Genomic DNA, 285942 nt, shown 5'->3' with positions numbered 1-285942 from the left:
ACCCTGAAAAGTTTTCTCATGTTCTTTTGCAGTCTCTGTCCTTCCTGGACCTTGGGGCCCATGCAGTCACCAGTCTGGTTTCTGTTATTATAGTTTGCCTTATCCAGAATTTCATATGAATGGAATCATATGTCATTTTTGGTATTTACCTCTTTCACTTACATAAGTGCATGGAGCCTGCTTCTCCCTCTGCCTATGTCTCTGCCTCTCTCTCTCTCTCTCTCTCTGTGACTATCGTAAATAAATAAAAAATTAAAAAAAAAAGGAATAACTACATTATACATTTGTTTAAATATATTTTTTTCATTTCAGATATTGTTACAAATGAAATAGGACTCTGAAATTGATAAATTGTTTTTGAGCTAATATAACTGAAGTCCAGATCAAGTGTAAGGATAAATTCTATATTCTTGGTGTATATAATTATGATCCTAAAGATCAAAAGATCCTAAAGATTACGAATCTTAAAAATGTTTATACTTCGACCCTATAATTTTCCTTCTAGGAATTGCACCTAAGGAAGTATGGTAGAAGCTTGCTTAACCAATTCCAGACTGATGATGCTCTTCATTCTGTTTGCAAATATGTTGAGTGATACTGGTGGTTTCCTGTTCTGTGGTGTGGTGCTACACTCTGCTTCAGCCAGTTTAAGTGGGCCTTGTCAATGCCCTCCAGCCACAGAACACAGCTGTCATTGAACAAGTTGGGTTTATTACTCACTGTAGGGAGGGAAAATGAACATAGGAATTGTGGGGTATTTCACTAAGAGTGTCCAAAAGGATTTATTACAGGATTTGGGCTTGTATTAGGTGATTTGGGGAAGGGTTTAGGGAAGAGGGTCTTTGCTCTGGATGGGATATTGTTAGGATGTGAGCTGATTCTTTGGGTATCTTAGTAAATATTACCTAAGAGGAAGGCTGAATAGATAAGAGACTAAAGTTACACCTGCTGGAGAAGCAGCAGTCACTCCTGTCAGCCAGGAGAGGGGGATGTTTGGTATTTTGTAGGTTGCACAATGACCTTATTTTTTGTTCAGACAAAATTTTGAAGTGTTTTTGTTTTGTCTCACTTTTTCATGGTCTCACAATGACCTTGGCTGATGTTGATGTTTTGTGAGATTGTTTATGTCCAATGGGAGAATAGCATGCCCTACCTTTCCCCAGGCCTGCTTCAGACATCATAAAGGCCTAGCTGTCAGTGTCAAGTAGTTTCCAAATGTTAGGGGCTGCTTTTTTCTTCCTCAGACTTTAAGAATCAGCTGAAACGTGTTCATGTCCACTGTACTTTTTTGTAATTCTAGAATTTAATTAGATTGTACATAAAACACTTAATGTAGAAACAAAGAGGAATTATTTCTATGAAAACTTGAACATTTTCAGAAAGACATTACTAAGGTGAATTGCTAAAAACATTTTTAAATTGCTCTTTAAAAAAAATTGCTCTTAAATTAGGAGTGGGTAAAAGACGAAAACAAGTAAGCCATTCAGAACACATTTTTACCAGAAGCATTCTTTGTGCTGATTGCTTTACAAATATCTTCTGATTTCCAGTCCACTTTAAAGAAACCCACATTGTAGATTGAAATGATACATCATAAGTATGATGTATACAGTAAGGTTGGTGTGGAACTCTTTATCACCAGAGCCACACTCACAGACAAGGAGTTGGCCTTGTGACAAAGATTAGTGAATTAATATACTTTGATATGTTTTAAGGTATAAAAATATTTGAGGTATGTATATGTTCGTTTTTGATTCCTCACTTGAAGCAACATTTTAAATTAACCCAGCCACTATAGTTCTGATTGTCAGGTAAGAGGCTTTTACTGTGGAGGGAAAAAAAATACATGAAGATTTAGGTGCAAAATTGTTTTTTGTTTTTTTGTTTTTTTTTTAGGTGCAAAATTATTCATCAAAACTTTATAATAGGGTAGCCCGGGTGGCTCAGCGGTTTAGCGCCACCTTCAGCCCAGGTCGTGATCTTAGAGACCAGGGATCGAGTCCCATGTCAGGTTCCCTGCATGGAGCCTGCTTCTCCCTCTGCCTGTGTCTCTGCCTCTCTCTCTCTCTCTCTCTCTCTGTCTATCATGAATAAGTAAATAAAATTAAAAAAAAACTTTATAATAGTAAAATAAAAGAAAGAACCTAAGTGTTTATTAATGAAGTGATGAAATTATAATCAAAAGATGAAACAGTATATAATTATTAAAGGTCATTTTTCAGATACTGTCTTTTAACAAGAAAAATGCTCATACAGTGTGAAATGTAAAGAGCAGATCACAAAACCAAATGTGGCCAGAATTTTAAGAATGTGGAATTAAAAATATTAAATGCAAACAAAGTGTACATGTATAATTTGGAAGGAAATGAACCAGGAAATTAACAGTTTATGCCTGATGTTGGGATAGCCAAGGTTTTAAATTTTATTCTCTGTGCTTTTCTATACTTTCCAGGCATTCTATGATGAGTATATATTTAGTATTTTTTGTTTTGTATTTTTTTTGATCGGGGGAAGTTCTTTTTTTTTCTTTTTAAAAATATTTTACTTAAATTCCAGTTAGTTAACATACAGTATAATACTAGTTTCAACTATACAATTTAGTGATTCAACACTTCCGTACAACACCTGGTACTCATCACATCAAAGGAGAAATACTTTTTAAGAGTCCCTGGGTTGGCAATTTTAGAATTAAATGCCTTTGTTCATACCACTCTGGCTCTTTGCTCAGTGTGTTTCATTCGGTATTGGGAGCTCAATGAAAAAGAAGCTTTATGTTCTCAAATGAGAAAAAAAAGCAAAGGCACAGGCATGATCTTTTTTAGGTTGAGGGTCCTGTGGATTTAATTGACAGGCTAATGTTTCTGACCCCTAAGGCCTAGTGTAGATCTTATCTGTGAATCAAGCTTTTTCTGATTGCTCCAACCCCCACCCAAAAGCAAAAGCAAAAGCCCCCTTTTTTATACTCTGTGTTAGTGTTTACCATGCTTTGCTTAAAACAAAAACAGTGCATGTATCTTTCTCTTCCACTAGCCATACTACATTGCATGATCCTTGGAAGGAAGAAGGGGATGGCCACCTTTGTATTCTTAATAGCTAGATCTTTGTTCCTCAGTAATTGACTATCTTTTTTTTTAGCATGATTTATTTATTAATATTTAACATGATTTATTTTTTCAGAGAGCATTTTGGAGAGAGAATATTTGTATTTTTTTAAGATTTTATTTATTTATTCATAGAGACACACAGAGAGAGAGAGAGAGAGAGAAAGAGAGAGGCAGAGACACAGGCAGAGGGAGAAGCAGGCTCCATGCAGAGAGCCTGACGTGGGACTCCATCCAGGGTCTCCAGGATCACACCCTGGGCTGCAGGCGGCGCTAAACCGCTGCGCCACCGGGGCTGCCCTTGACTAACTATCTTGAACAAATGTACAGTAGTAACCCCCACAACATGAAGATGTCTTGAAGGAGTATATCTTAAAATTTCAGAGTCGGTAGTTTAAAAAAAAAAAAAAAAAAAAGGTTCTCAAGGGCCCAGTCTAAAACCTAGCAATCTTTGGAAAGAATAAGTGACAGGAAAGCCAACCTGTCAACAACAGATTTAACATTTTGCCTGATGATTCTGGACTGTTTTCACAGTAGACCCATGTGTAAGCATATAAATTGATGTAGCCATTTTTTTTTTTTTTTTAGCCATTTTTTTTTTTTTTTTTTTTTTTTTTATTTATGATAGTCACAGAGAGAGAGAGAGAGAGGCAGAGACACAGGCAGAGGGAGAAGCAGGCTCCATGCACCGGGAGCCCGACGTGGGATTCGATCCCGGGTCTCCAGGATCGCGCCCTGGGCCAAAGGCAGGCGCCAAACCGCTGCGCCACTCAGGGATCCCGATGTAGCCATTTTTGAAGGGCAATTGGACAATATATCTATCAAACCGAAAATACACATCACCCTTGCATTTCTAGAAATTTACCTTCCAAATATACTAGAACAAAGGAGACAATCATATATGAACAAATATCCTTATTTAGAATACCATTGTTAATATGTTTCTCAAAAGGAGAGAGACTGGGATATTATGCCACCATGTAGGATGAGGTAGATCTGTTTGTATTTACGATGATAATGATGGCTCTATACCCAATACGAGGCTTGAACTCAACCCCAAGATGAAGAGTCACATGCTCTACCGACTGAGCCAACCATGCACCCCCAATTATGATGGCTGTTCTTTATTAACCCAGGCACCATGCTATGCATTTGACATTTTATCTAATAATTCTTATAACAGCTATATGGCAGGCACTATTATTATCCACATCTTGCAGATAAGAAACTGAGGCACAGAGGTTAAATAATTTGTACATCATGTGTAAGGGTTTGTTATTTTAATCCAGGTAGTCTAAGCTTAAAACAGGGTGCACTTTTAACTTCTAAAATGCATATTCTTGGGATCCCTGGGTGGCGCAGCGGGTTAGTGCCTGCCTTTGGCCCAGGGCGCGATCCTGGACACGGATCGAATCCCACATCGGACTCTCGGTGCATGGAGCCTGCTTCTCCCTCTGCCTATATCTCTGCCTCTCTCTCTCTCTCTCTCTCTCTCTCTCTCTCTGTGACTATCATAAATAAATAAAAAAAATAAAATGCATATTCTCCTTTCTACTGATGGAGAAAGATCAAGATCTATATTATTGAGGGGTGGAGAACAGGGAGAAGGGACAGAGAAAGAATTCTAAGCAGGCCCTGTGCCCACTGTGGTGGAGCCCAACCCTGAGATCATGACCTAACCTGAAACCAAGAGTTGACCGCCCAACTGACTGAACCACACAGGTGCCCCAAGATATATATAAAATGAAAAGCGGGATCCCTGGGTGGCGCAGTGGTTTGGCGCCTGCCTTTGGCCCAGGGCCTGATCCTGGAGACCCGGGATCAAATCCCACGTCGGGCTCTGGGTACATGGAGCCTGCTTCTCCCTCTGCCTGTGGCTCTGCCTCTCTCTCTCTCTCTCTCTCTGTGTGACTATCATAAATAAATAAAAATTTTAAAAAAATTTACTAAAAAAAATAATAAAAAAAATAAAATGAAAAGCTGAGTTGAATGTATAGTATGCCGTCATTTGTGTCTTAAATTTTTTATAAAAAGTGACAGCATACGCCAGAAGGATATAAAAGAACAAGAGTGGTTTCTTACAAGGAGGGAATGGATGCCCTTTCACTTTATGTCTTTCTCTCTTGTTTGTGCTTTAATAATAGGCATATATAACTTTCAGATTTTTAACTAAAATAAGTATCTGATCTTTTGAAAAATTGTAATACTTAATGAAGACAAGCTGTAGTCCTAAGTCGCAGATGCTTAAATGCATCCCTACTTACCTACTTAGGTATAGAGTTCCCCTTACTCTCTAATATCCTACTACCCGTTATCAGTTCAGGATAACAGCTTTCTTCAAAATTCATTTCCATTGAGATTCATTGTTTACCTGAATCAGACCTTACGTTTTTTATTGACATAGTACCTCATTTTTGTATTTTATCCCTTTAAGTCACCTACATTTTTATTGTTTCCCAAAGGATTTGAGACTGCTTATTATAAGATATAATTTCAACTATATAGGATAATATACTTCTACAGTTGTGGAGCAAAGTCAACTTTTGGTTTCCTGGAAGTAGGAAAAAAAAAATTCTGAGTTCAGTAGTTCTTGTGATTTGACAAAAGGACACATGACTGTTTTGCTTAAAAAAAAAAAAATGCTTTTTTCTTTTATTAAATTTTGAGAAGATATCGTTCATGGGGCCTTTTATGCAATTTATACCTTTCCAGTTGTTTGTTATTTTTGTCTACCCAACTAAATTATAAGCATCCTTAGGACAAATTCCATTTTATTCCATACTATTTTTGTTCTATCTATACCTAGAAAAATGCCCTGATTATTATAGTGGAAAAATTTTTTAAGTTGATAACAACTTTCATCCTTCTCAATAGGGAATCTTCTCTGATCACCCTCAAAAATCACAGTTTATTTCTTGGTAGCTTTTACAAGGTTCTTCTGTAGCTCCTACTTCCTGAGTGTGTAATGTAAAGAGAATAGGAAATTTGTTTGAACTTGTGTTTTATGACAGTTAAGTATTTTTAAATATGGCCTACAGCTTTCAACCACCTTTTTCTTTCTCTTAGGCCAGGTTATCAAGGCATGGGACATTGGGGTGGCCACCATGAAAAAAGGAGAGATCTGCCATTTACTGTGCAAACCAGAATATGCATATGGCTCTGCTGGCAGTCTCCCTAAAATTCCCTCGAATGCAACTCTCTTTTTTGAGGTAAGTATGTGTGTGATGTTGCCTTTTTAGCATCTGTTCTACTATAGTGCTGGCTCTGAAGCAACAGGCAGTGGAACAAGGAGCTAAGCTTGCTATTGAGGATCAGATCCGACTTATTTATTTTGGAGCTTGGCTTCTTGAATTGTTTCCCACAAACCCAAGGGGTGTGTGCCAATGCTTTCTTAGAAACGTGTTTCTGGCACAGAAAAGTTATATCCAAATAAACAAAAGACACCAGGCTTGAGAAATAAAGGTTCTGGTCAGTGGTGTGAGTATAACATACCCAAAATTGACCAGAAAACAGGTTGGAAATGTGGGAGGTAAGTGTTGAAATGTACTGAAACCACATTGTAAGATATTTTCATGTTATACAGGCTTACTGTTTGTCACAGATCTCACTTCTTCATTAGAAGCTGTAGGTGGTGATAATGTTATTCATCCTGTATTGAATTATATATATATTTGTCAAGATCTGACTTAAAAAATGAAGGGAGGAAATGCCTGAAACATCATAATTAGGTAAAAAAAAACACCTTTAGTTGTCCATAAGCCTGATTCATAGGATTTATTTTTACATTTAAAAAGGGAATTCCATGAATCTGGGCTGGAAAGGTGGTGGCCTTTAGAGTCCGACAAAATAGTTCTGGGCCAGCACCTTGGAGCTCTGGCTTTTTGCCCACAAGGCAGCCCTCCTAGTGTTTCCTGTCTGTCTTTGCACTGCAGTCCCACAGGATGCAGTCCTAGACATTATCATTACATGAAGGCTCTTTCCAGGTATTGAAAGTGCAGTGTTCTTTTTTTCCTACTTTTCCAATAACTGAGATACATAGATAAATATAAAAGAGTTTTATTTTGTAAAATGAAAGGAGAATTGGTTGCCCTTGTTTTTAAGTATGTTAAATTGGCTCTGTTTGGTCTTTTCTCAGCCAAATCCTTTTTTTCCTTTCTAGATTGAGCTCCTTGATTTCAAAGGAGAAGATTTATTTGAAGATGGAGGCATTATCCGAAGAATCAAACAGAAAGGAGAAGGATATTCAAACCCAAATGAAGGAGCAACAGTAGAAAGTAAGTATCGCTGTGACAGTGAACTGGTCCTTAAAAATTGGGTTCCATTTATAGGGAGAAAAGGGAGGTTTCTTTCTAAAAATCTATTTATAGCAATAAACAATTGAATATAGCCCGAGAATAGTTTTAAATTCAACATTTATTTAATACTGACTTTATTTGGTAAATATTTATCTAGCATGCCCATGCCAGGTACTGTGCGAGCTTCTGCAGACCCAGAAGGTGAGGAAAAGGTAATCTTATCCATCAAGTCCCAAGTCTATTATGGACTCCTTGGTGTGCCAGCAACTATATTAGCTGCCTTACATATTTATTCATTTATTTCTTAAAATAACCTTACGAGATAAAATTTATTATCTCCAGATGAGGAAAATGAGTTCAGGAAAGTTATATAAATTGCACAGAGTACAGAGTTCTAAACAGAGCAGTTAGATTATAATGCCATTCAGAGCTCTCAAACCCATCTCACTGGCTTTCCTCAAGGTCAAAAAGTTTATTTTAGTTAGATCATAATTGATAATAGTGTTCATTCTATTCTGTGTAGGAAATCTGGGTTCAGGTTGCTTTGCCATTTACTGGATGACTTAAAGCTATTCTGTGTTTTTATTTGCTGTGTTGGGAATAAGGAGATACTGTCGAGGACTGGGATACCCAGTCACTCTTTGTTCCTCCCAGAGCCTGTTCTGTATACCATTATGTACATCACTTGCCACTTTATGCTGTAATCAGTGTTTACCCATTTCCCCAGTATGCACCTTGAGGACCAGAATCTTTCTTCATCTTTTTGTTTCCAGCATCACCTACAGGGCCTTACATGCATTTGGTGTTCGGTAGATGCTTTCTGCGTGGATAGATGTTTGAAAGATGCCATTCATTTGCTTCATAAAGCTGAAATACTTTAAAAAGGAGAGTTGTGAGAAAACAGAAATATTTCCACTAAGAAAACAATCAAAGCACTAAACAAGGGTGGCAATATGAACTATTATAAAAGGCCTATTTAAAATAGAGTCCAGGGTGCCTGGGTGGCTCAGTCAGTTGAGCATCTGCTTTCAGCTCAGGTCATGATCCTGGGGTCCTGGGATTGAGCCCCATATCAGGCTCTCTGCTCAGTGGAGAGTCTCCTTCTCCCTCTCCTTCTACCCTTCCCCCTGTTCATGTTCACTCTCTCTCTCTCTTGCTCTCAAATAAAATCTTAAAAAAAAATAAAAATAAGTTAGAGTTCCTTTGGAACAGTAAGCTAGAATGGTTGATTTTCTTATCTTTACTGTAGTATTTATTATTTGAGACCCGTGTTTCATTTTGGGGAGTCTGGAAGATTAGTTCAAATGGAGTTATTCATTTAGTTGGAAACAATTATAAATAGTATTACTATATTATTGCAGTTGAAATGTTTAGGTAGCTATCGTTCATGGTAAGTTTTAGAATAAACGAAGAGGAGCTCAGATGTTAGAGAAATACATAGACCAGTAGTCAGAGAGAGGATTCTGGCTTCAGCGGACTCTAACTAACCCTTGAGTCTCTGGGCTTTAGCTTCCTTTCTTTACAGTGATCCTGTAGGTCCTGCTAGCACTGAGCATTCCATGATAGAATTCTAAATGTTTATGAAAGTCACAAGGATGATAGAAAATTATCTTTAGCAAGTACGTGAAAAGATTATCTATACTACACATTTTAATTTTTTAATGAAAAATTTCAGGCATATACAAAAATGGAGATTTTTCCCTATGTTACAGTTACTCCTCAGATTCAACAGTTTATAATGTATATTTCTAAACTGGAGGATTTTGGTAACCAAATTAAAAGGAAAAACTTTTCCCAGTTATAAACAATGCCGCAAAGCTACCACTGCAGAGTTAACTTTGGGGCAGGCTAAATTAAATCAGATCTTGCTTTTAGTAGTATTTTCAGTGGGAATCTTTATTTTCAACTTTCTGTTTTAAAATAATTTTCAACTTACAAACTGTGAAACTAGTACAGAGAATTTTCTTATATGCTTCAAGCTTTTCCTAATGTTCACATCATCCCTCACCACAGTACATTTATCAAAATCAGGAAATTAACAAGGAGCAATACTATTAACTGTTCTACAGATCTTAGGTGAGTTTCATCAGTTCCCACACTGATGTCCTTTTTCTGGTCCATGGTCAGATTCAGGATCTACTGTGATATGTAGTCTCTCCAGTCTGAGACAGTTGGATCAGTCTTTCTGTGATTTTCATTATTTTAGCACTTTTGAAGACAACCGTCTGGTTATAAAATATACTTCAGTTTGGGTTTGTCTGATTAGATTGAAGTTACACATTTTTTGGAAAAATATCATATAAGCAATAGTGTGCCTTTCTCAGTTCAATCATTATCAGGAGACATGTGATAGTGATGATGTAACTTGGGTCCCTTGGTTAAGGTGGGATCTGCCAAGTTCTGCTTTGTAAAATTTCCTATTTTTGCCTTTCTAAGTATCTCATTGGGAGAGAACTACTAGGAGATGGATGATCCCAAGATCTTCTTTTACATTACACCTTAACAGTGATTTTAGCATCCATGAATGATTTTTTTTCCCCATGGATGACTTTTGTATGCAACGGTTATAACTGTAGTATTTGCCTAATGGTGATTTTTCTATTTCCATTGTTCCTTCTTCAATGTAATTGGAATTCTGCTATAAGGAGGGGTTTCTCCTCCCCTATTTATTCAGTTGTTTATAATAGTATGGACTCATGGGAGTTTATTTTATTCTGTAGGTTATTATTCATTGCTATCTTATTTATGTTGTTGCTCAAATTGTCCCAAGTTTGGTCATTAGAAAGTGCTTTTCAACATACCTCCTGTGGTTTTTTTTAAAGCACTTCCTTAATTTTTCCTTTTTATTTCTCTCTCTCTCTCTCTTTTTTTTTTTTTTTAGATTTTATTTATGGGTTGCATAGGTAGCTCAGATGGTTAAGCATCTGCCTTCAGCTCAGGTCATGATCTCGGAGTCCTGAGATTGAGGCCCATGTTGGGCTCCCTGCTCAGCAGGGAGTCTGCTTCTCCCTCTCCCCCTGCTCATTTTCTCTCTCTCTTTCTCTCTCTCTCTGTCTTTCTCTCTCTCTCTCGTTCTCTAAGTGAATAAATAAAAAACATTTTAAAAATTATTTTATAAAAAGATTTTACTTATTTATGTTAGAGTAAGCTGGGGGAAGGGCAGAGGGAGAGAATCCCAAACAGACTGTGCTTAATATGGAGCGCAACCCAGGGCTCAGTCCCACACCCCGAGACCAAGACTCTAAATGAAGCTAACAGTTGGATGCTTAACCAGCTGAGCCACCCAGGCACCTCAGTACTTCCTTACTTTTGGTACAGGATGCTCTCATTTGCCCTGGGGCTGGAATCAGCTATTTTTAAAGAAAATCTGATTTCTTTTATTAGAGAATAGTATTTAGAAACCAAGATCTGAGTGCTAGGTATACTCATACTATGGAATGTTATTGTTTCTAGAACCTCTCAAGTAGATGGATGTAGGAAATATGTGTGCCTCAATCTGCATAAATATACACAATCAAATTTATTCTTTACTAGTCTGTATATATATATATATTACAAACTATGAGTACATCCTAACCCTTCTATTTCCAATCCAACCACAGGTTCACTCTCACCTTCTCCCTTTGCTTATTTAAAACAGCTTTCTCCAGCAGTGAGAAACCTCACTCTCATTATCCACAATATATTTGCTTACTGCTTAATTATAGTTTATATAGAACGTAGTTTCAGAATTGCTAACCCACATCTTGTGAAAAATAAGCTTCCTAAAAATGGGAAATATTTGTGTACAGTTCCTTTAGTCATGAGCCTTAAAGCATACATGAAAACAACTGCTTTCCAACTTAGGTTAGTTCTTTTTCCTCACTCCCTTCAGTGTGGTTATGCTGTTCATTTATAATGCAGTTATGTTCATTTACATCTATGTTCCATTTAGGGTCCCACACACACTCTGGTTGATGTTTACTGTTTGTGTTTGGGGTAGGTGAAACATTACCGTGATTCTAAACTATACAAAAAGATATACACAGAAGTGTTTTCCCCCTCATCTCTACTAACCTGTTCCCATTTCCTCATTATTTCCACCTTCCATCCTACCTACCTACCATTGGTCACCAGTCATATAAGTTCCTGGTTTATACCACCTGTATTTCTTCTGCACAAATGAGCAGGTACCTGCATTTTTTTCTCTTATGACCCCTTCCTTTCTGTATGAAGAGTAACTACTATCAATGGTTTTTAAAAGTATTTGAATAGTTCTTTATCTCATTTTACTTTTTTCTGTTTCCAAATATCTTAAGAAAGGGTAATGACTGATTGTTGTCTCTCATATTGTTAGGCTATACTTTCCTAATAAACAAATTGTTTATTTTTACTTTTTCTCCCCAAAAACCTTTTTTGGTTTACTGGAACAAATTGGTTTTATAAAACTATATTATATTTTCACTTATCAAGGGTAAGGTGTCCTGCTTTCCCTCTTTGAAACAAGTTTGCTGTGTGTGGGAGGAGGACAGAGGGTTGACTTAAAAGTGGTCTCTGTCCAAAACTATGATCACCTTGTTCTTTGGGAGTCTTCTTGGTCCTTACGGGTATCCCTATTCTAATAGCGTCACCTGTACACTTAGATTCAAAGCCAGTTCTGCAGTGAAGGAGAATGGGAGACAGTGGTGATCCATCATATAATATATCATTATAGATACACAAGAGTTACAGAGTGCCTGTCACTTCTATGTAAAGGTACAGTGAGTGGTCAGGGGAGGGGTGCACAGGCTTGGCAAGTGGTAGACTTGGTTTCTGAATCTTGGAATCAGTACCTGATATTCTTATGACTTGAGACAAGTTACTTGACTAGCTTGGGCATCCAGATTTGTCATCTATAAAACAGAAATGATAATCTTTTTTTTTAATAATCTTTTTATATGTAACACAGGGCAATTAATTTCTTTTTTTCTACCCTCCTTATTCTGCTTATATACTTTGTTTTGCTTCCTGAATATAGATTTAAGGAAGGAAATCCTTGACTCCTGTTTCTCTTATATCCTACATCTAATTCATTAGCAAATCCTTTTGGCTCTACCAGGGTTGACCTAGAACCCATTATTAATTTTTCCTTGTTGTCTTGTTTTCCTGTTGAACAACAGTCTTCAAATTAATTCTATAGCTCTTACTTATTTATTTATTCATTCATTTATTCATTCATGAGAGACACAGTTAGAGAGGCAGAGACATAGGCAGAGGGAGAAACAGGCTCCCTGAAGGGAGCCTGATGCGGTACTCAATCCCAGAACCCTGGGGCCACGCCCTGAGCCAGAGGCACTCAACCGCTGAGCCACCCAGGGGTCCCAATTCTATAGCTCTTAATACTAATCGTACTTAAGTTGTATTTCTCTAGGATATTTGTTTGGTTTTTGAAAAATAAAGTTATGGACTGAAATCAAAAGGCTTTTCTGACTTGTGATCTTTTACTTCAATTACTTTGTATTTGGAATAAGGGAGAAACTTATGTTAGTTGACAGGATTTATTCTTCCTCAAAGAAATATTTTTAAAGATTTTATTTATTTGAGAGAGCATGGACACAAGCAGGGGGAGGGGCATAGGGAGGAGGAGAAGTAGATTCCTGGCTGAGCTGGAGGCAGGTGCTTAACTTGACTCAGCCAGCCAGGGTTCCTCCTCCTCAAATTTTTACCCTCTCTGTTAGGATCCTAATAATTGCAAATCAACTTTTAGATTCTGTTCCAGTGTGCTTTTTCTTATGTCGATTAAGATGACCATCTTGTAATTTTATTCAACCTTGTTCTTTTTCCATTAAAAAAAAAGTCAGTGTTCTAAGGTAGTCTAATTGACATTGAGATGATGGATATTTTAGTCATCATACTTTAGTTGGCAGTAGAAGGTACATTGTTACCTTTAAGCTTTGCTTTCTTAGAAATCTAATCTCACTGACTTCAGGTTCTAAATAGCTACCACTCTTCCTTCCCCAAGCCCCCTGTCTTTCACATTTTTGATTTGTTAACCTCAGTGCTTAGAGCAGACACATCAAAATGCTGGCTGTATGTGGCCGTCTTGCCCTACAGTGCTTTCACCATATTTGAATGCAAAAAATGCAATCGCCAGTGTTTTCAAATGTGAACATTTCAGCAGAGCCATCTGCAGGATTCAGTTTGTTGGAATACCCTTCCTTCCTACCTCCTTTCGCTATTCAGATCCCAGTGAATAAGAGACAGGCAAGGGGTTTGGAGAATGATTTCATAAAAGAGTAAAAAAATCCATAATCATGCTGGAAAATAGGAAGAATGCAAGAAGTGGATCAGAAATTATGAAGAATTTCTAGAATATATAAAGTAAATAAAATTAGACTGATGGAAACTAAACTCAGGAAATCCAACTCAAAACAGGTGTAGAGAAGTTCTCTGGAGAGGTACATACCATTCTCAACAAACTTGGGCAGAACTCCAAGCACACAGTCGGCTGGTGCAAGGGAGCCAAAGCAGGCTATGGGGCAATCATCATGGTTGTTATAAAACAATATGGAACAGCTGGGGCAGTAAACTTTAGTAGCAGTACTCAACTTTAGCTGAATTTAGAATTACCCGGGGAGTTTTTTTTTAAATCCTGATGCCCAGACCAGTTAAATAAGAATCTTAAATCTCACAGGCTGGAACTCCAGGCACAAATTTTTAAACTCCCCAGGTGATTCTAATTTGCAGCCAAGGATTGAGAATTACTCTAGGGTCTGGCTGTGTCTTTGCTCCTGGGCTAAAGTCAGTAAGGCCAGATTTCCAAGTTAAAATAGGGATGTGCCTCAGAAGACTCCATGTGTTAGGCCTTGGCCTAGAGAAAAAAGACATAAAGTATCTTTGAACTTTTAAAGCAGATTTGAATGTGAAGAAAAGTGAAAAAGCTCTGCACAATAGTAAATAGGCTCAAGTGTTTTGCTCCTGAAGACTTTTTTGTATATCACCGCTGGGGAAAGGTATCCCCAGCCTTCATGTGCACATCATGCTCAGCTCATAGTAAATGCTCAGTAAATATTTCTGGTATTTCTGGTAAATATCTCTCCACGCAGACATCTTCACAAACAGCCCACCTCTTTGGGGAAAAGCCTACCATGGAAATGTATCTAACCACTAAGAAAAACTGTGCCAGATAACGACAATCATTTGATCTTACTGAATCCTTCCTTTATAACATGACCAGATAACAAAGAAACATCACCAAGTACCGTGAGAAAAAGAAGCACCAACATGGACTAAGAAGAAATAGAAGAGAATTTTTAAAATACTACAAGGGCGGGTGGGCGGGGCGGGGGGCACTGAGCAGCTCAGTCAGTTAAGGGTCTAACTCTTGATTTTAGCTCATGTCATGATCTCAGGATCCTGGAATCAAGCCCCATGTCGGGCTCGGCGCTCAGGACAGAAGTCAGCTTGTCCCTCTCCATTTGTTCCTCCCCCTACCCCCATGTGCACACGTGCATGCTCTCTCTCCCTCTCTCTGAAATAAATGAAAAATGAAAAAAAAATAAGATACTAATTACTGTCTTCAGAAATATATAACGGGACATTAAATTCATAAGTCAAAAACCTGGCTTCTCTGAAAAAGGAAAGTGAAGATAAAGTTTCTGGAAATTAAAAATATTATTATCAAAACTGGAATTCAGGGGAAGGGTTGAAAGGCAAAATGGGCAGTCCCAGAGTTCTGAATTGGTGATATAAAAAAGGTAGTCTAGGGATCTCTCAGAACATAGAGTGAGAAAACCCAAAGATATGGAAGGTGGAAGAAAGAAGATAGGGATGAAAAAATCAAAGACCATTTGAATCTAATTAAACATGTAATAGTAGAAACTTTCCTAAAGATAGAAGAGCTTCAAAGGTTGAAAGGGCCAGTTGAGAGTGTCCTACAGCAGTAAAGAGTGCTTTTTCACCTAGATACATTCTGGTAAAATTTCTTAATTCCACAGCTTAAAAGAAAATTTTGAACTTTTCCAGGTAGGAACAAACTCTGAGCAAAGGAATGAGAATCAGAATGACATCAGATTTATTCATGACACTAAATACTACATGACATCGCTTTGAGTATTACAACTATGGGGTGTTTTTTTTTTTTCTTTTTTCTTTTTTTTTAATTCATGAGAGATAGAAAGAGAGAGAGAGAGAAGCAGGCTCCATGCAGGGATCCTGACGTGGGACTTGATCCTAGGTCTCCAGGATCACACACCCTCGGCTGAAGGCGGCGCTAAACCACTGGGCCACTGGGGCTGCCCGCAACTGTTGAGTATTTTGAACCTAGAGCTGTATACTCAGTTCATCCTTTAAGAACAAAATCAACTTTTTGGAATATGCAGAATTATATCCTTTTTGAAAAAATACTGTAGGATATACTAAAATAACACAAAAAATAAAGCCAAGAAGTGAAGACTTCAAGGCATAAGCAACATTAGTGAGCAAAAAGAGTACTTCCCGTGTCAGTAAAGTTGCATTTAACTTAACAGATCCCTGAAATGGCAAAAATACAATGTTAAAAATAATGATAACAATCTAGAACTAGTCTCTGGATCATTTTAACAAAATGTGGTGCAGATGGGCAATGGAGAGGGGAGGCAAAATTGTCTAAAATGATTTTTCTTGGGGCACCTGTGTGGCTCATTTTGTTGTGTCCAACTTTTGATTTCGGCTCAGGTCATGATCTCAGGGTGGTGTGATTGAGCCCTACTTTGGGCTCCATGCTGGACGTGGAGTCTGCTTGATAATTCTTTCTCCCTCTCCCTCTGCTTCTCTACCACCACCACTACCCCTCAGGTATGCGTTCTCTCTCTCTCAATAAATAGATAAATCAAAAACAAAATGGTACCAACAATTTTGAATAGAGAAATTAGTTCATGTATGTACATGTTGAGATCTAATAGAGCTATGAGGGTTCTTTGGTTTTGTTTTTCACATGCTTTTGAAGTATTTGTGAATGTCCTGGTAAATTTTTTCCAGTAAGAAAGCAAATTCTTGAAACCACTTTATTATATGTTTTCACAAAAAAATATAGTATGGCACTTGGTCTAAAATGGACAGTGTTTATTCTTTTAAATATCTTGTTTATGTAGCTTCTTCTAGAAAGGCATATTCAAGTCTTCAGGTAAAATAAAATCCTCATAGAAATAGTCCTTTTTTGTTATTTAAAAAAAATCCAGCCAATGAATCATTTATTTTAAAATAGTGTTAAAGGACAAAAGCTCCATATCAGTAAAAACTTTAAATAGCTCTTGGAATTTATTAAAAATAGGAGTACTGGGCAGGCCCCTGTGGCTCAGCGGTTTAGCGCCACCTTCAGCCCAGGGCGTGATCCTGGAGACCTTGGAGACCCACGTTGGGATCCCTGCAAGGAGCCTGCTTCTCCCTCTGCCTGTCTCTCTCTCTCTCTCTCTCCTTTCTCTCTCTTTGTGTCTCTAATAAATAAATAAAATCTTTAAAAAAAAAAAATAGGAGTACTGACCAATATTCAAACAGGAAAATTCCTATGAGTGAAAATTACTACTATTTTCCTTAAGGCCCTGTTTCAAACTCATTGTTAAGTAAATATTAACTTTCTGGCCTTGAACTCTGTGGTAGACATTATGAGGTACAAAAGAAGTGTAAGACATGGCCTTCACCTCACCTACTTTTAGTTCCATTCATACTGCAACAGTGTTCTCCCTGGAGCCATTCAGTGGCTTCTTGTATCCAGGTTCTAAAACATGTTTAATCTGGTCTAAATTACCACTAATTGCAGGAAAATAATCCTAGCTAACTTCCATTGGGTTCATCTCTGTGCATCCAAGCAGATAACAGTGGTCTCACACAGGAGATCCCGGACGTGAAAATGAAGGAATGCCGGCTGCTGGGCCCTGATCTAATCCTCTCGGCAACAATGAGTTAGCTGGAATTATTTTGTGGTTGAAGAAACTGAGCTTCAGATAATTTAGATGACCTTGCCCAAAGCCACTACTATAAAGCGGCAGGATGATACTGGAGTCCACGTCCGACCAAAGTGCTGTCCCTGTGTAAAGAGGGGAGTGATGAGGGCTTGTGTTGGGGTAGAGTTTATCACTGTGCATGTGCCTCCTATTCAGATGAAAATCTATAATCCAGTTGCATGGATTCTTCTATTCAGGTAGCCGGGGTGCCTGACTGTCCTGGGTAGGTAGCATCTGCCCCTTAGTTCTGTCAGCTGGTATTTGGTCCTCTCCCACGGTATAAAGTGGTGCCAAGGAAGGGGGAGGCAGTGCGGGGGACTTTGACCACCATGCTTGATGGGAACAGTTTCTCTTCTAATCAGTGATGAATATGCCTCTCTTGATTATAGAAATCCATCTCTGTTTCCTCATTTGCCGTTTCAGGGGGTCATTAAGAATCCACTGTCTCTTGGATGTTCAGCTCTATTAGGCAGGCAGAAACTCATTTGGCATGGATTAGGCAGCAGAGAAAACCCTTGCCATATGGGAGTAACCTGTCACAACCTGGTTTTCTCTGGCGAGATGACTGGTCTTGTCTAGTAGTAATGCCATTACAGCATTCCCATTCAGATCCCCATGACCCAGTAATTGTTTTGGGAATGAGTGCAAAGCTATCAGACACCAGCTACTATAATTAGAAAAGGGAAAAGCAGACACTTAGCAGAGCTAGCGTCTCTAGGCTGGAGCACTTACAGCACTGGTTTTTTTGGGTGTTGTTGTTGTTGTTTTTAGGTTATGGAGTCTCCTTCTCAGTTTTGCTTCCTAAAATACAAATTCTACAGTTTTTGGGTTCTTGCATTCCAGTTTTTGTTACTGCAGTACACTCTCTTTCCTTTTCCCCCCTATTTTAATCAGAGTACAAATTGCTGTCAGCACATCGAGTTCATGTGCCAGCCACATTCAGAACAGGGTGTTCTGTGCTCTTCAAAACAAAATTGCTCTAGGGCAGTAAGAGAACAATAAGTCAGAGCTCCAGTTTAAGTGATGTTTTGCAGCAGACCCGGCTTACTTGATGTGGTTACACTCGGATTGCGCAGCAAAGCTCGGGTAATTTCATTTGGTTTGACTTCATGGGATTTGGAGGACCTCCCCCCTCCAAGTTACATAGACTTTAAGTCCAGAGAAAATGTTCCTTTTTAACTTGTGTATTTTTTTTCCTCTACCAAAAAAGCCCTAAGTAGAAGCATCCTGTATGTACTTTTATTCTCTTTGGGCACGTCATAGATCATTTACTTCCCGTAAATCATGCTGGTTGGAATTAGCAACAGACCTCCTGAGCCCTAGAGGCCAAGCTCCCAGTGAGTCATGTTAGTTATTATTAAATATTTATTAAGTGAGTATTTGCACTAAGAGATGCAAGGTCAAAAGCAACCACACGTCTTCCTTAGCCAGAGTTGCTACGGTTTCCTTTGGTATCGATTGTTGAGACAATTAAAAACAAACAAACAAAAACAAAAAACAAAAAAAGCTGAGCACCGGACCTGTAGGAGCCAGGCACGTTTACTTTACATCTATCACCATGAAGGGGGGCCTCTGCTGTGGCAGTCCATGGTGCTCATTTCTGGGGCTCCAGGGTACTGTGTGAGTTCTTGTCAGCAGTCTTGTAGAACTTGTCACACCAGTGTTCTGAGTTTAGAAACCAGTTAAGAGAGATAGCCTTTGCTACTTATAGATGTAAAGAATCAATGGGCTGTATACTCCCTGAGGCTGTGGTACCTTCTCTTACTCTGACATTCCAGATTAAAAGGTAGTGGTTTTATATATACATATGAACTGGTGTGTGTGTGTATGCTTGTGTGTGCGCGTGCATGTATCGGTTTAAGATTTTTATGGTACTGTACGTAGTGTTCAACTCCAACTTAGAAGAGTTAGATTTAACAGAAAAAAAATTTAGCCCATATAATAAAGTAGTAAGTACAAGAGTTATTGCAGATTTTTGCCTTCCTACCAGGTGGCCATAAACGCTAGTTTTATCATTTATTGTCTCTCTTAGGCTAGCTGTTTTCATCATAGTTTGCTTACTTTCCTTATAATTTGAACTTGTTTTTTCAGCTTGCTTGCTTCACTGATCTTTCCTAACATGTTGATTAGTAGCCAATCTTTCCCCCCTCTAATATGATGGGTTGTCCCCATAAAAAGAACTTCTGAAATTATTTATATAATTTTAACATCAAGTACATGAATCAAGCTGTAAACTAGCCTAGGAAACTGACACACAGGCAGGAATCCTTTGCAGAGTCTCTGGATTTCCTGTTTTGAAAACATTCAAACTTGATCAACCAAAAACCACAATGAATGTACTGATAGTTTCCTCCTCCACTAAATGTACTCTCCTTTAGGGAGGAAGATACTTCTAACAATAAACCTCTGACAGAAAAATCTGTCAGCTAAGTTGTGAAGTACTAGGATAAGTCTCAATACTTGAGAATATTCCATAATTCATAAGCTGAAATGCACTTTGCTCAGCAGTTTTTTGTTTTTGTTTTTATGATACTTCATGAAAAGTATCATCACATGAGTCTCTATCAATATCTTGGGCAGATTTTAAAGTATTTTAGAGCATAAACTTTTCAGAACTCTCAGTTCCTTTAGTAACAACAGCTTTTATTTTAGTAAAAATGTCTTAAGCTTTAGACACCTTTCAGAACCTCTCTAGATGTATTTGAAAATAATTGAATTTATTTTGAAAATATTTTCTAATTCAAAAGAATTTTCTATGTGCTGTAAGTTGGTTGAGTTTTATTTTACCTAGAGCATTCCAAAAGTGACTGTTAGGATCATCTACACTTATGACTGTGGGACATAGAGCCAAATTCCTATATGTCAACTCCACCCTGAGAGCCACTGTATTTCTTACCTTTGTTTGGAGGGTCATGCCTCCCTCCAATTTGGCCCAAGTTGCTTAAACTCCATCCTACATCTGTGATGGAAGCACATCAGGAAGGTCTTAATCCTAGTAAATCAGAAAAGGGTAAAGAGCTTTGAAGCATAAATGTCTAGGTGACATCATGGCTCTTGATGTCTATTCTACCACTGTTTACTTTTCAAAGTTTCTCTAATTTTTCAGGCCTGGGCTTAAAGGGTAACATGATCAAATGATAAGCTGCAGGAATTAGCTTTGAAGCTTGGTTTCTGGCCTATATCGAGAACTATATCACTGGGTCATGGATTTATAAAATTATAGAATTTCAGAGGACCTTTGAGATCATGTAATTCAAAAGTAGAGTAAGTTGGAATTGAATTTGTATTTGTAAACTAATAGTTGTCTCATGAAACAAGTATAACAAAATGAGTAAGCAATGTCTTAAGCAAGGTAAAGTTAAAGAAAGCAGTAGAAAAGAAGTGTTTTAGGAAATTGTTACATTTCAATCTAGGCCATTATATTACAGAAATTAGAATAAGGAATTTTCTTAGGAAAGACCAATTACTACATTGCTTGATGACTGCTGTGCTATTGCATGAGCCATCCGTTTTTCTTACTGAATCAAAGACCTAAATGGAAGAGAATGATATGAAAAATAAATGGAAAGATTCAGAGTTGTTTATCTTAGAAAAAAAGTCAATAGATCGAGAAAAATACACAGACCTAAATGTGTCTAAATGTGTTTTTCCTATTTTGTCTTGAAGAAACATAAAATAAAAGCTCCTTGTCTAATATGAAATTACCCTGGGAATAATCTGAGTGAGTTTGAGTAGAACGGGTAATCAGGCCCCAAGAAATTGACCTCTTAACATTTAAGAAGAGATAGTTCAATAATTTGATTTGTGAAGTTATAGTAGACTAATAATTCCTTCACACTTTACAGTTATCACTCCACTAAGGGCTATAGCTATGATATAGTTATTGATGACATTGGCTTTGGGTTTTCTGTTTACTCAAATTTATTTGTGAATGAGATTAGAACTCTTAAGAAGAGCTTCTTTATGCAGTTAACCTTTGTTTATCTTTGGGGAAATAGTCATTTAGTTCTTTTTTTCCAAGCATCTGAAGTCAAGATGTCATAAATGTTTAAGTCGCTATATACTTGATATTAAATTTGTGACACCTTGATAATTATCTATCAAATATTTTAGCATTTCTTGATCCTGTGTTACAGGTGAGGAAATCTGTCATATAGTAGGTTAAACCTGTGTTTCCACTTTGTTTTAGTATCCACTAAGCTATCTTATTATTTTTTTAAAATTCATTTATTTATTTTAGAGCCTGAGTCGGGGAGGGAGAGGATGAGAGGGAATTCTCAAGCAGACTCCCTGCTGAGTGTGGAGCCCAAGCCTCTGAGATAATGATCTGAGCCAAAAGAGCTGGCCACTTAACCAACTGAGCCACCCGGGTGCCCCCAGCCTATCTTGTTGATACAGTTGTTGATAATTACAAGCTTAAACTTAGAAAAAAATAGGATTACCCTTAAATTTTCAGACTGGGTAGACTAAGTGTCAACAGGACATACCCCATTTGTCTCTGGATGAAATGAGAAAGGGGAAATAAGCCTTTATCCCTTCCCTAAATTAGCAAGCCCTGCGGAGCTCCTTTATTGACAGACCTGTCTCCTCTCCTTCAGTCCACCTGGAAGGCCGCTGTGATGGCAGGATGTTTGATTGCAGAGATGTGGTCTTCATTGTTGGGGAAGGAGAAGACCATGACATTCCAATTGGAATTGACAAAGCCCTGGAGAAAATGCAACGGGAAGAACAATGTATTTTATATCTTGGACCACGGTAAGGAGCATACCAGTTCCATACACAGTGAAGTTACCTAAAGGACGGAGATTTCAGTGTGTGTGTGTGGTATATGAAGGTGGTCTACTTTCATTCTTTTGCATGTAGCTCTTCAGTTTCCCCCACACCATTTATTGAACAGACTGTTTTTTTCCTCCATTATATAGTCTTGCCTCCTCTGGCATAGATTAATTGACCAAATAAGTGTGGGTTTATTTCTGGGCTCTCTTGTCTTGTTCCATTGAGCTATGCATCTATTTTGTGCTAGTATCATACTGTTCTGATTACTACAGTTTTGTAGCATATCATGAAGTCTGGGAGTATCATACCTCCAGGTTTGTTCTTTCTCAAAATTGCTTTGGTTACATAGAGTCTTCTGTGGTTCCTTATAAATTTTAGGGTTATTTGTTCTAGTTCTGTGAAAAATACTCTCGGGGGGCAGCCCGGGTGGCTCAGTGGTTTAGTGCTGCCTTCAGCCCAGGGCCTGATCCTGGAGACCCGGAATCGAGTCCCATGTCGGGCTCCCTTCGAGGAGCCTGCTTCTCCCTCTGCCTGTGTCTCTGCCTCTCTCTCTCTCTCTGTGTTTCTCATGAATAAATAAATAAAATATTTTTAAAAAATACTCTTGGTATCTTGATAGAAATTGCATTGAATCTGTAGGTTGCTTTGGATAGTATGGACATTTTAATAGTATTAATACTTCCAATCCAAAGGCATGACACATCTTTCCATTTGTGTCATCTTTAATTTCTTTTATCAGTGTTTTATATTTGTGACAAAATGGATAGACCTAGAGGGCATTATGCTAAGTGAAAGAAGTCAGACTGAGAAAAATACCATATGATTTCCCTTATATGTGGAATCTAAAAAACAAAACAAATGAACAAACAAAACAATCAAATACAGAGAAGGAACTGCTAGTTGTCAGAGGGTTTGGGGGGGTTAGGTGAAATATGCAAAGGGGGAATTAAGAGATACAAATTTATGGTTATAAAATCAATCACAGGGATGAAAGGTACAGCACAGGGAATATAGTAAATAATATTGTGCTGATATTACATGGTAATGGATGGTAACTGTACTTATGGTGAGCATAGTGTAATATACAGAATTGTCAAATCACTATGCTGCACACCTGAAACTGATACAACATTGTATTCAACTATACTTCAATTTTAAAAAAACAAAAACAGATACATTTGCTTTTGCAATCAACATTTTAGTTTTTTTCAGTGAAGTTAATGCTAACGGTGGAAACAAATCAGTCTACAGTTAAGTCATGGAGTGAATTAATAGGCCATATAGTATCACAAAGATCTGCAAGCCTGTTTACTTGATTGTTGTGTGTCAAGGATAGGACTGACAGGCAAGTTTTGCTGTTTTATTTGTTTTGCCTGCTTTATTGCCAAGACAGGAAGCTATTGGCTCATCTCATGTGCTTCTCTAGGCCCCCTCTTTCCTTTTCTCTAAATTAGGTGGGAGGTAGTAAAACATGTGAGGGTTGGAAGTAGAAGAAACATTTGGATGATTTATTACCACTTGAATTTGTGCCACCTGTTCTTATACAGAGCCTCTGAAAAAAAAAAAGTGTTCTTCCTGAATCTAAAGGCAGCGGAGATGACTCATTTTTGCCTAAATTTTTCCCATCATAAGGATATCCATTAGCACTTCCCAGCTTAGAACTATCAGACACTAACAGTCTCTCTTATGAAAACATGTTTGGTATTATTTTTAGACCTAAAATTATACCAATCTAACCCTTCTATCTTGAGAAAGGGACCCTTGAGAGAAACCAGGGTGTTTTGATTCTGTTTGCATGAAAGTGCATCTGCTTATCTGGAGTTTCCTCCCACTCTAGCTCCTTGGATTTCAGTCCCTAGAGTTTGAGTTATTGAGAATCTGGATGGCTTGCACTTACCAATAGGTACCATCATGCCTTTTGTACAGTTGCTTGCCTTTTAGGAGCCTCAGAAGTAATCCAGTGGCATATTCACCTTTGCCCTCATAACTTGAGCTCTGATCCTACTTCTCATGGGTGGGTTTGGCCAGGTCTCCAAATGCTCTATACCTTGATCTGTTTTAGAGCCTTCAAGGAGGCACCATTTATTTCATATCTTCTTTTTCTCTGTCATCCTTTTTCCACTACTGTATTCCTGCTTTAGTGTGTTTTATTTACATTTACCCTATAGTTGTATTTCACCTTCAGGGGAACTTATTTCTCTTATTCTAGAAGGAACTATTCTTACTCCAGTAGAGCATAGAGAGAGCTTCTCCTCCATATCCAGGTAATATCTCATTATTTTTAATCTAGCTTTCTACAATTATAGTTCTAGACTCATATAAAGAGAGTGGTATTTATGTCCACTGTATGCTTTCAGGTTTAAGTTCTACAGTATCTACCATATAAAGTTGTGGAGGTCTAATGAATGTGAAGAACTTTGCAGAGTGCCTGACACATAAACTCTCAGTACATTAGCTGTTATTGCTGTGGTGACTATTTTTCTATTCTATTTTACCCTCAGACTACAAGAAAAAGGAAACCCTGTTTTAACATAGGATAAATTTTTAAAATATTTTCAATCATAAAAGTAATCAAGTTTTAATAAATTTCTAGGTATAAGTTTTTTCATATGTCTCATGGTAAATAACTCATCACAGTTAGAAAGGAACATACTCTCTTCAAGATTACTCTTGAGGAGTAATATAAAATGCACACTCTGTGGTGTAAGGCTTTGCGTAGGTTCACTACATAAGACTAGCCATATAGGTAGACCATCCCCACACCAAGCGGTGTGAGTGCTCGCAGTGGGCTTACTTGTCTTGCTCAGATCCCCACACAGCACGGAATACTGCATTTGAGTGTCACTGTACATGTGGCTGCTGCAAATGCACACTCTATAGTTGTCTCACGTCATCTGCGTTTCATTCTCTAGAAAATGTTCAGGGCACACCTCTGCGACTCTGAGAGACTCCTTGGTAGGATATTTTCGTAATAAACTCATAAAACACTTCCACAGAACCCGTTTTCTTTCTTCTCAACAGAAGAGTGTCTTATATACAGTGTTTAATACTGTGACCTGTTGTTTGTTTTAGGTAAGGTACAGCTAGTTACAGTGTTTTTGCTCCCTTTCCTTGTGTTTCTGTCCTGCACCAGTCCCAAACAAAAAGACAGGCTGCCAACAGCCATGATGTTTAATTATGAGGCAGTGTGGGTTTAAAAATAAACAGTTTTCTGGGGACACACAGAGTCTGAATTTAAATCCTGGCTCTGCCACTGACTTTTTGTGTTAACGTCCAGAAACACTCCCTTCTGAGCCTCAGTTTCTTTATCTGTAAAAATGAAGCAGTCGATAAGCACTTGTGGTACTTCTTGTATGCACATGAAGCCTTCATGGTCATGTGCAGATACGTTTTGTATCTCTGCTGTCTGCCGTTAATTCAAGAACATTAATACCAACATTAATACTAGATTCCTTCTGTTACTGTAACCCAGCTTTCGTCTTTGGGCTAAGTCCGGGAATTCCGTTTGTGGCGTTCTGTCTTTCAGTCAGATGAATTTGTGTGCCGTGGGCCCTTGGTTACCCAGGCCAATCTGACATAAGTCAGACAACTGTCTGTATAGCTTGGAAGTCAGGATAGATGCTCCCAAAACAGCTTGGCTTGTGGGCTTTCACCTCCCTGGGGTGGTGTGCTTCACATAAATCTTCATGGAATCTCTCCATTCGAAACCAGGAGAGATTGTAGATATAAGGTCTACAGTCAGTCTTCTTTAATCCAGTTGATGATGAATCAGGACAGTTTGGTGCATTCCTTGACCCAGCCCTCCCCGCCCCCCCCCCCCCAGCCTTGGGACTTCAATTCACAAGTGCCCCTAAGGCAGCTTGTCTCATCCTCAGCACTGTTGACATTGTGGGCCAGATATTTCTTGGTTGTGGGGGCTGTTCTGTGGCTTGTAGGATATTCTACCCACTAAATGCTAGTAGCACCCCTGTGGTTGTGGCAAACCCTAAATCTCTAGATACTGCTAAATGTCTCTTGCAGGGGTGGGGATTAAAATCACCCCTGTCAACAGTCACTAACCTAAGGCAAGTGTCAGACTATCAATTATTGGGTTTGTACCTGTTTAGCACAGGGCTCCAAATACCACATGCTGTCAGTACAGATGATCTGCAAGGACTCCCCTATCCATCTAGTTCCCAACAGTTAAGGAATGTTTGCTATCTACCAAATGGTAAAAACCAAATAGATGTATAGGTCTAAGAGCTCCAAGTAGAAAACTAGTCATGACTGCCTAAAATTAGCCACTGGTAATTATGTCCTCTTTGATTTCTTCGCTGAAAATACCCTTTGCCCTGCTATTAAAACTACCACACCTCATTCCTACCAATTCTCTTTGTATCTCTGTACCTCTCTCTGGCTCCAGCTTTCATTTTCTTGTGTAATAGCAGAGGTGAGTAAGCATTTTCTTCCTGAAAAATCCAGGCAAGAGGTAAAGAGGGTGGTATAAGCCACAAGATATGAGTGTTCTCTGCCCACCCCACCCCCAGTCATTTTGCCCCAGAGAAAATGGGAGGTTTTAGCATCCATCTGGTTTTGCCATCCTTTTGGGTTTACTAAGTTATCTTGCAGTAGTATTCCCTATACTCAAGAGTAGTTTAGCATTGAAACAGATGGGAACAGAATATATTCCAGTGAACACTTTCATGATGATATGCTGGGCATTGTACTGAATGCTGGGAAACCATTGGACCAGACAGACAACGCCACCAGAATTGCCATTACAGGAGATATGTGCTTTTTGAATGCTCTAGGTTTGTTTAAAGACCTTCAATGACCTGGAAGAAAATAAAAACAGAAAAGCAATTTATATACCTTCAGTCATGTTCTTTGGTAAGTTTTGGCTAACAGATGTAGTGTTTTATAGTGTGATAGCCACAAAGCTATGAGAGCATTTTTCTTGATGAGGTGTTAGAGCTTGCCAGGGCTGTTCTTTATGATTATACATTTGTTCTATCATTTGTGTGTTCTGGTGTGCTTTTAAATGTCTTGCAGAAATACTGGGAAGATTAATTTCCTTCCTGATGTGTGAGCCTTCTTCCCTTCCTCTATTTACCTGACTGGAAGTGATACTACTGGAGGGAGACTGCACTTTAAAGTTAAAAGCTTATTAAAATATAGCCTCTAATGAACAGCACTGTAACAATCACAGTGCCTGTCTTCTCTGTGCTGCTGATAAAGCTTCGGGGAAAAGTCCTGATAGCCAGACAATGGCTATTTTATACAAAGAACTAGATATGAAATCAGCAGAGGAAAAGGCAGTGAAATTTAAAATCACATCAAGGAAGATTTCCCAAGTAGTACAGGTGTTACATTACATGTGCTGGTGAAGGAGAAAAGAAAACTAAATCTAGCCTGGTTTCTTCAAGAGCCACAGAGCGACACTTGGCACTGTATCTTCTGATCCACAGCTGGTTTGTCTTCAGGGTCCCTGATGTGTGTAGTGTCCAGATGAGAGCTCTGTACTACTGTGATGCCTCAAAATACCAAAGGCAGTGCCTGGAAATACATCAGTTCTTTTTAAAGTTGTTTTTTTTTTGTTTTGTTTTGTTTTGTTTTGTTTTTACTCTCTGTTTCAGATATGGTTTTGGAGAGGCAGGGAAGCCGAAATTTGGCATCGAGCCTAATGCTGAGCTTATATATGAAGTGACACTGAAGAGCTTCGAAAAGGTGGGAAAATACCCGCTTCTCTGAAATCATGGTAGATTTCCTCTCCACCAGCTCCCTATAAGTGACAATTGGATATCATTAAGTGGTGTGGATGGATGGTGTTTATTCGTATGTTGTGCTTTTCGTGACCAAGTTTGTCTCTTGTCTTTGACACTGCTCCCAGAGTACGAGAGAGCTGATAGCGCACAGCTGATACACAGCAAAGGAGCTCAGTGTTCTTATTTTGTTCCTACGTGTCAGCCTTTTTTTTTTTTTTTTTTAGTTTTAGTTTTTTGGGTAGAATCCAAGACTTGTTCCCTTATTTGTTCCTAGACTTGTTCTTTCTGTACTTTTTTTCCTGGGTTGAAGACAAAAAGGTTCACATTCTTCTGCCAAGCAGCTCCTTGGGGGAGTGGGGTGCAATTTTCCATTGTTGAATGGATCATACCCCTCTCCAGAGTCATGGAGAGGCCTTCACTGTGGCTCCAATTTGTTATCCAAAGTGCAGGTCTTCCTGGGCCCCCAAACTCTGTAACCAGGGACAAAAGAGACAAACCTGCTGACCCTCTGGCCTTTCCTTTTTCCACACACCCAAGTGTAAAAAAAGAGTCTGTCTGTTGCCTGGGGTGGCATACCTCCTGGCGCGTGTCTTTATCCCAGGCCTACCTCTGGAGGCTCCCATCAGCAGCTTCACCAGTCACACATAAAGCCTGTGTCTGCACTAGGTATGCCATCACATCCAACGAAGTCCCCCTGCATCACCACGACCCCACCCTGCCCGGAGAGTTTCAAGAACTGCATTTTGAATACCTTTTTTAAATTCCCACAATGTTGTCTCTATGCTCTCTGTACATTAAGCTGTGGACTAGAAATGTGACTATTTACATTTTATTAGACTTAGTCAGGAAACAGTTGTCCTGTAGGGCTGTAACTTCGGACTAAGACAGGGAAGACTGCTTTGGGATTTTCCCCCAACAATGATGTTCCTGATCATACCCTTCACACTCCGTGTTCCCCAGAGTAAACATAGGCTGTTGTCATGACCATCGCTAATTGTCCAGTTACCTCTCCTGAAGGCCTGCCAGCTCAGCGCTGATCCTCCAAAGCTGTCTTCATAGCACAGTGTTTTTTATTATTAAAGGGAGAGAAAATAATCTTTAGCATATGGTTATTTAGACCTTTGGCTTTCCTGTTTCCATTTAATCAAGTAACCCACAGCCCCTTCCCATCCACAGTTCAGTGGACATTGAGGAGCGTTCTCACTGTTGTGTGCAGGAAGCAAGCCTGCATGCACCTCTTGCTCCAAGGAGTTGTTCATGAAACACTGCTCCATATATTTGAAACCATGTGAAAGTGTGATGTTGGAAGCAACATGATTTATATCTCTGCCTCATAGTAGTAAGAATGTATTTATACTCTGAAAAGACTGAACTCCATATAAAAAAAATGCAAAGGGCCCTTGTTACTAGATTTTTAACTAACAGAGCTAAATTGTTAGAAGCAACATAAGGTTGCCAGAAAGACTAGTAACTGTCATTATTCACTCGGTGGGGCGGGTGGCAGCAGGAAAACATCACTAATTATTTTTTTGAATAGAGAGAATTTCACAGTTACCCACTAGAGTTTCGTAATTCCTGTGTAGTAAGTAGCACTAACACAGCCACTGTCTTTTTCCCTAAAGCATCCCAGATTGTTCTCTTGACTCTTGATGCTCCCTTGAAATCCACTTATTCTTAATGAAAGTGAAGTTATCTCTGGATTCCTTTCTCTAATGGTGGAGAGAAATAATACACATGATCCAAAAGCAAATGGTCATGAAATCCTTTGCAACATTTCTACATCAGCTTTATCTTCCCTCTTATGTATTACTTGAAATCCCCTAGGTATCTGTCTGCAGGTTGACTGAGTTTGGACACTTTAGTGCATACCTGGTTATTTCAAAGTAGAGAGACAACAATGTGACCTGGCATTTAAAAAATTCTGTGTGAATATGCAGCCATGACTTGACTACATAGTGGTCCCATTGTAGAGTTTGAAACACTGAGTCTTGAGAGAAACAACTTGCTGATGTTGTAATGGCAGTTGGGGCAGGGGGGGGGACACTGGGTTTTATTATTTGTCCTCTCCTCACAGCTCCAAAGGTGCACTCTTTAACAGCACATTACAGCTTATGTTCCTTACTGTATTTTTGCCTGCCCCTCCTTCTCAGGCAGCATGGGTCAGACAGCAGCTCAGTCATCACGGAAGGTGAGCTCCAGCCTAGCAGTGAATGGGCAATGGTGCAGTTTTAAAAGCCAGTGTGTTCTGAGGTGTGTGTATCCTAGAAGCAGCCTCTCTTCTTACAGGCATCAACTGATGCATTTTCCTTCTCTGTTCATCTAACTGTTTTTACAAATTTACATAACAGGCCAAAGAATCCTGGGAGATGGACACCAAAGAAAAATTGGAGCAAGCTGCCATTGTCAAAGAGAAGGGAACTGTGTACTTCAAGGTATGTGAGTCCTTGTACAACTTTTTCCATCTCAATAATTTATTCAAGTGTCAGTGAATTGTGCTAATATTCCATACTCTGAATTCCATCAGCACCCTTTTGGATAAAAATAAGCCTGAATTTTTGCAAGTCTGTCATTTTCAGTATTAGAAATGGTGAGAAAGAATGGATTAACATGACAAAAAGAATACAGATGCCTCTTGTACACGTTCTGCTGTAGATTGTAACCCTCCATAAAAGCAGGCCAGGTCTTGCTGGCCTACCCACCACTGTATCACCCAGGGCCTAAGGTTACTTGCTTGGTCCATAGTTGGCACTCAAGTGTTTGTGGAATGAAACAAAGAATGTACAGAATAATTGTTAGTAAGTGAGAATTAGTGGAGGTAAGTTTCACATCATTTTCCTCTCCACTGTCTTGGTGAAACCACTAAGGCATATGACAAAAGGAAGGAGAACTTGCACAGATCCCAGAAGAAACCGACAGGAGGAGAATGTTCATTTTCTCTAGTGGCCAAGATAATCCCTGCCATACTTGGTTTTGTGAGGAATCTTGAGAAACTCCTGAATGATACTTGTTATTAATTGCTTCTCGAAAGCCCTTTCTTGTTACCTCTCAGAATGTGATACTTCCTCACTTAGATCTTAACCCCCCAGGTATAAAAGAAAACAGCACTTTATTCAGCTCTAATCAGAATGCTCTGTCCATTTCTTCTCCACACCCAACCAAGTACCTTCTCCATATCCAGCAGAAAGGGCTTGGCTTAGAGAAGAGAGAGAAAGAACAAAAAAAAAAAGAAAGAACGAAGTTTTGTCAAGGTTTCTTTTTTTTTTCTTGCCACTGCAGCCCATGAACAAAATTGGATGATATTTTCAGCAGTCTAAAGCAGTGATGCCTAAATGTCCTTCAGCAAGTCTTTATGGAGTGTCTGCTCTGAGACTGGCTATTGTACTGACAACCTTTTCTGGAGGGAGGGGAAGCAGTGTTAACCCCCATGAAACAACTAGAGAATTATGTAAGACTATATAATCAAGACAGAATTCAGACAGCCAGGGGCCAACATGTGTGGTTATTGTTTTTCAGACTGTGAGAACAGACCTATTAGTAAAGATAGATTTTGTTTCATTAAGTTTGTTCAGTTGTGTGTGAGTAGGTACGGGATCATAATTGAAAACATGTTTCTTGCTGTGGGTTGTAGCTAAACAAATTTGAAATGTATTGGTATAGATAATATATAATTATTTACATCTCTTTATAGCTATTATACTATACTTTATAGTTATACTAAAGTAATGTGTGAATCACCAGAAAGCTTTGGGGAATGGTGGCATGAGCCAAATTGGGAGAACTAGGCTTTATGGCACCAAGTGATTTAAAGCCATTTAAGGTCCAAAGAGGTTACTTTTGTGTGTGTAAGGTGATGGAGTTAGGGGCACCTGGGTGGCTCAGTTGGTTGGGCATCCGACTCTTGATTTCAGCTCAGGTCTCATAGGCTCGAGCCCCAAGTCAGGCTCCACACTCAGTGGAGTCTGCGTCTCCTTCTCCTTCTGCCCCTCTCCCTGCTCGAGTGCATGCTCTCTCTCTCTTTCAAATAAAGAAATAAGGGCAGCCCAGGTGGCTCAGCGGTTTAGTGCTGTCTTCCGCCCAGGGCGTGATCCTGGAGTCCTGGGATCGAGTCCCACATCGGGCTTCCTGTGTGGAGCCTGCTTCTCCCTCTGCCTGTGTCTCTGCCTCTCTCTGTGTGTCTCTCATGAATAAATAAATAAAAATATTTAATAAATAAATAAAATCTTTTAAAAAAACGTGATGGATTAGAGAAGTTTCTTGCTAAAGTTCTGTGAGTTTCAAAAGTCTTGAGAGCAAGTTTGATCTTTTTAAATTTGGATTGAAATATATTGGATATTTCTAAGTTATTTAAGTAAGATTCCACATGAGTTATTTGTAGACTCAAATACATACCACACTAGAATAAAATACTTTTTGCAAAATCCCTTAGGACTATAGGTTGTGAGTGGTGTTTCCTAGAGTCTATAAAGTCCTTACTGTATTTTTTATATTTCCCAAACTTATAAATAGAATATTAATAGTTTGGGGATTGGGGAGTTGGGGTTTTTGGCATTTGACTGGAATTCTGTCAACTCTGTGTAGTAAAACAGCTCAGCTATTCAGAAGTTCTAATTGGTTGCTGATGACTCAGAACTTTAGGGAACATTATTGGTAATGAAGTAATGTGGCAAAGAAAGCCACGTGTCGTATAGCTGTGTCCCGGACACATACAGTGAGATGGCCAGGATTAGTGATCAGCAGCAGAAAGCAATGCTTCAGTGTCCTTACAGTTACTTAACTTTGTTGCTTCTAAGCATCACAATTGCAGTAGTGATTTTTGTATTTCATAATATTACGAACCCTCTTAAAATTACTGATCTTTGGATGAAATCTGGATCAGCAGTCACACATATGGAACATATTATTTTTAACATGCAATTTGATAGACAAAATCTGTCAAAACATTTGTCTTTTGGGGGAAAATTAATGGAAGGTTCAAAACCACTGACCTAAGACTTTTCTCCCAGAATGTCTCTGAACATTTTGTACTATTAGAAACTTCCCTGGAGGTACCTTCAAATTATGGGTAAAAAAAATCCCAGCAGTGATCCTAGTTTTAGATGTAAGACTTCAAAATGGTCGGTAGATTGTTTCCTATACGCATTCCCTTTTAAAAATTCAGGGCAGGTTTCAATCTGCCACTCTGCCCTCCTGGGCCTCATCTTTCCAGAGTGTTTGACTTGGCACGTTGTGCACATGCACAGAGTCCAGACGTGTGGGTGAGAGCAGGGATGGGGTAGAATAAAAATCTACATTTCATGCCATCTGGTACATTACAGACCCATTTTCATCAATCTGTCGGTTTGGTTTACACATAAATGGGTAAATTTCTCCTGTTAGTAAAGTGTTGAATTGCACTCAGTTGTAAAATGGGAATAATTTTACTGTTTAGATTGTAAACTCCTCATATCAACCTCTGAACACTAAAGAAAAGAAAGGCAAAAGACTCTTCATTTGTCTCTGAAAATAATTAACAGATACAACATGCTATTATGCCAGGCCTTGTGCAAGCCAATTAAACAGACATTATTTTTGCCCTCAGAGCTGATAGTGTTCTGCAGGACAAGAGCACTAGCTGTCATACTTGGTTAGTGTTTCTCTTTTCTGTCTTGGAGACAGAGTGGTATGAAGTCTGAGGACGCTGCCATGAAATGGGGTTCTTGCGCCCCCTTGTGCTCCTTGGGGAAAAAAGCATTTCTCAAGCAAGCTCGTAAAGGATCCTTGATGGACTGCTGAAACCTTTTCAGAGGAACCAAGCTTTGCTATGTTTTGACTTTGCTGAACCAAGAAGCCAGTGCTGTAATTTAGAAACATGTCATCCCATAACTCTAGGATTTTAAGCTTAATGAAAAAAAGTCCTAACGAGGTGTCCATTTCATACATTTTAGGATACGATTTCTCAACCTTGGCACTATTGACATTTGGGGCTATATAATTCTGTTTTGGTGAGAGGCTGTCCTGGGCATTATGGGATACGTGGTAGCTCCATCCCTGGGTCTACCCACTAGATGCCAGTAGCAGGCACACTCCTTGCAGTTGTGACCATGAAAAAATGTCTCTAAACATTGTCAGGTGCCCCCCAGGGAGCAGAATCACCCCCAGCTGAAAACTTTTGTTTAGTACATTAGAAGCAGAAATACCATGAAACAAGATTTTTGTTCATTGGAAGTTGAACTCTAAATAAAAGTATGATATACATGAAAGAGCTTTCAAGAAATTAAAATGCTATATAATCGTAAAGAAACTTGGGGCACCTGGATGGCTCAGTTGGTGAAGCATCTGCCTTCAGCTCAGGTCATGATTGCAAGGTCCTGGTATCAAGCCCCATGTGGGGCTCCAGCTCAGCAGGGAATCTGTTTCCCCTTCCCCTCCGCCCACTTGTATGCATGCTGTCTCTCAAGTAAATGAACAAAATCATTTTTTAAAAGATTTTATTTATTCATGAGAGAGAGAGAGAGGCAGAGACACAGACAGAAGGAGAAGCAGGCTCCATGCAGGGAGCCTGACATGGGACTCAATCCCTTGTCTCCAGGATCACGCCCTGGGCTGAAGACGGCGCTAAACCGCTGAGCCACCTGGGCTGCCCTAAATAAAATCTTTAAAGAAAAAACGGGATCCCTGGGTGGCGCAGCGGTTTGGCGCCTGCCTTTGGCCCAGGGCGCGATCCCGGAGACCCGGGATCGAATCCCACATCGGGTTCCCGGTGCATGGAGCCTGCTTCTCCCTCTGCCTGTGTCTCTGCCTCTCTCTCTCTCTCTGTGACTATCATAAATAAATAAAAATTAAAAAAAAAAGAAAAGAAAAAGAAAAAACGTGAAGGAACTTACTATGAAGCCTATTACTTAGTTTTTTGGTTTTGATTTTTCGGTTTGTTTTGTTTGCTTGTTTTTTTGAAACCATAGCTCCCTGCTATTCTGTTTAGAACCTACCATTATTATTATTTTATTCATTTGAGAGAGCATGAGAGAAAGAATGAGAGAGTACTATCAAGGAGAGGAACAGAGAGAGAAGCAGGCTCCCCGCTGAGCAGGGAGCCCGACTCAGGTGTCAATCTCAGGACCCTGGGATCATGACCTGAGCCAAAGGCAGACACTTAACTGACTGAGCCACCCAAATGCCCCAAAACCTACCATTATTATAAGACATGGGTCACTGTCTTCTCCAGCTTTTTTCTTTCCCTATAATAATACATAGGAGATAATCAGAAAAAGTAATAGGTACATTTGAGAAGGAGAAAGAAGGAACTAAGGCAGAACAGTCCTTCTTACCTAACCTAAATGAAACAATACCTTTCATGTCTACCCACTTCTCCATTTTTGCTCCCAATGATAATGTTTTAATTCCATAGGGCAGCCCGGGTGGCTCAGCGGTTTAGCACCACCTTCGGCCCAGGGCATGATCCTGGGGACCAAGGATTGAGTCCCGTGTCGGGCTCCCTGCATGGAGCCTGCTTCTCCCTCTGCCTGTGTCTCTGCCTCTCTCTCTCTCTCTCTCTCTCTCTCCCTCTGTCTCTCATGAATAAATGAATAAAATCTTTTTTGAAAATTCCATAGTTATATCTTTGATCTTAATCTTCCTTCAGCAAACCTTCAGTAAGGGCCTCTTTGTGCTAAAGTATCTTTGGATATTCCAAAGGGATAAAACGTGATTCTGTCCTCAAATTGCTCGCCATCCCAAGAGAAAAGACAGGGACAGAAAGAAATGACAACTCGTGAGGACTTTCTTTTTTGTAGTGTCCCAAAAAGGAGTAGTGGGCTCTGACAAAAAATAAAAGTGTTGTCTTCATTTCCTTGGGCTGCCATAACAAAATCTCATAGACTGGGTGATATAAACAACAGGAGTTTATTTCTCACAGTTGTGAAGACTGGAAGTCTTAAGATCAAGGTGCCAGCAGGGTTGATGTCTTGTAAGAGTGCTCTTCTTGGGTTCCAGATGGCTGCCTTCTTGCTATGTCCCCAAATGAACTGTCCTCGGTGCTTGCAGCAAGGGAGAGAGAGAGGAAGCAAGTTCTCTCGTCTCTTACAAGGGGATTAAGTCCATCATGAGGGCCCCATTCTCAGGATCCCATTTGAACCTAATTATTTCCCAAAGGCCCTATCTCCAAATATCATCACGGAGATAGGCCTTCACCATATGAATTGAGGGCACAGGGGATAACACAGTTCAGTAAGTCTTCTCTAAACAAGTCACATGTGAAGCGGGATGTTCAGTGGGGGATGTAACTTTCCTTTGATTCAGACTTAAGCCTTCCACTTGGAACTGGTCTGCCCATCCTCATCACCAAAAATCAGCATCAAGGCTGCTTCTACAAGTGGAGCCATTTCTTCTGTGAGCCACTTGAAGTCTTTTAGAACAGGAACATTCTTGTAGATCTGCTCTGGGTTTTTCTCTTGTCATTGGGTGACCTTTGGGGTGCATGTGTGAAGACAGTTCTACATTGAGGTGTATACACTGCTTTGACTACAGTAAATCCTCCTGACATCATCTTAACACTACATGGCTCAGACATTGGATATAATACCTTTGAGGATCTGGCTCCAATTATGCCATATGCTAGGTAGGATGTGTCATCTGTTCTCAGTCTTATAATCATCTCCTTCAGAGGAGATTCCTCACCTGTACTTTTTTGTGTATTTACCAGCTGTCACTTCTTTCATCTTAAAATGGCAATAAACACATTGTCTCAGCCCCATAATTTCTTGTATGGAGCATATATATAATTAATTCACCTGAATTGACTACACAGTTGCTATTCATAATTGTTAAAATTCTACTAATCAGGTAAGAGCAAAAATATCTTGAGATTTTTCTCATGTAGTTAGCTGACTGACATCTATGTGATTTATGTTGTAGGGTTATTTATGTTGGATACTATTCAACTATATATTTCCCTTGTCTGTAGATGAGAGGTCAGCAAACTACAGCCTGTTGTAGTAAGATTCTATCAGGACACAGCCACACACATTTACAGGCAACCCTTAAACATGGGTTTGAACTGCACCTGTCCACTTACTTATATACAGACTTTTTTTTGATAGACTCAGTACACTATCATAAATATATTTTCCCTTATGATTTTCGGAATAACATTTTCTTGTTTCAGGCTTGCTTTAAGAATACTGTATATGAGAGACACCTGGGTGGCTCAGTGGTTGAGCGTCTGCCTTTGGCTCAGGGCATGATCCCAGATTCTCGGGTTCGAGTCCCACATCGAGCTCCCTGCATGGAGCCTACTTCTCTCCAGAAGATATAGGCAGAATGCCTATGTCTCTGCCTCTCTCTCTGTGTCCCTCATGAATAAATAAATAAAATCTGATACAAATAACATGTAAAATGTGTTGATCAACTATTACCAGTAAGACTTACAGTCAACAGTAGACTGTTAATAGTTAAGTTTTGGGAGAGTCAGGGAAATACAAATCAAAACCACAATGAGATATTACCTCACACCTATCAGAATGGCTAAACTCAACAACACAAGAAACAACAAATGTTGGGGAATATATGGAGAAAAAGGAACCCTCTTCCACCATTGGTGGGAATGTAAACTGGTGCAGCCACTGTGAAAAACAGTATGGTGGGTCCTCAAAAGTTAAATATAGAATTGCCCTAGGATCCAATAATCATGCTAATGAGTATTTACCCCCACCAAAATACAAAAACACTAATTCAAAGGGATACAGGCACCCCTATGTTTATAGCAGCATTATTTACAGTAGCCAAGATGTGGAACCAGCCCAAGTGTCCATCAATACATTAATGGATAAAGAAGATATAAATATATAATGGAATAACAGCCATAAAAAAGAATGAAATCTTGCCATTTGCAATGACATGGATGGAGCTAGAGCATATAATTCCAAGTGACATAAGTCAGTCAGAGAAAGATAAATACCATATGATTTCACTCATATGTGGAATTTAAGAAACAAATGAGCAAAGGGGTGGGGAAAGAGACAAGAAACAGGCTCTTAACTATAGAGAACAAACTGATGGTTTGACTCCATCAGTCAAAGGGGAGGGGGCTGGGGGGGATGGGTAAAATAGGTGAGGGGGATTAAAGAATGTACTTGTCATGATGAAAAAATGAATATATAAAATAATAAAAGTAAATCATTTTTGAAATAAGTTGTACACAGATTTTCGACTGCCTGGGGAGTCCCAACCCCAACCTGTGTTGTTCAGGGATCAAGCACATTTGTATACTGTCTATAGCTGCTTTTGCACTACTGTTGACCCAGTTGCAACAGACATTGTTTGGCCTGCAAAGCCTAAAATATTTATTATCTGCCCCTTTACAGAAAAAGTTTGGCAACTCCTGGTTTAGGTAACTTAAGATTTGCTGTGTTTACAGCTGGCACTTGCCAGAATGCAGTCTCTACTACGGAGTGCTGATCCTCAGGAGATGAGGGAAAAGTAACTTCCCCTTCAAGTAAATTAGTGATAGAGTTTAAAACTACTCACCGGGCAGCCTGGGGGGCTCAGCGGTTTAGCGCCACCTTCAGCCCAGGGCGTGATCCTGGAGACCCCGGAGCAAGTCCCACATCGGGCTCCCTGCATGGAGCCTGCTTCTCCCTCTGCCTGTGTCTCTGCCGCTCTCTCTCTTTCTCTCTCTCTATGTGTGTCTCTCATGAATAAATAAATAAAATCTTAAAAAAAAAAAACTACTCACCAACCTTTTGAAAGTCTGATAAATACTTGTACCAAAGAATGTAACCCAAAGCCTTGATGCCCTCCTGCTGGAAGAACTGTCCCCTCTGAAAAAGATGAGATGGTACATGCTGGAGAACAGCATTCTATAATTCACTGTCCCAAACCAGCTCAGAAAGCACTGGCGCTGCAAGGAGAATGGAGAAAGGGGCCAGGATGGCTATCTCTCAAGAGCAAAAAGAAATGATCAAATACCATGGTCAGTAGGAGAGGTTGTTTCACTTTGATGATTTGTTTTTTTTTTAGGGAGGCCTGAGCTAACATTTCTCTTGTACCCCTGACCCAGAGCCTGTACAACAAATTCTCACTAGCTTTTTTTTTTCTACCAGGGAGGCAAGTACATGCAGGCAGTGATTCAATATGGGAAGATCGTATCGTGGTTAGAGATGGAATATGGCTTATCGGAAAAGGAGTCAAAAGCTTCTGAGTCATTTCTGCTTGCCGCCTTCCTGAACCTGGCCATGTGCTACCTGAAGCTTAGAGAATACACCAAAGCTATTGAGTGCTGTGACAAGGTAGAGTGTCTGTGTGTGGACTGGACTTGAGATGTTCCAGATCTTTTTCTCCATCTTCATATTTGGTCATCTTTTGCTCCTTTGTAGCCAAGGGGTGGAGGGTTTTTCATTTTGTTTTGTTATGTTCATTTGTTTGCTTGGAGTTGTTTCTTTTTTTTTTTAAGATTTTATTTATTTATTCATGAGAGACACACAGCTACAGAGAGAGGCGGAGACACAGGCAGAGGGAGAAGCAGGCTCCACACAGGGAGCCCGACACGGGACTCGATCCCGGGTCTCCAGGATCAGGCTCTGAGCTGAAGGCAGCGCCAAACCGCTGAGCCACCCGGGCTGCCCTTGGAATTGTTTCTCATTATGAATTGGGAAATTCAGAAAGATTGAGATTACAGTCAAACTTTTTTTTTTAAGATTTTTTTTTCCTTTAGAGAGAGAGTGTGTGTGCATGCATACGAGGATGGAGGCAGAGGGAAAGAGAATCCCAAGCAGATACCCCACCAAGTAAGGATCCTGATGCAGGGCTTGATCCCACAACCCTGAGATCCTGACCTGAGCTGAGATCAAGAATCAGACACTTAACCAACTGAACCACCCAGGTGCCCCACAGTCAGGCTTTCCTGATGCATAGACTATAGTAATACACTATGAATAATTTTTAATAAAATTGGGGCACTGGGTGGCTCAGTCAGTTAAGCATCCAACTCGTGATCTCAACTCAGATCTTGATCTCAGGGTTGTGAGTTCAAGCCCCGTGTCAGGCTCCATGCTGGGCATGAAGCATACTTTAAAAAAAATTTTTTTTTGTTATTAAAATTATTTTCATCCATGACTTTACTTAAATCTATGGCCTTTGGTATCAAATTGAACATCAACTCCTCAGGTTCAATGTAATAACAGATTTAACCTAAGCCTTTCAGGGCTTAAGCATGATAGACTTGCAACTACTTACATAGAAGATATATACATACATTTTTTTTTATACATTTTATACATTTTTTTTAGCAGAGTAACATGCTTTTATTTTACAACAACACATATAAGGAAAAACAAATATGCCAATGGCACATTTCCAGTTTGACAGGCCACTTCTGTATACTTCTGGGATTGTTTCTGCAGACCATATTTCTAGGAGTGAAAATATGGAGTCAAAAAATAGGATTACTGAATATTATCCATAGCTTTTTTTTTATTTATTTATTCCTGAGAGACAGAGGCAGAGACATAGGCAGAGGGAGAAGCAGGCTCCTTGTAGGGGAGCCTGATGTGGAACTTGATCCTGGAACTCTGGGATCATGCCCTGAGCCAAAGGCAGACGCTCAACCTCTGAGCCAACCAGACATCCCTTATCTTGGTTCTTTTTTTTTTTTTTTTTTCCAATATTGCCGGCAACAAAAAACTCTTATTTTCATTTTTATTTCTTGGTTACTGATGAAATCATACAGTTTTTCATAACCAGCCATTTTGCATTTCTTCTGTGAATTGCCTGCTCACATCCTTCAACTAGATTGATTTATATTGAGGCAGTCTGTACATTTACTTCATTGAATCTGTCTTTTCCTTTCTAATTAGAAAGGTCTCCCCCACTCTAAGATAATAGAAATAATTCTGTTTAGTACTTTCAAAAACTACTCCAACTAGGTGTACTTTTTTAAAAAACTAATTAAAAATAACCCTATTGTATTTTGATGGGACAGATTGCATGCATGTAAGTATGCTTGGTCTAGAATTTTTTGTGTTTTGATATGAGGTAAAAATTTCTCTTATTTTCCATGTTCATTTATTACAGTGTAGGCCCCATTTATTATGAAGTTAATCCTTTTCCTACTGATTGACATTCCCACTTTTGTCCCTGTTAAATCTTATTATATATACACACAAACCTGTTTCTGAATGCTTTGTTCTGTTCCATAACCTCTTTGCCCAGAGACAAGCAGTCCATCTTTTAATTTCAGTTTTTTTCATAGTGTGGTTTAATTTCAGTGTGTTTAATTTTAGTGGTTCCATAGTAAGTTTTTTTTCTGTGGTCGGTCAAGCCTCCTCTCATTATTTTTGTTTTTCCAAAATTTTCTCAGCCATTCTTGGACATTTGCTTTTTCCATTGAATTTTAAAATGAACTTCTCAATAGGCTCCTCCCCAGTCCCCTTGGAATCTTAATGGAAATTGCATTAAATACAGAAGTTAATTTGGATATAGTTGGTTCTACTTTGATTAGTATTTAATTACCTTGAATCTTGTCACTTCAGTAAACTTTTTCCAGTCCCCTTGGCCAGAAAAGTTTGGGAAGTTATTTAAATACTGAATTTCTTTGAAAGGTCCACAAACATGTCCACATGTAACAAAAGTTACATTCATGCTTTCTAAAATGTAGACCATCTGTCCCTAGGCGCTTGGACTAGACAGTGCCAACGAGAAGGGCTTGTACAGGAGGGGTGAAGCCCAGCTGCTCATGAACGAGTTTGAGTCGGCCAAGGGCGACTTTGAGAAAGTCCTGGAAGTGAATCCCCAGAATAAGGCTGCACGACTGCAGATCTCCATGTGCCAAAAAAAGGCTAAGGAGCACAATGAGCGAGACCGCAGGATATATGCCAACATGTTTAAGAAGTTTGCAGAACAGGATGCAAAGGTATGTGCAGAACTGCCTTTCCCTTCAGGTACATCAAAAACTGATCTTGCCCCTTTGGTTTTTGTTACAACAAGATTAAGCATAGGGCACAGGGTCAGATAGACAACCTAAGAGGCACAAGAACGGGGAAGACGATTTATGATCTGATCTGAGGCTAGTTTGGATCCAGAAGAAGAATGGGCTGTTCTACTCACCAGACGTGCAGAGTTATGAGGCACTGCATGTCTGTGAAAGGGATGAGAAAAATAAGTTCCCTAGAGACTAGGAAAACTTGCTAGTTTTTAAAAATCAGACACATCAAGTATTTTTTTAGATACTTTTCAGATATTTGTTGAGACTTCCATTTTCCCGGGCAGTGGGCCATGATAGGGAAGGCCCACCGTCAATGCCCTTTTACTTCATCACCTCCCCTACAGCAAGGTTGTGTTCAGGTCCTGAGTTCATCCTCCACTCCCCAGTCCTCTTGTCACAACACTCCCTGTGGCAAGCTAGTCCTTCCCACCGAAGAAAAGTGAAAGCTGTCCACTATGCACTGTTGTCAGCACTGCTCTGACTTACCCAACCAGGCAGCCCCAGGAAAGCCACTGTAATGCTCTCCTGTTTGAGACCTGATAAGCAGTCAGGAGGAGCCAGGAATTACCTGAATGTTTCAGTTTTTTCTCTAACCCTCTTGATATCTTATTTCTTCCTCAGGAAGAGGCCAGTAAAGCCATGGGCAAGAAGACTTTAGAAGGGGTCACCAATGAAAAAGAAGCAGAAAGTCAAGCAACAGAAGAAAAAGCCGGAGGCCATGTATGACACCACGCAAAGGAGGGAAGAGCCCTAATGAACTCGGCCCCTTCCTCCATGGGCTGTCACCCAACTCAGGACTCAACAGTGTTTCATGTAAAGTTTGTTATAGTCTGTGCGAATCTGGAAGCAAATGGCAAAACCAGTAGCTTCCCAGAAAACAGCCACCCTGCTGCTGCCCAGCGTGCTCCTTGAGAGGGTGGCATGGGACCACTCCCGGTGGAACGAAGCAGAAGTGACTATTGATGTGGTGAGATCGAACCACCAGCTAAGTCCAGCTCATTTCAGTTTGTGTCAACTTTCAATATCTAATTCAGGGTCCCTTGAGATAATCCTAACAATTTGGGCTGTCTGTTAGGTTTTACATCTGATTGAACTTTTAATAGCACTGCAGAAACCTAAAAATAAATGCTTAATGATTTTCTCCTTTCCTGCAGTTGGGTGGGAGAGAGGAGGAGGTCTTGGTTTTTAAATGACTGAAGTGCTAGCATTCGTAACCAACACAACCCATAGGGAGAGGGGTCTGGAATCCCCTCACACACTGGTTCTCCACAGTGCCAGACTCTGAAGCCAGAACCTCAGAGGCCACTTGCTTGCTGACTTTAGTCAAACTTCCTCACTAAGCCAGTCTGCTTGGGAGAGTGGGGCTCTCTGGCACCCAGCCTGGCCCTGGAGGAGGGAATCTGTCATTCCCAAAACATTCTTCAGCAATGATAATGAGCAGAGGGAGTTTCTAGATTAGCTTTCCCTGCTTTCCTTGAAGTTCTGAGATGCTGAAATGTGAAAAGAGTAATCAGAATTGTGCATTTTCCCCTCCTCTGTCTCTTGTAGGAAGTAATGTGGAGTACCGTACTGCCTGCTAGCATTGCTGCCATTCAGTTTCTGATTTTCATTCTAAACCTTGCTATATTAAGAATTTAAGACTTGTTCTTAGAATATCTCTGACCTGGAGTGGATTTATTTACATATCCACTTAGGATTCATGCAGCTTTTTTTTTTTTTTTTTGTCTTTTTAAAATTACTGGCTCATAAACATGTATACTGGTTTATGGAACTTTATTTACACTCCTCTATCATACAAAAAATTTTTGACTTTTTACTACGAAGTAGCTTGATTTTTAAAAACAAAATCTGCAGAGGTGGAAAAATAAGTAGTTGCTCTTGTACGTTAAGGGTTTTCCTCGCAGGTTTGGCACACAGCAACTTTCTTATGGCTTCTTTGTTCTGGTGTAAGTCGTGAAAAAGAATTGAAAACTGCTTCCTGTGCAGGCACATCTAGCCTAAAAGCTCCAATCCTGGGGCATTGAATCAGGGCAAATCAGAGTACGTACATGTAGTGGAATCTTGGTCCTTACGGGTAAGCGAGATTGAACATGGCCTGAGAAGCACTTGTGGGAATGCGTTTGCAATCAAAGGAAACAGTAGCTCCAACCTGGAACATCTCACTTTGTAAAATCCTAAAGAACACTGGCAGTTACTAGTTTTAACGTTTATGGTGGTTTTAGCAAAACACTTGTTAGGTTAGGACCCACATCAAAACCTAAAAATAAAATAATTTCCATTTATACCATTTTTTTCTTCCATGGAACAAGTGGAATTAAATTGTGAGTTTCTTCTTTGACAACTAGAATGCTTTTAATTCTCACTTTTGTCTTTATTCATGAGATTTCTTTTAAAAGCCCCAATCTCGCCTAGGAAATATGAAAAGCAGAAGTTGATTTTGCTTTGTTGCTTGACTGTTTAGTATTTGTAGCTCTTTTGACTAGAGCATGACTCCAGTGAGATTTGATCCTAAGGCCAGTTAGCTTTTTGCAGGTAGCAAACAAAAAAAACAGGTTCTAAAACTTAGATTATCCTAGCCAATTGTCTCCCAAATGTGTGTTATGGGTCACCAGCGGGGAATGGGCAAGAGTGTGCACAGAAGGGAGGACAGGGGGTATGCAGGTAGTTCTGAGAAAATGAGGGTGAGGTGCCCATCACCACTCAAGAAGAAGAAACTTCATATGTTCTTGTATCAAATTCAGTAATCTTAATTTGTCTAGAAACCAGTGGATGTCTTTGAACCATCTTTCAGACTGCATTCGGAGTGCTGAGGCAGCATATATGATGAATTGAAAACTTGTTTTTTAAAAAAAGAAAAACATTCAGATGCACTTTTTTGTGTTCCTTAAATAAACAACCAAACATGATTTCCCCTTATTCTTGGGTTTTGCTTAAATAGTCTTCAGAAAAAGTTGTTTTGGTTGGAAAACTAGGGTGGGGGCCAAGTTGAAGAACTACAACCTCAGAAAATTGGCTGCAGACACTATTGTCCTCCCTGCTCAGAGGCACAGCTTGAAATCAGCATTGGGCTAAAAGTGGTAGAAAGATGCATCTTTGTTCAGATGAACCAAATCAGAAAAACAAGATTTTTTTTTTCTCGTCAGCCAGTGAGTATTCCACTATTTTAGCTAATTGTAAGGTAGGTTCAATTTGGGAAATGAAGAGGTTTAATTATGTGCTAATTTGCATAATTAGTAAATATGTAAAACATAAGCATGTGGTGGGTGATCCTCTGGGTTAAGCATGCCCTTTCTCTTTCTTAAGTAGCATATTTCAGCAGATGCTCATGGTTACATACCCAGAAGGGTTAAGGAGATGTCACATACACTGCAAAAGAAAGGTGACTACCTGAGGTAGTGGCGAGCCTGCCTCCAGGAGGACTAGTGACTGGCATCTGCAGACAGGTCAATGTAGGCTCCAGACACTTTGCCATATATTCCCTCTGAATTCCATGCTTCATCTCCAGGTTTGAATTCTAGTCCTACCCCTTTGCTGCTAAATTATTTGGCAATGAAATAATTCCTTTTATTTGCATGTTTTTTCTAAGCAAATAACAATCATACAGGGGGTAATAAGGATAGCCACAGAGTTTCGCGGTTGTTGATTTGTGACCTGGGTAATTCAGGGCAGCCTGCGTCCATCCCACAGCATGAGGAGTATCAGTGAAGAGCTTTGTCCATACTTGCTCAGCCTTTTTAGCGGCTCCCTTCTAGCATGGTGCATTAGAATGTATTCTCTGAGACCGGCAACCCTGGGAGACTCACAATGCACAGAATTTGAGCTGTTAAATCCAAAACATTTTAAATTCAAAATCCCAAAATTTTGAATTCCCTAACCTACCTGTATATTATTCCCATCAACTAGCTCCTTACATGTTTGAATAACAATGACTGGCAAAAATGTACATTAAAGGACATTCTTTAACAGCTTGAGGAAGTTTTCAGGGACCCTCACTCAATGCTTCCTTTCTTATTTTTCTCCTACAAGGCTGACGTTTGGTGGGGAGGTAGGGATGGGATACCAAGAAGGCACAATAATTTCATAACTGCTATTTGCATAATATATCTCTTGGTCTATAATTGCATATCATCTACGTGTGTGACCTTAGTAATACATTGCAAAAAATGGACATCGCTGACGTAACTCCCAAGAGGATCTTTATCAGTATCCTGTTGGAGCTAACTGCTACCTACCTATGGATGGGACAATAAGAGTATAGTCCCTGATGCAGAAATTCCCTGAGGATCTTGGAGAATCAAATGGGGGGTGGGGAGGCGGGTAAGACCCTAAGTGGTGAAGTGGCTGGCCCACAGTTTTCCAGGTCAACTGATAGCCTTATATACTTATTCTAGTTTGTGATACAATCTCTTGGCACTAGAATGAGATATTGGTACCTCTTTAAAATCCCCAAGAAGCGGCGCCTGGGTGGCTCAGTTGGTTAGGTAGCTGCCTAGTCATGATCCCAGGGTCCTGGGATAGAGCCCCACTTTGGGCTCCCTGCTCAGCAGGGGTCTACTTCTCCCTCTGTGTGCCTGTGTGTTCTCTCTAAGTAAATAAATAGAATATTTTTTAAAAAGAAATCCCCAAGCATTTGGTGGACCTGAAATGGCAGCAGAGCCATAGGTTTCATCATTTTACTTTGGAGTAAAAATACAGGAAATGTGCTAATATGTAAAGGATGGGCATGTTTTACTTTTTAAAGAATGCTCTGGTGAAGCTGGTCAAAAAAGTATACAGGAATTTTCTGTACTATCTTTGCAGCTCTTATGTAAATTAAAATTATTCAAAAATTTAAAAAAATTAAGTGATGATTAAATACCCTTTAACCGGCTCCAGAAATTCCACTGATAATTTATCCTAAGGAAATAGTTTAAGATGTTTGCAAAGATTTAGTCATAAGCTATTAGCAGGAAGTAAATAAGTCTACACAGTAGGTGATTGGTTAAATACAATTGTTATAATCAGTGGCATATTCTACAGTTACTCAAATGACATTTTGTAAGTAATTTCAGTGATAACGGTGTAGGAGTGCTGACAGTACTGACTTCATCTTTGCCCCTCCATCTTGTTCATGTTTGCTCAGAAACCTCTCTTGGGGATGTATGTTGTGGGCCCGTTGGAGGTTAATACTTACTTACATAAGAAATGCCCACCAATTCCAGGACAGGGGGAGGTTTGTTTTAGCTTTCAATGAATCTGTTAAGATAATAATGTGTCCTTCCTGATACACCGATGGTGCCACAAGATCTAATTAAAAGTTAGCTGTCAGGTCCATGCAAGCCCTTTGAGGTACGTGTGAACCCTTTAATCTCACTACAATGCCCTTCTGCATGTCCCCTCCATAATATCTGTGAACTTGGATTTTGTAGAGAATAACTATGCAACTGCCGTAGAACATCTTCCATCTGATCCCCCACTGTAGTAAATTACCCTGAATAAAACCCTGAGTAAACCATTTAAAAAAAAAAAAAAAAAAAAGGAATGCTTTGGATTAAGAGAAGGAATTTCCCAAACGTTTGGGTTCTTTTTCAGATCCTCTTCTCTAGGTAATAGAACCTTACAACCCACCACCTTGGAGTCTGTTGGGAGCAAGAAAAGGCAAAAAGTTTTCCTTTTAGCTCTGCTCATTATGAGCATACACTTAAATATTCGTGCTTGGACGGACCCCGCCTTTTTAACATAATCAAGGGCAAGTAGTATAATCTATCATGCCAGACACTGACAAAGGTAGGGTAGGTATCAGCTGCTAGGAACAGTGCATAGGAAAAGCTGTCCTGCAGCCACAAGCTGAAGCTGGTCATAACTATTTGCTCAGTGCTTGCTCTGTGCCAGGGACTTAAACCTCCCCCTTTCCACTGACCTTCCAAATATAAAAAGAATATGTTTGCTGCATTGTTCCCACTTTCCAAGTCTCTTACAAGATCATGTGATCCATACCCAAAACTACGCGAGGAAAGAATGTATTTAAAACTGGCTTAGTTTGGGCAGCCCCAGTGGCGCAGCGGTTTGGCGCCGCCTGCAGCCCGGGGTGTGATCCTGGAGACCCGGGATCGAGTCCCACATCGGGCTTCCTGCATGGAGCCTGCTTCTCCCTCTGCCTGTGTCTCTGCCTCTCTCTCGCTCTCTCTGAATGAATAAATAAATCTTTAAAAAACTGGCTTAGTTTGACACATTACAAATATACTAGGTGTCTAAGCCTTCCTTTAGGTAGTAAATATTTCTGGCCTGAGTCTGCTTTGGATCACATGTTTTCATAAGGTAACTCTTTGCTATACACATTATGATTTGGCTTTAAGATTCTCTCAAATTTCTGACCCAGAAAATGAGGTGGGAAGAACAAGTAGCCAGTGATTGGTATTTGAGGTTACCACGTCCAATTCTAGTTGCTCTACTTAGGTCTACTTGCAGCCATCTCTTCACCCTGATAACTCCTGATCTCATCAGTCTAAAAACTTAAGCCCACATGTATACTCTCACCCTCTACAGACACCAAAGTCCTCCTAAAAATGACACTGGCCTGAACATATACTTGGTATTCATGTGACCACCGAGAGACCCAGGAGCTCACTTACTCCTTGACTCCTCACCATCTCAGTACTAAGTACACCATCACCAACATCGTACATAGTAGATGCTCAATAAATTGGTTTCCTGGCCTTTCTCACAAAGCAGACCCACACGTCAATCTCAGTGGTCCTTCATTCCTGTCACTTATCTTGATAGTATGGAGGCCAGAACTACATGGTTTCCTAGCAATTCCTACAACCTGATTTTTTGTGTTGAATTCCTTGAGGTGGTGAGGTGGGGGCATAACTGCAAAATGGGGCTGTGGTCTTCAGGCTATATTGACATTAAGTCTGTGTCCAGTCACACTGATAACTCAAGAATTCATCGTCCTGCACAGATGGAATGGAAGAAGATTCTGGGAAGATGGCAGAGTGAAATTGATGCTAAAGCTCTATCCAGGAAGCTCTCCCCACCTTCACAACAGTTGCACGGCAGGATCTAAGTAAATATTTTGCAGCCCTGGAGTCTGTTGAAGAACCACAAATTCTCGAGGAAGGCAGGGGTGGTAAATTGCAGTTTCACTCAATTTCAGGGCTTAGCACTCTCCAAATGGCAGGCAGTTCGCAGGTTTTTCTGGAGCAGCTTCCACAGCAAAAGGCACAGCATCTCTGAATATTGGGGATCATGCTCTGCTGATTGCTGCTTGTGATGGCTGAGGAGAAAAGAGGTGGGCAAATGTGCATATTGAGGGAAATTAGCAAGTGATAACACATGCTGAGGGAAGGACTCAGAAAAGACCTTAAAGACCTTACATTTGGGGCACCTGGGTGGCACGGTTGAGCATCTGTCTCTGGCCCAGGGCGTGATCCTGGAGTCCTGGGATCGAGTCCCGCATTGGGCTCCCTGGGGGAGCCTGCTTCTCCCTCTATGTCTCTGCCTCTCTCTGTGTGTCTCTCATAAATAAATTTAAAAAAGAAAAAGAAAAAAAGACATTACATTTGCCCCCTTCAGTTTGATCCTTAGCACAGAGATAGCCTATAACAACTAAAAATAAAACCAATAACAAGCACCAAACCCTGGGCGGAGGGGGAGAAACTGATTTCCAGAGTTAATACCACATTATTAGATTCAAATGCTAGTGTTCAATTAAAAAAAAAAAGTCACAAGGCATTCAAAGAAACCGGAAAGTATGGCCCATTCAAAAGAGAAAAATAATTCGATATAATCTGTCCTAAAAAAAAAAAAAAAAAAAAAGACTTTAAAGCAATAGTCTTAAAGGTGTTCAAAGAGTTAAAGGAATGTGTGGAGAAAGTCAAGAAAACTGAAGAAAACTGGAAATAACAATAAAGACCTAGGAAACCTAAAAAAAAAAAAAAAAACTGGAGTTTTTTGTCACAGTAATTGACATGAAAAGTTCACTAGACAGATTCAAAGGCAGAGATAGAAGAAAGAATTCACAAACTTTAAGACAATAGAAATTGGGCAGCCCGGATGGCTCAGCGGTTTAGTGCTGCCTTCAGCCCAGGGCATGATCCTGGGCTCCCAGGATCGAGTCCCGTGTCAGGTTCCCTGCATGGAGCCTGTTTCTCCCTCTGCCTCTCCGTGTCTCTCATGAATAAATAAATAAATAATCTAAAAAAAAAAAGACAATAGAAATTATGAGGCTGAGGAAAAGAAAGAAAAAGGATTGAAAAACAAGACAGTGTAACTGACCTATGAGACACCATCAGATGGACCAACATACGTATCATAGGAGTCCCAGAAGGAGAAAAGGGGGCAAAGAGATATTAAACCATGATGAAAACCTCCTGAATTGAGTGCAACAAATGAACATAAGAATCCACAAAGTTCAACAGATTTCAAGTTAGACTCAAAAGGACCCACAACTAGACACGTTATAATCATGCTTTCAAAAGCAAAAGACAAAGCGAATCTTGAAAACAGCATGAGAAGCAAATCATCACATACAAGGGAGATTCAATAAGATTGTGTGTAGATTTCTCATCAGAAAATTTAGAAGCCAGAAGACAGTTGGCCAATATATTCGAAGTGGGCAAAGAAGAAAAAAAAATCAATGAAGGGTCTCTGGCAAAACCATCTTTCAAAAATGAAGGTGAGTGATGCTGGGGTGGCTCAGTCAGTTAAGCATCTGCCTTTGGCTCAGGTCATGATCCCAGGGTCCTGGGATCAAGCCCCGCATTGGGCTCCGTGGGGAGCCTGCTTTCCCTCTCCCTCTGCCTGCTACTCCCCCTGCTTGTGCTCTCTCTCTGGATAAATAAAATCTTTTTTTTTTTAAGAAAGTATTATTATAACAATGGTTAGTGACGGTACTTTTTATTCTGTTTTTTAAAGATTTTATTTATTCATGAGAGACACAGAGAGAGAGGCAGAGACATAGGCAGAGGGAGAAGCAGGCTCCCTGTGGGGAGCCCGATGTAGGACTCGATCCCCGGACTCTGGATCATGACCTGAGCCAAAGGCAGATGCTCAACCACTGAGCCACCCAGATGCCCAGTATTTTTTATTTTCAACATGATTTAAGAGAATAATACATTTAAAGGAGAAAACAATTATTAATGTATAAGTTTATATTACCATAACTTTGGTATATAACTCCAAAACTTCTTTTCCACATAAATTGGGAGACTAATACACTTAAAGGAATGATTATGTATTTGGGCACACAATGTATAAAGTAATACTAATGTATTTAATTATTTTTAAATTTAATGTAATTTGTGACAGTGACAAATCAAAAGGGTTGAGGACAGAGCTCTAATGGAGCAATTTTTGTATGTTACTGAAGTTAAGCTGCTATACGTTTAAGTTACAATATCATAACTTCCTGTTAAATGTAATCCCCAGAGTAACCAAAAAGAAAATAGCTATAGAATTTACAAAAGAGGAAGTCAGAAATTTAAACTTTTCACTACAAAAAGAAAAAAAAATGGAGTACCTGCGTGGCTTAGTTGGTTGAGTGACTCTTTGTTTCAACCCAGGTCATGATCTCAGAATTGGGGGATCAAGCCCCCCCACGGGGCTCTCACTCAGCATAGACTGAGATTCATTCCCCTTCCCTCTCCGTACCCCTCTACTCCTCCCTGTAGTCAGTCTCTCTCTCAAATAAATAAAGTCTCTTCAAAAAGAAAAAAATCAAAAACAAAAGAAAACAGGAATGCAAGAAATAAAACACAGAAAAGCTATAGGGCCCATGAAAACCAATACCACAGTGATAAGTTCATACTTATCATGAATTATGTTAAGTGGAAATGAATAAACTCCCCAATCAAAAGACAGATTGGCAGAATGGATGAAAGTACATGATGCAATCAATATATGCTGCCAACAAGAGACTCGCTAGAAATCCAAAGACAAAAACAGGTCGAAAATGAAAGTATGGAAAAGTATATTCTGTGCAAATAATAACCAAAAAAGAGCAAGAGGGGCTATACTAAAACTAGACAAAATAGACTTTAAATAGAAAAGATTACAAGAGACCAAGAAAGACATTATATAAAAGATTCAATACAGCAAGAGGATGCAACAAGTAGGGGCACCTGGGTGGCTCAGTGGGTTAAGCATCCAACTCTTGATTTCAGCTCAGGTCATGATCTCAGGGTTGTGAGACTGAGCCCTACATCAGGCTCCATGCTCAGAAGGGAACCTACTTGAAGATTCTCTCCCTCCCCCTCTGCCCCTCTCCCCACCCTCACCCTCTCTAAAATAAATAAATCTTAAAAGAAAAAGAAGATGTAACAACAGTAACATTTTTGTGCCTAACAAGAGACCATCAAAATCTGTGAAGTAAAAACAGACAGAATTGGAGAGATACAGAGAAATACTGTTCAACAATAAGAGTTAAAGACAATGCATGCACTTTCTCTCTCAAATAAATAACTAAAATATTTTTAAAAAATCAATAGGGACACCTGGGTGTCAGCAGATGAGCATCTGCCTTTGGCTCAGAGCATGATCCTGGGGTCCAGGGATCGAGTCCCCCAGCGAGCTCCCTGCATAGAGCCTGCTTCTCCCTCTGCCTATGTCTCTGCCTCTCTCTGTGTGTCTCTCATGAATAAATAAATAAAATCTTTTTTAAAAAAAATCAAGAACAAAGAAAACTGAGAAATTCACAAAACTGTGGAAATGATACATTTTTTAACCCAGAAATCAAAGAAATCACAAGATAAATGAGAAATACCTAGAGATGAATGAAAATGAAAACACAGCACACCAAAACTTTGAGACATAATGAAAGTGGTACTCAAGAAAAAAAAATCATAGCTATAAACACTTATATCGAAAAACAAGAAAGATGGGGATCCCTGGGTGGCTCAGCAGTTTGGCCCCCACCTTCAGCCCAGGCCTGATCCTGGAGACCTGGGATTGAGTCCCGCGTTGGGCTCCCTGCGTGGAGCCTGCTTCTGCCTCTCTCTCTTTCTCTCTCTGTCTCTCATGAAAAAATCAATTTTAAAAATCTTAAGAAAAAAAAAGGTTCTGAATCAAAATCCAACTTTATAATTTAAGGAGCAAGAAAAAAGGAACAAATTAAAGCTAAAGCTAGCAGAAGTAGGGAAATAATAAAGATGAGAGCAGGGATAAATGAAATAGACAATAGAAAAACACACAAAAAATCAATGAAACCAATACACACACACACATACACACACACACACTGGAATATTACTCAGCTATAAAAAATGAAATTTTGACATTTGTAACAACCTGGATGGACCCAAAAGTATCATGCTAAGTGAAATAAATTAGAGAAAGACAAATACCATATGATTTCACTTATATGTAGAATTAAAAAAATAAACCAAAACTAGAGCACCTGGGTGGCTCAGTGTTGAGCATCTGCCTTTGGCTCAGGTTGTGATCCCAGGGTTTTGGGATCAAGTCCCATATCATGCTCCCCACAGGGAGCCTGCTTGTCCCTCTGCCTATGTCTCTGCCTCTCTCTGTGTGTCTCTCATGAATTAATAAATTATTTTATTTTATTTTAATTACCAAAAAAACAGAAAGATTCAAATTCAGAGAGCTGATGGTTGCTGAAGGGGTGGGATGTGGGAGGGATGGGCAAAATAGATGAAAAAATTAAGAGATACAAACTTGCAGTCATGAAATAAGTCACAGGGATGAAAAGCATAGGGAATACAGCCAGTGATATTGTAATAACTTTGGTGACAGATGGTAACCACACTTATTGTGGTGAACATTTTTCAATGTATATAAATGCCAATTATATTGTACTCCTGAAACGGATATACTGTATGTCGACTACATTTCAATTAACATAAAAATTAAAATAACTATAATTATTAAGGAAATAAAATAAAAATATGATGGTCTCGGGACGCCTGGGTGGCTCACTGGTTGAGCATCTGCCTTTGGCTCAGGTCGCGATCCCCGGGTCCTAGGATTGAATCCCACATCGGGCTCCCTGCATGGAGCCTGCTTCTCCTTCTGCCTGTGTCTCTGCCTCTTTCTCTGGGTCTCTCATGAATGAATAAATAAAATCTTAAAAAATATATTATTGTCTTTCAAAAAGAATATTGTTAAAACAATTAACAATATAATCTATAATCTATTTATATAGTCAAGGCAATCCCTATCAAGATTTCAATAGCATTTCTTTTACAGATGTATAAAGAACAATCTAAAATTTATATGGGGGATCCCTGGGTGGCTCAGCCATTTAGCGCCTGCATTTGGCCCAGGGCGTGATCCTGCAGTCCCAGGATCGATTCCTGCATCGGGCTCCCTGCCTTGAGTCTGCTTCTCCTCCCTCTGTCTGTGCCTCTGCCTCTCTGTGTGTGTCTCTCATGAATGAATAAATAAAGTCTTTAAAAAAAATAAAATAAAATTTATATGGAACCACAAAAGACCCCAATAGCCAAAACAATCCTGATAAAGAACAAAGCTGGAGCGTCACAGTTCTAGATTTCAAGTTATATTATAAAGCTATAAAAATGAAAACAGTGTGGAACTGGCATGAAACACACACACATATGCCAATGGGACAGAATCAAGAGCCCAGGAATAAACCCATGCATTAAATGGGCAACCAATATTTGACAAGGGAACCAAGAACACTCAATTGGAGAAAACACAGTCTCTTCAATAAAATTGCATATTCCCATGTAAAAGAGTGAAACTAGACCCCTTTCTCACAGCAATCACAAAAATTAACTCAAAATGAATTAAAGATTTAAATATAAGATCAGAAACCATAAATCTGTTGTAAGAAAACACAGGAAAGAAGCTCCTTGACAGCTGTCTTGGCAATGATTTTTTGGACATGACACTTAAAGTACAAGCAGCAAATAAAAAATAAACTAGTGGGACTACATCAAACTCAAAATTTCTCCTGCACAGCAAAAGAAAATATCAACAAAATGAAGCTACAACCTACAGAATGAAAAAAAAATATTTGCAAATTATTTATCTGATAAAGTGTTAGTTAATATCCAAAACAACAACAACAAAAAATAACTCATACAACTCAATAGCAAAACAACAAAAACCCCTAAACAAACAAAAAAATATCCAATTAGAGACGCCTGGGTGGCTCAGCGGTTGAGCGTCTGCCTTCAGCTCGGGGCGTGATCCCAGGATCCGGGATCAAGTCCGACATCGAGCTCCCTGTGAGGAGCCTGCTTCTCCTTCTGTCTATGTCTCTACCTCTCTCTCCTGTGTCTCTCATGAATAAATAAATAAATCTTTAAAAAATATATCCAATAAAAAAAATCTCCAGGGATCCCTGGGTGGCTCAGGGGCTTGGTGCCTGCCTTCGGCCCAGAGCGTGATCCTGGGGTCCTGGGATCGAGTCTCTCGTTGGGCTCCCTCCATGGAGGCTGCTTCTCCCTCTGTCTGTGTCTCTGCCTCTCTCTCTCTGTCTCTCATTAATAGATAAATAAAATCATATATATATATCTCCAATTAAAAATGAACAAAGGACCTGAATAGATTTTTTTTCAAAGAAGATACACAAATAGCCAACATGTACCAAGAAAACATGCTCAACTTTCCTAATCATCAAGGAAATGCAAGTCAAAACCACAACGAGATATCACCTCCCTCTTATTAGAATAGCTGTCATCAAAAAGATAAGAGATAACAAATACTGGCAAGGATTTGGAGCAAAAGGAACCCTTCTACACTGTTGGTGGGATTGTAAATTGGTGCAGCCAGTGCGGAGAAAAATGGGGAGGTTGCCCAAAAACATTTAAAATAGAACTACTATATGATCTAGTAATATCACTTCTAGAAATACATCTTAAGGAAATGATAATACTATATCAGAGAGATATATGCACTCCCATGTTCATGGCAGCATTATTTGCAATAGTCAAGACATGGAAATGGCTTAAGTATCCATCGATAAATATATATATGTGTCTGTGTATATGTGTGTGTATATACACACATATATAAATATATGTATGTATATATATATACACACACACATACATACACACAGTGGAATATTATTCAGACAAAAAAAGAAGGAACTCCTGCCATTGTGACAACATGGATAAACCTTGAGAGGATTATTCGAAGTGAAGTAAGTCAGACAGAGAAAGACAAATATGGTATAATCTCTCTTATATGTAGAATCTCAAAAGTAAATTAAAAAAAAAAAACCAAACTCATACAAAAAGAGATCAGATTTGTGGTTAGCAGAGGTAGGGTTGGGGGAATTGAACAGTCAGAAGGTCCTAGGAATGTCATGTACAGCATGCTAACAACAGTTACCACTGCTGAATGGTATATTCGGAAATTGTTGAAAGAGTAGTTCCTAAGAGTTCACATCACAAGGAAAAGGAACATATTTTTTTTTGGCATTTACATGAGATCATGGGTGTTAGCTAACCTTATTGTGGCTATCTCTTCACAATATGTGAAAGTCAAGTCATTATGTAGTATATTCTAAACTTACATGGTTCTGTGTGTTAAATACCTCAACACAAGTAGGAGGAAAAGAAAAATAAAGGGAAAAAAACCACTATTCACAGAGTAGAAAGGCTACTCACAGAATGGGAAAAAATATTTACAAACCATAACTCTCTAAGGGATTAACATCCAGACTATATAGAGAATTCCCCAAACTCAACAACAACAAAATGAACTGACTCAAAAATAGGCAAAGGAATAGGACAGACATTTCCCTAGAGATAACATACAGATGACATGAAATGCATGAAACATGCTCAGAGTCGCTAATCACCAGGGAAATGTAAATCAAAAGCACCAGATACCACCTCACACCCATTAGAATGGCTACAATTTAAGAAAACAAGAATAACAGAAAACAAGTGCTTGTGATGATGTGAAAAAGTTGGAACACTCGGGCACTCTTGGTAGGAGTATAAAACAATGCAGCCACTATAGAAAACAGGATGGTGGTTCCTCAAAAAGTTCCAAGTAGAGCTACCATATGATCCAGCGATCCCACTTCTGGGCATATACCCAAAAGAAGTGAAAGCGCAATCTTTTTTTTTTTTTTTTAAGATTTTATTTATTTATTCATGAGAGACATAGAAAGAGGTAGAGACGGAAGTAGAGGGAGAAGCAGGCTCCCTGCAGGAGCCCAATGCAGGATTCGATCTCGGGATCCCAGGATCATGCCCTGAGCCAAAGGCAGATGCTCAATCACTGAGCCACCCAGGTACCCCTTGAAAGTAGAATCTTAAAGAGACATTTGTACATCTGTGGTCACAGCAGCATTATTCAAAAGTGCTAACACATGGAAGCAACCCATGCACCCATTGGTAAATGAATGGATAAGCAAAATGTGGTCCGTACATACAATGGAATATTATTCAACCTTGAAGAAAAGTCTAACATACTACTACATGGATAAAACATGAGGACATTATGCTAAGTGAAACAAGCCAATCACCAAAAAAGACAAATACTTATGATTCTACTTATATGAAGTATCTAGAGTAGTCAAAATCATGACAGAAATTGTAATGGTGGTTTTCAGGGGCTGGGGTGAGGGGAGATGGAGAGATGTTGGCTAATGGGTTTTAAAGTTTCAGATTTATAAGATAAAAAGACTTACGAGGGGCACCTGGTTGGCTCAGTCAGTGAAACATCTGCCTCAGCTCAGGTCAAGATCCCTGGGATCAAGCCCTGCATTGCGCTCCCTGCTCAGTGGGGAGCCTGCTTCTCCCTCTCCCTCTCCCCCTGTGGCTCCCCCTATTTGTGCACTCTCTGTAATAAATAAATAATCTTAAAAAAAAAAAGACAGGATGGATGCTGGTGATGACTGTACAACAATGCAGATGCATTTAATATTATTCAAGTATACACTTTTAAGCGGTTAAGATGGTAAATTTTTAAGTATTTTAGCACAACAACAAAAAAAGAAAGAAAAAAGAAAATGGAGTGTTTTCCTTAGAAATATCTATAGGACCACCACCCCCTTGTCAGCCCTCCAGCCAGCCCCCAACCATTTGTGGCCTGTCTGGGTTCTGTCCTGTGTGCAGGGGATGCTGAAGGAAAGAGAGGGCCCCTTGTGCTTGAGCAGCTCACAAAAAGGAAATGAGGCACGCAGATGGCCGTGCCACTGCAGAGCACCTATGATCCGCTACCGCTACCTACAAGACTTGGGGGAAGAGCAGAGGCTTAACTCTGCCTCTCTGGCTCTCCTGTTGGTGCAGAGCCCCGGTGGAGGCCAAGTACAGTCAGGGCTCACCCCACAGCTGACATCCAGACCCAGTCTAGACACATGCCCTTCTGCAGTGCTCCCCCAAGCCGACCACCGCTTCCTCTCCAGGCTCCTCTCCTGACATCTGAGCTGCAAAATGCGCCCCCATGTGGAATCCCCCCAGTCCCACGCTGGCATGGGCCCTCTTGCCCTGGACCCAGTCTGGTAGGCGGACTTAATTTCCTCCTTGGAATAGAGCTTTCTTTTAAAAGGTGCTCCAGGCAGAAGTCTGGGGAGCAAGGAATAACTATGCCCCTAGGTCTATTTTTTTTTATTTTTAGTTTTTGAGAGAGAGAGAGAGTGTGTGTGTGTGTGTGTGTGTGTGTGTGAATGTGTACACATATGCACACTCGAGGTGTGGGGAAGGGGAGAGGGAGAGAGAATCTTTTAAGCAGCCTCCGTACCCAATGTGGAGCCCCACAAAGGGCTCGATCTCACAACCCTGATATCATGACCTGAGCCAAAATCAAGAGTCAGATGTTTCACCGACTAAGCCAACCAGGCACCCCAAGAGTTTTTCACCTTGCATGCAAACTCTATACTCACTGGCCAACAACTCTCCAGTCCTTTCCCCCAGGCCCTGGCAACCACCATTCCACTTTCTGCTTCTATAAATTTGACTACTCTAGATACCCTATACATGCATAATCATGCAGCACTTGTCTCTTTGTGTTTGACTTATTTCACTGAGCAAAATGTTCTCCAGCTTCTTCCATGTTGCAGAAGGTGTCAGAATTTCCCTCCTTTTGAAGGCTGAGTAATAATCCATTGTATGCCTAGACCACATTTATTTATCTATTCATCCACTGATGGACACTTTTGTCACTTCCACCTTTTGGCAATTGTGAATAATGCTGCTATAGACATGAGTGTGCAAAATATCTCTTCGCAATTCTCTTTCAGTAATGGGATTGTTGGATCATATGATTTTACATTTAAGTTTTTGAGGGATCATCATTCTGTTTTCCATCAAGTCTGCACCAGTTTGCATTCCCACCAACAGTGTACAAGGGTTCCAATTTCTCCACATCCTTGCCAAGATTTGTCATTTTCTGTGGTTTTGATTAGTAGCCCATCCTAATGCATGTGAGGTGATGTCTCATTGTGGTTTTGAGATTGAATTTCCCTGATGAGTGATACTGAGCATTTTTCCATGAGCTAGCTGGCCTTTTGTGTATCATCTCTGGAGAAATGTCTATTCAAGTCCTTTGTCCCCCTTTTTAATATAGGTTTCTTGCTTTATTGCTGTTGAGTAATAATAGCTAACATTTATTGAACTCACATTCTAGTCTAGAAACTATATTAAAGACCAAACTAAAAAAAAAAAAAAAAGAAAGAAAGAAAGAAAAGAAAAAAAGACCAAACTAAGACAGATGATAACCCTGGCAGGCTAACAATCCTTTGGTATGGTATCCTTTCAAACCATAGTCTTTAGATATTTGCTAACCATTTACTTGGGTGGGGAGGGACGAGAAGAAATGGATTTCCTATTATTAAAAATTATTTTTGGAGGCAGCATTATTCATGATAGCCGAGACATGGAAACAACTAAGAGTCTTTCAATGGATAAACAGATAAAGAAGATGTGGTGTATATATATGCTTTAGAATATTTTTCAGCTATGAGAAAGAAGAAGAGCCTGCCGTTTGCAACAATGTGGATGTGGATGGGAACTTGAGGGCGTTAAGTGAGATAAGTCAGATAGAGAAAGACAAATATTGTATGATCTCACTCATACGTGGAATTTTAGGAAGTCAAGTTCATAGAAACAGAGAGAATGGTGGTGACCAGGGGGTTGGGGACGCAATGCGTAGAGTCGAAGGATGTTGTTAAAAAGTATTTATTTACAACTAGAAGATGACTAAGTTCTGGAGATTGAACGCATAGCATAATGATTATAGTCAACGATACTGTATGATATACTTCAAAGTTGCTAAGAGACTAGATCATAAATGTCCTCACCACATACACCCACAAGATAATTATGCGATGTGATAGAGGTGTTAGTTAACACCGTGGTGGTAATCACATTGCAATATATACATATATTGAACACACCTGAATGCATACCTGAAACTTGTCCGATGTTATATGTCAATTGTATCCCAAGTTTTAAAAAATCATATATAGAAAAAGACACACTCACTCACTTCTACTGGCCAGAGAGTCAGTGCCTGAACTTTTTTTTTTTTTTAACAAAACCTTTCCAACTTTTCCATGACTTTTGTTGTCTCTTCAGTAGTTGTCTCAGATCTTCCCAACCAGGTAACTCCTAGGGAGACAGATTCCAGGGCTTAGGATTTCGATCATGACATGAATCACTCCTTCCCAATGAAGAGCACCAGGCCAAGCCTTAGCCTCACAATTTCCACTGAGCAGCTCTGACAGTTCTCAGTTGATGGGGGCGGAGGCTGCACCCTAGTGTGGGAAACACGGTAAGGTAGGTGGGTGCTAGTGAGCAGAACTGTCCACGCCCCGGGGAGGGTACAGGATGCATTTGCATTTCAACCATTATTTTTAAGATGTCTGTAGAGCCTTGAGTTGCTGACACATACTTTTGATTTATGGAAGTGACTTTAATTAGGAAATATTTGTAGCATACATATGAGCATGGAAGACAATGATGTCCATGTACCCACCATCAGGCATAAGCAGATTTTAACATCTTTGTCATCTTTGCTTCAGAGGTTTTATTTATAGGAAATACATTGTTTCAGGGGTGCTGGGTGGCTCAGTCGGTTATGCATCTGCCTTTGGCTCAGGTCATGATTCAAGGGTCCTAGGATTGCCACAAGTCAGGCTCCCTGCTCAGTGTGGTGTCTGCTTCTCCCTCTGAAGACACCACAGAGGTGTCTTCCCCTTCCCCCTCCTCCTCCTCATGCTCGCTCTCTCTAATAAATAAAGTCTTTTTAAAAAAGAAATTAAATATTTCAGATATAACTGAAGACCTTCATCTTTTCCCCTACCCTCCCTCTCAAAGGCACCTATTACCCTAGTTAGTGCACAGCATCTCCGTCGATGATTTCAATGATTTTGATGATTTTATACTTTTACTATGTCTTTATCTCCAAACAAACTAGGCTATGGCTTTGGGTGTTTTTAAGTTATACGATAGAGACATGGCCATTTGTCATTCTTTTGATTGCTCAGTGTTGGAAATCCCTTCCAAGGAGGAGGAAGAGTCTCCTTCACCATAAAAGCTAAAAGGCCGGCTTCCCACCCTCCCAGCTGGCCTGCAGACTGGCAGCTAGGGGCAGGCATGGGACCTGGGCTCTGTGATCACCGCCACCCGCTGACAATGAGGGCAGTGCCCACCAGGGGCCCTGACACTCAGCTGCTGCCACAGGGTTCAGTTCTGGACTCTGGTTCTCTGGCTCTTCTGGAGACTCTGTCAACTACTCAATATCCTCCCATGAACCCTTTCCTGCTTAAGTCACCAATTTACTGCCCCAACCCACACCCATCTGTTCAGTCAATTCTACACAAATATATTGTTTCTTTGTCTGATATGTATAAAAGCTTCCTGCTTTAGTTATTTCTTTCACTCATTTTTTATGGAGTTTCTGTACCTATGAAATGAAATTGGTTTTTATCCTGTTAATCTGCATTATGTCAAAGTAATTATGGGATCAGCCAAAGAACCTAGAAGGAAAGGGAAAATGTTTCCTCCCCTACATGATTCATTCATTTTAACACTCAGACTATCCCACAGTGTAAGCTATATGTCTGTTTGTTCCCATTCCCGGAGCACATTAGGTTGTTTCATGATTTTGCTATTACAAGCTGCCACAGTGCATGTCCTTGTATTCCTGCCTTTCTGTATCCACACTGAGAGTTGACATAGGTTATGGGCATCTGCAACTTTACTATGTATTAATGAACAGTCTCCCAAGTAGCTATACTACATTGATCTACCCTAGTGTGTGTACAAGCTCAGGTTTCCCTAAATATTTCCAACATTTGGTTTTAGAACATCTTAATATTTGCTCATCTCATTGGCCATTAGATCTCATTTTGAAATAGATTATTTATTTAAAAGGATTATTAGTTTATTTTTTTATTGAAGATGAGTGGGGGAGGGGGCAGGGGGAGAGGGAAAAATCTCAAGCCAACTCCATGCCCAGTGCAGAGCCTGACAAGGAGCTCAAAGCCACGACCCTGAGATCACAACCTGAGCCAAAATCGAGAGTCGATGTTCAACTGACTGAGCCACCCAGGTACCCTGTATTTTTGTTCTCATTTGCATTCTCCTCATTATAGGTGAGGCAGAGCATCTTCCTATGTGAAAAATTGTTGGGAACCCCTACATGGAAGTCTCCACAGCTCTTTCCTCTTGAGCTGGCCCTTGTACCCAAGGGAGGATTTTCCCACTTCCTATTTGGGGAGTGGGAGTCCATCTGTCCCTGTTCTCAGAGCTTAATAAGGCAAGGGCCCTGGTGTCAGCATTTGGGGTGCCCCAACTCCTCAACTATTCCTGCCTCCATCCTAAGCTGGGAAGGTATGGCACAGCCTTGACAAAGAAGGGTCTAGTTTTCTCCTTGGAAGGTGGTGAGGTGGTCTCTTAAAAACTTCCATCTAATCCTTCTCCTGTGGCAGCCCGGGTGGCTCAGCAGTTTAGTGCCGCCATCAGCCCAGGGCCTGATCCTGGGGTCCCAGGATCGAGTCCCACGTCAGGCTCCCTCCATAGAGCCTGCTTCTCCCTCTGTCTGTGCCTGTCTGTCTGTCTGTCTCTCTCTCTGTATGTCTCATGAATAAATAAATAAAATCTTTAAAAATATATTTAAAAAAAAATCCTTCTCCTGGCCCCATACTGAATCACCCCCTTCAGAAATAACTGTCACTTCAAATTTCTCAGCCTCCCCAGAGTTCTGTCTTACAAATCTCCTTTCTTCTTCCTGGCTTAAACCTCCACACCTTCTCCCTGCATCTAACTCAGCTACCACTTGGCCATCCACTTTTCATCTCTTTATCCTTTTGGGTTCATGCTTTTAAGAATTCCTTCACTGTCGGAGTACCTGGGTGGCTCAGTTGGTTAAGTGTCCAACTCTTGATTTCAGCTCAGGTCATGATCTCAGGATTGTGAGACCAAGCCTTATGTAGGGCTCTGCCCTGGGTGTGGAACCTGCTTAAGATTCTCCCTCTCCCTCTGCCCCTCACCACCCTCCACCATCTCCTCTCTCTCTCCCTCATTCTCATTCTCTCTCTCTCTCTCTCTCTCTCTCTCAAAAGAAAAAAAAATCCTGGAACACCTGGGTGGCTCAGTGGTTGAGTGTCTACCTTTGGCTCAGGTCGTGATCCCAAGATTCTGGGATTGAGTGCCACATCAGGTTCCCAGCGGGGAGTCTGCTTTTCCCTTTGCCTGTGTCTCTGTGTCTCTGCCGAATAAATATTTTTTTTAAATTCCTTTACTATCATTTTAGAGGAGCTTCAGAGTGAGAGAGAGAGGTGAACATGTGGTATTTAATCCTAAAATGCATTTTGTATGGTGTGAGATAAGGATTTACTGTTAACTTTTCAGTACCATTTATTGCTTAGTCCATCTTTTCTTTCATGGTTTTTAAAAAAGATTTTATTTATTTATTTGAGAGAGAGAAGGCACAAGTAGTGGGGAGGAGGAGAGGGAGAAGGAGAAGCAGACTCCCCACTAACCAGGGAGCCAGACATGAGGCTCCATCCCAGGATCCTGGGATCATGACCGAGCTGAAGCTTAACTGACTGAGCCACCCAGGTGCCCCTCCTTCATGGTTTATAATGGCACCTCAGCCAAAGCCAAACTCCTGTATGTATTGGATTTTTTTCTAGGCTGCCAATTGTGTGTGTGTGTGTGTGTGTGTGTGTGTGCATTACGGTTTTAGTCACCATAGCTTAATAATAAGCCTTGACAGCTGGTGGAACAAGCTTAGTCTTATTCTTCCTCAAAATTGTTTTGTTGGACTGGTTCATTCACGGTAGAATAAAAAGACCATTTTCCTCCCTCCTGTCAAAACTCCCAGAAGCACCATCCAGTCACACCACCAGTGAGCTGAGGGAAGGGAGTAGGCATCTGGCCCATAGGCAGGGGCTGAAAAACATGCCGACCTCCAGTCCCACTTCCTAGATGCTTATGATGACTTGCTTTGTGAGCTACTAAATGAATGAAGGTAGAAATATATGGAAGCAAGACATCATACATCAGGAAAGCCCTGGAGATCCTGATCAAGATGGTGGAGCAGGAGGAACCTGAATCCATCTTCCTCACTCAAGGACACATCAGGACACCCCCCCTACCCTGGGGACCTGCACCAAGATGAGCCCCCAGAACACTTGGCTTCAAAAAATCAGTAGGGCTTAATTCCAGGAAAGCCAGAGTGCTATAAGAAACAGAAACCACTCTTAAAAGGTCTACACACAAATTTATCCATTTTATTCCAGGACCTGGTACAGAAGCAGCAGTTTGAAAAGTGCCCAGGACAGGGCACTTGGAGGGCTCAGTCAGTTTAGTCTCTGTGTTCAGCTCAGGTCATGATCTCAGGGTCCTGGGATCAAGCCCCGTGTCTGGCTCCCTGCTCAGCACAGAGTCTGCTTCTCCATCTCCTCCTCCCTACCACTTGTGCTCTCTCCCTCTTAAATAAATAAATAAAATCTTAAAAAAAGAAAGAAAGAAAAGAAAAGAAAAAGTGTCAGGACAAATGTGAAGGAGATTTATTGAATAATCTTAGGGTATATACGAGAGGGACAGGGATTTGTAGGAAATTTCTCCAGGAACAGAAATGCTGGTGGGCAACATTTTTCTTGCCCTTTTCTGCCTAGCTGGCTGATGCCAGTGGGTGCCAGTTCTAACACTCTCCACTATATTACTAGCACTGCTCTCTCCCCTGTGGACTCACTCTTACCCTAATGAACATGTCCCTGAGGACACACCCTGCCCATCACACACATCCAAGCAGTCACTCCCCTGCAAAGTAGATCATGTCCTGACACACCCAGACCAGAGCCCCACCAAAGCAGCTACTGACCCACTACAGCCATCAAGCAGCTCAGCTGGGACTAGTGTTCCACCAAAGCAGCTCTTGCCCTGCTGAACCCAGCAGGTGGTCAGAGCAGGTGCACCACCAGAGTGATCCCTGCCCCAAGGAGAAGACAAGCACCGCTCACCAGTGCAACTACAAGAGTCACAGGTATTCCTCAAAGCAAATAGGTTGGGGCCAGCAGCCACCTCAGCCCACAGAGGGACACCTCTGGAGAGCCTGGTTCTGGTAACCAGGGGTATTGCATTCTGAATTTCACAGGATGCCTTCCATATAAGGCCACTCCTTAAAGACCAGTAACTGAAATGAAAAATACACTAGAGGAAACCAATAATAGATTAGATGATGTAGAAGAATAGATTAGTGACCTGGAACAGAGGGTACTGAAAATCATTCAAATAAAATATCAAAAAGAATTTTTTTTAATGAGTAGAGTAGTAAGGGAGGGTCCTTTGGGACAATGTAATGTATACTAACATTCACATTTTAGGGATCCCAAGAGTGGAAGGAAGAGAAAGGGAAGAAGACGATGTATTTGAAGAAATAATAGCTGAAAAATTCTGTAACCTGGAAAGGGAATAGTAATCCAGATTCATGAACAACAGAGAGCACCCAAAATGATGAATCCAAAGAGGTCCACACAAAGACACATAATAATTTGTCAAAAATTAGAAATACATCAAGACAGTGTGGTACTGGCACAAAAACAGACACATAGATCAGTGGAACAGAATAGAGAACCCAGAAGTGGACCCTGAACTTTATGGTCAACTAATATTCGATAAAGGAGGAAAGACTATCCATTGGAAGAAAGACAGTCTCTTCAATAAATGGTGCTGGGAAAATTGGACATCCACATGCAGAAGAATGAAACTAGACCACTCTCTTTCACCATACACAAAGATAAACTCAAAATGGATGAAAGATCTAAATGTGAGACAAGATTCCATCAAAATCCTAGAGAAGAACACAGGCAACACCCTTTTTGAACTCGGCCACAGTAACTTCTTGCAAGATACATCCACAAAGGCAAAAGAAACAAAAGCAAAAATGAACTATTGGGACTTCATCAAGATAAGAAGCTTTTGCACAGCAAAGGATACAGTCAACAAAACTAAAAGACAACCTACAGAATGGGAGAAGATATTTGCAAATGACGTATCAGATAAAGGGCTAGTTTCCAAGATCTATAAAGAACTTATTAAACTCAACACCAAAGAAACAAACAATCCAATCATGAAATGGGCAAAAGACATGAAGAGAAATCTCACAGAGGAAGACATAGACATGGCCAACAAGCACATGAGAAAATGCTCTGCATCACTTGCCATCAGGGAAATACAAATCAAAACCACAATGAGATACCACCTCACACCGGTGAGAATGGGGCAAATTAACAAGGCAGGAAACAACAAATGTTGGAGGGGATGCGGAGAAAAGGGAACCCTCTTACACTGTTGGTGGGAATGTGAACTGGTGCAGCCACTCTGGAAAACTGTGTGGAGGTTCCTCAAAGAGTTAAAAATAGACCTGCCCTACGACCCAGCAATTGCACTGTTGGGGATTTACCCCAAAGATACAGATGCAGTGAAACGCCGGGACACCTGCACCCCGATGTTTATAGCAGCAATGGCCACGATAGCCAAACTGTGGAAGGAGCCTCGGTGTCCAACGAAAGATGAATGGATAAAGAAGATGTGGTTTATGTATACAATGGAATATTACTCAGCTATTAGAAATGACAAATACCCACCATTTGCTTCAACGTGGATGGAACTGGAGGGTATTATGCTGAGTGAAGTAAGTCAGTCGGAGAAGGACAAACATTATATGTTCTCATTCATTTGGGGAATATAAATAATAGTGAAAGGGAATATAAGGGAAGGGAGAAGAAATGTGTGGGAAATATCAGAAAGGGAGACAGAACGTAAAGACTGCTAACTCTGGGAAACGAACTAGGGGTGGTAGAAGGGGAGGAGGGCGGGGGGTGGGAGTGAATGGGTGATGGGCACTGGGGGTTATTCTGTATGTTAGTAAATTGAACACCAATAAAAAATAAATTTAAAAAAATTAGAAATAAAGAAAGAATCTTTAAAACAGCAACAGAAAAGAGAGCACCTGGGTGGCTCAGTTGGTTAAGCCTCTAGCTCTTGATTTCAGCTCAGGTTATGAACTTAGGGTCATAAGATTGAGCCATGCATTGGACTTTGCACTCAGCATGGAATCTGTTTGAGATTCTCTCTCTCCCTCTGCCCCTTCTACTCCTTCTTTCTAAATAAATAAGTAAATAAATAAATAAATAAAATCTTTTTTAAAAAGCAGCAACAGGGATCCCTGGGTGGTGCAGCGGTTTGGCGCCTGCCTTTGGCCCAGGGCGCGGTCCTGGAGACCCGGGATCGAATCCCACGTAGGGCTCCCGGTGCATGGAGCCTGCTTCTCCCTCTGCCTGTGTCTCTGCCTCTCTCTCTCTCTCTCTCTCACTGTGTGCCTATCATAAATAAATAAAAGTTTAAAAAAAATAAAAATAAAAAGCAGCAACAGAAAAGCAACTAGTTACATACAACTCTCATAAGGAAACTCTCATAAGATTAGCAGCTGATTCTTCAGCAGAAACTTTATAGCCAATAAAAAAATGGCATGATATATACAAAGTGCTGAAAATAATATAAAAAAAAACCCTACAACTAAGAGTACTCTACCTGGGGGTGCCTGAGTGCTCAGTCAGTTAAGTGTCTGCCTTCAGCTCAGGTCATGATCCCAGGGTCCTAGGATTGAGCCCCACATCAGGCTCTCTACTCAGAAGGGAGCCTGCTTCTTCTTCTCCCTCTGCATGCCACTCCCCTTGCTTGTGCTCTCTCTCGCTCTCTCTCTCTGTCAAATAAATTTAAAAAATATTTAAAGAAAACAAAATATGCTACCAGTAAGGTTATCATTCAGAACTGAAGGAGAAACAGTTTCCCAAACAACAAAAGCTAAAGGGGTTTATCACCACTAAACTGACCTTACAAGAAATGTTAAAGGGACTTCTTCACGTGGAAAGGAAAAGGATGGGATGCCTGGGTGGCTCAGCGGTTTGGCACCCGCCTTCAGCCCAGGGCGTGATCCCGAAGTCCTGGGATGGAGTCCCACATCGGGCTTCCTGCATGGAGCTTGTTTCTCCCTCTGCCTGTGTCTCTGCCTATCATGAATAAATAAATAAAATCTTTTAAAAAGAAAAGGACATAGCTCAAAGTAAAAAAATTATGAAAGGAAAAATCTCACTGGTAAAAGCAAACATATGGTAAAGGTAATGGATTCACTACTTTAAAAGATAGTATGAAAGTTAAAGACAAAAGTAGTAAAAATAAAAAATATCTGAAATATTAGTTAAGCAACATACAAAATAAAAAGATATAAAATATGATATCATGTACATAAAGCATAAAGCTGGGGGGTAAAAATGTAAAAATGCTTTTAAAACTTATTTAAACTGATGTGACCATCAAGTTAAAATATTGCTATGTGCATAAGATGTTACATATGAAATTCATGGTAACCAAAAACCAAAAACTTAGATAAACAAAAGATTAGACAAAGGAATCCAAACATAATACCAAAAGAGAGCAAAAGAAGAAAAACCAGAAAACAATGAACAAAATGGCAATAAGTACATGTCTATTGATAACTATTTTAAATGCAAATGGACTAAATATTCCAATCAATAGACATAGAGTGACTGAAGAAATAAAAACAAGATCCATTAATCCATTGCCTACAAGAGACTCACTGGAGACCTAAAGACACATAGACTAAAGTAAAAGGATGGAAAAACATATTCATACAAATAGAAACAAAAATGAAGGTGGGGTAGACTTTAAAGTAGACTGTAACAAAAGACACAAAGGGCATTACATACTACTAAAGATATCAACCCAACAAGAAGACAGAATAATTATAAATCTCTGCCTCCACCAAACCTATTCACCAAATATAGGAGGACTTAATGTAAAAAGCAAATATTAACAGACATAAAAGAAATTAAGAAAAAAGATAAATTAATAATAACACAATAATAGTAGGAGATTTTATCACCTTGCTTACATCAATGGATAGATAATCCAGACAGAAAACCAATAAGTAAACAGTGGCTTTCAATGACACATTAGACCAAATGGACTTAATAGATATATAGACATTCCATCCAAAAACAAAGGAATACACATTCTTTTCAAGTGCACATGGAACATTTTTCATGATAGATCATGTTAGGCCAAAGACAAGTCTCAATAAATTTAAGAAGTTTGAAATCACAGCAACGATCTTTTCTGAATATAGCAGTAAGAAACTAGAAATCAATTACAAGAAAAGAAATTGGAAAAAACACAAACATGTGGAGGCTAATCAACATGTTACAAAACAACCAGTGGGTCAAAGAAGAAATCAAAAAAGGAAATAAAAATATCTGGAGACAAGTAAAGACACAACAGTTCCAAATTTTTGACACATAACTAAAGCAGTTCTAAGAGGGGAGTTTATGGCACAAGCCAACCTCATGAAGCAAGAAAATCTCAAATACACAAACTAACCTTACACCTAAAGAAACTAGAAAAAGAAGAGAAAAAATCCTAAAGTTAGTTTTTTTTAAAAGGAAATAATAAATTAAGAACTTATTCTTTAAAAGGATAAACAAAATTAATAAACATTTAGTCAGACTCTTCAGGGGGAATAAAAGAGATGGGGGCTCAAATAAATAAAATCATAAATAAAAGAGGAAAATTTACAACGAATCCACAGAAATACAAAGGATTGTAAGAGACTACTATGAACAATTATACACCAACAAATAAGACAACTTAGAAGAAATGGATAAATTCCTAGAAATGTATAATCTTCCAAGACAAAATCAGGAAGAAATAGAAAATCTAAAAACACCAATTACTAGTAATGAATTGAAGTGGTAATTTAAAAACTCCTAACAAATAAAAGCCCAGGAGCAGATGGCTTCATAAGTGGATTCTACCAAACATTTAAGAATTAATACCTATCCTCCTCAAACTATTCCAAAAACTTGTGAAAGAATGCTTCCAAATTCATTCTATGAAGCTAGAGTTCTCAGATACCAAAACCAAAGGCATTAGATAGAAAAAAATATATAAGCCAATATGCTTGATGACCATAGAAGCCAAAGTCCTCAACAAAATATTAGTAAATAAAATTCAAAGCTATATTGAAAGATCATGCACCATGATCAAGTAAAATTTATTTAGGGATGTAAGGATATTTCAGTATCTGCTAATCAAACAACATGATACAGTGAATTAATAACATGAGGAATAAAAATCATATGATTATCTCAATAAATACAGAAGAAAGCATTTGACAAAATTCAACATCCATTCATGATAAAAAGAACTCTCAACAAAGTGGGTATTGAAGGCACATATCTCAGCATAATAAAGGTCATATATGACAAACCCACAGCCAACATCATACTCAACGGTGAAAAGTTGAAAGCTTTTTCCTCTAAAATTAGGAACAAAACAAGATATCAATTCTCATCACTTTTATTCAACATAATATTTGAATCCTAGCCATAGCAATCAGACAACAAAAAGAAGCAAAAACAATCCATTTGTAAGAAGTGAAACCATCCTTATTTGCAGATGACATGATACTATATTATAGAAATTATTAAACACTCCACCAAAAAACTATTAGTACTAAGAAATGAAGTTGCAGGATACAAAATTAATACTGTTGCATTTCTACATACTAATAATGGAGTAGCTGAAAAAGAAATTAAGAAAACAATCTCATTTACAATTGCATCAAAAAATAATAAAATATCAGGACACCTGGATGGCTCAGTGGTTGAGGGTCTGCCTTTGGCTCAGGTCCTGGTTCCAGGATCCAGGATTGAGTCCCACATCAGACTCCTTGTGGGGATTCTGCTTCTCCCTCTGCCTATGTCTCTGCCTCTCTCTCTCTCTCTCCCTCTCATGAATAAATAAATAAATAAATAAATAAATAAATAAATAAATAAAGTCTTTAAAAATAATAAAAATAATAATAATAAAAATACCTAGAAATGAATTTAACCAAGTAGGTAAAAGACCAGTACTCTGAAAACTAAAACACGGATGAAGGAAATTAAAGATAACACAAATAAATGGAAAGATATACCATGTTCATGGACTGGAAGAATTAAAATTATTGTTAAAATATCCATGTTACCCAAAGCAATCTACAGAATCAATGCCATCCCTACCAAAATATCAATAGTGTTCTTCAAGAATATTTATTATTCTTGAAAATTATACATTATAAATCATATTTATTATATATAAATATTATTTAATATATTATCCTTGTATTTTTAAAAGATTTTATTTATTTATTCATGAGAGACACAGAGACAGAGACATAGGCAGAGAGAGAAGCAGGCTTCATGTAGGGAGCCCGGTGTGGGACTCAATCCTGGGACCTCAGGACTATGCCCCGGGCTGAAGGCAGGTGCTCAACTGCTGAGCCACCCAGGCATCCCATTGTTGTATTACAGTAATAATAAATAATATGTTATTTAATATGTAAATATATTTATATATTAAAAATAAATATTTTAACAAATATTAAATTAAATATTTACTATTCAAAATATTAAATATTAAAAATAAATATTTTAATATTTATAAAATAAATATAAATAATCCTAAAATTTGTATATAACCACAAAAGATCCCAAATAGTCATGGCATATTGAGAAAAAGGAATAGAGCTGGAAGTATCACACCCCAGATTTCAAACCATACAACAAAGCTATAGTAACCAAAGCAGTACAATACTGACATAAAAACAGATACATAGATCAATGGAACAGAACAGAGAACCCAGAAAGAAGGCCATGCTTATATGGGCAATTAATCTATGACAAAAGAGGTAAGAAAGTACAATGGGGAAAAGATGGTCTCTTCCATAGATGGTAATGGGAAAACTGGACAGCTACATGAAAAAGAATGAAGCTAGACCACTTTCTTATAGCATATACAAAAGTGAACTCTAAGTGGATTAAAGATCTAAATGTAAGACTTGAAACTATAAAACTAACAGAAAACATAGACAGTAAATTATTACATATATTGGTCTTTTATTTTTTTTTAAGATTTTATTTTTAAGGGACGCTTGGGTGGCTCAGCAAGAGTGTCTGCCTTTGGCTCAGGGCGTGATCCCAGAGTTCCGGGATCTAGTTCCACACTGGGCTCCCCAGAAGGAGCCTACTTCTCCCTCTGCCTATGTCTCTACCTCTCTGTGTGTGTCTCTCATGAATAAATAAATAAATAAAATCTTTAAAAAAAAAAGATTTTAAGTAATCTCTACACCCAACGTGGGGTCAAACTCACAACTCCAAGATCAAAAGTCATGTGCTCTACCAACTGAGTGAGCCAGGTGCTCCATGGACATCAGTCGTAACAATATTATTTTATTTTTTGTTTTTAAAGATTTTTATTTTAAGATTTTATTTATTTATTCATGAGAGACAGAGAGAGAGAGGGAGAGACACAGGCAGAGGAAGAAGCAGGCTCCGTGCAGGGAGCCCCATGCGGGACTCGATCCTGGGTCCCCAAGATCATGCCCTGGGCTGAAGGTGCTGCTAAACCACTGAGCCACCCAGGCTGCCCAACAATATTATTTTAGATACCCTCAGGCTAGGGCAACAAAAGCAATAATAAACTATTGGAATTACATCAAACTAAAAAGCTTTTGCACAGTGAAAGAATCCATCAATAAAATGAAAAGGCAACCTTCTGAATGGGAGAAGATATTTGCAAATGCTGCATCCAATAAGCAGTTAATATCCAAAATTTATAAACAATTCACACAACTCAGGGTTAGTATTCAAAATATATTAAAAACCAACACAAATCAACACTCAAAAAAACCCAAATAATCCAATTTAAAAATGAGTGGAAGACATGAGCGGACATTTCTCCAAAGAAGAGAGCCAGCTGGCCAACAGACACATGAAAAGATGCTCAACATGATTCATCATCAAGGAGGTGGAAATCAAAACTACAATCACCTCACGCTTGTCAGAACAGCTAAAATTAACAACACAGGAAACATCAATGTTGGTAAGGATGGAGAGAAAGGGGAACCCTCTTATACTGTTGGTGGGAATTCAAACTGGTGCAGTCGCTGGGGAAAACAGTAGGGAGGTTCCTCAAAAAGTTAAAAATAGAACTACCCTAGGATCCGGTAATCATGTTACTGGGTATTTTATTTATTTTGTATATTATACAAACACACTAATTCAAAGAAATACATGCACCCCTATGTGAAGCATTGTTTACAATAGCCAAATTATGGAAACACCCCAAGTGTCCATCCATAGATGAATGCGTAAAGAGGGTGTGGTGTGGGACGCCTGGGTGACTCAGCAGTTGAGTTCCAAGAAGGAGTGTTTCAAAGAGTAAAGGTGGAAATGGCAGATCACTTAGAGGCCAGTTTTGAAAGTCACATAGAATCACTAGAATCACATAGAATCACTACTGACACATTAAAGGTGGAGGGAGAGGTACAGGTAGGCTTCCTCAGCTGATCAGGGGGTCTAACACAGGGCTCCATCCCAGGACTCTGGGGTCATGACCTGAACTGAAGGCAGACACTTAACCGACTGAGCCGCCCAGGCACTTCTGTGCTGTTATTATGATTATACAGGTCCCCTCTGACATTTTTTTTTTTTTTTTACTTCTTTCTTTAATGACTTTGCTTGGTGGCAGCTGCTTTTTGGGCTCCCTCTGCTAAAGCTCAGGATTTCAGATGGCTCCTAGGTTCATTGGCAAAAGACTTTATGTTTCTGTATCTCCTTTCCATGTTGCTCCTAGGTGAGTTGGCTCTCTCTCTTTTAAATTTAAGTATAGTTGACATACAATATTACATTAATTTCAGGTGTACAATGTGGTAATTCAATCTTAGACCTTATGAAATTATCACCATGATAAATCGAGTTACCATCTATCACCCAACAAAATTATTACAGGCTTATCTTGAAGATATTGTGGGTTCAGTTCCAGATCACCACAATAAAAATATCCCAAGAAAGCAAGTCAAATGAATTCTTTGGTTTCTGAGTACCTATAAAAGTGGTTTGCATTGTGTCTAACAAAATCTATGTGCCTTAAACAAAAAATACTTTATTGCTAAAAGATGACAACCAGCATATGGGATTTCAGCAAGTTGTAATCATTTTTGCTGGGGCAGGGTCCTGTTTCCATGTTGATCACTGCTAACCAGGGTGGTGGTGGCTGAAAGCTGGGGTGGCTGTTGTCTGAAAATAAGACAAGAATGAAGTTTGCTGCACTGATGGACTCTTCCTCTCATGAGCAATTTTTCTGTGTCAGGTGATGCTGTTTGATAGCATTTTATCCACAGTAGAACTTCTTTCAAAATTGGAGTCATTCCTCTCAAACCCTGCTGCTGCTTTATCCACTTCATTTAGGAAATATTTTAAATCCTTTGGTGTCATTTCTTTTTAAAAAAAATTTATTTAGGGATCCCTGGGTGGCGCAGCGGTTTGGCGCCTGCCTTTGGCCCAGGGCACGATCCTGGAGACCCAGGATCGAATCCCACATCGGGCTCCCGGTGCATGGGGCCTGCTTCTCCCTCTGCCTATGTCTCTGCCTCTCTCTCTCTGTGACTATCATAAATTTAAAAAAAAAATTTATTTATTTATTCATGAGAGACACAGAGAGAAAGGCAGAGACACAGGCAGAGGGAGAAGCAGGCTCCACGCAGGGAGCCCGATGTGGGACTCGATCCCAGGTCTCCAGGATCATGCTATGGGCTGAAGGTGGCGCTAAACCACTGAGCCACCCAGGCTGCCCATCTTTTGTGTCATTTCAACAGTCTTCACAACACCTTCACAAGGGGTAGATTCCATCTCAAGAAACCAGTTTTTTTTACATTTGTTTTTATTGAAGTTTGATTTGTCAACATGGAGAAGGACAATCATCGTATGGTTTCACTCATACATGGAATATAAGAAATAGTAAAAGGGATTATAAGGGAAAGGACGGGAATCAAGAAACCACTTTCTTTGCTTGTTGGTAAGAAGCAGCTCCTCATCCACTCAAGTTTGATCATGAGATTGCAGCCATGTGGGCTTATCCTCAGGCCCCACTTCTGATTCTATTTCTCTTGCTATTTCCACCCTACCTGTAGTTACTTCCTCCACTCAGGTCTTGAACCCATCAAAGTCCTCCATGGGGGTTGGAATAAACTATTTCCAAACTCCTATTCATGTTGATATTTTGACCTCTTACCATGAACTACAAACGTTCTTAATGGCATCTAGAATGGTGAGTCCTTTCCAGAAGGTTTTCAATTTACTTGGCCCAGATCCATTAGAGGAATGGCAGCTATAGCCTTAGGAAGTGTATTTCTTAAATAGTAAGACCTGAGAGTCAAAATGACTTCTTGATCCATGGGCTGCGAAACGGGTGTTGTGTTTGCAGCCATGAAAACATTAATCTCGTTGTCCATCAGAGCTCTTGGGTGACCAGGTACACGGTCAATGAGCAGTAATATTTTGAAACAAAAAAAAATTTTTTTTTCTGAGCAGGAGGTCTCCCAGCAGTGGGCTTAAGATATTCAGTAAACCATGTTGGAAACAGATATGCTGTCATCCAGGCTTTCTTTCACTTGTAGAGTACAAGCTGAGTAGAGTTAGCATAATTCTTAAGGGCCTTCGGTTTCTCAGGATGGCAAATGAACACTGGCTTCAACTTAACGTCACCAGCTGCATCAGCCCCTAATGAGAGAGTCAGTCTGTCTTTTGAAGCTTTGAAACCAGGCACCGACTTCTCTTCTCTAGATTAGAGAATCCCAGATGGCATCTTCTTATAATTGATGCCTGTCTCATCTATATTGAAAATCTCTTGTTTAATGTAGCCACCTTCATGGATTATCTAAGCTAGATCTTCTGGATAACTCGTTGCTGCTTCCCCCCTTGCACTTTTGTGTTACAGAGATGGCTTCTTTCCTTAAACCTCGTGTACCAACCTCTGTTAGCTTCAGACTTTTCTCTTGCAGCGTCCTCACGTCTTGCAGCCTTCACAGAATTGATGAGAGTGAGGGCCTTGCTCTGGACCAGGCTTTGCCTTAGGGGAATGTTGTGGTGTTTTTTTGTTTTGTTTTGTTTTTTTGTTTTTTTTTTGTTTTGTTTTGTTTTGTTTTTTTTGCTTTTCTATACAGACCACTCAAACTTTCTCCATATCAGCAGTGAGGCTGTTTTGCTTTCTTGTCATGCATGTGTTCACTGGAGTAACACTTAATTTCCTTCAAGAACTTTTCATTTGTATTCATAACTTGGCTAACTGGTGCAAGAGGCCTAGCTTTTGATCTGTCTTGGCTTTCAACATGCCTTCCTCATTAAGTTTAATTATCTCTAGCTTTCAATTTAAAGTGAGGGCCATGTGACTCTTCCTTTCACTTGAACACTTAGAGGCCATTGTAGGGTTATTAATTGGCCTAATTTCAATATTGTTGTGTTTCTGGGCATAGGGAGGCCAGAGGAAAGGGAAAGAAACAGAGGAATAGCTGATTGGCACTCAGAACACACACAATATTTAAGTTCCCCATCTTATACTAGTACAGTTTGTGAGGCCCCCAAACAGTTACAATAGAAACATCAAAGATCACTGATCACAGACCACTCTAACAAATATAGTAAAAATGAAAAAGTTTGAGATATTGAGGATCACCAAAATTGACAGAGACGCAAAGTAAATATGTGCTGTTGGGAGAAAGGCACTGATATTTGCAGATGCTCGGCTGCTACAAACTTTCAATTTGTAAAAAACACAGTATCTGCAAATTGCAAAAAAGTGAAGTTCAATAAAACAGGGTAAGCCTGCACATTCCCTAAGCTGTACCTTGCACCTCATCATTTGTTTATCTTATAACTGGAAGCCTGTACCTCTGAATCCCCATCACTTATTTTGTCCATCCTTCTAATCCCCCCCACCGGCAACCACCAGTTTGTTCTCTGTATTTATTTTCCCCCCACCCCCACTGTTCTCTGTATTTATGAGTCTATTTCTATTTTGCTCTGTTTGTTCATTTGTTTTGTTTATTTAGATTCCACATATAAGTGAAGTCATATGGTATTTGTCTTTCTCTGATTTATTTCACTTAGTTCAATACCCTCTAGGTCATTCCATGTTGTTGCAAATGGCAAGATTTTATTCTTTTTTGATGGCTGAGTAATACTCCATTGTGTGTGTGTGTGTGTGTGTGTGTGTGTGTGTGTGTGTACAGTGGGATATATATATATATATCACTTCTTTATCCATTCATCTATTAATGAACACTGAGGTTGCTTTCACATCTTGGCTATTGTAGATAATGTTGCCATCAACATAGGGGTGAGGATATCTTTTTGGATTAGTCTTTTAATTTTCTTAAATAAATACTGAGAAGTGTAATCACTAGATTATATAGTATTTCCATTTTTAATTTTGATGGATCTTCATTCTGTTTTCCATAGTGGCTGCACCAATTTATATTCTCACCAACGGTGCACAAGGGTTACCTTTTCTCCACATTCTTATCAGCACTTATTTCTTCTTTCTGATAGTAGCCATTCTGACAGGTTTGAGATGAGAGCTCATTGTCATTTTGATTTGCATTTCCCTGATGGCCAGTGATATTGAGCATCTCATGTCTGTTGGCCATTTGTATATTGTTGGAAAAAATGTCTTTTCAAGTCCTCTGCTTATTTTAATAATCAGATTAATATTCTTAGTGTTGAATTGTATGATTCTTTTAAAAAATCATTAACATACAATATTTTATTAGTTTTAGATATACGATATAGTGATCCAATACTTCCATACATCACCCAGTGCTCATCACAAGTGTACTCCTTAATCCGCATCACCTATTTCACCCATCCCCCTCCACTCTGGTCACCATCAGATTGTTCTTCACAGTTAAGAGTCTGTTTCTTGGGGTGTGTGGGTTGTTCAGTTGGTTAAGCATCTCAGGACATGATCTCAGGGTCGTGGGACTGAGCCCTGAGTTGGACTCTGAGCTCAGCAGGGAGTCTGCTTGAGATTCTCCTTCTCCCTCCCTGTCTGCCCCTCCCCCCTGCTCATGTGCTTTCTCTCAAATAAATAAATAAATAAATAAAATCTTTTTTAAAAAGGGCATCTGTTTCTTGGCTTCTCTCTCTTGCTTTTTTTCCTTTGCTTATTTGTTTTGTTTCTTAAATTTCACATATGAGTGAAATCATATAGCATTTGTCTTTTTCTGACTGACTTATTTTGCTAAGCATTATACTCTTTAACTCCATCCATATATATGTATATGGATATGTACATATGTATATATGTGGATGTGGATGTAATGTGTATATTATATATATGTGTATATGTGTATTATATATATGTGTGTATATATACATATATATACATACATGCATACACACCATATCTTCTTTTTTCTTTTTCAAGATTTATTTATTATTCATGAGAGACACAGAGAGAGAGAGAGGTAGAGACACAGGCAGAGGGAGAAGCAGGCTCCATGCAGGGAGCTGGATGTGGGACTCGATCCAGGGACTCCAAGGTCACACCCTAAGCTGAAGGCAGATGCAGTTGCCATACTGTAAGGAAGCCTGAGTTGTCACAGGGAAAGGCCCACATTCAAGGGATCTACAGCCCCAGCCAAGAGTCAGCACAAACGACCAGCCCTGGGAGTGGGCCATCTTGGAAATAACAGCCCCATCTGAGCTTCTGGATTACCTACCATGTGGAGCAGAGTTGCATCATGCTCACTGAACCCTGACTAAAATATAGAATTGGGGACAAATAAATGGTTGCCTCTGTCTCAAGTCAATGTTTTGGGGTAGTCTGTAATGCAGCAATAGATAATTGAAATGGCATGTTTGCAGAAATCAGACCGTGTGATGGAAGGGGGTGGCTTTGCCTTGTCAACTTTGTTGATCTTTTTAAAACCCAACTTTTGGTTTCCTTGATTTTCTCTATTGTTCTCCTAGTCTCTATTTATTTTCATGCTAATCTTTATTATTTTATTCCTTCTGCTTGTTTTGGGTTTTGTTTGATCTTTTTCTAATTTCTTAGGGAAGAAGTTTAGGTTATGGACTTGAGATCTCTCTTTTTTTAATATAGGCTCTTACAGCTATAGATTTCCCTCTCGGCATTGCTTTCACTGCATTCTGGAGGGATGCTTTGGCATGTTGCATTTTTGTTTTCATTTACCTCAGAGTATTTTCTAATTTCCCTTGTGATGTCTTCTTTGACTCATGGGTTATTAAGGATTATGTTGTTTAATTTCCACAGTTCTGTGAATCTTCCAAATTTCCTTCTGTTATTAATTTCTAACTTCATTCCATTGTGGTCAGAACATACTCTGTATGATTTCACATTTTAAATTTGTTGAGGCTTGTCTTATGACCTAACATATGGTCAACTTAGAGAATGTTCCATGTACACTTGAGAAGAATGTGTGTTCTGCTATTCTTGGATGGCTTCTTTGAGGAAGATCTGTTAGGTCTCGACAGTTTATATTGTTGTTCAAATCTTCTATTTCCATGTTGATCTTCTATCCAGTTTTCCTACCTATTATTGAAAGTTGGATATTGAAGTTTCCACCTATTGTTGTTGAATTGTCTATTTCTCCCTTCAAGTCTGTCAATTTTTGCTTCATGTATATTGAAGCTCTGGGACATATATGTTTATAATTATTCTGTTTTCTTGATGGATTGACTCACTTTATCACTATAAAATAACATTCTTCACTCTAATTTTTGTCCTAAAGTCTCTTTTGGCTGATATTCATAGTGCCACATCAACCCTCTTTTGGTTTCTATTTGCATGATATATCTTCTTCCCATCCATTTATTTTCAATTTATTTGTGACTTTGAATCTAAAGTTTGTATCTTGTAGACAACATATAGTTAAAACTTGTTTTCAAATTTATTCTGCCCATCTCTTTCAACTTGAGTGCTTAATCTATTTACATTTAATATACTTACAAATAAGGTAGGATTTACATTTTGCTATTTGTTCTCTGTATGTCTCAATCTCTTGACATTTGGCTTTTTCTCTACTCCATCACCACCACCTCTTTTGTGTTAGTGATTTTCTAGTGTAACATTTTAATTCCCATATATATGAATTAAAATGAGAATCAAATTTCTCATATATATATAATTTACTTAGTGGTTGCCATGGGGGTTACAATTAATATCTTAATATATAATAGATTTCAGATTAATATCAACTGTGATATAATGATTTATTAAAAGTACATACTTGAGGGGGTGCCTGGGTGGCTCAGAGAGTTAAGCATCTGCTTCAGCTCAGGTCATGATCTCCAGGTCCTGGGATGGAGCCCCACATCAGGCTCCCGGCTTGACAGGGAGTCTGCTTCTCCCTCTCCCTCTGCCTCCCCCCTGCTTGTGCTCTCTCTGTCTTTCTCTCTCAAATGAATAAAGAAAATATTTTTTTTTTAAAATAGATATTTGGGGGCACCTGGGTGGTTCAGTCCATTAAGCATCTGCCTTCAGCTCAGGTCATGATCCCAGAGTCCTGGAATTGAGCCCACATCAGGCTCCTTGCTCAGCAGGAAACCTGCTTCTCCCTCTCCCCCTGCTTGTGTTCTCTCTCTGTCAAGTAAACAAATAAAACCTTTTTAAAAAATACATATTTGGTCATTCCTATTACTAAAATATGTTTCTCAGATATATTTGGTCTTCATCCACAGTTCCTGAAAATGCTTCAGAGTCATATGGTTGGGCTGAATGTCTTGTTATTAATGGCAGTGATGTTTGGACCCCACTTGAGGGCAGGGCTCATTGCCAGGAGGACCAGCTATGTGATTAGAGGGTTGGAACTTTCAGTTGCTCCTTCTGACCTCCAGGGAGGGGAGAGGGGCTGGAAGTTGAATCAGCAAAGGTCAATGACTTAGTCATGAGCATATAGAGAAGTGAACACGTGCAGAGGCAGGGAGAGTGGCAAAACTGGAGGGTGCATGGAAGCTCCCCAGAATGTAGACAGTAAGTCTTATCAACATCTGTCATCATACATAGTTACAATTTTTTCTTGTGATAAGAACTTTTAAAAAATGTTTTTATTTAAATTCCAGTTAGTTGGGGTGCCTGGGTGGCTCATTCAGTTAAGCATCTGCCTTCAGCTCAGGTCATGATCCCAGGGTCCTGAGATGGAGCCCCATGTCGGGCTCCTTGCTCAACGGGGAGTCTGCTTCTCTCTCTCTCCCTCTGCCCCTTCCCACTGTGTGCCCTCTCTCTTAAATAAATAAATAATCTTTAAAACACACACACACACACACAAAAACCCAAATAAATTCCAGTTAGTTATCATACAGTGTAATATTAGTTTCAGATGCACAATATAGTGATTCAATGGTCCCATATATCACCTAGTGTTCATCAGGACAAGTGCACTCCTTAATCTTCATCACCTGTTTTACCCCTTCCCCCACTCCTTCCCCTCCCTGCAACCATCAGTTTGTTCTCTATAGTTAAGAGTCTGTTTCTTGGTTTGCCTCTCCCTCTCTCTATTTCTTAAATTTCACATATGAGTGAAATCATATGGTACTTGTCTTTTTCTGATTGATTTATTTTACTTAGCATTAACACTCACTAGCTCCATCCAGATCATTGCAAATGGCAAGATTTTGTTCTTTTTGGGATCCCTGGGTGACTCAGCGGTTTAGCTCCTGCCTTTGGCCCAGGGCGTGATCCTGGGTCCCGGGATCGAGTCCCGCATCGGGCTCCCGGCATGGAGCCTGCTTATCCCTCTGCCTGTGTCTTTGCCTCTCTCTGTGTCTCATGAATAAATAAATAAAATCTTTAAAAAAAAAAAGATTTTGTTCTTTTTTATGGCTGAGTGAACTTTAAGATAGGACAATGGAAATTATTGAGGCTAAGGAACAGGAAAAAAATTGAAGAAAAGTGAACAGAGCCTAAGGGACCTGTAGGACACCATCAGTGGATGAGCATACACATCATGACAGTCCAGAAGAGAGAGAGAGGGGCAAAGAGAATATTAGAAGGAATGATGGCTGAAAACTTCCTAAATTTAATGAAATACAGAACATAAAGTTCCAAAAAAGCTCAATGAATTCCAAATAAGATGAACTCAAAGAGACTCACACCAAGATACATTATAATCAAACTTTCTTTAAAAAAATATATTTTATTTATTCATTTATTTGGGAGAGACCATGTGAGCAGGAGGAGGAGCAGAGGGAGATGGATAAGCAGACTCTGTGCTGAGTGTGGAGCCTGATACAGGGCTCAATCCCTGAGATCATGACTTGAGCAGAAATCAAAAGTCAGACCCTCAACCAACTGAGTCACCCAGGCACCCTTATAATCAAACTTACAAAACCCAAAGACAAAGAGAAAATCTTGAAACCAGAAAGAGAGAAGCAAATCATCACATACAAGTCATCCTTAATAGGATCATAAACTGATTTCTCATCAGAAATTTGGAGGGTGGGGGATTCCTGGGTGGCTCAGCGGTTTAACGCCTGCCTTTGGCCCAGGGCACGATCCTGGAGTCCCAGGATTGAGTCCTCCGTAGGGCTCCCGGCATGGAGCCTACTTCTCCCTCCTCCTGTGTCTCTGCCTCTCTCTCTCTCTCCCCCATGTCTATCATAAATAAATAAATAAATAAATAAATAAATAAATAAATAAATAAATAAATCGAAAGAAAGAAAGAAAGAAAGAAAGAAAGAAAGAAAGAAAGAAAGAAAGAAAGAAAGAAAGAAATTTTGAGGGTAGGAGAAAGCAAGCCAAAACAAAAAACTGTAGACCAAGATTCTTATAACCAAAAGTGAAGAAATCAAGACATTTCCAGCTAAACAGAAGTTAAGGGAGTTTGGGACCACTAGACCTGCCCTTTTTTTTTTTTTAAAGATTTTATTTATTTATTTATTCATGAGAGACACACAGAGAGAGGCAGGCAGAGACACAGGCAGAGGGAGAAGCAGGCTCCACGCAGGGAGCCCGATGTGGGACTCCATCCTGGGACTCCAGGATCACACCCCGGGCTGAAGGCGGCGCTAAACCGCCGAGCCACCGGGGCTGCCCTAGACCTGTCCTTCAAGAAATGCTCAAAGGAGTGAAATGAAAAGATACTGGACAGTACTTCAGGGTGAAGTGAAAAGATACTGGACAGTACCTCAAAGCCATAAATAGATCTAAATATATTAATAAAAGTAATAGCATGGGCAATTATAAAAGCTAGTATAATTATAGCAAGTGTTTGTAACTACTTTTTGTTTTCTACATAATTTAACACTATACATTTCTTTAAGTTAGTGTAAAAACTAGTCTTACTACTACTATAACTTTGGTTGGTAACTCCAAAGCATGTTTTCTACATAATTTAGGAGACTGATGTATTTGAAGAATTATTCATTCATGTTTTTGGTCATACACTATATAAAGATGCAATATGTGATATCAACAGCCAAAAGAGGTGAGGATAGAGCTGTAAAGGAATAGAGCTTCTGTATGTTATTGAAATTAGGTTGCTATAAATTCAGTTTTAGAATGTTTTAACTTTAGGACTTTTTTAAAGGTTTTTACTTTTATTTGTTCATGAGACACACACACACACACACACACACACACACACACACACACACAGAGGCAGAGACACAGGCAGAGGGAGAAGCAGACTCCATGCAGGAAGCCTGATGCGGTACTCAATCCCAGGACCCCAGGATCACGCCCTGAGCCAAAGCAGACGCTCAATTGCTGAACCACCCAGGCATCCCTAATTTTAGGATGTTAATTATAATTCCCATGGTAACCACAAAGAAAATAGCTTTACAATATACACAAAAGGAAATTAAGAAAGAATTTAAACATTTCACTCCCAAAAAAGCTAACTAAACACAAAAGAAGACAGGAATTCAGGAAATGAGGGACAAAAAGACTATAAGATATACAGAAAACAGGGGATCCCTGGATAGCTCAGCGGTTGGGCACCTGCCTTCAGCCCAGGGGCATGATCCTGGAGTCCCAGGATCGAGTCCCACGTTGGGCTCCCTGCATGGAGCCTGCTTGTGTCTCTCCCTCTCTCTCTCTCTCTGTGTGTGTGTGTGTGTGTGTGTCTCATGAATAAATAAAATCTTTTTTAAAAATTTAAAGATATACAGAAAACAAATAGCACATGACAGAAGTAAGTCCCTTGTCACGTAATTACTTTAAGTGGAAATGGATTCAACTCTTCAGTCAAAAGACAACTGGATAAAAACACAGATCCAATGATATACTATCTACAAGAAACTCACTTGAGACCCAAAGACAGAAACAGGTTGAAAGTGAAAGAATGGAAAAATATATTCCGTGCATATAGCAACCAAAAGAGAAGAGTAGCCATACTAATATCAGCCAAAATTAGTTAATTTAAAAAGTTCACAAGAGACAAAGGACAAGTATACATTAATAAAAGGCTAAAGAGGCCCCTGGGTGACTCAGTCACTTAAAAGTTCAACTCCTGATCTCAGCCCAGGTCTTGATCTCAGGGTTTGAGTTCAAGCCCCTTGTTGGGCTCCACGCTGGGTGTGAATCCTACTTAAAAATAAAAATAAAAATAGAAATAAAATAAAATAATAATCATAGGCTCAATACAGCAAGAAAATAAAACAGTTATAAACATTTATCTACCTCCTGACAAACCATCAAAATATATGAAGAAAAACCTAACAGTTGAAAGGTAAAAGAGACAGGTCTACAATAATAGAGACTTCTTTTTTAAAAATCTCAAATCAACAACCTAATTGTATTACTTAGGAGATAGAAAAAGAACAAACTAAACCCAAAGCTAGCAGAAGGAAGGAAATAATAAAGACTAGAGAAGAGAAACAAAATAAAGAATGGAAAAACACAGAGAAAAATTCATAAAATCAAATCCTTAAAAAGATCAACCTTTACCTCATTGGACTAAGTCCAAAAGAAAAGACTCAATTTTTTTTTATTTTTTTTTAATTTTTATTTATTTATGATAGTCACACACACAGAGAGAGAGAGAGAGAGAGGCAGAGACATAGGCAGAGGGAGATGCAGGCTCCATGCACCGGGAGCCCAACGTGGGATTCGATCCTGGGTCTCCAGGATCGCGCCCTGGGCCAAAGGCAGGCGCTAAACCGCTGCGCCACCCAGGGATCCCCAGAAAAGACTCAAATTATAGGGGATCCCTGGGTGGCTCAGCGGCTTAGCGCCTGCCTTTGGCTCAGGGCACGATCCTGGAGTCCCGGGATAGAGTCCTGCGTGGGGCTCCCTGCATGGAGCCTGCTTCTCCCTCTGCCTGTGTCTCTGCCTCTTTCTCTCTCTATGTCTATCATGAACAAATAAATAAACAAATCTTTAAAAAAAAAAAAGACTCAAATTATAAATATCAGAAGAAGTAGGGATCACTAACAATGCTACAGAAATATAAACGAGGGCAAGGGATCCCAGGGTGGCGCAGCGGTTTAGCGCCTGCCTTTGGCCCAGGGCGCGATCCTGGAGACCAGGAATCGAATCCCACGTCGGGCTCCCGGTGCATGGAGCCTGCTTCTGCCTATGTCTCTGCCTCTCTCTCTCTCTCTCTGTTGACTATCATAAATAAATAAAAATTAAAAAAAAAAAAAAAAAAAAAAAAAAAAAAAAAAGGAGGGCAGCCCCAGTGGCTTAGTGCTTTAGCGCCACCTTCAGCCTGGGGTGTGATTCTGGGTACTAAGGATCGAGTCCCATGTTGGGCTCCCTGCATGGAGCCTGCTTCTCCCTCTTCCTGTGTGTGTCTCTGCCTCTCTCTCCTTCTGTGTCTCTCATGAATAAATAAATAAATTTAAAAAAAGAAATAAAAAGGAATATAAGAGAATGCTATGAACAACTTTACACCAAAAAATTAGATAAGCTAGAGGAAAGGAAAAAATTCCTAGAGTGCAAAAGCCACCTATATTCCTAGAGTGATAAGCCAACTATATCATAAAGAAGTTGAAAATGTGAATACAATTATAAGTAATAAGGAGATAGAATCAGCAATTAAAAACTTCCCAAAAAAGCCAAGTCCAGGACCAGATGGTTTCCCTGGTGAATTCTAGCAAACACATAAAGAAAGATTAATACCAATTTATGTCAAGCTTTTTCCAAAAATGGAAGAGGTTACCCAAAGAAAACAAAACACTAATACAAAAAGATATATGAACCCTTATGGTTACTGTGACATTATTTATAATAGCCAAGATATCAAAGCCACCCAATTGTCTACCAATAGATGAATAAAGATGTGATACACACACACACACACACACACACACACACAGTAATATTACTTAGCCATAAAAAGAACTAGTTTCTACCATTTGCAACCGCATGGATGGACCTAGAGGGTGTTATACAAAATGAAATAAGTCAGAAAAAGACAAACATCATATGATTTCACTTATATGTGGAATCTAAAAAATAAAACCAACCAACAACGGGGCTCCCTGGGTGGCTCAGTGGTTTAGCGCCTGCCTTTGGCCCAGGGTGTGATCCTGGAGTCCCGGGATCTGGTCCTGCGTCAGGCTCCCTGCATGGAGCCTGCTTCTCCCTCCTCCTGTGTCTCTGCCTCTCTCTCTCTCTCTCTCTCTCTCCCTCTCTCTCTATGTCTATCATAAATAAATAAATCTTTAAAAAAAACAACCAACAAATAAACAAAAAGCAAAAACATTCACTATATGACTGAGCCTCAATAGCTCAGTCGGTTAAGCGCTTGACTCTTTGGTTACAACTCAGGTCATCATCTCACAGGTTGTGGGATTGAGCCCTGCACTGGGCTCCACACTCAGCAAGGAGTCTGCTTGAAGATTCTATCCCTCTGCCCCTCCCCCTACTAGTATGCTCTCTCTCTCTCTCTCTCTCTCTCTAAAATAAATAAATAAATCCTTTAAAAAAAAAACAAAACAGGGACACCTGTCTGGCTCAGTTGGAAGAGCATGCAACTTTTGATCTTGGGGTCATGAGTTTGAGCCCACATGGGGTGTAGAGATTACTTAAATAAATAAAACTTTAAAAAGAAAGCAGAAATGACCCATAAATACAGAGAACAAGTTGATGGTTGTCAGCAGGAAGGGTGGAGGATGGGCCAAATGAGTGAAGGAGTGACACAGGTTTCTAGTTATGGGGTGAGTGAATCATGACAATGAAAGGCACAGAATAGAGAATATAGTCAATGACATTGTAACAGCATTTTATGGTGACAGATGGTAGCCTCACTCGTGGTGAGCATAGTATATAGACACACCTAAAACCAACATAACATTGTGTGTCAACTATACTTCAATTAAAAAAAAAAAAAGATGAAGAGGGAATATTCCAAACTCACTTTTTATGGAGACAGCACTACTTAGATACCCTAGTCAGACTAGGTCATAACAAGAAAACTAGAGGCCGATATCCCTGATGAACATAGATGCAAAACCTCAAAGCATTACCAAACCAAATTCCACAGTACATTAAAAGGATCAGACACCACGATCAAGCGGATTTATCCCAGGAAGCAAGGAAGGTTCAACATCCACAAATCAATCAATATGATACACTACATTAACAAATGAATAATAAAAATATTATGAGCATCTCAATATATTGCAGAATAAGCATTTGACAAAATTCAACATCTATTTATGATGAAAACTCTCAGCAAAGTGGGTATCAGGAGCATATACCTCAACATAATGATTGTATATGACAAGCCCATAGCTAACATCATACTCAATGGTGAAAAACTGAAAGCTCTTCCTCTAAGATGAGGAACAGGACAAAGATGCTCATTCTCACCACTTTTATTCAACATAGTACTGGAAGTCCTAGCCAGAGCAATTAGGTAAGAAAAGAAATAAAAGGCAACCAAACCAGAAAGAGAGATGTAAAATTGTCACTATTTGCAGATGACATAATATAGAAAACCCTAAAGATGCCACCAACAAAACAAAACAAAACAAAAACCCAGAATAAACAAATTTAGTAAACTTGCAGGATACAAAATCAATATACAAAAATTTGTTGCATTTATATATACTAATAATGAGCTACCAGAAAGAGAAATTAAGAGAACAAAGCCACTTATAACTGTGTCAAAAAATAATAAAATACTGAGGAATAAATTTTTTTTCTTTTTTTTTCTGAGGAATAAATGTAACCAAAAGTAAAATACCTGTACCTTGAAAACTATAAGACACTGATGAACTCACAAATAAATGGAAAGATATTTAATTCTCATGGAATGGAAAAATGTTAAAATGTCCATACTACCCAAAGCAATCTACAGATTCAACATAATCCCTACCAAAATTCCAATGCCATTTTTAGCAGACATATAACAAACAAGCCTAAAATTTGTATAGAACCACACAAGATCCCAATTAGACAAGAAATATTGAGAAAGAACAAAGCTATAGGTATCACTCCCTGATTTCAAAATACATTACAAAGCTATAGTATCAACATAGTATAGTATTTGCACTAAAACAGACACAGATTAATTAAACAAAACAGAGAACCCAGATGTTAACCCACACAAATGTGGTCAATTAATTCACAGCAAAGATGCTGGAATATACAATGAGGAAAGGAGAAGTCTCTTCAATAAATGGTGCTGGGAAAACTGGACAACCACATTTAAAAGAATGAAACTGCACCACTGTCTTATACCAGATATAAAAATCAACTCAAAATGGATTAAAGACTTGAATGTAAGACCTGAAACCATAAAAATCCTAGAAGAAAAAAATGGAGGAAAGTGTTTTTGACATTGATCTTGAAACTATTTTTTGAATTTGACACCAAAATCAAAGGCAATAAAAGAAAAAACAAGTGGAACTATAACAACCTAAAATGAATCTGCAGAGCAAAGAAAATATCAATGAAAGGAAAAAAGTATGGGGCACCTGGGTGGCTCAGTCAGTTAAGCATCTGCCTTTGTTTCAGGTCATGATCCCAGGGTCCTGAGACCAAGCCCTGTGTCAGGTTTCCTGCTCAGTGGCGTATCTGCTTCTCCCTTGCCCTCTGCTGCTCCTCCTGCTTGTGCTCAAACTCTCCCTCTCTCTCTGTCAAATAAATAAATAACAACTTAAAAAAAAAAAAGAAAGAAGAAAGAAAGAAAGAAAGAACCCACCAAATGAGAGAAAATGTTTGCAAATCATATATGTGATAAGGGGCTAATACCCAAATATGTAAAGAACTCATACAGTTCAGTAGCAAAAAATCCAAACAATCCAATTGAAAAATGGGCAAGAAAAAAAATAAAATAAAATAAATGGGCAAGGCTCTGAATACATTTTTTCCAAAGAAGACAGATAAATGTACAACAGATACATGACAAGATGCTTGATGTCACTCATCATCAGGGAAATGCAAATCAAAATGATAATGAGGTACCACCTCACACCCATCATAACGACTATTATCAAAAAGATGAAAGAATATGTGTTGATGAGGATGTGGAGAAAAGGGAACCCTCGTGCACTGCTCTTGGGAATGTAAATTAATGCAGCCACTGTGAAAAACAGCATGGGGGTTCCCCTCAAAATTAAATAGAACTACCATGATCCAGCAATTCCACTCCTGGGTATCTTCACAAGGGAGAGAAAATCACTGTATCATATTCATTGCAGCATTATTTGCAATAGCCAAGACATGAAAGCACACTAAATTGAAGAGAAAAATAATATGAGCATCTCATATAAATGAATAAATAAAATGTGGTGTGTGTCAGGGGGTGCCTGGCTGGCTCAATCTGTGGAGCACGTGACTCTTGATCTCAAGGTTGTGAGTTCAAGCCCCATGATGGATGTAGAGATTACTTAAAAATAAAATCTTTTTTTTAATTGGCATATGTGTATGAGTTAAGCATATATACAAATAAATAAGTTCATGCACACACAATGGAATATGAAAGAAGCCATATGAAAGAAGGAAATCAAAAAAAAAAGAAAGAAGGAAATCTTGCCATTTGTAACAAGATTAATCAACCTTGAGAATGCTATGCTAAGTGAAATAGGTCAGATAGGGAAAGACAAATGCTAGATGATCTTACTTATATATAGAATCTAAAAAACAAACAAACAAACCCATAATGACAGAGTAGATTGGTGGTTGCTCAGGCTGGGGTGGGGGTGATGAGTGAAATGGATAAAGGAGGTCAATGGGTACAAACTTCCAGCTATAAGATAAATAAGTCTTGGGGATTCATGTACAGCATGGTGACTATAGTTAGTAATACTGAATTGTATATCTGAAAGTCACGAGGAGTAAATCTTAAACATTCTCATCACCAGAAAAAAATCTGTAACTATGTGTGGTGATACTAAACTTATTATGGTAATAATTTTGCAATACATGCATATATCAAATAATTATGTTTCTACACCTAGAACTAATGCAATGTTGTAATAAGTCAATTATATCTTTAAGAAAATCTCCCAACAGGGCAGCCCTAGTGGCAGCAGTGGTTTAGCGCCGCCTGCGGCCCCGGGGTGTGATCCTGGAGACCTGGGATGGAGTCCCACGTAGGGCTCCCTGCATGGAGCCTGCTTCTCCTTCTGCCTGTGTCGCTGCCTCTCTCTCTCTCTCTCTCTCTCTCTGTCTCTATGAACAAATAAATGAATAAAATCTTTAAAAAAAAATCCCCCAACAAAGAAAACTCCTGGATCTGATGCTTCCCTGGTAAATTCTAGCAAACATTTAAACAAGAACTAATACCAATCCTTCTCATACTTCTCCAAAAAAATTGAAGAGGGAGCACTTCCTAACTCATTCTGAGACCAGCATAACCCTGATACCAGCTAAAACAATAGAACTGAATTATAGAAGAAATGTATAGGTAAATTGTTATGACCTGGATTAGGCAATACACATACACACTTAGATGCACAAATTCTCAACATCTCTAGTAGACAACAGGAGTCCACCAGTAATAGTGGCTGCACCTGAGGAGGAAAAGTAGGCAACTGTGGATGGGAATAGAGGAAATTACTTCCAAAGTATATTTATTTTTACCTTTTGAATGTTCTATCATGTGCTTATTATATCTATTCAAAAATACAATTTAACTTAAAAGGGGGGCACCCAGCTGGCTCAGTTGGAAGAGCATGTGACTCTTGATCTTGGGGTCATGAGTTTGAGCCCTACATTGAGCATATAGATTACTAAAAAAAAAAAATAATAAACAAATTGGTAAACTTTCAAAGAAAAGAGACAAAAAAACAGATGGCAGACTGGATTTGGCTCAGGGGCTTACTAAGCCCTGCTCTCAGCCAAAATGACTCAATGTAAAGAAAAAACTCACTTCCTTCTGTATTTCTTCTGCTACTCACACTCTATCTCTATTACAACACCACTTTTGACAGCAGATGTGTGGGTGTTTTCTACACATCAAGCAATTCTGTGACATCAGCTGGGTGTCCTATAGTTTAATTCAATTCTGACACTATCTGCCTAGAGATAGCAGCAGATCCCACAGGTTAAGGGCTGAGGCCACAAGACTACTCCCCACATTAACTTCATACACCAACATGGAAGTCCAGGGTGTCATTTGTGTTCTGACCAATCGAGTATATTTCAGAAGTTTCCATGACGCCCTCCTCAGCTTCAATTAGTTTTCTAAAGTTGCCCATGGAACTCAGGAAAACATATACTTACTAGATTACCAGTTTATGATAGAAAGATATGACTGAGGAACAGCCAGATGGGAGAGATGCACAAGGCAGAGCACATGTGAAGCCTCCATGGTCTCTTAGAGCATCACTCTTTCCAGAACCTCCAATGCATCTACCAACCCAGAAACTCTCTGAACCTCCATCCTTTGGGGTTTTTTTTTTAAAGATTTTATTTATTTATTCATGAGAGGCACAGACAGAGAGAGAGAGGCAGAGACACAGGCAGAGGGAGAAGCAGGCTCCATGCAGGGAGCCCAACGTGGGACTCGATCCTGGGTCTCCAGGATCACACCCTGGGCTGAAGGCAGTGCTAAACCACTGAGCCACCTGGGCTGCCCCTCCTTTGGGGTTTTTATGGAGGCTATATTACATAAGCATGGTTGATCAAATCACTGGGCATTGCTGATTGACCTCAATCTCTAGCCCTTCTCCTTCAAGGTCAAGGGGTTGGGAGTGAAAGTTCCAATCCTCTAATCGGTGGTTGGTTGCCCTGGAAACCAGCCCCCCATCCTTAGGGACTTTCCAAAAGTCATCTCCTTAACATAAATAAAGTCAGGTATGATTGAAGAGGTTTGTTATGAATAATAAGACACTCCTTTTACCTTTATGGCTCTGGAGCTGTTTCAGGAAATCAAGGACAAAAGACTAAATATTGCAACAAACAATGCTCCTATTGCTCTTGCCTCTTAGGAAATTTCAAGGGTATTAAGAGCTCTGAAACAGGAGGAAGGAGGAAGAAGAAACAGGAGGAAGATCAAATATATATCTCTTATGTCCCAGTATTACAGGCTCCATCAGCAGTGCATCCTATCCCCAATAATTGATGAATCTATTGCCCTAGAATGTTGTACTGAAAGACAAGCCAGTTGCTTCCACAAACAGACCTCGAAGTATGGAAGGCTTATACACAATAGATATTTCTTTGTGTGTTATATAACAATACTGAGCAGGTGAACAGCCAGCCTTCTTCCATATAGTCATTCAGGTCCCCAGGCTATTGGAGGAAACTGCGTCCCAGGAGCCAGACAAGCAGCAGAGTGAAGACTAGAACACAGGCAGGCTGATGTTTGGTGTATAACCCTATTTCTTAGCCATACTGAGCCCAAACATCAAGCTGCTTCAGTTCATTCTCGTTTCATAATTTCTGACTATCTTGGTCCTGCATCATAAGGAGCATCTTTATCAAATCAAGCACAGTGCTGGGAAGATTCATTTGGTGGGTAGAATGTTTTAAATGAGTACAAGAATGAAGAATGACATGGGCTTTGGTCTTTAAAAAAAAAAAGATTTCATTTATCTATTCATGAGAGACACACAGAGAGAGAGAGAGAGGCAGAGACACAGGCAGAGGGAGAAGCAGGCTCCCCATGGGGAGCCCGTTGCAGGACTTCATCCGACCTGAGCCGAAGGCAGACGCTCAATCACTGAGCCACCCAGATGACCCAGCTTTGGTCTTTTTGACTAAACTTCTATAAGCTGCTCAGTAAAAAGCTGAACTCTTAAAAAAATTAAAGAATGAATAAATTAATGATGACTCCTATAATGTGACTTCAGTTCCTCTCATTTCACATTTACTTAGGGCTGTCTTTTTTTAATTTTAAAGATTTTTATTTATTTATTTGAGAGAGAGAGCGCACGTGCAAGCGAGCATAAGCCAGAGGAGGGGCAGAGGGAGAAGCAGGCTCCCTGGCTGAGCAAGGAGCCCAATGCAGGGCTTGATCCCAGGACCCTGAGATCATGACCTAAGCCAAAGGCAGATGCTTAACCGACTGAACCACCCAGGCCCTCTAGAGTTGTTTTTTACTATAAACCACTTCAAATCCTTTTAGGTAGTAGGTGGGTTAGAATATAAAATAAGTCAGAAAGTTGAAAATGAGGGGTCCAAATGGAATGAAAATAGACAGGACATTGACCTGTCCGATTAAGCCACTGGGATGTGACATCAGAAGAACTATTTTCCTCAGGAAAGTCCTCTCCCACATCAATCTGTGGCTCTATTTTTCTCCCTCTCCTTTCCTTCTTGCATTGAATGCCTTGGCAGTGGCTTTTTGCATCCCATGCCCCAAAGAATAATCTGATCCAATCCAATATTCATGTATTTGTTTCCTGGGGCTGCTGTAAACAAATTACCACAACCTGATGGTGTCAAACAACAGTTCCAGAGGCTCAAGATGAGAATCTGTTCCTTGCTCCTGCCAGCTGCCAATGGCTGTCAGCAGTCCTTGGCTTATCACTCCAATCTTCCAGGCCAGCCTCTTAAAATCTTTGCTCCATCTGCACATCACCTTTTCCTCTCTCTACCAAATCTGCCTTTGCATCCCTCTTATAAGAATGCATTTGTTTGGGGATCCCTGGGTGGCTCGGGATCGAATCCCACATCAGGCTCCTTGCATGGAGCCTGCTTCTCTCTCTGGTTCTCTCTCTGCTTCTCTATCTCTCTGTGTGTCTCTCATGAATAAATAAATAAAATCTTTTTTAAAAATGCATCTGTTTGCACTTAGAGCAACCTTGACAATCTAGGATAATCTCCCCAGTTCAAGATTTTTAATCATCACATCTGCAAAGACCCCTTCTCCCCTCTGTATAAGGAAAGATTCATAGGATCCACAGTTTAGGACATGAATTTCTTTTAAGATTTTTTCATTTATTATTTGAGAGGGAGAGAGACAGCATGTACCAGTGTGGTGGGGAGGGGCAGAGAGAGAAGGAGAGAATCCCAAGCAGACTCCTGGCTGAGCCAGGAGCCCAAAGTGGGTCTTGATTTTAAGACCCTGAGGTCACTACCTGAGCTTGGGATCCCTGGGTGGCGCAGCAGTTTGGCGCCTGCCTTTGGCCCAGGGCACAATCCTGGGGCCCCGGGATCGAATCCCACGTCGGGCTCCCGGTGCATGGAGCCTGCTTCTCTCTCTGCCTGTGTCTCTGCCTCTCTGTCTCCCTCTGTGTGACTATCATAAATAAATAAAAAAAAAAAATCTTAAAAAAAAAAAGACGCTGAGGTCACTACCTGAGCTGAAATCAAGAATCGCATGCCTAACCAACTAAGCCATCTTGGCGCCCCAGGACGTGGGTATCTTTTATGGGCACATTGACTCATTCATTATTCATTACTCCGCCATTTGCTGAATATTTGTAAGAGTCCTCATTCGGTCCTGTGGGTATGCAAAAATGTAGAAGTCAGGGTCCTTGACATCTGATTTTAATATAGTAAAGTTGATATCTCCTCCCCCACCTTGTCTAGAAATTATCCCTATCAGAGTCCAGTCAAGAAAATAGATACCTCACTAGCTATTTTAAGAGAGAATGTAAAAGAGGGCATTGGGAAGCAGAGGCTAGAAAACATGGGACACTCATGTCCCACGGTGAAATGTGTTACCCCAGAAAGCAATGCCGAGTGGAAGGGCTGGGGGAGCAAAACGAAGATCCTAAAAGCTTGGAGCGGGGGTGAGGAGTGGAGGCTCTTGGAGGTGAGGGTCCCATCTCTGAAGAGAGGTGGTGTCCTGCTGTGCTCAGGACAGCTCAGAGGAGGAGACCCCAGGACCGGGGCGGGAGAGGAGGAGAGGAGAGGAGATCCTGGGAGAGTGGAGAGGCCGGAACTGAGACTCCCAAAACAAACTGGAGGCTGAAGCCAACTACTGCTGGCTGGGATGATGTGCCGGCTGCTGCTGCAGAGCAGATGGGGTCCAGCCCTGGCCCACGGTCTTCCTCTAGTGCCCCCTGCTGGTAGAAGCGCAGTTGGAAGCCAACTGACAGGAAACGCAGAAGCTCCTGCTCCAGAAAGTCAGAGCGGAATATAGAGGGTGGGTGAGCAGCCGGAAACTAGTAACGATCCACATGATCCACCCCTTCACCTACCCAGCAACCATACCCATCTCTCTACCTGTATTTGAACTTCTGTGTAACAAAACAGCCTTATGCTTCTGCCTAACAGGATAGATGCGACTATGCTCCAAACAATGAAGACACTCTCACCCTTTCCCCCAAAAAGCGATACACAGAGTCCCTACAGTCATCCCTAAAGGATGTTAATTAGTCCAGGAGTCATTCACAGTTCCAAGCTGACTATTCTGTGATCTACAGACTAAACTGTTAAATTAACCACCCATTAGGGCAGCCCCTGTGGCTCAGCGGTTTAGCTCCGGCTTCAGCCCGGGGTGTGATCCTGGAGACCTGGGATCGAGTCCCACGTCGGGCTCCCTGCATGGAGCCTGCTTCTCCCTCTGCCTGTGTCTCTGCCCCTCTCTCTGTCTCCGTGTCTCTCATGAATAAATAAATAAAATATTTTTTAAAAAATTAACCACCCCCCAAAAAAAAATTAACCACCCATTAGAATCTTTATATAAACTAAAAGGTTGAAGAAAGAGGGAAAAATACATAAATTTCTTTGTATGTATGCCTATGTGATTATATATCCTATGGGTACAGTTGTCTTCCAAAGAGATAAATTGAAGTCCTAACCTCCCATGGGCACCTAGGTGGCTCAGTTGGTTAAGTGTCTATATTTGTCTCAGGTCGTTATCCTGGGGTCCTGGGATCCTGGGATTCAGCCCCACATTGGGCTCCCTGCTCGGCAGGAGTCTGATTCTCCCTCTGCCTCTGCCTGTGCTCTCTCATTCTCTGGCTCTCTTTCGCTCGCTCGCTCTCAAATAAATAAATAAAATCTTAAAAAAACAATAAAAATAATTTTAAAAATGAAGTCCTAACCCCCAGTATCTTAGGGGGTAAGTGTGATCTCATTTAGAAATATAGTCTTTACAAATGTAATCAAACTACAGTGAGATTATTAGGATGGGACCCAATTTAATCTGACAGGTTCTTACAAGAAGAAAATGTCATACAGACCCAGGGAGAATATTGTGTTCTGGTGGGGGCAGAGATTGAAGTGATGTGTGTACAACCCAAAGAACACCAAGAGCTGCCAGGAGCTGCCAAAAGCTGAGAGAGGCAAGAAAGGTTCCTTCCCTAGAGCCTTTGAGAGACATGATCCTGCACACACCTTTATTTCAGACTTCCACCTCTCAAACCATGAAAGAATAGATATTTTTTAAAGATTTTGTTTATTTATTCATCACACACACACACACACACACACACACAGAGGCAGAGGCAGAGGGCAGAGGGAGAAGCAGGCTCCATGCAGGGAGCCCGACGTGGGACTCTATCCCAGAACCTCAGGATCATGCCCCAGGGTGAGGGTGGCGCTAAACCTCTGAGCCACCCGGGCTGCCGGAGAGAATAGATTTCTATTGTTTTTGTTCTTGTTTTTTTAAGCCACCCAGACTGTGGCTTTGTCATGGCAGCCCTCAAAAACTGATGGTGTGCATGTGAATATTTACACACTTAACAAACAAACCAGAAAATGTGCCCACCTACTACATACTGGTTTGTGTAGTTCACTACAAGACAATAGTTGACATTAATCACTTCTTCTATTCTTTATTCCGTGTTCCCTTTGCCTAGGGCTGGCACCTCAGTTGGTTGAATTCTTCATTTGATGGGGTATCACTTTATTTAATTCCCAAGGATATGAATTCTCAGTGGTCCTGTCTTTTGTTGTTATGCTATTGTTTTCCCTTAACTTTTACTTGAGAATATAAAAGTACTAAGAGACACCCCGGAGAACACTCCAGATTCTAAACATAGCTCTGACCTCATCATGTAATAGTGACCCTATTTTTCTTTTTCTTTTTTTTTAAGGGTTCAATGTTCAGTTTCCTTTAATGACCCCCATCTCGCTGAAGGGCAGGTACAGGCAACTAGGCGATGACAAGAGATGTTTACTTGAAGATCTTGCCCTGATTGAAGATTTTGCCCACATGCTGGAAGGCCCCCTCCCAGGAAAAGTACTCTCGAACCAGCGTCTGGGTCTCCTCGCTGCCAGGATCCAGTTTCCACCACATATAGGACTCGTAGTCCACCTGCCAATCTGGACTCAGCGGAAAGACAAGCTCCTGGCCTCGGAAGACCCAGACTCCAGAAATGGAACTGCTGTTGTTGGTTCCAAAGAAGATGACACTGGCAAAGGCATTCTTCCTCAGCTTCAGCTTGTCCAACCACTGGAACATCCCAGTGATGAGGTTACAACTCATAAAGGTCTGAGTGAGCTCCTCAGGGAAGCGGTACTCAGCGTACCACAGGGACCAGCCATCCTTATCAAAGTGCTCCCAGAAATACGGCAGTGCCACAGTGAGAGTGTCCTCATTGGAGTACTTGCACTTAAATTCGTCCAACGCAAAGGTACTCTTGGGCAGGTGAGCAAAGGGGCCTTTGGCCTTTGGCTCAGCAGCCAGTGCCTGCTCACATTCAACCATTTCTTCCTCAGGAGCAGGGGCAGCAGCCTTCTTCTCTTTCCGCTCAGCCTGGGGCTTCTGCTTCTCTTCCCGAGAACCCTTCTCTTTCCGTGGGGTGTCTTTTTTAGGTTGGCTCTCTGCAAACTTTTTAGCATCAAACTGGGCCATCTTCTCACAGAGTTTCACCTCCCCCAAGACAGCCCAGAACTGGGGCTGGTTATGCAGGTAAGGAATCAGCGGTTGGTATTGGGGAAGGCCTGGCGGAAAGAAGGCTCCAGGACCTGTCTATAGAGCCACAACAGGGTGCAGACAACTGTGATGTCAGCCAGTGTCACACGTTCGCCCACCAGAAAAGTCCTCGTCTTCAAATGAGTATCCAGGAGCCCCAGAATTCGCCTCACTTCCTCCTTTGCATTCTCTGTGGCCTGCTTGTTGTGGTGCATGATGCCCAAGGTAGGAAACACCCAGGTACTGGCTGGGGGCACTATGTCGCTATCAGCAAAGCTCACCCACTGCACCACCTGGGCTGCTGCCTCTGGAGTACTTCCCCGCAGCTCCTCATTGCTCACATAGTAGGCAATGGCATTGCTCTCAAACACACAGAATCCATCATCACCCTCAAATGCTGGAACCTTGCTGGCAGGAAATTTACGGAGAAATTCAGGGGTGCAGTTGGTTTGGCCAAAGTGGAAGTGGGGTGGTACGGAGAGCACGCGGACCTGAGCCCCGCTGTACTGAGCAAGAATGAGAGCCTTGAAGGCCCTCCAGTTTTCAGGATATGTGTACAGGGTCCCGGATGCCATGGTGATTCCGCAGAGACTCTTTTTCTTTTTTTTTTTAGATTTTATTTATTTATTCATGAGAGACACAGAGAGAGAGAGAGGCAGAGACACAGGCAGAGGGAGAAGCAGGCTCCATGCAGGGAGCCCGATGTGGGACTCGATCCCGGGTCTCCAGGAATACACCCTGGGCTGCAGGCGGCGCTAAACCGCTGTGCCACGGGGGCTGCCCGTGACCCTATTTTTCTTTGGTTATCAGATTCAACCGTTTCAGCAAGTAGAGTAACTGCTTCCTTTGTCTGTTGGTTCAGTGACATGAGGAGCCCCAAATGACCAGGCAGTGTCAGCTTCCAGGTCAATTAAATCAACCCTGTGCCCCATGGTGGAAGCATTCCTCTACTGGGAATCATGACCTTTAAGCCAGCAGAGCTCAGAGATGCATGGGTGGCTCAGTTGGTTAAGTGTCCACCTTCAGCTCAGGTCAAGATCCCAGGGTCCTGCGATTGAGCCCCACATCAGGTTCCTTGCTCAATGGGCAGTCTGCTTCTCCCTCTCTCTCTACCTGTTGCTCCCTCTGCTAGTGCTCTTTCTGTCAAATAAGTGAAATCTTTAAAAAAATAAACTAGCAGAGCTCAGAGTTGCAGGAATAGGAAGCAAAAAATTTATGGATATATTATTAGATGTAATTATGACAAGAACTACTTACTACTAAGAACTACTTACTTACTACTTCCACTCTTTGATTTCTAGATTTGTATATTTTGGGTGCTTCTTCAAAGCAGTTCATCCTGTAAAATGAAGCCCAACATTTCAAGATGTTGTCTGCCTTGTGACTTGGTGGGCCAGATAATACTCAGTATCTAATGGGCACCTCAGATCACATGGCCACTTGATGTCCCATGGTCAAACACTGAGTCTCTACCAACACCTAGTAGCAAGCTTGGAGCCAAATCCAAAGGAAAGGAGTTCTCTGACGAAGAGGGCATAGAATTGCTCCAAAAGTTTGTGTGTGCGTGCTGTGACTCTCCATTAGGGCTTCCCGGTGGCTCCTATCTGCCATAGATACTTCAACTGTCGTTTGACCTGTTGGGTCAGAAGACCCAAATGGTGGAACCATGTGCACTGCAACCTGAGTCTCCCACTCCATGACCTGTAAGCCATTGGGGAGTCTGCTTGAGATTCTCTCTCCCCTCTGCCCCTCCTCCCTTAAAAAAAAAGAAATACAGAAAAGAAAACATAAGTAGCATCATCCCTGCAGCTTTCCCAAGTGTGCAACACAGCTTTTAGTTTCCTATCTTTAGAGGGAGGCAAAGTTCTGGGATCCTAACTTGTGGTCCTTCATAGCCTTAATTCCATGATTCTGAGACCAATGTGAGGTTCTGTCATTGGCCAAGCATTCATTCAAAAAACTAGAAAAATAACCACAGGAAGAGTCAGTGGTCTTCCTTTATTCACTGTGATTTAGACATTAGTCAAAATTCCATTTAACATCTAACCACCATAGGCCCCTTCTGGCTTTTTTGGTTCCCAGGAATTAATGATGATTCAAAGCCAGTATCTAGTAATCTCCAAAGAGTCTGAGAATGTCCATTTCTCCAAGAATACAGTTACCTTAGTAAATGGCTGCAGAGCCCTTTGAGGAAAGCTTCAGAGATTTATACTGCATGCTTATGGGGTTTTGCAAGATCCTGTCTCAAGGGGACACTGGGCTCAATTCAATCCAGGGGCTCTGAGTCAATGATCTGCATTAGCTCCAAACTGTGACCATCATTATGGAAATTAAGTCAGGTTTCTGGCTACCTGACCTGTCATGTTTCTGCTCTGAAGATCAAGAAATATTTTCTTTTTTTTTTTAATTTTTATTTATTTATGATAGTCACAGAGAGAGAGAGAGAGAGGCAGAGACACAGGCAGAGGGAGAAGCAGGCTCCATGCACCGGGAGCCCAACGTGGGATTCGATCCCGGGTCTCCAGGATCGCACCCTGTGCCAAAGGCAGACACCAAACCGCTGCGCCACCCAGGGTTCCCAAGAAATATTTTAATAGGCTGCCCATCTGTTTTATTTCTAGGGTCACCATAGCCACAAAAAAACCCATGCAGGTCAAAACATTCTGATTGCCTTCCTCGAGAGCCCACTATGGCTCTGGTGACCAAATGTTGCCACTTGGCCTCTTCTCGTCCAGGACTCCAGCTTTCTTACTGAAATGTTGGAGCTCATCTCAGGGGTGGGCCTTACCCCCACTACTCCTGGCCTACAGGAAAGTGCACAGGGCTCATCGAGGATTCTGATCCTCCTCCATGCTACAGTATTGCTGGCTTCTTCATAGCAGGTGTATCCCCTGAGACTTCTCAGGAGATGCAGTGAGGAGGGGATGTGCAGGACACATGTGACAAATCCACTCCCATTTTCCCCCTTCCTATGCTTTCACATTCCTTCTACATGATTCCAGGGAAGTACTCACACTTCAACCTCACTGAATGGAGGCCATCATGGAGGGCAAGGTTTAGTCAATCAACTCAGCAAACTGCTAACTCCTCTCCCAGCTGTACAAGCTAACACAGCGTGGTAGATAGCAAAATAAAATGGCCACATGTCCCTCCCCTCTCTGTATGTACACCCCTTGGCAATGTGACTTTATTGCAACTCCCATCAAGAGGTAGGAATCTAGGGATGCCTGGATGGCTCAGCGGTTGCTTTTGGCTCAGGGTGTGATCTCACGGCCCCAGGATCAGATCCCTTATCGGGCACCCAGTGGGGAGTCTGCTTCTTCCTCTGCCTCTGTCTCTGCCTCGGTCTCTGTGTCTCTCATGAATAAATAAATAAAAAAAACCTAAAAAAAAAAAAAAAAGAGGTGGGATCTATTGCTCTACTCTCTCAAATCTGGATTGGCTTTGTAATGTGCTGTGACCTACACACTATAGCAGACACGATTTTGTGGGTGTTCTAAGGCCAGGTCCCCCAAAGCAGGTGGAGGTGTCCCTGAGGAGGGGACCGTCAAAGGAAGGAGCCAGAGTGGGCCTCTTGGGGGACAAGAGGCCATGTGCAGAGACAGTCCCAACTGATGGCCTGTACCAACAGGCCAGATGTCTTGGGGCATTCATCCAGCCCTGGCCAAGCCACCAGATGACTGCCACCGCATGAATGATCCCAGATGTGACCAGCAAAGGAATCGCCCAACTGAGTAGAGCCAAATTGCTGACCCACAGAATCATCAGCAAATAAAACGATTGTGGTTTTATGCCACTAAGTTATATAGCAATAGATAACTAGGACACACATCCTACCAGGAGTCTCTGGTAAGTGATCTCATACTGAGAGGACTCAATCCAGAAAGGCCATCTCTGACAAAACTGCAAAATACAAACTAGGTGAAGAGAGAGCCCAAAGCAATGGAGGTGAAAATCAGTGGGGGAGGTGAGGCAGGTGGAGAGAACACGCCTGCAGCATGGATCTCAGGCAGAGGCAGCAAAAAGCCAGGGTGAGAGGCTTATGGGTAGTGACAGCACAGCCTCAGGTGTGACCATGGGGTAGAGGGCTGAGGCCAGGTGGAGACTGAGAAGCCAGCGGATTGGAAGGACCATCTATGTGAACACTAAACATGTCCAGAATGATGGCTGGAGTGGTGTCAGAGACAAGGGCAGCAAGTCAGGACCTAACTCTTTAAAGGGATGAGGAGTGACCAGGGTGTAGGGTGTCTGCAACAACAGTATCGTCAAACAGCATGAGAGCTAAAGCTAAGTGGAGTGGAGAGGGGTCATATTCTGGAAGTGGAGCAAGGAGGTCACCCACTATACTTCCTGGCCCTGGGGGAAGGAGGAGTGAGGGAGAAAGAACAGCCACCATTAGAGCTAGTGGTAGGGGATCCAGGGTCCTCGGGGAGAGCCAGTTGTCCAGAAGAGCTAGGAGGTGAAGGAAACCGTTCACAGAAGACAAACTCTAGGGCCCTTCCCATGCCTGAGGTCAAGGGAGCTTGTGGAGGCTTCCAGTAGTAAGGGAGTGGGAGACGGGATGAAAGAAGGGGAAACAGGGCCAGATGGGGATTAGGCCCAAGGAGGAGGCTGAGGAGGCTGACTGGGACAGAAACAGGGATAAGAGGTATAATGAGATTAGTACTGGCTGCTTCTGCAGCAGAGGGGTGGTGAGAGGCTTGTCAAGGCTGGCAGGGGGAAGGGCAGGGGGCAGAGAGGGGCACACAAACACTCAATGCAGAAACAGTCGTGCATAAGCTTTTCCAGAACTCTGACTCCTGCCAACACCTGTCCAAGAATGGTCAAGGAGGTGATGAAAAATTCAGTGAAATAGAAGAGAGCACAAGAACAGATCCCAATACCGATTGGATTTTATGTATAACAATGATGGGCTTTTGATTCGGTGAGAAAAGAAGGGTAGTTTATTTACTAAGCGATGCTGACCCAGCTGGTCTCCCACCAGGAAGACGATGAGCTGGGACCCCTGCCTCTCACTGTACCCAAATAAATTTCAGACAGTTTAACACCATAAATGTAAATAACATGCAAAATATATTCCAAAAGACCTTTTAAACCAGACCAGACAGCCAAACCCCATGAGAGTAAATGTATACACATATAATCACATAAAAGTTATAAATTGTTTATGGCAAAAGACACCTTCCCTGAAGTCAAAAGGGTGTTAATAGGATAGGAAACCACTTGAGGGGATCCCTGGGTGGCTCAGGGGTTTAGTGCCTGCCTTCGGCCCAGGGCGTGATCCTGGAGACCCAGGATCAGGTCCCACTTCAGGCTCCCTGCACGGAGCCTGCTTCTCCCTCTGCCTGTGTCTCTGCCTCTCTCTGTGTGTGTCTCTTGTGAATAAATAAAATCTTAAAAAAAAAAAAAAACCTTAAAAATAAAAGCCTGAGCACATAAGGATGAATATATGTAAGAATATTTATTGTATCATTAGTCATAGTAGTGAAAACAAGACAAACCTGGTAAATAAATGGAATGCTTTTAATTTTGGTTTTAAGATTTTATTTATTTATTGATGAGAGATACAGAAAGAGATAGAGATATAGGCAGAGAGAGAAGCAGGCTCCCTCTGGGGCACCTGACTCAGGACTCCATCCCAAGACCCTGGGGTCATGACCTGAGCCAAAGGGAGATGCTCAACCCCTGAGCCACCCAGGTGTCCCTAATTTTATTTTTTATTAAGCTTTTAATTTTAATTCCATTATAGTTAACATACAGTGTGATATTAGTTTTAGGTGTATAATATAGTGATTCGACCATTCTGTAAATGAGTCAGTGCTGGGGATCCCTGGGTGGCGCAGCGGTTTGGCGCCTGCCTTTGGCCCAGGGCGCGATCCTGGAGACCTGGGATCGAATCCCACATCGGGCTTCCGGTGCATGGAGCCTGCTTCTCCCTCTGCCTATGTCTCTGCCTCTCTCTCTTTCTCCCTCTGTGACTATCATAAATAAATAAAAAAATTAAAAAAAAAAAATTAAAAAAAAAAAAATGAGTCAGTGCTCATCATGTGTACTCTTAATCCCCTCCACCTGTTTCTCCCATCTCCCCACCCACCTCGTCAAACCATCAATTTGTTCTCTGTAATTAAGAGCCTGTGTCTTGGTTTGTCTTTCTATTTTTTTCCTTTGTTTAATTTATTTTGTTCTTCAATTCCACATATGAGTGAAATTACATATTTGTCTCTCTCTGGCTGACTTATTTCACTTAAGCGTTATACTCTATAGCTCCTCCATGTTGCTGCAAATGACAAGACTTCATTCTTTTTTATGGTTGAGTAATAATCCATTGTGTATATTCGCTACATCTTCTTTATCCATTCATCTATCAATGGTCACTTGGGCTGTTTCCATAATTTGGCTATTATAAACAATGCTGCTATAAACACAGGGGCGCACATATCCTTTTGAATCAGTGTCTTTGTATTCTTTGCATAAATACCCAGTAGTGGAATTACTGGATGGTATATTTCTCTATTTTTTCTAGTATTTCTATTCCTATTTTCTAATTTTTTAAAAGATTTTATTTATTTATCCATGAGAGACACAGAAAGAGAGAGACAGAGACACAGGCAGAGGGAGAAGCAGGCTCCATGCAGGGAGCCCAATATGGGACTCGATCCTGGGACTCCAGGATCATGCCCCAGGCCACAGGCAGGTGCTAAACCACTGAGCCACCCAGGCGTCCCATCTATTTTCTAATTTTTGAGGAACCTCCATACTGTTTTCCACAGCAGCTTCACCAGTTTGCAATCCCACCAACAGTGTAAGAGGGTTCCCTTTTTCTGCCTCCTTACCAACATTTGTTGTTTGTGTTTTGATTTTAGCCATTCTGACAGGTGTAAGGTGATATTTCATTGTGGTTTTAATTTGCATGATGATTAGTCATGATGAACATCTTTTCATGTTGGTCATCTGGGTGTTTTCTTTAAAAAAAAAAAAAAGATTTTATTTAAGCAAGAGAGCACACAAGCAGGGATAACTAACTGCAGAGGGAGAGAGAAAAGCAGGCTTCCCGCTGAGCAGAGAGCCCATTGTGGGGACAGATCCCAGGACCCCCAGATCATGAACAGAGCTAAAGGTAGATGCCCAACCACCTGAGCCACCCAGGGACCCCTTGGATGTCTTCTTTGGAGAAATGTCTGTTCATGTCTTCTGCCCATTTTTTAATTGGATTATTTGCAATTTTTTTGGTGCTGAGTCATATAAGTTATTTCTATATTTTGGATAGTAACCCTTTATCAGATATGTTGTTTGCAGTTATCTTCTCCCATTCAGTAGTTTATCTTTTAGTTTTGTTGATTGTTTCCCTTTGTTGTGCAGAACTCTTTATTTTGATGAAGTTCTACTTGTTTATTTTTATTTTTGCTTTTAATAAAATGAACAGATAAGGAAAAAAAATTTTAAAGACATCTAGGATAATAACCATTGTTGCCAGCTTTTTGTAAACTAACACTTGTAGGTGCACATATAAATGCATAGAGAGACAGAGAGATGGGCACCAGCAGTATGATGGTGAATGTTCTCAGGGTAGGGAGATTTCGGGTAATTATAATTGCCTTTCTCTTTTTCTTTTCAGTATGCTTAAATTTTTACAGTGACCAATGCTGTTTTCTTCATTGTGGGGGAAAAAAAAGTTGTATGGGTGGGTATGATTGGCAGGTCTTGGTACAGGAGAGGCTCTGTGGGAAACCCTTCTGGCACCCTCCTTCCCAGGTACCCTCGATCCTCTCTCCCTGTTTGTTCCCTTCAATCATTCAACACAGACAGTGAGTAGCTCATTAGGGAGGTGGGGTAGGGGAATAGGAAAATGTTGTGTCATGGGTACCCAGGGAGAGAGCATGTCAAATGCTGTAGGGAAAGCAGGGAAGACAAAGACTGAAATTGTCCCCTCAACTGAGTGACATGAGAGTCCGAAGACCTAGATTAGAGCAGCTTTAGTGGCATGCAGGCAGCAGAAGCCACCTTGCAGGAGTGAATGACAGGGTGAAAAGAAGAGCCAGCCTGGTAGACTAGAAGGGCACAGGGGTGAGTAAGGATGGTTTGAATGAGATGTCAGTTAAAAACCATGGGGCGGGGTGTATGTGCCTGGGTGCAGCAGCTGGTTAAGCGACTGACTCTGGTTTTGGTTCAGGGTGTGATCTCAGGCTTATGGGATCAAGCCCCACGTGGGGCTCTGTGCTCAGTGTAGTGTCTGCTTAAATTTCTCTCTGCCCCTCTCAAATAAATAAATAAATCTTAAAAACAAAAACAAAAATGTGTGAGGGACTACATGGGTTTTCAAATTTATTTAAAGGAGTATGCAAGCCTAAAAAGTTGAAATCACAGGTGTAGACAACCCCTTCTGAAAGTGCATGGGACTTTGAGTAAAGGGAGATGGTGGGACCTGCAGGGCTTGGGGGCTTACTCCAGAGAGACTTGCATGCAGCCAAAGGCCAATGGGATTAGGCCAGCTGGAGGGGGAGGGAGCTGAACAGGACTGGAAAGAGACAATGAGTGGAGCCACAGAGATGCCCATGTTCCCAAGCCTGAACACGCATCAGAATCACCTGGGCAGCTTTTTCAAAATTCATATCTAGATGCCCCCAGAACTACTCACTCAGACTCTCTAAAAGTTGAGACAAAGAATCTGAACTGTAAGCTCCTTGAATGGCATTTTAAAATATACCAATTACTTAGAGATAAATCTATCAAAAGATGGGCAAAAATGCATTATACAGAAAAAATTTTAAATTATCTAAATAGGGAATCCCTGCGTGGCTCAGCAGTTTAGCACCTGCCTTTGGCCCAGGGCGCGATCCTGGAGTCCCGAGATCAAGTCCCGCGTTGGGCTCCCGGCATGGAGCCTGCTTCTCCCTCCTCCTGTGTCTCTGCCTCTCTCTCTCTGTGTCTATCATAAATAAATAAATAAATAAATAAATAAATAAATAAATAAATAAATAAATAATAATTTCTCTAAATAAATGGACATGTGTGAGTACACACAAACACACACATATAAATATGTCCATGTTCAAGTATTGCAAAATAAACTTCCAGAGTGCAGACTTCCAGTTACAAGATTAACAAATTCTAAGGATCTAATATACAGCATGGTGATTATAGCTAATAATACTGCATTATATATATATATAAATTATATACTAATATATTTGATATATATCTAATTTAAATATATAATTTAATGTATAATTTAAATATATAAATATATATATATATATATATATATATATATATATATATATATATATATATACAAAGTTGCTTAAGAGCAGGGGCACCTGGCTGGCTCAGCCAGTAGAGCATACGACTCTTGATCTTGGAGTTGTAAGTTGAAGCCTTATGTTGGGTGTAGAGATTACTTAAAAATAAAATCTTTTAAAAAATAAATTACTGGGGATCCCTCGGTGGCGCAGCGGTTTAGCGCCTGCCTTTGGCCCAGGGCGCGATCCTGGAGACCCGGGATCGAATCCCACGTCAGGCTCCCGGTGCATGGAGCCTGCTTCTCCCTCTGCCTATGTCTCTGCCTCTCTCTCTCTCTCTCTGTGTGACTATCATAAATAAATAAAAAAAATTAAAAAAAAAATAAATTACTTAAAGAGTAGATCTTACATGTTCTCACCAAAAAAAGAAATGATAATTATGTGACAGGATGCAGGTGCGAGCTAATTTATGGTGGTAATCATTCTGTAATATATAAATGCATCCGACCAACACCTGTACACCTTAAATTTACAATCTGTGTTATATGTCAATTATATCTCAATAAATCTGGACACTCCCCCCTAAAAAGAAATTATTATAGGTCCCCTTCATCCTATATCTTCTCTTCCTAACATGTGCATCTTAAATAGGAAACAAAGATTAGAAGACTTGATGTTGAACAATGTATTGATCTACAGGTTCAGTGCAATCAAATAAATATCCTAACAGAGTTTTCTTTGGGGGAGGGGGTTGAGGGTTTTTTTTGGTGGAACACAACAGGTTGATTCTAAAATACATATGGAAATGAAGGGGCTAAAGATAGTTTCCTTCCTAAAGAACAACATGGAAATATTACTCTACTGAAAAGCAAGACTTTTTGTAAAAGTACGTACAGTCATGAGGAGAGGGTGATATTTGTACAAGGACAAACAGACTGGGAAAACACCAGAAGCTGATGTCAATATGGACAGTGTGGGGTTGTGATTCATGTGGCATTGAAGAGCACAGGGAAGGATGAGCGTTTTCAGTAAATGGATTGAGTGTTCATGCGAGGTAAAACTGGAACTTGACTCTGACCTCACACCGTAAACAAATAAATCCCAAGTGGGTTGTTGTCCTAAATATGGAGGGCAGAACAATAAAGATTATAAAAGAAAGGGGATCACTGGGTGGCTCAGTGGTTTAGCGCCTGCCTTCAGCCCAGGGCATGATCCTGGGGTCCCGGGATCGAGTACCCTGTCGGGCTCCCTGCATGGAGCCTGCTTCTCCCTCTGCCCGTGTCTCTGCCTCTCTCTCTCTGTGTCTCTCATAAATGAATAAATAAAATCTTAAAAACAAAAAACAAAAAACAAACCTCAGGGTGGTGACAGATTTCTTTTCATGATACAAAAGCACCAACCTTAAAGGAGAAAAGTCTGACAAATTTGGTTTCATTAAGATTAATAAATAGTTCCATTTGCATAACACTCTAAAACAGGCAAAAGTACACCACAGTGTTTAGGGAAGTGTTAGTTTGAAAACTGGCGCCTGTATACGGAGGGCAAAGAGAGCCCCAAGAAAGAGACAGGCCACTCCTGGCCGCAAGGCTTGTCTGTAGTGGCCATAAGGAGTAGAACTCCGCACTCGCCTGCCAGATGTGAGTTTGGTCACGTGTATACCCAGACACTCTCAGTGCCACCTTATTCTTTCAAGACTATGTCCTTGAAAATGGCTCCCACTATGGGAATGGTGGGTAGAAGATACATTCCAAGGATGGAGGGAGAGGGGATGAGGAGCCTCAGATTACTTGAGTCCAGCTCCAGGGCCAACTGACAGTCATGTCCTCTTGATTACCTCTTCCAACAGGAAGCATACTCAGGCTGAAAATGATCTCAGGAAGCTAGGACGTGATTGCCATTGAAGTCAGGATAGTGGTTCCCTGTGAACGAGAGGAAGGGGCTGGGGCTTGTAGAGTCTAACAATGTTCTATTTCTTGATATAGATGAGATTACATGGGAGTTGGCTTTATAATAATGCATTGACATGTACATTTATGTTTTATGCATTCTTCTGTATCTGTGTTATCCTTCATGCAAAGGTTTTAAGGGAAAAAATCTCCACTCATGATTCTGATGAGCAACCACATTTAGGAACCCCTGATCTAGAGTCTAGCTAGAGTGACACTGTAAAATCAGGTCTTTTTTTTTTAAGATTTTATTTATTTATTCATGAGAAACACACAGAGAGAGGCAGAGGAAGAGACACAGGCAGAGGGAGAATCAGACTCTACACGGGGAGCCCAAGGCGGGACTCAATCCCAGGACCCCGGGATCACAACCTGAGCCCAAGCCAGATGCTCAACCACTGAGCCACCCAGGTGCCCTGTCACTTTGTTTCAAGTGAGAGAATCCAACCCTGACTTACAAATATTAGATATTGATTCATTATCTGAAAAATCCAAGATAGTTTCAGGAACGGCTAGTTCCAGATACTCTAACAAGATTATGAGAAATCTCTCTTTGCTCAGCTTTTCCTATTATCCTGCAGGCTCTCATCCCCAGGAAGACCCCCAGCCAGTCCAGGCTATGTCCTCCTGCCCACTGAGCCACTTGAGCAGAAAGAAAATGTCCCCTTATCTGGAATCTCAGCAACAGTCCTGGGGGTGGCTTTCCCTGGACTGACTAGCATCACACGACTAATTCTGCTGTTGGCCAGGGGTCTGAAATTTTTCCTCCAAGGAAAAAGTAGATGCCATTACCAAAAGGAAAGAGAAAAAATGATTGGGCACAATTGGGATCGATGGGCTGGAAGTCCTGATGGGGTCAAAGGAGAGGTGTAGTGGAAGAAAGTGAGCAAAGGGTAGCAGGTGTGGTGTGGGAAGACTGCCAATCAGAGAGGGGATGTCTGAATTGTAGTTTCGGAGGTGGAGCAGTTTGGGGTGACGACAGGGTCCAGGGTGTGCCCTGGCAGTGAGTAGCAGGAAGGTCAGGGTGTTGGAGCCTCAAGAACTCATGCCCTGGTCTTTGTTAATAAGGGTGGAACCCTAATAAAACACAGCCCCATGTGGTTCAGTCTGAGAACAGTGTCTGACCCAAGGTATACAACCCAATAGCCTAAAGGAATTAACAAGCAGTCTCACTCCTTAGTCACGCTTCTCAAAGGACTTCAAAGGGATTCAGATGCACAGTTCACAGCCACGCTAATTAAAATCCTCTTTCTTCTCTTCCCTCATTCCTCATGTCCTGAAGCTATTCTGTGCTGCTCCTTTCAATATCCATCTCCCACCAAATAATAATAATAATTAATAATAATAATAAATTAAGGTTCTTCCTCCATACCCAGATTTTTTAGCCACATGGAAGAATCAGTCTTCTTTAGGAAGGGAAGAGAGGGATCCCTGGGTGGCTCAGCAGTTCAGTGTCTGCCTTTGGCCCAGGGTGTGATCCTTGAGTCCCAGGATCAAGTCCTGCATTGGGCTCCTTGTGTGGAGCCTGCTTCTCCCTCTGCCTATGTCTGTGCCCCCCACCCCATGTCTCTTATGAATAAATAAAATATTTTTTAGACAAGGAAGAGAAGAGAGATGGAGGAGAAATTGGACTGGCAATTGCAGGACTCTTTGGTAGGCCGAGGATGAGGGAACATTCCTGCTCAGCCTCTCCCCCACCATTGTCCTACCACAAGGAGAGGGATCTAGATGTTAAATAATAACAGCCCCTGGAGCTGGTGGTACAGTAAAATGAACAGGAGTTTTTATATACATGGTCCCCAACTCCATCCCTCTTCCTTGATAGCCTCCATTTGAGAACCTAGAATTCCTGAATAAGCAGGAAAAATCAAAGCAGGGGCCACTGTCCCCTCTCAATAACAGATGTAGTAGTTTTATTGATTCACTTTAACAATAAACATAGATTTGTTTTATTTAGTATAATAAATTTGCAATTAACATTTTTGGGGAGGGATCCCTGGGTGGCGCAGCGGTTTAGCGCCTGCCTTTGGCCCAGGGCGCAATCCTGGAAGACCCGGGATCGAATCCCATGTCGGGCTCCCCGTGCATGGAGCCTGCTTCGGGCTCCCGGTGCATGGAGCCTGCTTCTCACTCTGCCTCTCTCTCTCTCTGTGTGACCATCATAAAAAATAAAAAAAAAAAAAATAATAAAAAAAAAAATTAATAAAACAAATAAACTTAAAAAATTAAAAAGAAAAAAAGAAAAAAGTAAAATGATAAAACCGAAAGTTGATGAAGTTTTGGGGAAAAAAAATACATTCAGACATTTTTAGTACAATCCTTTTTTTTTTTTGAGAGAGAGGCAGGGGATGGGCTGAGGGAGAGGGAAGGAGAGAATCTTAAGCAGACTCCATGCCCAGCACAGAGTCCCACCCAGGGCTCAATCTCATGACCCTGAGATCTTGACCTGAGCCAAAATCAAGTCAGACACTTAACCCACTGAGCCATCCAAGCGCTCCAGTATAATCCTTTTGAGGAGAGAGGTGATTTTATGGTATTCCTCAATGGCCATGTAATATTTATTCACAAAGTCATTTAAAAGATAAGGAAAATTGGGGTGCCTGGCTGGCTCAGTTGGAAGAGCATGTGACCTTTGATCTCAAGGTTGTGAGTTTGAGTTAGTGGTAGAGATTAATTAAATAAACTTAAAAAAAAGATAAAGGAGATCATACTTATCTTCTTGTTTCTCATTACTACCGCCCTCCAGGGTTGGGCACAGATTATGGTCATCTCTTTTTTTCCCCCACTATCTCTTACTGTAGTAAAATATACATAAAAATCAATCATTCTAACCAATTTTTAATGTGCAGTTCAGTGATATTAAGTAAATACTATTGTGCAACCATCACCACCATCCATCTCCAGAATTCTTTTCATCTTCCCAAACTGTATACTGTTAAGCATGAACTCCCCATACCCCTCTTTCCCCAGCTCCCGGAAACCACAATTCTACTATCTGCCTCTGTGAATGTGACTCCTCTATGCACTTCATATAAATGGAACTATATGCTATTCATCTTTTTGTGATGGGCTTATTGCACTTAGCATAACGTCCTCAAAGTTCATCCATGTTGTAACATGTGACAGCATTCCCTTCCTTTTTAAGACTGAATAATATTTAATTACATATGTAAACCACATTTGCTTATTCATTCATCTGTTGATGGACACTTGGGTGGCATCCACCTTCTAGGTATTGCAAGTAATGCTGCTGTGAGCATGGGTGTTCAAATATTTCTTTAAGACCTTGCTTTGAATTCTTTGGGGGATATACCCAGAAGTAGAATTGCTGGATCACATGGTATATTATCTCATCTTTTTTTTAGGCGGTGACCTGGCTTCTGGATTTCAAGGTACTAGGAGCTTGAGGGAGACTGGTCATGTGACCTTGAACAGGTCACTTTCCCTCTCTGAGAACAGATCCATGTTTCCAAACTGGGACTCTTGTTAACCACACACATTCCCAGGCCCCTTTTCCCGGGACATTCTAATTCAGTGCCTGGCCTGGGCCCCAGGAATCTGAAATTTTTCTAAAAGAGCCTCAGGTGATTTTTTTTATCAAACAGGTTTAGGAATCACAAGACCTGAGAATTTCCAAAGGCCCTCGCAGCTCTGACCTTCTATGACCTCAGTGGTTAAGAGACTAGCATCTGGAGCCAGAATGACTGGGTTTAATCCCAGTTGCCAGTTAGCAGGACCGCCTCAATTTCTTCACCCACTTAAGGAGGGTAATGGTGCCTACCACAGGACTGCTGCAAGAAGTAAACAGAAATGAAAGAAAATACGACCTTAGCATATACCTAGTACTAAAAAAAAGAAAAAAAGGGGGGGGGGCACAAGAAAACCAAACCAAACCAAAAAAAAGTCCTCTCTCTAATAATCTGTTATTCCGTCTTCCTCTCCTTAAGGCTGGGCCTTCAGTGGGTGGGTTCCTGTCGCCACCTGGTGGTAGGGCTCAGTCAGTGCACTCCCACAGCCATTTCCTCCCCGCACCCCGCTTCCCCAATCTGCTTCCACTCCCGCGCGTCGGCCCCATCCTGTCTCAATTTCACCCCATTCGGAATCATCAAAGCCCTCGATGAGGGAGGGCAGAGGTTCGAGGTGGGAGAACCTGGGGTCGGAGGGTCCCTAAGGCCCCTAAAATCTATTCCACAGCCCCATCCTAGTGGTGGTGAGTCATTGGCGTCTCTCTGCCTTTCTGGGTGGTCCTGCGTAGGTTTGATCCTGCAGGAGACCAGGGCCTGCTCTGTTTTGCCCGCTCCTTAATATTAAGGATGGAGCTCAGCGACAGCTCTGTGCTAGGAGCCTTAAACATCAAATTCAGCCCTGACAATCCCTGCGCTGTCTTGACAACAGATCTTCTTCCACACATGAGGAAATTGAAGCTCAGAGAAGTTAAGGGGCTGGCACAAAGTCACACAGGTGCAGTGATAGGGCCAGGTCTCAAACCCAGGTAAATCTTACCCCACAGCTGCTTCCACTGAGCCAGAAGACCTCTAAACGAATGGTTCTCCACCTTGGCTGGATATTTAATTCACTGGAGAAGCCTTAAAGAATACTGAAGCCTGAGCCCCACCCCAGAGATACTGGTTAATTGGTCTGGGGTGTAGCTTGACCACTGGGATTTTGTGAAGGTCTGGTAAGTATTCTAGTGGAGAAGCACCGCTACAAAGCCACCCATTCTGTCTTCTGCTCCCCAAGGCTTTGCTCCAGGCTCTGGAGGTAATGGGGAACTTCCGATAAGCAATCTAAGCAATCTGCGGGGGTGTTCTACTCTCCCGGGGCTCACGGGTGCGCTGGAGGACGAGTGCTCCTGGGGACGGCGCCCCGCCCGGAGCAGGAGACCTGCTGCTACTGCACGGAGGATGGAGGAGGGTGTGTCCCGGGGTGTTTCTCCGGAGGGAGGCCTGCGGCTGTGGGACCCCCGGGTCTGCTGCGTTGGGCCGTGTGACCTCGGGCAAGTGACTGCCCCTCTCCGTGCAGTTGCCTCGTACGGAAAACGTGCATGAAAGTAGCATCTATAACATAAAATGGTTGGTATTAAACGAGCTAATATAGGAAACACTTCGAACAGTGCCCGGAACCCAGCAAACTCGCGGTGAACGTTGCCAGGGCTGCTACTGTGGCAGCAGCTAAGCACCGCTGGGATTCTGATCCTGACTCTGACGATGGCCCCCCATGCGGACTACTCGCCCACCGATCAGCAGTAGCAGCCCCCCCCGCCCCCGCTTTATCCTTTTAGCATTACCGTCTCCCCTAGGAATTCCTTGGGTTGTCAATTACAGAGAGCCCCGCCCCCAGGCGGCCCAAGGCTGCGCTGGCCAATCCGAGCACCCCCATCCTCTTGACCCAAACCACCTAATCCAAGGAGAAGCAGGCGACCCAGGTGGAGCCAGTCAGGTCCCGCCCCGGCGAATCGATGTGACCAGGGACACAACCTTTGTTGTCACCTTTCCTAGCACCACGGGGGGATGCAGGGAGATGAGACTTGAGGACACGCCTCTTGAACCCCTGGGTTCGGCTGCCCGATGCGAGAATGCTCCCGGCTGGTCCAGTGAATGTGCCAATCAAGCCAAGTCCGGCCTGGCTTCGGGTCGGTTCGCGGTGCCTGCGCCCCCCAGGGCCACTGGGTACCCAGCTGAGATGATGCTCAGGGAGGGGCTTGTTACACCGAGGTTGGGTCCGAGACGAGTCTCCAGTCGCTTGAATCGAACGTGCAGCCGGCGTGCAGCTCTGTTCCCCGACAAGCCCTGACGCCGCGAGGACTAGGGAGACCGACACCGCCGCGGAGCCGGCCGGCCCCGACCCTGAACGCCATCATTCCGGCAACTGGCAAACTCACACGGGGTCTTCAAGCCAAGGGTACGCTAGAGTTCGTTACCCTGGTCTTGCGACGCATGTGTAAGTTTCAAATTGTTCCAAAATAAAAAGTAAAATTTAAAAGGGCGGTGGGGGGGCAGCTCCGGTGGCGCAGCGGTTAGCGCCGCCTTCAGCCCGTGTGTGACCCTGGAGTCCCCGGATCGAGTCCCACATCGGGCTCCCTGCATGGAGCCTGCTTCTCCCTCTGCCTGCGTCTCTGCCTCTCTGTGTCTCTCATGAATGAATAAACAAATAAAATCTAAAAAAAAAAAAAAAAGTTGGGACGCCTGGGTGGCTCAGCGGTTAAAGCTCCTGCCTTCAGCCCAGGGCGTGACCCTGGAGTCCTGGAATTGAATCCCACATCGGGCTCCCTGCATGGAGCCTGTTTCTGCCTCTGCGCCTCTCTCCCTCTCTCTCTCTCTCTCTCTCTTTCTCTCTCTCTCTCATGAATAAAGAAATCTTAAAAAAAAAAATAAAAAAAGGAAAAATGTCCTAAATTGTCGAGGAAGGCCCCCAGGCCGCAATCGTGCCCCGAGGACACGCAAAGGGACTTGGGGCGAGTGCACGGTGGGTGTTCCAGAACCCACACCTCCGCCCCCAGCGCCAGCAGGACCCGCAGGCATGTAGAGAGGTCCTTGGTGCCAGAAATCTATCGGGAAACCCGGGAAACCTTAGCCTCATGTTTTTGGGAACCAAGAGAATAAGGGAAAGGCAGGGTCTCCCCTCCCTGTTCACGGATAGCTCTGTCTCTGTCTCCTCGGTCAGTTCCTCAACACGGAGAGAAGAGACAGCGGTGACCGGGACGTTCAAAGTCCCTTGCCTCATGGACCGCGCCATCCGCAGCTCATGAGATGTGCTCCGTTATTCAGAGAAGTGTGGACACCTGCCGGAGGGCGAAGCAGTGTCAGTCTCAACCGCGCTGTTTTGCGGTGGTTCTCACATTTGAGTGGACACTAGAATCCCCCAGGGGGTGCTAGAGTGCCGACTGCTCCCCTCGCCTCTGCGCCCCAGCTCCCCAGCTGCTGGTGCTCAGTGGTAAGGTCCCAGAGAATTTGCGCTGCCACTGACTTCCCAAGTGACCGCTGGTGCAGCTGCTGGTCCAGGGACCCCACCTTGAGAACCATGACTTGACCAAGGGCATAAATTTAAAGAGTGAGAATTTCTGGCCCCACAGAAGGCGCCCCCATTGTGACAACTTAAAACACCTCCCCCCATTTCCAAATGCCCTGCCTGAGAGCCACTGCATCAAACACTAACCCTAGCACCAGCCATATCCCAGAACCCATAAATGCCCATTTCTAAGTGTGCCAGACACCTTCAGTGACACCTAATCCCACCCTTGCGCTCTTCCTATTTCTGACCTGAAACCCAACCCTGGTATAAACTTCAGCCCTAAACCTCACCCCAACCCAACTCTAACCATGATCCAGTTCCTGAACTTCTGGTTAAACTATGCCATGGGATACCTGGGTGGCTCAGTGGTTGAGCATCTGCCTTCCACTCAGGTCCTGGGATCCAATCCTGCATCAGGCTCCCCTGCCCTACTTCTGGCAGGGAGCCTACTTCTCCCTCTGCCTATGTCTCTGTGTCTCTCGTGACTAAATAAAATCTTAAAAAGAAAAGAAAAATTGAGGTTGAGGGCAAGATACATTAAGCCAGAGGGGAAAGCTTGCCCGACGTCTCCCAGCTGGAATGTGGTGAAGCAGGACTCTTGAGTCTATTTCTGGGCAACATCTCCAACTCTCAACCACTGCTTCAGACTTTCCCAATATGCCCTCTTGTCACCATTGCACCACATATGCTGACCCAGGGAGCCCTGGGTTTGAGCCCCTCAGAGACCTGGGCCTCACATTTGTTCACCTGTAAAATGAAGGTAAAAGACATGCAGCCGACATCAATAGGGCGCTTGCTCTGTGCTCAGCACTGTGCTAAGCACCTACATCGTTCCATTCCCGAAACTTCCCTAACATCATGTACAATTATTGTCACCACTATGACTAGAAAACGGGCCCATAGAGAGGTGAAACAATGTGCCCACTCACCTTTCAAAGTTTCCGCAGGGACCAGTGATGACACAAGTAACACCAGGGTGTTTGGTCAACACTATGGCTCCAAGTTACTTGGACAAGTCACTTAATTTGTCTGAGCTGCAGATATGCAAGCATGCTGTGAGGATAAATTGTGCCTGGCTCATGGTAGAAGTCCTTACTTATCAGCATCCCAGTTGGCGTGGGTGGCGGGGAATCTCTGTCTTCCGAAAATAGATTTATTTTTAGGGGCATCTGGGTAGCTCAGTCAGGTAACCATCCGACTCATGATCTCAGCTCAGGTCTTGATCTCAGGAAGTTGAGTTCAAATACTGCATTGAGTTGCACACTGGGTGTGGAGCTTAGTTAAAAAGAAAGGGGGGCACCTGGGTGGCTCAATTGGTTAAGCATCTGCGTTTGGCTGAGGTCATGATCCCAGAGTCCTAGGATCAAGCCCAAGGTGGGGCTCCCAGCTCAGCAGGGAGTCTGCTTCTCCCTCTGCCTATCCCCCGGGCTCCTTCTCTCTTTCTCTCTCTCTCTCTCTCTCTCTCAAACAAATAAATAAAATCTTATTTTAAAATGGAGATTTGATTTTAGAAAACAGCTAAAGTTCATGTGGAATTGAATCTGGTAACTAATGCCAGTGATCAAGCTAAGAAATGTCATTTTTAGACCAAAACAAGGTGTAAGTATAGAAATTTGAGCATGTTTCTCTTTGAAAAAGGCCTGTTGCAATGGTATTAAATCAGAAGGTATTAGAAGTCATCTGTGTTCCTGATCTGATTCTTATTCCTAAACTGACATTCATTTTAACCAAAATCTTGATGCTCACTTCTAAATCCCGGTCAGACCCAAATCTGGACATTTAGTTATACTGTCTCTAAATTCCCCACATATTCTCATTGAATCTAGTGTCACCGAGACCCAGAAATTTCTTTTCATTGTTTTCTGAGTTCCACTTTGCTACCTTCTGTTCCTATCATGATCTGAACCTGCATTAATTCTTCAAGGATTTTTAAAAATATAATTGCATTCCAAGTATACAAAATATGAATACATTCTCCTCAAAAGTAACTATAATAAATGTTAAAAGCAACAATAACAACAACAAAAATCTTTTTAGGGGCACCTGAGTGGCTCAGTTGATTAAGCATCTGACTTTTGATTTCGGCTCAGGTCAAGATCTGAGGGTGATGAGATCAAGCCCAATGTTTGGCTTCCGGCTCAGTGTGGAGTCGGCTTGAGATTCTGTGTCTCCTTCTCCCTTTGCTCTTTCCCTCACTCGTGCTCTCTCTCTCTTAAATAAATGAATAAAAACCTTTTGGGGCACCTGGGTGGCTCAGTCAGTTAGGCATCTGCCTTCGACTCAGGTCATGATCTCAGGGTCCTGGGATCAAGCCCCGTATGGGGGGGGGGGGTCCCTGCTCAGCAGGGAGTCTGCTTCTCCTTCTCCCTCTGCCCCTACCCCCTGTTCATGCTCTCACTTTTTCCATCCTCCTCAAATGAATAAAAATTCTTTAGAAAAAAAAAGGAGGGGGCACCTGAGTGACTCAGTCTGTAAAATGTCCTCCTTGGCCTCTGGTATTGATCAGCGCTCTACCCGCCCCCCCCCCCCCCCCCGCCCCGCATCCTCATCAGGCTCCCTGCAGCAGGGAAGTCTGCTTTTCCCTCTCCCTCTGCCCCTCACACTCCATGTTCTCCCTCACTCTGTCTCTCTTTCAAATAAATATTTTAAGAAAAATTTTAAAGGGGCTCCTGGGTGGCTTAGTTGGCTCAGTGGCTGCCCTTGGCTCAGGGTCAAGATCTCAGGGTCCTAGGATCCAGCCTGGGGGTGGGCACTCTGCTGGAGTGGGGAGGGGTCTGCTTCTCTCTCTCCCTCTGTGCTGTCTTGTGTGTGCTCTCTCTCAAGTAAATAAATAAAAAATCTTTAAAAAAATTTTTTTAAGATTTTTTATTTATTGATTGATGAGAGACACAGAGAGAGAGAAAGAGGCAGAGACACAGGCAGAGGGAGAAGCAGGCTCCATGCAGGGAACCCGATGTGGGACTCAATCCCTGGTCTCCAGGATCACGCCCCTGGCTGAATGTGGCGCTAAACCTCTGAGCCACCGGGGCTGCCCTAAAAATTTTTTTTTAAATAAAATTAACTTGGGACACCTGGGTGGCTCAGTGGTTGAGCACCTGTCTTTGGCTCAGATCATGACCCCAGGGTTCTGGAATCGAGTTCCATGTCGGGCTCCCCACAGGGAGCCTGCTTCTCCCTCTGCCTATGTCTCTGCCTCTCTCTCTGTATCTCTCATGAATAAATAAATAATTTTTAAAATAAAAAAATTTAAAAAGAAACTATTTTTATTTTGTTTTTTTTTAATTTTTGTTTATTTATGATAGTCACACAGAGACAGAGAGAGAGAGGCAGAGACACAGGCAGAGGGAGAAGCAGGCTACATGCACCAGGAGCCCGATGTGGGATTCGATCCCAGGTCTCTAGGATTGCGCCCTGGGCCAAAGGCAGGCGCTAAACCGCTGGGCCACCCAGGGATCCCAGAAACTATTTTTAATAAAATTATTTTTCACCTGTTTTCAAAAGTGACTTTTCTAATATATTCAAAATTATGTATTAAAATTTATTTTATTTTTTTTAAGATTCTATTTATTTATTCATGAGAGACAGAAAGGAGAGAGAGAGAGAGGCAGAGACACAGGCCAAGGGAGAAGCAGGCTTCATGCAGGGAGTCCGATGTGGGACTTGACCCCGGGACCTCAGGATCATGCCCTAGGCCGAAGGCAGGCGCTAGATCACTGAGCCACCCCGGGATCCCCTATGTATTAAAATTTAATGGCAAATATGGTTTATAATTAATAAGTAGCAAAATGTAATCAGATTTAAATAGTTTTAGAAATTTTAATTCCATCTTATTAAATATTTTTAGGAAAACAGAACTGTTCCCCAAATAGCATCTGATGTGTCAATGTGAGAAACAGCTGTCATGCCCCACAAGTTATGTCCCGAACTACATATATACAAATTTAAGTCGTATGAATTGTTTTTAATATTTTAAAATGTTCTTCAGCTGCCATGTGCAACTTTAAGAATACCAGTGCTAATTCATGAGAACCTTCAGAACATGAAAAGAAGCAGGAGAAATGGACACTTTTATTATGCAAACATCTATCACATCCATGCAGCCCAAGAGGAGAGGTCTGAGAAATGAATTAAACTTTTTCTTCACTTAAGAGCTTCTGCTGTTCACATGGGCCTACATTCCAAAGCAGTGTCCTCTGACCTGGGCCACCACCCGGTCCATCTCTAGTCCAGTGCAGGCCTCTCTGGTTTAAGATATGAAAGTTTCCCTGTGGCCCTGGTACTATTAGAATGTGAATATTTGGTGCAGCCCGGTTAGTGCAGCGGTTTAGCGCCGCCTGCAGCCCAGGATGTGATCCTGGAGACTCAGGATCAGTCCCAAGTCGGTTGGGCTCCCAGCATGGAGCCTGCTTCTCCCTCAGCCTGTGTCTCTGCCTCCCTCTGTGTGTGTGTGTGTGTCTATGAATAAATTAAAAAAAAAAAAAAAAGAATGTGGATATTTAGCTTTCCAGTTTGCCTTGTCAGATCAGCACTGAGCCCCAGGTGTCCTCTGGTTCTTAGTCATGTATTTGGGGTTTGAGATCTTCAGAAACCCTCTAAAGAGCGGGTCTTGAAGCCCTATCCAGTGGTGCCCCTGTTCTGTTGTGCCAAGTGCTTTGCTGCCTCGAGATTTTTGCATAAGCTGTGCCTTATGCCTGGAAGGATCTCATTCCTAGTCTCTGAAAGCCTTCAGGTCTCAACATATTTTAGTATTTATTAAGTAAACTCTACCTCCAACGTGGGGCTCAAGCTCACACCCCCAAGATCAAGAGTCACACGCTTTACTGATCTACTGACTGAGCCAGCCAGGCAGCCCATCAGGGCTCAGTTTAAAAACTCCCTTCCCCAAAAAAAAAAAAAAAAAAAAAAAAAAACCTCCCTTCCCAGATAGCCTTGTCTGTCCTCTAAATCCAGCCCAGATTCCCACCTGCTGTTTTCGCAGAACCCAGTTCTTTTTCTTCTTGGCATTTATTACAATTAATAACAGCGAGATCACACATCAACTAATTGGTGTATTTGTGTCTTTACTCCCTGTCTTCCACAGAAGTTTAGCTCCATGAGGGCAGGGACCATAACTTTTTGTCCATCACTGGATGACCAGGGCTTAGCATACTGTTTGGCACAAAGTGCTCTCTGGAAATACGTGTTGACTGACTCTCAGCCATTAATTTCCTCATCTTTGCTATTAGGCTGTTAATGTCTGCCTCATAAACATTATTGTGAGGGTGGAGAGAGAAGGGGAACAAGGAAACTGACACATAGTAGGTGGGCAATAAATGTTGTTGTTGTTATTATTATTAATATTATTACTATGTATGCAGAGGCCCGTGAGGGCCAAGGAATCCTGGAGGTGGGGACTTGAGGGCTATTTAGAGTTGGACAGGTTTCTTGGAACAGGCTAGGCATTCCGGGTGGGAAGAGCTTAAGCAAAAGCATGGAGGAGAGAGAATATAAAGGACATATGCAAACCTATGCGCCTGGATGAATAGCACAGTTTGGGATAGCCCTCCAATTAGAAAGGCAGGTTGGAGTCAGACGAGGGAGAGCCTTGAATGCCAGCCTGGCACATTTAAACCCGGTCCTGCGCCCTTACAAAAAGGGGGGAAAAAAAAAGAAAAAGAAAAAAAAATTAAACCTGGTCCTTAGGCAGTAGGGAGCCGATGAATGTTCTTGAGCAAAGGTGTCAACTGAAGAAGTGGTATTTTAGGAAGATGGATTAGGGCAAATCTGGATCAGGTGGACCAAGCAAATGGGATACAAAAGCCTGACTATTTCCTTCATGCCCCATCTCTAATCCTTGTGACTGCATAAAACATGCAAGGGTTAGGGGTAAAGGCTCTTACAGGAGTCAGGTCTGGATTCACACCCCAACCAAGCCACCTTATGATCTGGCTGACGCCAGCACTCCCCGAGCACTCACGTCACCTCCACGGGCCTCAGTGTGTCCATCCATATAATGGAGATAATCATCTCCACCCCGCCTATCTCACTGGACTCTTTGGAGAATTGAATGGAATTAAAAATGCACTCATTACGTCATTGAAAAAATGAACCCCACTCATGTATCAAGAGGTGTACTCCTTGCATGCAGCCTGCTTCTCCCTCTGCCTGTGTCTCTGCCTCTCTTTCTCTCTCTTTCTGTGTCTGTCATGAATGAATAAATAAAAATCTTAAAAAAAAAAAAAAGAGGGCAGCCCAGGTGGCTCGGTGGTTTAGTGCCGCCTTCAGCCCAGGGTATGATCCTGGAGACCCAGGATGGAGTCCCACGTCGGGCTCCCTGCATGGAGCCTGCTTCTCCCTCTGCCTGTGTCTCTGCCTCTGTCTCTCATAAATAAATAAAATTTAAAAAAAAAAGGGGTGTAAATGCTGAGGAGACCGGGATGAAGTGGAAGTTCAGTGGAAAGGGGCACACAGTTACCAGTTGCTGAGCACCCACTGCATGCTCCTTTCTCACCGAACCTGCCACGGCGCACAGCTGAACTCAGGACACCGAGATCATGTCCCGAGCTGAAACCAAGAGTTGGACACTTAGCCGCCTAAGCCACACAAGTGCCTCTCATCTCCCTGAATCTGAACAATATCCTTACCAGGTCAAGCCCATTTTATAAATGAGGAAATGGAGGCTCAGAGAGGCTAAGTAAGTCACCCAAGGACATTTAGCCCTTAAGTGGCAGAGCTCAGGGCTGACCCATGTATGAGATGACTGCCTGTCTCCTGGTGCTGAACATTTGAACACATCTGGCTATTTCCAACCTCTAGGCCTTCATCTTGCTCCCTTTCTAGGTAATCCATCCCACTTTTTAAATTTTATTTTTATTTATTTATTTATTGCCTGTGGAATTCCTATTCATCATTTTTAAAATTTTAGATCGGGCTTCAGGAAGCCTGCAGGACAGCTGATTGGGACCCCTCCTCTGGGCTTCCTTAGCATTGAACCAAACTTTGCCCATGATATTAATCATATCAACACTATATCCTTGGTTTGGGGAAGGCCCTGGCTGGCTCAGTTGGTGGACCACGTGATTCCTATGTGATCCGTAGGTCATGAGTGGGTCATGAGTGGGGTCATGAGTTTGAGCCCCACCTTGAGGCTAGGAGATTACTTTTTAAAAAAATAAAAAACTATATCCCTGGTCTCTAAACTTTTTTTTTTAATTTTTATTTATTTATAATAGTCACACAGAGAGAGAGAGAGGCAGAGACATAGGCAGAGGGAGAAGCAGGCTCCATGCACTGGGAGCCCGATGTGGGATTTGATCCCGGGTCTCCAGGATCGCGCCCTGGGCCAAAGGCAGGCGCTAAACCGCTGCGCCACCCAGGGATCCCTAAATTTTTTTTTAAAGACTTTATTTATTTATCTGAGAGAGAGCCCAAGCAGTGGGGAGGGACAGTGGGAGAGGGAGAAACAGACTCCCTGCTGAGCAGGAAGCCAGATGTGGGACTTGATCCCTGGACCCCAAGATCATGACCTGAGCCAAAGGTAGATGCTTAACCGACTGAGCCCCCCAGGTACCCCCTGATCTCTAAACTTTTACAAAAGCATGTTCCTTGTCAGCAAAAAAAAAAAAAAAAAAAAAAAAAAAATGTAAGTGTACATCCATAATTTTTCTCAATCAAGTACTGTATATACACATGCTCCTGTCAATCCTTATATACTAAATATCAGTAAATCCTAATTCTCAGTTTTTATGAAAAATAAATACAAGATCCGATCTAATATTTTCTTCCCACACCCCACTAACCCCTAACAAATTACAAATTGGCACCTCTAACCCAAAGCTGGGTGGGAAACGGCGGGGCTGGCACTGATGGCCTCCTTCAGGGTGCTGGTGGTCTGAGCACTTGGCAGTTCAGCCTCTTCCTCCTGTGGAATGGGCCAGGGGGGCGAGGGTCATGGGCCAGGAGAAGCGCCTCCCCCAGTGCTGCCGCCCTCCTGGGCCAGCGGGAGGTGGGGTGAGGTTGAGCCTGGATTAGCCGGGAGCGCTGGGAGGCTCCTCCAGCCGCAGGGTGGCCAGAGAAGGGGGTGCGGATAGGCGAATGCACCATGCCGCTGCAGGACGACACCCTCCGAGAGGTGTGGGCCTCCGACAGGTGCGGAAGCAGCCCCACCACCCTCACCACCTCTACCTGCCTGACCCCTGGGGTTGGGGGACCAGGGCTCGGAGGGGTTGGGGAGGACAGGAAAGGGGAGGAAGACAGACTGATGCCTCTGCCACCCTCAGCGGACATGAGGAGGAAGGCCAGAGCCCGGAGGTCCAGCAGCGCCCCAAGCAGGTATGTCCCCCTGCTTGGAAAGGAGGCGAGGGGAACCTCATCTCCACTTTGCAGTAGCCCTACGCAGGGTAGGCGATCTGGAGTGGGGCGTGTCCCCTCTACAGCGTCTGGGGGGTTGCTTCCCTGCAGTTTTGCTTTTTTTTTTTTTTTTTTTTGAGGAAATGTGTTTGGGGGCATGGGATGTCCAGGGGAGAAGCTGAGGCTCTGGGGCCTTGGACGTGGCCGTGATGCATGGGAGGGGTCATTGTTCCTCACCCCAAGGAGGCTGCAGTTCCCCTCCCGATAATCCGCGGTTATTTCTGGCAGCTCAAGGGATTAGAGGGTCATGGGCAGCCGTCCGAGCCCCCCTCTCCTTCCTCTCCCTCCTCCCGACCCCGCTCCGCAGCGACCCGCCAAGGGGCAGAAGTTGAGGAAGAAGAAGACAGAGGCCCCCGAGTCCCCCTGCCCTAAAGGATCCAGGCCCCGGAGACCCGGAGGCGGGCGGGGGGCCGAGGGTGAGGGGGCGGGAGGGGTGCGGCTGAGTCCTGGAGCCCGGGGGCGGGGGTGGAGTGGGTGGGGGCTGGGGTGTCGGGGTGGAGAGAGCGCCCAGGACAGACCCGCGCGGGGGCCGAGCGGGACAGCGTCTGGGGCTCCCGGCCTGACCCGGCCTCTCGGCTCAGCCGGCCGCTGCGGGAAGGCGCGGGAGGAGCCGGCCCCGCCGCCCCCGGAGGCGCGGCCGCCGCAGACCGTCTACGCCAAGTTCCTCCGGGACCCCGAGGCCAAGCGCGACCCGCGGGAAACCTTCCTGGTAGCGCGAGCCCCGGACGCCGCGGACGGTGAGACGGCGCCGGCGGGGAGAGGAGGCGAGGGGAGGCGCGAAGCCCCAGAAGCAGCCGCCCCTCCTCCGGCCGCTCTGGGAGCCAGATTAAAAGTGTATTCTCTTATTCGTCACTCTGTTTTCTGGATGGGGAAACTGAGGCACGGGGCGGTTCAGAGTCTGGCCTTAAGCTAGGGGCCGGAGCTAGCCCAGATGGGTCTGGCTGAGGTCGGTAACTGCTCCGGGCCACGGAGAAGCCGAGCGGGGCAGCGCGGGGGCAGCGAAGGGGCCGAGAAGGGGAGACTAGCAGACAGGCAGGAGTGTGTGAGGAGTGGGGTCCCGGAGGGGGCGAAGGCCCTACAGAGAAGGGTATGTCCCTGGACAGGACTGCCAAGCCCCTAGCATTCCCCCAGCCCCCACTCCCTGCACCCGAACACCTTGGGAATTGGCCCCCGTGCTTTGAGGAAGGTGCTGGACTGTTCCTCCTCCTGCTCCTGTTCCAGAAGGGGAAACTCCCACCCCTGGCTCTCATTTACCACTTCCCAGCAATCTGGGGGGACTGGGCTCCCAGATAACCGGGCCCATGCCGGCCCCCATTATGAGGAGTTTCTACCTACAGAGGATGAGGAGGAGGAAGAGGAGGACCAGGAAGAGGAAGAGGTAGAAGAAGAGGAGGAAAAGAAAGAGAAAATCCCTCTGCCACCCAAGAAGCCTCCTAAAGAGAAGACTTCTGCCGGGATCAAGGAGAGGAGGGCCAAGGCCCAGGGTCAGAAGGGTGAGAGAAGGAGCACACACACACACACACACACACACACACACACACTGTAAAACTTGCCCTGTCCTTCAGGGGCTCAGGGGCCTCAGCGATATGAGAGTTGAGACATCAGAACACTACCCAGTGCCTGGACACAAGAGTTTCTTTCTCTGGTGTCTTTCTCCTGATGGCCCCCAAGTACAGAGATCAATATGAGCTCCCACCACTGCCTGCCCAGAGGGCTCTGTGAGCCAGGGAAAGTGGAGGATTTTAGTTTTCTTTGTGATTTTTTTAGTGGTTTTTTTAACTCAATATGAATTATAGTTATAATTTTTATAAAAGTATCAAAGTGATTACTGTAAAAATCAGTCAGTGAAATAAGTGCTATGATGGTTGTCTGGCCTGGGCACCTCGCCCTACAGGTACCGCAGTCTGGTCTCAATGTGAACAGGTAGCTAGGATCTTGGGCCTCTGTGGGAGGGACAGAGTGCCGTCTGTAGCACCTGCTAGAGGAAGTTTTCTGGGGAAGATGGGGTGGGAGCTGGGAATCAGATGTTCAGTTAGAACATCAGTTAGATGTTCATTCATTCTGTAATGCTTTTGAAGCTCCTGGTATTTTCCAGCCCTTTACAGACTCAGGATTAAAATGCAACACGCAGAGATGCTGGGGTGGCCCAGTCCATTAAGTATCTGCCTTTGGCTCAGGTCATGATCCCAGGGTTTTGGGATTGAGCCCCACGTCAGGCTCCCAGGGAGTCTGCCTCTCCTCCCTCTGCTGCTCCCCCTACTCCTATTCTCTCTCCCTGTCAAATAAATAAATAAAATCTTAAAAAAAATTAAAAAGTGGCGAGCCGAAGACAGACTGAGCCATCGTCAGGCCTTCAGCCTCCCTGGAAACTGAAGGAATGACAAGTGGGTGGGAAGGTGGCCTTCAGCCCCAACAGGCTCTTCTTTGCCTAACCCCTATCTCCCTTTCCAGGGGACCTGGCAAGCCCCGTCCCCGCACCCAAACCTCTGCGCATTAAGAAAAAGGAGGCACCAGCTGGGGAGGGGACCAAGATGAGAAAGACGAAGAAGAAAGGTGAGGCCGGTCTCTGGAAGAACATGGGACTCTGGCTGTAGGGGAGTGTGACCCCTTCACATCCGCATACACAGGGTCTGGGGAGGCTGACCAGGACCCTTCAGGGAGCCCGGCCAGAGTGACAAAGAAGACCCCAGCAGCCATGTTTCTGGTTGGGGAAGAAGGCCCAGCTGAAAAAGCTCAGAAGAAGAAAGGTGGGTGACAGAGGCCTCTGGTGCCATGACATCTAGAGGCAGTCCTGGGGGGTGGGGAGCCGGAGTTCAGCGTAGGGTAAGGAGGGGGCTCAGAGTCACAAGTCTTGAGGGGCATCTTGATCCCCACTTTAATAGCTGTGTGGCCTCAGGCAGGTATCTTAGCCTTTCTGAGTCTCTGATACTAGTATTATGGGATTACTCTTGTGTTTGTGGGGAGGGTCTGAGTAAGACATGGATGTTAGAAGTGCTTTGCAAAACATGAGGTGCTCCACAGGGTAAGGGGTTCACAGACTTGTCCCGCCACTATGTCCAGGCATTTCCAAAGGCTCAGAAGAGCAGAAGAAGGAGGAAGAAGAAGAGGGGGGAGAAGTGGCAGGCGTGGTAACCAAGAACAGCAATCAGAAGGGCAAAGCAAAAGGAAAAGGCAAAAAGGTCAGGATCCAGAGGGGAAGGGGGCTGAGGCCCCTTCAAGGAGCAGTGGCAGGGACCTGGGCTTGGGAGGGACAAGAGTGTGGAACCTGGCGGGGGGCCTGGGGAATGGCTTGGGGTTAGAATCTTGGCTCCCTCTCTGATGACACAATAGGACAAAGGGCACCAGCCTTGTGAGAACAGCAAAAGCAGTGGAGGGGTCACTAGGCTGGGATTGGCCCCCTGGGGGCCTGATGTTATCTGGACTCTAAGTCCTCCCCTCTGCAGCCTAACCCAGCAGACCCAGCCAGAGATGCTCACACGGCCGCTGTGAAGAGACACCCATTTTCTGTACCAGAGAGGTACGACACACAGGCAGACGGGCACATGTGCACCCCCTTGGGCAATGATTGTATGAGTTGTTAAAATATTTTCATGCTACCGTGCTAGTACCCAAGTGTGTTCTGCTGCTACCTGCCCCCCAACCCAGGAGGGCCCAACCTTCCGGCAGCTGAAAGGTTAACTCTGGCAGACAGGGGCCTCCAGCACCCTCCTCCATACGGGTTTATTAGTTAGTTCAGGAGTGGTCAGGTCTTGAGGGACTGACTCACATTAGCCAACATCACCAGATACCGATATATAAACTGAAAGGTGAGTTTCTTATCTCCAGCGGGGAATATAACTGCCGTGCAGCCTTCAATACAGTAGGCCCTAGAAATTCACAGCTGTGGAAATGTTTGAATAAGCTCTGGCTTTCTGCACACTGCATTCCAAACATAGTCTTGCGTTTCCCAAGTTTCTTCTTGGAGCAGCCCAGAGTGGAGAAGAGGTGCTCACTTGCCTGCAGGCTAAGGGTCTGCTTGCCGACACCAGCCTCACCTCACATACAGTCCAAACCTGCCCTCAGCAAAAAAGGCCAACCGCAGCATAATCAGGGATTCTTAGTGGCTTTCATATAGCACACACCCAGGCTGGCAGTCCCTTCTCTTCCCTACTGGGAAAGTTGGAGTTGGAATCATGGTTTTCCCTTAGAACATGAGCATGGAGGGCACCAAGCATGTGAGAACCAAAGGGGCTGCTGTGGGGTCACCAGGCTGGGCCAGGCCACTCTATAGGGGAATGCAACCAAACTGTTGTTTGGAGTTATTCCATGAGCAAGATAAGCTTATTTATTCATTCATTGTCTTACCTCTGTATTGTGGTGTGACAAGTCACCCCCAAAACTTGGTGCCTTAAAACCACAAACATTTCTTAATTTCTGTAAGTCAGGAATCTGGAAGGGGCTTAGCAGGGTACTTCTGGCTCAGGGTCATGAGATTGCTGTCAAGATGCTAGTTGGGTCTGCAGTCACTCTGAAAGCTTGGCTGGAAAGAGAGGATCCACTTCTAAAATGGTTCACTGTTGGGCAGCCCCGGGTGGCTCAGTGGTTTGGCACCACCTGCAGCCCAGGGTGTGATCCTGGAGACCCGGGATCGAGTCCCATGTCGGGCTTCCTGCATGGAGCCTGCTTCTCCCTCTGCCTGTGTCTCTGCCTCTCTCTCTCTCTGAATGAATAAATAAATAAATCTTTAAAAAAAAATAAAATGGTTCACTGTCATGGATGTTGGCTGGAGCCCTCTCCACAGGGCAGCTTGAGTGTTCTAATGACATGGCAGCCAGCTTCCCCCAGAGCTCGAGTGGCCCAAGGGAGACAGCAAGGAGAAGGCACAATATCTATTATGGCCCAGCCTTAGAAGTGACGCCCCCATACCCCCATCACTTCTGCTATGTTCCATTTGTCAGAAAGAGCAACTCTAATATGATGTGGAAGGAGACTACATGAGGTGTAAATACCGGGAGGCAGGCGGGCATCTGTGTGGCTCAGTGGTTGGGCATCTGCCTTCAGCTCAGGGTGTGATCCAGGAGTCCTGGGATCAAGACTCATGTCGGGCTCCCCACAAGGAGCCTGCTTCTCCCTCTGCCTGTGTCTCTGCCTCTCTCTGTGTTCTCTCATGAATAAATAAAATATTTTAAAAATATCAGGAGGCAGGGATCACCAGGACTCATCTTGGATGCTGGCTACTACAGGCATTGAGTAGTTACTATTCACTGTAGTAACAGCAGTAGCTAATACTTCTATAACACTATGTGCCTAGAACACAGCAGTTCATACCTTTGGCCCCACTTCAGTTCACCCTTTGACATAGTGTCCGCATGAAAGAAGGTCTTTTGAAAAAAAAGAGAAAGAAAGAAAGTCTTTTGAAGGCTCTGGCTCTTACAGGAGGCTGGGCAGCATTTAAATCCCAGTTCCGCTTCTCACTAGCTGTGTGATCTTGGGCAAGTTGCTTAACCTCTCGGAGCTTCGACTTCTTTAGTAAAATTGGACACCTATGTCAGTGGTGACCTAAGAGAATCAAATTAGTTAATACTGGAAGATACTTAGGACTATGCCCGGCGCCTTGGTAGACTTAAATGAGTGTTTGGTGAATGTATAGGTTAAGTAAGATCTGTCCTGGGTATCCAGCCCCAACCTCTGCATTTCTCAGGCGAAAAAAACTGAGTTACAGTGTGGTTAAACATGACAGAGTTAGTGGTGGAACGAGGATTTGAACCCACGTGTCTGGCTCCAGATTCCAGGCTCTTAGCCACAAGTGAAGCAAAATAGTAACAAAGCGCCCAGCTCCCCAGAGCCTCCTACCGGCGGCGGAGCTGCGGGGGCAGCACGAGGGGCCCGAGCCACTGCAGCCGGCCTGTCTCTTGTCTTCCCACACAGAAAGCGGTGAGTTGTCCCGCCTGCCCTGCTAGGGACTGCGAGGGCAGAGGAGCTAGTGCTCCGCGGCTGATGTGCGTTCTGCCCCGACCCAGAAGGAGGAGAGAGCCCCATCCCCACCGGTGGAAGTGGATGAGCCCCAGGAGTTCGTGCTTCGGCCAGCGCCGCAGGGCCGGACTGTCCGCTGCAGGCTGACCCGAGACAAGAAGGGCATGGACCGGGGCCTGTATCCCTCCTACTTCCTGCACCTGGACACAGAGAAGAAGGTGGGGAGGGGAGAGGTGGCAGGGGGAGAGAGGGCAGGAACCCAGGCTGACGGTCGGGCTGGCGGGGGTGGGGGTGGGGGGGTGGGCAGGGTGTTCAGGGCACGCAGGCCTCCTTCCTCCACCTGTCTCCCCCCTCTCCCCAGGTGTTCCTCTTGGCTGGCAGGAAGCGGAAACGGAGCAAGACAGCCAATTACCTCATCTCCAGCGACCCTACCAATCTGTCCCGAGGAGGGGAGAATTTCATTGGGAAGCTGAGGTGGGGCCAAGAGGCCCAGGGCGGCTAGGGCGCCATGGCAAGTCACTTCCATCTCCCTGCGCCTGGCAGTGGCCACCACACTGGGCACTCTAGAAATGTCCCCTGGCCTGGGGCATCCCACACTTTTTTTAAAAGATTTTATTTATTTGAGAGAGAGAAGGAGAGGGAGATCTCAGAGGGAGAGGGAGAGGGAGAAGCAGACTCCTCGCTGAGCAGGGAGCCTGATGCCGGGCTCGATCCCAGGACCCTGGGATCATGACCTGAGCCGAAAGCAGACACTCAACTGACAGAGCCACCCAGGTGCTCTGGCTTCGCACACTTAAATGTGCACAGATCCCTTGGAACTGTAGTTAAAATGGCTCAGTGAATCTGGGTTTGGGGCAAGATTCTCCATTTCCAGCAAGCACCCAGATGATGCTAGTGCTGCTGGACCAGGAACCTCACTTGAAATAGGTCATAAGGTCCATGAGGGCAGGGACTATGCCTGTTTCGTTTGTGGTTGAATTCCTAGCACCTGGTACATAGTAGCGACTCACTAAAACATTTAGTAAGTGAATGAATAACATCCAGCACCTACCCTGTGCTGTCTCCCTATATGTCTCATCTAATCTTCACTGCACATCTGAGAGGTAAGGGGAAGGTGAACCCCTGGGTCAGGTCTTATTTCTTATCCTTATGTACTTAACAACACCTATGTGAGGCCTATCTGTGTGTCAGGCATAGTTCTAACTTCCAAATATTAACCCACTTAATCCCCTTATTAAGACCAAGTGAGGGACGCCTGGGTGGCTATGATTGAGTGCCTGCCTTTGGCTCAGGTCCTGATCCCAAGGTCCTGGGATGGAGTCCCACGTTGGGCTCCCTGCATAGAGCCCACTTCTCCCTCTGCCTGTGTCTCTGCCTCTCTCTGTGTCTCTCATGAATAAATAAAATCTTAAAAAAAAGACCAAGCGAGGTAAATACTATTAGTATGCCCATTTTACAGAGGGGGGTGTTGAGGCTCTGAGAGTTTAGCCTGCCTAGGGTCACACAGCAAAGAAATGGAGCTGAGAGTTGAAGGCTGCCCAGGGTCCTTCCAGATCCAGCTTTTAAAAAGACCTCCTGAGGGGGGCCTGGGGCAGGGGACATGGGTTGCTCTGTCCTAAGACACTGACACCCATGACATAGGAAGCTCTCAAAACTGCCTGGCTGTGAGGATGGGTCTTGGAGTAGGGGTATGAGATTCCCCAAGCCCTGTCCCCAGCACCCCCCCACACACCCCACTTGCAGGTCCAATCTGCTGGGCAACCGCTTTACCGTCTTTGACAATGGGCAGAACCCGCACCGCGGAGGAGGCAGTACTGATGTGGGGAGCCTTCGGCAGGAGCTGGCCGCCGTGATCTATGTGAGAACCCCCCCTGGGTCCCCTGGCAGGAGCCTCCCCTTGGCATGGGCCAGCCTAACAGGATCTCCTTCCCAGGAAACCAATGTGCTGGGCTTCCGAGGTCCCCGGCGCATGACTGTCATCATTCCTGGCATGAACACGGACAACGAGAGGGTCCCCATCCGGCCGCGAAATGTGAGCCCAGCACCTCCCTGGATGCCTCTTCCTGAGGGTCCTGCTCCCATGTGTCCCCCTTATGATCCACTCCTGGGGAGCTGGGGGGGTGGGGGGTTGCCCATACCCAACTTCCTGAGCACACTCTTCACCCTGCATCACAACTTCATTCTGGAAACTTGTGGAATGAATTAGGGGGTTCTATAATTGAATTCATTGAAACAAATGCAATGAGGGATTTTTTTTCCAGTTTACACCAAATAATCCATTCATATATTCATTCAATGAATGAAGTGTATATTGTGTGTATTGTATTATACACATTCAGTGTGTAAGGAGTGCTGAGTATTCTAGGTGATGGGAGGCATCAGTGAATAAAAAAGAATCTGCCCTTATGAAGCTGGCAATCTAGTGGAGGAAATGGACATTAGACAATAACTGTGATAAATAAATAAATTGTATAGTATGTTAGAAAGCGAGAAGTGGAGGCACCTGGGTGGCTCACTTGGCAAAGCATCAGCCTTCGGCTCAGGTCATGATCCTGGGGTCCCAGGATCGGGCCATATAGTGGGCTCCTTGCTCAGCGGGGAGCCTGTTTCTCCCTCTCCTTCTGCCTGTGGCTCTCCCTGCTTGTGCTCTCTCTCTGTCAAATAATAAATAAAATATTTTTTAAAAAGTGATGTGATAGGGAAAAAATAAAAAGTTAAACAGGAGAAGGAAGATGAGAAATATGTACATGTTCAGTATTAAATACAGGGTCAGAGCAGGCCTCATTGAGGTGATGTTTAAGCAAGGAGCTGAAGGAGGTGAGAGAGCAAGCCTACAGATATCTGGGGAAAGCATCCAGACAGAGGGAAGAGCCAGTACAAAGGCCCTGAGGCAGGATGGTGCCTGGTAGGTTTGAGGTGAGAGGTGAGAATAAGGGGCAGATAGGACCTGTATGACTGGTTTGTACTCAAACAGGAAGCCACAGCAGGGTTTCAGGAGTGACTTGATTTGACTTTTTTTTTTTTTTTTTTTTAAGATTTTATTTAATTATTTGAGAGAAAGAGAGAGAGCACAAGCAGGGGCATGGTGAGGGGAATAACAGGGAGAGGGAGAAGCAGAGTCCCTGCAGGGAGCCCGATAAGATGCAGGGCTTGATCCTGGGCCCCAGGATCATAACCTCAGCCAAAGGCAGAGGCTTAATTGACTGAGCAACCCAGGGGTCCCTTGACTTTTATTCAGAAAAGCAAAGTTGCTTGTTTTTGTGTGTGTATGTGTGTGTGAAGTATAGGATAAGACGCAGAGATGTGGGGATCCCTGGGTGGCTCAGAGGTTCAGCGCCTGCCTTTGGCCCGGGGCGTGATCCAGCATCGGGCTCCCGGCATGGAGCCTGCTTCTCCCTCTGCCTGTGTCTCTGCCTCTCTCTCTCTCTCTCTCTAATAAATAAATAAATAAATCTTAAAAAAAAAAAAAGATGCAGAGATATCCTGGGGAGTGGTGGCCTCCTGCAATGTTAGTCTTTTGCTCTGCTCCTCAGCACTGCATCAGTGAGCCTGGGATTTCAGAGACAGGATGGTTGGTATGCTTCACACTCTCAGTGATGTCACTTTACTGGTTCACAATGAAAAATAACCCCTGTGAGCCTATCACATATCCTTTTGTGCTAGAAAGTCACACTGGAATCAGAGGCTTGGCCAACTCATGGGGCACAAAGCACGGAAAGCTGTAGTCTTGAGGAGCCACAGGTCACATGGTTGCTCCTTCCATGCCTGGAATAAACACACGAATGCCCCAGAGGCAGTGCCTCCCGAGTGTGTTTGGGCTTGGTAAGCACTGCCCAGAGCCGCTCTGGGTAACTCCTCATAATTTCACAGTTCATTCATTCTACGGTCATTCATTAAAGCCAGGCAGTGAAGATCCAAAATCAACACAAGTACTATCAGAACAATCCGACATTTATTGAGCATTTACTCTGTGCTACGAACTGATCTGAATAACATTCCGCGCACTATTAATTTATTTAATCCTCACAACACCCTGTTGTGAGGGAAACTGAGGCACACAGCTGTCAGTAAAATACCAGACCTGCCCTTTAAGTATCTAATTCCATCTATTACAGTGCAGTGGGAGAAATAGTAAGAGCAAGATGTTATGGAAGGAGACTTGGAGCTAAGGCATCTAAATCAGACATGGGGTCAGAAAGGCTTCTTGGAGGACGTGATCTTGAAGCAGATTCACTCTAAGCCATCAATGTGACTAGTGCCAAGGAAACTGAGGAAGGAAATATCTCAGAGCGCTATCACACAGACACCATTCCTTCGTTTGAGAAACTCTATTCCGGGACATCTTATTTTAACCACTGTTTACCTGTCCATCTCCCCGAGCACAACTGTGAGTTCCCTGTAGATCCCAGCATGTCTAGTGCCTCCTTGTGATCAGGTGCCAGCATGTGGCTGTACCTAAGACCCCCTTCGGTACCAAGGGCACAGAGCACCTACTGTATGCCAGGTGCTACTCTCCAACCCTCCACTTTGGCATCCCAGGGCAAAATCCCATTCTCACAGAGGGATGCCCTCTCACACAAGGACACCACAAAGACCAAGTAGGCTCTCAAGGATCCCCTGAGGACATACTGGTTTCTAGGCTGCACACTAGCACACATGTTCAAAGGCACACACAGGTTCCCCAGGCCGCTTCCCCTCAGTCCCAAGATGTCTTGGCCAGCCATGACTCTTCCCCTAACACTCCTCCTTGGCACCCAGGCCAGTGACGGGTTGCTGGTACGCTGGCAGAACAAGACCCTGGAGAGCCTCATCGAGCTGCACAACAAGCCACCTGTCTGGAATGAAGACAGCGGCTCCTATACCCTCAACTTCCAAGGTCGAGTCACACAAGCCTCAGTCAAGAACTTCCAGATTGTCCACGCCGATGACCGTGAGTCTCTGAAGGCTCAAGCTGGGCTGTTCCCCACCACCTCTCTCTCTCTCACACACACACACACACACACACACTCACACACACTTACACACACGCACACACACAGAGCTGTCCTTTATCTCTGGAGCCAGAATATCCAGGAAGGTCACCCCCTCCTGCAGGGGCATTGACACTATGCTTCCAGGAGCCTCAGATATTCCAAGCAGGTGTCTCAGGGCTTCTTTCTAACATTGACCAGAGCCTGGGATAGATATTGGAATATTCTGGGTGAGAAAGACTGTGCTGAAGGGAGAGTTAATCTGCTAGAACTTGAGAAATACTGATAGCCCAACCTTTATGTGGTCAAAGAGGCTGCTGAGACTCAGGAAGGGTGGTGCCTCCCAGCACCAGCAAAGGTCTCCCAGCAACAGCAGGAGGACCCACTGGTCATCAAAATTTATTTCACAGACACACAGTGCTTCCTATGTGCTAGGCACTGTTCTCTGGACTTTACAGATACTGAATCATTAAATCTTTCAACATCCCTATCCCCTCCAGTACCTGAGAAAGGTATTCTTATTGTCCCTATTTGGCAGATGAGACAACCGAGGCATAGAGAGGTTAAGTAACTTGCCCAAGGTGGTAGAGCTGTAAGAGGCAGAGCTGGCATGAGAACCCAGGTGGTCTGGCTCCAGGGCCCCAGCTCTCAAGCCCTTCAAGATGGCTGCCTTGTAAGGGTAGGTAATATCAAGCATTTCTGAGTGCCTGCTCCATTGTCCTCCCTCAAGTAAGGTCAAAGGCCTGCCTTCAAGGAGTTAGGGAACCAAGATACACCCAGAACGTAATGAAGTAAAAATGTCCCTGGCCTGGGGGAGAGGTTCCCACTAAGGTGAGGAAGTTTGGGATGGAAAGATACCTCCCAAGGGACCCTGGGTTCCTGGGATTGGCTGACACTGAGCAACTTCTTCCATCCCCCACTCCATCCTAGGGATGTGTCCCCAGTGTCACCTGTCCCAAGGCCTTGGAAAACCACTCTCCAGATCACATTTCTGGTAGAGCCTGGCCTGCAGAGATCAGGGGTATTTTTAGCAACTTCCTGTCCCTATGGATGCTGGGGGAGGTGTTGGGACTGGGGCTGTGAACCTGGACCAGATATGGGATGGGGCTGAGTGGAGCCACTCCATAAAGTAGGGGGTCAGGGGGCTAGTCAAGGGATAGAGCCTGGCAATCTAAGATGAGACACGGGGGCCGGGGATGGGAAGAAGGAATGAAGCCCGAGACATAAGAAAAGGATTGTAGGCTGGGGCACGTGTGACAGGTTCCTATATTTAAGTGCCTGTCATACACATAGCCCTGGGTGGCAGAAGATAAGGCAGGGTCCCTGCCCTCAGGGGCTTACAGTCAGAAGGCTGCTAATGCTGCAGGTGGGGCCAGCTGCACCAGATAAGGGGTGTAGGGTGGAGAGTGGGTAACTGAGATGGTGGCTGAGGTTTCCCGCCCCAGTGCACAGGAAGGAGACTTCTCCCAAAGTTGAGGACACTGTCTGCCAGGACTGGGAGACACCCCCGCCCCTGTGTGTCCACAGCCGACTACATCGTGCTGCAGTTCGGGCGCGTGGCAGAGGACGCCTTCACCCTAGACTACCGGTACCCGCTGTGCGCTCTGCAGGCCTTCGCCATTGCCCTCTCCAGTTTCGACGGGAAGCTGGCCTGCGAGTGACTCCAGCGCCCCCAGCGCCCGCCAAGGGTGGGGGAAAGGATTCAGTGGAGGCTGGCAGGGTCCATTCGCCAAAGCCCCCACTGAAGACGCCTCTCTCGTCGCGGGCTGACCCCCCCCCCCGCGCGCACGGTCTCCGAGTGACCTCCATCCACTCCCCGGCCTGGCACAGGCCGAGGCAGGGGAGGAACTCAGACGGCGGTCCGACAGAGATGAAGAACATCTGGAGTCGGGAGCCGCACATCTGGTCGCGGAGCCCGCCTGCGCTGCTCACCGACCGCCCCCTCCCCGCCCCGCGCCCCAGTCACTTCCTGTCCAGGAGCAGTAGTCGGTGTTGTCTTAACCCCCTCCCGGACCGTCTTAGGGCTCCGAGGAGTGGGGGGGCTCGCAAGAGGGGTAGGTGATGCGGGAGGAAGAGCCGGCACCTCCACCCCCAATAAAGCCGCGTCCCGGGCCGGCGAGCGGTGGTTGTTCAACGCGTGCGGAGAACGAGGCGGCGGGAGGGGTCCGGAGCGCGGGAGGGGTCCGGGGGGCGGGCCGGAGACCTGCCTCCCCACCCCCAGCCCCGCTCCCGCCCAGGCCCGGGGCGCTCCCGCGTCCCCTCCCCCGCGCCCAGCGCCGGTCCTACCGAAACTCGGCGGGCTCGTGGTGTCGAGACGCCCCCCGCGGGGGCCCCGGGCCGAGAGGGAGGGCCCCGGAGGTCCGGGAAGAGGGGGAAAGGGAGAAATTCGAGAAACAAGCCTCTCGGGGAGAACCAGACAAACCGGGTCCGGGCAGGGCGGGCGCAGTCGCCAGGCCGGGGCGGGGTCTGGGGCCCCGGGAGTTGGGGGCGGGCTCTCGGGCGGGAGAGGGCGCTGCGCCTCGGCGGCTCGGGACTGGGTGGGAGGGTCGGTTAGGGAGCCCCGAGGCCCGGGCGCCCTGGCTCCGCGGGGCTCCTCGTGACGCGGCACCCCGACGGGAGTCCGGCCGGGTGGCAGGAGCCCCGCCCCCGGCCCCGCCCAGGCCGGAGCCCCAGACTGCAGTGGGGTCCCGGGGAGGTGGGGCCAGGCCCGGCGTGCGGGGAGCGGGTGGGAGCGTGGCACCCGCGGGCGAGCAGCGCTGCAGCCCCAGGTCGCGAAGCCGCGGGGTGGGCCGCCCTAGCGCCGACGGGGGTGGCCCCGCGCGGCCCCGCCCCTCGCGGCTGGGCCCGCCCCCTGCGCGCCCCGCCCCCTCCTTCCCCTCAGCCCCCACCCCCCGCCCCGGCTCCTCAACACAAACTTTCCGTCCCGCTCGCTCCCTCCTCCGCGCCCGGCGCCTCCCGCTCCAGCCCGGCTCATTCCACACATTCCGGCCAGCCCCCTCCCCAAGACCCCCCTTCCCCGGCCCCCCCCTCAGCTCCTCTGGGCCCGGCGGAGCGGCCCGGCCGGAGCGCCCCCCCGAGCTCGGACCAGGTAAGCCGGGCGGACGCCGGGAGGAGGCCCTGCTGGGAGAGGTGGTTTGGTTGGCTGGTTCTGGATTGGGGAGCACTCGAGGGGGCCTGGGTCCCCCCAGCTATTGTCCAGCTGGAGCCGGAGCCCCGGATCTGGGTGCCGGGAAGTTTAGAGGGAAGGGGGGGAGCTCTCCGGGAAGCCCCGCCCACCCCGCCCACCCCCCCACCCCCACCCCCCCGCGACCCGGACCAGTCGGTCGGGGGAGGTCGGGGTGCCGGGAGATTGCCCCGGTGCCATCGCCTGTCCCAGCGTCCGCGTTGGGGGTATCGAGGCAGGGGTCTGGGGGCCGCACGGTTTGGAGGGCCTGCCAGGGAGCTCGTACCCGGGACTCCCAGTCCCGGGCCCGCCGCCCTTTGGACTCCCGGCTCGCGCTCTCTCGGAGCCGGCCCGGCCCCAGCTCCACGCAGGCCTCGCGCGCGGCCTCCCGGCGCCCAGGCCGGCTCCTGCGCGCGGTGCCTGGTGGCTGCGCTGGATCGTGGAGGGTGTTTGGGGGCAGAGCTGCGCGCCCAGGGCGTGTGCCCCCTGAGGGGCAGGGGCTTAAGCTTGGGGTGGAGGTTCAGAGTTCCAGACCACGGCTCTAGGAGCCTGGTTCCAAAGGGGGCTGGCTTTGGGGCCTTATTTTCCCTACACTTCCTCAGAACCCTTGTTTAGACTTTAGAGGGTTTGAAGGAGGCTTGTCCCCACGACGACCGCCACCACCACCACCACCACCACTATTGTCTGTCATGCCCTTTATTCCTGCCTGGGGAGGGAAGGCCAAGAGTGCCTGTCTGTAACTGGTTTTCAACTAGCCAGGCCCCAGGGCACTGTCACTGAGCCCCCACTCTATCACCTTTTTGGGAGAGTGGCCCTGATCCAGGACTCAGAGATTCTTTCTGGACTAGAGGGAATGAGGCCTTGGGGGAGGGCTTCTCAGGGGGCACCTCCCTTTGTGCTTTCTCTCTCTCCAGGTAGAGGCAGAACCAGGTCAGGCCTGGACTTGTAGTCCAGGAAAGCAGGGAATGGGGGTAGGGACTGGACACAGCTCTAGGGGCTGGAGCCCATGGTGGCTCTTATGTATCCCGTCTCATATGGCCTGGTTCTATGTATACATGTTCCACCCCAGTGCAGGGGGCCGAGACACTTCCTTAGCTAGAATGTCGGGGCAGCCTGGGGCAAGGAGGAAATCCACAGTCCCCCAAAGTTAGACATGTGTGTGTGGGGGGGTTATGTTCTCCTCCGTTCCAGATTCTTGTAGCTCTTTTTCTAAGACCCTCCCCCAGGAGGGTGTCACTCCAGGACGTGGCTCTGTGGTTTTCTGGATCCCTGCTCACTCTGTGGGCAGGGGATTGACCGATGTATCTTCTAGGAATAGGCTGTCTGGTGAGGGTGACTTCAGGGGCCTTGGATGCCCCCTCCTCAGGGAGAGACTAAGAGCCAATGGGATTCTCAACTTCTAGAGCCTTCTCCCCTACCTCTCCCTAGTGAGGGAATAATAATGCTAATTAGTGCATTGGGGCTAGGGAATGGCTCAGTAGGATGGTCAGTGATCTGCAGGACAGGGCTGTGTGTGTATGTGCGCAAGTGCATGTCCATCTGTCCATCTGTGTCTGTCTCTGTGCTCCCACCCTTGCCCTCAGGTTTGCAGAGCCTGTGCCTTCTGCCAGTTGAAATGTTAGAACCAGAAGGCGACATCTCAAAGAGGGAGTCGAGAAATTAGAGATCTGGTCCCAGCTGGGCCTTTAAGTACCTGTTGTCATCCTGTGCCTCAGTTTCCCTGCTGGGAATGACTTCTCAGGTCCCTTATCTCCGAGCTCCTTTCGGAGTCTCAGCCTTCTAATCAGTGGGCCTTCCTTCTCCCATTATGGAACGTGAACCTGGTGAGGTCTGGAGAGGTGAGTGGGTGATCAGTGATCTGAGGAAGAACATGAGGACAAACCAGGGGGTGACTGAGGAAAGTGTGGCTGAAAAGGTTGTGGGTAGCAGGCAGCCAGGGACAAGGAAGCCAGGTGGAGCTGGGGGACCTTGCCCTCTGAAGTGGCCCCAGGGTCTGGCAAGGCTGGCCCAGGTGAGTTGCGTTGAGAGGTCACTTGGATGGCCTGCCCCCTCTGCCTGAGAGAGCCCCACAGGGCTCAGTATGGAAGCTGGAAGGGAACCGAAGCTGTCAGTCCTGCCCACTACCTCCCTTAGGAAGGGATGAGGAGCGGAGGGGTCCACCCACAGTGAGGACGGTGGGGAAAGGCTCTGGAGTACCAGACCCCAGGTTGCCAGGGAGCCATGAGGGCTCTAAATGCTGCAGATTACCATGGCGGTAGCTAGGAGGTGGCCGTCTCTTCTTCCCACGTGGAGGCTGCAGAAGCGTGAGGTCCAGGTCTCTGTGGACCTCTCATGGGCCCTGGGCCCATGGTGGGAGCCTCTCTGGTCAGAGGTCAGCAGATCACACTCAGTCCCGTCCTCAAGGCCTTGCCCTGCCCTCCCCTCTGTCCTGGTGTCGTGCCAGCCTAGGTTTGTCTGCAGGAGAGGTGCTGCCCCTTGGGGGGAGGATCTGAGAGGGGCAAGAAAGGAACTTCACCTGTCCTCGAAGGTCCCCCAGGAGGCCAGAGAATCCCTATCCCTTCACAGGTCCCCAAAGCCTCAGCCCTTGAGGTTTCCTAGAGTGCTGATTGTTTCCTGTGCTCCCTGCCAGGCCCGAAAGGACAGGAAGTGATAGAGGGAAATGAGAGTGCAACCGTGTGTGACGCTGGATGTGTGTGAGAGAGAAACTGAGTGGGACATTCTGCGTGGGTGACACTGCTTAGGGGGGTGTGCGTGTGTGAGAGAACCGGCTAAAACCAGTTTGTGTGACTGCATTTGAGGCTGGACTTGTACAGGAGAGAAGCTGTGTGTGGCACTGCCTGTGATTTTATAACACTGGTGTGTGTGGCTAATACTGTCTGTACGTGGGAACCACCATAAATGACGTGTGTGTGTGTATGTGTGTGTGAAAGAAGCTGTACTTGTGGTTTCTGCATGTGAGTGGCCATCTCGGGGGACATGGCTTCTGAAAGACCAGCAAGTGAGCCTATGTCTGACCCTAGAGGGGATCCTGTTGCTCTGCTTGTGAGGGATGCAGTGATTGTTGGATACTGTGTGTGTCAGAAGCAGAATGGGTACCATTCTGTGTGATGTTCAATGCTGTGGTGTGACTACTGTGTGTGTGTGTGTATGAACAGCCTACGAGGTGGCCTCTGGTTTGTAGGAACTCTGACGGGCTGCGCGTGCGACTGTATATGACTCCGTCAAACTAGGACAATCTGTGGTGTGTGTGAGGAGAAAGCACCGTGACATGGTGCTGAGCATCTGTGTGAAATGCAGAGTGGGAAAGAAGGTGTGTAGGTGACCCTGAGCTCCAGACCCTGCCCTGCAGCCCCGCACATCAGAGGATCTGCGAGGTGTGCCCGAGACTGGCCTCTGTGTGTGAGCACTATCTGTGATTGCCTGAGACCGGAGGACAGTGTGGGTGACAGCCATCAAGGCTGGGCCAGGCATGCTCTGTCACAAATTTGGGGGCTTCTGACCCTGATGCCTGGGGCATCCATGTGGAGGACCATGAAAAAGATAACTGTTAAAAGCAGAGAAGTCCTTAACGCCACTCAATGGTGCCCTTAAAAATGGTTAAAATGGTAAATTCGATGTTAAGTGTATGTTACCACAATAAAAAGTTTAAAAAGGAACAGGATAGAGATGCAGGTAACTGAGAATGTGTGGGACAGTGGCTGGGCGGGTGAGTGTGTGCTTGAGAGAGGAGGGCTGCAAGGAAGCCCGTGTGTGTGTGTGTGTGTGTGTGTGTGTGTGTGTGTGTGTGTGTGTGTTGTAGAGGACACTGGGACTCTCATAGTGGGGGGGGATTGGCTGAATGACTGGTGGCAGCTCAGCAGGTGACGCAGAGTCCCAGGGCTGGGGCGTAGGCAGGGTGAGGGGGGACGGATGGGCATGTCAGTGGACAACTGTGAAACCCGCTTAACCAAGTTACCCATTGGCTGCCACCCCCACCCATGAACTGGACACCTGGCCTTCACTGGGGTGGGGCAAGATGAGACAGGGAGTGCCTGGCTGGCTCAGTCGGTGGAGTGTGTGACTCTTGATCTTGGGGTCGTGGGTTCGAGTCCCATGTTGGGCATAGAGATTACTTAAAAAAAAATGAGACAGCATCTGGGCAGTGGGCCTTTCTCTCTGTGGAAGTTTGAGGGCTCTGAGATTCTATCTCCCACTTTCCTACACTGGTGGGGGGTGGCAGTGACAGTGAGGATGAGCTTTGGACAAGAAAACCTAGGGGGGTGGCCTGCCTCCTCTGGTCCCCAGGAAGCCTGTACCCTGAGTGTGGGGGTGGGTGGGTGCAGAGAGTCTTGATTCCCAAATTGGAAGCACATTAATAAGTGGGAGAGCGGGGAGGAGGCCTCCCCACCTCCCTCCTAGTGGGCTCTGCAAATTGCTTCCTCCTGTAAAAATCTCTACCCTGCTCCAGGGAGGAGGGTACTCCCTCCCCAGCCTGGCAGGGTGTGGCCACTTGGCAGGGTCCCTCAGGGGTCCTTGTGCTGGAGGCAGACACCATCCCCCTCCTGCCCCCTCTCCGGTCCCACCCGGAGCATGGCTACTTCTAGGGTGGGAGCCTCTGGCAGCTGGAGAACAGCTGGCCCTGCTTTGGGGGCGGGTGAGAAGGAAGAGGGGAAAGGCAGAGGGGGTGGGGAGATTCCCTTCACCCTCATCAACTGCCCTCCCTGTGCTCAACCCCCTGGTGGGTCAGCCCAGCCCTAGGAGATTCGGGATGCAACTGCTGATTTCACTAATCCTCTTGCGTTTTGAGTGGTGTTCTCATTCCAAATGAGAGCACTTTGGGGGGCTGTGGTCCCTGCTGGAGTTCACAGCTGCTGGCCACAAGACCCAGTAAGGTCACTGGGCTCAGTGTGTCTCCCAGGGGTCTGATTCGGAAGGGAGGGTGGCAGGGGGACATTAGGACGACACCCACCTGCCTTATCTGCATCCCTGTCCAGGGCAGAGGTCTGGGGGAGCCCAAGCTGTCAGCCTCTCCCCTCCCCTCCCTTGAAAGGGAGGTGTAGGGCCAGGGGGTCTGGAGGCTGCAGGGCTTGGGGGCTGGTGGCGGCCTAGGGCCCCTGCAGCTGCCCAGCTCTGGCCTCCCTCCCTGGAGCTGTCCAGCCAGTTATTCTAGCAGTTTGGCCCCAGGGCGGGGAGTGGGCAGCAAGGGGCCCCTTCTCTCCCCGCAGGGGGGCCCCCAAGCCTCCTTGCTCCCTTCCCTGCCACCGCCCAGAGGCACCTTCTGACCTCAGAAGGCTGAGGGCCCTGCAAGAGGCGAAGCAGGAATGGCTGGTCAGAGTGCGGGTAGAGGCGGAGTGGGCCACAGGAGGCCGGCGGCCTGTGGTAATAACGGGCCTCTGCACACCGAGACGGGAGGTGGTCTCCACGGGGCGGAACAAATGGGACAGGAGTGGGACATCCTGGCTCTGGCCCTGCTGGGGCCTACCTGGCCCCCAGCAATGGCTTCCCCGTCACTCCTTCCTTCTAGATCTGCTCTGAACTCTGGGTTCTCTTGTCGGCTCACATGCACACACACACACTCTCTCTCTCTCTCCCTCTCCCCCCTCCCTCACTGCTTGACTTTATCTGACTTTATCGATATGCCCCCTTCCCGCCCCTTTAACCCCCCTCCACTGTGTGCCTCCCTCTCTCCGGATCTGGGTCTCTGTCTGGGTCTCTTGGTCGTGATACCCGCCCCCACTCTGGATCCAGCTCTCTCTAGCACCTTCCCTGTCCTGTCCGCCTGCTGCTCTCTGGATCTCTCCTTCTCTGGGTCTCTCACTGGAAGTGAGGGTCTCACGCCAAGGTTTTGTGGGGGGAGGGGTTTACCCCTTATTCTCTGCCACTCTCTTGTCTCCCCGGTCTGTTGTCTTTTTGCCTGCCTGTCGGGGTCTGTCTCCCTGTCTTTACCCCACCCCCAGACTCTTCCCAGCCTCCAGCCCTCACCCCTCACTTGGGCCCTCCTCCCTGTCTCCCGCCGCTCCTGGTGGGCCAGCCCAGCGCACAGAGGTTCTGGACGTGGGCGGCTGCCCCCTGCTCTGTAGGGGCTGGAGCCTGAACCACCTTGGCCCAGGCCAGCCTGCAGTTGTCTGAAGGGCCGGCCCGGAGCTGGGTCCCCGGGGCGTGAGGGTCCAGGGAGGAGGGCGGGCACACACCAGCCTCGCGCCAGGAACTGGGGAGACCAGAGCCGCAGGCCGGCCGAGCGCTGCAGCCGGCAGGGACCCCAGTGCAGGCCCCTGCCCCGTGCAGCTGCCCGCCCGCGCTCGCCCCTGGGTCTGTGCGGGCCCCGGGGTCCAGACACCCTCACTGGGGTCTCCATCCGGGCACCGCGCGGCACACCTGCTCCTGTGCCCGGCCGTGGGGGCGGGGGTCACCCGTGGGGCCCCTGCCTCGGCGCCCCCGCCCACAGGACTGTTTCTAGAAAGTGGGTGTCGCCTGTGCCTACGGGCGGCCGGGTCGGTGGTCCCGCCGCCACCCCGGGCTCCCCTCCCCCCGCCAGCTGCCCGGTCCCAGCCGGGCCGCCCCGCCCCCGGCCTGTCCCGGCTCCCGGCTCCGGCCCGGCCGTGTTCGCCATATTTGGCCACAGTGCTCCTGCGGGGGGCGGGGCGGGGCTGACATCACCCCGGGGGGGGGGGGGGCGGCCGCCCGGGAGAGGGGAGGCCAGGCCGGCGGGGCTGGGGCAGGCAGGGCAGTTGGCGGGGAGGCGGGGGCTGCCCGGGCCCCAGGCGCGGGGCGCTGCTCTGAGCCAGGCCTGAGGCTCCGCTGGGCGGGGTCTTAGAGCCTGGAGCCCCCTCCTGCCCCCCCAGCCTGTGTTAGTGTCCGGCCTGCGGGGGGCGCTGCGTCTCCCCTTGGGCCCCCAGAGGCTCTGCGCGCGCACTCAGCCTTGGCCTGGGGGTTAAGGACGGGTGGGATGGGGATCCGGGAGCGCGGCCCTCCGCCTGGCCGCCCTCTGGTGTGGGAGAGCTACTGCTCCCGCTCTCGCTCTCGGAGGCCTCACAGAAGGCTCTGGAGGCGTGGGGGGCCCTGCTGGACCCCACTGGGCCGGCTCAGGGTGGCCCGGCCTCGTCCTCGTCTCAGGTGGGAGACGGAAGCCAGACCGCCTGGGCTCGCAGCCCGGTGCCAGCCCTTGCAAGCTGTGTGTCTGACATGTTGCTTAACCTCTCTGTTCTTTGGTTTCCTCATCTGTAAGGTGGGACTAATAATAGTCTCTACCCCATGTTATTGTGAGGATTAAATGACTCAGTGTGTGTAAAATCCCAGAACAGTACCTGCCATATGGCAGGTGCCGTCATTTGAGCAATAGTCTTAGCTCTGTTTCCATCTGACGATTCAGGCCCCCCGGGCCCGCTCCATCCCATGCCACTAGTGACCCTCGTCAAGCCTCCTTAAACAAAACAGGTGGCCCCCTGCAGAAGACCCCTGCCCATTTGGCAGGACCTGGAATTCTTGTCTGAGAGGATAGAATTCCCTTTCCTGGCTTCAGAGGGATTGCCCACCTCTCGACCCTCCCCACCCCCCACCCCACCCCAGCTTTCCCTGCAGACCAGAGCAAAGTCCTTGGATCTAGCCATCTTGGGCTCAGAGGCCCCCAGGACACTGGGCATGCAGGGTCTGAGGCTGAAGGGGCTTGGAGGGTGAGCATTGGGGCTGTGTGTGTTGGGGGGACTGCTGGGTGTGGTCTGAGTTAATAACTGAGCCCGGCGTGTGCAGGGAACTCAGAGTTTACAGAGCCCTGGCCCATCTGCGATGTGGGCCAGGGCAGGGGCGGGCGTGTGGGTGGTTTATGGGCTGCTGTGGGGCCGGGAGGTGCAGGAACAGGAAGTGGGATGGAGGAGCCGGTGGGGTTGAGCAAGGCTGTGGGCCAGGCACCTTCTCAGCTGCTCCCTTGCCAGCCAGCATCGCTCCCTCCGTGTAATTCCCGGGGCAGTCCCTGCCCCGTGTTTAGTTTCCTTGGCAGGGTTCCTGTGAGTTATCTTTTAGGGAAGTCAAAACCGCACCCTTCCTGGGTCCAGGGCCCTCCCCTTCCTACAGTGGGTCTTCAGCAGGAAGATGCTGGGGGAAGAGTGAGGAGGGTGGGGGTCCCTGGTTGGGGCTGCTGATGGCAGGAGGAAGAGCTGGCAAAGTCAGAGCCAAGCAGGCCCCTCTGAGAGCTGTAGAAACACCCACCAGGCCCTTCTCTGTTTTTCCACTCTGCTCAACACGATGCCTGTGGCAGCAGCACGACTTTCTGAGCCTCAATTTCCCATCTGAATAATGAGTATCAGTCCTTGCCCTCCCTGCCTTAGTTTTGAGGATTAAATGAATATGCACGTGCTTAATCTCCACCAAAGGGCCGCGTAGATATGAGGTATTATTGTTGTTACTGATCACCAGCGGTCCTGCGTCTTGAGGGTTAGGAGCCAGGCTTTGTGGTTGGTCCTTTGTCATGATCTCATTTAATTTTAACCCTTACAACCTCAGGCAGACCTTCTCTCCATCACACAAAACCAAAGCTCAGAGAGGTGGTGTAGCTCATTCAAGGTTGCATAGCACTGAATAAGCGGAACCCCTGGTGATCCCCACCCCACCCTGGAGCACCAGGCCTTGGAGTGGGAGATTGCTCTGATCTAGGACAGCCCTGACCCTAACCCCTCTGTGTCTGCCCTGCAGGCTCCGGCTGCCCAGTGGGCTCAGGCCCAGAGCCCAGAGCAACCAGCACAATAGCGTCCAACAGCTGGAATGCCAGCAGCAGCCCCGGGGAGGCCCGGGAGGATGGGCCCGAGGGCCTGGACAAAGGGCTGGACAACGATGCGGAGGGCGTGTGGAGCCCCGACATCGAGCAGAGCTTCCAGGAGGCCCTGGCAATCTACCCACCCTGCGGCCGCCGCAAGATTATCCTGTCAGACGAGGGCAAGATGTACGGTGCGTGTGGGGAGACACAGGGACACTGAGGGGCGGGAGGAGGAGGAGGAGGAGGCCAGGCCCTCCTAGGCCCCTCCCCCTGCTCTCTGCCCCCTCACCCAACCGGTTCGGTGAAGTCTTCGAGGCCGCCAGCCTGCCATGGGCGAGTCTGGGCGTGTAAGCCTGTGTGTCTGGATCCTCATAAACAAGCCAGGCTTGCCCCCTCCGCCAGATTGGGGCCCACACCTTGACACCCCCGTCTGCTCCTCCTCTCATCCCCCTCCTGGCCTGCAGGTTTCAGGGTGACTCAGTGGGCATAGGAAACTGGGTCAGTGCTGTGTGCTCTGGGCTAGCCCTGAGAGAGGGTCCCTCCCCGCGTGTGGGGAAGCCCGAGGAGTGGCAGCTGGGGTGTCCCTCCTGGCCAGTTCCCTTCAGCACATGGGTGTGGGGCAGGGGGGGCCTTGCTGTGACTAGGGCCTGCGTTAGGAAGAGGCCTGGAGAGACATGGGGAGTCCTGCATTCCTCAACCCCCTCCCAAGTCTTTCCTGCTCTCCTGGCCCACTCTCTGCTACCTTTCCCATGTGCCCCCAGAAGGGAATGTCCCCCTCTTGTCCAGCCCCGAGAGGGTTCCCCTGGAGATGCATTTTTGGGATGACTCAACCCTTTGGAGGTTGGGAGCTCCTTGCTAGCTCCTTCCAGTCCTCCCTGACAGCCTATGGCCGAGTGGGGCAGGCCCTCAGCCTGTGACATCCCAGGGGCCGATACCATGGTGGGGTGCAGGAGGGAGCCGTTGACTCAGTGGTAAGGGCTGCCGGGTCCCTGTCCCCATCCCCTATGCCACGCACACCCCTAGCCCCAGAGCCCCATTGTGGGGCAGGCAGATGTTCCAGGATGCTTCCACGGGGCAGGGGCTGCCTCCAGGATGGCCAGGGCAGCCCCACGAGGTATGTTTAGACAAGGCGGAGGGAGTGGGGTGGAGAGGGGCAGACAGGAAGGGAGGAGCAGTGGGGCTGGTTCTGTCATGGAGGAGGAATTTGGAGAATGTGGCCCTTCTGGGGAGGTTATGGGGTTGGGGGGCTGAGGGCCTGGATTTAGGGGCTAAAAGGTATTGGCTAAGCATCTGCCAGCATCTCACAGGGCAGGAGAGACACTGGCCACCAGGGACATGGGGGTGATAGGCTCAAGGACACAGGGACGTGCCCAGGACATCTTGACACAGGCTGTCAGTGTAGAAGGTGTGTTGGAGACCATTGGGTTCTTCCTGCCCGCCTCACCAGAGAAGGGAAGGGACTGTTCAGGGTCTCCCCTCCTGGCAAGGACGGCCAGGACAGGAACCCATCCAGAACTCTTTCAGACACCCGTGGGGCCGTGTGCGGGGACGTGTGCAGGCAGGTCCATCTGCAGCAGGCCTCGCTCACACGTGAATGCTTACACTTAAAGATTCGGAACTGCTGTGGGGCTAGGAGTGAGCAGCCCAGCTGTTCTGCTGCTCCCCACTCCCCCCTACCCTGGGGCCTTAGGAGGGCACCTGGGACTCCCCACTACCCTTCCCCTGCCCTGCTTGTGCCCCTTGGACTTGAGGGTGGGGACAGGGCCAAGGAGCAGTGTCAGAGGAGAGCCGTGCGTGTTTCCCAGCTGGCCGAGGCTGGTCGGGGGGTGGGGGTGGTCTGCTGCCCCCAGCTGCCGCCTTGGCCACTCTTCATTCTTCTCTCGCCCCAATCCAGGTCGAAATGAGTTGATCGCACGCTACATTAAATTGAGGACCGGGAAGACCCGGACGAGAAAACAGGTAGGGAGAGGATTAATGCTATGTGCCCTCTGCCCAGGCCCGCCCTCCCTCAGCTGCCTCCTTCAGCCCCTTCCCAGCACCCATCCTCTCCCGAGTGACCTCACCCGCCCGGGCTGCTTGTCCTGCTGCCTTAGAGAAAGGGGTCTGCCCTCTTCACCTGGACCAGGGACGAGCCCCATGGGGCAGCTGCGACATGGCATGGTTACTGCCCAGTGTAGCCCCCTGACCCTGGGCAGGCTGCGAGACAGCTGGTCACAGTGACAGATGGGTGCAGAGCAGGGCAGCATGGCCAGGATAGGAGCATGTGCTGCCGGACAGGTGTCCAACCTGGATCAGGGAGGGAAAGGGAGGAGTGGGGCTGCCCAGGCTTATGCAGGAGGTGACACTCTAGATGCATCTGTAAGAAGGAATTCAGGGTTTAGCCAGGCAGAGAGAAGGGGAGAAGGTACTTGCAGGCTGAAGAAGTTGGATACACATAGCATCACTGTGAACCCACACGGGGCCTACTTTGGTGGGAATCTCAGGAGGTAGATCTAGCAATTATCTCCCATCTTCCAGAGGAAGAAACGGAATCATGGGGAAGTTCAGTAACTTCATCAGTGTTACTTGGCTGGTAGGTGGTAAATCCAGGATTGAACGCACTGGGCGGGAAAGAGCCGTCAGTCCACAGTGTGGCGGGTGGGGAGAGAGGTGGGGAGAGCTGAGGAGAGTGAGAGAGGTTGGCTGGAGGCCTGAGGGACAGGTTTCCCCTCGGGGCAGCTGGGTGCCATGGAAGGGAGTAGAACAGGGAGTGGCAGTGGCAGCTGTCGAGGAATGTGGGCCATGGAGCAGCTGGAGCAATGGTTCAGGGAGGGCTGGGCAGAGGCAGGGATGAGGGACCACAGCGCCAGCGGCCTGCATGATGGCAGAGGTGAGGGTAGCGGTGGTGGCAGGGAGAGATGATTGGTGGCTTAGGCCCCGGTTGGGGGGTGGGCAGCACTGCACTGACAGGAACCTGGACAGGGAGCTGGTTGGGGTGGCCTATGTGTGGGGTGCCTGGGAGAGAGACAGGCTGTGCGCAGAGACTAGAGGACCAGACACTGGTTCTGATCCTCCACACTCCTCCCTCTCTAGTGGGCTTTGGACCTTGCACCCAGCTCCTCAACTCCCCATGGGTGCGGTGACAAAGCCGACCTGTCGCATCCCGCCAGTCGCATCCCCACCGTGACAAAGAAAGGTTCTGAGTCCACCCCCACAGTGTGGGAGCAAGAACCGCCCCCATTTGCTCAGGCATTTATGAGTTGCTCTCCCGGGGCCAGTTCGTGTTGCACAGCATTTGTTCATTGAGCAAATTATGGAGCTACTGTATTCTAGGCACTAGGGATACTGCAAGGGAACCTGACAAGGCCCTGTTCCCTGGAACTGTAGAAGGCTGTAGAAGGAGACTGATTAATCAAATCACCAGATTCAAATACCCTCACCTACAGGAAGGGCGCTTTTGCCCCTTAGCCTCTGTTCCTCAGCCATTAAATTAGCTAATACGTGAAGATGCTTAGAACAGACCAAGCGCTGTAGAAAAATGTGCCGCTGCTGTTGCAATTATGACATCTTTATAAACAAAAAGCCAGAAAAAATAAAAAATAAAAAAAATAAAAAAATAAACAAAAAGCCAGGCACCTGGCTGGCTCAATTGGTACAGTGGGCAACTCTTGATCTTGGGGCCGTGAGTTTGAGCCCCACAGTGGGTGTAGGGCTTACTTATTTAAAAAAAAAAAAAAAAAGAAGAAGGAGAAGGAGAAGGAGAAGAAGAAGAAAAGAAGAAAAAGAAGAAGAAAGAAGAAAAGAAGAAGAAGAAGAAGACGACGACGATGACTCTAAGTAGCCATCTCAGACACGGGGGAAGGGCACTGTCTCCTGCTTCACTCAAAAGAAATGTTCATAGGAACCTGTTTGTCAGAGTGGAAAGGGGTTAAGGGACCTTTAAGCTCAGTCACTGTGACCTGAGGTTTAAGGAAGGTAGCAGAGCAACGATGTACCTGCTTCTGGGTATCTCAGGAAGGCTGGCCGTGTAGTGCGATTCCACAAAGCAGCCCAGGCAAAGCTCAGAATTTAAGAATTTTGTCATTTTGCAAAGGTGGCATTCCTCTAACTTTATTTTCTTTCTTTCTTTCTTTCTTTCTTTCTTTCTTTCTTTCTTTCTTTCTTTCTTTCTTAGATTTATTTATTTATTTATTTATTTATTTATTTATTTATTTATTTGAAAGAGAGAGAAAAAAAAGAGAGAGAGAGAGAGTCTGTTAGGAAGGGAAGGGCAGAAGGAGAGGGAGAAGCAGATTTCGCACTGAGCAGAGAGCCTGATGAGGACTCAATTCCAGAACCCTGAAATCATGACCCAAGCTGAAGGCAGATGCTTAACCAACTGAGCCACCTAGGTGCCCCAAGAAATAAAGTCGTAAAAAAAATTAGATAGGTAGGTCGGTAGATAGATAAGCATCCTATGGTTGTGAGAACAAAACATGTCTTTATGTATTGCAAAGAACAACCAGATGACAGGCAAGGGTTTTTATTTAACTTTTGGTTAAAAAATGCAGGGTTAGTGTTTTTACAGATACTTACAGCAATTAATAGGAAGTACGATGCCTCCATACTGGAAAAACAGCTAAATATTACCTTAGGATTAAGTCCCATGTGACTCCCAGCTGTCACAGACTTGACCATTTGGCAGTGGTCCTCTGTGCTAAGGGTCAAAAGAATCCTGGTAGCGTAGCTTGGTGGTGGAGTAAGTGTTCTCTGGAGTCAAGCTATCTATGTTCAAATCCCAGCTCTACGCCCCAGCTGTGTGACCTTGGGCAAGATGCTTAACCTGTCTGTGCTTTGGTTTCATCATGTGTAACTCCGAGATAGCGCTAGTACTGACCTCTTAGTGTTACTGTAGAGGTCAGATGACGCACATGTAAAACGCTGAGAACAATAATAGCTACATTCAGTAAATGTCCCTTATTGTCATGATATGAAGTGATCAGTAGTCTTGCAGGACACACATCTGATTCCTGTGTGCCCGGTGAGGCAGTATGAGGCACACACCCCTGGGCCCTAACCCCCTGGGCTGCAGGACATCACATACACAGTAAGTTTCAGTCTATGATTAAAAAGAAACTGTTTCTTTGAGGGGATTAAAACGACTTGCAAAGAAAGCCCACAGCCATTGCCAATAATGAATGCGTGAAGCAGCCTAGAGGATCCATGTATCCACTTCTGTTTCATGGGGAATATAGTAGGGACATGGTTTCTCTGAAGCCTAGTGACAATGCGCTGGAGAAGAAACGATATTAAGAGCACCAACCGTGTGTGTGTGTGTGTGTGTGTGTGTAAATGTACATGTATATGTGTGCACATACTGTCCTATATTAGTCCAAGGAGAAGGAAGGCATGTTGGGAGAAGAGGCTGGATGAGCAAAGCAGGAGAAGGGCCAGGCCTGGTTTTACAGGCTGGCAAGCTGTTAGGGTTGACACAAGGACTTAGGCAGTGGATATGGCCCTTACTATAATCTGATGGCCAGCAGGAACATTGTGGCCATTGGTGATGCCAATCAGAGAAAAGTGTCTCAGGGCACCAGGCTGTCTCAGTCAGAAGAGTATGTGACTCTTTTTTTTTTTTTTTTTTTAAGATTTTATTTATTTATTCATGAGAGACACAGAGAGAGAGGCAGAGACATAGGCTGAGGGAGAAGCAGGCTCCATGCAGGAAGCCCGATGTGGGACTTGATCCCAGGACCTGAGCCAAGGGCAGACGCTCAACCACTGAGCCACCCAGGCATCCCGAGTATGTGACTCTTAATCTCGAGGTTGTGTTTGAGTCCCATGTTGGGGGTAGAGATTATTTGAATAAATAAATAAATCTTTAAAAAATAGAAAAAAAAAAGTGTTTCTTCTGAGGATATCAGTGAGAAAAAGTCACCCATTTTGGAAAGATAAAAAGATACCCTTCCTCTGGGTCAGATGCAGCCCAGCACCAGGGCACATAAGTTGAGCAGCAGAGCTTGGACTAGATTTTAGTCCTTCCTGCGTTAGGTCCTCTTGTGCGGTGAACAACGATACAAGTGTACATGGTGGTCCTGGAGGCTGCTGTAGGCTCTTGATCAAAATAGGGCCAAGAAGAGAGCAGAGAATTGGCAGGGCTCAGGGGTGTCTGCTCACAAGGGCCCCATAGCTCCCCCTGCTTCCGTTTGGTCCCAGAGACGAGGGCTGGGATGCTCCTTGCCCATGGCCACCCCATGCCGTGCCTCCTCACTGTCTGTGTTTTCCTCTTTGGCGGGGCGCGGGGCGGCCCCTAGGTGTCCAGCCACATACAGGTTCTAGCTCGGAAGAAGGTGCGGGAGTACCAGGTTGGCATCAAGGTACGTTGGGCGCCTGACTAGGGCCTCCAGTCCCTCCTCAGCGCCTCCACTGCTATCGCTGCACAGCTCAGGCCTCCGCCGCGGCCAGCTCTCTGGCCCCACTGTGCCTCTTTTCTGGCTGAAGCTCTGTTCTTGCCTTTTCTGCCCTTTCTGCTCTTTTTCTCTCTTTCTCTCTCTTTCTACAGGTCTCTAGCCACTTGCAGGTTCTAGCCAGGCGGAAATCTCGAGAGATTCAGTCCAAGTTGAAGGTAGGGGTCCCCTGCCGCTTGGCCCGGCCGGGTCTTCTGAGCCCAGCGTAGGGCAGAGAGGTGGCGGGAGAGCCGTGGCGGGGTGGAGGGTGCCTCAAACGTATACGACGGCATGGAGCCCAAAGTCCACTTTGGGCTACAGGAGGCTGCGGCCCCTGGGGACTAAGCAGGAGCCCGGGGGGACAGCCAGCCATGCAGTGGAGGGAGAGGAGGACTGTCTGGAGGCCACTGAGGCCCACCTCTTTTCTTCTTCTTTTTCCTTTCCCTCCTTCCTCCTAATTGCTGCTTGTTAACTGCACCGGGTCTCCGGGTGGGCAGGGAGGAGACCCGGGCACATTGGCTGGCACAGTCCTTGTGGTGGGCTTTTCCTTGCACTGGATGCTCAATCCTGGCTGCTTTGCAGCTGAGGATCTCAGAACGTGGGCTCGGGGCCCCCGTAGGCTGTGTCTTCTCCCTGTTCCACAGCTGCGCAGCAGACTGGGCCCCCCGCTCCAGGCCCTGTGCTTATATCACAGCTCCAGGGGGCATGCACAGACCCAGGGTACCAGCTTGTCCACCATCTGGGTCTCCATCCTGCCCTTTTCAGGGCACCCCCAGCCAGCAAGCCCTCCCTCTGGGGAGCAGTGGGGTGGGGGAAGGGTACACAGCTACCTCTGAGCCCCCCTACCTTCCTCAGACTCGAGAGCCAGATGGCCATTGAGTGGAGGGGGGGTGAGATGACACGCCCCCACCCTACACCTGCCTTGACCTGTGCCTTTTCTAATGTACCTTCCCTCTCCTTCACAGGCCATGAACCTGGTAAGTATCCTGCCCCTCCACTGGGGGACGAGGTGGGGGTGAGGGAGAGCACCTAACAAGGGATTTTCAAAATATGAATTATGAAATCAATTTAGTTAGGTTGGCAACTGACATTTTTTAAAATGAAATATAGTGGTTCTCAAACTTCATCGTGCATCAGAACTGCCATCAGGGCCAGCGAAGACAGATTTCTGGGCTTCACCCCCAGAGTTTCTGAATCAGTGGGTCTGGGCCGGGGCTGGAGAATTTGCATTTCTAACCAGCTTCCAAATGATGCTGGTGCCGTTGCTCCACGGACGATACTCAGAGCCACTGGTGAGATGGAATAGGAAATATGAGGGTTCATGACACAACATAAGGGGAAGTGTTTGGATAGGTATCGGGTTATGGAATAAAATAAAAATCTTTCTCATGGTGGACCATGCTCAGAGGGGTGATGTACACTTAGGAAACAGGCCCAGGCAGGGGCCCAGACTCTCCCAAGCCCACACAGCAGAGTCTGAGGGCCTGGGAGGGGCCCTGGGGCAGCCCCAGCCTTGTCTCCAGCCTGGCCCTGCCGCCTCCTCGGCCTCACACGGCCTCTCCCCTCCCCAGGACCAGGTCTCCAAGGACAAAGCCCTCCAGAGCATGGCATCCATGTCATCCGCCCAGATCGTCTCTGCCAGTGTCCTACAGAACAAGTTCAGCCCGCCCTCCCCTCTGCCCCAGGCCGTCTTCTCCACTTCCTCACGGGTACAGGGGGCCTGGGAGGTGGGGCTGAGGTGAGGGGGTGACTTCGGGGCTGGGCTGTGGTGGGGGTCGTGGATGCTGAGGGGCCACTGGGATTTGTCTCATCTCTGCAGTTCTGGAGCAGCCCCCCTCTCCTGGGACAGCAGCCTGGACCCTCTCAGGAGTGAGTATCGTGGGACATCCTTCTCACAGTCTGGTCCCTGGCGGCCCCACTGGACTTCCCCTGGGAGCTGGCTTCCAGCAAAGTCTCAATTCAAAAATAGAGGAAGGAGGAGCACCAGCAGTGCATCTGTCCGTTCATTCCTATCTGTTCACTCATCAGCCTTCTCACCTGCTTGTCATTCATCCTTCAGCTACTCCTCACCCAGTTGCTCTCCTGGTCGGTCTCTGAGACTGCACATGGGGGAGTGGAGGGTGCTGGGTTCCCTCAGTTCTGAGAGGACTTTCATCCTCAGACACACACCCTCAGTGTAATGAGCCGCTCTCGGGGTGGGGTTGAAAGAGCACATTAAGCGTGCACCTCAGTTGTGAGATGCAGCAGGATTTCATAAAAGCTCAAACATGGAGAAAACCAGAAGCTGGTGAGTTAGCTTTGTCAGCGTGCATTTCTGGGCCTTTGCAGAGAGGCTGGCTGGCTCCCTGTTGAAACCAGATGTTACTCCAGGTGATGGGGCCGGGTGGCAGGTGGGGTTAGGGGATGACCCTCTAACCAGGCTGTGCTCCTATCTGCAGCATCAAGCCCTTTGCACAGCCAGCCTACCCCATCCAGCCGCCCCTGCCGCCAACGCTCAGCAGTAAGTTCCACACAAGACTGCCACCGCCGCCCCTGCTCCTCCACACAGCTGCTCAGAAGAGTAGGGTGCCCAAGGCTGCGCACACTTTTGTGCTGGGAGGGAGAAGTGGGTGGTGTCTACAGGGGATTGGGACAGGCCGGGAACCGGCCTCTTACCTTTCATGATGTTGCTTCCAGAACTTTGCTACACAAGTGCATACCAATGAAGATCCTATAGATTTATATATATTTATAAAATTCTTGTTATGGAAATACACCAAAATCTTAGCAGAGTTTCACTCTGGCTAGGTGTTGGGGTTCTGGATAACTTTTATTTGTCCCTTTTTACTTGTCTGTATTTTCTGTTTGAACACATATTAACAGTGACATATGGAACCCCTCCATGTATACCACTGGGGCCACCATGCACAGTCGTGCAGGTTGTACATTGTACCAGGAGACATGACAGAGGGTCGGAACCCAGCCCGTGTTTGTACCCAAAAGGGCGCCGTTTTTCTAGTTCACATGATGGCTCCGTGCCGCTGGGGCAGCCCCATATGTGAGCAGGCGCTTGGGCCCATGCAGATGAGGGTCCGTCTCGCCCTCCCAGGTTACGAGCCCCTGACCCCGCTCCCCCCAGCTGCTGCCTCTGCGCCCGTGTGGCAGGACCGCACCATCGCCTCCTCCCGGCTGCGGCTCCTCGAGTACTCTGCCTTCATGGAGGTGCAGCGAGACCCCGACACGGTAACGTGCCTGTGGCTGGGGGTGAGGGTCTGCGCAACCTGGGGAGACCTGGGCGGCGGTGCGGGCCCTCAGCCCAGGGACAGCATCCCTGTGCGGCCCTCCGGCCGTGCCCGTGGGCTCTCTCCTGACCCCGCACTGGGCCCTCCCCACAGTACAGCAAACACCTATTTGTGCACATCGGCCAGACCAACCCCGCCTTCTCAGACCCGCCTCTAGAGGCCGTGGACGTGCGTCAGATCTATGACAAGTTCCCTGAGAAGAAGGGTGGACTGAAGGAACTCTATGAGAAGGGGCCCCCTAATGCCTTCTTCCTCGTCAAGTTCTGGGTGAGCGGCCCTCTCTGCTCCCGACAGTCCCATCCCCCAGATGTGCAGTGGAAGCCCCCTCCCACCCCCAACCGCCTGCCTCTGCCCACACCTGACACCACCCTTGCTCGCCGCCCCCCAGGCCGACCTCAACAGCACCATCCAGGAGGGCCCGGGAGCCTTCTATGGGGTCAGCTCCCAGTACAGCTCCACCGACAGCATGACCATCAGCGTCTCCACCAAGGTGTGCTCGTTTGGCAAGCAGGTGGTGGAGAAGGTAGAGGTGAGTGGGGGCCCAGGGTGGCACGGCAGGGCTGGGAGCAGCCACTCTGGGTGACGCCTTCCCCGTGGCCCTGCGTAGACGGAGTACGCCAGGCTGGAGAACGGGCGCTTTGTGTACCGCATCCACCGCTCCCCCATGTGCGAGTACATGATCAATTTCATCCACAAGCTGAAGCACCTGCCCGAGAAGTACATGATGAACAGCGTGCTGGAGAACTTCACCATCCTGCAGGTGGGGGCGCCGCCAGGGGGCGGGGGGCAGGTGAGGAGACGGCTGTCCAGAAAGGAGAGGGCCTTGTCGGCCCCTACACCGCGGGGCCCTGTGCCTCCTGACCCCCTGAATCCTCCCTACCTGGCCCCCAGGTGGTCACGAGCCGGGACTCCCAAGAGACCCTCCTCGTCATCGCTTTCGTCTTTGAAGTCTCCACCAGCGAGCACGGGGCTCAGCACCACGTCTACAAGCTCGTCAAAGACTAGGCTCCCCTCTGCCCCCAGCACCAGGATCCAGGACAAGCAGCTTTCCACACACCTGCCTGGCCCCCTGCCGGAGGTCTGGGATTGAGGACTCCCCCGCCGGCCAGGCCTCGGGCCCAGGACCCAGGAGGCCTCCACCCCACCCCCAGCACACACACTCCCTGCCACTGTTCTGCGCTTTAACTGTGGGAGAAGAGAGGAGGGCTCAGTGGGGGGGCAGCCTGCCCTGGCCACTGAACACCCCCTGGCTCTGCCCGGCCTCCAGTGAGTGAGAGGACCCCTTCGGGCTCCGGCATGTGTGGCCTGCAGGGGAGGACGGGATGGAGACCAAGGGGGTCCCAGGGCAGAGGCCCTGGGAAGGAGAGGGTTGAGTTGGGGTTAGGTTGAGAAGAAGAGAGAGGGGCCCCCACTTTCTTGCACCTGCTGTGTGCTGGGCCTGGTGCTAGGCCCCCTGTGCACCTGGTGCCATTGTCAGACCAAGGGGAGTGTGAGTCTTGGTGTCTCCTGTGATGGGCTGAGATCCCGAGAAGTTGAGGGGCCCATGCAAGGGGTGGGCCAGAGCTGGGATTCTCACCCAGGGCCATCTGGCCCCAGAGCCCAGGTCTACACTACCTCCCTGGCGTGTAGGGGGGGTGCCAGCCGCTGGGGGTGGGAGAGATGGTCTGTTCTGGGGCCCAGGGCCAGCACAGGTTGGGGGCCTCCTCCCAGGGGAGCAGCTGCTTCTGACTTGGCAGGAAAAGAGGCGCAGCAGATACCTGGCACCTGTTCGGTGTCCCCTGTCCACCTGTGCCAACGCCTCCAAGCTGCCCTGGCTCAGAGCCGGTGCCTGAGCCCCTCAGCACCGTCCTGACAGGAGGAGGCCCCTGGGCTGACCAGTGTCCCAGGGACAAGGGGTAGCAGCAGGATTTGATATTTTCAAATGCCCAAGACCTGGGTTTGGTGAAGCCTCGGTGGGCACCACTCCCTTATGTCTGTCTCCGCCTCCAACTCCCAGACCTGGAGCAGCAGCTCCCCAAACCCAGTTCTGGGACTGAAGGTCAATCCTTTCCCTGCTACCCCTTCCCGACCACCAAGCCCCTTGGCCAGAGTGGCTTGTCCGTCCACTGGCCGCCTCTGGGCATTCATGAGTGTCGTATGAAGTACTGTGCCCCTTCCCTTCCTTGCACTGCCCACCCCCGAGCTTCCTGCAGGTCTTCACAGTTTGCATATCGCTCAGGCCACTTCCAAACTCAACCTAGGTTTTATAATGTATATTATATTTTTTTGTGTATTTTTTAAATCCAGCTGTGATGGGTTATATCGTAAATGTGGCGCAGGGCTGGGGTAGGGGCCCTCCAGGCCCGGCTCCTGCTCAAAAAAAAAAAAAAAAGAAAAAAATTAAAGTTATTTGTTTGTGGGTTAATAGTGTGTCCAGCGTGTGCCAGACCTCTCTGGGTTGGATTAGTTTCGTGTGGGTGTTTTGTTTTGTTTTTTAAAGATTATTTATTTATTCATTCATGAGAGAGAGAGAGAGGCAGAGACCCAGGCAGAGGGAGAAGCAGGCTCCATGCGGGGAGCCCGACGTGGGACTCAATCCCAGGTCTCCAGGATCAGGCCTTGGGCTGAAGGCAGCACTAAACCACTGAGCCACCCGGGTTCCCCGCGTGTGGGTGTTTCTGCCAGGTTAGGGCCTGGTCGGTCACCCCACCCTGCCCCGTCTGTGCTGGGGGACCCCATGCCAAACCCCCATTCAGAATAGGTAGGATTCGAAGAGCCCATGAAAGCTTCGCATACTTCCTTTCCCCCACCCCCTCCCGCCAAGTTGAGTGCTGAAATGTGCCCAGTGCTGGCCTAGGTTCTGTTGTTGCATTGTCTCTGAGTGAAGGGACTTGCCCAAGGTCTTCGTGGTGGCTACTTCCGGTTCTCACTGTCCTGTCTTCACTTTAGAGCAGAAAAGAGAGCTCAAGGAGGATGAGCCCTGGCTTGCAGGCAGAGCCAGATTCCAACCTGTTCTTGTCCGCCTGGGGAAGCCCTGCTCTCCCCTCTGAGCCGTCCTCTGCTCCTATAGCAGAGACCACAGAGTGGGGATGGTGACAGGACATGCCTTGTTTACCTGAAATTCAAATTTCAAATGTTTTAAAATTTTTTTAAAGATCATTTATTTGAGATAGAGCACAAACAAGGGGAGGGACAGAGGGAGAAGCAGACTCCCCGCTGAGCAGGGACCCCCCCCCACACACACACACACACACTCCTCTACCCCCCTCCCAACTACCCCCCTCCACCCCCGCCATGTGGGGCTTGATCCCAGGACTCCCCGGGACTCCAGGATCCCCAGGACTCCGGGATCATGACCTGAACCGAAGGCTTAACCGTCTGAGCCACTCAGGTGTCCCTGAAATTCAAATTTAAATGAGCATCCTGTATTTTCATTTGCTAAATCTGGCAGCCCTACTCCAGAATCTAGAGTCTTATAGATCATTCTGGTCCAACCTCCAAGACTGCAGATGGAGAAACAGACTGAAATTAAACGCTCTCTTCACCCAGTCAGTCACTGGCTACACCCAAGATTTGAATCTGGTTAGCTTGGCTCCCAAGTCCATGCACCTGGTAGACTATTTAAATAATCAGGTGGTCTTTTGTCTTAGTCCACAGCATTGGAAGGACCCCAGACTGTCACTTGCAGGATGGGGACAGTGCTGGAGCCCCAGGCAGGTGGGTGGGGTCCTGGAGTCAAAGTGGTTTATGAACGACCCGCCATGCACCAGGCCTGGGACTGGATGCAAAATCTCATCTCTAGACTAATGGTTAATTATATCTACTGGGTGCTGTTGAGGCATCGTCACGTGTGTCACTGCCTTCACACTCCCAGAGTCAGCAGTGTTCGCATAATTTCCTTTAGAATCATGTAGGTCTCATGCAGAAATCGCAGGTGAAATAGGGCTGGCCTCCTTGTCTCCCCCCAACCCCATCCTGCTACCTCCTCACCTACCCTCCCCATACAGTGTAACAAACCAAAGGTCAGGGATAACTAGTTTTGAGGTCCCAAAGTAAGGAAGGAACCAGAATATAAGTAGGTGAGCCTTGGGACACCCGGGTGGCTCAGCGGTTGAGCGCTTCCCTTTGACTCAGGTGATCCTGGAGACCCGGGATTGAGTCCCACATCAGCCTCCCTGCCTGGAGCCTGCTTCTCTCTCTGCCTCTGCCTGTCTCGCTCTCACTCTTGTGTCTCTCATGAATAAATAAATAAAATCTTAAAAAAAAAAAAAAAAAAAGCTGAGTCCTGTGAGCCCAAAGCCCAGGATCCTCTCCTGGTTGTGGCTCTCCCCTGCGGTAAGGAGGGGCCAAGATGGATGGACCCCAAAGATCGGGACTGTAGTTCTTTCTGCCCCATTTCTGTTCTGATGTTCCCAGGGAAGAGGGAGGAGTGCACCGTTGTGAGGTTTCACGGGCTCTTGATTTCCCCGCATCACAGATGCCCGAGGACGGGCTCCCAGAGAGCTGAAGCCTGAATCCTAACTCGGGTGCCACTGAGCTTTAGGCTCATTGCCCCAGAAACTGGGGCTTGGTTGAACTAGCTTGGCCTTCATTAGAGGCGGGCTCAGTCGGCCTGCACACGTCTTCCGTTTGCTTGCCCTTCTGCGTCCCCTTCCTTCCTGCCGGCGCTGGGCTTCTGGAGAGCCGCACCAGGGCTCCAGATGCCCCACAGCCCCGCGGGAAGGAGTGAGTCAGCTTTGTCTAATATAGTTGGTTCTTAAGGACCCCCACCCAGTACGTAAGGCTTGATAGAATGAGTGGGTTTTATTTTTAATTTTTTTTTAATTTATTTATGATAGTCACACACAGAGAGAGAGGCAGAGACACAGGCAGAGGGAGAAGCAGGCTCCATGCACCGGGAGCCCGACGTGGGATTCGATCCCGGGTCTCCAGGATCGCGCCCCGGGCCAAAGGCAGGCGCCAAACCGCTGCGCCACCCAGGGTTCCCAATGAGTGGGTTTTAAAGCCAGGTGATTCAAGTCAATATCCAGGAAGGCTCAAGTTCCCAAATTGGGCTTTTTTTTTTTTTTTTTTTTTTTTTAAGATTTTATTTGAGCGAGAGCGCGCACCTGTGCGCAGTAGTGGGGAGGGCAGGGGCAGACCACGTGGAGCCGCGAGCCCCGGGCAGGCTCAACCTCGGACCAGGACAGGAGCCAAGGCAGATGCTTAACTGACTGAGCCACCCAGGCGTCCCTCAAGTTCCCGAATATTTCTAAGGCATCCACTACCTTCCCCTAGAGTTTCCAAATCTATTTAAAAATGTTTAATCCTTGGCTCATTTCAAACGGGAGGGCGTGACTAGTTCTGAAGCCACCTTTTCTCCCCGTTCATCGTTCATCCGCACCCAAACAGCTCGCTGTGCGCCGGCCGCCCCGGACGTGCGCAGCCCGCGGGATTGCCCGCTTACGGCTGCCGTCTGAGTACGAAGTGCCCGGCACCGTGCAAAGCGTGTCATCCTTTGATTTTGGTACTACGGTCTTTTAAGCATCATCATCTGCGCTTTCAGGTGAGAAAACAGCGTTTAGAGAATAGACGGGCTCCACAGGCTCCAGGGCCTCCTGAATGGGAGAACTGGAATTCAAACTCAGGCGCGGGAGGGGCCCCGCCCGCAGGCAACCACGTGGCTGGTCTCCTCGCAGCCAGTCGGCTGTAGGTACCCGTGAGGTCAGGAGACACCGCCCCGGAAACCCTTGGCTCCAGCTATTGGCAGGACAGCACGGTTTCTGGCAGGAACAGAAACGTCTCCCTGGTCTTGGCTCAGGCCCCCTGTCCCCCCCGCCCCCCCCCCCCCCCCACACCCTGAGGATTGGCAGCTAAGGTGCAGCTAGGACCCATCTTAGCCAACTTGAGGGGGTACTTCAGTTTTAGGCTTCCGCCCCGTGGCTCTCAGACCTGCTCTCTTGCTGTACTCAGTGCCTAAGAGCAGGAGGCTGGCAGGTGTATTCACGTTTGTAACCTGCTTACATGCCTCCAGTCATCAAAATACCTGATTTTCTTTAGTAATGTCTTCTGTTTTGTGATTAGGTGCCTTCGCTGTTAAATGTCTTCAGCTCAGGTCATGATCCTGAGGTCCTGGAATCGAGCCCTGTGTCAGGTTATCTGCTTCGCAGGAGAGTCAGCCTCTCCCTCTACCCTTTCCCCAGCTTGTGCTCTCAAGCACTCTCAGAATCTTACAGAACTTCAGAAAATCCCAGATAATTTTTTTTCCTCCCAGAATTAAGCATGGCCAACATTCTGATAAACTTCCACTCTTACTGTGCCTAAACTTTTTCCTTTCAATAGCACCGGGTCCTAATTAGTTTTGTTTTTCTTCTTTTTAAGATTTTGAGGGGCACCTCGGTGGTTCAGTGGTTGAGCATTTATCTGCCTTGGGCTCTGGTCGTGATCCCGGGATCCAGGAGTCCCACGTCAGGCTCCCTGCATGGAGCCTGCTTCTCCCTCTGCCTGTGTCTCTGCCTCTCTCTCTGTCTCATGAATAAATAAAATCTTAAAAAAAAAAAAAAAAAAAAAAGATTTTGAGAGAGAACAAAAGCAGGGAGGAGGGGCAGAGGGAGGAGAAGCAGACTCCCACTGAGCACGGAGCCTGAGCCCAAAGCTGGGATTGAGGCCAGAGCCTAAGTCAGACACACTCAACAGAGTAAAGCCACCCAGGCGCAATAGATCCTAGCTAGTTCTTTTTGTTTTTAAGATTTTTTATTTATTCCTGAGAGACACAGAGAGAGAGGCAGAGACACAGGCAGAGGGAGAAGCAGGCTCCATGCAGGGAGCCCGATGCAGGACTCGATCCTGAGTCTCCAAGATCTGGCCCTGGGCTGAAGGCAGCGCTAAACCGCTGAGCCACCTGGGCTGCCCTCTATCTAGTTGTTTTTTTTTTTTTTTTTAGGATTTTATTTACTTATTCATAGAAATGCAGAGGCAGAGACACAGGCGGAGGGAGAAGCAGGCTCCACGCAGGGAGCCCCACATGGGACTCTATCCAGGGTCTCCAGGATCACGCCCTGGGCTGCAGGCGGCGCTAAACCGCTGTGCCACCGGGGGCTGCCCCCCCTAGCTAGTTCTTATACGCCAACTTTTCCCTTTCCTTACCCATCTGGAACATTGACAAGCCTAGATATTTTATCACTCCTAATACTGTAGTAACAGACCAGAAGGAGCAACTATGCCCAGTAACCTTGAGAAACCAAATTCAGGGCTCATCCCAAGATTAGGTTATAACTATTTTACCTGTAAGCAAAATTACTAAATTATTAAAAGCTAAAATAGAAAAAAGAAAACCACCCCAAGATCTTTGGCAAAAGCCTTGTGTTCTTTGTTCGAGCTTGTTTTGAGGTACATTTTATTTATGCTTTGGATTAGCCTTTTTAAAATTTATTCATCGGGATCCCCGAGTGGCTCGGCGGTTTAGTGCCGCCTTCTGCCCAGGGCGTGATCCCGGGGTCCTGGGATGGAGTCCCACATTGGGCTCTCCACAGGGAGCCTGCTTCTCCCGATGTTTCTCATGAATAAATAGAACCTTAAAAACAAAATTAAAAATTTTATTCATGAGAGAGGAGGGAGGCAGAGACAGAAGGAGAAGCAGGCTCCATGTAGGGAGCCCGATTTATTTATTTTTTTTTAAATATTTTTTATTTATTTATTTACGATAGTCACACACACACAGAGAGAGAGAGAGAGAGAGAGAGAGAGAGAGAGAGAGAGAGAGAGAGAGAGAGAGAGAGAGGCAGAGACACAGGCAGAGGGAGAAGCAGGCTCCATGCACCGGGAGCCCGACGTGGGATTCGATCCCGGGTCTCCAGGATCGCGCCCTGGGCCAAAGGCAGGCGCCAAACCGCTGCGCCACCCAGGGATTTTTTTTTTTTTTAATATTTTTTATTTATTTATTTTTTAAAATATTTTTTATTTATTTATTTGGGAGCCCGATTTAGGACTGGATCCCAGGACTCCAGGATCACGCCCTGGGCTGCCCTGGGCTAAAGGCAACGCTAAACCGCTGAGCCACCCAGGCTGCCCTGGATTAGCCTTTTTTAAAGGAGACTCCACCTCAGCCTGGAGCCTGACAAGGGACTCAATCTTACAACCTAAGGTCATGACCTGAGCCAAAACCAAGTGTGAGGTCTGTAGCCTTTCAACTATATTAAAAGATGGAGGGATGAACTTGTCTCGGCTGGTCTCTCGGGAATAAAATGAAGTCTTAAAAACCAAACAAACCTACCAACAGGGAAGTGCCTCAGGTCAGGAGGATGGAGGGCCTGGAAATTTCCATAGCCTAATTCTGCCCCATTTGCTAATAAGCTCCTAGAAAACAGCAGTAGTGAATTCAGCAGCATCGTACAGGTCTCCTACTTGTGTTTCCCCAAACATGAGTAAATCACTACCCTCGATATGGTGTATTTGAGGCCAGACAAGCAAATCAAGTTGTGGATCAATCCTATCTGAACAATCTAGGAACCCAATCTCCATTTGGAACTTTGTGATTCCTACAGACGAGCCCAAATGCACAACTTAGCACAAAACAAGAAGCCATGGAGTAAGGAGAAGCAGGCCATATATTAAGCATGCTGTGAAGGACTGAGTCTATGTCCTCCACGTGTGGGTCCAACCCCTCCTTCCAGGAGTCGGCAGCAGGAGCACAAGACTTGGGAGCACTAGCTCAGATCTGCCTCTCAGGATTCAGACCAGCTTCAACCCCGGTTAGCAGGTTATCATCAAGTATCCAAGAGACCCGAACTAGAGTCTTACTAGACTACACAATTCTGAAGGTAGATGGAATGCACTTCCTGGTTTGCAGTATGCAGAACAGGCCCACCCACACTGGGTGCCAGAACCTTCCTTCATCAGTGTACCGCTACGGAAGGTCAGTCAGTTCACAGAGCACCCCCCCCCCCCCCCCAGTCACAGGCAGATAGTAACGGTAGCACTAGGATTTATTAAATGGTCTCAGTAAAGGCGCTGGGGTTTGCCCATGGTGCTCTTGATGTACAAAGCCCGGACGTTCTGCCAATTCTTCTTGAGCAAGGACACCAGGAAATTGACAGCTAAGTGGATGTTGTACACAAGCTCATCGTCCGTCATCTTCACGTGGCCAACAGCCACTGCCAGACATAGCACCTGTGAGAGAGTCCAGTCAAATCAGGCCGGCGGCCAAACCGAAGAGTCAGAGTAGGCACATCTAGAAGCCAAATGACCCATCCCTCCCCACTCCGATGACCTAGTGAACAGTACCCGGACCCCAGGGCAGGAAAACCACAGGCACGTGGAAAGCCTCAACCCTGCTCAGTGACTGTCACATGTCTTATGTATCTGTAGAAATGTGACCTGGGACTCCCATTCAGAGAACATGGATGAACTTTGGGACTGGTAGTGCCACCATCACCAAAGCTTAATCTCTGCAACCCAGTCAGACCTTCTTACCTTCTTCATCTGGAATTTGATGGTGGACTTCACTTCATCCACTTTGGCCACCATGTTCTCATTGTGGGTCAGCAAGGAAGGGAACTTGCCAGCTTTATTCAGGCCTGGACCCAGGATTCGTGGAATCTGCTTGATCAGAGATTCTGAAGCCAAAAAGGCATCATACTTCTTGGCTGGTAAAAAGAAGCCATCGGATGCTCAGGATCCGGCCCCCAAAAGCAACCTCTGAACGGAGTTTTGTCAACCAACCACCAAAGTAGCCTCTAACCAATTACTGTACTCTCTCCACGTACAACGTCTTTTTAATCCTCTCCTTATTCCAGCTTGTCCCTACCCCCTGGCCTTTTACTGGCCCGACATTCATAGAAAACCTAGCTTTGGAAACCCAGGCTGACCGGCTCTCTTCACGTTCCAATAGTAGATGCACACGCTGGTTAAGACTCCTGGGGTTCAATGCCTGCAACTTTTCTATTACATGAAAAGTGGGGCACCTACTTCCTTTTTGTAAAATGCTTAGACTACTTATGATAAAGATGCGTGGGGAGAAAAAAAAAAAAAAAGAACTTTAACTAGAAATCCCAATTCAGAACATAGCAGCACCTCACTAGTCGACTTAGGGGAACTTGCCTGTTCAGAAAGACTCCTCAAAGCAAATAATAAAAAGGAACCTTAAAAGATTATATATAAAAGCATCACTCACTCAAGGGACCCCCCCCCCATAACAGATCCTTTCCATGATTCTGCCCCCGCCCCCCAATCATTTTAAAATCCAAATGGCAATGTCACTTTTCTACCACTCCGGTGACAACTGTCTGCCGGAAAACAAAGCCACCCCAAGCCACACTCACCCAGCTTTTTGACTAGTTTTTTATTCTTGTTGAGTTTCTTCAGCGCTTCAATGTCCATGTGGGGAATGTCCACTGCCTTGGCCTCATCACAGTGTTGCTGGTCCCCCAAAACACACACAGAAAACTTGGGGCGGGGGGTGGACTTAAGCCTGCGTTTGCGGGGAGGGGAACAGCACCGGTCAGGCCCAGCCCGGAGCTCCAGAGGCAGGCGAAGGGGTCCGGGGCCGCTGCAGTTACAGAGCCTTACCCAGCACGTCCACTTTCACCAACAGCTAGTCTGGCTTCTCAAACTAGCCGGCGGGCTTGGCCAAGGCCTCCCCACGCCTCCCCTCTTATTTTAAGACCCAGGGTGGGGGTCCGTCCAGCCACGGCTGCCCGGGGCAGGGGGTCTGAACTGCCCGGGCGCGTCCGTGCCCGCCCGCCTCAAGCTCAACAGGAGGCCCAGGCGGGAGGGCCCGGAGGGCCGGGTGGGGGCAGAACGGTGCCAACCTGACGGTGCCCGAGAAGCGTTTGTCCTTCTGAGGGTCATAGTTCTTCAGGCTGATCTGCAGCTCCACCGTCTCCAGAAACCTTAGGGAACGCAACAGAATCAGGCCGCCGCCCCTCCACCCGAGCCCCACCCCCACCCCGCCGAGGCCCGGCTTACTTCCGGCGCTTGCGCTGGTTCCCGTGCAGGACCTCCCGCACCGCCTCGTACAGGGTGTCGCGGGAGACTTTGCTGCTGCGAGACAGAAGCCAGGCGAGCGCTCAGCACCTGGGCGGCCCGCATCAACACCCTCGGCGTGGCCGGAACGCCCCCCACGGGGAATCCGGGCACCACGTCCGGCGACCTAGGTGCGACCGATGCAGGCTCCGAGCAAGAGACACCTTACCAGAAATGCCTCTCGGCGAAGCAGGGGCACGGACCCCCAGATTCGGCCCGCAAGCCTCCCTCCCTACCAAGGTGCCAGTAACCGCGGATGACGGTGGATGGCTCCCCAAGCGCCACTCACCTCATGGTAGCTCGCGCCGCAGTAACCGGAAAAGAGAGTGCTTCAACTCGCGCGTGCGCTCAAATAAGGCTCTTGTTCTCGCGAGATGCCTTTGCCCGTGGTTTCCCTCCGGAGCGCGGCCAGGCCGCTCAATCTCGGGTCGCGCCGCCGTCCATGGCCGCTGGAGGGCGCTGCCGCGCGTAGCACAGCTAGGCTGGCTCCGAGGCGAGGCGGGGCGGGGCGGGGCGGGGGTCCTGTGCGCCCCGTGGCACCGGGAGACTGTACCCAGTGGCGCCCGCTGCTGCCAGGAACGTAAGAGGCTTGCCCTGGGTACCTCACCGGGATGGCCACTGAGAGCATGTAGCTCCCGCCTATTTGTCCCTTCACGCCTTCGCGCGCCTGCTTCGTCTCAAAAGCAGGCTTTCCCCCTAACCTCTCCCTCATCTTGCTCTGGGGCTCATGCTTTCAGAGCAAATCGTTAAGAAGGGAAATGTCATGAAAGTTCTGTCCCGGGCACACTTCCCCTACTCAAAAAACAGCCCTGATAGGGCAGAAGTGAGTGGTGTCACACAATGCCGCACAGAACATGAATAAATGAACTGGACAACTCTGGCACCTTCCCCTTGCAGAATGGTTCACCAGGAAAGATGCCCCCTGTCACCAAGTAGGGTGAGTGGTGGTGGTGTCTGTTGGTTTTCCACAAATACCCAGAGTTAATAGGAAGGCATACCTGTTTTGTTTTGTTTTTTAAGATTTTATTTGAGAGAAAGTAAGTGCACACAAGCAGAAGGATGGGGAGGGGGAGAAGCGGACTCCCCACTGAGCAGGAAGCCCAGACTGGGGGCTCTATCCCAGGACCCTGGGATAATGACCTGAGTCTAAGGCAGACACTTAGCCAACTGAGCCACCCAGGTGCCCCAAACCCCTGCTTTTTAATAAATTATCATCCAAGTCAGAACACAGAGGGTTGTAACATATACTTGAGTGCAAAATATATTTTTTTAATGATTATTTATTTGAGAGAGAGCGAGTGCACAAGCACAGAGGGAAAGGGAGAAGCAGATTCCTTGCTGAGCAAAGAGCCAGATGCAGGGCTCAATCCCAGGACCCTGAGATCATGACTTGAGCCAAAGGCAAACACTTAACCAACTGAGCCATCCAGGCGCCCCTGTGCAAGATATTCATGCTGAGCACACAGGTCATCTCAGGGCTCCAGAAGCATCATTCATCTACTCTTGGTCTGCTCTGACCCTACTGAGGCCTTTCAGAAAGTTTCTGTCCCCATCACCTGATGAAAAAGTGACAAAGAGTGAGCCCAAAGGTCAGCAGCCCTGGGAAATAAAGCTCATCCAGCCCCCTCAGCCCAGGAAGCACCCCCCAAGTGGCCTCTCTGCATCCTGGAGCAGGAAGGCACCTGACACTTGGGATGGCCAGCCTCAGCCTTTATCCCCAGACAAGGGGTCAGGGGATGGTGCTGAGGGCAAAAGTATTCTTCAGGCAGCTGGTGGGGGAGCTCCAGGAGTGTGGTCTCTTGGTGGATGGTCAGGGGCCCAGATGTCTCAGGGCGGCCTGCAGGGACTTCCTCAGGAAAGTGGTATTGAGCTCTAGGGCTGTGGCCAGGCCCAGCCTCTGGATCTCAGTGATCTGGGGAGAAGGAAGAATCATATCAGGACTCCAGCAGCTGATCCTTCCCCTTTCCCCTCTGCCCATGTCCCTGTTTAGGAAGGAGAGAGGAATCCAGGACACAAGGACAATGGAGGAGATATCTAAATGCATTACTTCATGATTATGCAAGGTCTTTGTATTCAAGTGGACCTGGGACCAAATATGAACTATACAACTATACTAACTTACTAAGTCAGCTGCATTAATAACATTAATAACACTTGACAATGATTGGGTGCTTACTATGTAGCAACACTTTATAAACATAACTTCATGTAATCTGCACAACCCTCCCATTTTAGAGATGAGAAAACTGAGGGACAGAGATACTCTACTGTGGCTGCCACATTTCTTCGGGGCCACACTATATCTTCCCTGACCTTTTGCTACAGCCTCCTGACAGGTCTCTGCCCTATATCTTCTCTCCGATTCCCACTCCTTACAGATGCCAGAGGCTTCTTTCTAAAATGCAAATCTGACCAAGTCACCCCAGCTTCAGCTGGGCCCTGGGGTAACTATAAATGTCTCATATTGGATGCCCTTCCTCCAGGATCTACAGGGTCTCCAGAGGATCCAGGATTCTCCTGAAATTGTGCATAACATGTGTTCAGATTTTTCATTTTTCTTGGAGGATCTATAGCTTTCATTAAATCATCAAATGGGCCTGTGACTCCCCCAAAAAGGTAGGGACACTTGACCTTCAAGATAAAGTCCACGATCCTCCTCATAACCTAGAGGGTCTTCCATATGATGATGGCACGGCCTGGCCACGTCATCCTAGGCAGGTCACTTTAACCTCTCTGGATCTCAATTTCCTCATCTATAAAATGGAGCTGTTAATAGTATCTTCTCATTGGGCTAACACCTGAAATAAACTAGCAAGGCCACATAAGCAAAGGGCTTTAAACAGTGCCTAAGGGATCCCTGGGTGGCGCAGCGGTTTGGCGCCTGCCTTTGGCCCAGGGCGCGATCCTGGAGACCCGGGATCGAATCCCACATCAGGCTCCCGGTGCATGGAGCCTGCTTCTCCCTCTGCCTGTGTCTCTGTGCCTCTCTCTCTCTCTGTGACTATCATAAATAAATAAAAATTAAAAAAAAAAAAAAATAAACAGTGCCTAAGACATAGCAGAGGCTCTGCAATATTACCTCGCGGTGTTTTAACTCTGACCTAGAACCTCACCCCTACCATCATCCACTCTCATGTTTTCAGGCCGAAGCTACCATCTGTAGATCCCCCTGGATGCTCACAGTTTATACTATTTCCTTTGCCTGAAATGTCCTTTCCTCAGTCTTGGCCCTTGACCACTACTCACCCTTTCAGAATTGAGAAGCCTGTCCCAACCACAAACAAGGTTTAGTTGCTTCCTCCACCACCACCACCACCACCAAAAGCACCCTCCGCCCCCACCTCTCATCTTTCCAGATGTGATGCCGATCTGGTTATCATCTCTCCTACCTCACTAGCCTGGCACTGGTGGAGAATGTCAAGTCAAGGACAGGAACTGTGCTATGGTCACTGTCGATTCCCCAGTGCCTCACTCACCATCTGGCCCACGGCAGTGTTGCCTGCATTAACGACCTCCTAGCAGTCTCATTCCCCACTCTGAAGCTTGAACTTGTAGTTTCCCTGGCTAACATTCAGGGTGTCTTCCCTGGCCAACATCTAGATGTACACCCTCGTGGGCACACTCAGAGCAGCAGGACCAGCCCTCATGGCCCTTCCAGTACTCACACTGGCCTGATACTTGGTCATCACTGTCAGCATGAGCTTGGCATAGGCCATGGAAGTGGTGGCTGCTGGCCCCTCTCTACAGAGCTTCTCCATCAACACACTGAACTTCTCGGGAGTTATCTCCACCTGCACACATTGGAAGACGGGACAACAGAGTAAGAAAGGGCTCCAGATTCAATTTCAAACTCTACCACTTCCAGCCTAGGTAACCCCAGGCAGGTCACATAACCAAACTGAAGCCTCAGTTTCTGCATCTGTAAAATGGGGCTCATGACATCTAACGCTAAAGATGATGAAAAATATTAAATGAGATAATGCACATAAAGCCTGGCATATACATCTCAGCCCTGTTTGGAGTCCCAGGGGGTACTGCCAGCATAACAATAGTTGTCCTTAATAATTTAATAAATACTTATCATGCACAGGGCACTGTTCTGAGCACTTACACTAATTATCCATTTCAACATCACCCTGGCCTTGTGTGGCAGGTATGATCATCATTCTCCTTTTGCAGATGGGGAGACTGAGGCATAAAAAGGTTAGGTCAACCACCTAAGTTATAAACAAATGAGGCAAAACTTTAGGTAGTGATATGGAAACATTGCCAAAATATACTGCTAGGTTAAAAAAGCAAAGTACAGAGCACTGAGCTTGGTATGTTGCCATCCATGAAAAAAGTAGAGAAAAAGTAGGGGCATGTGGCTGGCACAGTTGGTTGAGCATCCGACTCTTGGTTTCGGCTCAGTTATGATCTTAGGGTCAGGAGATTGAGCCCCAAGTCAGGCTCCCACACTCAGCAGAGTTTGCTTGGAGTTTCTCTTTACCTCTGACTCCCCACCCCCTGCTACTGCCCCATGCTGTCTCTAAAATAAATAAATGTTGGGGCACCTGGGTGGCTCAGTCAGTTAAGTGTCTGCCTTTGGGTCGGGTAATGATCTCAGGGTCCTGGGATCAAGCTCCACATCAGGCTCCCCGCTCAGTGAGGAGTCTGTTTCTCCTTCTGCCATTTCCCCTTCTTCTGCTCTCTCTCTCTCTCAAATAAATTAATTAAATATTTTTAAAAATAAAGAAAAGAAATAAATCTTAAAAAAAAAAGCAGGGAAAAAGTAAACTTAAACATGTGTCCTTGTACATAAAAGCACCTCTGGGAGGGTTCCCCTGAAACTAGTAACAGTGATGAGCCCTGGAGAGGGGAACCTAGATGGATGGTTCACTGTATCCTTTGAGCTTGAAAACTTGTGAACATAGGAATCTATGATGTACTCAACAATAAAAGAAAATTCACACACACACATCAAAAGGTCCCTCCCCAAGGCCACGCAGCTAGTAGGTAGCAGAGCCAGGATGTACAGTGTGGTCAGCTTTCTGCTCTCAGCTTTTTAAGCCCCAGGACTCACCCACCGTGTAACATACCTTGCTGTGGGGCAGCTGCTCTGCTCGCCACCCCTGGAGGGATCAGCAACCCGGGAGGCCCATGCCTGTCCATAGCATTGGACTACCCTTCAAGGCAGTCTGCTCACCTGCTGTTCCAGGAGTGACTGCAACACCAAGAAAGTCTCCTCCTTCCAGGGCAGCTCTAAGATCTGTCTGCAAAAAGCACAGGCCCCGCTGAGAACAGTGCACGCCTGGGTACCTACTGTTCCTACCTTAAGGCAGGGCAAGGCCCTGGGGACAGCCTAGATCCCCAGCCAACAGAGGAAATAGTCAGAGCCCCCTGATGCTGGCAGCAGCCAGCCACTACTCGGTGCTAGGAAGGCTACAATACAAGACTCCTGGAGAGGATAACAGAGGATCTGATGTGAAGTGTATAAGGTTCCCTAAAAAATGAGCAGGAGTGAAGAGTGCCTCTTGAGTACAAAAGGTGAGGGTGACCCAGGGAAGAGGATGATGGTGCAGTGAGATATCTACAAGGCTTTCCAGAAAGGGCAGCCTTCCCTGCAGAGCCCAATCCACGGGGAGGCCCACTCCAGCAGTGCTTCCCAAGCTACAGCGCCATCTTCCACTTGTGTGGAGAGGCAGTGTGTCACACAGAAGAAGTGTGGCTTCTTGGGTGCTGGGCCTTGAATCTGATCCCAGGCTTTAATACTTGCTGGCTGTGTGACCTTTGTCCCATGTCCCTTAGCAGCTCTGAGCTTTAGGTTTTCTGTCTCTAATAGCACCCACCTGACAGCACTGCATGAGCACTTCCTGAGAAAATGAATCTAAAGCACAGAGAAGGGAGCAGCCTGGGTGGCTCAGAGGTTTAGCCTGCCTTTGGCCCAGGGTGTGATCCTGGGGACCCAGGATCAAGTCCCACATCAGGCTCCCTGCATGGAGCCTGCTTCTCCCTCTGCCTCTCTCTCTCTCTCTCTCTCTGTGTCTCTCATGAATAAATACATTCTTTAAAAAATAAATAAAGCACAGAGAAAGGACTCGGTAAGTGGTGGCTGACATTTAAACAACTGTTCCCTTCTCGTGTGAGAGTTAGTGTTTATTTTATTTTTAAAAAAAATATTTTATTTATTTGACAGAGAGGGGGAGCAGTAGGCAGAGGGAGAGGGAGAAGCAGGCTCCCCACTGATCAGGGAGCCTGACATGGGACCTGATCCCAGGACCCTAGGATCATGACCTGAGTAGAAGGCAGATGCTTAACCTATTGAGCCACCCAGGTGCCCCAGAGAGTTAGCATTTATATTTCATGTTAGTGTCAATTGGGTCTTAGCTACTCATTTGTTTCTACATGGCTGGATCTTGACTCCCCAGTTTTAATACCCAAATTTAACACAAATTTAATAACAATTTTTGAGCACTTACTGTGCTGATGTCTATATGCATTATCACATTTAACATCTAGAAAAATCCTAGAGTGAATATTATGCCCATTTTTCATATGAGGAAACAGAAGACTCAGAGAGATGGAGAAACCTGTCTGAATTCACACAAGGCAAGGCTGGGATTTAAAATCCTGTCTTCCCGGATCCACAGCCAGTGCCTTAACCACTGTGCCATGTTCCAGCTACGCTGTGAACAGCTCAAGTGTGGACCACCAGCCCCTTCTCTGTGTCCCCCCAGGCATCTGGCCTGGAATGCTGGAAGAACCTGGGGCTTGGGCAGGGTCACAGAGTGGCAACTGTGGCGGGGAGGCACAAAGCCCGGCTCAGGCAACAGCGAGAGGGGCCTCCGCTGTGCCGCCACCTGTCTTTCAGGTACAGGGCCTGGTATCCAGGCAGCTCCAACTCCAGAATGCCAAGAGCAGGCTTGGCCAGTGGGAGGGGGTAGGGGCGGGGACAGCATGGAGGCGTGTACACTCACCCCAGCATCAGAACCTGTGCGTCTGGCTCCAGGGCCTCTTCCTTCATAAGGCAACACAGTAACTCTGTTTGAGCTGGACCTGGGAAGGGGACAACAGGGCGGGAAGTCTGGGGAAAAATGGCAGGAGAGGATAGAACACAATGCCTGGCTCATTACAGGGGAGCATAGTCAGGGAAGCAAGGCAGCCTTATTGACTGAATACACAACTGCCAGGGCCCCCCAGGAGTGAAGGGTGGTGGGAAGAGAAAGGGCAGAGCTACTGGGCCCAGGGCTGGTTCCAGAATTACCTGTTCCCGGGGCCTGGAGCACAGGGCCAAGGAGGGCTCTGCAGACAGGATAGGCATACTTGGCACAGAAGGCGGTCAGCGCAGTCATGAGCAGGCGGGAGGCTGAGGAAGTCAGGGAGAGAATCTACAGCCAATGGGGAAGGAAATATTAATTAATTCATTTCTTCCTTCCTTGAATGAATGTTTGTCAGACACATATTTCAGACGGTGATACATGTTACAAAGAAAACACAAAAGTTCGGGACACCTGGGTGGCTCAGCAGTTGAGCATCTGCCTTCGGCTCGGGATCTGATCCCAGAGTCCCAGGATCAAGTCCAACGTTGGGTTTCCTGCGTGGAGCCTGCTTCTCCCTCTGCCTGTGTCTCTGCCTCTCTCTGTGTGTCTCTCATGAATAAATAAATAAAATCTTAAAAAAAAAAAAAAAGAACTTTTGTGTTTTGTTTTTAAAGATTTTATTTATTTATTTATTCATGAGACACACAGAGAGAGGCAGAGACACAGGTGGAAGGAGAAGCAGTCTCCATGCAGGGAGCCGGGCATGGGAATCGATCCTCGGACTCCGGGATCATGCCCTAAGCCAAAGGCAGATGCTCAACTGCTGAGCCACCCAGGTGTCCCATACAAAAGTTCTTTTATCTAGAACTCACATGGATTCACCCATTGGAAATGACACAGAGCTCCCAAATCCCTTCAGCTCCTGGAAGGATCTGGAGCTCAAGAGAGAGGAATTAGATGGCATGTGGATAGATGGCCTGGAGGTCCATGCCCTCCGCCTGCCCCAGGCTGCCTCTGAGAGTCCAGATGCCTTACAAGGTGGGGAACCCCCTCTCCCAAGCACCACCCTTCTGAGGGCTCAGATGCTCTTCCCCATAGTCCCTACCATGCCAGGTGTATCACAATGCCACCTACCCGTCTAAGAAAGAGGCTCTTGGTCAGAACAGTAGCATTGCTGAGGCTGAGATCTGGGGAAAGGGACAGAAGCCAGGTGCAGAGCTGCAGGAGAGCTGGATCGGAGAGCTGTGGGAGCTGCAGCTGGGCACACAGCAGGTCCACCTACCAAGCAGGAGAGGCCACAGACACACTCAGTCTGCCTCTGCTAGGCTGTCTCAAGCCAACTGGGAAGCAGAATGAGTAAGGCAAGGACACTCCCAAGGTAACGTAAGGCAGGGAGAGCTGCCCTATGAGGAGGATCCAAGGTCTAAAGCACAAAGGATGACCTTTACCCAAGAGACCACAGAACCCAACAAAATCCGCTCCCCAAATTCCCACACAAGGCAAGGAAACACAGACCTAAATGGAACAAGGCTGGGGAGAGGGGATGTACCCTCAGGGCCAGGCAGTCTTCCTGGACTCACCTGGCTGGGACTGCATTCATGGAGAAGCTGTAGCTCAACCGGCAGGGCACCCTCCAACCCCTGGAAAAGGCAAATCTCATGTCCCGGCTCTGACAAGTCAGAGACCACCCCTTGGTCTGGCAGAGTGGGGGGTGAGGAGCCTGGACACTACCAGAGGAGAAGGACTTGTCTGGGGTTAGATGACATATCTGTCCTTGGGCCAAGAGAAGCCCTTGCAGTGATTGTCTTCAGACCTTCACTCTGACCCCCATTGTCCAAACAGCCTGTGCTTCCCTGGGCCTGGCTAAGGTCTAGACAGAAAGTGGAAGGGCGATGGTGAGCAGGGGCCAGTTACCTCCCCCAACGTCTTGAGCAGCTGCTGCAGTCTGGGAACCTGGTCCTGCAGAGAAAAGCCCAGTCACTGCCAAGTCCCTGTCAACACAGTGTGGTCCCGGGGCCCAGTCCTAGCCCCCTCCCCCGAGAAGGCTCCAGATCAGTGGGAGCTAATGGGCAAGGATGATTCAAGAGAGTCAAGAAAGCGAAGCCTAAACCTTGAGAGGAGCTTAAGAACTCAAAGTATAGTAGACAAGGCCCGTGGTAACCCAGCTGTCTAGACTTGTCCCCTCTGCACTCATCCTAATGGGGGTAGACCCAGGGCTTAGGTTGGGAAGACAGGCTGGATGCTGGCATGATTCCACACCCTCTGTGCAGAGGAGCTTCTCTTCTTGCCTGGCATCCTTTAACCTCATGTTGTAGATTAGGGCCAAAGGTTTCCCCCTCCACTAACTCTTCCCACCTCCTGCTTGGGAGTCCATGGAGCAGAAACTATATTCCCTGAACCCCACACCCCTACCCCTGCTCCATAGACTTGTTACCCCAGTTGGGAAATAGTCTCCCACCGAGCCCTCACCTGGATAAACCCCCCACTCCTGGAGGATCACTCTAAACCCAGCCTCCCCATTCTAGTACCTGGACAGGTTTGGGCAACTCCAAACACTCAGGTAGGTCCTTAGCAGCCTCCAGACTCTGACCAGCCTCACTGGGCTTGGCCCTGACACTCTGGTTCTTAATGGGTAGGGCATCTCCTCCATCTGCCAGGGGTTCCAAAGATTCAGGTTCACATCTCTCCTCCTCCTGACCTTCTTCCTCTTCCCCTTCCAAACATCGGAACTTTTTGGGGGCACACTCGCCCTCAGGACTGGTAGGTCCTTCCTCTCGCCCCTTTCTGCGTTTCCCAGGTTGCTGAGCGTCCCTGTCCTCCTTGTCCTCCTCTTCTTCCTCTTCAGGCTCTGGAACCTGGAGCAACTTCAGCCTCCTGCCTCCCTGGCCCAGCCGCCTACACAGGCCTTGGAGCCGTCCCTGGCAGCTCTTAGACAGCACAGACACGCCCTCAGTCGATACCCCACCGTTCAAATCCCTCCGCAGCAATTCCCCCAGGACCCAGAGCCAGGCATCAGGGTCAGGGCTTTGGTTTTGTTGTGCAATCTGCAGCACAGGGAGTAGTCCATTTTCAGGCAACAATGGCCGAACAGCCATCAGCAGGGACATCAGATTCCTCTGGCATAACGGGGGCAAGCGCAGCAGCAGTGGCTTCCTGGGCAGAAGGACAAGCAGTTAAGAATATCTTGCTGGAAGGAGCACAGGGAAGACTGGGTAAAGCTGGGTGGCAATGGACAGACAGGGTGGCTAGGAGGCAGTACCCTTAGGTCAGGGTGGATGGAAGGGGTCAGCAGGAGAGCCATTCATTTTTATTTTTTTTAAGATTTTATTTATTTATTCATGAGAGACAGAGAGAGAGAGAGAGAGAGAGAGAGAGAGAGGCAGAGACACAGGCAGAGGGAGAAGCAGGCTCCATGCAGGGAGCCCGACGTGGGACTCAATCCCAGGTCTCCAGGATCAGGCCCTGGGTTGAAGGTGGCACTAAACCGCCGAGCCACCAGGGCTGCCCAGGAGAGTCATTCAAAAGGCATTCATCGAGCATGTATTTTTTGTTGTGGTGGTTAAGCCAGTTTGAGTTCATTTTACTATTCCTAAACAGCCAAAAGTTCTCTGAACAATTCAAATTTTTTTTAACAATTCTTTTTTTAATTGAGCATGTATTCATATATTTTGGGCTAGGTTCTGTTTTTTGACGTGTCCTATTTTGGCTCAAAAAAATCCACATTGAGGGGTACCTGGGTGGCTCAGTGGTTGAGCAGCTGCCTTCAACTCAGGTAGTGATCCTGGGGTCCTGGATAAAGTCCCATATCAGGCTCCTCCCAGGGAACCTGCATCTCCCTCTGCCTAGGTCTCTGCCTCTCTCTCTGTCTCTCATGAATAAATAAAATCTTAAAAAAAAAATCCACATTGAAACCTACTCTATAAAAGATCCATGCTTGTTTTACATAAAAAAAACTCCCTTCCCAAACTTTGCATAAAAATAATCCTTCAGGGATCCCTGGGTGGCTCAGCGGTTTAGCGCCTGACTTTGGCCCAGGGCATGATTCTGGAGACCCGGGATTGAATCCGGGCATGGAGCCTGCTTCTCCCTCCTCCTGTGTCTCTGCCTCTCTTTCTATGTCTATCATAAATAATAAATAAATCTTTAAAAAAAAAATCCTTCAGGGGCGCCTGGTTGGTTCAGTATGTGACTCTGTTTTGTGTGTGTGTGTATGTGTGTGTGTTTAAGAGTTTAATTATTTATTTAAAGTAAACTCTACACCCAATACAGGGCTCAAACTCAGGACCCTGAGATTATGAATCACACACTCCACCGACTGAGCCAGCCAGGCAAACCTGGAGTATGTGACTCGTGATTTCAAGGTCATGAGTTCAAGCTCCACATGGGGGGGGGGGGGGTGGAAGCTTACTTAAAAAGATTAAAAAAGGGGCAGTCGGGATCCCTGGGTGGCGCAGCGGTTTAGCGCCTGCCTTTGGCCCAGGGCGCGATCCTGGAGACTCGGAATCGAATCCCACATCGGGCTCCCGGTACATGGAGCCTGCTTCTCCCTCTGCCTTTGTCTCTGGCGCTCTCTCTCTCTCTGTCTCTCAGTCTTTCATGAATAAATAAATAAATAAAATCTTAAAAAAAAAAAAAAAAAAAGAATCCCACATCAGGCTCCCGGTGCATGGAGCCTGCTTCTCCCTCTGCCTGTGTCTCTGCCTCTCTCTCTCTCTCTCTCTCTGTGACTATCATAAATAAATAAAAATTTTTAAAAAAAAAAAAGGGGCAGTCTGGGTGGCTCAGAGGTTTAGCGTTGCCTTCAGTCCAGGGCCTGATCCTGGAGACTCGGGATCGAGTCCCACGTCGGGCTCCCTGCATGGGGGCTGCTTCTCCCTCTGCCTGTGTCTCTGCCTCTCTCTCTCTGTGTGTCTCTCATGAATAAATAACTAAAATCTTAAAAAAAAAAAAAAAGATAGATTAAGGCCCAAAATAAAAATAGTAATATTCCAGGATGTGATGCAGCGCTTACTCTGCAGCCCTGTACTCCCCTTAGCAATCCCCTGGAACTTACAAGGTCACATCTAGCTCTGACATTCCTGTCACCTGAGTTCCTGAGAGGCAGAGGCAGTCTCCTTCCTCCATGTCCCAGTACCCAGCACAGCGTCAGTCCATAGCAGGCAACGGGTACACATTTACTGAATGAATTAACTCTCTGAGGATAAGTCCAGAGATAAGCAAGGGCTACTTTGGACAGAGCAATGTAGCTGTCTGTCATGCACAAATCCAGATGCTGTGTGACCTGAGGCTTACTGGTGTGGCAAGCAAGTCATGGGTACACCAAGCCCACCTGGCATCACACCTCTGCTCCTCTCTATGTGATTCCTCAGGGCTGCTTGTCATTACATACAAGGGGCATCTGGGATGTATGAAAGAGAAAAAAATATTTGACTTTGATTTCTTCGTGAAAAACACTAAGTGAGAGAGAAAACTAAGGTAAAAGTTCAAAAGATGGTCAATTTCTGGTAGAGGATATTTAGAAGCACAGAGCTGGGGGAAAACCCTACTTCAAAGGCTCTTAACTTTTTGTGTGCATGAATCCCCTTATCAGAGTGTTAAATGCAGAAAATAAAATACACGGGATTATGAAAGAAACCAATTATACTGAAATAAAGTTCTAACCAGGGACCCCAAATTAAGTTCCCCTCCTCTTATTCTGTCCAGAAAAAGCCAGACAGCTGAATATGTTTATGGCCTCCAATTTGGGGATGCAGAAAGCTCCCCTGACCCATTTCTTTCTTTCTTTCTTTCTTTCTTTCTTTCTTTCTTTCTTTCTTTCTTTCTTTCTTTCTTTCTTTCTTTCTTTCTTTCTTTCTTTCTTTCTTTCTTTCTTTCTTTCTTTCTTTCTTTTCTTTCTTTCTTTCTTTCTTTCTTTCTTTCTTTCTTTCTTTCTTTCTTTCTTCTTTCTTTCTTTCTTTCTTTCTTTCTTTCTTTCTTTCTTTTTTAAAGATTTATTTATTTATTTATTCATGAGAGACACAGAGAGAGAGAGAGAGAGAGAGGCAGAGGGAGAAACAGGTTCCATGCAGGGAGCCCAACGTGGGACTGGATCCCGGGTCCCCAGGATCATGCCCTGGGCTGAAGGCAGGCGCTAAACCGCTGAGCCACCCAGGGATCCCCCTTTTTTTTTTTTTTTTTTTAAGTAGGCTCCATGCCCAGCCTGGAGTTCACTGTGGGACTTAAACTCAGGACGCTGAGATGGAGACCCTGAGATCAAGACCTGAGCAGAGATCAAGAGCCCTAAGCTCAACTGACTAGCCACCCAGGGGCCCCTCTCCTGACCCATTTCTCAAAACAAATTCAAAGTAGGGTGTGTGAAGACAATATTAGAATTTCCACTTCTACTTATCTAAAACATGAGAAATTAAGTATTACAAATATTTAATGTATGGAATGGCCCTTCATAGTCCAGTCTCCAGCCTAATTCTGAGAGGAGCATCTGAGTGCAAAGACGGCTCTTCAGCCCCCTAGAGGCTGAAGGGGACACTTCTGTCACTTTTTCTACTTCCAGTATTTTGGTTACTTAGGATAATTAAATGAATTTATGGATACTGAATTATGTTCTCTAACAAAACCAACCTCACTAAATGGACACACAGCTTATAAAGATGACCGAAAAGGAACTGAATACCAGTAAGGGAAGCCCATCAAATAAGAAAATGGCAGAGCTGACCCTTCTGCTCCTAGCAGAAATTCAGTCACATAGAGGCAAAAAAGAAACAGGAAAGAAACAGGAAAGAAGAAAGAAAGAAAAGAAAAAAAAGAAAGAAAAAGAAAGAAAGAAAGAAAAGAAAAGTTAAGTTCAAAGTCACCTCAAAAACTGTAAATTATCAAGAACACCATCCTTAAGAAAAGTGATTTTGCCCTAAAATGTATACTGCGCTTTGAAAATTTGACATCATAAAGCCACTCCTTCAGACTCCTTCAGCCACTCCTTCTGTCACCACAGCTTAAATTTCTTCTTTTTGGGACACCTGGGTGGCTCAGTGGTTTAGCGCCTGCCTTCGGCTCAGGGCGTGATCCTGGAGACCCGGGATCGAGTCCCGCATCGTGCTCCCTGTATGGAGCCTGCTTCTCCCTCTGCCTGCGTCTCTGCCTGTCTGTGACTCTTATGAATAAATAAATAAAATATTTTTAAAAATCAATTTCTACTTTTGTATACTTTACAACGTACGTATTTTTACTCCCGTGTACACTAGAGGTATGAGTGCGATTGCCTTGGAGCGGGAAGCATGCGGTCAGATCCTTAGAGTCCACCGGCTTCCAGCTCCTCATCCACGCGCAGGCTGCAGGCTGGCGGCTCCCGCCGCACCCAGGCGGTCCTCCACCAAGGCCCGTGGGATGCGCTCCTCCTCCCGGGGTGCGCGGCAGGGATGCCGGGCTGCGGGCCTCGATCTCCTCATCTAGAAAGTGGGTGGCGCCACCCCCCGCCTCACGGCCGGAACGCGGCGCTCCGCGAGCAGGCGACTTACAGCTCCAGGCGACAGTCCGGGCCCTCCACGACGGGCTCCTCCCGGCACAGCGCCTCGAGGATGCGGCCCCAACCGAAGGGCTCCCCGCCGCGACTGGCCAGCGCCCGCAGCAGCCCCAGGCCGCGCCGCGCTCCGTCCGGCCCCGCCTGCAGCGCCCGCAGCAGGAGCTGGGCGGGGGCCTCCAGCTGTGCCCAGGGCGCCGAGTCTGCGCCCTCCGCCGGAGCGGGTGCCGCCCCCGAGACCGCCATGCCCGGAGCCGCCGCCGCTCTGGTTCCTGACCTCGGTCTCGAGGACCCGGGAAAGGGCGCAGGACGCCAGCGCCTGCCCTGACGCGGCGACGAGCCTCTTCCGGCACCTGCCACCTGCGGGCCTGAGGGCTCCGCGGCCGAGAGCCAGCCGGATTCCCGCGCGGCCTCAGAAAGGCACGAAGGAGGCGTGGCTAGGGGCGGGGCCGGACGTGAAGCGAGGGGCGAGAGCAGGCCGGAAGGGGCGGGGCCACAAACGGTCCTGACCATAGAGGCGGAGGAACGGAGTGAAGGGGCGGGACGAAGGCCGAGGGAGATCCGCGGGTGGGGCGGGGCCACTGTGGGGGCGGGGCCACAACGAGGGGGTTTGCTTGTGGGCGGGGCCACGCTGGAGATGGTGGGGCGGGGCGGGGCGGGGCGGGGCGGGGCGGGGCTCGGTGGAGGGACGTATTAACCCTCACCTTTGTTCCTCTCCTGCTCTCTGAAGTGAGGCCGGGGAAGGAGTGCAGAAAGGATGTCAGGGATCCTGTTGTTCGGGAGCCAAGCATCATTTAATCTTAGCTGATGTCCATGTTATGCGCATCATGGATTTTTTTTTTCCGCATCATGGATTTTAAGATAAGATTTTTTTTTAATTTATTTTTTATTGGTGTTCAATTTACTAACATACAGAATAACCCCCAGTGCCCATCACCCATTCACCCCCACCCCCCGCCCTCCTCCCCTTCCACCACCCCTAGTTCGTTTCCCAGAGTTAGCAGTCTTTACGTTCTGTCTCCCTTTCTGATATTTCCCACACATTTCTTCTCCCTTCCCTTATATTCCCTTTCACTATTATTTATATTCCCCACATGAATGAGAACATATAATGTTTGTCCTTCGACTGACTTACTTCACTCAGCATAATACCCTCCAGAAGATAAGATTTTTTTAATGTATTTATTCTTGAGAGACCCAGAGAGAGGCAGAGACATAGGCAGAGGGAGACGTTTATTCTGACGTGGGACTCGATCCCAGAACTCCAGGATCACGACCTGAGCCAAAGACAGATGCTCAACCACTGAGCCATCCACATGCCCCCTTGCAATAAGATTTAGTCACAGTTTACCACCCCACATTGACATCACCTCTTCCACAGGCCATCAACTGTCATCACCAGGTTTCAGTCCTCTCCAGAAATATTTGATACACTATGCCTGAGAATAGGTTGGTAAAACACTCTATGGCCAAAGGCTTTGCTGAGAACTTCCTCCCCAAGTCCAAGAAGCCAACTTGTCTTGTGTTGTTTATAAGGGCCCAGGAGGACTCTACCTCCCAAGGTTTCAGTGTAAAGAAATCTGCTGGAGAAGGCAAGCTTCTAGTGAAGTGGGGGGAGAAGAGGAATCACTGCAGAAGATAAGAATATATAGAGAGGGGAGAAGAGCCCCCCCCCCAGGATCCATCAACCCTACTTTGGGTTCCAGTCTGCATTTACCATTCTCCCAACTTCTGCAGCTACACACATTCATTCATTCAATAAATTTTTACTGATCACCTAGGGTTGGGGACTCAGGGAGCAAAACAAAGTGACCCTCCTCATTGTTGCTGACGCTCTAGAGAGGAGAGACAACTAATAAGTTAACGATAGAATGTTTGATTGTTATTAGTGCTTTCAAGAAGAATACAGCAAGGAAGCGAGACACAGTGAGGTAATCTTTAAGTAGGTAGTCAGGCGAGATGAACTGAAGAAGATAAGGAGGCAAAACAGATAGACATCTGTGGGGAGGTCATTTCAGGCAGAGGAAAGAGCACATGCAAAGGCCCTGAGACATAAGTGTGGCTGGAGCAGAATGTACTTCCTGGGGAGTAATCAGAGAAGAGGTCAGAGAGGTAACTGGGCCAGCTCTTGTGAAACCTTGATGCAATACTTTGGTTTTCACTCTAAATAGTATGTAAGCCAAAGGAATATCTTGTTCGTTTTTAAGTAATCTCTACATCCAATGTGGGGCTTGAACTCATGACCCTGAGATCAAGAGTTGCATGCTCTACCAACTGAGCCAGCCAGGCGCCCCTGAACAGTATGATAAGTCATAGGAATGTTTTGAGCTGGATCTGATTTCCATTGCAGCCAAATTTTTTTTTCCCCAAAATAATTTTAAGGTAGCTAGGGTCTGATCCTGGAGACCTGGGGTCGAGTCCCACGTCGGGCTCCCTGCGTGGAGCCTGCTTCTCCCTCTGCCTATGTCTCTGTCTCTCTCTCTCTGTGTCTCTCATGAATAAATAAATAGAATCTTAAAAAAAAAAAAAAAAGAATAACTGGGACCTAGTAAGAGTTCTGAACTCCAGAAGGCCATGGCCAGGGCACAGTCCATGAAGAACACTTCGTCTTCCTGCTGTTCTGTGCCTCCTAGGAACACTGTTGGGCCCTGGGAGTAGAGAAAGAAATCAATGAAAATCCATCAGCTTCATCCCCATTACCCCAGGAACAAGAGAGTCAAGGCTGACACGTAAGGTCGGGCAGGTTGTACATAGCACAAAGATGCCGCATCTTAGCAGACACCATTATCATTATGGACATCATGTATGGGTTTTACATTTATCACAGACATTTATGATAAACATGACCAGCAGCCTCCCTGTCCCATATGCCTGCTGTTACCACCTCACTCCCAGAGGTCAGCTGCGTACTCTCAGTCCAGCGAGGATCAGAGGTGAGGGCTTTATCTGGTAGCTGGTGCAGATAAATACAATCAGACTTGAAGGGGCAGCAGCCATTCCCTTGCTTGAAGAATCAGCATCGGATCTGGCTATGAGAGGGCAGAAGGAGAGAAGACCATTGCCTTCAAGCCCCGTTGCTCCAGGAACAAGGAAAACTCAAGGCTGGCATGTAAGGTTGGATAGGTTGTACATAACACAAAAGGCACTACTCCTACTCAGCCACCACTGGGATCACTGCATAGATTTTACTACATTTATTACAACTATTTTCCAGAAGATGGCAGTGAAGTGTCTTAAGGGATGCCTTTCTCTAAGTCCCACAAGGTCTATTTGGGCCAGCAGAGTGACCCTGGGAATCTGTTTCCTTCTTTGAACTGAGTTTTTTTTTTTTTGCTTTAGTTTTAGTTTTAAAGATTTTATTCATGAGAGACAGAGAGAGGCAGAGACATAGGTAAAGGGAGAAGCAGGCTCCCTGAGGGGAGCCTGATGCGGGACCCCATCCCAGGAATCCTAGGACCTGAACCAAAGGCAGACGCTCAACCACTGAGCCACCCAGGTGCCTGTGAACTAAGTTTTAATAATACCAGCAAAGGAGATAATCCCAAAATGTGTCTCTATAACCAAGTTAGAACAATGTCCAGTTCTGAAGAGAGGGTTTAGGATTTGCTAATTTCTAGCTAATGAAATTAGGAAGTTCTCCACAACCGAAATTTCAGCTTTTCACTCTGTGAAAGGTCAGGTACAGGAGAGGTTTGTGGGCAACCTGTGATCAGCTTACATAGGACCAGCTTCCTTCTTGCAGAGAAAGATGGATGAGAGGGAGAAAGAAAAGGATACAGTGTTAATAGCCTTTTCTCTGCATTATCACTGCCTGCTCAACATCTTTGAGTCTCGCCCTCTTCCTGGAATCCCAGTGTGAATGCAGGATCCCACTGATCCACCAAGCTGGAAGTCTGGGAATCCCTCTAAATGACCAGCCCTTTCTCTTCCTCCTCCTCCTATTTACCCGAACCTCGCGTCAGTGAGGACCTGCCCATTAGACAGCCTACAAACCCCACACTCAACCTGTTCACATTCCCCATCAGCCTCTCTGCTCATGTGACAATGCCAGTTCTGTGGCCACCTATGCTGAAAATATTAGTCATCTTATTTTTTTTAAGATTTCATTTATTTGGGATCCCTGGGTGGCGCAGCGGTTTGGCGCCTGCCTTTGGCCCAGGGCGCGATCCTGGAGACCCGGGATCGAATCCCACGTCGGGCTCCCGTGCATGGAGCCTGCTTCTCCCTCTGCCTATGTCTCTGCCTCTCTCTCTCTCTCTCTGTGACTATCCTAAATAAATAAATAAAATATTTAAAAAAAAAAAGATTTCATTTATTTGAGAGAGAGCGAGCAGGAGAGAGAGCACAGACAGAGGGAGGGGGCGAGGGAGAGGGCGAGGAAGAGGGAGAAGCAGGCTCCCCCACCGAGCAGGGAGCTGGATGCAGTGCTGGATCCCAGGGCTCCGGGATCATGACTTGAGCCGAAGGCAGACGCTAAACCACTGAGCCACCCCAGGATCCCATGCCCCATCTTTTTAAAATAAAGTTATTGCAGAAGTTTTAATTTTATTTTTTAAAAGAGTTTAAAAATTAATTTGACAGAGAGAGAGGAAGAGAGAGTGCCCAAACAAGCAGGGAGAGAGCCAGGTAGAGGGAGAGGTACAAGGAGGCTCACCGCTGATGGAGGAGCCCGATGCAGGGCTCAATCCCTGACCTGAGCTGAAGGCAGTCACTTAACCAACTGAGCCACCCAGGTGCCCTTATTGCATTGGTTTTAAAGAGCTATTACAAAGATAGTAACTTCTCATTCTCTTAAGGTTGCTTTCTTCTCTTTTAAATATTTGATTCATTTGTCCTGAGCAACATTGAAAAGAGATCGACTTGCTCCCCAAGTTTTCCTCATGGGTAAAACAGCAGAGGTCCTAGGGCCCTGAATGAATATGCCTTTTCCAAGCTGAGTGACCAGGCACACTCGCTAATGTCTCTCATTGTGCATCCTCACTGGTGAAATGGCAGGTGATAATATTTACCTTTAGGGTAGTGGTTGAGAATTAAGAGATGATGCATGCAGGATACCTGACAACAGAATAGGTGCTTAATAAAGAATATCACTTAGTGATACTAATAATAAGGTACTGGAGCAAAGTGATGCTGTTTGCAGCACCAGAAGCCAGGTAACAACAAAAACAGACTTACTTTCTCCTCCCTGAACTAAGCGCCAGCTAGTTATTTGGCATCCCATATTCTTAACTCTTTAGTGCTGGGAAGAGGACTAGCCATTAACAGCTGAGCCAGTCTTCGACTTGATGTGAGTGAAGGATACTTGGTGAGCCAAATACACCAAGCAAACCACAAGTTTCCATCATAAGCAAGGCTATTAGTTTCAGAGATGCCCCTGTTCCAAGCATTCCTCTTCCTCCTCCTCCATCCTCTTATTCACCTGGGACTGTCACTCTCCTGGCTGAGATGAACCCTATGGGACTTGATGGAGTTCACATCGCTCTGGCCAGCAAGAGACAAGAGGGAGGCTAGAGCCAGACTTGACCATGGCCTTAAGCTTGCGTCTCCTGGGGCCGCCCCCTCCAGCTGGCGGCTAGTTAATCACTGGCTCTGGGCTCTCATCTGGGCTCCATTCCCACTCCCCCTCGCGCTCCTCTGTACCTTGGGGGCTGGAAGTCTGCAAACTACATTCCCTAGCCTCCCTTGAGGTGCTTTTTTTCAACGGGAGGTCCAGGCAGCCGACTGGAAGACAGGAGGGAGGAGGTCCCCAGGGCAGAGCGGCGGTGGTGGTCCAGGCCACCCAGCAGCCCTAGGTGTCGTGTGCAAGGACTCCGGTTCTACGGTCACGCCGGACAGTGGCTTTGGGCTCCTGGTTTCTGCAGTGTCCGTGGGTATCCTATGGCTGCTAGATGATCCCATTGCCCACACGGCCCTGGGAGTGACGGTGTCTGCCCAGTTACTAATGTCTGGATGACCTCAGTTTCCCCCTTTTTGTTCTTTCAGGCCTTTCAATCCTTTTGTCACTATTTCCCATACTAAATCCCCCATTTTGAAATGTGTTGGGGTGTCTGTTTTCCTGGCTGGACGAGCACTGAAACCCATCTTGAGGTTGCCTCACCAGCTGCCGAGGGCTGGGCTCTCGGGGAGCCTCTACGAGCATGGCCCCCCTGGAAGCAGAGGAGAAAACCGGGGTGTTGGCCAAGGAAAGGCTGGGTCTCACGTGCAGGGACTGCTTCCTCCAGGGCCCTCCTCACCCCGGCCTGGTTTGTGCCACGGCACCAAGGGCACGCGTACCTGTTCTCCCCCTCGTGCCACAGATGCTCCGCGCGGGGTAGGGCAGTGTCTTCTCGGTCCTCCACCCTCGCTGACTGAGAAGTGCTGAGCAGCCAGGTGGCGGGGGAGCCCGATCAACCCTCCTGGCCTGTGCCCCAAAGTCTCCTTCGCGCGGCCCCGTTTCCCCCTTCGTGCACTATAGGGGCAGGGGGACAAGTCCCATCAGCCCCCAGGAAGAACATGCAGGAAACCGAGGCAGCCTCAATCGAGTCTTAAATATTTAATTCCCATTTATTTAAAGTTCTGTCAGTCTGTGTACACTATTTATATTAAAAACACAGGAAGCTGGGACTCCTAGCAAAAATATACATTTCAGTTTTGGAGATTGTGTTCAGACACTGAAAAGAGCTAGATCCTCAGCACCAGGCCTGGGTGCGGGAGGGGGTGTGGGGGGGTCAGGCACAGCATCTTTCCCTTCACAGCGCTGGCTCAGAGGGAGCACCCCAACCCCAATCCTTGGTCAGCTGAGGGTGGGGGCAGGTGAGGGAAGAGTCTCGTCCATAGAGAATGATCCCAGGGCACGGAAGGTGGGGGGAGATGGACAGGACCCAGGAAGCCTGGGCTCTAACCTCAGGTCTTCCCCACCTTTCTCAGAGACCCTCCCCAGTCCCTCATCCCTCCAGGCCAGTTTCCTTCCTGGAGAAGCAGGCTGTGGGGGGGCTCTCTGCCTTCCTGCTCAGACACAGCATCCAAGTTGGGCTTTGGTCCCTCCTCTGAGGCCGGGTACTTCACCTGGGAGGAGGGGAAGGGTAGAGGCAAGGGCCAGAGGAGCCGTCCTGGGCCTGGCAAGATCCTCTGGGCCTGGCAAGATCCTCGGTCACCAGAAGCTGTGTGGGGTGAGTTCCAGGTGGTTGGCGGGGCTGAATACAGGGGAGGGGAGCACAGAACTGCGGGGACAAAGGGATGTCACACCGGGTGGGATCAGTTTATTCCTGGCATGCCCTCCATGAGCAGGTTCTGGGCTGGTTCAACAGGGCACCCCTGCCCGCTCGCTCACCTGTAGGCCCGGCTGGCCCATCTACCTCAGGGAAAGGAGGGTGAGGGTGAGGGGAGAGGAACAGGTAAAGTGATTCAGTGCTTGCTTGTGCTGGAGTGGCAGCTCCAGGGAGTGTTGGGTGGGGTGTGTGTGGGGGTGTGTGTGTGTGCATGAGCTTTTGGCTGTGCTCCTGTTTGGAGCCGAGGCCAAGCCCTGGCACTGGGTGAAGAAATAGGAGCTGTGGTTGGTGGCTGCTGCAGGGTGGTGGGAGAGGGGCTGCCGACGACCCCAACACCTGGGGTCAGAATTAAGTATGCTGCTTGCTGTCTTTCCTGCCAGCCTCTGCCTCTCTTGAGGCTTGCTCCTCTTCGGTGGGGGGCCCCAGGAGGGAAGCCCACCTCCTTCCAGGCTGGAGGTGTCCCCCAGCGGCCAGCGCAGGGGACCATTAATGACACTGGCCTGGAAGACTGGTAAAAGAACAGAGAGGGTGTTGGTATTGGTGGGGCTGGGGCGTGCTGCTGGAGAGGGGTTGCAGAGGGGAGGGTGGCAACAGTGTGGGGGAGGTGTTCCGGCCCTCAAGGCAGGGCCCCGGTGACTTGGGGGGCTGTGACTGCAGTCAGCCCCAGGAAGCCGGGCCCAGAGAGCTTAGTGTTTCTTTGGCTGGCCCAAGTCCTTTGCTGTGAAGACAGAAGCAAGGCCCCTACCCTTGCAGGTAAAATGTTCATACAGAGGGAAGGCCCATTCCCCCCCTGCTCCTGGGGGACAGGGGATGAGGCGGACGAAAGCAGAGGACCCGTTTCATGCTGCTGGTGAAGTAACACAAACTGTCTCACAGAGAGAAAGAGGGGCACACAAAGGGATGGGGAGACACAGAGGGAAGGTGAGAGAAGGCGAGGGAGGAAGGAAGGTGGAAACCCATAGAAAGGGAGAGAGAGAGCGCGCAAAGAAATGAGAAAAGAAAGAGGGTCTGAGAAAGAGGCGGATGGAAAAGGTGGGGGTAGGGGAAGGCAGGGAACAAGTGGCCGTGTGTCTGCGCACAGGACTGATCCCATGGCTCGGGGGTTATTCCACAGAAAGTCCTGGCTCTGTCCGTTCACCCCTGGAGGCCCCGGGCGCACACCCTTAGTACATGTCCTTGTAGATCTCCTGGAGCAGGGGGTGCAGCGAGGTCTCCGTCTCGGTCTTCTTGATGCGCTGCATCATCTGCGCGTGCTCGGTGACCAACTGCCGCAGGTCGGCCATCTTCTGCAGCAGCTTGGGGAAGAGGTACTGGGCGTAGGGGTGGTTGGCCTGCAGGTGGAACTCGAGGGCACGCAGGATGGTGTCCTGGATGGCCTCCACCTGGGGCACGTTTATGAGGCCTGGTCGGTCTGTGGGGACACAGGGTAGAGGTTGTGGGAGGGAGCAGGGGAGCTCCCCTATCTCTACCTCTACCCCGTGTGGGTGACCTGGCCCAGGGAGCAGCAGCCCTACTGATGTGACAGACCAAGCCCTGTCCCGTCAGTGACTGTTCCACAGAGTATTCTAGTCCCTCCACCCCTGGTCCTGGCCTGTCTCCTTCGTTTTGTTTTTCCTGCTGAGAAAGGCAGTATGACCTCATGGTTAAGAGACTCACTGCCTAGATCCAATTCCCATCCCTACGACAGACCAGTGACAAGGCTGTGGGTAGGCCACTCAGCCTCTCTGACCTCAGTTTGTGCATCTGTAAAATGGGGTGATGCATCCACTGTGTTGAGTGGGATCAAATGAGTTATAATCTAGGAAAAGGAACCAGAACAGTGCCTGGTGTGAAGTAAGCTCTATGGCACTGTCAGCATGATGATTATTCTATTTATTGTACCAGAATCTGAAAAACGCGGGTAAAATATGGAGAACTTCTCCACCATCAGAAATCATCCCCATTAACATGCTGGCATATTTCTTTTCAGTCTTTTTTCTGTCTCCTCTCCATCTATAAGAGGGATCTGGTCCTCCATGTGGTTGGTGCCTCGGAGGTTGCACTGCCATCCTCACATGGGCACCTCCCCATGCTGTTCGGGCTCCAGCCTGGTGCCCCACAGTGAGGGCCCAAGCCCCGGAAGGGCTGGGTGTGGGGGGCAGGCCCGCCTGCCCCCCCCTCACTTACCTCCACAGAGAATGATGGCTGCAATGAAGAGAGCCAAGTCACTGTCATCAAGTTCCAGGGCATTGAACTTGACAGCAAACTCAAACTTGGGCTCGATGATGTCACTGAAGGGTTTTCGGAGGCTTCGCAAGAACTCACGGGTGACAAAACCGGTGCCATTGGCCACCAGTAAGCCGTCCTTGTTGACGATGGAGGCCAGCATGGCGAATATGGCCTCGTGTACACCATACTTGAGAAGGGTCACCTGGTCGTTGAGGAAGAGGTTGCTGAAGCTGGGGATGCTCTTGGCAAACTCCGTAAGCTCACGCACAGTCTCGACTGTGGTGCACTGGCAGCGGTAGAAGACGTGCACGCTGATCTCCTTGTAGGGTGGCAGGCCGTTCACCAGCTGCTTCCACACCAGGCCCTTCTCTGCTTGCCACAACGTCTCGATGTCGTGGATGACAAAGGGCTGCAAACCAGGCCCTGTTAGAGGCCGGGCCTTGGGGAGACCCACCCATACACTCCCCGAACCCCTGCCTGGGCCACGGCGCAAGGGGAGGGAGAAGGCCCGGTTCCCCCAGAAGTTAGGCAGGCAGCACAGAGCCTGGAGCCTGGGACTGCTGGGGCAAGCAGTGACACTCACCGCCGTGTGGCTGGCCTTGCCCGTAAGGATGCCACGGGCCTTCTTTTTGGTCATGTTGAAGTTTTTCAGGTAGGCGTTGTAGATATGCTTGGAGAAGGCCTTCAGGTCAGCCACCTGTGGGTTGTGCTGAGTCCCCTCGTTTGCTGTCAGCCCTGCCACCAGCTTCCTCTTCTCGGCCTCTGGCATCCGGCCAAAGCGGATGGCTGTATTGAGGGGGATGGGTCATCGAGGAGCCCGGGCAGGAGCTGGCACCCCTGACCTCCTTGTCTCACTACAGGTACGTGGGCCAGAAATGGAGACACACTTTTTGAGCCCAGGACCCTCAGAAGCTCTACAGCCAGCACACTGGAATGTTGGGGAACCCCGCTAGAATGTAAGCTCCAGGGGGATAGGGCTTCTGTCTTGTTCACAGTGCCTGGCATACAAGGAACCCTAACTCAGGGAGCTGACTGAGCCACTGTGGCTGGAAGGCAGTGGGGCAGTGTGACAGGCGGGAAGACAGCCTGTGGTGTCAAAGGCTGGTGCTCGAGCTCTAGCTTGGCAGCTTACTGGCCGTGTGACTTAAGGCAGGCTATTTCACCTTTATTGGTAAGAAAAATGGGCTAATACTTAAATCTCACTGGACTGTCTGAACAATTAAATAAGAATATTCACAGAGTAAGCACTAAAAAATTAGTCATTAGAAATGGAGCAGGATCCAAGTCTGGTTTCTCTTAAGAGAAAAAGTGAGAAATGAGCTGGCCCTGAGATCTCCTAGGAAATCCCCTCAGCCTACCCAAGGAATGGAGCCTGGGCAGATACACACTGAAGGGAGGGACCAAACCCCAGACCCGCCAGCCCCCATCACCTAGGAAAATCTTCCAATGGAGGGCTTGGGTCCTGCCACCATCTAAAATGCAAGACAGGGTGGAGACATTTAAATAAGAGGCTCTCCCCAGCCCTCGGTGGGGACAGTGGGGGGGCAGTGTCTGACCCAGACAGGCAAAGAGGGGGCAGGTGAGGTTTCTCAAAATCCTACTGTATGGGGTCTGAAGACTCTGTAGGAGGCCCGAGTTCAGGGCAGGCTGTGTCTCCTGGGAGTGGCTGGCCTCCAGGAAATTCCTGTCTGGCTCCCGGCAGCTGACACGTGCAGTCACTTACTGGCTCCTGCCTGCCTTCAATAACTAAGAAGGGCCAAGGTGATCCCAGGCTTTAGCAGTGGCTCCTGACACCGTGTCAGGTCAGCTGAGACAGGCTTGAGGTTCTGGGAGTGGTGTTTCCAATGCTACTGGAGCTGGGGTCAATTCCCAGTTCCCGTCTGGGCCAGCGAGGGTAAGCCTCAGGTACTGGGAGGAGGTGACTGCCCCAGGCCCCAGACCCACAGCGGATGCTGAGCAGTCTGGGGAAGGCAGATCTGGGGAAGGACGGCTGATGCTGGCTCCAAGGCTCCAGAGTTGACCTTTACTCTGCGCCTGTGTGCCAGGCACTGCTCTGAGGGCTCTCCCTTCCTGGGCTCCCCTGATTCTGGTCTCAGGCTGTGTGGAGCCAGCATCTCCTGTGTCTGGCTCGGGGTGGCTCTCACCATTATGCGACATGCCCAGTGCCACGCATTTCTGGAAGCGGCAGTACTGGCACTTGTTGCGGTTCTTCTTCTGGATCTTGCAGATCCGCTCGCACTTCTCATATTCCAGCTTCATGCGGATCGTCCGACGGAAGAAGCCCTGAGGGACAGTGAAGAGGTGAGAAGAAGCCACAAAATGTGGAGAATCCTGTTCTGCCCAATGGGTTATGTTAAGTCAGGGGCCCCAGTTCTATGTGAAGATGTAGAAATTCCTGAAATTTGGAAGTAATGCAGGGAAATTTCCTTTGGAGAGGAGGAGGAGAGTAAACAATTCTAAAACCTTTGAGAGTTACATACATCCTTTAAATGCTTGTTAGTTTGGTAACATAAAATTGTATCATGGCTAACCTGATTTCTTCATAAATGTATCTGGTTCTTGGCATTTTCTAGACAGTGGTTTAGTAAAATAATATATAAAATTTTGATGGGTGTGCAGTTGGGAGGATGAGCCCCAAAGCAGCCCTGGAAATAGGAATGTTAAGTTTCCTTTTTTCCCTCAGAGAGACTCTTTCAGGTGCAGGAAACACTGAGGTCAGGGTGATGGTTCAGCCCAAGACCCTCACTGGGTGCTGCCGGTGTTCGAGAGCTACATCCCCAGGGGGTGCTGGCAGCCAGACAGCCCAGGAGAGTGACTGGGGTGATGCCCTGCAGGGAGGGACCAGAGGGACCAGGGCTGAGGCCTGGAATGGTCCCCAGGACCTGGCTGCCTCCCAGGTGGGAAGTATAGTAGGTTCTGTCAGGGCCTGGCCTCTCTGGCAGGTCATCTCACCATGTAAATACAGCCCCGACTGCCAGCCACCACTCGCCACGGCCTCACCTTGCACCCCTCACACGCATGGACACCGTAGTGGAAGCCCGATGCCTTGTCCCCGCACACACGGCACTCCATGTTGAGGCTGCCACACGATGCCCCATCACCGCCCATCTGTAACTGGTCCAGCAGTGATGGTGGCGAGGAGCTCCGGGAGAGGTCTGCGAACACACAACATGGGGGTGGCTTCACCTTCTGCCATGATGGGGGCCCAAGGAAGTGACTGGGGCCCACGGGGGCAGAGCAGATGGTAGGAAGAGCCCATGTTTCTGAATCACACAGCTCTCACTCAGCTCATTAAGAGCTATGTGCCTCAAGTAGTCAACCTTTCTGAGGATCAGTTCCTTCATCTAGAACCCAGGGCTTTTCCCTAGACCTGACATACAGCAGGTGTTTGGGAAATGGCAGCTTATCAGTATTGGGGGAAGTCAGAGCCTGCCTGGGCTGTACTCACCATTGGGGAGGAGAGGGGTATGGGTGTGTGTGTGTCCTGCCTCAGCGATGCTGGCCTGCCCATCTGCCCTTCTCTGCTCTGTCCTGATGCTCGAGCAACCTCCTCAGGGGCAGGGGTTAAGTCCCCAGACCAGAGAATCAGTGGCTCAGAGTAGGACGGTACCTTAGGCAGACCCATGCCATGGAGCCGCGCCCGGACTTAACATTTCCCAGGCTGCCGTTCCTCCCTTTCTATAATCCAGATAAAGGTCACTCCACAAATTATCTTGAGTTCCCTCCTAAGGCGTAACCCACCCTCCCCAGAGTGTACCCCACCCTTCTCACACCTTCCTCAGCTCCCCCCCTGTGGTACTCGGAGTGACAGGAAGAAAGCCTTCAGCCAAGCCCTATCTCAGCCACAGAGAGGGGAGCACGAACACCAGACCAGACCACAGCGGAGAGGATCAGGCAGCCTGCCCCCCGCCCTGGGCTGGCAAGGGCAGGGGAGCCACAAGTCCCTGATTCCTAAAATTGGCCTGTCCTGTTCCAGGGCCTTAGCTCCCAACCTTCAGCCATTCCACAGATGAGGGAGAGTGGGCTGCCTGGGAGGGCACAGTGCTCCTGTGGGAGGGCAGAGCCACTATGGTTTCCTCCAAAGCCTCAGCCACAACATGACAGTCTGTATGTGCTGACCCAGTGTTGGATGTCCTCCACCAGGGTGTGAGGGCCCTTGGGCAGGAACTCTGCCCCCAGGGTGCCGCTTCTGCATAGGGAGCAGGCTCTGAGCAGTGACTGTGACATAAGGGGTTCTCAGGCTCCCTGGGCGTCCTGCACTTGGCACCACCTGGCTGTAGGGGCCGGGCAGATCCTGGGGGCACAGTGATGGGGGCCACAGAGCTCATGTTATGAGCTGCTGGAAGAAAATGAGATCACACATAAAACCCCTTTGTAGACACCTGTGTAGATGCTGAGCAGGAGGGTTTCCGGCACTTCCTTCTCCAATCTGTGTGGTCTGTGTGCAGGTTCACTTTGTGTCACTTCTTTCAAGCAGTTTTGTTTTTGTGGCTTACATGTCTGCCTCCTCTGTTAGACATGGGACATCTCTAATCACATTGCCTTTGGATCTCAAAGCCCACCTCCACCACCGAATCTCAGCTGCAGTAAACCAACCTCTCGCAGTGCCCGCCTTCTTCTCCCTCCTGGCCCTGGATGCTGGGCAGGTGTCTGGTCATTTGCACCACAGGAGGCAATACCATCCTCTCTTTTCATTCAACAGGCATCTGATGAGCACCTGCTGCATGCAAGGCAGGATCCAGGCCCTGCCCTCGACTAGCTGAAGTAAGAACGAGGTAAGAAAACTGAGACAACACGGCGAGTGGCAACACCGGCCGAGGGGCAGGCAGATGGTGCAGGACTTCGAAGGAGCCACCACTCAAGAATGAGGCTGTCAGGGAAGGCGACTGCTGCTCTCTCTGGGCTCCAAGGTGAGAGCTTTGGAAGACTTCCAGGTTGGCTTCCAGATGCTCAGAAAGAGCAGGCATGAAGGTTAAGAATGTGACTGAGTTCAAACTGGTGTTTTGGGCTCAACACCCAGTTTTGCCCTCTGGGCCCCAGTTTCCTTCTCTAAAATGAAAGTCATGGTGAAAAGTAACACAGTTACTATAGAGAGAAGTCCTAGAACTTGGAAGTGCATGTGAATATCAGTGTGAATTAGGGCTGTGCCTATCAGAAAGCCATAATTCTGCATACTCCAAGCTGTGTACCCCACGCAGGCAGGGACTGTGACTTGTCCTCTTTCTGGCTGGTTGTATCCCTTCCCCTACAGCTTCACATAAATCTAAGGGGGGTGGCGGTGTCTCTGCTTATGAGGCCCAGAGAACCCCTAGAACCAGACCAAGCCTCCTTTCACTTCCCCTGACCTGCCACTGGCCCCTGGCTCAGGGGCCTCAGGATCACTGGGAACCCTGGGAGAAGCTGAGATGTTCAAGCCTCACCAGCCCCCAAAGCAGTCTGAGCTCAGAATCCTGGGGACAGACCCAGGACGAGTGTCTCAGAGGGAAGTGCTGCAAATGGGACTGTGGAGAAACAGACTCAGGGCAGTGTCAGGGTGTTGGATCACACCGTCCTGCCCCTGGGTGGTAAACAGACACAAGCTGCAGAACCCAAAAGCAGTTGTCAATGCTTGGTAGTGGCAGGCTAATAGGACAAGGGCACCCCTCCCCCTGCCCATTTGGAATAAGAGAACAAAAGTAACTGAGACACACGGCAGAGAGGCAGAGGGGATGAGGTGCTAGGGTGGGCAGAAGTGTATGCATCCTCCAGGGGTAGGCTTCGTGCATGTGCATGTGCAGCGGGGATACTGAGGTGGTGGTGGTTTGGGAGTCAGTTTTCTAAAGATAAAGGTTCTGTTTCTTCCTGGCTGACCAAATGGCTCAAGGATTTACCTTTGAACCACCATCCTACCCAAAAGCAATGATAGCAGAATGCTCCCCCATTCTGGGGACCAGGTTCTGAAGGTCCTACCACCTTGTCCATGACCTCCTGGTGGGAGACTAGGGTTTCGAGAGGCCCTCCCCCTTATCAAGAGTCTCTGCCTTGGTGCCCCTCAGATATGCTGGCTGGAGACACAGGCCATGCCAGTTTGAGGGCCAGCTGCCTGCACAGCTGCTCTTCTGAGCCAGCCCAGTGCCGTCCTCCCCCCAGTTCCTCCTCTGCTCTCAGGAAATATACTTGCTCACCTGATGGCCATCATCTGGCACTGAGCTCTGCCTCTGAACTTCTACTCCAGCCACGCCCTGCCTGACTCCCCAGGCATCTCCTAAGGGCCCACCTCTAGCTCTCCCTCAGGAAGGGGGAAAGAACCAGCATTTATCAGCCACCCCACCCCCCCAAGAGCTTGTCAGTATCATTCTATATCACCTTGGAGGATAGTAACTTGCACCATTTAAGATGAGGAACTTGAACCAGGGCATGTTCCTGGAGACCCGGGATCGAGTCCCAGGTCGGGTTCCCAGCATGGAGCCTGCTTCTCCCTCTGCCTGTGTCTCTGCCTCTCTCTCTCTCTCTCTCTCTCTCTCTCTGTGTGTGTGTGTGTGTGTGTGTGTGTGCGCCTCTCATGAATGAATAAAATCTTTAAAAAAAAAAAAAAAAAAAAAAAAAAGGATGAGGAACCTGAAGCTTGGTGAGGTTAAGGAACCTGCCCAAAGTCATCTGTCTCATACTTGGTGGGACTGGGACTTGAACCTAAACCTGATTTCCCTGTAAAGACTGTGTGTCTATACAAATAATATCTTTTTTGTGCATGCCTACTGTGTGCCAGGGGCTCTGCTGGATACTGTATACCATTAATCTCATGTGAACCTTAAAATAACCCTTTGAGCAGGTCTTCTGACCCTTTTATAGGTGAGGTTAAGTAACATGCTGACAGTGGCATTAACCAGATTGTTAATTTTATGTGTCATCTTGGCCAGGCCATCGTATCCATACTGACCAGTTTTTGGTCAAATATCAGTCTAGATGTTGCCATGAAGATAATTTTTTAGATGTGATTAACACTGAAATCGTTACTCTCCATAACATGAGTAGGCCTCAGCTAATCAGTTGAAGGAAGGAGGAATTCCGCCTCCAGACTGCCTTCAGACTCGAGCTACAGCATCAGCTTCCCTGGGTCTCCAGTCTGGTGGCCTGTCCTGAGAAATTTCAACTTGCCAGCCCTCACAGTTGTGTGAGCCAGTCCTTAAAGACAGACACACTCTATGTATGCACACAACCTATTGGTTCTGTTTCTCTAGAGAACCCTGACTAATACAGTGCAGAGTAAGAATTCTAACCTAGAACCACCCAACCCCTGGGGCTGAGCTCTTACTGTACTCTATAACTTTCCATATGTATGTATATATTCATTACCACTAATCAATAATTCATGAATATGATGAATGATGAGACATGTCATTGCTGAGGATGACACCATGCCATTACTCAAATGTTTAGACTCAGAGTAAACACTAACCCCAACACCCAGAGAGCAAACCATCTGTTGCACCATCTTGGATTACAAGTTCAGCAAACAGACACTATTGACCTCATTTACATCATTTATGTATAGATGAGAGTTCTCTTGTATATCTAGGCTCCATTGCTGGCAGTATACTGTTGTCCTGGCTGGGAGGGTGGCCAGGAGGGGTCAACATTATTTACTTTGCTGGCAGAGCCAGCAAATAGCTTCTGAAGTCAGGGTCAATTCTGTGGGACTCTGGATCTGGGTTACTGAGCACCCTCCTTACTTCTGTTGTCCTATTCACTTGCACAGTGGGCTTCTCAGGGCTGGCATGCAGTCTTGTCCTCAACTGAACAGCCAGCCCCTGCCTGGACACCCACTGAGTGCTTGCTAGGAGAGGAGGTACCAAGGCCAGGAGGAATGGCACTTTATTCTCCTCAGCCCCAGCCCCACAGATCCCTGACCTCTTCCTTGGGTGTGGATGGGATGCCCATCACCAAAGCAGGAGGGGACAGCTGCCCCGATCCCTCCCCAGCTGGGGGACCCCGGGCATGTGAGTTGCCTCGCTGCTGTGTGCTAATAGTGAGGCCTGTCCTGCCTGCCTCTTTTGTCAGGTCTTGAGCTCGGTACAGAGATGCAGAACCTTAGAAGGTCAGAGGGAAACAAACTGTGTGATCTTCCTGCCGTTTCAGGGTTTGAGACTGGGTCTCATCCTCCTGAATTCCTGAGGGGACTCCAGAGGCTCATGCGGTAGGGGAGAGAACCTCACCCAGCCAGCCTTTGAGGTGGGCAGACTAAAGGTAGAGACTGAGATTAGAGAAATGAAGGCACCAGCAAAAGCCACAGCTCAGAGTCACAGACTTGAGATTTCTGCCCTGGTTGATGTGATCCCCAATACAGGATGAGCTCTGTCTCCAGGGCTCCTCACCTACTGGCCTTTTTTTTGGGAAACAAAATTGCATTAACTTTCTAAAGCGACGCGTTTGCTTCTTAAATGATGAGAGTACCATAGATTGAGGATAATACATAATGGCATGCACCATCTTATAAGGCATCCTCTCTGCCACGATCCTACTCCTCTGAGTTAATGGCACAGTCCTTTGTGTGTATACTCTTCAGCGCCTTCCATGATACTGAAAGATTTTTAAGCAATGGGACCCCCAACTTGGCAGGAGCTCTTTTTCCCGTCAGTGTGTTCAGACCTACCCTATCCTTACTAATGACTACACAGCATTCCACAGTGTGGCTCTACCACAGTTTACATAACCAATTCCTCACAGATGGGTGCTTGCCAATTCTTTGCTTCTCTGAGCAGTGCTGCAGTAAATAAGTGTGGAAATCTCTGTGCGCTCTGAGCGAGTATTTACATGGGACACATTCCTAGGAGGGGAGCTGCAGGGTCAAAGGAATGAAAGAAGTGACAGCCTGCATAGCCCAGCTGCCCTTCCACTTTTGTGGCTGGAGGGCCATGTCTTCCCCCTCTGGCCAAAACAGTTCTCTTTGCTAATCTGACAGGCTAAATGACATCTCATCTTGAAGATGGCTTCTTTGATTAGTGAGTAGACTGGAAAACATTTTGTTTTCCAGCCATTTGTATTTGTCCTACCACAAACTCACTGTTTCTATTTTTCTGTTGCTTATCTTGCAGAGTTTGTGGGAACTTTTTATATACTTTGGCTTTAACACATAATGGTTATTCTCGATTCTTTTTTTAAAAGATTTTTATTAAAATCTAAAAAAAAAAAAAGATTTTTATTAAAATCTTAAATATTTTTATTAAAATCTTAAAAAAAAGAGACATGAAGAGAGAGGCAGAGGTATAGGCAGAGGAAGAAGCAGGCTCCACGCAGGGAGGCCGATGTGGGACCCAGTCCCAGGACTACAGGATCATACCCTGGGTGGAAGGCAGGTGCTAAACCACTGAGCCACGCAGGCGTTCCCTAGTCTCAATTGTTCAACAATTGAAGTCTTTCTACCTCTACTTCATCAATTTATTGGTAAATGGAATCCATTAAATATCATATCACACATACCACTGCAAGGGTAGTTGGGCAAATTTCTTCCCAGACATCTCCCTGTGTGCCCTAAATCTCGCTGATAAAGCTCCCCAAGATGCCATCACCATGTCCACCTCACCCCACCTGTACACCCAGCACTGCACCCTGGTCTGCATGTGAACAGGAGTATCATGTAGGGGTGTGTCCCCACAAGGGTGTGTAGAAAACTCCAGAACAGGTCATTACTCTCCAGGTAATTTCTGTGTGGCTGACCCAGATGTGGGGATAGGGTGGGCCAGGCCAGGTGGTGAGGCCACAAATTCCATCACCTTCTCTTCCCTTTTCACTCTTCCTCAGTGACAGACCTTGCTCATTCTTAATCCCTGGTGTTTTCCTTCTGCTGCCTAACCGCCCCCGCCCCCGCCCATCTCAATTTTATTTTATTTTATTATTTTTTTTTCCATCTCAATTTTAGAACAGTATGTGTTATTAGCTCTGAGTGACCAATCACCTTTGGTCAGCCATTCCTCTTCTGAGAAAGGCTGGGTCTCTGAATTCATCCCAGTCACCAACACATAGGGAATGGTTACGCTGGGGGTTGGGAGATACTTTCTCTTGAGTCCTGAAATCACACCAAGCCCATTTTGGTCATTCCTGGGTATATGAGTGGGATCAGAGGGATGGGATGATGACCTTCCCCTTATCCTATCCACCACATGCCCCGAAGAAAAAACTCTGCAAAATCCAGAAACTTGTTTTGCAGGTTCAAATTAGTGTGGCTTGAGGATTTGGGCCTTTCTTAAATATAGGCCAGGCAGGAATCTGTTCTACTCAGCAGCCCCTGCCCTACCTTAACTCTGATACCATTTACCTCCTCCCCATGCAGACACAGGGCTTCAGAGATCATCCCGTGGGGTGGGTCTGCTCCCCTGCCCTTAATCACCTGTGGCCAGGATTTCCTCCAGCTGAAACCAGCAGCAAGATCAGGGTGTCCCCTGCCAGAAATACATCCTCTTGTGATCCTAAGTCCCTTCTGTGGGTAAGGGAGCAAGAATCAGCTGAACATTGGCACTTGAGGGGGAAAGAGAGAAGCTGGTGAGGAAAGGGTTGGGAACAGGGAAGGGGCAGCAGCAGCAGGGAAAACCAGGGGCTAAGGAGTGGATTCTGGGTGCCCCTAAGATGGACATAACATGATGCTAAAGAAGATGGAGAGAGAATAGTACAGGGTCCCAGAGAAGAATGTCTACACTGCTACTAACAGTGGATAAACAAATGGGGAACTGACAGTGATATAAGAGAAGCTAGAAACTGCCTGAATGCACAAAATTAGTCTTAATTACAGTCATTCAGACTAACCGCTTAGCATTTATACCTAATTACAGCACAGCTCGATGATGTGTATAATTAGCACCAGATCAATGGAGCTGGGTGTTGTGACTGATCATTACAATCACAGGTACAGTTGATCTTTCCCGTGTGCTGTTCATGCAGATTGGCTCCAGATTCCTTGGGCGGCAGCAGTGGGAATAATACTGATGACGACATGTATTACAAATGCTAACTCATTTAATTTTCACAAAAGCCCCAGTCCACATCCCCTTCAAGCCCTGTCTGTTTCACAGAAAGAAGAAGTGCAACTTGCCCAAGGTCCCGCAGCACTGATGAGCAACAGAAGAGGGGTGTGACTATCGGCTCCAGTTCTTTTTTTTTTTTTTTTTTCCGGCTCCAGTTCTTAACCATTCTGCCCCTCTGCACCCCATGCTGCTGGCTGCAGAGGGCAGGTTTTCGGTTAGGCCTGCTCTGCTTCCTCTACCCTGTGTCCCCCGCCGCCGCCCCCTCCTCACCTGTATAGCTGCTGGAAGGAAGCGAGCGCTCTGGTCCTCCATTGAGCTCTGGGGCTCCTTCTGCCTCTGCCACTTCCTTTTTCTCCTCCTCTTCCCGGACCTCAGCGGCTTCCCCCGGTGGCTGCTCCATGGCTGATTTCCCCTCGGCGCCACGCCTGCAGGCCCGGTCATAGCTCTGGCATCATCTGGGTCTGAATGCAGCTGGACCTCTACAGGGCAGTTCCCATCAGCCTGAACCAAGGGGCAGACAGGAAGAGGATGAGAGGGTGAGAGAGCAGGACATGCCAGGGGGCTATCACCTCGGGGACAGGATGGAGGGAACTCCCCTGTTCCTGCTTCTTCATGGCAGGAATGCCTCCTCCCTGGAGTGCTATCCCACGGTCTCTGCTCCTTGTACCACAAGTCACTTTTCCTCCTGCCCTTTGTCTACTTGGTTCCTAAGGCCAGTCTGTGGGGTTCAGAGCAGTATCCACGATCCAGATAGGGTGACACACCACTGTATCACCTTTCTCTGGCTCCTCGGCCCCTTCCTCCTCTTTGAGCCAGATCAAAATGACTTCAGGGTCTTTTTCCAACTCTGTGTTCCTCCTGGAGATTCTGATAGGCATCGTACCTCCGAACCCCCACCCCATCCCCTCCAGCACTCAGGCTCTCCTAGGCTGCAATTCTTGAAGGGAGTAGGTCCTATCCTTTCTGTGTCTGGGTGTGGGGAAACAAAAAGATACAAGCCTCTGCTGTGCTAGGCTGACAGTTGACAGCAGATCTGCAACTAGACCCTCAACCGCATAGCCATCAGGCAAGCGGAGATGCATTCTGTCTAGGAATTTTTCCAAAGGGGGTTCCTGGGTGCTGACTCCCATGTGGAAGAGGCAGTTCCAACCCTTGGCAAGTCATATATTGCCCACAAACACCACAGTCAGTGGTGGTAACATCATGAAGTGTTGTGGGGGCGTCATCCTGTCAGGGAACAGTAGGGAGACACCTTGAGAGTGGGGTGGATTTTGATTAGAGATGGCATGGGACTTGTCTTGGGGACACAGCATGAGAAAAGACTCAGAGGCAGCACAGTGGGGAGCAGTGAGGAGTCCTGGTGGCCAATGGAGTGAGTGCTGTAGGATAGAGGATTTGGAAGGATGGCTGGGAAGGTGGGTTGCATCCAGGCATATAGGCACGACTGACTCTATCCTTAGGCAGTACAGGCTGTGGGAGGATCGAGAGCAGAGAAAACCTGCTTTAGGGAAATTCAAGCGTTTGTGGGACTTCTGGATGTGCCACAGGCAGCTCAAACTCAACCTATCCAAACAGAACCCACTGTCTGCCCCCAAACCCGTTCTTCCTCTGGTAATTCCTACTTAGTGACTTGCATGCTCATCTACCCACTTATCAAAGCCACAAGGCAGGAGTCAACTGAGATTTTTCCCTCCCCCATGCTGTTCTACACTTAAAAAGTTGGCTGTATGCTAGAACGGCTGGGGAGTTTTTAAAAATATGGATGTCTGAGCCTGTCCCCAGAGATTCTCATCTGATAGTCTGGGGAGCTGCTTGGGCACTGGGATCTTTATTTTTAATTCTCCTGGTGATTATTATAATGTGCAGCCACGCTTGAGAATCACTGTTCCAGAGCAAAGCCACTTCCAATGGACAGTAAATCTTCCCTCTCATCATTCTTTTCCAGCAGGCTTTCATTTTCCCTTGTTTGGACTGACAACAACTTCTCCAAGTGTCAACGAAAGGCAGTTTGGAAACTCAACTCTAGTGTCTAAGAGCTGGGGAGTTAGGGATATGGAGATGTGGGGGCAATCTGTAGATGTGGGGAACATCCGAACATCCTTGTTGATTTGACAGCCACAGGAAGGGATTCAATTCACCAAAGGAGAAAGCAACACATCAAGGAAGGTCAAAAGAATAGGCATCAGAGGGCAGCCCCGGTGGTGCAGCGGTTTAGCGCCACCTGCAGCCCGGGGTGTGATCCTGGAGACCCAGGATTGAGTCCCATGTCAGGCTCCCTGCATGGAGCCTGCTTCTCCCTCTGCCTGTGTCTCTGCCTCCCTCTCTCTCTTTCTCTCTCTGCCTCCCTCCCTCTCTCTCTCTGTCTCTCTGCCTCCCTCCCTCTCTCTCTCTCTCTCTGCCTCTCTCTCTCCATCTTAATAAATGAATGGAATCTTAAAAAAAAAAAAAAAAAAGAATAGGCATCAGAGCAGACAACAGGGCACTGGCCAGAGGCAAGAGAGACATGGGACAGACACCTCAGAGTCATGGGAAGGGCCGTTTCACAGGAGATGGCTCAACCGTCTCAAATGCTGCAGGGTGAAGGGTGATAAACTGGTACATGACCCCTGGAGTCAGTGATCGCCAGGTCATCAGTGACTTGGGAGACAAGTTTCAGTCAAGTGGTTAGGATGGAAACGTGCTCTGAAGAAGAAATTTGGTAGTAAGGAAGGCAGGACAGTGAATAGAGACTAGTTTTTCGGTAAATGCCAATGTACTACCTAGAGAAAGTAGCAAAGCCAGAAAGGGTTTTCGACTAGAGAGACTCAAGTAAGCCATGGACAGAGGACAGGTCTACAGAGAAAGACGGTCTGAAGACTCAAGGAGAAGCTGGGGCAGAATGAGAGACAGGAGGCGAATAATTCAAGGGCACAGGATGAGGAAAATATGAACTATCGTGGCAGCTGGGGAGGGGGTGGTTAAAGCTCACACAGGCTGGCCTCACTCTTTTCATTAATAAAGCAGGGAGAAAAGTCAACTGAGAGTAAAAGCAAAGAGGCTGGATGGAGGCACTTTGGCAACCACGACAGGGAATCAGCTGGAAAGGAATAAAAAGAATTAGAGCAAAGCCACAACAAAAATTAAAAGTGTAATGACACATGAATAGACAATCAATGAAAGAGAATACAAAGAGTCTATATAAATAGATGCAAACACATATGGAACTATATTACGTTATAAAGACAGTACTTCAAAGAGAAAAAAAATAGATTCTTCAATAAATGGTAAGTAATGGGGACAACTGAGTAGCCATCTGGAAAAATCTGGATGGACCCCTACCTCAAACCTTATATCATTTTTTTTTTTAAAGATTTACTTATTTATTCATGAGAGACACAGAGAGAGAGAGAGGCAGAGACAAAAGAAGAGGGAGAAGCAGGCTCCTTACAGGAACCCAATGCAGGATTCAATCCTGGATCCTGGGATCACAACCTGAGCCAAAGGCAGCCGCCCAACCGCTGAACCACTCAGGCGTCCCTCAAACCTTATATCAAGATGAGATCCAGATAAATAAAAAACATTTTTTTAAAGTTAAAAATATATACATTATCAGGCACCTGCTGGCTCAGTCTGTGGAGCATGCAACTCTTGATCTCAGGGTCATGGGTTTGAGCCCCGTGTTGGGCATAAGGACTACTGAAAAAAATTTATACACACACACACGCACACACATACCTCCTTCATGGTAGAAAAAATCATAACAAAAAATATAATAAACTGGGAAAAATATTTGCAACTCTTATCCAAGGGCTAATTTCTCTAAAACATTCCCCTAAATAAGGAAAAGGCCGGCAATCTAAAAGAGAAACAGGCTTGGGATATGAAACATGTATACAGAAAAGGCACCCATTTGAAAAGCTGCTAAACACTCAGAAAAAAAATACAAAGTAAAACAATACTGAAATACAGTTTTTACGATATTAACATATTGCTAAACATAATCTCACACATCCCTGGTGGAGAGGTAAACTGGCACAACCTCTGAAGAGAGTAATTTGCCTACATTTACCTAAATTACAGGTACACATTCCCTTTGACCTAGAAATGCCACTTTTTTTTTTTTAAGATTTTATTTATTTATTCATGAGAAACACAGAATGAGAGGCAGAGACATAGGCAGAGGGAGAAGTAGGCTCCTCACAGGGAGCCTGATGCGGAACTTGATACCAAGACTGGGATCACACCCTGACCGCAAAGGCAGACGCTCAACCGAAGAGCCACCAAGGTGGCCCTAGAAATGCCACTTTTGAGTTGTATCCACCAGCTATGTTTCAACTTCAGTAAAATGACAAGAAGTATTAGTACAAGGTTATTCATTACAGTATTATTTGACTAGTAAGAGGCAGGGGATAAGCAGAATGTCTATTAACAGGGGCTTTAGTAAATAAATTATGACATGGGAACAGGAATTCTATGTGGCCACAAACAAGAATCATGTTTATAGATAGGACTCTCTAAAATATATTAACAATGGAAGAGAAGAACTTGCAGAATGAAGTGAAAGGCTACACTTCGTGCAAAAAAAGATAAACTGAAGCTGTGTGTGTGTGTGTGTGTGTGTGTGTGTGTGTGTGTTTAAGACAGGAAGGCTACAGAAGAACTGGGAATGTTGGTTGCCTCCAGGTCACTAAAGAGGAGAGGTTTTTTTCATGGTACCTTTTGTGTTTTTTATTTTTTTTTATTTTATTATTATTTTTTTTTTATTTATGATAGTCACAGAGAGAGAGAGAGGCAGAGACACAGGCAGAGGGAGAAGCAGGCTCCATGCACCGGGAGCCTGATGTGGGATTCGATCCCGGGTCTCCAGGATCACGCCCTGGGCCAAAGGCAGGCGCCAAACCGCTGCGCCACCCAGGGATCCCCGTTTTTTATTTTTTTAAAAAGATTTTATTTATTTATTTGACAGAGAGCCAGTGAGCAAGAGAGAGAACACAAGTAGGGGGAGTGGCAGAGACAGAGGGAGAAGCAGGCTCCCTGCTGAGCAGGAAGCCAGATGTGGGGCTTCATCCCCAAAAGGCAGATACTTAACTAACTGAGCCACCCAGGTGCCTCCTTTCGTGCCTTTTAAACTCTGAACTACAGACATTTGTCTGTTCTAAAAATAATTTAAACTGGAATAAAATAAAGAGGCAAAACCTACAAACGATAATGTAGAAGATGAGAGGGAGACAGCTGGAGGTGCTCAGGCAAATACACATGGAAAAATGTCTGGGATAACCACTAAGGTACCATGGATAGCACGTATGATTTCCAAATTATTTCAGTAGAACAGAAGAACTTAGAAGTCATGTAAAAGTCTAACTTTCTGAGAAAGTCTCACAGATGGGGAGACGATGGAGACATAAAAACTATGATGTGACGTAGGATGGACTGGATCCTGGAACAGAAAGAGGACAGCGGTGGAAGAACTGGTAGAACTGGTAGGATCTGAATAAAATCTGCTTAGTTTGTAGTACTGAACCAGTGTTCATTTCTTAGTATGGCTAAGTGTCTAGCGTTTATGTAAGATATACCCAGTAGGGCAAACTGGATAAAGGGCATTTGGGGACTCCGTACTATCTTGTGAGATTTCTGTAACCTCTCAGTTTTTTTCAAAATAGAGTTCTTGTTTTTGTTTTTTAAAAGATTTTATTTATTCATGAGAGACACAGAGACACAGGCAGAGGGAGAAGCAGGTTCCATGCAGGGAGCCCAATGCGGGATTCGATCCCGGGAGTTCAGGATCATGCTCTGAGCCAAAGGCAGATTTTTAACTGCTGAGCCACCCAGGCGTCCCTGTTTTTTTTTTTTTTTTTTTTTTTAAGATTTATTTATTTATTTTTTCATGAGAGAGAGAGAGAGAGAGAGAGGCAGAGACATAGGCAGAAGGAGAAGCAGGCTCCATGCCGGGAGCCCGATGCAGGACTCGATCCTGGGACTCCAGGATTGCACCCTGGGCTAAAGGCAGGCGCCAAACCGCTGAGCCACCCAGGGATCCCCATGTTTTTTGTTCTTTAAAGCTAAAAAAAAAAAAAAAAATTCTGGATTTCTGGCTTCTTTTGAAAATTTGGGCAGACCTGGCCACTGGGTGCCTGCGTGCCCCTGACACCACCCTTTACCCGGACAGGTGTTCACCACTGGCACCCATCATCTTGGCTACTCCCTGCTGTCATTCCCTAGGCTGCTTCACTCATGTGGCACGTCATGAGGTGTCCCCTCCTGTGGGAATCTGAGTTGGGTTAGCAGACCTCAGTTCCTCAAGGAACAATCCCTGATCTTCCAACCTGACAAAGACTAGACCCAGAGCAAGGCAGTTCCCGTCATGTGGCTCTGATTACAAGTGGCAGCCTGGGGCAGTCACTTCTCATTGTTTACCTAACTCTACTCTACCCCTTACTGACGGAGGCCCAGTTTCTTTGGATCAGCCACGTGCTTAGCTAAACACTCCATTTCCCAAGCTCTCCTGCAGCTACTGTGTTCATGTGATACAATGCTGACTAATACGTAAATAGACATCTATTGGAAAAGCCTTCTGAAAATAGTTTCCTTGATCAAAAGAGATGTTTGCCCTCTCCTCTTCCTCCCTGGGCTAGGAATACTGGGCCCGGAGGTGGAACAGCTTCCTTTGGAGCAGGACAGGTTAAGAGGGTGGGGCGAAAAGCAAGAAGGGGGCCCAAGCAGTTGCTGAACTAGCCCTGGAACACCTGTCTCCAGACTACTGGCTACGGGTGACAACGAAATGCCTGTTTTATGAGGCCTTGTTTGCCACACTTCAGCTGCAGGCTGCTGAATACAATCCTAACTGAAACAACACGGGGCACCTGGGTGGCTCAGTTGGTGAAGCATCTGCCTTTGGCTCAGGTCATGGTCCCGGGGTCCTGGGATCAAGCCCTGTATTGGGCTCCCCGCTTACTGGGGAGTCTGCTTCTCCTTCTCCCTCTGTCCCCGCGTGTGTGGGTGCGCGCGCTCTCTCTCTCTCTCTCACACACACACACACAAATAAATCTTAAAAAAAAGAAGAAACAACACAATATATAGGACACCTACCTAAATAGGAGAACGGGGTTGTGGAGAGGGGGTTGGCGACAACACTGGGGAAAGGACCTTGGTGATTACCAGAAACAGTCTGTGACAGTTGTAGCAAGAAGTACACTCTCTGAAAAAAGTAGTTATTCTCTGAATAACCGAGACCAGATACCCTGATGCTTTGTGCTCCACAGGACTGAAAAGTCTGGGGCAGGTGAGGAGTGAGAAACCCTTAGCCAGGCCTGTGGCTGAAGGGGCTATAGGAGGCTTCTGCAGAGTAGCATCAAGAGTATGGGGAGCATGGTGACAGAAGGCTCAGACAGCATGACTTCCAAGAGCTCCAAGCACAGCGGTGGCCACGACCACATGGTAAGCGATGTGAGGCTGATCAGAACAAACTGTTTCTGGCTCTGTGGAGCTTGGCTGTCAGTGGACACGGGGTAATGCACACCAGACTGTGGTGATGAGAGGGGCATGAAGATCTGGGGTCCCCCTTAGCAGCTGGAATCAGAGGAGAGAAAACCACAGCACTGCCTCGTAGAGATACTAACAAAATATTTTCTCGCCCATTCCCTCGTACCCTCTGATCCTCTGAGTGACTCTGGGGGGATGGGACGGGGTTCATTGTCAGTACTGAGTTCTGGAAGGAGGGGTGGGAGCTGACTGAGCTCCCCCTACACATCATATCTGTTCAATCCTCCAGAGCTCCCACAGGTGAGCCTTGTGAGCTCCCCTGGGGAGACGAGGGAAGTGACAAAAAGCTCTGGCCTCGGGAGCCTGACAGGGTGTCTCTCGGAGAAGACACAAAGGATAAAGCAGAAGACAGAGGGGTTCAGACACGATGGGGTGTGGGGCTGGCCAGGCTTCTGAGGAGCTGCATGGACTGGGCCACCTTATGCATCTCTGACACCTGGAGCCTCAGCTTCTGTTTCTATATACTAACTGGTAGAAGGTTCTTTCACATGACCAGAGGAACAGTCAGCAGTTGCAGAGGGTGCAAGTAGATGCCTTTAGAAACAGATGTGGCTCTGGGCTCTGGCTGGAGTTCTGAATTTGGGGCCAGACCAGGATCCTTGGATTCCAGGCAGATGTTCCTCCCCAGACTGGAGTTGTCTCTTCTGGCTGTGACCAGCGGAGGGGGGAGGGGAGCATCAGTTTGGCTGTCTAAAACCCACACACATCCCTTGGGCTGTTTCATATTTAGATGTAACTGCTGTGCTGCAGCCCATCCCTGCATTTTGCCAGAAACCATCCATTTTCACACAGCCCTGGCTGTTCCATTTACAGCTGAAGCCTGACCATCTTCCAGAAACCAACGCCGCCCCACCTCCACCACTCTCGGCCTGCTGGGTCAGGAGATACTCTGATCCCCAGGGCCCTGCCCTCACCCCACTGGGCCCAGGCCCGCAGGCTGGACATTTCACAGGGGGCTGCCTCCCCATTACCACTAGCCCTGCAATGGACCTTATTTCCTTTCCTTTCTTCAGCTCTAGCACTAAGAGTAGCACACCCTGGCACAAGGTATAACTTTTATGTGGCTGAGAAGCCCGGTTTTTGCTATTGCCACCCTCAATACTGTGCCAGAGCCAGAAACCTTCTGATTGTGTCCCAGTTTCCCCCCACTTAAGAGGTCGGTACTGTCATCATACAGAACACAGGTCCTGTAGCCAGAACGAGGAGGTGCCGCTCTGCTGTGCTTGGACAAAAAATGGAGTCTCGAGCAAAGGAATTTCTTATAAAACAAATGCCCTGACAGCCCTGATTCTAGCACGCACATGTGTCTATTGTATGGATACATGCTCACACAAGCCTGCTGTGCAAGCAAGCCCCGTGCTCCCACTCCAGTACCCACTCTCTTTTTTGTTAAGACTATTTATTTATTTATTTTAGAGGGAGAGAATGTGAGTGAGCAGGGGGAGGGGCAGAGGAGGGAGAGAGAATCTAAGCAGATCCCCCACAGAGTATGGAGCCTGATGAGGCACTCGATCCCACGACCCTGAGATCATGACCTGAACAGAAATCAAAAGTTGGGTGCTTGACTGAGCCACCCAGGCGCCTCTCCAGCACCCACTCTCTTGTCACAGATGAATGGCAGGCCTTCTGGGAGTGGAGGTGGGGGAGGGCCACACTCCATTTGCCATTGGACAAGTCTGTTTCATGGGAAGAGGTAGCTAGGAGCTTAATCCAAATGATCCTAAGCTCTAGACAGGTCTGGTCTGGGACCCAAGCAATCAACCAAGCCACCTGGAGCCCTCATCCATCCCACAAGGTCTAGACATCCTCAAGAGGTAGAGCACCCCTGCCACCCACCCCAGGCAGTGTGCTGGAGCCCCATGCATCTCTCAAAGGTGTGGTGCAGCCTGAGAGGCTTCTCCCTGAACCAGAGCCCAAGCTGGGTCATAGCTATAAGCCTCCAGCTCACCAGCCCCATTGCAATGGTTCTGGCTTCCATTCTCCCAGGGCTTACATACCAGGCTCCGTGTGGATGGACATATAATCCTCAAAACAACCCTAAGAAAAAAACAAAACAAAACAAAAAAAACCACAAAAAAACAACCCTAAGAGTCAGGTACTATTAATGATTTCCAACTAACTGATGAGGAACTTGCACACAGAGAGGGGAAGTAACTGACTCAAGGTTGCACAGTAATTGGAACAGCAGGATTGGCGCCCACACAGATTGATTCAAGTGTTAGTCTCTGTACTGCGTGCCTTGCATATGGGGATATGTAAGACTGCTATGTCTAGAAGGTGGTATGTCCCTGACCTGTTGGATTTAGAAGCTGCTCTTAGCCTTGGTCTGGAGCCATTACTGCTGAATTCTTGGTCTAGCTGCCAATCCCCAACTGTTTTTCCATCAAGAATACCCTGGGTCAAGGTCCTTTTGGATACTCCCTGCCAGAAAATGACTGCTATATGCCGAAGACAGCCACAGGCTCTGGTCCCTGTCTCCTTCTCCAGCCCCATCCCACTTACCCTGTGTTCCAGCATCACCCTCTGACCCTAGAGGCTCGTACTGGCCTCAGCCTGAAATGTTGCCCCTTCCACTCCTCTCCTTCAAGAGCGGGCTCTCCTGTACCTCCTCCCTTAGGAAGTTCTGGCTGACCAGCCTCATTCTGTTCCTTCCTAAGGCAAATGTGAGCCAGGCCCTCAGATCTGCGATCACTGCAGCAAACTGCAAAGTCAGGCAACGGGTCTGGCCTCACCAGGCCACTATCAGTTTCCCAGACGATGCCCTCTCGCTTGCCAAGGTAGGTCCCCAGCATCTGGCATAGTGTCTGGTACATAGTGGGCACTCTGCACACACTTGCTGAATGAAGACACAGATATTAGCCTCAGGCACAGTGTTTTCAGTCTCAGCATTGCTGCTGTATCAGTTTTCGTGTATTAACTCCTGAGATGCAATACTCCGTAGAAGTGAATTCCAGGGGCTTCTGTGTCAGGGTGGCTCTGCGCCACCCTCTCTGTGACACTAACTCTTCAGAGTTCCTCAGCCCACATCTTTATGTGAACATAACGTCTTTATGAACAGACGTCATAAAGGTTAAATAACCAAATAGCCAGTGCCAAGTAGTGCTGAGTATATAGTCCATGTCCAACAAACAGGGACTGTGGCCACTGCTACGATTGTCGCCATGGGTTCATCTTAAGATATTATACGGAGCAAGTGACATTCCAGGTCTAGAAATGTGCCAGCCTATTAGAATTCCAGAGACCCAAACAGACCCAGAATTTCCCAGTTCCCTGCCTCATCATCAACTGGGTAGAAGAGAACTGACAAGGAGCTCCCTGCTCTGGGCACATGCTTCTCCTTCAGAGAACCGGGCCCAACTCTTCCTCCACTTCTTGGGCTCCTTTGCCTCGATGCAGATGACCCAGCTGCTGCCCTCTCCTCCCTCATGCCACTGCAGGGGGATGAGGGTCAGCAGTCTCCAGAGAAAGGGCAGAGGTTGCCCCATTTCCCTGGCAAGCGCTTTCAGGGTCAGCAGTGAGAGAGGCCATGCGAGAATGAGCCTGCTTGACTCTGTCCTGAGCTTCCAAATCAATCATTTATCTGGGTACTGACCCAGTGCCCTGGTTTTCCAGACCAGCAACTCCACAGGGCTCTTTGCTCCCCATTTGCCAATCCAGGTCACCCCACTCCTCTCAGAGTACAGGAGAGGCCTTTGTGGCCTTCTTGTTGGAAGCCACCAGAAGCCAATCTCCAGAAGTAGCCTGGGGGCTGGTTTTATTCAGAGAGATCTTGAACCAGAGAAAAGGCAGGCAGGTCACTCTTGTCCTGCATATTATGTAATTTTTCTAGTTCCATCAAGGGTCAGTCCCTAAGCCCTGTGGAGCGGAGCTGAACTAAAAAAAAAAGGAAAAGCTGCCTCAGGAAGCTACCGAGAGCGTAACAGGGAAGAGACGTGAGTGGGAAAAAGAGGGCTCTTTACCCGGGATCAGTGGGGCTCAGATGCCCGCCATCACCACTCCTGCAAGGTTAACACACTGATCACTGCCCTAGCTGCCTTGGACTGGAGCCACTGAAGACTGAAGAGACAGCAAAACTCTCCAGTCTGGGGGTACCTGGGGGCTCAGTCCGTTAAATGTCTGCCTGTGGCTCTGGTCGTGACCCCAGGATCCTGGGATCGAGCCCCGAGTTGTGTTGGGCTCCCTGCTCAGCAAGGGACCTGCTTCTCCCCCACCCCCCCACCATCATGCTCTCTCTCTCTCAAATAAATAAATAATATCTTTAAAAACAATCTCCAGGGATCCCTGGGTGGCGCAGCGGTTTGGCGCCTGCCTTTGGCCCAGGGCGCGATCCTGGAGACCCGGGATCGAATCCTACGTCGGGCTCCCGGTGCATGAAGCCTGCTTCTCCCTCTGCCTGTGTCTCTGCGCCTCTCTCTCTCTCTCTGTGACTATCATAAAAATTAAAAAAAATAAAAATAAAAAATAAATAAAAAAATAAAAACAATCTCCAGTTTTCATAAACAATAGAATCTCAGCAATGTTTAACCATGTACATAAGGCACACAAACAAAACTGGAGACATGGCTCAAACTCTGAATGGTACTTTTCTCTGAGGGCTCCAGTTATGGGGAATTCTTGTTTTCCTATCTTTTTCTGTGTTCTCCAATTTCTTCACCATGAGCATAGGTTACCTTAATGATGGGAGGAGGGAGGAAGATTTTACAGAAGTGTCATGAACAAAGAAAACTGAATAATATGCTCAGATACTGCTGAGGTAAAAGAAAGGCCTGCTCAGAAGAGACCCAGATCTTTCCTTTCTACTGCAAGCCTGAGGAAGGAAGGAAGACCCATCATTGCTCAGAGAAGGCTCCTGAGGTAAGGGTGTTTGTGCCAGCGGGCAGAGGGCCACGCTGGGGACCTTTCCAGAACACTTCTCACCTGAGGACCTCAGGTGCTATGGCTGCTGAGGCTGTCAATGCCCCTCCACTCTTCTTCTAGGCCCTGCCAGCTGTTGCCAGCTGCTTGCATTCACTCATTCAACAAATATTTGTTAAGTACCTACTATCATGTGCCAGTCTACATCAGGCAACTAACCAACACAAATATGTAACTAGGAACCACAACCAGGGCTCTAAAAGACAAAGGCCAAGCACAGTGGGGGCATACTCAGAGTATGCTAGCCTAGTGGGGTGGCCAGGGGAGGCCTCTGACTGAGAGGTGGGCCTATGGGGTCCTGGGACCACCGGAAACAGGGATGTGAAAAGGCCTCACAGAGAGAGGAAGATGGCATGGCCCCTCTGAGAGCATAGCACAGGAAGCCTGGTCTAGCTGAGGCTAGAGATCACTTGGGGCTTCAAAGGGCAAGCTGAGGATGTGGGTGTTTATCCACAGAGCAGCAGAGAGGGTTATGAAGAGGATGGGCAGGGATCAGAGCCACACTTAAAGCTAAACTTCTCTGGCTGCTGTGGACAGGTTGGAGATGATTTCAGCAGGGCTCGGAGAAGCCAGGGTTCCAGCAAACCCTAGCTGGGGCACTCACGGAAGGGGAAGGCCACCTCCCAGAGCCCTGGAAGGCTGGGCATGGGAAGCACCCACATTCATTCCAGGGAAGACCCGCGCTCAAGAGTGGAGGGGAGAGGCCCTTACAGAGCTGTATGCTTCTCCAGTTGCGCCACTTGTGCTCTCGGAGTAAACATCAGAGCAAGGTTAGATGGCCTCCAAGGCCCCCTTCCTGCTCTGGCCTCCTTGGCTCCAGCCTCCTAGCACTGTCCTCGCTTAGTGATTCCCAGCTGTGACATACACACAGATCTGGGGAACAGATGTGGCACTTAGCAATGCCTGGCAGGAGGCTGACTGACACGTTCCTGGGCCTGTCAACTCCATACAAGCACCCCAAATTCCTGACACAGCTCTCGTAGCCAGGGCACCAAACTGGGGACCAGTGGCCCTGCTCTGAGAGCTATGTGGTTATGGGACACAGACTAGATGCCACTACACATACTCTTTCCTTTTTATTTTTATTTATTAAATATTTTTAATTAATTAATTAATTAATGACAGCGAGAGAGAGAAAGAGAGGCAGAGACACAGAAGGAGCAGGCTCCATGCAGGGAGCCCGACGTGGAACTCGATCCCGGAACCCCAGGACCACGCCCTGGGCCAAAGGCAGGCGCTTAAATCCCTGAGCCACCCAAGCTGCTCTACCCTTTCCTTTTTATTTTTTAAAGACTTTATTTATTTATTCATGAAAGAAACAGAGAGATAGGCAGAGACACAGGCAGAGGGAGAAGCAGGCTCCACGCAGGAAGCCCGACGCGGGACTCAATCCCAGGACTCTAGGATCACAACCTGGGCCGAAGGCAAGGGCTAAACCACTGAGCCACCCAGGGATCCTATACCCTTTCCTTTTTAAACAACTAAGACCAGGACATTGGTCTGTCCTTTAAAGTTCACAAAGAGGGTGGCCTGGGTGACTCAGCGGTTTAGTGCTGCCTTCAGCCCGGGGCCTGATCCTGGAAACCCGGTATCGAGTCCCATGTCAGGCTTCCTGCATGGAGCCTCCTTCTCCCTCTGCCTGTGTCTCTGTGTCTCTCCTGAATAAATAAATAAAATCATAAAAAGAAAAAAAAAGTTCACAAAGAGTCTTCATGTCTGCAACTCCACTGGATCAACCCAGAGGGAGGAGGGCACACAGGACTCATGTGTTAAGCGCTAGAATGGATTATTTCCTTTGAACACCACGATGACCCTCTGAGGGAAGCTCTAGCTCCTGCTGGCCATGTTAACAAATTAGGTGAGCGAACAGAGGCTGGCAGCAAGTGGGGGACAGCGCACTGAGGGGGGTGGCCAGGCCTAGTGAGAGGGAATAAAACTCACCAGGCTGGGAGAAATGGGACTCACACCTGGAAAGGGAGGCAGAATTGGGGGTCAGAGGGGCCCAGTGACTTCTGAACCTCCCCAAGCGGAGGGGAGGCATGGGAGCACCATCTGGCTAAGCCAGGGTTGGTCAGTCCTGCCCAGGACAAACTGTGACTCCCAAGTATAAGCTTTACCTTTAACAGCATTCATGTCCTTTGACCCTGGTAATTACCTCACAGGAAAATGCACTGGGCTGTTCAGTGCAGTGTTATTTACAATAATGAAATCAACTTTTTAGAATGAGAAATATTTATAATAACGGAAGAGAACAGAAATAATTCCATGCCCAGTGAAGGAATGGTTCAATAAATTAGGCAGCCCCTGGAAAATGGTGTACTATGTTTCTGTATAATATTTCATAGCTTTTTAAAGTGAAAAAATAGTAACATTCAGAACTACATAGCATAATTCCCATAAAAATGGCTACAGAAAGAATGGAAGGAAGTTTCCTTGTATGAATAGGGTGGTAGGCGATTTACTGCTTTTATGTTGCTGCACTTATTGAACTTGATGTTCCAAACAGGTATTATCTTCATCTTACTTGACCCATTAGAGTATGTGATATTATTGCTGGATCCTCCTCCTCCCTCCCACCTTTTCTTACTTGGCTTCCAGGCTTCCTGGCTGTTCCCACGCAATCTGGTCCCAGTCAACTCCCAGTCTGAAGGTCTCTTTCATTCTCCAGCTACACTCGCTCCCTGCATGATCTGAAACTGGCTGTGGCTTTCAATACCTTCAATAAATATGCTTTTGACTCCCATATTTATTTCTTCAGTTCCAGCTTCTCTGACATCTCCACGTGGATGCCTAATGGTATCCAAATGGAGTCCCTGACCTTCCCCCCGACCCAGGTCTTTTCCATCTCAGTAAATGGCATCTCCAACCTTCTAGTTGGTCAGGCCACAGCACTGGAGTCCGTGAATCCTGTGGGCTCTCCCTTTAACAAATACCCAGAATCTAATCACTTCTCACCACCTCCACTGCTATGATCCTGGCCCAAGTCAACATCCTCTCTTGCCTGGATTATTCCAACAGCCTCCCAACTGCCTTCTCTGCTTTTGGCTTTGCCCCCTACTCTCTACACAGCAGAGTGATCCTTTTAAGTCAGATTCTGTCCTTCCTGTGACCAAATCGCTCCAGGAGCTTCCTGCCCATCTCTAGAGTGGCCTGTGGGGCCTTCCGGCACAGGTGCCCTGCCTACCGCTCCCTTCCTGGCATACTGTGCACAGGCACATGGTGTCCTTGCTGGTCTTGAACACAGCAGGCATATCTTGCTGCAGAGCCTTTGCAGCTTTTTCCCTTCAGCCGAAAATGTACTTCCTCAGGGCTTTGGTCCCATATGACCGTCAACTTGATGTTGGGGAGGGTCATCAGAAATGATATGCTATAACCAGCAATTGGCCCATGAACTGGACCCAGGTAACTGAAAGCTCCTCACACTCTCCCCAGTCTATGGAATATGGGTTCTGCTTCCTTTCTCGCTCCCCAGAGGCTGTTCCAAGGACACAGCCTTGAGATAGCAAGGTGGTACTGAAAACACCTGCGTGGTATACATGACTGAGTCCAGGGAAGGCTTCTTTGTAAGCTTTTAAGATTTGTTGGGTGGGTGTGGGGATCCATTTGTCTCGCTGCCACCCAATATAAGCCATATATGTAAGCTCCCTTTATTAAAACTGCCACCTGCTAACCTGGAGTGGCCTCTTTGGTCTCTTGTCTGCTCTCTGCTCCAAGTGACACCTGACCATTCAATTTAAAACCAGCCCAGCTCACCTTCAGGTACTTCCATTTCCCTTCCTGCTTCAATTTTCTCCACAGCTCTTGCCACTATCTGGAATTGCATGTCTGCATGCGTGCATATATGGATATAAGTAAGTATTTTTTAAAATGCCTTTGTTTACTGATTGTCTCTCCCCAAGAATAAAAACCCCACATGGGCAAAAATTTTCACCTGTTAGATTCACAGTGATCTTCAACTTTTAGAGCAGCGACTGGCAGATAGTCACTGCTCAATAAATATGTACTGAATGAATAACTTTTTATAATTGGAAAAAAAAAAAAAAAGACTTCCATTCATGGCCCAGCCTGAAACAGCCCCACACAGATCATTTGTCCTTGGATTCTGTTTTCTAGGAGTGGAGAGACCACTCCAGTCAAAAGAGTAGCTCATCAGGATTACAATAAACTGGCAGAAATGCAGCATAGGGGAGACATCGAGTCCAGAAACAGCTGGCTGAAGGTACTTAGTTGACATCCAGCCCAGCTCTTTTTGCTAATCTGTCAGGTGATTTAGGAGGAGGTGGTTCTTTTTCCTTGGCTTAATTTTCCCCACAGGAAGGGAGTGTTGGGTGCATCTATCCCCACCTTCCTTTTGATTCTAAAATCCTCTCACTGAGCAGACCCCGAGGGTAGTAGTCAATGGAAAAAGGCCTAGGTGTCTCACAGGCCTCAGCTCCTCTCAGAGTAGGGGTGGGGAGGTGGTGACCCGTCCTTGGGTGCCCTGTAAGTGTTTATACTCCAATCAAAGAGGAAGATAAGCCGTCACTACAACAACCCCGTCAGGGAAACCAGGAAGCAGAAGCGGTGGGGGGAGAGGGGCTAAGTCTGGAGGAAGAGGAAATGGCTTCAGGCCAGAGGCCTTGGGGAAGGTTCAAGGCTAAGGAGAGCTGGGCTGTCCAGAAATGATCTTAAAAGTAAAATATGTTCATCAGTGAAAACATTTAAGAATTTAGAGAAGAAAATAAAATCAAGGAGTGGGGAGATTGCTTTTTAAATACAGACTGAGGGGTAGGGTGTTCTAGGTTGGGGAAATGCAGGGTCTTAGGCCCAGGAGGGGGGCAGGGACCAGAAGAGGCTGGGGAAGGAGATCACAGAGAGAACCTCTTATAACTCTCACAAGGAGCCTACCCAACTTCTCCGTGAATCACATCGTAAGAAGTGTTTCTATGTGCTGGGCATTACTGTAAGCTCCTTACATGTGGTGACTCACTGGGGCTTCACAAGTGAGAACTGTGAAGCAGGTACTATTATCATTCCCATTTACTAATGAGAAAACGGAGCCAGGGAAGGTTACATAATTTCCACGTCCCACTGAGCCAGGATGCAGAGCCGTGAACCAGGCTGCCTTCAGGGTGGGAGCTCTCAACCTCTCCACTGCTTCTTGCCTCCCCTCTAATGCTAAAAAGTCTCCTGCATCTGGCAAGTGGACCCACTCCGACGAACCTCCATTCTTGATCCTGTCCCTGCCTGATGTCTGGTCACCAGGTCCCGACCTGCACCTCTCCCCCATCAGGTCATCCTGTCCAGGTTAGACCTTTCAGGTGCCACACCAATTGTCACTGGCCCCATTCCCGACCCTCCTCCTCCTCTGTTTATCATGCCCTCCTAATGCGTGGCTCCTAAAACCCCCAATGGTCAAGATGAAGCTGGAATGTTGAGGTGGGCAATTCTTTAAAATCTATCTTTTCTCCTAAGTCAGTAAGGGGCCAAAGTGTCATGAGATGCTTTCCTTTAGGTGCTGTTTATTAACCTTTGGATAAGGTAATTTCTACAAACAACGGTGACTGCCTGGGTCCTGCTGAAATCCAGATCCCCGGCATGACTCTTCTTTGTCTGGAGGTGAGAGGAGAGCGGATACGATGGAGAGTGTTAATGCTGGGCTATATGTACTCCCAGGTCGGTCTTTAACATGTTGCTGGGTTCCTCTGGACAACCTTCTAACCACCCTGTGGTTCAGTTTTCCCATCTGTGAGATGGGATTAGTATCCATATGCCTCTCCTAACGGAGGAAGCAAGGCTCAGGTGAGATATTAAATGTGAAAAAACATTTGTATTATACAATTTACACACCAAAATATCAATGGTGGTTATCTCTTAAGGTGATATTTATTTCTTCTCTTATTGCTTATCCAATTTTTCTAAATTTTCTATAATGAACATGCGCTGTATTTAGCAAGCAAAAAGAAAAAGAAGTTTAAAAGGCCTGATACAAACATGAGACATCATTATTTTAGATGTCTAAGCAGAAGATGAAGCAGAAGAAGCCGAAGGAGTCATCTCATGATGCAACATTCTGGCACATTCCTGCCATGGAACTCTCTGCAGACTCTCCAGAGCAGCAGGTGGAACACATGTGGTGCCACGGCAGGATGGCCTGGATATGCTGCTGGGAGGGAAGGGCGAGGAGTCACACTGCACATCTGCCTCACAAACATTTTGTTTAAGACAGTGGAACAGAGCCGACACACGTTTGCCCAGTAACACAACAACTGCAGAGAGAAAATAGTCTGGAATGGGAGAGAGAAAGGTGGTGGAGAGATTACTAGTTTTTACCTGTGTGTAGTTGTAATTGTTTTTAAAACAGGCAACAATGTTTTTTGCTATGAAGCTGAGGAGAAGAGCCAGGAGCCTCCTTCAAAAACTTCTTGCTGGGGATCCCTGGGTGGCGCAGCGGTTTGGCGCCTGCCTTTGGCCCAGGGCGCGATCCTGGAGACTCGGGATCGAATCCCACATCGGGCTCCTGGTGCATGGAGCCTGCTTCTCCCTCTGCCTGTGTCTCTGCGCCTCTCTCTCTCTCTCTCTCTCTCTCTGTGACTATCATAAATAAATAAATTAATTAATTAAAAAAAAAAAAAAAACTTCTTGCTTTCTCCCTTACAAAAGCTCTGAATCTCACTTGAGTGAAACCAGTTTGGGCACTAAGGGTGAAGGTGGACACTGGAGAAAGCCAAGCTTGCCTGGTGTTGGATCTCAAAAGACATTTTCAGAACTTGCATTATGTTCTTCCTTTCCTTTCCTTTCCTTTTTTTTTTTTTTTTCTTTTAAGATCTATTTATCTGAGGGGGGCGGGGGGGGAGGAGAGAGGAGGAGAGTAGAGGAGGGACAGAGAAAGACTCACCCGGAGCGTGGAGCCCAACACAGGGCTGGGTCTCATGACCTGGAGATCCTGACCTGAGCTGAAACCAAGGGTTGGACGCTGAACGGACTGAGCCACCCAGGGGCCCCTCTCCCTGGCTTTCCTTTTCAAGCACACACCTATGTGGCTGCTCTCTCATGTCCCAGATAAGGCCTCATTAACAAATATTCAAAAAGCATGAAGTCCCCCAAAATGGGGAAGGGAGAACCAGAGGTGAAGAAATGAAAGGACAAATCGAACAAGAGTATTTAAATCTCAGGAATACCTGATTTTTAAACATCAAAGCACCATGAGAGTCAGAAAACTGGCCCCTGCCCTCACCTTCGAATTCACATATCATTTTGACACAGATTCTAGCTTTTACGCCTGCATGACAGACAGCCTTCGAGAGCTCTGTGAGAAAGCTAGTCAAAAATCTGTCACTTACTTCTCAGAACGCAGAGCCAGGATGAGGGATGTGCAGAATGAGATGGGGAAATACCAGGCCTGGAGTGACTTAGGGATGACACCTGGGGAATTCATTCAGCGAGCAGAAGGCCTCACATGCAGGTCACGTCAGGCTCCTAGTATGGATTTCTGCCCTATCAGCAGGAGGAAGAAGGGGTTCCCTCTAAAGAATGAAGTAAAGCACTGCCACCGTTCCCCAAGTATCACAACCAGTGACAATGGGGAGTCTTGTCTATAAACACCGCTGTTCCTGAGGTTCTCTCCAGGGGCCCCCTCTGTCCCTGCCGACCTGGAAGCCAGGACCCTGGGGATGTCTCTAAGATGCAGGGCCTAGGGAAGCCATCAACCAGGGAAGAAGTGTTCCCCAGAACTAACCTCTGGGCCTACGAGGCACAGCATGCTCCTGGTCAGGCCACTTTGGCCCTGCCCTGAATTTGGCCACTTCCTGGGAGGCCTGTGAAGGTGAGCAATTCAGGGAGAACCAATGGGAACTTAGGAAGGCTGACTCTCCTGGACTCTAAGTTCCACAGCAACAGGACAATGTGGCCCTGACAAACCAAATCCTGACTGAGCCAGAGCTACAGTTTTCCTCAAAACAACACTCCGAAGAAGGGCATGAGGAACAGACATTACTCACCAAGTACTTAAAGTGCTGCTACTTGCTTTGGAGAGAGCTGCTAACTGGGAAGATGTCAGTTTGGTGGGCTGGTGAGCCGCCCAAACAGAGGGCCAGCAGAGTAGTCCTGGAATATTCCAGAGTCACTGCTGTAGCCTTTCTTTCTGGTTGCCTCCTTGAGAACCTCCACCCAAATCCTAGGGCATCCAGAGCATGCACAGTGTCTCCCCACCCACAATGACCTGCTTGGCAAGGTTCTGCACACCTTTCCCCCATTAATACTTCCTGTCTTCCTCCCTCCCCCCCAGGAACTCAGGCAGGCTGAGGCAGTACCCTCTCCATCTATCTAGACTGCCCTTGGAATTCATGGGCCAATCTGGGGATCCTGGGCACTAACCCTAGCCTGAGCCAAGCCCAGGTACGCGAAACCTGAACTTCCCTGTCTGGGGAGGTGGAGGCTGGAACGGGGCCAGTAGCTCAACTTTGTAACATCCACACAAAAGCATTTATTCCAAAGGTGGCTGAGGAGAGTCCAACAGCCCGCCTACAAGCTTACCTGAGGTGCCCAGGCCTTCCTACAATACAGCCTGCCACATGCAGGAGAGGAACCTGGGCAGGAGAGGCACCTCTCTCTTGCTTCTCACTTCAGATCCTACAAGGGCTAATGTTCTGCTTGATTCTGAGCATTAGTCCCCAGAGCTTGGTGCCACCATAAGGATGATGGGTCAGTTCAGAGGAGGCAGACTGACATAAGGGCAAGGGCCCCAAAAGAACAGCTTATGATTCCTAGCTCTGCCACTCACTAGCTGAGTGGCCCTGGGCAAATTGCTTCACCTCTCTGAGTTTCTATTTCCTTTTATGTATAACTACGCAGCCCAGAGAGATGATGTAACTTGTCTACGGTTTTGGGGAGAGACGGTTGTAGAGCCTGGTCCCCTATCCCAGTTCCTTGGCTTCCAGGGCCTTCTTGACTACACCAAGATGCTTCTCAATAGCAAGTACAACTGACAGAGAAACAAATCAGCGAAAGGTTCCTTCCAAAGTTCTCTGCCTTTAAACCAAAGTAGCCTTCCCAGACACCAGTTTAAACAGGTGATTAAAGTTATCATCACCTTTACTGCGGCCAGCTGGGACCATTATGCTTCCCGATGTGGAGCAACAGGGAGCATTTGTTACCTATGCGGATTCCCACCAAAAAAATGATAACCAGAATCTAATGACAAGGAAATGATGGAACAAAGATGGAATGTGGACAATCGATGACACACTGTCAACTGTTAGCAACTGGTGAATCTTAGTGAAGGAAATACAGATGTTCACCACACTATTCTTTCAACTTGCCTATAGCTTGGGCCTTTTATTAAACAAAAAAGAGAGGAAAAGGGCTATTCTCTTTCAGCTCACTCCGTAGCTCTCAACAAAGACTCAGCTGCATCATGTTTGCTTCTCTATCCAGTGTCCAGAATATAAAAAGCTTCTCTGTTTGTCACTCAAGCTTGGCACAAGAGGGATCTCAGTTTTCTAAGTGCATCTTTCCATAAAACTCTACAACCTGAACCACCTTCATCAGCCACAGCTGTTTACACACTGCTTCCAAACAGCCATTAGTTGGAAACTCGTTTGTTGAGGCAACAACTTTCATGGAGTACTCTTCATGGGTCATGCACCCACCTTGGGTAAGGCACCAAGCCGGGCCCCAGAGACATTGTAATGGATGAGACTCAGTGGCTGCCCTGTGGAGCTTACCTGCCAGGGAACCCTATGGTAGTTGGCACAATAGCAGTCTTGCCTTATGATCTTTCTCTCTCTCTCTCTCTCTCTCTTTTAAAGTAGGCTCTACACCCAGCGTGTAGCCTAGTGCGGGGCTTGAACTCACAACCCTGAGATCAAAAGTTGGATGCTTAACTGACTGAGCCACCTAGGTCCTCCCTGCCTTGTGATATCTCTTGACTGTACAGCAATACAAGACTTCCTTCCCAACATCTCTTGGGAAATTTATCTGTTTTATTTAATCCCCAAACCCGGGAAACACCAATCGAGAAGTTGGGAAAATGGGAAAAAGTATGATAATCCTCTGGTGAGAATTAAAGCTTAACAATCAATCTAGGGATGTTATTGGTTCGAAGGAATCCACTGACTTCAAGTCAAAGCAAGAGCAAGAAGCTAACACACAGAATTGAAGGTTAAGGCTGGCATCTCAGAACCAAGACAGGCGTGTGAAGGAGAGCAGTCAAAATCTAATCAAGTCTTGCTTATAGCCACTGCCATGCCCTAAGTGTGTGTTACATTAACCTGTTTGCCACTAAGGGTGAGTCATTCTTGCAAATATGTATTTATATATTTATATACATACTATGCACAAATCCTACAAGTACTATTCTAAGAAATAAGTTTGGATAGCTAAATAAGTCCCTAAATTGGCAATTTTGACACATGATTTTGTGTAGTGTTCTTAATTTCATCCACCTGTTAGGTTTTTCAAATACTACTCAATAATGTTCACTGGCAGAGTGCTTAGGTGGCTCGGTCGGTTGAGTGTCTGACTCTTGATTTCAATTCAGGTCATGATCTCAGGGTCCTTGGATAGAGCCCCTTGTCAAGCTCACCGCTCAATATGGAGTGCTTGTTGCTTGTCTCCCTCTCCCTCTGCTCACTCCCCTCCCCGCTCAAGTGCATGCTCATGACCTACACTTTACATAACTCTCATAAAACTTAACTAGAAATGAATCCTAAATCTAAATGTAAAATAAAAAGCTATCAACTATAGAAGAAAATACAGGAGAAAAATCTTTGTGACCTTTGGTTAGGCAAAAAGTCCTTAGGTAGGACTTCAAAAGAACAACTCATTAAACAAACTGATAAACTGGACTTCATTAAAATTAAGAACCGGGACGCCTCGGTGGCTCAGAGGTTGAGTGTCTGCCTTCGGCTCAGGTCATGATCCTGGAGACCCGGGATCAAGTCCCACATCATGCTCCCTGCATGAAGCCTGCTTCTCCCTCTGCCTCTCCCTCTCTCTCTATCTCTAATGAGTAAATAAATAAAATCTTAAAATAAAATTAAATAAATAAAATTAAGAACCTATGCTCTTTGAAAGACACCAGTGAGAGAATGACAAGATGGCCACTAACTGAGAGAAAATATTTGCAAATCACATATCTCACAAAGGACTTATACCCTATATATATATATTTTTTTTTTAATTTTTTTATGATAGGCACAGAGTGAGAGAGAGAGGCAGAGACACTAGCAGAGGGAGAAGCAGGCTCCTCCATGCACCGGGAGCCCGACGTGGGACTCGATCACGGGTCTCCAGGATCGCGCCCTGGGCCAAAGGCAGGCGCTAAACTGCTGCGCCACCCAGGGATCCCTACCCAAAATATATTAAAGACTCCCCAAACTCAGCAATAAGTAAACAAATATCTCAGGGCACCTGGCTGGCTCAGTCTGTGGAGAGCATGACTCTTGATCTCAGGGTTGTGAGTTCGAGCCCCACATTGGGTGTAGGGATTACTTAAAAATGAAATCTTTTAAAAAATTAAAAAGAAAAAACCTCAATTAAGAAATGGGCAAAATATTGAACAGATACTTCACCAAAGAAGACAGAACAGATGACAAATGAGCACACACAAAAGATGCTCAACATCCTTAGTCATTAGGGAAAAGCAAATTAAAACTAGTGAGATACCATTACATACCTATTAGAATGGCCAAAATGAAACAAAAAGTGACAATAAAGGTTGTAGAGAAACTGAAACTCTCATTATTGGCAAGGGATTCAAAATGGCACAGCCACTTTGGAAAGGAAATTGGCAGTTAAACATATTCTTACCATAGATCCAGCAATCCACTCCTAGGTATTTACCTAAGTGAAATGAAAATCTTTGTTCAAAGCAACATATAAATGCTTAACTCAAAATTGTCAGGAACTGAAAACAACCCAAACATTCCTCAACTGAAGAATGGATAAGCAAACTGTGGTCCATCCCTACAATGGACCACTATTCAGGACGCCTGGGTGGCTCAGTGGTTGAGCATCTGCCTTTGGCTCAGGGCGTGATCCTAGGGTCCAGGATAGAGTCCCATATCAGGCTCCTTACTGGGAGCCTGCCTCTACCTCTGCTGGTGTCTCTGCCTCTCTGTGTTGTGTCTCTCATGAATAAATAAATAAATCTTTAAGAAACCAAAACAATGGACAACTAATCAATAAAAAGGAACAAACCCATGCAATAAAAACAGATAAATTTCAAAACATTATGCTCAATGAGAGATTTAAAAGTTCTACGTACATTATGATTCCATTCATATGACATTCTGCAAGAGGCAGAACTACAGGAAAGGATAGGTACAGCGAGGTTAATTGATATGGGGAGGTCTGACTACAAAGGAGTAGCCCAAGGGAATGGCATTGTTTTGGGGGATGATAGCACAGTTCTTTATCTGGATCGTAGTTGTGGTTTATGACTATAAATTTGCCAAAACTCACAGAACTGCACACCAAAACAGGGGAATTTTAGTGTCTGGAAATATAAATATAAAAATGTATAGTTATTTAAGAATATTAAATAGTTATTAAATATTTAATTTTTAAAACATTAACTGTGGTATTATCCTTAAATCATTCAATGATTTCTATTTGGCATTCATTCTGTGTTACTGTTTTCTTTTTTTTTTTTTTTTTAAATTTTTTATTTATTTATGATAGTCACAGAGAGAGAGAGAGAGAGAGGCAGAGACACAGGCAGAGGGAGAAGCAGGCTCCATGCACCGGGAGCCCGATGTGGGATTCGATCCTGGGTCTCCAGGATCGCGCCCTAGGCCAAAGGCAGGCGCCAAACCGCTGCGCCACCTAGGGATCCCTGTGTTACTGTTTTCATCCTTTAACATTTTCTATTATCAAATATCTGCATCAGGTAGAGATCATTTTTACATGTTAATAAAATATATAATTTTGTCACAATACAGTGTTCCTAATAATAATAATAAATCATGCATTTACTATATCTTTTTTCTTCTTTTACAAAAAAACCTCTGAAACTTTTGCCACAGAAAAATAATTCAGCTTATTATGGTCTCTCATTCTTATTTAAAAACTCATAAATGCAGGGGCAGTCTGGGTGGCTCAGCGGTTTGGCGCTGCCATCAGCCCAGGGCGTGATCCTGGAGACCTGGGATTGAGTCCCAAGTCAGGCTCCCTGCATGGAGCCTGCTTCTCCCTCTGCCTGTGTCTCTGCCTCTCTCTCTCTATCATAAATAAATAAATAAATAAATAAATAAATAAATAAATAAATCTTAAAAAAAAAGAAACCCTCATAAATGCAAGAAACAGTAAGTGTTGGTGAGGATATGGAGAAAAGGGAATCCTCTTGCACTGCTGGAGAGAATGTTAGCTGGTGCAGCCACAGTGGAAACCAGCATGAAATGGAGGTTCCTCAGAGTTAAAAATAGAACTACCCTACAATCCAGTAATTCTACAACCGGGTATTTATCCAAAGAATACAAAAATGGTAATTCAAAAGGATATATACACCATATGTTTATAGCAGCATTATCTACAATAGCCAAGTTATGGAAGCAGCCCGTGTCCACTGACTGATGAATGGATAAAAGAGATGTGGTATATATACACAATGGAATATTATTCAGCCATAAAAAAGAATGTCCTCCTACCATTTGCAACATGGATGGAGCTAAAGAATATAATGCTAAGTGAAATAAATCAGAGAAAGACAAGTACCATATGATCTCATTCATGTGTGGAATTTAAGAAACAAAACAAAAGAACAAATGGGGAAAAAAGAGAGAAAGGCAAACCATGAAACAGATTCTTTTTTTTTTTTTTTTTTTTTTTTTATGAAACAGATTCTTAACTCTAGAGAATAATCTGGTGGTTACCAGAGGGGGGGATGGGTGAAATAAGTGAAGGGGATTAAACAGTGCACTTATCATGATGAGCACAAAGTATAGGGTTGCTGAATGATTGTATTGTATACCTGAAACTAATATAACACTGTATGTTAGCTATACTGGAATTAAAATGAAAAACTTAATAAAATTCTAAAAAATAATACAAAGCTTTTTTTTTTTTTTTTTTTAATACAAAGCTTTAAATGAAGTGTTATGAAAGATAAAGAGTAGCCTGTGATTTGAGGAATTCCCCGGAAGTTCAATTTCTTGTTCTCAAGTCCTGAATACGTAGTAGCTGCCTGGGAATTTGGAAGTACCAGAGTCTTAACATCTTCCCAGGCAACCTTCGCTCTGACCCCCATTGTAAACTTCCACTCACCTCTAGCCAAAAGCCCTTCAGTTAAAAAATAATTTATGGGACTGATTTGGGAACTATGTGCACTAGCACTGACCTACACTCCTATAGAGAGAGATGCCAAAAGGAGTAAGTCAGAAACTGCCCGTGAAGACAGTGAGCACACAGAGTTGTGTGATGGGAGGTGGACACTTCGAGGAAGAAATATTTCCGGCTCGGGAAAAGCAGGGATAGTTTGGGAGTAGTTGTTATAGCCCTTCTTCTAACAGAGCCAGAAAGTTGGGAAAGGCACTCCCAGGGAAGGCCAAGGTGTGCCATGCAAGGCAGCTGAAAACAGAGCACGTCTGGGAATGGAGAGCTTCCCTGGCTGGGGAGTCCACCTCTCCCATGGACAGCTAAGGAGCCCCGATACAGCCAGCCTGAACTTCCTACTTACTAAGTGGGATTTAGTTCTGAGGTGAGGAGAAGGGCAGAATCCGAATGGTGCTTTGGTTCCAAAGCCTGTAAGACCAGAGAGAGGCTGAGACTCTCACCAGGGGCCTTCTGGAACAACACAGTGATAGAGGGAGAGGTTCTGAAATCTCATCTCAAATCCCTTCCAAACGCTACACTATGTTCACCTGGAACTTTCCAGCACATCAGGCTCTCTGCCTCTGGCCCTCCACACAGGCTGTTCCTTCCACCTGGGACACTTCACCCCCTTCTTAATCTAACACCTCCTCATCCTTTAAATCTCAGCAAATAGAACACTTCCTCAGATAAGCCTCCTGCAACATGTTCCTAAAGTCCCTATATTTCCTCAAGCACAGCCCTTTGCCACACTTTGCTACTGCATTTTACTCATTGATTTATTCTGGGGATGTGCTATTTATTTATTTGCCTGTGTCCTTGCTTTATAAGAGGAGTATAACATACCCACGGTTACAGGGTACGGTCTGCATTAACCTTCAGTGTGTAGCTCCATCAAGTCTTATCTATTTACATACTACCACAGCATCATCACCCCACTCAAGATATCAAAGGTTTCCAGCACCCCAGAAGGTTCTTCATGCCCCTTCCCACTCAGTGCTCTACCAATAAGAGGTAACCACCAGTGTCTATCTCTACCAACATCAACTAGTTTTGCCTGTCATGCACACAGTGTCTCCTGTCTGAAAGCCCATGGAGTTGTTCCTGCTACTCTCTGGATCCCAAAAGGCCCGAGCATGGAGCAGGCATGTGAACGTCTGCTAACTGAATGAGGAGACCAGGCTAGAGGGGGAAGCCAGAGTGCCTGAGGCCCTGAGTCCTGGCCCTGTTTGCATCTCTGCCCACCTCTGCTCCTGCACTGTCCTGCCTGAAATGCCCTCCTTTTTATCAGTCTCATCCCACCCCCCCTCTTTTATTAGAGAGGTGTGGCTCAAGTTCCATGCCCCTTGGGGAAGCTGGCCCCACAGCATCCTATCCCGCTGCATTCATTCCACAGACGCTACTTCATACATCCTTTCTAGGTAGATGTGTGTATGCCTTTTAATCTTGTTCCCCAAACAATCGGAGTCTCTCAAAGGAAAGATGCTGTTTTACTCTTCATGAAATGAGAGTCAACTTCTCATCTCCTCACTGTTCACAGAATATCCTGAGCTGCAAAAAATTTCTTCTGGCCTGTCTTCCTCATAGGGCTAGGAGGTTAATACCAGGGAACAATGGTGAGGATGTTTTATAAGCCACAGTTCGTTCACTTGACAAATCAAAGGCACTGTAATGTCTAGTTATATGAGTGTTTGCTGGAAAATTATTGGCTAAACTATACATGCATCATATGCACAACAAAAAAGATTAAAAAAAAGAAGAAGAAGAAGAATGCAGAAGATCTGTGTGTGCTAATGTGGAAAGATTTCAAACATATACTTAAGTGAAGAGCTAGGTGTCCAAACAATTTAGTGTGCTCCCTGCTGCCACAGGGCATAGGAGGAGGAAAAGGAAACGTACATTCACACTTGAGTCTGGGGAAGGGGGGAGTTTTGAAGAACACACAGGAAACTGATCACCCGCACCAGGACCCCTGGGGAGTGGGGCTGCAGGCCTCCAGTCAGTCGCCTTTTGGCCATAGAACTGTCTCATCAGTCCAGGGAGTATTTTTATGTTAATAGGCATTTTAACATAAAAATAAGGTAAAATGACTAAAATTCACCCTTAGGATAAACTGAGGGCAGCCTCCAGACACCTGGACTCAGGCCCCAGCAGCCAGGCAGACCCTGCAACAGACCTGGAGACGGAATCTGGCACAAGTCAGAGAGATGACAACAGCCTGTGAGCTCACTTAGAGCAACCCCTGGGGCCTTGTAAAGAGCAACATCTGATGCAATTGTACCTTTTGCTTAGCAGCCAAGAGCTGGGAGCTGAGAGCCTAGGGCCAGAGGTATCAAGGGGTCTGGGGCCACAAGGGGCCAAATGTCACCCACCCTGCCCCTTAGCTCAAATTGATGTGGGGCTGGGCGGGGCCTGGCTTCCCCACTTCCTGACAATCATGGACATCTAATGGTTGGGAGAAGCCACCCAAGGGAGAAGGGCAGAAGGACCCCAGCTCCCAGGGGCCTGCTGAACTTCGAAGCTCTGAGTGCTCCACAAGGCACAGGCAGGGCTTCCCAGTGGGTGTGGGGAGAAACAGTACAGCAACGTTTCTGCAAGGCCACGTCTATCTCTGTTTCTCCTCTCTCATCTGTAGGACTGCCATGTTGAAGCCTCACCCTTGACCTTGAGGAGTTACAGGACCACCTTCAGGGTCAACCAACCAATTCCAGCTGCCAAGTTAGCAGTGAGGTAGATTCTGTTCTCACCATCCTGGTTTATATTTGGATGGGCTCTTTGGTTGACCTTGAAGTTAGACTCCTTGAAGCCATCCCCTTACCCCCTAATGAGACCCCAAGATCCAAACAGTCCCAAGTACCCAATGAACCACGTACTATTCATCCAAGTGCCAAACACCTCCCTGGTTCACCTCAGCTGAATTACTTCAACAATGTCTAAGAGGGTCCCCTGCCTCCATTCTTTGCCCCCCGTCCCTGGGCTGCAGCCAGAATGACCGCTGAAATCACAAATTGAATCATATCTACTTCTGTGCTTAGAACGCCTCAAAAACTTTCTGCTCCTCCAAGAACACACCCAAGCTTCTGGCTGTGCCATATGAGGCCCTTCTTGATTTGGGCTCTGCCCCCCTCTCTCCAGCCTTCCTAGGGACTGTCCACTCTGCTGCTTGTTCTTCCTTCACCAGCCTTTAAAACGATAACTCTCCCTCGCACACACTCCTCCCTGGTTTCATCCCTGGCTGGCTCCTCTACTCGTAGCACAAACCATCACTGCTGTTTTCACACACTGTGACCACATCCCGTATCTCTGTCCCAGGCTTCTCACCTACTGACTGCCTAAACGCCATGCAGAGCTCCATCACGCCTCCCAAACCCAGTGATCCTCATGTCAGGCCCCAGGCAGCGCTGCCCCTCATGCCCAGCAGATGGCAGGTACTCAGTTTCCTCTCCTGCCACCTCTACCTGCAACTCCTCTGATGCTTCTGGTAGCTGTTGGTGGGATGCCATTCCCTGTGCCACACGGGCTGAAATACTATCAGGTCCTCCCTCACTCCTGACTTTTTAACCATCTGTTGTCCCCACGCCCCAACTTTGCGAGCTCAGGCCCGGCCCTGTGCACCCCCACTGGAACTGCTTCTAGGCACTCCCCTGCTCCAGTCCAGCCTCCCTTCTCTCGCTGGTGATATTTCTTAAGCCCAGACATGATTTGTCACAACCCTGCCCACAAATCTCCTGCAGCTTGCTGTGCTGAAAGAACAGAATCCAACTACTTCGTGTGGCATCCAAGGCCTCCCACACTCTGGCCCCAATCTATTGCTCCAACCACAGTGGGTAAGAGCAGTCCTAAGAACTGGCATGTACCGGGTGCTTTCCATGTGCCTCCTAATCTCTGTAACAACCAGGATTACAATTTGGCAGATGAGGAAACCAAGGACAGAGGGTTAAGTCACTCACCCAGGGTCACAGCCAAGCTCATAAGATGAGTGTACAGGATCATAAATGACAACCTTTTAACCCATTAGTGTTTCCTGACAGATTACATCCTTGAAGGCCACGATACACCTTTAAAAATAATCTTTGCAACAAGCTTCCTGTTGCCTCCTTGACATCCCACAGGGAATTGGGCAAGGGCTAGAGGAGGAGGGAGGGCAAGTGGTGTTTCTGAGATCAAAAATCAAAGAGACCACAGGTCAAAGGGACTCCTGATTACTTAATACAGATAAAATATTCACACCTAGCCGAAGCCAGGTGCCTGGTAAGGAACACTCCTCCTGATGACGACCCTGTTCCTGGAGCGATGTCTCCTGGCAGTGCCACAGCTTGTACCAGAGTAGGATATGTTCCTGCCACTAACCTCTAATTGCCCCAGGGCCTGAGGATCTCCAGACATGTGGCCTCAGCCCAGAGGTTTCTACTTCCTTGGGTCCTAGGGGCTATTGCTGGGGCCAGAATGAAGGGGCAAAATAAACCTAGCAATGATGATGATGGCAGTACAAGGGAGAGAGAACAGAGAGGACAGAGAAGAACGGAGCAGCAGAGAATAATGTTGGTGTGACAAACTCAGGAGATTGCCTGGATGGCCCTGATGTGTGTGAGGTTGGAGAGTGCGCTTTCTCGTGCCTTCTTCCACTCCACCCCCCTTTTTCTATCACCCTCACTCGGTGCTGTACTCCTTTATGTATCCATGCCTCCCTTCTGGAATGGGGACTCCCTTGCTGGTCTAATAACCAGCAGACCACAGGTGCTAAATTCATACTGAATGAATTGTGGCAGACCTTCCATACAAGTTGTTAACCCAGTATCTACTCTTCCCCTTCCACCCTAGTTATAGAGTCCCAATTTTATTTCAGGTGGTAACATGTCCAGTTGAAAGACTTCTCAGCCTCACCTGTAGCTACAGGAGGGGACAGTGGAAGCTACTGGGTGGGACTTCCAAGAAAGCTCCTGAAGAGGGAGAAAGACAGCTTGGTGTAGGTCTTTTCTGTCTGCCCAGGCCCCCCCACCCCCCTACCCACCCACTCCCCTGCCTGGCGCTTCCTGGAAACCTGTCTTGATGGCTGGAGCTCCCGCAGCCACCATGACACAGCCCTGGGCTTGGAAGCCCCACAGGAAGAATGACAGAACAGAGAAGTTGGCCCTAGGCTGCCTTCCCCAGATTTCTTTTAAAAACCTAACAGAGAATAAACTTGTACTGTTTTAAGCCACTGCTCCTTCTGATCTCTGCTTACCAGCTGCCAGATGCAATTAATTGATTCATGAATGAGCCAATTAAACATGCTAACTTACTCGTTGCTGACTTGCAGTTCAAAGGCCAGTCACCAACTCTGACCTCTCTGGTCCTTGCATACAACAATGATTTGCCATTAATCCAGGACATCAGGAAGACAGAGGGACGGAAACAATACAAGGATGAGGTTGTACAAGGTGGGAGAGTAGGGAGAGAGGGCAGGCACGTGAGGGGCAGAGAAGAGAGGGATGTGGGGGGCAGACAAGGGGAACAGAGGGCAAAGTGTGTCAGAGAATAGTAAAGGACAGTAAAGGCCTTCCCATGGAGGGAAGGGGAAGGTGATGGTGTCAAGACGTGAAGCAGCAGTCACCATTTAGAGAGCACTCTCTGTGGCCCAGGCATTATGCCAGACACTGGATGATCCTCTCTAGTCCTCATCCCCCTGAGGTAAGTGCTATCACACCCATTTTACAAATGAAGTAACTGTGGCTCTGAGATATTAAATAATTTCCCCTCAGTCACAAAAAGTGGTAGAGGCAGAAGACTTTCCTGAAGTAGCCTTAAAAGGGAGGGAGCGAGGGAGGGAGATATCATCCTTCCCTCTTTCTTTCTGTGCCTTACTGCCTGGAATGCAGATGTGATAGCTCAATCCATGGCAGCCATGTTGTACAAATGAGAACAGCCACACCCTAAGAATGACACAGCAAGGAACTGGAGGGAGCTTGGGTCCTTTATAACCTAGTGGAGCTTCCACAACTACCTGAGATTGTCTAACTTACTTGGAATCCCTATCCATAAATCCACTTGTAATGGTTTTAGATCTCAACTTGCTCAATTTTCCTCTAATTCTCAATAACAGATTCCAAGGCCCACTCCCAGAGATCCCGATTCAGCAATCACTTTGGGATGTACTACCCTAGAAAAATAGAGTCAGTCTATAAAAAACAAAGAAACAATCTGAGAGTCCACAGGAAAAAACCTGATGCCTCAAAAGCAGCAAATGTTGGTTGGTGATCTGCCCCAGGAAACCAACAAGTGCCACTGTTAAACTAACCTGTCATTATTTAAAGAAACAGAAGGAAGGAAAAGTTCATAAAAACACATTTGGGCCATTCCTCAGAAATATAAAAAGTGGCCCTCATGACCTCAGATCACTTTGTAATGGTGCTAGCAGATCATCCAAGAAAAAAGTAAACTGCTGGTCCAAAACTCTTAAGGAGAATAGCTCCTTTTGAACAAAAGAACCAGGCTGTCAGAGACGTCTGGGTGGCTCAGCAGTTGAGTGTCTGCCTTCCGCCCAGGGCGTGATCCTGGGGTCCTAGGATTGAGTCCTGCGTCGGGCTTTGTGCATGGAGCCTGCGTCCCCCTCTGCCTGTGTCTCTGCCTCTCTCTCTCTGTGTCTCTTATGAATAAATAAAATCTAAAAAAAAAAAAAAAAAAAAAGAACCAAGCTGTTGTGAGAGACAGATTTGCATAGAGAGCATTACTGGGAATTGGTCTTTCACAGCTGGCTGCAGCTTCCTGTGTGTTAGAAATTTTCTCCAACTAGTCTCTCAAGAGAGGGGCTGTGTTTCACTGTTTCAGTGTCTTCAGCAAGAGGGCCTAGCATAGTAGTGAGCACATAAATGCTTGATCCACAGCTACAAAGAGTCATCAGAAAAGAACTAAGGGAATTGTGGGTATTGGCCACACCGTCCACCAACCCCTAGCCCTGTGCCTACCAGAGTTGAGGTTGATTCCTGAAACCCCAGCCAAGGGGACTGAGAGTCAGTGTTGTCACGGTTCACCATTCCCACCAGACTACTGTCTGTCAGACACCCTCCAGGGATCTTCAAAGACCAAGTTCCCTTCTCTTCTGAAGCTATTCCTGTTTTGGAGTCCAGGAGTCCTGAGAATTCAGGCAAAGCTAAAGAGAGCCAGCACAGGCCTGGTTTAGCTCTGCCCCAGGCCTATTTAACACCCTTTCTAAGGGGTAGAAATCTTAACTGGGTGTAAACCATGGGCATAGGTGACACGTAACTCTGAACACCAGAGCTATCACATCTGTGGTCTCCTTGGAGTCCCCAGCACAGAAAAATCCATTCCTAAAGCAACTGACCCTTTCAGAGGTGCAGCCTTATTCTAAAGTTAAAGATTCAGGGATCCCTGGGTGGCGCAGCGGTTTGGCGCCTGCCTTTGGCCCAGGGCGCAATCCTGGAGACCCGGGATCGAATGCCACATCGGGCTCCCAGTGTATGGAGCCTGCTTCTCCCTCTGCCTGTGTCTCTGCCTCTCTCTCTCTCTCTGTGTGACTATCATAAATAAATAAAAATTTAAAAAAAATTTTCTAAAGTTAAAGATTCTTAGGGTCCACTAAGGATTATAAGTTTGTGCTACTCTGCCTGGCACCCAGAGGAGCCAAGTTTGCGGATGGAACATGGGCATGTATCCTCAAGGCCGGAAACCACTTTATTTTGCATGATTTTGTGGCTTTTTCTGGCTGCTGTCTTGCTTTAAGTTTCTGGCACCATCAGCTAGACTGACACTACTACTTTGTGTCCCCACCACACTTCTGGCAACCTGGCATAAAACGTGCCAGAAAGACCAACGTCCTGCTCTCCTGCTCATTCTCTCTCTGCATTTGTGTCTCCTGCCACATCCAGTTTCTTCTATTCAACCAGAGAAATTTAATGCAGTTCAACTCCACAGGCAATACTGAACAGGAGCTTCACGCACCAGGAAAAACAAGACCCTGTTCCCAAGGGGCTCAGAGACTGGTACAGAGACACATAAACAAGCAGCCACTTACAGAGTGATAATTACTATAGAAAGAGACCCCAAGCACAGAAAGACCAATGGCCACTCTGTCAAGGGGGATCAAGGAAGGAAGTTGAGGGGAGACATGCACTCCTTGGGAGGAACAAGCATGTGCAAAAGTGCAGAAGTCTGAGAGTGTGGCCTACTGGAGAGCACAACCATGGTGGGAGTTAATAGGGATTAGCTTACTATATGCCAGATACTGCCATTTTAGATGAGAAAACTTGAGGCACAGAGAGGGTAAGTAACTTGACCAAAATCACATTTACAAAAGGATGAAGACAGGTTGCAAAACAAATAGTTGAGCTTTAAAACTTAAGCTTTCAAATGTTACATTATATAGTATGCAAAGAGTTCAACTTGCTGAAATACAAAATTTAAGAGCTAAATTTATGCAGAGACGCCTGGGTGTCTGACTCTTGACTTTGGCTCAGGTCTGATCTAAGGGTTGTGAGATTGAGCCCCACATCGTGAAGACTGCTTAAGATTCTCTGCCCCTCCCTCTACATGTGTGCGCGCACTCTCTCTCCAAAAACAAACAAAAGCAAAAACACAAATTAAAGAGTTGAGTTTACACAGGACAGGTAGAGACTGGATATCATGAAGGGTTTCATACACAATGCTAAGAATGTGGACTTGAACTTTCAGCAGTGCAGCGAATAATGAATTATTATGAGAGCTTCCCCTTTCCACTACAGTTACACAGAAATATTAGATAAAACAATACATATCCTTAAACATACAGCCAAATTTGAAAGAGAGAGAGATACCCCATGTGCCAGAAATGACAAGAAAAACGGAAACATGAATGGTAAGTGGAACTGACACCACAATGACCCATGGACTTCTGAACCCACATCTGAAGTGGTTCTAATGGCTGGCTATGGCTTTGAGCCCCAATACCAAGACAAGAGCTTCAGAGGGCTGCCTGGTTTAGGAAAGCGACAAGAAGCTGGCAACTTCTCTGAGGCCTGATGGAGGGTAGGAGATCACCTCTAATAAGCTAAACTACTAAGTTAGCCCCACCCATGGAAATGACTGATCTGACCACTAACAGAATGGTGAAGAGGTACCAAACTAAGAAATGAACATGAAAACTGATCCAAGACCACCACAACACCAATGGACCCACCAGAAGCAAATTGCTCTTAGGGATACTTTCCTTTCACCACCTAAGACACAACATTTACCCATAAAATAGTCCTTTCTAAAGATGAGCTCATGAACCAAAGTTATAAACCACACAAGGAAATACTCCACTAACAGGAACAGACCCCCCACCCCCCCAAAAAAAGAGTATCATCCCCAAAATCAGAAATAATAATCTAAGACTAAGAAACAAGAACATTTAGATCACTGAAGAGATAAACAGCAAAGAAAAAAACAGATACAGAGGCTTGGATGGTAGAACACCCAACATATATCTAAGAGGAATTCTAGAAGGCCAGCATAGAGAAAATGAGAGAACAAAAGAGCTAAATGACTGAGAATTTCCTAGAATTTATCTTATTTTTATTTATTTTTTTAATTTTAAGTAGGTTCCACACCCAATGTGGGGCTTGAATTCATGACCCTAAGATCTCAAGAGTTATATGCTCTACTGACTGAGCCAGCCGGGTGCTGAGAATTTCCCAGAATTTAAAACAGAATTAAATGAAAGATGTTAAGGGGTGCCTGGGTGACTCAGTTAAGCATCAACCTTCAGCTCAGGTCATGATCTCAGGGTCCTGGGATTGAGCCCTGGGTCCAGTCAGGGTGTCTGAGCAGCAGGAGTACGCTTCTCTTTCTCCCTCTGCCCCCTCTCCTATGCTTACATGTGCTCGCTCTAAAATAATAAATAAAATCTTAAAAATAAATAAATAAATAAACAATAAGATGTTAAGTATCCTGGACTTCAAGAGCCGCATGTTCTTCCAACTAAATCAGTCAGGCACCCCAAGATGTCTAATTTTCAAACCAGTAAAGTGAATAAAGAAAACTCAAGCAATGTAACAGAGGGCAGGAAAGGAGAAAAATTGGCAAAAAAGGAAGGTATATGGAAAGTATGCAAAAACATGATATATATAAGTCAAATACCAAAAATGTAAATAAATTATACTGATTTAAGACAGATTTTCAGATTTGACTTAGAAATTTAAATGCAGGGCAGCCCTGGTGGCGCAGCAGTTTAGCGCCGCCTGCAGCCCAAGGTGTGATCCTGGAGACCCGGGATCAAGTCCCACGTCAGGCTCTCTGTATGATGCCTGCTTCTCCCTATGCCTGTGTCTCTGCCTCTCCCTCTCTCTCTGTCTCTATGAATAAATAAATAAAATCTTTAAAATAAAAAAAAAGAAATTTAAATGCAGCCATATTCTATTTATGAAAGAAAACTCCTGAACATGAAGACACAGAGGTTGAAAATTCAATGCAAATAACAGCCCCACACTGAGGTAGCGCTAGCATCATCTGACTTTAAGGCAAAAAGCAGAAAAGAAATTTAGAAGGAAGAATTAACAAGACTTGGTGACTGAATAAAAGAGGCATTGGAAGGAGGAAAAAAAATGAAGGGCCATCATCAGGTGACCAGAGGAATGGGGACACTCCCAATAAGGCAGGGACTCTGGGAAGAGGAGGTCTGACAAAAAATATAGGGGTCATTTTGGGGCATGTTGAGTTTCAGGAACTTTAGAGGCTCCCCGGTGACAATGTCCCATGAACAGTTACAGATACAGTCACAAACTGAAGTTTTCCAGAGAAGATTCTTAACACTCAGTATGAAGAATGTACATAATTCCTGGGGCACTTGGTTGGCTCAGTTGGTTAGGCATCCAACTCCTGATTTCAGCTCAGGTCATGATCTCAGAGTTGTGAGATCTAGCCTTGCATCAGGCTCTGCACTTGGCATGGAGTCGGCTTCTCTCCCTCTCTCTGCCTCTCCCCACTCCCTCCCTCTCAAAAAACAAAAAAGCAAACAAATAAAAAACCCTCAAAAAACAAACAAGAAGAAGAAGAATGTACATAATTCTTGTTTCTTTCTTAAAAAAGAAATCCAGGAGGGATCCCTGGGTGGCTCAGCGGTTTAGCTCCTGCTTTCGGCCCAGGGTGTGATCCTGGGGTCCCATGTCGGGCTCCCTGCTTGGGGCCTGCTTCTCTCTGCCTCTGTCTCTGCCTCTCGCTCTGTGGCTCTCATGAATAAATAAATAAAATCTTAAAAAAAAAAAAAAAAAAAAAAGAGAAAGAAATCCAGGGGCATCTGGGTAGCTCAGTTGAGCATCTGCCTTTGGCTCAGGGCATGATCTCGGGGTCCTGGGATGAATCCCACATGGGGCTCCCTGCAGGAAGCCTGCTTCTCCCTCTTCCTATGTCTCTGCCCCTCTCTCTGAGTAAATAAATGGAATCTTAAAAAAAAAAAATCCAAAAAACAACCAAACCCCAAGTACCAGTCCTGAGACTTACAATGACCTTGGCAGTAACCTGCATCTCCTTTTGATACCTGGCCCATCCAAACAATGCCTCTGTTGAATGGAAAGAGAGGCAGTGACAGACTCCAAGAGTGGTGGTACCCAGGGCTTCTGGAGACACAAGTCCCAAGTGCAGAGTAGAAAGATCTTTGGAAGAAGGAACCCTGCATCTCACAGCCATGAGAAAAAGACTTGCTAGAAGTGGGGGTCAGGAGCCAGAGGATCCCTATGGTTTGTTACCAGTAGGTTGACTACTTCCACTGCTGAATTCCAAGGTTCAATTCCAGTATCAAATAACTACCTAGTGCCCAATCCCATTCCCAGGGGGTGTGTGGTGGTATAAAGGATAGCCATAATACAAGAAAGACCATAACAACTCCCGTAAGAGAAATGCCAAGAGCTCTGGCTTTGAAGAATGACAAGTCCCCCTGTGCAGTTCAGGGGAAGAGTCATGAATTCATGGAAGAGGTGACATTGGAAATTTTTTTCTCTATGTCCCCCTGTTTTTTTTTTTTTTTTTAATTTTTATTTATTTATGATAGTCACAGAGAGAGAGAGAGAGGCAGAGACACAGGCAGAGGGAGAAGCAGGCTCCATGCACCGGGAGCCCGACGTGGGATTCGATCCTGGGTCTTCAGGATCGCGCCCTGGGCCAAAGGCAGGCGCCAAACCGCTGCGCCACCCAGGGATCCCTATGTCCCCCTGTTATATCATTCCAGGGGCACCAGAATTTCTGCAAGTGTGCCTCCCAACTCAGGCCTTCAATGCACTTACTGCTTTCCACAGTGGAAGCTGGTCATTTCTAACAATGTTTATTAAGTGCTTACAAAGAGGCAGGCACGTGCTGAATGTTTTATGAGCATTCTTTCATTTAATCCTCTCAATTACCTTCTAAGGTGTGCCTCCCAGTTCACAGAAGAGGAAACCGAGGCTTAAAAAGGCAAAGGAAACTTTCCCAAGGTCACTGAGGTACAGTCACAGGGCCAGTTGAACCCAGGTCAATCTCAAGAGCCTACATTCTTTTTTTTTTTTTTTTTTTTTTAAGATTTTATGTATTTATTTGAGAGAAAGAGAGAGCACGCGTGCATGAGTAGGGAGGGGGCAGAGGGGGAGAGAGGAGGAGAGAGAACCTCAAGCAGGCTCTACATGGGGCTCGATCCCGTGACCCCGAGATCATGACCTGAGCTGAAACCAAGAGTCGGAAGCTCAACCAACTGAGCCACCCAGGCACCCCTCCAGAGCCCACATTTTAACTGCTTTGTCATACCATGTCACATACTACATGCTCTGCTTACCCTCCTGGACGATCATGTCATCATAGCTCCCTGCCATGACGAGCACCAAACACAGTACACAGCTGTAGCAGGATGACAGAGGGAGGAGCTGGATTTGAGTCAGAGCTCCTGGGCTTGTCCCAGCTTGAGTGCTCCCTGTGGAGGTTGAGTGAATCTCTCCAATTATAAAGCAAACAGTGTCAGGCACAATGATAGACAATACTACATAATCTAATCCACACAACAATCCATCAATCCCATTTTCCAGAAGAGGAAACCAAAGCTCAGAAGGGTTCATAATCTGTCAAAGGCCCTCAGCTAATGAGTGAGAGAACCAGGATTCGAACCCAGACCTACCTCCAAGGGCTGAATTTGTAGCTGCGGTACAAATAGCCTTGAACATCTCTAGACCTAGAAGTGAGGGGGAAGAGGAAGGCAGAGAACCCTGCCTGTGGACTTAAGAAGACCAAATGCAGTAGTGAACATGGGAACACTGACCCTGTTTCAGGCCAAAGGAAGGCCTAGAGAGGAGGTCAATGACCACAGGTTTGTACACAGCCGCAGTGTAGGCAAGAATCCTATAAAGAGCCTTTTTCCAAATAAGATCACATCCACAGGTTCTAGAGATTAGGACGTGGACCTATCGCTTGGGCAGCCACTATCCAACCCATTAGAGGTGGAATCAGAAGAATGGAGACATATATGGAGAGAATGAGGGAGGGAAAACCTCTGGATGGAGAGGAAAGAAGGGTTCAAGCTGTCCCGCGGCTCCCAGGAACTAACTGAATGGCGTATTATGAATAGGAACAGAGGCGTGGGAAAAGGGGAGAAGGGCGAGCTCTGCCTTGAAAACTGAGCATTCCAGGAGCCAGGCGGACATGTGGGTCTGGCACTCAGCAGAAGAGGATCTGTGGCAAGTCGTTCAGTATTTGTGCCTATAAGGGAAGAAGCTGTGAGAGGAGCAGAGAAAGGGCAGAAGTCAAAGCACACTGTGTGGAAGCAGAGGAGAGCAGAAGAGGAAGAAGGGCAGCAAAGGCACAGGGAGGAAGGAAACCCAGGCCAAGCAAGATGAGCCAGTTCACCTTGGAGCGGGCAGGGCCAATCTCTTTCTGCTTCGTGTTTCTGCAGCTGCAGGCTACTATGGCAGTGGGCATAGAGAGGGCTAAAGTAAGAATCAAACAGTGAACAACTGAGTGAGAAACCAAGTAGAAGAGATTTCAGAGACGCAAAGAAAAGAAGTTATGGCATCTGTAGAGCTTGTGATGTCCGTGGTTCCAAGGGGCAGCATCCCAGGAGAGAGATACAGGCGAGTGGAAGAAGGCTTAGTGCACATTGTACATGGACTATGGAGATGAAAGCTGTGGGGGATGACTAAAAGGATGAGCAGCCAGTTGCCCTGGAGAAGGTGAATTTCTAGGGCTCCAAGTGACTCCCACACAAGGTCACATGCACTCTCTGCCACACACAAGCACAACCCTGGCCATTGGGCTCTGCTTTCAAACCCCATGTATGTTCCATATGCTTCTCCACAGAAGATACACAGATGCCACAGCTCATCTGTGAAAAATAGGGGGGCTGTGAACCCCTGAGTCAGAGGCTGCCGCCCTGGCCTGGGAAGACCCGCCTGCACCCCTGGCAGCCCTCGGTGGGGAGGGCAGATAGCAGGCTCTCCCAGACAGGAGCTGTGTGGAGAGCAGGGACTGCTACCAGCGGGTGACTCAGGCCATGTTTGCCAGCCCTCTCAGTGCCCACCAGCCTCAGAGGGGGCAGACTGGGCTGACTATGTCACACTTCCTTTCCTCAGTTCTATTTTTGAAGACACAACTTACAGAGTGACAGTTCTCCTGAAGACTTTGAAAGGCCTTTCGATCAGCAGCCAGAACCAACATCCTATACATACTTGTATATGTGTGTGTGTGTGTGTGTGTATACACACACAACTCTGCTCACACCCCAACAAGTCTACCCGCGACAAGGGAAGTGGCCAGAAAATGCCTTATGGCCTCTCTAAGGGCAACAGGGAATAGTGCAGTCTCACAGTCCCTGAGTACCCAGGAGGTCAGAGCCACCACCTTACCCAACAGACAGGACTTCTATGGCCTACAGAAGGGGGCATGTGAGCACGGACTCTGCAACTAACTGGTTCACAGGTCAGAGAGTGCTGTATTACAAAAGATCACAGAGCTTCCTTTAAAAATTAACTTTATAAAGTCAAGAACTCTCATAGACTGCAGAGAGAGGGTAAATTAGTATAACTCTCTGGAATGTGGCAGTTTGGTAAAGTTTACCAAGAGTCTTAACATTTTGGTTCATTCAAAACTATATAAACACACATACACTCTTAAAACCGAATACCTACCAAGTAGCCAGGAAGGATGCCGAGTAGTGGGGAAACAATGTTCACAAGACAAAGTAGAGGCCCTCAAAGGACTTCTGTTCTAGTCAGGAATTCAGACAGTTAAGCAATAAAAAAAAAAAAAAAAAAAAAAAATTAAAGATTTATCTATTTATTTATTTTAGAGAAAGAGAGCATGTGTGTGCAAGTGAGGGGAGGAGCAGAGTGGGGAGATAGGGAAGGGAGAAGAGTCTCAAGCAGACTCCCTGCTGTGGCTCAATCCCATGACCCCAAGATCATGACCCAAGCAGAAAACAAGAGTCAGATACTCAACCAACTGAGCCTCTCAGGCGCCCCAACAGTTAAGCAATAAATTAACAAACAAGATGATTTCTGAGTACAGGAAGCATTAGATATAACAGCATAAGATGATAAATAACCATCAGGAGGACCGGTTAAATAATTAAGTTCAGATACCCTCATAAGATGAATACTGCTCTGCTTTGTTAAAAATAAATTCTTGAAAACTGTGTTCAAATTACTAGTGATATAAATGTTTAATGTAGGTTAAAAAACAGTATCACAGGGGATCCCTGGGTGGCTCAGCGGTTTGGCGTCTGCCTTCGGCCTAGGGCATGATCCTGGAGTCCTGGGATCCAGTCCCACATTGGGCTCCCTGCGTAGAGCCTGCTTCTCCCTCTGCTTGTGTCTCTGCCTCTTTCTCTGTGTTTCTCATGAATAATTGGATAAAATCTTAAACAAAACAAAACAAAACAAAAAACAGTATCACAATTATGTTCCGTGAAAGAGAAAAATCACAAAAGACCACATATTATATAACCTCATTTCTATGAAATGTCCAGAGAAGGCAAATCTGTGGAAACAGAAAGTAGATGAATGGTTGCCTCAGGCTGGGGGCAGGGGAGGAGATAATGGGGAATGAATGCTAATGGATAAAAGAATGCCTTCTGGGATGATGAAAAGGTTCTAAAATTAAATTATACCAAAGTTTTCACAACTCTGCAAATATACTCAAAACCATGAAATTATACATTTAAACTAGTGAACTTGGGGACACCTGAGTGGCTCAGTGGTTTGGTGCCTGCCTTCGGCCCAGGGTGTGGTCCTGGAGTCCCAGGATGGAGTCCTGCATTGGGCTCCCTGCAGAGAGCCTGCTTCTCCCTCTGCCTGTGTCCCTGCCTCTCTCTCTCTGTGTCTCTCATGAATAAATAAAAGCTTTAAAAAAAAAAAAAAAAAAAAAAAAACTAGTGAACTTTATGGTATCTCAATTATATCTCAGCACACCTGCTAAATAATAGTATCACAATATGACTTTTTTTTATTTTTTTATTTTTTTTATTTTTTTATTTTTTGACTTTTTTTTTAAAAGATTTATTTTTATTTATTTATGATAGACATAGAGAGAGAGAGAGAGAGAGAGAGAGGCAGAGACACAGGCAGAGGGAGAAGCAGGCTCCATGCCGGGAGCCCGATGCGGGATTCCATCCTGGGACTCCAGGATCGCGCCCTGGGCCAAAGGCAGGCACGAAACCGCTGAGCCACCCAGGGATCCCCCACAATATGACTTTAATGTGGCTTTCAAAAATAGGGTATAGGAAGGTGTATGTGAACGTGAGAGCGTGAGAGCATGAGAGAGAGAGAGAGAGAGAGAGAGTTACAAATGAATGAATATCCATCAAAATATTAACCGGGTAGTTTCCTGGGAGGAAGATTCTAAGGTAGCTTTTATTTTCTTCTTTATATTTCTCTGTATTTTCCAAATATTCTAAAATGATGTTAGTTGTTTAACTGACCAATCAGCTAGGGTTTTAAAGGCTACAAGAGGACCTTACGTAGATCCAAGACACAGAACTAGAAAGGTCTGACTATTGTCTCCACTTGGATGTATCGAGGATGGTCAGTCACAGTCTTTACACCAAAGATAACCAGAGAGCTAAGCAAACAAATTTTGTATTCCAGATAAATCAGACCAAATAGGTACCAGTTAAGAAGGGTTGCCAACTGCTGGCAGAGCTTATTTCCCACTGCAAATGCTTTAAAAGAAAACCAGGGAGGTGCCTAGGTTGCTCAAGTCGGTTAAGCATACAACCTTGTTTTTGGCTCAGGTTATGATCTCGGGGTCCTGGGACAGAGTCCTGCACCTGGCTCCATGCTGGGTGTGGAATCTGTTTATCCCCCTCTCTCTTTCCCTCTGCCCCTCTCCACCCCCCACCTCTCGAAAGAGAGAAAAAATGAGAAAACCAGTTGTCACCATAAAGTTCAGATACTATCAACAAATGCAAATAAATATGAAAGATTTGAGCAGATGCAGTCAGAAATCTCCTGGACATGTTTGGGAGTCATTTCCTGGTTGTGAAGCATGAGGCCCCCAGGACAATCGCTGTCAGGCCCCACTGACTCCTCTGATCAGAGACCTCAAGGGCACTTTTCTGAGAAGTCAGTGGTTCCCCCAATCAGGCTTGCAGCCTCAAGACAACGGGGAGCTTTAAAAATGGAGATTTCTGGACATCATTCCTGGAATTCTAATTCAAGAGGCCTGAAGCAAGGCCCAGGAATCTACATTTCTTTTCCCAAAATTCCCTGGCGAATATGCCAGCTGAGCCATGCCTGGGAATCACTGGACTAGATAGATACTATCTGCGACAACTAGCAACAAGGCCAGCCTGCACATCTGGCGGCAAAGCCACAAGGATCCTACAGGGCTAGCGCTGGGGATCAAAAGGCTACTAAGTGCAGAAAGGTAAACTCCATGGGGAAATTCCATACATGTCTAGCAATGAGTGCTGGAGCCTAGGGAGGCAGCTAGCAAATCTCTATGAAAAAGCCTATTTTGGAAGATTCACTCAGGCCCGGTGATCGTGGATGCTCACCTGGGAAAAAGGGGTAAACAGTGCAACATCTTCCCTGGGAAACTAAAAGAATCATTGCCCTCCAACAACACAAACACCAATTAGTAAGCTTTGCAGCCCCCAAGGAATCAGAAGCAGAAAGAGACATGGTGTGGTATGGCAGAAAGAGCTCTGGGTCCGAGTCACACAGATTTGAGTTCAAATCCCTGTTCTCCAATACTAGCTATCTGTGGATTAAAGATGGCTATGATCCTTTTGCTATTCCTCCCATCAAGATGTGGAGTCTAGTTCCCTTCTTGAATCTGAGCTGGCCAATGACTGCTTTGACCAGCAGACTTTGGCAGAGGCCCCACCACAGAGCGTATAGGCTGCTGAGAGAATGTGTAAACCTAGTGTTCAAATAAACAACATCCCTACAGTAAGTACCCTTTCATCAATAAGCTCCCACTCTTGGAGCTCTTTTTGGCCAAGGGTGCCTCTTCATACACAAAGTACAGGAACTATTTACAATCCCCCTCCAATTGGGAAAGGACCCTGCCAACAAGTGCCCAAGTTCCAAGGATGACTCACCTTCCCCCACCACACTAGCATCCCCTCTCAGATGCCTCTGTCTCTCTTCAGCATCCAGGAACAGCCAAGACATTCCCATGACCCCCAAAAGGCAGTCTTGAAGGCCAGGGAGATCTAAGCACTGCTCAGCAACTTACTAGCTGTGGACCACACACAGCTTATCACTTTGAGGCTTAGTCTCCTCAGCTGCGAACTAAATTTGTGGTTATTTCAAAGATAAGAAAAACTAGAAAACTAGAGCCAAAATACATAGTACAGAGAAGGTGCTCAATGCAAAGCAACTGTAACTACAGACCAGCTTTTCACCTAAGTTAATACAGACATCTCCTCATCTAATTCTCTTGCTGTGTATCTCTCTCCATTTTGACCCCTCTAGTATAATGCTAGCATATTCATTGTCCAGATGACAGCTACCACATTATTCTCTCACTCAAGGGCCTTCCACTGGTTCCCGCTGTTCTTACATCAATCTCAATCTTGGCTTCTCAACCAACTGTGTCAGATTATCTACAATAATGGCTGCCATACTGTCATGCTGGCCTGCTCCAGCCAATCCCATCATCACTACAACCTTCTAAAATGGCTCACAATAATACCTTCCTCCTGACCCACAAAACCTGCAAGATCACAAATATCGTTTTAAGCTACTATGTTTCAGGGTAATTTGTTTTTTGTTTTTGTTTTTTTTTAATTTTTTAATTTATTTATGATAGTCACCGAGAGAGAGAGAGAGAGAGGCAGAGACACAGGCAGAGGGAGAAGCAGGCTCCATGCACCGGGAGCCCGACGTGGGATTCGATCCCGGGTCTCCAGGATCGTGCCCTGGGCCAAAGGCAGGCGCCAAACCGCTGCGCCACCCAGGGATCCCGTGTTTCAGGGTAATTTGTTATGAGACTTGGGACGCCCGGGTGGCTCAGCGGTTTAGTGCCTGCCTTTGGCTCAGGGTGTGATCCTGGAGTCCCAGGATCAAATCTCACATCGGGCTCTCTGGATGGAGCCTGCTTCTCCCTCTGCCTGTGTCTCTGTCTCTCTCTCTGTGTCTCTCATGAATAAATAAAATCTTTAAAAAAAAAATTTGTTATGAGACAACAGATAACTAATACTCTTGATTTTCCTGAACATATCTGAGCTGTTGCTCCTTTAGGCACACTTGCCCTTCCCACATCTCAGCCTACTACAATTCTTTCCAGCCTGCAAGGACCACCTCATATGCCAGTGCTCACCTGAAGCTTTCTTAAAGCGCCATCAACCAGCCTCTTCCAGAAGCCTTTCCCTCTCCTACCACACTGTTCTGGGCACATGTCTCCATCTTTGCATCTGTCACACTGTATTATCAATCTGTTTGTTTATGTGTGTGCAAAATGACATATGGCAAGGTTATTCACTGCAGAAGACTGGAAATCACCTGTGCTTCCATGAATAGAGAATGGCACATCCATACAACAAATGAGGGAGCAGTGAACAAGAATGAGGAAGCTCCACAGTATACTGGTTTGCCAGGAGGGACAACATACAATACATGAAGCAAGAGGCAGACTAGTGAACACAACAGCCATTTGCCTGGAAATAATGTAATACTAAAAAATATATAGGTACATGGTCATAAATGAAGCAACCAAGAGGGCTGCCTCCATGAGGGGGTACTGGGCAGCTGAGAGACAGAAGAGGGACAGGAAATACCTTATGAATTTTGTAGGATGTCAATAATTACCTATTCAAAAATAAACAGCTCCAGAAACTGAAAGCTTTCCTCCTGAGATCAGGAATAAGACAAGGACATCCATCTCCACCATGGCTATTCAATACTAAACTGGAGATTCTAGCCAAGGGAATTAGGAAAGGGGAAAAAAAATAAAAGCTATCTGGATTGGAAAGGAAAAAGTAAAACTATCTCTATTAGCAGATGACATGATTTACATAAGAAAATCCTAAGAAATCCACTAAAAAAACTATTAGAACTAATAAATAAGTTCAGAAAGGTTCGATGATAGAAGATTGATATATATAAATCAATCATAAGATCCTCAATAAAATATTAGCAAACTGAATGCAACAATACATTAAAAGGATCAGATACCATGATCAAGTCGGATTTGTTCCACGGGTGCAAGGATGGTTCAATACCCACAAGTCAATCAACATAGTATATTACATTAACAAAATGAAGAACAAAATCACATAATCAACTCAATAGATGCAGAAAAAGCATTTAACAAAATTTAACATCCATGTATCATAAAAACTCAACAAGGTGGGTATAGAGGAGACATATCTCAACATAATAAAGACCATATATGACAAGCTCACAGTTAACATCATACTCAATGATGAAAAGCTGACAGCTTTTTCTCTAAGATCATAAACAGGACAAGGATGCCACTCTTCCCACTCTTATTCAACATAGTACTGCAAGTCCTAGCCATAGCAATTAGGCAAGAAAAAGAAAAGGCAACCAAATTGGAAAAGAACAAGTAAAACTGTCACTCTTTGCAAATGACATGATACTATACATAGAAAACCCTAAAGCCTACACCATGCAACTAATAAATGAATTCAGTAAAGTTTCTGGATACAAAATCAATATGCAGAAATCTGTTGCATTTCTATACACTAATAGTGAACTATCAGAAGGAGAAATTAAGAAAATTTACAATTATATCAAAAAGAAAAAAATACCTAGGAATAAATTTAGCCAAGGAAGTGAAAAACTTGTACTATAACTATAAGACATTGCTGGAAAAAACTGAAGACAACACAAATAAATGGAAAAATATGTCCTGTTCATGGATTGGAAGAATTAATATTGTTAAAATGTCCATACTGCCCCAAACACTTTACAGATTCAATGCAATCCCTATCAAAATATTGATGGCATTTTTCACAGAAAACAAATAATCCTAAAATGTGTATAGTACCACAAAAGACCCTGAATAGCTAAAACAATCTTGAGAAAGAAGAACAAAGCTGGAGGTATCATGCTCCCAGAATTCAAACTACACTACAAAGCTACAGTAATCAAAATGGTTTGGTACTTATTGGCACAGAAACAGACACACAAATCAATGGAATAGAACAGAGAGCCCAGAAATAAACCCACACTTATATGGCCAACTATTTTATAGCAAAAAAGGGCAAGAATATATAATGAACAAATCTCTTCAATAACTGGGAATGGGAAAACTAGACAGAAACATGCAAAAGAATGAAACTGGACTACCTTTTTACATATAGAAATAAAGTCAAAACGCATTAAAGATTCAAACGTAAGATGTGAAACCATAAAACTCCTAGAAGAAAACACAGGCTGTAAAGCTCTTTGGCATTGGTCTCAGTAATCTTTTTTTTGGATGTCTCCTTAGGCAAGGACAATAAAAGCAAAAATAAATCAATGGGACTACCTCAAACTATAAAGCTTTTGCACAGCAAAGGAAACAATAAAACAAAAGGCAACATACTGAATGGGAAAAGATAGACACAAATGATATATCTGATAAGAGGTTAACATCCAAAGTATTTAAAGAACTCCTACAACTCAATAGCAAAAACTAACAAATACCAATCTGATTAAAAACTGAGCAGAAGGGCAGCCCGGGTGGCCCAGCGGTTTAGCGCCACCTTCAGCCTGGGGTGTGATCCTGGAGACCCGGGATCGAGTCCCATGTCGGGCTTTCTGCATGGAGCCTGCTTCTCCCTCTGCCTGTGTCTCTGCCTCTCTCTGTGTGTGTCTATCATAAATAAATAAAATATTAAAAAAAAAGAACTGAGCAGAAGACCTGAATAGACATTTTTCCAAAGATATACAAACGGCCAACAGGCACATGAAAAGATACTCAACATCATTAACCATTAGGGAAATGCAAATCAAAACTATAATGAGATAGCACCTTACACTTAGAACAGTTAAACTGAAAAAAAAAAAAAAAAAAAAAAGAACAGTTAAACTGGCTATTATCGAAAAGACAAGAAATAAGTGTTGGCAAGGGTATGGAGAAAAGGGAACTCAAGTGCACTGTCGGTGGAAATGTAAATTGGTGCAATCACCATGAAAACCAGTATGGAGGTTCCTCAAGAAATTAAAACTAAAACTACTATATGATCCAGCAATTCTACCTCTAGGTATTTATCTGAAGAATATTAAAACACTGAGGCACCTGGTAGTTCAGTCAGTTAAGTGTCCAACTCTTGATCTCAGCACAGGTCTTGATCTCAGGGTTGTGGGTTCAAGATCTACACTGGGCTTCACATCCAGTGTGGAGCCTACTTAAAAAAAAAAAAAATGGGGCACCTGGGTGGCTCAGTTGGTTAAGCATCTGCTTTTGGCTCAGGTCATGATCCAAGGTCCTAAGATCAAGCCCTGCTTGGGGCTTGGGCTCCCTGGGAATCTGCTTTTCTCTTTTCTCTGCCCCCCCGCCACTTGAGCTCTCTCACTTGCTCTCTCTCTCAAATAAATAAAAATGAAAACACTAATTTGAAAAGACATATGCACCCTTATGTTTACTGCAGTATTATTTACAATAGCCAAGATTTGGAAACAACATAAATGTTCCACACAAAGGAGTATAATTCAGCCATAAAAAAGAATGGAATCTTGCCATGTGTGATAACATGAATGGACCTACAGGGTATTGTGCTAAGTGAACTATGCCAGACAGAGGAAGACAGATATCATATAATTTCACTTACACGTGGAATCTAAAAAGCAAACAGTCTAACAAACAAAACAGAGGGCAACCCTCCAGGGTCCCCTCCCTCTTTGCGAGATTTGTACTATCACCCAATAATTTACTTTGCTGCCCACCAAAAAAATACAAATAAAAACAAACAAAAAAACAAAACAGAAAGGGATTCATAGATACAAAAAACAAACTGATGATTGCCAGAGGGGCGGGGGTGGGAGGTAGACGAAGTAGGTGAAGGAGATTAAGAGGCACAAACAGGGATCCCTGGGTGGTGCAGCGGTTTGGCGCCTGCCTTTGGCCCGGGGCGCGATCCTGGAGACCCGGGATCGAATCCCATGTCGGGCTCCCTGCATGGAGCCTGCTTCTCCCTCTGCCTGTGTCTCTGCCTCTCTGTCTCTCTCTGTGTGACTATCATGAATAAATAAATAAAATCTTTAAAAAAAAAAAAAAAGAGGCACAAACATCCAGTTATAAAATAAACAAGATGCAAATATGTATCATGTATTGCATAGGGAATATAGTCAATAATATTATAATATTTGCATGGTGCCAGATGGTAACTAGACTTACTATGGTGACTATTTTATAAGGTATGTATTAAATCACTTTGTTGTACACTTGAAACTAACACAATATTGCATGTCAATTATCATTTTTTAAAAAAATCAATCATACTCCTACACACTTGCAATGAACCCAGAAATCCAAAAGTCCATATAAGAGTCCTAGAAATAGGGGCACTCAGTCAGCTGTCTGCTTTCAGCTCAAGTTGTGATCCCAGGGTCCTGGGATGGAGCCCTGAATCCAGCTCTCTGCTCAGTGGACAGCCTGCTTCTCCCCCTGCTTGTGTGCATGTGCTCTGTCAAAAGGGTAAATAAAATCTTAAAAAAAAAAAAAGACAGTCCTAAAAGAAGATGATAGAGACATAGAAAGAAACATAGTAGAAAATTTCCAAAGGACATTTCAGCAATTAGGGACCTCCAGGAATTAAGGAAAGAAGACAAATACCTAGCTAGATCTTGGTGATATGTCTGAACTCCAAAGAATAAAGAAAATCCTTATGTCTTTCAGAGAGTTAAAAAAAAAAAAAACAGATTAATTACTTACAAAGTACCCTGAATCCAATTAACTTCATTACTCGTAATATTGAAACATGGAGCAGTGACTTCAAAATTCCAAGGATTCTACACTCAATCAAGCTATCAATCAAGAGTGAGGGCATGGGAACTCTTGTACACCACTGTTGGGAACATCAAATAGCATAGCCACTGTGGAAAACAGTATGGTGGTTCCTTAAAAAATTAAAAATAATATTAGCACATGATCCAGCAATTCTACTTCTGGGTATATATAACCTAAAACACTGAAAGCAGGGACATGAACAGATACTTTTACATCCGTATTTATAGCAGCACATTCACATAGCCAAAAGGTGAAAGCTACAGATGAACAGATCATCAACAGATAAATGGATAAACAAAATGTGCTACAGACACACCTTATGGATACTGCAGGTTCAGTTTCAGAACACTGCAATAAAGCACATAACAGTGTTTTTTGGTTTCCAAGAGCAAATAAATTATGCTTCAGCTATACTATAGCCTATTAAGTGTGCAAGAGCATTACGTCTTTAAAAATGTACATACCTTAATTACAAAATTATTTTATTGCTAAAAAATGTTAACCATCAGCTAAGTTTTCAGCAAGTCATAATCACTGATCACATAGATCACCACAACAAATATAATAAAAATGAAAAAGTTTAAAATATCGCAATGGGACACAAAGACATGAAAGGAACAAATGCTGTTGGAAAAATGGTGCCAAGATTTGCTCTATGCAAGGTTGCCACAAACCTTCACTTTGTTAAAAAAAAAAAAAAAGCAGCATATCTAAAGCACAATAAAGTGATGTGCAATACAACAAGGTATACCTGTATCTACATACAATGGAATGTTATTCAGTCTTGAAAGGTATGGAAATTAACATAACCAACAACATGGATGAATGAGATAAGCCAGTCACAAGAGAAAAACTATTGGATGATTCCACTCATGACCTACTGAGGGTAGTCAGATGCATAGAGACAAAAAGTAGAACAGTGGTTGCCAGGGGATGGGGGCCAAGGGGAGAGTGGAGCATTATTTACAAAGTTTCATTTTTGCAAGATGAAAAAAGTTATGGAGATAGTGGCGATGGCTGTACAATATGTGTGAATATACTTTATGCCACTGAACTGTCCATTTTAAAAATGGTTAAAATAGTAAATTTTATTATTTTTTATTTAAAAAAATATATTTTATTTATTCATGAGAGACACACCGAGAGAGAGAGAGAGAGAGAGAGGAGAGAGAGAGAGAGGGGCAGAGACACAGGCAGAGGGAGAAGCAGGCTCCATGCAGGGAGCTGGACGTGGGACCCGATCCCCGGTCTCCAGGATCAGGCCCTGGGCCGAAGGCGGTGCTAAACCACTGAGCCACCCAGGCTGCCCAATAGTAAATTTTGTATTATGTATATTTTATGGTGAAAAGTATATAGGTAATAAACATAATAAACAAATAAATAAGTGAGTGAGAGCACTGCGCAGCCACTTCAGTAGTTCCTCAAAATGTCAAAGACAGGGGCAGCCCAGGTGGCTCAGCGGTTTAGCACCATCTTCAGTCCAGGGCCTGATCCTGAAGACGGGGGATCGGGTCCCACGTCCGGCTCCCTGCATGAAGCCTGCATCTCCCTCTGCCTGTGTCTCTGCCTCTCTCTCTCTCTCTCTCTCTGTGTCTCTGATGAATAAATAAATAAAATCTTGAAAAAAAAAGAAGTCAAACAGAGTTATTATCACATGACCCGGCAATCCCACCCCTAGGTATATTCCCGAAAAAACTTAAAGCTTATGTCCAAACAAAAGCCTGTAAATGAATGTTCACAGTAGCCAAAAAATGAAAGCAACCCAAATGCTGAATGCATAAACAAAACATAGTATTTTCCATCAAGTAAAATGTTATTCAGCCACAAAAAGGAATAAAGTACCATTACATGCTACTTAGTAAGTACCCAGATGAACCTTGACAACGTTATGCTGAGTGAAAGCAGACAGACACAAAAGGCCACACGTTGTATGATTCCATTTATATGAAATGTCCGAAATAAATAAATCCATAGAGAAGGACAGATTGGTGGCAGCCAGGTGATGGCTGGGGTAGAGGGTGGTACTGGGACTAACTACTAATAGGTACAGCGTTTGTTTGGGGGGTGATGGGAATGTTTTGGCATTAGCAATGCTGCTACATGGTAAGTATACTAAAAACCACTGAAGTTGTACACTTTAAAGTAGTGAATTTTATGTTTTGTGAAGTCTGTCTCAATTTTAAAATGCTAGAGAAAGACACAGAATGTAACATAAAATAAACCGCTCACATTCTGCCTCGTGGCTCAGTGACTGGAAAGCCTGTCCCCACCCATGCCCTCCTGCCCTGTAAGGCAGCCTGTCTGTCTCCTCCACCTCTGCTTTCCTTGGCCCTCTCTGTCTGCACATCAGCCCTTCATTGTCTCCACAACTTCCCACTTTCTGAGTCTTGGGCAAGGCCTGCCTCTGCCTCACTAGATCCACCCCTTTCCTGGCGCGTTTCCACTTCCTACACAGACCTACCCAGGACCGTCTGGAGGCTGAGACACCAGCCCCAAGAGTCACCCCACACGAACTGCCCAATGACCAGGACTGCAGTTACAGGCGTGTATCAGCTGAGGGATTTGGTTTCACGGAGGAACTTAATTATAGCTCAGGAGTGGAGGAAGGGAGAGTAGTAGTGCAAGCTCAAGGGGACGCACAGGAAGCTACCCTGCTCTGTGGCCCAGACTGTATCTGCCAGATTGCACCAGGACTGGGATCTACAGAAAAACCAGTATGGACCAGTCAGGCCCACAGGGACACACACACAACTTATGGAAATCATTCTGTTCATGATCATGAATTCCTGGCCCGCCACGCAACACCAGCCTGTGTGTAGACCAGAGTGGTCTAGAAAAAAGCTAAGATGCCAAGTCTCACTCACCCTCAAGGCTCACCTACTGCCAGGGATCCCATTTTACTTTGTAAGAAATAAAGGGGAGGCAAAGCTTATTCCTCCCAGAATACTCCATCTCCCTGGCTCTGAGCTATTTTTCTAGAATGGAATCTGAGCTGTTGATGATGCTGGGCACGACATATTCCCTTTGCCTGACTACTATGCTCAGATCCCTGCCTACCGCCCAGGTGCCATGGAGCAGCTGCTAGCACACAGGTGTCCTCAGGGCTAGGCCTACCAGACCTGTCAAACCACTTGGCCTGGGTACTGCCAGCTGGGGAAAGCAGACTAGGTGCAAGTTCATGAAAGGAGCAGGCCTTAGATGGAAGAGCATGTCCCATTGAGACATATTTCCTTCTCCTTATTTCTGACTCATATCTGGACTCCTTATTCTCTAGGCTTTTGCCTGGTCATCCTGCTTGCCCTCTCAGCAAGGAGTCCCCACTGCCATTTGAAGCCTACCCTGACCCCCCCAACCTATTATCTAATTCCTTCTGCTTGTTTCAGGACTGAGCCAGGGATCCAGGTCCTTCTGTCCATCATGCTTCCCAAGACTCCCCTACCACCCACCACCCCAGCCCAGAAGCATGATCCTTCTCATCTCCTTTGTGTACCTTCTTTTCTGGCATCATGAGAGGTTTCTCCCTAAAAGCCATGAAAAGAAACCTTCAGACTGGAGGTGGTATCCTTTCTGGGTTTTGTACAGAAAAAAAAAAAAAAAAAAGGCAGAGAGGTGGGGAGGGAGAGGAGACGGGGGGGGGGGAGGGAGGGAGGCAGGGAGAAACAGGCACCCCCCCTTTTTTTTTGCCCTGTACCCTTTAAACAATGACAGCAATGAACAGTCATACACTCCTTCCCAAATTCCTCTCTTTGGGCAAGATGCCTTTCCTTGCTCACTCACAAAGGGTAGGGGAGATTAGAAAGCAGAGACAGAAGAAACCACCCGAAAAATAGGGTAAGGCAAGTCACAAAACTGAATGTTAAGTAATATCCCACTTTTGAAAGAAAACCAAATAAGTACACACATAGTAAAACCTGAAAGAACACAGACTAAACTAAAACTTATAGCAGTCACTTACGGATGGTGTGACTATGTATGTATGACTTTTAGTTCCTTCTCAGTGCTCAGCTGTATTTTCTTTTTCTTTCTTTTTTTAAAGCTGTCTCCTTGGGGTTTCTTTCTTTTTTAAAAAAAATATTTTTTTTATTTACTTGACAGAGAGAGCAAGCACAAGTTGGGGGCAGAAGGAGGAGAAGCAGGTTCTCTGTTGAGCAGAGAGCCCAACATGGGGCTTGATCCCAGGACCGCAGGATCATGACCTGAGCTGAAGGCAGATGCACAACCGACCAAGCCATCCCTGTATTTTCTTTTTTTATTGAAGTATAACTGACATACAACATTAGTTTCAGGTGTACAACATAATGATTCGACATTTGTATCCACTGCAAAACAATCTCCACAATAAGTCTAGTTGCCATCTGTCACCATACAAAGTTACAAATATTTTTTTCCTCTGGTGATGAGAACTTTTAAGATTCACTTCCTTACCAACTTTCAAATTTGTCATACATTATTGACTATACTGCAAGCTATCCATACTATTCCCATGACGTATTTTCTAATTGTCTCTTATGAATAAGCACTGTTTATATGATTAAGACATTTTAAGATAAATTAAAAACCACACACATGGAAACACTTGTGCCCAAGTGCTAGCTCCAACCCTAAGAAAGATGGTCTCCCAAATACCCATAATACCAGTCACTGGTGAGATCTGATTAATTTCTAAGCCCCAAGTACAAGTTTCCAAAGAAGTCTTTCACTGTTACTAGCTAAACAGCACATGCCAGTGGCAAGCCTGTACTTCAAAACCTTGGGCTCAAGCACTCAGAACCACCTGGTAGTGTCTGCACCCATGGAACACAGGCCCCAACCCCTCTAACGCTCACAACCCAAAGCCAGAGCCTCACAAAGGTGCAAAAGCAAAAAGTGGGTCGGGGACTACTGACATCCTCGGGCTAAAAGACTCCTCATTCCACCTGGCTGCCTCTTCCCAAGGCCCAGGTAAGGGCTGGAGGGGGTGGACTATGGGCAGCTGCCATGGGAATTACTCTATGGGGTCCTGCAGGCAATCGCTGACTGGAGTCAACACCCACTCCAGCCAATATTCAGATGGAAACAGGGCAACCAACAGTCTTGAAGTTTTATTCAGTCCAACCAGTATTTACTGGCATCTACCCTGTGGTTCGAGGTGGCGAGATATGCTAACAATAAAACAACACCTAATAAGTGCCACAGTGCCTTTTCACCTATGAGCCCTTTTAATCCTCAAGTCATCCCTGAGGGGTAGGGTCTATAGTTATCTCCCCCACATTACAGATGAGGAAGCCATCAAGGTATAAAGTGACTTGCCCAAAGCTACTAGCAGAGCCAGAACCTAGTCACATGTATCCTGGCTCTTAACCAGTACTCCATATTCCCTCAAAGTTCTTATCCTCAAAAACAGCCAGTGAGCTAAAAATATAAAGAGTGCCACATGCTACTTCCTGTTCTGCTCTGGGGTAGAACTCATTCCTTTCTGAGAAGCCAAAGAAACAAGGAGTGCAACTGTCCTTCTGTCCATATCCCCTGGGCCTGCTACTGACCCGAGGCAGGGGGGCATCAAGGCAAACAGGTGAGCACAGTCCCCAGAGCCCAGCCAAGGGCACTGCTAAGATGCCACCTAGGCCTGCCTCTGCCTCTTCTGATTCCCAATGCCTTCCCTGCACCCCAACCCCTGCCTCCAGCTAGGAAGTGGGAGCAAAAATAAAAATAGCTCTCTAAAAATAAACCAGGGATGCCAAGGTACAAGAAAGGGGGAAAATATAAGGCCACTGCTGGTCAGAGCCCAGTGTCCTGCTGGACTAGGTAGGGCCCATGTTGCTGAGCAGGACAGGTACCCAGAGCCCTGATTCCCCTCAGCCTCTGCTCATGGCCTGAAGACACACACATGCACACATTGGTAAGTTCCTGCAAAGCCCAGGCTAAGGTGACAGGAGCCAGAGAAGCAGTCCTTGAACAGAGAAGCATGGGGGTGGGTGGGGGGGTGCTGTGGTCCAAAGGGCCTAACCCTTCACTCTGTCATTTATCAGGTACGTGACCCGAGTAGGCCACTTAACCTCTGTGATCCTACACCCCCTCATCTGTTAAGTGGGTATACCAACCCCTGCCTCTCACAGGCTAGCGTAAAGGACAGTGAGCTCATTCACAGCAGGATGTCTGGCCCAAGGGAGAAGCTGAATAAAGGCAATCTCCCTTCCTTTCTTCTCTCCATCTGTGCACATCTCGGCCACCTTCTCTTCCTTCTCTCCTTTCACCACACTGAAAACACTGATTAACTACTTGGATCAGAGATTAGCTTTTTCCTCTAAGTCCCTTCCACTCTACATGCCTTGCCCACCAGTTGGCTGGTTGTCTCTTCTGGTTCTAGCAGGGCTGCTCACTACCTTGAAGCAGATTCAGGGAGACACTAAGTACAGCCATTCTCAGGACCTCCTCTTCCCACTGACCTGGGACAAGATGCTGCAAGGGGCTCCAAAATCTGCCAACGTTTGGTTCTGCTCAGTGACCAAGACATTCTGCTGTGCTCGAAAGCAGAGAGTGTTCTTGGAAGCCAACACCAGTCTGGCCAGTCAAGCAGGTACTTTCCAAACTGGAAGAATGAGATTCAACCAGCCATCCTCCCTAGAAAGGCCCTGCTGTGTGGTATAATCAAGGACACAGCTTTACACAACTCTGCCACTTACGAATTGTGCAGCTTTTAGGCAGCTTTCCTAGCCAATCTGAGCCTCAGCATCTTCATCTGTAAAAGGAGGATGATGATTCCTACCTCTCAGGGTTGTGTGGATTAAGCAAGGTGATGCATATGAAGTAATCAGCACGGTGCATTCAGCCCACATGAGAGCTACAGCTTACTTGCCTCCTGGGCAGCTATGGACTTCTGCTTGGAACGGGAGGGGGATTAGACACAGCTGAGCTCAGCTCTCAAAAGAACTCACAATCTGAACCTAGAATGGAGGAAATAACTCCACCATCATATACCACAGTAGGGGCTGAGCCAGAAGGAGGAGAAAGGAGCCTTACTAGACTCCCAGTGGAGGAAGTGGAGAGAAGGAGGCATATGGGAAAAACCGCCAAAACTGAAAACCTCAGTTGTCTCCACGAAGCTTCAACCAAAGAGAAGAGTAACAACCAGGAAAGGGTTTTCTTCTACAGATGTCTGACTGCTGCCCCAGACAGGACTCTGGTGTAGGTTAGTGCCAGGGCTACTCTTGGCAGCAAGCCACCTTAGGCTGGCCAGCCAGACACTGTTCTGTCTAACAAGTGCTCGGAGAGTACCTCTGCACCAGGCACTTATCTATCAAGAAGCAAGTTTCGGGAGCGGGGGTGGGGGGGGATGATCTTTGATCATGGCTAATGAACACCCATAGGGACGGAGAACATGACTGTGCATTGTAAGCTGCCCCTTTGCGACTGAACAAGGTCTCTGACTCATGGAGAACATCAGATGGATGGACCAGTTCTTTCTCATGATGGAAGCAGAAGGCAGAAAGGAGGGCAAGGTTCAGGCTGCAGCAGTCCAGAGAGAGAAAGCAGAGTAAGGGCAGAAGCCCTGGGAGCGCTGGAACCAGCTCATGAGAGGTATTCCTGGTTGTCTGCAATGTGCCCAGGGTGGGGGTACAAAAGTGAATCAAAGACAGATGGTCTGGGACACCTGGGTGGCTTAGCGGTTGAGCATCTGCCTTTGGCTCAGGATGTGATCCCAAGATCTGGGATCGAGTTGCGCATCGGACTCCCTGCAGGGAGCCTACTTCTCCCTCTGCCCTGCCCATGTTTCTGCCACTATCTCTGTGTCTCTCATGAATAAATAAATCTTTAAAAAAAAAAAAAAAAAACAGATGGTCTTGGGGCACCTGGGTGGCTCAGTCAGTTAAGCATCTGCCTTTGGCTCAGGTCATGATCTCAGTGTCCTGGAATCAAGCCTTACATCTGGCTCCCTGCTCATCAGGCAACCTGCTTCTCCTTCTCCCTCTGCCCCCCACCCCCACCCGACTCATGCTCCCTCTCCTCAGATAAATAAATAAAATCTTTTTAAAAACAAAAACAAAACAATACGGATGGTACTGGTAGTATGTGAGAAGACAAGGCTACAGTGCTTGCAGGGGAAAGAGACAGGCCTTAGCTTGCAGGGGAAAGAGACAGGCCTTAGCCTGAGTCAAGAATGCCTTATGTCTTCTGGGTCAAGAATGGGCTAAAAAATGGATAAAATATTTTTCTGCAAGGTGACACGCTGTGAGGATATGAAAGGCAAATTGTAAATAGACGTTATAAATACACGGGGGCGTTAAGATGCCAAAAATAGAAATGTCACAGAAATCGTGCACTGTAATAGAATCTAAACAAAATTGGAAAAATACAATTTCGACTGGATGTATTTGGCAGTTTGAGAATTTATTCACCTAGTGATTTTCACTTAGGAGATAGAAATTATTATTGGTCCATTTGTTTATTACTAAATAGTAATCAATTAGATGCCATTATTTAAAGCAGGTTCTGAGAAGAGTCACCTAGGACTATAAAATCAGGGACACAGGCATGGAGGATTTAATCTATGGACACAATTTCTAACTGACCCCTAGATGACAGTGAAGCTTACCATCAACTACTGACAGACTGTCATTCTGGAAAGTTGCCAAAGCACCAGAACTGTCATGAGGTCATTATCCAGGAAGAGTGTGACTTTTCAGGCTGGCTTACTTGACCTTTGGGGATCTGATTCTTAGAAACCCAAGCAACACCATGAGGACCTGGAGGAGGCAGAGTCTTGAGGTTTGAGGCAGCCACTCCCAGGAATGGAAGAGTCAGGGGTTCTGAGACATGGCAGACGCAGGCCTGTGGGTGCTGAGAATCTAAGTGATAACCAGAAATACACAGTGGCAGCACATGCACTTATGTGTTTTGCTCTCTTCTGGCAGTCCTCAGACACCTGGTTGGGCAGCTGGGGAGATGGCAGGCCTCCTAGGAGGAAGGGCAGGGAAGTAAGGGGGCTGTTAAGAAAGAATTTCAGGTGGGCAACTGTAGGAGCCCCTCTAAGTAGCCCAGGAAGAGCAGAATGAAAAGAAGTAGCAGGCATGGGGGCCTGGAGGGTGACTGAAGTGAGGACCCCCAAGAACCACCCCAGAACTGCCTGCGGAGAGCAGAGCAGCCAACCTGCCACTGGCTACATAATTTTGGCTCTCTTCTCATTCCATCTCTTCCACTCTCATACATGCCATTAGCTACATAATTCTGGCTCTCTTCTCATTCCATTTCTAGGAACGTGGCTCCATATCAGCACTAACAGTGGAGCTGCTTTTATTATTCAGAAAGAAGGAGTTGCTTTTTTCCTCCTCTTCTAATATTTTCACTGGACTATATTTACCTACTGATGTGCCCTAGGTATGACATGATGCACATTCTACAGAAAGGAACTGAGGAACACAGGCATGAAGCCTGAGAGGCAGTGTGAAGAGGGGGAAAGGAGGGAAGAGGCTAAAGGTCAGGTGAAGTAAGAGATTTTACAGTACTTCACGGTCCAGAGTGATCAGGCCCAGTCACATCTCCGACCTCCCTTCCCCTCCCTTAACTCTAGCCACAGTGGCTTCCTGACTAGTCCTCAACACACCAGCCATGTTCCTACCTCAGGGCCTTTGCATTTACTTTCCCTCTGCTGATAAGGTTCTTCCCACACATGGCTCATTCTTCTCTTGAGCTTAAAATATTACCTTCTCAGTGAGGCCTTCCTTAAGCCCTCCATTTAAAAGTGCCACTACTGCTTTCTTGCTTTATTTTTTTTTTTAAGATTTTATTTATTTACTTGAGAGAGGGAGCATGTGTGCATGTGCACGTGCGAGCAGGGGAAGGCGGGAGAAAGAAGGAAAGAATCTGAAGCAGACTCCACATGGAGTGTAGATTCTGACACAATCTCACAAACCTGAGACTATGACCTGAGCTGAAACCAAAAGTCAGCCACTTAACCAATGAGCCATCCTGGTGCCCTCTGCTTTATTTTTTGATATAGCATTTACCACCACCTGACATGCTAGCTACGTAATTCTGGCTCTCTTCTCTTTCTCCACCACAACCACCATAAGAACACGAGACTTTTTTTATCTGCTTTGTTCACTTCCTCACCCCCAATGCCTAGCATATAGGAGGAACCCAGTAACCGCATGAGTGGGAGAAAGACGGAAGTGGAGTCAGATTTAAACTAATCCTGGATCCTCAACAGTCTGAAAGAAACCCCTTCTTACTGATCTGATTCTGAAGGTGTGGGGTAACTTCCAAAAGCAAGAATCAGACACTACCTGAGGCCTTCTCTTTTATCCCCAAAAACTCCTTAAAAGGTTTCTCCAAAGAGTGTATTGCTTCAAATTTTAATCTGGGTAAAGGTAATCTGCTTACAAATTTTACTTGTAAAAGCAAGACATGGCAAACCCAACCATTCCAGGACACTGATTTGTCTTGGACACCGTGCCTCTGTTGCATAGGATCTTAAACTGCCATAAAAGAGGTGCTCTATGACTGCCTTGAAATAAGAATGAGACCTAGCCGAGTCACCGCCTGGGCCTGGAGGCAAATGAGCCCTGGGGCAGTCTTCTGCTGTCACTGTTACAAATTACTACAAGCTTAACACTTAAAACATATTTATTCTCCTAAGAGTTCTGGAGGTCAAAGTTCAAAATTGGTTTTACTCCAAAATCAAGGTACTGGCAAGGCTATACTTCCTCCCAGAGGCTCCAGAGGAGTATTTGCTTGCTTGCCTTTTCCAGCTTCTAGAACTGTGTTCCTTGTGCTCCCTGGCCTCTTCCTTCATCTTCAGAGCCAATGGGGTAGCTCTGGCTGCAGCAGTCACATTTGTCTTCTATATCAAATCTCCCTTTGCCTCCCTCTTAACAGGACACTCGTGACTGCACTTAGGGCCCACTCGGATAATCCTGGATAATCTCTGCGTCTCGAGATCCTTAAATTAATCGCATCTACAAAGTCCATTTTGCCTTATAAGGTAGCATCCACAGGTCCCAGGGGTTACGGCCGGGATAGCTTCAGGGGCTATTACCCAGTCTACCACCACAGTAGACAGAGTCCAAGACTGTGGAAGAGTTCATATCTTTGGTCCACGTGAAAGAAGGGTCAGAGCAGGAATCTTGGCAGTGTCCTGGGCCAGGGTCTTTCTTTTGCTATCACTGCTTGCTATTATCTAAAGGGTGGAGAATTCATTTCATTAATTCCCAAAAGCATTCTAGCCTTTGGAGGGCCTCCTTAGAGGAGAAGGGTAGTCTCCAACCTGGAGCTTCCAATGGACCACACAGGAGTTCATCCCAAGAAGCAAGTGCTGAGGGCCAGGGGGAATTTACCAGGATCTCTGGACTGTCCTGAAGGCTTTTGCAGAAGGGGAAGCTGGAAAGAAATGGTCTGCCATCAGACAAACAAGCTCATGACCAGGGATGGCAGGTAAGCCTCCTCTTAGGAGAGCTGCCATGGGTAGAGGGTTCTGAGAACCCATGTGGCTTTGGAGAGGAAGACTGCTGTGATCAGAGCACCAGATCAGCTGGTAACATCTGACACCAGGAACAGACACGTTAATAACAGTCTACCTGCTACGTATTACCAACTCCATTCTACACAGCACCTCTGGGAGTTACAGGAAGGTGGTTTTGGTCTAGACACTGAAATACTTGTAAAAGCAAGACATGGCAAACCCAACCATTCCAGGACACTGATTTGTCTTGGACACCGTGCCTCTGTTGCATAGAAATCATAAGGCTTCTTAGTTGCAACATGCTACCTCATTGTGAATTATTTCACTCCTCCCCAAAGTCCTCAAGAGCCCAGAGAGGTGACTGAGGAGAAAACATTTCCATTGTAAAAACTGCATGCTGGGGCGCCTGGGTGGCTCAGTGGCTGAGCATCTGCCTTCAGCTCAGGTCATGATCCCGGGGTCTGGGGATTGAGTCCCACATCGGGCTCCCCACAGGGAGTCTACTTCTCCCTCTGCCTGTGTTACTGAGGCCCACTCAATAACAAATTCCCCACCCCAAAACGTCTATAGGACTGGGGACAGTGCTATAGAAACCTGGTGCTAAAGGAAATCGAACTGGAGGTGAAGAAAGTAAAGTTCTCTTAAGACAACGTTGGAAACAAGAAGAATTGAGGAAAACACATCTTGTTTGCTTGTTTGGAAGAGGGGATGAGATAGGTAAAACTCTGGCGTCTGGCAAACTGAAGGACGGCTGTTTTTGAGGAGAGAGTGGTCCTGCAGACTGTGTGTGTAGGGTGGCTAAAGGCTGCCATTGGGAGAGCAGAGTTGGCCTGTACTTCCACTGGAGTAGTAGCCAAATGACTGTGTGCCTCTGAGGTTATAACTCCTGGATGAGGGAAGTGCCAAAATAATAAGACAAAGATCAAAGGGGTTATAGAAGATACAAAGTACAGAAATGAACTTAAGCATGAAGTGGTTTCCTCACAACACTGGGGAGCCTCTCCATTCATGATCCTCCTCGTGAGAGAACTCTTTCACAGGTGTGTCACCATGAGCTGTGAAGAATTCAGCAATGGTCTCCAGACAGCTGCTGGGATGACGACAAGGCTGTGGGAGGTAGGCTTTGAAGCCTGGACTTGGAAAAGGAAAAACAAGCGGCGTCAAGGTGCACTGCCCAGAACACCGACTGTGAAACAGAATCCGCAGACTCCCCATACTGAGGTTGGGCTCCCAGGGCCACAGCTGGTAAATTAGGGAAGGAACTGTCTCAGAAAGGCATTTCTTCCTGAGCTCCCCGCCTCAGAAGAGAGGGGATGAACAAGCACTGCCCAAGGTTTATTTTGATCATCAAGTCAGGACTCCACACATGAAAGCTGAGAGTCACCTCCAGGTGACTCTTGGTCTCCCAGGTCCCCACCCCCTCTCAAAAAAATAACAGCAAATCTACCCCAGCTCTTCTCATGGCCTCTTCACCAAGAGAAAAGCCAGAGACAGGATGAGGACAAGAGGTGCTGAATGCCAGAGGCCAGGCCCCCAGGGAAGCCAGCCCTCCCTCCAGCCAGCATCTCCCTGGAAGGTCAGCCTTGAGCAGTTCCTCCCATCTCGACCTCCTTCAAACTTCTTTTGCTGTTCTCTCCCCTTGACCCCCTTCTTCCTCCCTCTCCCTACCATTCCCGAATTTGTCCATCTTTCTTCCTCTCACTCTTCTCTTGCCTCCTAGTGGTCTACGAGGGCGAAACTGAAGAGTATCTGAAATACTGTCTGTGCAGTTATGTAAACCTTTAGCTTTCTTCTGCTTTTTCTTTTAACAAATTATGATTAGGAACACTAGAGTGGCTCAGTTGGTTAAGTATCTGACTCTTGGTTTCAACTCAGGGTCGTGATCTCGGTCTGGAGATCGAGCCCCGCATCAAGGCTCTGTGCTCAGTGGGGAGTCTGCTTGAGGTTCTCTCTCCCCCTCTGCCTCTGCCCCCTCCCCCCAGCTCACCTACGCTTAGAATAAATGAATAAAAAAATTTTAAATAAATAAAGAAGGATTAACCTCCTATTGGACCCAGACGATAAAGCCTAACTTAGTTGCCTTCTACTTTCTGTGAAGCTTTTTTTTAAGATTTTATTTTTTAAAGATTTTATTTATTTATTTATTCATGAGAGACATAGAGAGCAAGCAGAGATATAGGCAGAGGGATAAGCAGGCTCCTCGCAGGGAGCCTGATGTAGGACTTGATCCCAGGACCCCGGGATCATGCCCTGCGCTGAAGGCAGACGTTCGACCACTAAACCACCCAGGGGTCCCCACACTGTGAAGCTTTTGATCTCTCCTGGGTATCAGCATTCCTAAATAAGGGTGGAGAGGGGTTTCTCTAGTCCCGCTCTGGGTACTTAATCTGTGTGGCTGATAGATCAAAATCAATAATTTTAACAGCAACCAGAGGAACTCAGATTTAATATGATGAAGAATTTCCTTACATTCAGACTATGCAGTAGTCTCCTACCTAAACTCTCTACCTCCATTCTTCCTCTATTTAATCCACTTTTGTGCAATATTAACAATGATTTCTTACTCCAAAACCATCAGTGGTGGGGCGCCTGGGTTGCTCAGTCAGTTAAGTGTCTGCCTTTGGCTAGGATCATGGTCCCAGGGTCCTGGGATTGAGCCCCAAGTCAGGCTCCCTGCTCAGTGGGGGGCCTGCTTCTCCCTCTCCCTCCATCGCAGGCCAGGCTATCTCATATAAGGGATACTCAAAAGCAGTAGTAGCTGGTTTCCAAGGAGCTCTCTCTCCTTCCCAATGAACCATGCCTCTTGGTATTCATACCCTGTATAGTCCTCTGCATCTGAACTGGTTCTGTGACCAAGAAAAGACAAAGAAATTGACAGTGTCACTTCCCAGGCTAGGTTTTAGGAAACCTTGCCCTTCATTGCTTAGAACTCTCATTATACTCACTCTTGGGATGCTTCTGCTCAGAATCCAGCCATCATGCTGTCAGAAGCTCAAGGCACATGAAGAGGCCATATGTAGGTACTCTACTCAACAGCCAGTACCAAGAGCCAGCCATGTGAGTTAGCCAGTGTGGATGTCCAGCCCAGCTGAGCCTCCACATGATTCCTGCTCCAACCTCCATCTGACTAAAGCAATATACCTCAACTGAGAACTGCCCAGATGAGCCCAGTCAACCTAAAGAACCAGGAAAGATAATAAAGTTCCAATTTCACTTAAGAATGTCCTAGATGAGGGGCACCTGGGTGGCTCAGTAGGTTGGGCAGCTGGCCAAGATTTCAGCTCAGGTCATGGCCTCAGGATGGTGGAGTTGGCCCTGCATGCTCAGTGGGGAGTCAGAGCCAGCTTGAGGTATTCTCCCTCTCCTTGTGTGCTAAGATAAATAAATTAATCTTTTTTAAAAAATGTCCTAGATAAGATGATAAAAATTGACGTTATTAAATAATGACCTTGAAATATATGTCTTTTAAATACTCTTGTAACAAAATAAGAGTCATTGTCTGTCTCAGGAAAAATTTGAGATTGCGTTGCAAGCTAGTCTTTTTTTTTTTTTTTTTTTTTCATGAAACAACACTTTTACTTGAAAGAAAAGAGTAACAAATTATAATTATTTAGGGATCCCTGGGTGGCAGCAGCGGTTTAGCGCCTGCCTTTGGCCCAGGGCACGATCCTGGAGACCCGGGATCGAATCCCACGTCAGGCTCCCGGTGCATGGAGCCTGCTTCTCCCTCTGCCTGTGTCTCTGCCTCTCTCTCTCTCTCTGTGTGACTATCATAAATAAATAAAAATTAAAAAAAAAATTATAATTATTTAGGTTTTGAGTATTTGACAGACTTTTTCTTAAAAATGGAGATTCAAGGATGCCTGGGTGGCTCAATGGTTGAATGGCTGCCTTTGGCTCAGGGTGTGATCCCGGGGTGCTGAGATTGAGTCCTGCATTGGGCTCCCCCACAGGGAACCTGCTGCTTCCTCTGCCTATGTCTCTGCCTATCTCTCTGTGTCTCTCATGAATAAATAAATAAAATCTTAAAAAAAAAAAAAAAAAAAAACGGAGACTCCATTAAAAAAAAACCTAACAGTATGGGGGCATCTGGGCAGCTCAGTCAGTTATGCACCCTACTTGTGGTTTTGGCTCAGGTCATATCTTGGGGTCATGGGATTGAGCCCTGTGTCGGGCTCTATGCTCAGTGGGGAGTCTGCTTGAGGTTCTCTTTCCCTCTCCCTTTACCCCTCTCCCCACACATGCACAAGCATATGCTCTCACTCTCTCTCTGAAATAAATAAAATACTTAAACAAAAAAATCAAACAAAAACCCTGACAGTGTGTTACCAGTGATAAAAATCAAGCTTTCAAGAGAAAATCCAAATTATGGAAAACTTGTATCCCCACTCTGAGCTTGACAGCCTCCCAATACTTGAATGCTTTGCTGTTGAGGTCAGTAGTATTCCTATGACTTAATGATATTGTAAAATGAAATATGTTAACATTTAGCGGTTCTGATGACCAACTTAAAGTAAAAGATCTATGCAAAGTACAAGATGGACCAATGGATTTTAATGTCACAAAGTATGAAAACTTGTGGTAAGGTTTCAGACTCTACATTCCAACTAACCTTTAAGAAACTACCACTTGTTGGGGTACCTGGGTGGCTCAATGGTTGAGCATCTGCCTTTGGCTCAGGGCGTGATCCCGAGGTCCTGGGATCAAGTCCCACATTGGGCTCCCCGCGGAGAGCCTGCTCCCTCTGCCTTTGTCTCTGTTTCTCTGTGTGTCTCTTATGAATAAATAAAATCTTCAAAAAAAGAAAAAAAGAAAAAAAGAAAAAGAAAAGAAAAGAAAGAAACTACCACTTGCTGAGGGTTTGGTATAGTACCAAAGAATATCCACAATTATCTGCCAAAGCTATTAAAAGCTGTTACCCCTCTCTTTCTCAACTACCTATCTGTGTGAGGCCATATTTTCATCATAGCCTTCAAATACAACAACATACCTTAAGAGACTGAACATTGAAGCAGTTATGAGAATCCAACTGTCTTCTATTAAAGCAGACATTAAAAGATGGCCAAAAATGTGAAACAATGCCACTTCTCTCAACCTTATTTTGAAAAATAGCTATTTTTTCTTTAAAAAGGTCACTTGTGGTAAATGTACTGGGTTTATTATTACATGAAATGAATTAATAGGGCAGCCTGGGTGGCTTAGCAGTTTAGCACCACCTTCAGCCCAGGGCGTGATCCTGGAGACCCGGGATCGAGTCCTATGTTGGGCTCCCTGCATGGGGCCTGCTTCTCCCTCTGCCTGTGTCTCTGTCTCTGTCTCTCTCTGTGTGTCTCTCACGAATAAATAAATAAAATATTTTAAAAATAAATGAATGAATGAATAAATCAGTAACTTAAAATTCCTCAGAGCTTATTAGTTTCTACTATGGTAGACAAAAGTTCACGGGTCTCTAATGATTTTTAAAAGTGTCTTTTAAGAGAGGGGTTCTTGAGGTCAAGAAGCTTGAGAATTGCTGTTTACAACATTTTAAAGTTGCCTTCAAAATTAACTAACTTTCTAAAAAAAAATAAAATAAACCAACTTTCTTTCAAGGCCCCATCTGAAACCCAATTTCTTCAGGGACAAAGCCGATTCAAAGTGATGACCTGCTCCTCTAAATGAGCATCCCTGACCATATTCTCAGAACCCACTAGCTCTCTTAATATTTTCAAAATCTTTTTGTGCCTATGTCTTCTCTTCCCGGCTAGACTCCACATTTTGCGGGGCCGGGGAGGGGCACAGCCAAGGAACGTATCTGAAACATCTGTCACAGGACCTGACCCACAAAAGCGCCTCAGATGGGAAAGACTAAGATAACGACCTAACTACAGTCTTCTGAGATTAGCACTGAAAAATCTGATAAAGCTCTAGCCTCACCTTTGACAGTGGAAACTAAGAAAGAAGTTTCTTGCTAGGACCGGGAGCTTAAAGCTCAGGGATAAACTGGACAAGTGATGCCTGGACATGTACAGTTGCTGCCACTGTGGCCAGCTGCTGCTGGAGCAAAGGACACAGCAATTAACTCAGTAGTTCTCCTTGCTACGTTTATTCCCTCCCAGGGAACCTAGGGAGCCTCCCACACCCTCCTTCTTCCTCATTCACATTTCCTTCAAAGGAAAGGACTTGGTATGGGTTTGACAACAGGAGGGGCCCCTGCCTAAGGCCTTCCTGCAAGATCCACAAACGACCTGACCCCCCTAGACTGACAGCCATATGGGCTCAGCACCCTGTTAGGCAACAGGAAAACCCACAGGGTGTTAAAGGCAGAGAAAGGGAAGTGAAGCCCATAAACAGCTGCTGGAACCACTGAACTTCAGAGATTAAATCAGACAGGAGCGCATGTTTCCCCTGGCCCCCAGCAGCGACTTCACCATAGCCCAGCCTCCTAAATAGTTGAGACAATGAACATCGAATTCCCTGCAGCTCCCCTTCTGAGAGTTTATAAAATCTGCCAGGCATCCTGAGAACAAACAAACAGGGAAACAGTAATGAGAAGCCCAGAGCATTGTCAGACTCTGGTGAGGGCCTGCTACACCAGCAGAGATGGAAGGAAAAACCCTTGTGTGTTATGCCCAGATCTCATATATGCCAACAAACTATGGACCCATCAGACAGGGACTGAATCTGTTTTTTTCTATCACCATTTCCCATGTGTCTAGTATGTGCTTGGTACATAACAGACACTCAGAAATGTCTATTACATAAATGAAAGAGAATGACAGACACCATCTTTGTGGCCTGGTACCCATATGAACAGAGAAAAGTTTGTATATTGATTCATTCAACAAATATTTAGCATCTCCTCAGTGCTAGGCAGACCTAGACACAACAGGAAACAAAGCCAGTCAGTCTCTGCCCTTGTAGAATTTGTTTTAGCGGGTCTAAAGGTGAGAAATCTCAATGCTCCCCAAAAAACTACATAAGCCACAGACATTTAATAATTATTTAATTAAGAGCCTGCTATGTGTAAGCAATGAGTACCAAATGTTATGACAGGCACTTGGGATCTGGGAACTCAGCCCCAGTGAAATTATTTTATCTTTTAGGCCAGGATCCTAAATCTGGGATGTGTCAGTCAGTCGTCAGGGGTCTTTGTATAAGGAAACTGGGATTACCTCTTTGGTGCATCTGTCCTCATCTGTCAGTGAACAGAAGCCACTGCGTGAGTACCATGTGCATGCCCAAAACACCACGCAACACTGCAGAAGAGAAAGAAACCCAATATCTTTAGTTGAGGTGCCAGGGGCCAGAAAAGCAGCATTAATGTTGTAATTAAACACCAAAGCTCAGAAACTGCTCCTAAACTGGCTCTTTCTTTGTCCCTCACACATGCACACCCTGAGACAGGTTATTCTGAGCCTGAGTCAGCAAATATTTCCCAATCCTGGAAGTAGTCTGCTCATTTCCAAGTAAGCAGACACCGGCTTTGCTGCTTTTATCAGGGGGAGGCAGAAATTGCTGGCAAAGTGAAGAAGGACCTGGAGCCCAACATCCCCCCACAGGTGGCAGCTCATAAATGGAGATGCCCTGAGTCATGCTTGAGTCCTTGGCCAAAGCCTAATGGCCACAGGACTAGAGTCACACCCTAATCACCAGCCTCTGAGTTATGAAGGCCAGGAACCATCTGCCAAGAAGACCCACATGTCTGAAACCTGACACAAGGGGCCATCTCCTCCCTGCCAGGCTCAAACAAGTGTCCAGCTCACCTCTGACACAGTGAAACGCAGCTGCTGAAAATGGCTCCTCCCCTGGATCCAAAGGCACAGAAAAATACTAAAGGACATCAAACCATCTACAAGAAGCAGCCACTGTGCAATCTGGGGCAACATGGTACAGGCAAAGGCATCGCACACAGAACTTCTGACATAACACAAGCCAGAGCCTGGCAAGACAGACAAAGTCCATGGAAATGCTGCATAGGGAGGAAAAAAGAGAATGATCCCAGCATGGACAGTGCAGGGCAATCGGGAAACTCCTGGCACTTCCAGGTCCTACTAGGCCCTGGAGGAAAGCCCTGAAATTTAGCTTCCAGCCAGCAGGGAGCACCCTGGGAGGTAGGCCGCAGTGACACAAGACATACAGCTGAAGCCTTTAGAAGTGACAGGTCCAACTCTTCCTGAGACAGAGGAGCTGCACTGTCCCAGGACAGGCCAGGATCTGCAGGCCCTCGGGACAGCTTGCACAACAGCCAGAACAGCTGCACTCTCCAAAGCAGAGCTTACATGCTTCCCCGGCCAGCGTACAACACTGACTGGCCTCTGTCAAGCATTAGGGAAGAGATCTGAGGGACCATAGGTGGGGTAAGGGTCATTCTTTTTGAATGGGTAGAGGCCCATGCCAAAGGGGGACGAGTGGTGGACAAGCAAGAAGAAAGACAGCCAGACAAAAAAGATCAGTCCATTCAACTAAGGAGTTGATGGGCTACACTATCTGGAGAATAATGTCAGAGGCCTGCCTCCCCACACCTTTGACCCAAACTCTGCAAAAATCACTGGATGGGAACTTGGTAACTGATAACCCTGACCATCCACCAAGGCCACAGAGCGGACAAATTGCAAGAAGCTATCCAGCAGAGCTGGTGGTGCCCACGCTATTCTGTAAGGTCTGGGCTTGACCTCTGCTTAAGCCCTTCTCACCTGCTGCCTCGGTGGAGTGTAACCACTAATGGGTAAGTGAAGACAGAGGAGTAGCAAACTTCTCAAAAGAGTCAGGTAAAGTCCTTGGGAGTAGGGGTTGGACCAACTCACTGCCAAACACACAGCCTCAACTTCATCAGAACGACCCATTAAAACCCTAGAAGGGTGCTCTTCATAAGAACAAGGGACCCCTTTTGGTCCACTCTGCCCAAATCCTGCCCAAGTACTGTTTAGGAAGGGGCTGAGGAGAGGAGACTGGCTCAGCCATCCACAGTCCTATTCCTTTCACAGAAAAGGGTCAGTGCACAAGAGGATTCCAAAACGTAAAGTCTGGTCTAAGCTGGTTCACTTGGCTCTCCACCACAGCTCCTGAAGGGTGCCAATTCTGTGTCCAATTCTGGCTCAAAGACAGAGAGCAGGATCCTCAAAAGAGGAGACCTAGAAACCCGGAGCCAGGTGAAACAGCAGGCCTTCATTTCTTTCTTTTTTTTTTTCCAAAGATTTTATTTATTTGACAGAGCATACTTTATTTAAATTTATTTATTTATTTGACAGAGCACAAGCGTAAGACAGAGGGAAAAGGAGAAGTAGGATTCCCGCTGGGATCGTGACTGGAACTGAAGGCAGACGCTTAACTGACTGAGCCACCCAGGCTCCCCAAAAGGCCTTCATTTCTAAACGTGAGTGGGTCACACACTCAGAATCCTCCAAGATCAGACTGAGTAGAAACAGAGGATAATGTTATTTCCTAAAGATCTCTCCAGGGTACCAACGCCAAATAAAGGAGCTAAGATTGAAGGCATCTGAAAAGAACTTTCTGTCTGACTAGGTTAAACCCCCAGACATACCAGGAAGGCGGTGGGCTCTCTAGCCGCAGACAGGACATCCCTGTGACTGGAAGCCACTCAAATTCCTGACACCATCTAATGCAGTCCCACAACCTTCCCAGGCAGGTACCCACCTGACAGAGCAAAGGGACCAGAACTTAGGATCAGCCTCTTGGATCGATAGGAAATGAAGCTCTCAGGGAAAATGGAGGGAGAAGAATCTTCAAGAGAACCTGCTAAGTGACTGACATCAAAGGCCCTAACATTCAGTGGCTCAGAGATGCAGAGTGAAAATCAGAAGCTGGTTGTGACCAATAACAGATGGGGCAGATGCCTGCCAGCCCCAGGGCTATCGGGCTGGCAATCTATTTCAAAACTCAAGTAAGAAAAAAATGTCTTGGAGCCAGTACAGAAGAAAAGGGTAAGGCATTCTCTGGGGCACAACTTCTGAAGACTCCTCTTAGCTCTTGGGGACGGGGCTCAGAGTGGGAATGAGGGCAGAGATAATCTGGAGTATGATTGTATAACTGTGCTTGGTACATCCAGAGTGGAAAGACATAGAGCCCTGTTTCCTGGAAGGGGAAAAGAGTTGGACAAGGCCTCCAGTTACCCCTGGCACATACCCAACTCAGCGGCTGCTCTCTCCCCAAGGGTTCCTGGAAGTCAACAGACCCATAAAGGGGAAGTTTTAAAGCTGAGATCAGAAGAATGGTCTACAAATTGGACCTCACCCCTGATGCAACACCCAAGCACCCATACAGACATGCCTGCTGCTTACCTCGGACATTCAGCCCCTTACTTCAATCCCTGGCTGAACAGCCCCCACCCCAACCCAGCGGTGTCTCAACAGCAAGTCAAGGGAAAGCAAAGCAGCGTGTGGAGCTAACTCTTCTCCCAGAGTAGAAGTGAGGGGATGGAAGTTGGTGACAGGAATGCAGGGGGCAAGGCTCAATCACAAGGAAATGAGGGAGAAACAGGGCAAAAACAGGCCCGGGGGGTGGGGGGGGGGGGAAGCCAGGGTAGAAGGGGCTTAGGGAGATAGGGACTGCCGGCAAGGGGCTGAAAGAGCCTAATAACGCCGCGAAGATGACGAGGAGGACCCGTCACCCAGAGCGGGAGCCAGGGATGGGAAAAGAGAGCAATGACAGGGCAAGGCTGGGAGGAGAAGGCAGGAGATAAAGACGTGGACAGGGACAGAGACCCTGGGTAGAGCGGGCACCCATGGATCTGGAGACACCAGGGAAGGGACGGAGGAAGAGGTCAGAGGCAACAGGAGGGAACGGGAGAGGACCCCGAGCCCCAGACCCGGCTCTCAGGACACAGAAGGGGCAGGAGACGGAGCCACTAGGCCCAAGAGAGCGCACAGAGTCGCGTGGGGGAGGCCGCGCGCTTCGGGGTCCCTAAGCTCGGGGGCGCAGGGCCGGGGGGGCGCCAGGAGAGCCACACACCGCCGCGGACCGGCCCGGGCCCGGGTGCCGGGAAGCCGCAGCCGCAGCCGCAGCCGCAGCCGCAGCCACAGCCGCAGCCGCGCGGCCCCCTGCCGCTCCCCCCGGCCCGCTCCCCCCGGCTCGCGCCCCGGCCCCGCGGGCCGCCTCAGCCCCGGCCCGCCGCCCCCTGCCGCCGCCTGCCCACCGTCTCCCCGCCCCGGACTGACCTGCCCCGGCCGCCTCCCGCGCCGCCGCCGCCGCGGTCCCGCAGGCTCCGCAGGCTCCTCCGAAGCCTGCCAAAACTTTTCCCATTAATCCCCAGCTCCGCGGCCGCCGCGGCGTCACACGCTGCGCGGCTCGGCCCCGCCCCCACCCCCTGACGTCACCGCGCAGCTCGGGCCTCCCGCGGCTCCTGTCCACGCCCCCTTCCGCCCCGGCTGGCGCCAATCACCGCGCGTCCTGATTCTGGACTCCGCCCACCGCACGCTACCCAGCGCCCTCCTGCAGCGCCCTCTGGTGCGGGAGGCGGGCGCGGCGGCCGAGGCGGGCGCGGGAGTGGGGATGTTCCAGGGCCGGTAAAACAAGCCTGGCAAGTATCACGAAAGGGAGTTTAAAGCTGGAAGAGAATTTAGAGGTCGTCTAATACAGCCTCCACGCCCTTCCAGGGAAGAAACAGTCCCAGAGGGACGCCTGGGTGGCTCAGTGGTTGAGCGTCTGGCTCTGGCTCAGGTCGTGATCCCCGGTGGAGGGATCAAGTCCCACGCTGGGGATCCTGCGAGGAGCCTGCTCCTCCCTCGATGTCTCTGCCCCTTTCTGTGTGTGTCTCATGAATAAGGAAAGGAAAGGAGAGGAGAAGGGAGGGGAGGGGAGGGGAGGGGAGGGGAGGGGAGGGGAGGGGAGGGGAGGAGAAAGAAAGAAAAAAAGAAAGAAGAAAGAAAGAGAAGAAAAGAAAGAGAAAGAAAGAAAGAAAGAAAGGAAGGAAGGAAGGAAGGAAGGAAGGAAGGAAGGAAGGAAGAAAGAAAAGAAAAGAAGAAAAGAAGAAAAAAAAAAAGAAGAAAAGAAGAAAAGAAAAAAAAGAAAAAGAGTCCCAGAGAAGGTGAGCAACTTGCAGTGAGAAGCAAAGCTGGAGCCTCCAGATTCCTCTGGAGGAGTCAATGCTGCCCATAATTTTAATGAATTGCCTTTCCTCCCTGGACAGGCTTCTATAACTAGAAATGTATGGTCATGGAGTTTTTACCTCTCTTCCTATGTCCTTATGTTATATTATTGTCCACCTAAATGGGGAGCATCCTCCTTACTGCTGCAGCAAATTCTGTTCCTGCTTCTTAACCCAGTTTTTCAAGACTTGGAAGGGACTTGTTCTCCCAACCTGTCCCTTCAGATATACCATAAAAAGATATCTAGCAGCTGGTAGGTGGTACGGAAGAAGTTGGGTTTGTCATCTGGCAGAGGAACAAAACTTGACTCTCAGGTATATGAGCAATGGCTGACTCCCTTCTCAATACCGTCTTTAAAACTAGGATTACCTCTTCCCTCTGGAATACATTCCTCAAGCCACACCTCAGATGTCTGGATGATAGAACCATGAGTGATTTTTCTTTTCCTGCTTCTCTCTCTCTTTTTTTTTAATTTTTGAAATAAGTGTGCATTATTTTTGTGATTTAGACATCAACCTCCTTGTCCTTTGAGACTGAAGTAAGAATGAATTGTAGAGGTCAAAGCCTTCCCTAAGATTCCTGCAAATTTCTGGGAACTGATATTCTTCTAAATCTCACCGGCTCCAGGCTCTTGTTTTTGCCAGGCTGTTGTGGTGGCACAGTTCAAAAATGTAGAGATGAAACAGCCCTTCCTGAGGACTGCCCACATGTCTTCCCACACAAAGCATTCATGGTCAGAGAAGACATTATGATGCCTTGAGCCCTGGAGCAGGGTCACATGATGATGCATTGCAAACAGTTTAGACTCACACACCAGACATTCTTTAGAGTCTTTTCTGAACAATCCATTTGAGGTTTTCTAACTGGCCCTTCACCTCTGAGGGTCTTGCCTTCTCCTGAATCACTACCTCTCCTGCCTGCCTCATCATTCTCTCCTCTACCCCACCCTCTCTGGAGAAAAACAAATTCTTCCTGATTTCCAGGCAGACAGACAACTTAACCTTATCTCTTCATTGCTAGGGGTCCTGCCAACACTCATGCCCTGAACATCTTACTTTCTACTCCTAAGAGATTTATTTCTCCTAATAAAAGCAGCTCTCTTCCTAAAAGAAATTGGCAAATACTGTCAAGAAATTACATTTTCCATCTCATTTCATTTTTATTTTTTTAAAAAGATTTTATTTATTCATGAGAGACACAGAGAGAGGCAGAGACACAGGCAGAGGGAGAAGCAGGCTCCATGCAGGCAGCCCGATGTGGGACTCGATCCCGGGTCTCCAGGATCACGCCCTGGGCTGAAGGCAGGCGCTAAATCGCTGAGCCACCCAGGGATCCCTCATCTCATTTTTATATTAAAAAGAGATATATAGAGAGAGAATATTAACATTTGTTTATTTTAAATTATTTATTTATTTATTCATGAGAGACACACACAGGCAGAGACATGGGCAGAGGGAGAAGCAGGCTCCATGAAGGGAGCCTGATGTGGGACTTGATCCCAGAACCCTGGGATCATGACCTAAACTGAAGGCAGATGCTCAACCACTGAGCCACCCAGGTGCCCTGAGAGAATATTATATTTAATAAGTATGTATTTAGCATTTAGACCACATAAATCCATTGCTCATTGCAATATTATTTAAAAAACAAAAACGTGGAGCTAAGCTCATTATCAACAACAAAGAAATGTTTAGGTTAATTACGTTGTATGCTCCCGATAGAATATCATGCTCTGTAAAGTTGGTAAAGAAGGGGATCCCTGGGTGGCACAGCGGTTTAGCGCCTGCCTTTGGCCCAGGGCACGATCCTGGAGACCTGGGATCGAATCCCACATCAGGCTCCCGGTGCATGAAGCCTGCTTCTCCTTCTGCTTCTCCCTCTGCTTCTCCCTCTGCCTGTGTCTCTGCCTCTCTCTCTCTCTCTCTCTGTGTGACTATCATAAAAAAAAAAAAAGTTGGTAAAGAAATGGGGGGAGGGGAATGTTATGATATAGTATTAAGTGGCAAAAGGCAGAATCTGATGGTATATATAGCTTGGAAAACAAAAAGGGATAGAGAAAACCTGAAAGGACACACTAAAATATTGTCAGCTGTTGTCTTGGGGTTGTGTTTCCTTTTTTTAGGATTTTATTTATTTATTTGAGAGAGAGAGAGCACAAGCAGGGAGAAGGGCAGAGGGAGAGGGGGAAGCAGACTCCCTATTGAATAGGGAGCCCCTCGCGGGCTCAATCTCAGGACCCTCTGGGATCATGACCAGAGATGCTTAACTGACTGAGCCACCCAGGAGCCCTTGGGTTGTGTTTCTATGAGTTATTATCTTTCTACATTTTTTTTTCTGAGCACTTCTTTTTCATAAAGGAAACATGGTTGATTGGTTTTTAAAGACCAAAAAGGTAACATCTTCCTTATATTGAGCAGAAATTTATATCCTCTAGTGTGCCAGTTGGTTAGTCCTCTCCCTTGGAGGTAAACTAAATCAGATTATTTTCCATGAAAAATTAAAAAAAAAAAAAAAAAAAAAAAAAGGGATCCCTGGGTGGCGCAGCGGTTTGGCGCCTGCCTTTGGCCCAGGGCGGGATCCTGGAGACCCGGGATCGAATCCACGTCGGGCTCCCGGTGCATGGAGCCTGCTTCTCCTTCTGCCTATGTCTCTGCATCTCTCTCTCTCTCTCTGTGTGACTATCATAAATAAATAAAAATTAAAAAAAAAAAGATTATTTTCCATGTAAGAGACCTTCTGATGTTTGATCCCATCCCCTTGGAGTCTTCAAGCTACAACACCCTAATTCTCCTATAAAATGATTATGGCTCCCTTTACCACCAAATTGCTAGCCTCAGAATGTACCGTTTTATGTATACCCATCCTCTTCAAGGCTTCTTTGCTTTTGGCCACCTAATTTCTGAATCACCTTCCCATATTTGGGGAATCTCCCCCTTTAGACTCTTCCTCCACTGTAGAAGCTTCTAGCCCCCTTTTCAGCCAGGGCATAGCCATACAACTAAGGTTTTACCAGAAGTTGGAAAGATGAAAAGCTGGGAACTGCACATAATCCATTTGGGTAAGTGGCAGAGCAGCAGCTCCACCTAACTTCTAGCTGTAAGAAGCAGCAGTTGTAAGAGCAGTGTCTAGCACCAGTGATATTAGCCATGAAATCAGCAGCATCTACCCCAGGCAAAGCAGCTGGGGTGTCTTCATAAGAACTGTAGTGTGCCATCATTTGAGGTATTTTTCCTGACTATACAGCCTCCAATGTGGCTTTCTTTCATCCTCCCAGTTATTTAAGGAACTCTTCTATACTCTATTAATAAATTCCCTTTTTACTTAAATCGGTCCATTTCTGTTTCTTGAATCTTCATTTTAACCAGATTTGTCCACAGGCACAGTTCAGAGGGGGGAAAGTTGGTCCCTGCCAAGCCTCTGTAACCTTTTCCAGACCAGCCAGGGATCTCAGGTACCAAAACCTGTTCTGATGCCCAATTACAGTATAACTATGATATATAACTGAACAATATAACTGAACAATAACTTATGGTGTGGAATAAAGCTAGATCTGCTTTGAATTAGATTCCAACCTCCACCACAGCTATTTCAGACACCAGCCAGCAGTTGGGAGACTCCTTAGCCTACTCAAATCAGCCTCCTTCCTCCCCTTCTCACCTACAGCAGGGGCCAGAGAGGCAACTCTCAGCTGGCACCGCTTCTACCTAGATAGACACTGCACTCGAGGAGGCATCTTGCAGATCCTGCCAATGATTCACGAGAAGCCTGTTGCACTCCAGCCCAGCCAATCATCCTACCTCCCTACTCCCCCTCACAAATAAGCCATACTGGGATGACTTGAGCCCACAATGGCACTGCTCTCCACCTGGTCTCCAGAGTTGATGAGGATCTCCGAGGGCATTGGAGATTGGATACACTCTCCCTTGTCCAGATGTTGGAAAGGACAGAGGAGTTGCTTTCTAATCCTGGAATTATAAGACTGGAAAATATTTTCTCCAGCTGCTTAGTTCTGTCCCTCAAAACTGAGAACCTTTTGTGCCAGTTCCAATGTGGATGGTATTCAGGCATCTGGGGCGATCTGCCTTTCAGTATCTCATCCCTCAACCATCAACGCCTCCCTGTGGCTGGTCATGGAATATTCAAAAGCCCGGAATGGACCCCATTTACAGGTGAGGAAAACCAAAGCTTAGGGGTTGGCTTAACACCTCAAGCTAAACTCTACCTAGTTTCCAAGGATGTCTATAATCAGGCCTCATTCTACCTTCCTAGTCATGGGTCCTTCATGGTAGTAGTCTTCAAATTTTTTTGCCTCTCTATTCCTAAAAGAAAATATAACTATGTAGCTTATAAATGTACAAGGCTACATTTTTAAGGTGACATCTAATATTTTTCTCCATTAGTTTAAAACTTAAAATGTAGAGAATGGATGTCATTTCTACTGCTTTATAAATATTTACATTTTCTTTTTTTTTAAGATTTTATTTATTTATTCAGAGAGATACAGAGAGAGAATGAGAGGCAGAGACCCAGGCAGAGGGAGAAGCAAACGTGGGTTTCGATCCAGGGTCTCCAGGATCACACCCTGGGCTGCAGGCGGCGCTAAACCGCTGCGCCACCGGGGCTGCCCAATATTTACATTTTCACTAAAACTGCCCTACCACCCTTTTAAATGTATTGAATAAGACCCACATCCCATAGTGATGTGATGCTTACCATCATCCATCTTACATGGATGCAGAAGCTCTTCTTTATTAATAAAAAATGTTACATTGTCCCTTTTTTCTACTTGTACTTGCATTTCCATTCCACTTTTCCTTCAAAAATATGATCAAGGTAACATATTTTTTTTTTAAGTTTTTTATTGATTACTTGGGCAGCCTGGGTGGCGGTGGCGCAGTGGTTTAGCGCTGCCTGCAGCCCCGGGTGTGATTCTGGGGACCTGGGATCGAGTTCCGCATCGGGCTTCCTGCGTGGGGCCTGCTTCTCTCTCTGCCTGTGTCTCTGCCTCTCTCTCGCTCTCTCTGAATAAATAAATAAATTTTTAAAAAGTCTTTTATTGATTACCATATCCTACATCTCTGCAACCAAAATATGTATATATGTTGAAATTTTTTAAAAATTAGATTTTATGTATTTATTTGAGAGAGCAAGAGTAGGGAAGAGGGGCAGAGGAAGAGTTAGAAGCAGGCTCCTCACTGAGCAGGAAGCCCAACACGGGGCTCGATCCCAGGGTCCTGGGATCCTGACCCGAGTCAAAACCAAGAATCACTTAACTGACTATGCCACTCAGATGCCCCTGGTATATTTCCTTTTTTAAAAAAGATTTTATTTATTTGTTTATTCATGAGAGACACAGAGAGAGGCAGAGACATAGGCCCAGAAGGAGGCTTCCCGCAGGGAGTCCGATTTGGGACTTGATCCCAGAGCTCTGGGATCATGACCTGAGCCGAAGGCAGAGCTCAACCACTGAGCCACCCAGGTGCCTCTGGAAATGTATTTCTTTTTTATTTCTTTTTTATTTTTTTAAATATTTTTTTAATTTTTATTTATTTATGATAGTCACAGAGAGAGAGAGAGAGAGAGAGAGAGAGAGGCAGAGACACAGGCAGAGGGAGAAGCAGGCTCCATGCAGGGAGCCCGATGTGGGATTCGATCCCGGGTCTCCAGGATCGCGCCCTGAGCCAAAGGCAGGCGCCAAACTGCTGCGCCACCCAGGGATCCCTCTTTTTTATTTTTTTTATAAAGGTTTTATTTATTTATTCACAAGATACACAGAGAGAGAGAGAGAGAGAGAGAGAGAGAGAGAGAGGCAGAGACACAGGCAGAAGGAGAGAAGCAGGCTCCATGCAGGGAGCCTGACATGGGATTAGATCCCAGGTCTCCAGGATCACACCCTGGGCCGAAGGCGGTGCCAAACTGCCGGGCCACTAGGGCTGCCCTGGAAATGTATTTCTTAATGAATGGATGGGCCAATGTTTTTTTCCCCAGGTAGTTTATATGTTTATAATTGGATATAACTTATTGCTGTAATGAGACTGCATTCAGCATCAATTCCAGGCCCATGTTTTCATTTATGTTTCATTTTCATTTCACACCACCAAGTAGAAGGTAATTGAGAATTTTGTTTTTTGTTTTGTTTTTGGAATTGAGAATTTTGATATAGCAGGGGCATCTAAATCTCAGTTTTTTACCAAAAAAAAAAAAATCACAAAGATCTGTTATGAAAAGATATTGTTAATGATTTTTTAGCTGACAATGCAATAAAGTCCTTCTAGGTTTTGAAAACAAAGATTTGGAAACCTCCTGACTTGAAAACAAAAAGATTTTGTTGTCCAGCTTTTGAGCCATTCATTTTCTTGGCACCCACAGCCACCACCAGCATTGCAAACTATTGCTTTGTTTACTGTTCCAGGGCATTTCCCCCTATGGACAGTCCGCCGTTGAAAGATAGTGGGTGAGGGAGTGGTGAACCCTGTTACCAAAAGTAGGGAAGGCAACACTGTGAAAGAGGACAGCAGTTTGGGCCGCCTGGGTGGTACAGTCAGTTAAGCACCTAACTCTTGGTTTCGGCTCAGGTGGCGATCTGGGGGTTGTGGGATCGAGTCCTGTGTCCAGCTCCCCGCTCAGTGCCAAGTCTGCTTGAGATTCTCTCACCTTCTCCCTCCGCCCCTCTCACTCACTCTCTCTCTCGAATAAATCTTAAAAGAAGGAGGAGAAGAAGAAGGAGGATGAGGAGGAGAAGGACAGTTTTGGTCAAGAGCACACTTGGAAGTTGAAGATCTACAAGCTGATTTTCTTAAAACTCCTTGTACCCCAGAGGTACCCCACCTCCAATGAGAACACCATTGGACCTCCCACTAGAGGAGAGATTCACATCCAGAATCCAGATTTCTTGTGCTCGAGGATGTGTTATGCTTCTGTCTACCTAATGTTGTTCCCATATTCTCCTACTCTCCTTTCTCCTTTCTTATTAAAAGTTTTAAGGGTCATTGTGAATCCCAGCTCCTACCTAATGCTTCCTTCCCTTTTTTTGAATTCCCCCCACCCTTAGAGTTTGAACCTCACTTCCCATCCCTGAAATATACGAGTTATACTGGTAGTTTTGCTTCATGATACTTTCAATAGGCTGTAATGAAGTTCCTTGCAATAGGTTTGGTGTACTTGCAAAAGAAATGAACTTTGATTATCAGCTAGCACATAAGCTGCAGGAATGCAAGGAGTTTTCTTCTGTGCCATATAACCGGCACCTAGCACAATACCTGGCATATAAGGGCTTAATAAATAATTCATTGAATAAATGAATAGACTTGAGTTTTGATTTTAGCCCCTTCATCACTTTTAAGCTACATGACACCCATTCATTTTAGAATTTAACCATTCAACAAACAATTGTTGCATGCCTGCTAAGAACCAAGCACTGCGCTAGCTACTGGGGACATGAGTTGAAGAAGTTATGTCCGTGCCCTCAAGGAACTCATGCATGTAGTTATGGAGGCTGTTACATGAAGTAGGGTGGGAAGGACAGTGAGTGTATAGACCCAGAGGAAAGAAAAGGAGGGATCTATTAGCAAATCTATAAAGCAGAGGCATAGGAGGCTCCTGGGCTAGGTTGTCACAGACCCCAGGTGCCATATCTGGGACGGTGAACTTGACTGATTAGATATGGGACAAGATGGAGAAGGAGTCAAAGGTGAGCACACAGGAGGAGGTTATGAAGGCCTTAGTCGTGGTGGTAGCTGTAGCCATAAAGAAGGAGGGATAACTATGAGACTGTGGAGGATCTAACAGATTTCATGGTTGTGCATGAGAGGGTTGTGCATGAAGGGGTTGAGAAGGAAGGAGCATCCTAGATTCTCAGATCTCTGTCTTAGGTAACAAGGTCAGTGAGTTGAATAGTATGGGGAAAGAGAGAGTTTGGAAGGTTTTGGGCAAGCTAACCTCCCCGAGCCTCGGTTTTTTTCACATGAGAATAATAT

The 285942-nt window shown here is 46.1% G+C and overlaps 6 protein-coding genes, 1 non-coding gene and 1 pseudogene across 31 annotated transcripts in view; 4 read left to right on the top strand and 4 right to left on the bottom strand.

The window, feature by feature from the left end:
* Window positions 1-44714, top strand: part of FKBP5 (FKBP prolyl isomerase 5) — a 135755-nt gene extending 91041 nt beyond the window's left edge. For all 14 annotated transcript variants that reach the window (XM_049092058.1, XM_025418556.3, XM_025418548.3 and 11 more), the window contains 8 exons: window positions 6168-6310; window positions 7261-7375; window positions 21933-22089; window positions 27726-27816; window positions 30203-30286; window positions 38930-39115; window positions 41497-41736; window positions 42430-44714. In XM_049092058.1, the coding sequence (XP_048948015.1) occupies window positions 6168-6310; window positions 7261-7375; window positions 21933-22089; window positions 27726-27816; window positions 30203-30286; window positions 38930-39115; window positions 41497-41736; window positions 42430-42534 (1121 nt within the window). In that variant the 3' untranslated portion in view covers window positions 42535-44714. The remainder of the gene's footprint in view (window positions 1-6167; window positions 6311-7260; window positions 7376-21932; window positions 22090-27725; window positions 27817-30202; window positions 30287-38929; window positions 39116-41496; window positions 41737-42429) is intronic.
* A 52822-nt stretch (window positions 44715-97536) lies between these two features.
* On the bottom strand, window positions 97537-98903 carry LOC112641468 (elongation factor 1-gamma-like; annotated as a pseudogene).
* Window positions 98904-124589: 25686 nt separating this feature from the next.
* Window positions 124590-137487, top strand: TULP1 (TUB like protein 1). Its single transcript, XM_035698133.2, has 14 exons — window positions 124590-124636; window positions 124768-124819; window positions 125205-125634; window positions 126235-126390; window positions 127349-127450; window positions 127525-127644; window positions 127958-128076; window positions 130805-130810; window positions 130897-131067; window positions 131211-131323; window positions 132593-132707; window positions 132783-132881; window positions 135608-135779; window positions 137347-137487. Exons 1-14 carry the CDS (start codon window positions 124590-124592, stop codon window positions 137478-137480), a joined length of 1836 nt encoding a protein of 611 aa, XP_035554026.2. The 3' UTR covers window positions 137481-137487.
* A 202-nt stretch (window positions 137488-137689) lies between these two features.
* On the top strand, window positions 137690-159796 carry TEAD3 (TEA domain transcription factor 3). 2 transcript variants are annotated; one of them, XM_025418547.3, is made up of 13 exons: window positions 137690-137873; window positions 147647-147898; window positions 149602-149666; window positions 154228-154290; window positions 155077-155088; window positions 155683-155820; window positions 155931-155980; window positions 156550-156611; window positions 157200-157333; window positions 157486-157659; window positions 157781-157921; window positions 158000-158152; window positions 158284-159796. In XM_025418547.3, exons 1-13 carry the CDS (start codon window positions 137690-137692, stop codon window positions 158395-158397), a joined length of 1542 nt encoding a protein of 513 aa, XP_025274332.1. In that variant the 3' UTR covers window positions 158398-159796. The 2 variants fall into 2 exon arrangements, with proteins under 2 accessions (XP_025274332.1, XP_025274331.1); XM_025418546.3 differs by lacking the exon at window positions 154228-154290 and adding an exon at window positions 153980-154042.
* Window positions 143012-143084, top strand: TRNAK-CUU (transfer RNA lysine (anticodon CUU)). Its single transcript has one exon. It is a non-coding gene; the product is annotated as a tRNA-Lys (tRNA).
* Window positions 159797-166316: 6520 nt separating the features above from the next.
* RPL10A (ribosomal protein L10a) lies at window positions 166317-168823 on the bottom strand. Of its 3 annotated transcripts, none has more exons than XM_025418544.3 (6): window positions 168662-168823; window positions 168316-168390; window positions 168159-168239; window positions 167670-167818; window positions 166822-166994; window positions 166317-166518 (listed from the first exon to the last, which is right to left on the bottom strand). In XM_025418544.3, the coding sequence occupies exons 1-6, from the start codon at window positions 168664-168666 to the stop codon at window positions 166348-166350; spliced, it is 654 nt and encodes a 217-aa protein (XP_025274329.1). In that variant the 5' UTR covers window positions 168667-168823; the 3' UTR covers window positions 166317-166347. The 3 variants fall into 3 exon arrangements, with proteins under 3 accessions (XP_025274329.1, XP_048948014.1, XP_048948013.1); XM_049092057.1 differs by having other exon boundaries at window positions 166822-166964; window positions 168662-168814; XM_049092056.1 differs by having other exon boundaries at window positions 168316-168387; window positions 168662-168702.
* An 811-nt stretch (window positions 168824-169634) lies between these two features.
* Window positions 169635-183316, bottom strand: FANCE (FA complementation group E). 3 transcript variants are annotated; one of them, XR_003124655.3, is made up of 11 exons: window positions 182903-183316; window positions 177920-178544; window positions 177306-177350; window positions 176972-177031; window positions 176526-176669; window positions 175616-175739; window positions 175329-175407; window positions 173558-173624; window positions 172038-172163; window positions 170055-170284; window positions 169635-169928 (listed from the first exon to the last, which is right to left on the bottom strand). XR_003124655.3 is itself a non-coding variant. In XM_025418542.3 (10 exons), the coding sequence occupies exons 1-10, from the start codon at window positions 183148-183150 to the stop codon at window positions 170183-170185; spliced, it is 1620 nt and encodes a 539-aa protein (XP_025274327.3). In that variant the 5' UTR covers window positions 183151-183316; the 3' UTR covers window positions 169635-170182. The 3 variants fall into 3 exon arrangements, 2 of the variants coding, with proteins under 2 accessions (XP_025274327.3, XP_025274328.3); XM_025418542.3 differs by having other exon boundaries at window positions 169635-170284; XM_025418543.3 differs by lacking the exon at window positions 182903-183316 and adding an exon at window positions 180721-181195 and having other exon boundaries at window positions 169635-170284.
* A 6105-nt stretch (window positions 183317-189421) lies between these two features.
* On the bottom strand, window positions 189422-277186 carry PPARD (peroxisome proliferator activated receptor delta). Of its 7 annotated transcripts, none has more exons than XM_049092055.1 (9): window positions 277037-277177; window positions 273035-273118; window positions 245167-245240; window positions 203624-203854; window positions 195360-195514; window positions 194504-194642; window positions 192943-193145; window positions 192318-192768; window positions 189422-191562 (listed from the first exon to the last, which is right to left on the bottom strand). In XM_049092055.1, the coding sequence occupies exons 4-9, from the start codon at window positions 203751-203753 to the stop codon at window positions 191315-191317; spliced, it is 1326 nt and encodes a 441-aa protein (XP_048948012.1). In that variant the 5' UTR covers window positions 203754-203854; window positions 245167-245240; window positions 273035-273118; window positions 277037-277177; the 3' UTR covers window positions 189422-191314. The 7 variants fall into 7 exon arrangements, with proteins under 7 accessions (XP_048948012.1, XP_025274323.1, XP_025274326.1 ...); XM_025418538.3 differs by lacking the exons at window positions 245167-245240; window positions 273035-273118; window positions 277037-277177 and adding exons at window positions 223108-223261; window positions 223765-223870; window positions 224300-224480; XM_025418541.3 differs by lacking the exon at window positions 245167-245240 and having other exon boundaries at window positions 277037-277186.
* Between the last annotated feature and the right edge of the window lie 8756 nt (window positions 277187-285942).

Source organism: Canis lupus, chromosome 12, assembly GCF_003254725.2.
Source record: "Canis lupus dingo isolate Sandy chromosome 12, ASM325472v2, whole genome shotgun sequence".
NCBI lineage: Eukaryota > Metazoa > Chordata > Mammalia > Carnivora > Canidae > Canis > Canis lupus.
The sequence above is the reverse complement of the archived record's forward strand: the minus strand, read 5'-3'. Positions and strand labels throughout refer to the sequence as shown.

What these genes read in the sequence shown, in the direction of transcription:
- FANCE (XM_025418542.3), bottom strand. Translation starts at nt 183,150, where the DNA reads ATGGCGGTCTCGGGGGCGGCACCCGCTCCGGCGGAGGGCGCAGACTCG. An exon ending in GCTCCAGGCCCCGGGAACAG is followed by an intron (nt 175,408 to 175,615) that starts GTAATTCTGGAA and finishes TCCCCTTCCCAG; the next exon opens with GTCCAGCTCAAACAGAGTTA. An exon ending in GCACAGGTTCTGATGCTGGG is followed by an intron (nt 173,625 to 175,328) that starts GTGAGTGTACAC and finishes TGCTTTTTGCAG; the next exon opens with ACAGATCTTAGAGCTGCCCT.
- TEAD3 (XM_025418547.3), top strand. Translation starts at nt 137,690, where the DNA reads ATGAAGAACATCTGGAGTCGGGAGCCGCACATCTGGTCGCGGAGCCCG. An exon ending in AGACCCGGACGAGAAAACAG is followed by an intron (nt 149,667 to 154,227) that starts GTAGGGAGAGGA and finishes CTCTTTCTACAG; the next exon opens with GTCTCTAGCCACTTGCAGGT. An exon ending in CAGCCTGGACCCTCTCAGGA is followed by an intron (nt 155,981 to 156,549) that starts GTGAGTATCGTG and finishes TCCTATCTGCAG; the next exon opens with CATCAAGCCCTTTGCACAGC.
- TULP1 (XM_035698133.2), top strand. Translation starts at nt 124,590, where the DNA reads ATGCCGCTGCAGGACGACACCCTCCGAGAGGTGTGGGCCTCCGACAG. An exon ending in AGCCCCGGACGCCGCGGACG is followed by an intron (nt 125,635 to 126,234) that starts GTGAGACGGCGC and finishes TTCTACCTACAG; the next exon opens with AGGATGAGGAGGAGGAAGAG. An exon ending in AATTTCATTGGGAAGCTGAG is followed by an intron (nt 131,324 to 132,592) that starts GTGGGGCCAAGA and finishes CCCCACTTGCAG; the next exon opens with GTCCAATCTGCTGGGCAACC.
- RPL10A (XM_025418544.3), bottom strand. An exon ending in CGCTTCTCGGGCACCGTCAG is followed by an intron (nt 167,819 to 168,158) that starts GTTGGCACCGTT and finishes CCGCAAACGCAG; the next exon opens with GCTTAAGTCCACCCCCCGCC. An exon ending in AAAACTAGTCAAAAAGCTGG is followed by an intron (nt 166,995 to 167,669) that starts GTGAGTGTGGCT and finishes TCTTTTTACCAG; the next exon opens with CCAAGAAGTATGATGCCTTT.
- PPARD (XM_025418541.3), bottom strand. Translation starts at nt 203,753, where the DNA reads ATGGAGCAGCCACCGGGGGAAGCCGCTGAGGTCCGGGAAGAGGAGGAG. An exon ending in TCCTTCCAGCAGCTATACAG is followed by an intron (nt 195,515 to 203,623) that starts GTGAGGAGGGGG and finishes GTGTGTTCGCAG; the next exon opens with ACCTCTCCCGGAGCTCCTCG. An exon ending in GCAAGGCCAGCCACACGGCG is followed by an intron (nt 192,769 to 192,942) that starts GTGAGTGTCACT and finishes CCTGGTTTGCAG; the next exon opens with CCCTTTGTCATCCACGACAT.